The 267,776-nt window shown below is 38.7% G+C and overlaps 3 protein-coding genes and 1 pseudogene across 7 annotated transcripts in view; 3 read left to right on the forward strand and 1 right to left on the reverse strand.

The window, feature by feature from the left end:
• Window positions 1-5,683, forward strand: part of LOC121317345 (fos-related antigen 2-like) — a 15,654-nt gene extending 9,971 nt beyond the window's left edge. For 4 of the 5 annotated variants that reach the window (XM_041253180.1, XM_041253181.1, XM_041253182.1 and 1 more), the window contains exons 3-5: window positions 2,316-2,570; window positions 3,242-3,349; window positions 4,157-5,683. In XM_041253180.1, coding sequence (XP_041109114.1) covers window positions 2,316-2,570; window positions 3,242-3,349; window positions 4,157-4,693 — 900 coding nt within the window. In that variant the 3' untranslated portion in view covers window positions 4,694-5,683. Of the gene's footprint in view, window positions 1-1,000; window positions 1,204-2,315; window positions 2,571-3,241; window positions 3,350-4,156 lie in introns of all 5 variants that reach the window. The other variant, XM_041253179.1, reaches the window with a different exon arrangement.
• A 24,965-nt stretch (window positions 5,684-30,648) lies between these two features.
• Window positions 30,649-158,432, reverse strand: LOC121317346 (disheveled-associated activator of morphogenesis 2-like). Its single transcript, XM_041253185.1, is given in 27 exon segments — window positions 30,649-35,515; window positions 37,072-37,242; window positions 44,527-44,658; window positions 45,243-45,303; window positions 45,851-45,958; window positions 46,648-46,816; window positions 47,122-47,210; window positions 48,098-48,204; window positions 48,768-48,852; window positions 51,120-51,229; window positions 52,085-52,114; window positions 54,435-54,542; window positions 59,409-59,569; window positions 59,572-59,653; window positions 59,865-60,058; window positions 60,587-60,645; window positions 62,735-62,873; window positions 66,524-66,641; window positions 67,759-67,825; window positions 68,433-68,536; window positions 68,742-68,852; window positions 71,658-71,991; window positions 84,124-84,218; window positions 89,116-89,190; window positions 97,476-97,565; window positions 100,233-100,435; window positions 158,135-158,432. Coding segments are annotated over 26 exon segments (3,186 nt in total). The 5' UTR covers window positions 100,401-100,435; window positions 158,135-158,432; the 3' UTR covers window positions 30,649-35,296.
• Window positions 158,433-172,215: 13,783 nt separating this feature from the next.
• Window positions 172,216-203,472, forward strand: LOC121317699 (annotated as a pseudogene).
• Window positions 203,473-210,897: 7,425 nt separating this feature from the next.
• On the forward strand, window positions 210,898-219,905 carry LOC121317700 (kinesin-like protein KIF6). The gene is made up of 4 exons (XM_041253855.1): window positions 210,898-211,049; window positions 214,426-214,525; window positions 216,901-217,057; window positions 219,649-219,905. The coding sequence occupies exons 1-4, from the start codon at window positions 210,898-210,900 to the stop codon at window positions 219,903-219,905; spliced, it is 666 nt and encodes a 221-aa protein (XP_041109789.1).
• Window positions 219,906-267,776: the final 47,871 nt, after the last annotated feature.

Genomic DNA, 267,776 nt, shown 5'->3' on the forward strand with positions numbered 1-267,776 from the left:
AAACACAAAACCTAGACTTTTTATTCAGCGTGTTACAGGAATACGTGTCTCCCACCTGCTCCAGACAGATTGTGTTTGTATTTTAAACTTTAAAGACCCCAGACCTAGGAAATGTAGACCACGAAGTCCCATTGTGATTATTCTGTGGGATCTCTTTAATTGAACGTAGGTGGTGTTGAGTGGATGATTTTGCTTGTAATTTGAGATCTGTTTGGCGATTTTCCAGTGCACATTATTAATTTCATTTCTACATTACATAAGTGTGTGGTTTCAGTGATTGCTTGCATCCCTCACCTGTGACATTGTGTGGGGGTAGCTCAGGAAACATTTGAATGTTATTTAGTATTTTATTTAAAAGAAATCAAACAGTCCAACATGCCAACCCAGGAAGACAGGTACAACTCAAACATGCTATGGCAAAAGTGTTGAAGTTTCATTACACTAAAAACCATGATGTGAACATCAGTCTTGTTTTCTTTTAGAACTGGCACACTGATGACTAAACAAAACCTTCATGGACCTGATTACGTTTCTTAAGTGACTTTCAGCTTTGAGTGTTTGAGTGTGATTGAGTGTTTTTGAAGTTCTGGACAATGGTGCCACAATTCGACCTATATATTCTGACGAGCAGTCTCACTATTCTGAGGAACAACAGAATATTTTGGCAGCATCTGCTTTCTTCTCCACCTAATCATTTTGATGCAATTACTTTCGAGTTGAAACAAGTATGTGGAAGCCAGGCCTGCCTAACACTGCGTGACACTCGTGGCAAGAAATTAACTGCCTCTTGCATCAGGGCAAGGCCACCCACCTGGGGGCATTGTGAAATACAATTTTAGAAGGTAAAGGTAAATTCAAAGAATGTGAAAGGGGATTTTTCCTTAAGCCTAATGTGTTTTGTGGTAATAGTACTGCAATGTCCACATTGGCCAGATTTAAAAAAACAAGTAAAACAACCACATTCAGTAATTAATCTCTCGAATTTCTTTAACTCTTTTAGAAAACAAAAAAAACTCTACATTGTCACGTGGTTGCCGGATGAGGTCTCCCCTTTCCCACACAATCACTCGAGCGGTTTTCGATAAACAGTCCAGTCCAATGGAAACTGAGGGCTTTGATTTATCGAGCTCTGGTTATTCCAGGGCTTCCAGAGGTTACCCCAGTCCCGGCAGGTGGAAACGAAATATTGTTCTACAAAACGAGGTATTTAAAAATAGAGGTAGAAAATGTTTCGTTATGTCTAACCAGGGATTGTGTGGATATAAAAGTAGAGGTTAAAAAAACGTACACAAAGATACACCATATATTTACACGATACCAATATATAATTCAATTATTGAGAGAACATTAAAAATGTAAATTTTATAATCTTTGCATACAAGGTGTATTTCAATAATATTTGACCTAATTGTATTAAATGTATATATTTATTGTTTTTAAAAAAGATTAACTGTTATCATCAGTGCATGTTTGCTATTCAGTTGTAAAACATTTTCTTGTAATGATTACCCAGTATTTCCTTGAGTGGGGATGCTATCAGTGGAATGGGTGTTTTTCAGGTAGAGGCCCAGCTAAATGTTTCCTCATCACAACAACTAGAACTTGGGGGAGGAGGGGGAGGGTTGTCTTAGAACTCTTACAGTTATCAGACATTTTAAAGGAACATAGATAGTAGACCGATACATGCTGGAAATGTTACGCCACCCAACAAAGCAAAGTGCCCAATTCTTTCCCAAATCGTAGGGATTAACCTCTTAGTGTTCTCTTCTCTTCATGTCACGTAATGCTGTACTGTCCTCAACAACATGGGTAGTTACCTCTCCATTACACAATTCAAGATCTTGCTATCTCACCACAGACTTGGACTGGAAAAGTGTGTTGCAAGGCAGTGATGCAATTGTGTGGTTTCCAGTGACATTTCATTAAAGGTGTGTCTTCACAATCAAAGAAATTTGATTCAAACGAATCTAATTTATCAGAAGTTCTGTTTTCATGGTCAAATAAATTGGATCAAAGTTGGATCCAAATTATTTTCTGAGCAGTGCATTTGAATCATCAAAATAGCTGTCCTGTCGACAGACATTTTTAAGGTGCCTATATTATCTTAAACAACATTTGATATTGAATGTCCAGTTGCATATCATCAGTAATGATAACACTAGAGCACTGGATAAATTGCAGCACCTCATGTTCTACCAGCTGTTTTTCCTGAAGTGTCCCTTATCCCAGTACTGGCCAGGCCTTTCTTTCTGAGCCCTGAATAGATCATCAGCCTCCCTCTAACCCTCCTAGTCTTCTCTTGTTTGTTTCCACAGAAGTACCGTCTTGACATGCCAGGCTCCAGCAGTGCCTTCATCCCCACCATCAATGCTATCACCACCAGTCAGGACCTGCAGTGGATGGTCCAGCCCACAGTCATCACATCCATGACCAGCCCATATGCCCGCTCTCACCCCTACACAGTGCCGGGCACCAGCCACCCCGGCCCCACTGCCCACAATGCCCTCGCCAGGCCGGGAGTCATCCATTCCATTGGGGACACGAGGAGCCGCCGCAAGAGAGACGAGCAGGTGAGGCCAGCGCCACTGTCTTGTATGACACTATTTCCTTCCAGTGGGAGTCCAGATCCTGTTATCATGCATTTATACAACACAGTACGCTTCAGATAAACTAACATCACCGTGGGTCCCATTCACAGCACAGCAGTCTGTTGCAGATTGACTCATTTGGTTAAAGCCAGACTCTGAGTGAAATAAGTGTTACATAACTTTAAAAAAAAATGTAAATGCAGGTCTTTAAAAAAAAAAAAAAATAAGAAAAGAAAGACCAAAGTACAAGTAATTTAATAGCTATAACTAGTCTTTTATTCTCTCAGAAGACTTATCTCATACACTTAATGTTCTTTGTAGTTATCGCTTAATTAATCTGTAGTTCATTGACAGGCAGTATTTTTTCAGCATATGTAGTAGTTTTTAAGAATTCTTACCCAGAAGGCAAAACAAAATGTTGAAATTATTAAAGGGTTAAAGACAAAAAAAAAAATGTTTAACATTTAAAAAAGTGTTTCTATTTGAATACTAACACTCATTTATAAATTCAGAGGTAAAGTAGTACTTGTAATCTAGTGCACAAACATTTCTTCTGGTTTCATACCTTCCACATGTAAGCACTGCTGTATTTCTGTGTCGTGGAGGTGTGGCAGGGGCCTCCCGTTCTGACTGTTGTTTCTGATGCCCCACAGCTGACCCCAGAGGAGGAGGAGAAGAGGAGGATCCGACGGGAACGGAACAAGCTGGCTGCCGCTAAGTGTCGCAACAGACGCAGGGAGCTGACTGAGCAGCTCCAGGATGTGAGTACTTTAAAAGCAGCACTCGACTCTACGTGCTGGTGATTACGCTAAATGTGAAACCCACTACACAGACAAAATGGGTTAGGAAATTATATCTTTTTTCTCAATGAACTTGCACACTAATATGTAAAAAGTCAGATCCAAGACTTACTCATTTATTTGGTTGCCGAACCTTGCACGTTTTTTTGACAGACGGACGATGAACATGATAAATTGTGTTGGTGCTCAGTGCAAAACGAACATGTAGTTATTTAGCAGTTCTAGCATTCACAGACTTCATAATCTCTTTCAGTAATGTGGTGTGAACAAACTGTATGAGACTAAAACAAAGGGCATAGCAAAAGAGCAATGGGGGCTCCTAAACAAATCAGAAAGACATAATTCTTAAGGGTTAATCAGCTTTTGATTCAGCAACCATCGCCATCTACTGACGAGTGTTGTACATGCAGCCAGGCACTTCGCATGAACTGGAGGCTTGGCATTCACTTGCATTGACCTGATTGGATAGTGTGTACATTTACACTTTCCGCTGGGGAGCATGCATATCCCCGGTGGGGGGGATATAGTGGCTGTGCATATGTCACACTTTCAGAGTTTTGAAATATATCACTCATCCAATTGTGATGAAACTTGCTAAGGATATTCTTTAGCACAAGTTATAAATTAGCATTGATGGGCTAAATGGCCTCCTCTAGCTTGTAATGTTTCTCATTTTCTTTGTCCTTCTGTATGTCACACTTGCTCTTTATTCTTTTGGTTGGTTGGTGGCCACTCACTCTCCCCCTCTCCCTGATCTTGACCCCTCAGGAGACAGAGATGCTGGAGGAGGAGAAGGCAGGTCTGCAGAAGGAGATCGAGAACCTACAGAAGGAGAAGGACAAGCTTGAGTTCATGCTAGTGGCGCATAACCCTGCGTGCAAGCTGCCTCCTGACCAGCGCCACTCCCAGACGCAGCAGTCAGCCCCCCTCTCCCTGGCAGTGCGGTCCCGACAGGGATCCCTAATCCCGGTGGTGGTGAAGCAGGAGCCCCTGGATGAGTCAGACGAGCTGGCCAGACCCTCGCTGGACCACTCGCAGCGCTCTGTCATCAAACCCATCGGCCTGGGAGGAGGGATGGGCTTGTACTTCTCTGAGGCAGACAGCCTCAACACTCCTGTCGTGGTGACATCGACCCCCGCGACCACCCCTAACGCATCCAGCCTCATCTTCACCTACCCCAGCATGTTGGAGCAAGAGAGCCCCTCCTCGCCTTCCGAGTCCTGCTCCAAGGCCCATCGCCAGAGCGGCAGCAGTGGAGATCAGTCATCAGACTCCTTGAACTCCCCCACCTTGCTCGCACTCTAAAACTGGCCACTCAGGGGTGGCAAAGACAGAAGATGAGCGGAGGAAGAAGTGATGGGAATATGATGTTGCTTTGAACTGTTTCTCCCAGTCTAGATCAATATGGAAAATGCTGTCTATAAATAATGACATGAATGGTTTAAATAAGTTAATGTTATTGGCATAGTCTCCCCAAAGCAATCCTGGACATCCAGACTTTTTTTCAGAGACTTTTTAAGGGCTATTGATATGTTTTTTTTCCTTCTTCAAAAAAAGCTGAAAGCTGCTATAACAGGGGCTGCTCTTTATGTTCAGTAAAAGGGTTGAACCAGACGATTTCATTAGCCCAGTCTCTGTTAAAGGGGTTTGCTAAACACATAAACTGCGTCAATGCAAGACTGGAAGGTTGCTCATAGTGTTTGTAAATTTAAGTTTAAGTACTACTATATACATTTTGTATGCTTTAGAGAACTTTGCAATAATGTTTTTTGTACTACTCGCTGCATTCTTATTGTTGAGGGCAGAAAATAATGAAATAGATGAATAAATACAATACAAAAAAGAAAGAAACACCCCTACTAAGTGTTTTATTGCAATGATTCTTATGAAAATGCACTTACTTTTATTCTTTTCAAAGTTTCAAATTATAAGTTATATATCTCAAGTTTTATACGCAACATAATTGAAGACATTCGTCCTGTTTTAGGACGTTTGAGACCCAAAGGATTTGAAGCTTGGGGTTTAAGTTGCTGGAATACAAACTCTCCTGAAAGATCTTGACTGAGTTTCAAACATAGCAGTTGGCTGGAATATTTATTTTCCATGATCACATCAGCAGGTACACTGTACTGAAAATCTGCCTGAGCATTTGGAGACTCTCATCTTGCTGCTGATTCTCACTGAAGGAGGCTGTGGACTATAATATCAGATTGTTTCCTAAATCGCATTCCTTTTGCTGTATTGACTTGTGTGATTCTTATAACTGCAGAGACACCTTTAGTTCTGCAGATCTGATGTTTGTCCCATGGTTTTCTCTTAACTCTTCCCTTGAAGTTTCCTACAGAAAAAGCACAACAAAGTTTAATAAAGCACAGTGAAAGCATGGTAAAGCATAAGTAAGCCTTGTAAAGCTCAGAGAAATGGTTAAGCATATTTTAAAAAAACTTGGAAAACTATGGTTAATGCATATAACGATGGGAAAACTGCATAATTACCATGAGTAGCTCACCTGGTAAAAGCACAGCTGTGTGGTGTGCAGGGTGATTCGTACCACGGCAGTTTTGCATCCTGGCTGTGCGAAGTCGCCATTCTGCACTGGGGTTTCCAAAGGAAGCATCGCATTGGCTCTGGCACTCCCGTGGGTTAGGAGGCAAAATCTGTATGGATTGTTTTCATTGCACTACAGCATACCCTGCGGCCAGGCGTCCAGTGAGCTCAAGGGCGTACACCTGCAGGGCTGGCCTTTGTCCTCCAGAGTTCCTGGGTGTAAAAAAAGGAAGCTGGCTCGGTCGTGAGATCGGAGGACACCCACTGAACTGTCAGTTCTCCTGAGCTAAGGGAATTGCTGTGGTGAGTGCAAAACATAATTGGGTACACTAAATTAAATATATAATATATAATCATGGTAAACTTCTATATGGGTTTACCCTCTTATAATGTTCTGGGAAAGTTCTTGTGGAAATCTCAAAAAAATATTGCATATGTGATAAATTATTTTCAGATGGGTGCAATCAGGGAGGGAAAATATAAAGCCACTTTAGCAAGTACAGGGAAGATCAATACTGATGTTTGCACTGGCAAAGAGTATAGATTAGGAGACTGAACTAATTTAAAACATCAGAACCCAGGCGAACAGAGGGAATGACAACGTAATAAAGACAGGGTTATAATAACATGTGTTAGTGTGTTCTACAGAAGGGTTTTTTTGCCCAAATTACCATTTTCTTAAGATAATTTATCTTTAAAATGGTTCCTGACATAGACCCACACAACAAATTAAATGCTTACAGCTGTCGATTAAACACTGGAATTATGTATATCCAGACTTTGTTTATATTAATCATGTGTTTTGGTGTACTGTTCATAATCTGTACCATACTAATAATACTATGTGTAATGATTACTAATATTTAGATTTAGATTCACCTGTGTGGAATTCAGCATGCAACTGGTGACCCCACACACTGCAAGTGAGCATCTCAACCACAATGCAAAAGAGCCAGGCTTGCTTGCATTTGTGACTATAAAGCTTTATACCTCACCTCATCTCGCTGAAAGAGGACAGAATCAGTAATGCATCACTCAACACTGCCCTTTACACTATATATATATATATATATATATATATATATATATATATATATATATATATATATATATATATATATATATATATGTGTGTGTGTGTGTGTGTGTGTGTGTGTGTGTTTAATATGTTAATCTCCTGTACACTGAGGATCCAATGTGCCAAAAAAGAATTGAATAGCCTGGAAGCAGTTAAGACAGTACCGGAAAAAAGGAGCTGGCTGGTTTTACGCAGGAATTACACAACAACCCTGACACTGACAAAGAAATAAATTAACAGTGAACATTCAAAGGGGCTCTGCATGTTCAACACATGTCATTCTTTAATTGTATTTTTTATGCCTACATCAAAATTTCATTGTTCAGTACAGATGTTAAATTGGCCATGTGTTTATAGTTTAATTAGTCTGTTTTAAGATCTTTTTTTTCCAGCGGACTTGGGTGACAATAAATTAGAAATCTGTCCTTGTTTGTTTCTTTTGTTATGCTATGTTTTTTTTTTTTTTTTTTTTTTTTTTTTTTAATAAATGTTGAAAAACATTGCTGAGCATGTTGTTTGTCTCCTAATATAGCCATGCAACTTTCTCCAGGAAGTGCTGCATCTCAGTAAGTCTATCATAGTAATCCAGGAGGGAATGTGATATACAGTCGCAGGCAAAAGTATTGGCATCCTACACTTAATAGACGTTAATTTGATAAACATGTTAAATATGAGCATTAAGTGAACATTAGCCACTAATTAATACTACAAATACCAATAATATACAATTTCTTGTAGTTTAACAAACAATCTTTATGAAAACACATTTTTAAAAAAGCACTTCAGCAATTTTAAATGTTTGTTCATGACAAAGGTATTGGCACCTTTACATTAAAAGATTACATGTAGTAAAAATGTTATAGAAATAATTAAAAATATATACTGTACTATATATAATAGACCGAAAAGAAGGTAATTATTTGCAATATCAGTTAAAGAAAACCTTTTTGGCAGCACAGCAGGTGATGGTCAAGATTGAGAAAAGCTACAGAACAGCATCAAAGAAATATCGAATACCAAAAGCCACAGTCAAAGCAATAATCAAGAAGTACTACAGAACAGATTAAAATGAAACTCTTGAAAGAAGTGGACGTCCAAAGAAAATTACGGGTACAGCAGGTAGCAGAATCATCTGAGCAGCCAAAAAAATCCAATATTAACAACCAGGAAAGATTTAGAAGCATCGGGCATAATAGTGCACAAAAGAACGGTGCAAATGAACCTGAATACAGAATAACTGTATGCCTGTAGACTTCGCTACTAACCATTTATAAAGAAAATTTATAAATCAATCAGTGCTAAAATTTGACAACAAAAGTGAGACTAAACTATAGCTTTTCCCTAAAAATCCACCACAGTATGTTTGGAGTAAAAAAAGGGAAAGCCTTTAATGAAAAAACCTTGTACCTGCAGTTAAACATGGAGGTGGTTTGATCACACTAGTGGGGTTAATTTAGAGACATTGATGTGATTGAAGATCAAAGGAATGCAGCCATGTATCAAAACATTGTACAAAGTACAAGGATACCATCTGCTTTTAAGCTGATTGGCAGATAGCTCATCTTCCAACACGACAACAACCCAAAGCATACGGCTACGTCAACTCTGGAATTCTTGAAGAAAATAAAGATGAAAGTTCTGGAATGGCCTCTACAATCACCAGACCTCAATCCAATAGAAATGGTTTGGACTGATCTGAAAAAAGCTGCAGTCACGCATTGGGTATCCAATCTGTGAGCTGAAGGAAATGTGCAAGACAGAATGAGTGCAGATTTCACCAAGAAGATGTAACATACTGGTTAAGAATTATCATAAACATCTTTAAATAATTAAATACGTTTGTTTTTTGATAAAGATTGTTTGTGAAACTTCTAGAAATTGTGTATTTTGCTTTTTGTTTTGTTAAAAAGTCAGTTTGCAGTCATTCTTTCAGTGTCATTTTACTTTAAAGGCATGGAACGGAAATTGCAAAGTAAATCGGAAAACATTTTGTTTTCATTACTCATTCCCTCCAGCCTGTCTCCCCACTATTCCTTATTTGGGACACTTGCATGGCTTTTTATTTCGTTAACTGGCCTCCAGCAACCTTTTACTCCTGGCTGTAGCTGAGATTGTACTGATCTAAAGAAATGTTCCTCTAAATAAGATGGAAATTGGTCACTATATAAACATAATTTAGCAATAATAATTTGCACAGTTCCTGAAACTGGATTCTGCACAAAAAGGAAGTGACCAACATGTGCAATCAATTCGTTCTTGAATTTTGAACTGGGGCCTACAATATGTGGCGTGCAGGAGCTACATTTGTATGTTCCTTATCCTATACTGACTTCTGGTGGTGACATTATTTAATGCAATTGTTTGCAGTCAATAAGATTGTTCAAAAGGTATTGATACATTTTCATGATTAATTAATCTAATTGAGCATGTGAATGCAAAAATGTAGTCTAAGAATAGCAAATTCTGGTATTCTGTTATTTACTTTATTACAGTAACAACATCTGATTAAATACTGCAAATATGACTTTATCAGATTACACTTTTTTGACTGAGATATCAGAGATTCACTGTGAGTCCATTTTCTTTTTAAAATACTGCTCAGCATTCTTAAATGATTATTAGAATTTTGTAACTCAGTGTTTTACAGTGAGAACATATGGGAGCACCTTTTATACCTTCCACTTGATCAAAGAAAGTGATAGTATTTGTATTGGTCAGTCACCATAGTGAGGTTTACAATATATTTATTAAATTACTGGTTTAAACATAAATTTAAGTTTTAGTTTTACTTATGTATTTGTATTTATATGCGTTTCAGAATAAAATCTGAAACCATAGCAGCCTTATATTTTATACAAATAATCAAATATTTACAGCTTACGGTAGCCAAAACAGATTTCATTTTGATACACTTTGAAAACACTCCAAGTTTTCACTTTATGCATTCAGTTTACAACAATGAAACTTATTAATAATTGCGGGATCTGTTGTATAAAGATGTGATATGTACAATATCACATTAATTACTAAAATAGACTTAAACTAGAAGCCTTTTTCAATGTCTTTAATGGATCAACAAAAACAAAACAAAAAAAATCATATTAAAAACCATTGCTAGAAATAGCCACTAAAAACGACATATCCCAGAAAGCAATTTTTTTATTTTCTTGAGTGTTAAAAAATGATTGGCGGTCAGCGCGCCCACCTTCCTTCATGGAGCATGGAGATTCTTGTATGTTGTTCTGGGTCAAAATTGTTACTTTCTGATGGAGTTGCCTTGTGCTTTAATACAGGGTAGACAATGGCACTACATGGCAGCAGGAGCTGCAGTTTTCTCTGGCTGAGGCAGACGCAGGCTCTTCCACAGGGTCTACTCAAACACATTCCTCGGGGTACCCAGAGCAGGGTGCTGAGTTCGTATACGGGGGTACCGCAGGGAGAGAAGAGGTTCGAACTTGCTTCTGATAGCACTAATGTCTCAGTAAAGACTGCGTCTCTACAGGTATTACCTAGTTGCACCTGGGTGTATTGATCAGAAATGTTTATATGATTCTTTCTTAAGAACTTTGCAGTATCTACTTTTGGAAAAAAAATCCTGTTAATTATTATAATGACTTTTTTGTGCTAGTACAATATGTATTAAGTTTTTCGCTGCCTACTTACAGTAACTTAAGTTACATTTAGCCCTCCCTTGTTGCACATATTTGTGGAAATCTATTTTAAACATTATAATTTATGTACTGACAGCTGTATTTGGCAGAGGACCAATCCCTGCAGTTTACACCGCAGTATGGTTTTGGTGTAATCGTGTTGCTCAACTTTGCTGTTTTTTTCCCCAGCTGTGTTTTTTTTTTTTTTTTTTTTTAAGGTGAGGAATTTTGAGATTCAAAGGTCAAGTTTAAAGGCTGTTCACTTTTGCTGTTTTTTTTCTCAATTTGTTTCTTTTAAAGGTCAGGAATTTTGAGATTCTGAAGATGAAAGGTCAAGGTTAAAGGCTGTTCTCTTTTAATCTCATCAGTGTGGTATTTTAGTAACTCAACTGATCAAACAATTGCTAACAAAATAACGTCAAAACCATGTCCCTATCTCCAAATGGATCCTGAGATAACAACTTGAATATCAGTGGGTCTGCTCAAAACTTAAAACTGTGAGCCTCTAACTTATGAACCGCTGGTCCAATCAAGCTGCAATTTGAAACGTGGAGTTTTCCAATGCTGTAAAAAAAAAAAAAAAAAACTCCATAGGTAAAATGTTTCATTAAAATGAGACACTGCTGTGTTCGTGGTGTCCCTGGATGACCTATAGCTGTATTCTATTATTTTTCTCAGTAAAGTAGCGCTTTTGTGCAGTAAAAAATATAGCTTTTCACAGCCATGTGATTTAACGTATCTGTACCTAAAGATATCATTACACAATGAAGTGCAAATCTGATGGCTACACACAGTATTTGATCATCTTAAAGCAGGGTTTCTCTGTCGAGGTGTAGAATCTTCAGGTTCTTGTTTGAGTATTAGCCAGGGTGCGGAAAACACACCAAGGTCACAACTGTATTGACTTGCAATGGAAAATGGTCAGGACACCTGGCTGTTCTACAAGACCCTGAGAGACAGTACACCACTGTTCTACCAGTACCAGCTCTGTATTGGGGCATTGCTTCCTTCTGAGCTGTCAACTCCACATCGTATACGGCAATCTCAGTTGCCCTGGTGCCTGAGATCTGATGAGATCAGACTCCTAAGATGACATGGTTTGAAACTGGCTCAGGTGAGCCCTAATTTCAAGAAACAAGATCTCTCTCTTGAGATGTTAGGAAACTATCATCCTATTTCCAGTCGTCCTACTGCGAGTGCTTTACTGAGAGTTTGCAATGTTCTTCATATGGCTACAGACTCTGAAATGCTTTCAGTTCTTGTTTTGTAAGATCTCTCTGCAGCATTTGATACCATTGATCGTGAGATTCTGATAAATTACCTGCAGTCACGTGTTGGTCTTTCTGGGAAAGTTCTTGATTGGTTTGTTTCCTGTCTTATCTCATAGTCGCCAATTTATTTCTCTGTACCTCTGTAATAGGTACTGTAAAGTTTGGCATTCCTCAGGACTCTGTTTTGCGCCTTTGTTGTTCAGTGTAAACATGTTACCTTTTTGGGACTGTGGAAGGGGTGTGGGTAATTCACTGACTCGGAGACAGACAGGTGTACTTGAAAACACCACACAGGTGTCCAGTTTTATTTGCGAACATTTCTTGCTTTTTCCGGCAGAGGGCACTGTTGACCGTGGGCTGCCTATCAACAATGATAGACAGCACCACGGAAATACCACAGCTGGTACGTGAACAGCAAGTGCACTCGCAGGTGCTCAAAGAAATGATAATGAAAACAGAAGGCGAAAAAAACAATGGAAAATAAAACAGTAATAAAACTACAAATAAAAGGTGCTGCACTCGGCAGCGTTATCCCGGTCGCCGCTACCCGCACGACCCGGATCACCGTCCTACTCTGTAGGCTAACTAGCCTGCTCTTTTACAATACGCCGGGGTCTGCCCAAGGGTTCCCGCTCTCTCTGTCTCGCTGTGAAACTCTCTTTGTTTCGCCTGATTCCCGGTCCTGGATCAAAGCTTCCGCACTCTCGGTGCGTCTAAGTGGGCAGATCTGAGGAAACAAGAGAGCGTTAATTTATAGGGCTAACAATCTCCCAAGACACGCCTCTCAGCCATTCCGAGAGGGGGAAAGTCCACACACACCACTTTCCCACCTCCCCGTGTCACTGCCATGACTCACAGGCGGTTGTTGGACGACTGCCGCCCTCTTCCTGCAGCCCGTGAACACGCCAGCAGAGTCAGCACAGATCTCTCCCTGTTACAGGGACATTATTAGAAAATACAATCTTGGCTTTCGTTTTTATGCTAATGATACACAAATCTATGCATCATTTCTTACACAGGCAGATATGGCATTAAATACTCTTAGAAAGTGTTTCACTGGGATCCAATCATGGATAGCCACAAAATGGTTGAAAATTAAGCCAGATAAAACTGAGGTTTTGTTAATTGGTTCTAAAATGTGTTTAGCGAAATGTAATCCAATCAATATTTTTTTTTGATGGCAGTTCCATTTTACCTTCCACTAGAGCAAAGAACCTGGGTGTTACCCAAGACCCAGAGCTTTCTTTCGATTTCCGTATTAATTCTGTTATCAAATGTTCAAATCTGTACTGCTTTTTCGTACTTGTTCTCAGCACATTACTCCAGTGCTTAGCTCCTTGTCAGTGAGCTACCACATTGAGTATAAAGTTGCTGTAATAACTTATAAGACCCTTCAAGGATTAGTGCCATCCTATCTCCAAGAACTAACTCTGTATATTCCTAGTTGTTCTTTGAGATCAGAAAATGGAGAACTTTTACTTGTTCGAAAAAGTCATCTTAATACAGCTGGTTCCAGAGCTTTTTGCTGATGCGCTCCTTGGTTGTGGAACTCTATTCCGATTACCATTAGGCAGGTTGAAACACTGCCACATTGTTTTTAACCTCTGCCAGTTTTCAACTTTATTTGAAGTGTACAAATAACTCCTTAGAGTACACCAGGGATGCTTTGTTTTTGCTTTCTATTTTGAAGACCCCAAAGCCAAGAAAATTAATTTGGAGCCAGCCAGGTAAGAAACAAGTTATGGTTTTAGTATTATTTGAAGATAAAGACGGATTGAAATATGAAACTGTCTCTATTTTTGTTATGTAATTTAATGTAGCTATGTTGTTGTTGTTAGCTGCGTCTGTTGTTGTTAGCTGAGTGTTTCATCGAGTACATTCCTTTTGACGATCAGTGCTGCCCACCTCACTTCACTAGGGCTTGGAACCTGTAGGGTTTTATTATAGACGGTTGTCTTGTCTTGCACTATCTGTACCAAAAACAGAATAAAAAAATGGTCAAGTTAGCATAGTTTACAAGTTTATTTCTTACTTCCAGGCCTACAACTGTGCAAGGACTTTAAGGTCATTTGGAAACCAAGTGATTTAAAATGGAGAGAGGGTATAAGCCTGTTTCACACAGCAGACCAGGGGGTGGAGTGGTATGTGCTGGAAATAAAGAGCCATATATTGGGGTTCTGTTACCTAGGCAATAAGGGGAACTTTAAAAAGATGGTGAGCTACCAGGAAATGCTGGACCGAATCAGGCAGAGGCACGGACACAGCCAAGGTGAGGATTTCTTCCCTGATTTCTTCTTCTCTTGACTCTTTCCCTGAGTTGAATATTATTTAACTAATTTTAATGTACATTTTAATGTAGTATATATAAGAAATAATCCACAACAGGGTGTGTGGTAAGACAACTCTTACAGCACGCCCTTGGTGCGTTTTGAGGCACGAGTGCCTTCAACCACCCAGGAAGTGTGGTAAGAATTGTCTTACCACACACCCTGGAGTGGGTTATTTTGCTTATAAAATGGCTACATTTTATTTTTTAAAACTAGCTTTAAGGAAAAATTAGAAATTTATTATGTGGCTGCAGTGAATAATTGAACAAATGATGATTACTAAAGCTCCAGCCACAGCTGCCTACAAGGGGCCACAAATCCTTGGTTAGGAGAGGGAGTTTGGGTGAGTAACCTGCATGCTGTTTTGGGGATAGGATGTGTATTGGTCACTGAAGGCAAACGTCCAGCCTGAGAAGTGTTTTGTTTAAACCTTTTGCCATATCCAAAATTAAACACATTGTTAGTTACAAACAAAACCAAATCCCACCAAACCATATTTATAATTAAACAAAACTATATTTTACAGGGGCATTCCTCCGCCCTGCCACAGCAATGCATAATACAGTTAAGTCTGTTAGGCCTTTATTGTGTCATGCATGTGATTATGCTTTGTGATGTCTGGAAGGAAATGGGATGAACTAGAAAACCAGTACTGAGACCATTACTAAACCTGCATGAGACTACTACAAGTTCACCCTGCAATAGGCCTGCCTGAAAGTGGACAATTCAGATTCAATCATACACACAAGTGAAAAGAACTTGAATATTTATCTTGGAAAAGACAATCGACCTCTCTCCTGAATGAGGGCAGCTCCAGTACACATGACACCCATGTAGGGTTAAAACCATCCCTTGATGATGGAGCCAGTGATGGGGCAGCCAGGACTTCTGATCATCTGATGCACACTGACGCAAAGGACAGGGACTCAGTGTTGGACGCTGGCGGAAAGTTCATCACTCACTGCTCAGCTGTTGCCTGTTCCGCGGTCTGCCTTAAGTTGGTGAGGCATAACCAGCAAGTCAAGGGCTGTGCTCTGCCAGTGGCTCAGATAGCTGGCATTCTGGCGGCCAAGCAGACTAGCAGCCTGATCCCGCTGTGCCACCCACTATTCCTGCAAAAGGTCAACGTCTCTCTGCAGCTGGAGGAGTCTGGGAGGTTTGCTGCCATCAAGGCGACCTGCCTGCCCAGCAGGTGTTACAGGGAGATGGAGACACTGACTGCAGCCCTGACCCTCTGTAGTGGCAGCACTGACCCTCTATGATATGTGCAAGACTGTCACCCATGACGTCATCATCCAGGAGCTCAAGCTGTTTAGCAAGATGGGGGGACAGAGAGGGGATTTCCACCGGGCCATCTGAGTTGGGCAGATCCCAAAGGCAGGTGCACAGTAAGCTCAAGGAGCTCCAGGATCCTATCCCTTTACCTTCCTTTGACTTTATGATGACTACCAACAAGCTGGATGCACAGATGTCTCGACAATGCAGGGACTCACAGATTGGGAGAGGAGGGTTAAGGCTGTTCTAACATGCAGCTTGCAAAACCTCTCAATGTTCTTTCTGTAAATGTTGTTTCTAAGGAGCAAGATGGCATAAGGGTATTGGAACAGGATGGATTAAACGCTGCACAGAGGAATCCAGGAAGGAGATGTAAGGCTAAATCCAGTTTAATGCATTAAACACTTTAAACTTTTTTGTGCAATCATTTTGAACTGATTTTTGTGTATCGTTTAAACTAAAGTTTCTTAATATGACAAAAATGTTAATTGGACACCTGGTTTTACCAGAGAGTAGTTTTATTTTCAGTGAAGGGCATTTTGACTAAGCAGCCCCAGACATTCTTTATTAAAATACTACATCACCTGGGGAATTGACAGCCTTTGTTTATCCCCTTCCTAATAATCCTTCCAGAGCTCCAGTATTGGGAATGCCATGTTTAGATCCTTGAAATGGGTCCCTTACCCGTGTACATCAAGAACACTAAAACCAGCACCCCAAACAGTGCATGCAAGCCCTTTGTGAGTGTTGATGTTTATTTAAAAGCCTGAGAAAACAGCAGGGAGGGAACCCATTGACATGCTTTTAAACTGGAGGTGTATTCCAATGGGTCATCACATAGATCAGCTGAAATTACGCTATTTATACAAATACAAAGACTTTGTCATGGGAAGAAATGGCAGAATTCCCGCACTTGTGGTGTAAGATACTGTATACCCTGTCTCATAGCAGCTCTCCTTTTTGTCCTGGAAGAAAACTTGCTTCCTTCTGCTCTGACAATGTTCCCCAACTCTGAGGATTGTTTTTTCCAGCAGGACAATGCTCCATGCCACACAGCCAGGTCAATCAAGGTGTGGATGGAGGACCACCAGATCAAGACCCTGTCATGGCCAGCCCAATCTCTAGACCTGAACCCCATTGAAAACCTCTGGAATGTGATCAAGAGGAAGATGGATGGTCACTAGCCATCAAACAAAGCCGAGCTACTTGAATTTTTGCGCCAGGAGTGGCATAAAGTCACCCAACATCAATGTGAAAGACTGAAAGACACATGAAAGCTGTGATTGAAAATCAGGGTTGTTCCACCAAATATTGATTTCTGAACTCTTCCTAAGTTAAAACATTAGTATTGTGTTGTTTAAAAATGAATCCGAACTTTTTTTTTTGCATTATTCGAGGTCTGACAACACTGCATCTTTTTTGTTATTTTGACCAGTTGTCATTTTCTGCAAATAAATGCTCTAATGACAATATTTTTATTTGGAATTTGGGAGAAATGTTGTCAGTAGTTTATAGAATAAAACAAAAATGTTCATTTTACCCAAATGCATACCTATAAATAGTAAAACCAGAGAAACTGATAATTTTGCAGTGGTCTCTTAATTTTTTCCAGAGCTGTATATGTGTGTGTGTGTTAACTGTTGGAACATCACCTGCAAAATAAAAAAAAACAACAAGTATAAAACTAATAAGCTTTATTTAATCAAAACCATTTTCTTTTAAAACTAGTAACTAGTTTATGCATTGAAGCTTTGTAAATAGAGCCCATATACAAGATGTTTTTATTTTTAAGTGGCCCAAAACTATTTAAAGGGTGCATAAGGACATTTTATTTTATTGCGTTACATTTTTCCATGTGTACTGTTTTTTTTACTACATTTTGACCAGTTTTTTAAACTTTTAAATAAGCTTGTGTTACTGCAAGTGTGCATTTGGCAAAATGCTACTTGTTAAGGAATAAATTAGAACGCTGGTGCATACCGGTACAATTTATTTTTGCACTGTACACTTACATTTAAAAGAATTGTCACACCAACAGTGACACAAGACAGGAGACTCATGGCGGTGGCAGTGTTTAAATAAAGACACATAAGAGGAAAAAAAAATGTGTTTTGGAACTTTGGCAACCTTGAAGCATTTCCTGAACTTCTGTGTATCTAACGTTCTTGAACTTCTACCTGAGCCATGAGTGGCCTGTTAACAATACACTGTGACATCACTGAGAGAACACTTACACACTATTTGCGAAACTGCAAGCCAGAAATATTGCTCTTGCCTGAAAACTCCAGCTAACTTGACGCGTTCAACAATAGCCCTGAGCTGAGAAGCTGTTCTTTATTAACTGACCGGCCCTAGTAACAGCGCACAAGTGTTCTCATCCTAACCCCAAGCACTTCAAAGTCTACTCCAAACTCAAAATGCTAATGGTCAAAAGAAGCAGCACCTCAGAATCTCATTTTGATTAATCAAAACCTGGTCTAGTTTGTAACAAAATGAACCCAGACAGATGCTGGATGTTATATTTGACACTAGAGGGCAGCATTATACATTTAAAAACATTTAGAAAACGAAAAGACAACTCCAGATGTTATTTGCTGTAATGCTGCATTTTTTAAAAAATGATTTTTTTGAAGGAAACTTAGAGGAGCTAGTTAACTGACTGACTACGAAACAAAGGATTTGATGTCATAGCTTCCTAACAGAGATTATTTTTATGTATATAGAGAATACTAGATGGGCTTCAGTGAGTTACAGGAAAACAATTCTAGGGTTTAGTGATGTCATAAACTATGAGACCGTTAGGTTGGAAACCCGGGATGGAACTATTTTCCCTTAACTCACTGAAGCCCATCTATTATTTTTTTTATAATACGTGGACATTATCTGTGAAAGACAAAAAAAAAGACAATAAGAATCTTAAATAGAATTTTCTGTTTTATAGAATGATGATTAAACAGGGTAGACAATGAACTGCAAAAAATAATTTATTTTTAAGGAAAGGGTGTCTCAATGGGGTAGTAGTCGCTGTCAGAGTCGAGGATTATTTGTGGTTGCTGACGTGTTGGTGGAGGATCGAACCTGTAACATCTTACGAAGACAGATTTTGTTAAAAGTCTCTAAATTTTCACAGATTTTGGGTGTTGTCACAGATTTTTAGAAAATTAGACATTTTGTGTTTGAAAGTGGGGTCTTAAAACACAAAACTTTCAAAGAACCCCGAAGTGTCCTCAGTTTATACCCAGTTTCCAGTTCATATTAGATCTACTTATACGGTAAAAACTGTAGAGATGACGTCATATACGTATATATATATATATATAGATATATATATATATATATATATAATATATATATATATATATATATATATATATAGATATATATATATATATATCATTAAAGTACCTTGATGGTCTTTTCTTGATTGAGTTTTTAATCAAGAACTTGAAAACTTCTCTTTTTCATATGTTATCTAATGCTGCAAAACTAGAAACATACCATTTAGTTTCATGATTGTAAACATTTTTTTCCTTTCTGAAAGTTTTGCTTTGTATCAGTCTTTCAGATACCAGTCTTGTGTATCTAGAAATAACAACCAAACAATACTGTACTATTCTGTGATAACACTACAGGGGAATGCAAAAAGAAAGGAAACAGAAGACTGCAATCCAAAACAGTCCAGCAGTCAAAAAAATGTCAGCTTTTCCTATGAAGCATGTTCTTAAACCATTGAAGACTCATCACACAAAGTGAAGGGTACCATTCTCCTTCTGACAGGAGACACAAACAAACAAAACAAGCATGTGAACTCTGGCCTTGCAGAAAGCATTTCAGCACAGGTGGATGAGGCCTGTCAGCATCTTTAATTGGCTTCCTGTCAAGGCTGGGAGAGAGGCAGACTGGCTGTTCAGGGACTAGCAGCCCCAACCTTTGTGTCTTAAACCTTAATGATGCACAATGAACCATACAGTGGCATATTCATTCTGGAATGTCAGTGATTGAATTTTAACAAGGGTACTCAGTAACTCCACCTCCTGGCAAGTAACAGTATAAATCTGATTTTGGCACACATTAACATTAAAAGTCTTTGAAGGTCCATTTGCCCACAGGTTTTTACTGCATAAACCCCTCCCAAAAAAGTGCACGTCGTAGAACTAGTCAGAAACAAATGACGTGCCAGTAAAGTTAAAGTAACATTCTGAGCTGTTTATTTATAATTTTGCAACATTCTTTTTTTTCCCTTATGGAAATAGTCATGTTAATGGTGTGTTGGCACATCAACAAAGTCCCCATTCTGTCAGCAAAGGCTCTTACTCTCAAAACTACTGGTGCTGCTTGGGATCAGCTGCTTTTGTAGAACTGCTGCTACAAGTACAGGTAAACATATATATATATATATATATATATATATATATATATATATATATATATATATATATATATATATATATATATATATATATATATATATATAATATATATATATATGATATATATATATAATATATGGCCCTACTATTGGTTCCTGTGATATGTAATTTCATATTCCATGGCCTGGAAGAACCCTAACCATAAGCCTTTCTTTAGGGGAGACTAACCAAGGGACTTACATTACATGTAAGGGATGTGGGGTCCTATTACCTGTAGCACAGGATGTAAACGTAAGTGTGGTGCCAAGAAAAATTATAGTATACTGACATACTTTAGAACAAGCCATTCTTTTTATTTATATAGGTAATGGATGCAAACATTAAAAACAAACAAATAATGATTTAAGTAATAAAAAGCTTTGCTTGTTAAAACATTTTGACTTTAAATTGGTTCAGCTTCCCTGGCATCCTATTTTATTGCAATATAGGTAAACATGAACTGTTAACGGATATTTGGAAATAAAGAAGCCGTGCTTGATTACATAAGTGTTTTGCTGAATAAACTACATCTTATAGTAATGTTTTGTCCTTTGCCTGACTGTAGAAATAATTTCTGAGTAAGCATTGAAATAGCTTACATCATGTAATTTGTAATGGATTTCTAAATTCAGCAGCATTTTGTTCTAAAGCATAATGTTGTTAACAGAACCCTTCCAGAGCACACACATTTTTGGCTCTTTCTCTTGCTCTTGCTGAACCCAGATGCCTTAGTCTAAAAATGTGTCATTTAATTAGCTTTAGAAATGTAAAGTTTGAAACTTCAAAGCGATTCATGAAGTGAAAGCAATTCGGCATGTCACAGAGAGCAGTGTCTTGATCCGTCAAGGCAGGTTTTTTGTAATCAATCTGTATCTCGCTGTGTCCCCTGAGTCTGGGGAGACCTGGTTACATTCCTGCCTGTCTCTTCATTGGCCGAGACCAGAGGTTAAACTTGCAGTCTTTGAAGACGTGGGTAGCAAATCACACGACTCCTCTTCCCCCTTTTTGCAGGGCCTACAGCCTGTTTTATATACATGCTCACCTAGTCACATAACTAGGAGAGCCCAAACAGAAAATATATATTTTTCTAAATTCATTTCTAACAGATTTCTCAACCATTTCTTTTAACAAAAAAGTAAATATTTGATAATTAAGTAAACTGAAAACAAATGCTTTTAAATCAGTTTAAATTGGTTTAAATTGGTCATGTGACCCCTTTTTTAATTAAAGAAAAACACAAGCTGAATTAAGATAAAAACAGTTGTTTGATGAAATTGGTCGAAAAGTTATACCCATTTAAAAAATAATATATCTTTATTTTTATTTTTTTTTACACAGAAAAAATAGCAAACCACACCAAAATACCCACTAATATTTTTTAATTGTATTTATTTATTTATTTATTTATTTTCTTCTACTTTTATTCTTTTATTGTTTGGTTTTGTTTTCATGGGCCTTTTTACTTATCTGATTATGAAGCTCTCTGGGATGGTTTGCTATGAAAGGCGCTATATACAAATTATTTGATTGATTAACTATTGATATATTTTTCATGCACATGGTTTTCACCCTGTCATAGTTAGGTTCACTCTAGTGTTCTAGCAGCAATCAGACAACAGCACATGAATGTTCTTGATACCAGGAATTTTTTGATCTATCTTGATGTCGATGTGATATCTATTAGGAAATTGGTTGCTGATTGCACCTCTAGTTTCATCACAACAAAAGAAGGACCAGTAATAATGTTGTTCCTGTTGTAAACATTGGTTAGTTTAATGAGAGAAGAGTCCCAAGGGCTTCCCCCCACCTCTTAATGTCAGCTGTCTGCTAACAGAGCCATGTTTTCTGTTGCGTTTCATTTGATTCATTTCAAACTTTGCCAGCTTTCTTTGAACTGGCAGGGCCTGAATTAAACAAGAAGCAGCCGGTGGTCTGTGTGACTCACAAACGATCCACACACTCAGATGTGGTCTCTCTCTCTCTCTCTCTCTCTCTCTCTCTCTCTCTCTCTCTCTCTCTCTCTCTCTCTCTCTCTCTCTCTCTCTCTCTCAGTAAGTCCTTAGCTTTAGATAACAACAAATGAAAAACAACTTTAAAAAAAAAAAAGTTTCCCACACGAGCAATGTGCAGCTATACAGTTCCTATAGTTGCAGAGGAAGCCAATATTACAGTTGCACACCCCCAGTGACCATTTCTAAAACCATCTTTAACCTTTAGGATTCTTTTCAGAAATATCTCCTTGCGATCCAAGTTCAAGCAAAATACAACCAAAGAAACAAACAGCTGTACAGTCCTAGTACAGTTAACAAAACTTAAACCTGAAACTAAAAGCAGAGAATTACTGCTGATGGTTAAGGTTTAAGGTGTGATCTTGAATACATGTTTATACCATCTAATTTACTGTCCCGTCCACATTGTACTTGTTAGATTAAACAAAGGCAGAACTGACAGAATCTGATTGGTTTGGAGCTTCAGCATCACTGAGGAAGTGCAAGAGGTTAGAACTTTTAGAAGCCCTTCCCATATCATATTTGAGCATGGGCAGTCAGAGATGAATCATTTTGTGTTGACAGCGATTTCTCACAATAAAAGTAAAGAAAGGGGACTGGTGCCATCACTTCAGAATTGGGTCACTTTCAAGCCATGATTTCTTAGGAAGTTAGTCCACTTTGTAATTACAGTACTCTATAATTCAACTCAAAAGAAATTACATACACTTTAAAGGGGAGTAGAATAAAAATGCAACCCATCTCTTGGTTGACAGTGGAGTGAACTCATTTTAGTGGCCACAATAGAACCATACCCTGCTCATAATCCTAACCACACCTAGATCAACAGCCCTGACTGACAGAAGTCTTAATCCTTACAGGATTTTCACCTGGTGCTCTCCCCCAGTGCCTGCCAAGCTGTACTTCCAGTTGAGGTAACAAGTTACAAGAGGAGGGATGTATGAGAAGCGTTAACAAGCAGGAAGCTGATGACTGCAGAGCTCGCTGTCAGAACATAGGGTCCATTTCCATCAGGTATCAGCTCTGTTGGTCCACACTACTCAGGTCAGAACTCCCAACAGGGGGAGACAAACCTAAAGTACAAAACACAGTATCCATCTTTGCCTCAGATATTTCCTGTGTACTCCTGTGTCAGAGGTTTGGAATGAATCGTCACTTTAAGGGGCCGTGCATGTTTGCAGCCTCCTGATTAACATAATTATCACTTGCCTCTCAGGGGTACTTAAGTTGGGGTACAATACTAGCTACAGCTAGCAACATCAACTGCTGGATGGCTTTCAGAATGTGAACCAGATTATACTTATTTTTCATTTGACTCGTACATGTAATAATGATCGCCAGATGTCTTTCAGTGAACTGAAGATAAACTGCTACCTACTGTATGCAAGAGCTGAATAAATAAGAGATAGCTTATTTTACTTTAGTTTGGAGTTATTTGCTCAAATTAAGATTAAGAATGAAGACCTAAAGCAACACAAATATTCTTCACAGGTTCACAGCCTGAGGTCATTGAGCCTGTCCGAGGGTGGTTACTGGAACATCCCTAAAACAATGCAATGGCATCTCCCAAGTTTAAGTTCTACTAAACTGCTGTAAACATCAGTATTCTTTTCACTGCTAGTCACACTTAAAGGAGAGTCAAGCATTCTGCACTATTTACTATTGTGTGAGGTTTCAGTAATGGTAGAAAGCAAGGCAGGAAGTCCAAGATGGATGGTGCAAAAACTGAACGTTTAACGTCTAAACATGAGAAATAATATAGAACTTTTAGCACTGTCCAAAAATTGACAAATTTTTGGCAAATAAGAGGGTCAATATGCTTCAACAGAGGAATAAATTGCCTCTAGCTTCTAGCCTTTCGAAATGTTACATTTTTCAATTTTTGTCAACTAAGAAACTACAAAACAATATTGCAAAATTCTATCGGTAGCCATAACAGTAGTACAGTATTTCATGTTAGATTTTGAAATGTCACATTTTTCAATTTTTGTCAGCTTTTTGTAAAGTATATGGAAAGCTACAATGTGGTATGTAATTCAATATGTTAAGACAACATTATTCATCAGGTTTCATTGACTTTATAAAGCTAAATTAGTTAATTCTATAGAGTGATGCAAAACCTTTGGCCATAGCAGTTGTTCTCGCCCCCCATTAGGAGTAGCTTGGTCGCTCTCACTAGCTCTAATATGAATGTATACACTTTTTGGGTTGTTGTCTAGGATTCATTGCACCCTCCATGACCCAGCTTCTCGGAAATATTGGATTCAGTGGACAGGAACTATGGTGTATAGTGAAGGCTCGGCCCAAGGAGGCAGAGAGAAGTAGCAACTGTCTTTGGTTGAGGAAGAAAGAGCCTGATTGGGGACCCCAAAAGAGAGGTGATGGATGAAGTTAACATCAGTGAAATGGAATGGATGGCTAAGGCAAGTGATGGAGGAATGTAACATCAATAAGAAGGAATTGATGGCTGAGGTAAGTAAACTAGGCTGGGTTGGGAGGAGAGTGGTGCTGGGAAACCAGCACCACTGGCGAGCCTTACTGAGGTGTCATGAGTTTGTCGACAACGTGCCCCATCCAGCCCATTCCAGACAGTTGCCATGCTGAGGTGCTAAGGAGACCACACTTTAGTTAATTCTCGGAGTCAGCACCGCTGCCGTTGTGAGTGCTGAAGCGCCAGGTAGGCTGTAAATCAGCTGATCCCTAGAGCCAGCATTACACTTCAGCCATCAACACTAGGCCAATAAGAAATCCACATTACCTGGAGGAAAAACACTGAAGGCTCATATATAACAGTGAAGCTACATCTTGGTTGGTCACCACCATTGCTATCTCATTTTATCTTGGCAAAAGCCGGGTATAATATTAGCATGCAGTAAATAACAGCTACTCTCATGCAATGAACTGTTGTCAAATCTGCAATGTACATCTTTAACAGTGATACAGTTTCCATTGTCTGTTCTTCATGTGAGGAGCCCTGTTTCCAGTCTCAAGTGATGTGTTTGGTTGACTGAAGTGTGTTTTTTGTAAATTTGAGGTTGAACTGTACTGCAGATTACTGCAATTTCCTATACTATATTTGCCAAGTTTTCAGGCTGCAAGATTGCATGGTCTGCACTCAGTTCAATTGTAAAGACCAGTGAGGTATGATAAAGTGTATCAATAAACATGGCAAACTATGGTAAACTGTAGTAAATACATTGTATAATCATGGGGAAAGCATGGGATAACTGCAAAAAATTAGATGGTAAGCTTTTCTAAGGGACTGGGAGCAGCTGTCCATACAGTCCAGCATACACAAGAAATCATGTTTGTAAATATTTCCTCATGTATGCTGGATGTTTCTTTATTTCCAGAAACAAAAGAGGATGTTTACTGGAGTAGATGTGACTTCTGAGAAACATTTTCCCAGAAATCTGTACTCTGTGCCTTCAGGAGTATTTCACTCAGTGATAAGGTGACACAGTAGCAGATCTCTTTGAAGAGCTGCTGAAATGTAGAACTTTATTGAGATGTACAGAGACGGCCCAGCATGTGATCACTGCGGCAGCACCACTCACTCAAACGCAAAATCCATTTGCGACCGTGACGTCAGGGGCAAAGTGTGGTCTTATTATAATCCTACAAAAGAAACGGAAAAATAAAAACAAGAAAAAAAAGATGAGCAAAGGAGGGGTTTGGACATTTAAAAAATACAGTTTGCTGTGATTAGTGCAGTTGGTGACAAGGGAAAGACCTTGTGATGGCCTGGAGAGACACCTGACAGGAGGAAATAGACCCAGTTGGGGCTAGCAGCGGTTAATCACCCTAGAATGGAACAGGATGCGGGAGATACCCATTCAAGGCTGCTAAAAAATTAAAGCGACAAATATCCCTAGAGTCTGCAAGAGCTGAGGTGGAAGATGACTCAAGGTTTGACAACACGGTTAACTAGCTCAAGATATGCAGTTAGCAAAGACATGGGGGTCCAGGTTTGTGTCTGTGGCAGGAGCAAAGTGACAACGGTTAGGGGTTTGAAGATTCATCAAGGGAGAAATGCTTGAGGGAGAAGGGACAAGGGCCTCACATTGATCAATACTTTTTACAAAGTCAGTCAAGTCAGTTGAATGAAATCCAGTGACAGGAAGCAAACCACAGCTCGCAGGATATCAGCACCCCTGTCATAAATGAGAGGATGTCTAGCATAAACACAACTAGTAATGAACCTAATAATCATTGTGAACCTGGTTAGATGAACCAGCGTAAGAGAGAAAAGAACCTCAAAGAGTACAAGCCTGGAGTTAAATGGCCAACAGCTTCTGAGAAAACAGCATGGGACACAGTAAATACGGATCTCTGTTTTGCATTGGAAAGGTTAAGTGGAACAGTCGAAAAGAAGCTTTATAAATTTGGGGATACCATCTACGCATATGGAAGCGAGCAGTTTTTAGTTGAAAAAAGAAAGGAGAAAGTACAAACTTCCTGTAAAGTCTAGATGGCAGCAGGAGATTGAGCGCTTAGTTAGAGAAAGGAGGCAGCTGAGAAAGCAATAGAGGAGAGCAGAGCAATGTCAGAAAGAGGCACTCAATCTATTACAAAGGGTCATAAAAGATAAGCTTGCGACATTGTGCAGAGCTGAGAACCTACGAAAATGCTGCAAAAAGAAGGAGAGTGTTATAAGGACCCATTCAAATTTGCAAATAATTTATTCACTAGGGAGAAAAATGGCATATAGAAGGCAACTAAGTCTGAGCTGGAGAGATATCTTGAGGAGTCTATGTCAGTTCCATCTCACCTATCAATCCATCAGAATAGCAAATGGAGGACTGCGCACCTATATGGAAAGAAGTAGAGCAAGCTGTGAAAAAGGCAAGGGCGTCATCATTTCTTGGGCCTAATGGAGTTCCGTACAGTTTACCAGAGTTTAGAAAAGTGCCCCTGGTGTTCTACGAATCATGTGGCAATCGATGAAAGTAGCATGGGAAAAACAGGTTGTATCAAGAGCATGGCACCGAGCAGGTGAGATATTTATACTATATATTATATGTTGAGAGCACATCAGTGTTATCTAACAGCAAATTCAAACAGCTAAAAAGAAGAGGAAGGAGCTCCATTTGACATTCCTGGATTTATCTAATGCCCACGGTTTAGTACCACATGAGCTTCTTTGGCAGCATTTGATTTTTTCAGTCTACCGGGGACAATAACAAACTTAGTGAAAGCCTACTTTGGATATATGTAATTTAGTTTTTTTTAACTTCAGAATTCAGCACTACATGGCAATGCCTAGAAATTGGAATAATGGCAGGATGCATCATTTCTCCACAGGCTTTTACCATAGCAATGGAAGTAATTATTAGGGCTTCAAAATGGCTTCTGGAATGCTACTGCCACCAACTAGAGCATAGATGGATGATATGACAATCATGACTACAACATTAGCCTGCACTAATTGGTTATTGGGCAAACTAATCAATAACATCGAATGGGCACAAATGCAATTCAAGCCCACTAAGTCAAGGAGCATCTCTATAATTAAAGGTAAAGAAATGGATAAAAGGTTATTTCTAAACTAATGGTGAGGCAATACCAACAGTGTCTGAGGAGCTTGTGAGAAGTCCTGGGAGATGGTGTGATGAGGACTTAAAGGACACAGTTTGTGTGGGACAAGTAAGACAACAAGCAGTGCAAGGGTTGAAGAGCAGAGACAGCAGTGCTTTACTGGGCAAACTTAAACTCTGGTACTTAAAGTTTTGACTACTGCCAAGACTTCTGTGGCCACTCACTGTGTATGAGGTTTCCTTGACAACAATAAAGCTGGAAGTGTTAAATCAGTTCATACATCAGGAAATGGTTAGGAGTTCCACGCTACCTCAGCAGAGTGGGACTGTATGGTAATGGGATTCATCAGCTGCCAGTCTCAGGTCTAACCAAAGAGTTTAAGTGCGCCAAAGTTCGATTGGAAATTACATTAGTAGAGTCACACGACAAATGCGTGAGGGATGCAGCATCTGTGTTGAAAACTGGAAGAAAGTTGTGTCAAAGGAAGCTGTGGAAGATGCAAAGGCTGCCCTTCATATCAGTGATATTATGGGGCAAGTACAGCATGGAAGAGAAGGATTTGGTCTCAGTTCAGCTCCTCCTACATGGCACAAAGCAGCTCCAGCTCAACAGAGGAAGCTGGTAGTCAACAAGGTGCATGAGATGGGACAGTGTGGCAGTCGAACGATGCCAGATCAGTTTGCGAGATCTATGGAAAATGGAACAGAGCAGGATCAGTTTCCTCATCAGGTCAACATATGATGTTCTCCCATCACCACTTAACCTTAATCTATGGGTAGAAGAGGATCTGTGGTGTAATTTGTGTTCATCACCAGCTACATTAAGACACATTTTGACAGGATGTAAGGTGGGTCTTAGCAATGGACAGTTTACTTGGCGTCATGCCCGGGTGATGCGATGTTTGTCCTTAGCGTTGGAAGACAAGCGCAGCATGAACAATAGGTTGCCACCAATTCCAACAATATGTGACACACAAAGAACAACAATCCTCCATCCAGAGGAGCAACCACCAAGAAAAGGTATTAAAACCAACTCATCTAGGACAACTGGAAGCTGCTAGATACTGGAAAAAGCTGGCAGATGTTGGACAATGGACTATTTTTCCACCTGAGATTGCCACCACTAACCTTCGACCTGATATAGTCTTGATCAGCATGCCTTAGTTAACAGTGCCTTGGGAGGATGCTGTGGATGAGGCGTATGAAAGGACAAAATTTCGATTCGCTCAACTAGCTGCTAAAGAGGAACAGTGAGGAAGAACAGTCCAGGTTTACCCAGTGGATGTGGGTTGTAGACGATTTGTGGCACACTCTACAACGCGGCTTCTCAGAGACATCGGATTCAGTGGTCAAGAGTTGCATAGTGAAGAACTTATCTGAAGCAGCACAGAGCAGCATCAACTGGCTCTGGTTGAGATGAAAAGATTCTGGTTGGGGATGTCAAGCACAGTAGAAAGAAAGTGACATTGATGTAAAGGAAAGTAAGTAAGCTGGGCTAGCTGAGTGGTGGACGGAGGGGGTTGATGCTGGGATGCCAGAATCACTGTCGAGCCCTCTTAAGGTGTGGTGGGATAGTCGACAAAACACCAAGGACGGAAGGTGCCTACTTGAAGACCCCAGAGAAGTACCCTACTCAGTTCAGTCCAGACAGTTGTCCTGCTGATACGCTATGGAGTCTGCACATTGGTTGGAGCAAGCATTGCAACCTTTGTGTGTGTTGCTGCACCAGGGAGGCAAAATAGGCTGATCCCTGGAGCCAGCATTGCACTTCAGCAATTAACACCAGGCAGAAGGATATGTATATCCTCAGATGTAAGGAAATGCAGATGGATCACATTAGTTCATAGTAAAAGAAGCTATGTCTTAGTTGTTGCTTATCTGGGCAAGTCCAATATCAGTCCAATGAAGTTTTAACACCTACTCTCAAATAATGGAAATCATTACATTATATATATATATATTATATATATTATATATATATATATATATATATATATATATATATATTAGCATAAATACCGTACCTACATAAAAAAAAAATAGCAAACTAAATAATGCAAATAAATAGAGGTACGATTTACAGGTTACGTAGACATTCCTTACCTTTATTTTAACAATTAAAACTGTTCGATACATACAGAACTGTACAACTTTCATAATAGTTGGCTTCAAAAAATATTAACCCTTAATAATACCAACTGCTTCAAATTAGGGGGAGCTGAAGAGGGGTGCAACCAGCCTAGGAGAATAGATACAAATATGATGTAAATTATTACTTTACATAGATATTTAGTTAATGTATTATAATTTTAATTTAATTGTGTCAGATACTGTATGAGCTGTTTCATGCTCGCATCTCAGCTACTGCTAAACAATGGTGCTGTATGCAGGGTTATATGCATATGGTTACAAATTGTTATTTCAGCTCATCAAAGAGTATATAGTTTTAAATACTGTCCACATCTGTTGTATAGTTTAGTATAGAAGCAAGTGGGGCCAAAAGAGTTTATATGAAACTAACTGGAGAATCAAAACTGATCCACATACAAGTTTAAGGGAAAGATCTACATGAAAATCACACATGAAGTTCTGGAACTCTAAGCATATTCTAGATCTCCTATAAGGCATCCCTAGATGTACTATGGAACATTCTGGTGTAAACACTGTCCGTAGTCACCCTGGCGAACAGGACCCAGCTATATAATGTGAAACAAATATTGTAGTGGAGTCACTACTCAAGTCATTTACCCTAGTTAATAATACATATACATTAAGATATATATATATAGTAATATATATATAGATAATATATATATTATATATATATATATATATATATATATATAAAGTTGCACAGGTCATCCATTTCCGAGGCTCCAGGGCCCTTGCATATGGCATTTTTTTTTTTTTTATTTTTTATTTAATTTTGTACTTCAAAAAATTATATTACATTGTTATATACATTTTCATTTTTATAATACTGTATTTTTAATGTTTACACAACACTGAATAAAAACCATCTCGATGGCACAGATTCAGAACAATCAATGGTTGTGAAGGGTCACGATACTATCGATGTAACCGAGGACTTAGTGCGAGTAAACGACTAAGATGATGACGGAAGACAGTATGGGAGGACAGTAGAAAGCTTACAATGGTTAAGCCCATAGAAACACACAACACGTGTACCTGGAAAGAGACATGCCGATCCTAACCGTAAGAGAGATTGTCAAAAACAAAGAGATCTCAAACAGCATCTCCCCTTCTAGCAAGATCAGACGCTCATGATGAATGATTACCAATCTGCATTTTGTTTAATGCTTTGATGCTTTAGTCCATGCTTTACTTCCACACCTGTCTTATAAACCCACTGTTTTTCTCCTGACTGAGAAAAACAGGAATCTGACAGGAATCTGCCATCTGTATTGGTCAGTGATGAACACAATTGAGAAACCTCTGTTTTGGAGACATTCTCTTCTTGTAATTGACAGGTTCATACTCCGATTAGCTATTAGAATGCAGCTGGGGGGGGGGGTTGATGCTTTGATAAGTAAAACTTCAGGTCTTTGGTTTTTATAGTCTGAGCAGTCTCACACCTTAATACTGCCGTCTTACAATTTATAACCCTGAACCTCATTTTACTTTATTGTACGAAGTAATACTAATAAGTGATTCTATGAATCACCCTAGAGGGAACACCATAGCTGGACTGATTTTGAGTTAAAGAACAGTGGTATTGGGATCAGTCATTAAAATAGAGTCCAACAGATCCTTGCAAGGAGCCTTCATCTAACACTGTACCATGAACCAGTGTATACATTGGCATTGGTGTGTTCTGGATTAAATATAACAAGGTACCCGCTTTATAAAACAGTTGCACCCCTTTAAAACTGCCCGTTTAAAAAGGTTCACCAAAAAAGCAACAGAACAATAAGGTACAGGTATTAAAGGAAATAGGCACTTGAGGGTTAAACAATACATAATAATACTACTACTAATAATAATAATAATAATAATAATAATAATATTGGAGTAATCAAAGTATTTCCTGAAACACCTGGTCTATCGTCTGAATGGGTGAAGCTTAAAGCAACATGTGCACAGCAGACAGAGAACAATCCAAGGGAATGTTAGACTTTCTTCAGCAAGACCAGCAGCTTCAAGTAAAAACTGTGAAGGAGGGAAGATATATAAGCAGGCCTGCAGACTATCATGAAAGCTAACGGACCTGATCTGAACAGGAAGGCTGGGACATTTTGGGGGATTCTAGTGCCATGTAGACCCTGGGATGAGTTAGGAGACAATGATTTCAGGAGAGCGAAGGTGATCTTTAGAAACCAACAGCAGACATATTTAAAGCGTAAGAGAGGGATCAGGATTTGGGTCCCCAATCCTCTTGGATTATGATTGTCAACTGAGAACTTGCTTGTATTGATAATAAGATCCAGAAAACATGTATTATAAATAATATATCAAAGATGTGTTCTGTTCCCCTAAGAAAGTCAGTAAAAATAAACAATCTGAAACACTAGCGACCTTCACCTTCAGCAAATCACAACTCTATCCTGAGATCATTGTGAAACCATCTGCTGTGTGCAGCAACACAACTAGCTTATTACAGGAAAGGCATGGATCTCTATGCACAGCAAGAGCCAGTACTTCTAGTGCCATGGCAAGCAAGCAGGGAGCATCTCCTTGGGTGAACCCTTACAGATAGTCTAATTCACCAGGAGCCCAAGGGACACATTTGCTTTAGTGCAACTGATTTTATTGCAAAACTAAAGTGAAACTAATTATTGCACTTGCTTCTTCTCTTCATTGGCATGAACAGTTTCCATGGAAGGAACCGAAGGAACCTGTATATTTGGAAGACCCTATAATTACTGTATAGAAGCCACTGAAAAGATGTAGGCTGTAGGGTTATTGCAGTATATACCCTCACAGAAATGTTAGGATAGGATAGACCTGCTAATCTGTCATGAAACTCTTCAAACATTCATTATTATTATTACAAAAACAAAATGGTACTTCAGTAAAAACATGTTTAATAACATAACTTTTTTTTAAAGTTAGAATATCAGGTATGATTCTGAAATGATTTTAGTCATAGCACTTCCATAAGCACATTGGTTATACTGGCTCACTTATTAGGAGTTAGCCCATTCTCACTGAGTGATTGACTTGGGGGCCGTTGGGGTAGGGGGAGAGAGCCAATGCTGAAATATTTTGTGCATTTTGTATTTTTTAATATCTGCTGCAGCATCCATATAGCACTGAGGTGTCTGTTAGCTCTCAAGAAAGACATAGATCATGTCAATAGCAAGACAGCCAATATAAGGGCTTCCTCAGGGGCCAGACTGAAATCAATTCTGAATCACACATGCTTGGTTGCTAGCCAATTTATGGCCCTTAGTAACTTCGCAAACACTATAAGAAACCTTATTTATTTCACTGATTTGGCATCTGAAAGGCAATCTGCCAGCAGGTGATGAACTTGAGGAGGTGTACAATGTAGGAAAAATACATTGTCTTTATATATATATATATATATATAAGGAGGAGTTGTAGGAATGACTTGTTGTATTTGACAAATATTATGATACAAAATTTGATAGCATGTTTTCTTGCGGATTTAAAAACGTAACTCAAGCAATCATCTAGAATTATCCTTATAAAATGCTTATATATGTTAAATTGCCAGGGAAAGGAAAACCATTATGATTAAACAGTCTTTATGACAAAGCTAACTGGTACAAACTAATTATGTGCACTATTTTCTCTTCCCTTTATACCACCAGGTAGCACCCAGTATCAGCCAGCGATTATACCTTTTCCATGCTCTAAAGGGCAATTCTGTGCTGCAGTAAGTTGTCGGAAGGGAGCCTCTTTTTGGGGCAGCAGTTTCTTCAGAGTGCTGCCTTTGGTTTAAAAGCAAAAAGGATCCAAAACACTTGATAAAAGGTCAAACTTTAACTCCACCATGATTGACAAAAGAGAGAAAAATCCATTAGCTATTGCTATATCGCTTGTATCTACATTTTGTCAGGGGGCTTAACACTTCAGAATCTATGGGTATCAAAAACAACCTGAGAGGAGCGTAAAAAGTTGCGGACCTACCTATTTACATCCTCTTAAATTCAATGCAATACCCAGTGGCAGAATATTCAGAGCATCTACAGGAAATACATTTTACTGTGACCATTTCATTGTATTTAGTGGGTGACAGAGGTCCTTCCTTTTATGCGCTGACAAATCGGACTGTCCCACAATGACCGTGCACAAACTCTGAACCCAGTATTTCTTAACCTTGTACTGCAACACAGCAACAGAATAGGAGATGACTGTATCTTCTGAAATCTCTGATCTGTTTCGCTCCCTCTTTCCTTTCCAGGACAAGCAGGTCTGATCTCCTAATAGTAATTTTCAGAAAAGGAACTGTATCTAGTGATTGTTGCAAATTACTTTTGAGTTCCCTTGCGGCCTACTCACTGCAAGAGGAGACTCCTGTGCTATAGAAAGGCAAACTGTGCAAAAGACTTGCAAATAGTTTGCTGGAGGATTCAATGAAAGGTGGTTAGACGTATCACAATTAGTTCTTTTGGTTATGTGCTTTAAATAACTTATTTTAACAAATAACAACAAAAATAATAACTGAACTGTGTTTACCTCCTTTGTGCCATATACAAGACTGCATTACTTATGTAACAACAACATGGTGTCTGCCTGTACTGGATTTAACCAGTACTAGCAAACCACTTGTAAACCCCACCCCAACCCCACCACTGCTTTGTTAATGATCATTAACAGTTGACTAAAAGCAGGTTTCCTAAGCACATCTCAAGAAGTTCTTGCAGAGGGGTTCTTCAGTGGTGGAAAGTCATTGTTCATGGTAATGCTATATATGAGGCCTTAAGAAAAAGTACCGAGAGGAGTCTGCCGAATACCGAATACAAGTAGTGTAAAATATTTCTACTAGGTTACCTTTAATCAGCTGTAACAACCAGCAGAGTAGTACCAGAGGAACACTGCTAGTCAAGTGCTAAACTATTTTATCATTTACCTATACATAATTTTGGTTTCTAGAAAGCTAGTAAAACTAGCAATGCAATGTAGTGAAGTGCTGGATTAATACGGTACTGTCAATGGACGGATCTTACATTCTATTCCTGCCTTCAAAGTTCTCACACTCACAACATGTAGCATTTTTTTTTTCTCAGCAGTGTGGTGAATGGCAGACAGGACTGAGTGATTTACAATTCTGTATCTGGATGATTCCCCCAGTGCCAAACAAATTAGAACTTTCCAGGAAATTGCCTTGAAAGGAGAAAATACTATGTTTTTCAGCAGAAAACAAGTCACAAGCCTCTAAAAACACAAAATTGGGTAGTGATGACAAAAAAAGAAGAACAAATAAACAGGACTGTGAAATCTTCACAACTCTCTGTATAACTATATAAAGGATGTGTTTTTTTTTTGCTTTGGCATTGGGTGGAGCCAGTATGAAGTCACACTTTTTGAAAACCATGACCCTGTGCGTCCTCAATCCGATTAGTCTTTGCACCTTTAATGGCAGTTTCATTTTTTCCCACAAAAGTCCATCCACTTGGCAACTTGTGGAGCAGAGGCACTTGGAAAAGTGATCCCAATCTCTTTTACATTCCAGGCTGGCCGTGAAAAGGCAGCTTGGCTGGCCACAGTCGTTAGGAAAGCATGTTAAAATCTACCTTAAGTGGCCCTGTGTTTACTCCTGCAATTAATATATCTGTGTATATTAATTGAAAGCGTGGAAGCTTTTCACTCACTGGTCAGTAATTGACCTTGGTGATGGTGCGCTCCCGGCTGCTGCTCTCCACTAGCTGGCTCCCTGATCTCTTGCGGTTGCGTTTCAGTTTGGACAGGTCCTTGTCGAACACCTCCCCCGAGCGCAGTGCTGACACCAGGTCATCGAACTCGCCACTCTCCTCCGAGATGCTGCCTGCCTTGGTCTTCTTCAGCCTCCGCTCCTTCTCACGCTGCTCCTTCAGCTGCAGAAACAAACAGCACAAATCTTGTTAATTGTTCGGTAGTCATGAGAGCCTGTTTCAAAGCAAGTACAAACTTTCTGAGAAAAATAAAACTAGCACAAGACCACTTAGTCTCAAGACGGAGCAGTTTAATTAATGTCCCGAGTTGTTTATTGCCAGTTTTGCACTACTAAAATCATTTGAGCTCTTGCCATTTAATGGCAGTTTGCACAACGCATTGCATCCTGTGCAATATAACAGTTTAACTGCGTGTCCTTCATTGCCACAATTGATTGTATCCAGGTTTCTTGACAGTAAAAATTACATTAGGTCGAGTACTATAACAACAAAATTCTTTGTGTTTCAAAGACACATAATCATGATGTAAATGCATAGAATAGTTCATTCCCTCTGAAATCTTCTCTATTAGCTACAGTATGCATATGAACCTGTGTAGCCCAATGTAAACAAACCTGCCCTCTCGTCTTGTCCATGTGCTTTCAGTCTAGAAGGATGTTTATGGAAAAGAGCAAACCCTTATTTACAAATAAATAAATTGAGACTCAGAAATTGCCCTCTACTGAAATGATATAGCTTCCTGTGAATGAATGTATCTGATTTGTGGCTCTTTTCTCATTCACATATCAAGGGGTAGTGACGATGTCAAAGTCTGGAAGTGACTGACACATTCCAACTTTACTACAGTCAGATTATCCACAGCACATACTGCATTGCATCACATTGTGAGTCTGATGTTTCTTATTTTTATTATTTGGACGTCTGTTCCCAGGCTGATGAGATGGATTGTTTCCAATGCATGTGGATTTTGCTGTAATGTACTTGCATTTGTAAAGTGTTGAAGGTATGGTTAGTTCTCTCATCTCATGAATTGTTTCCTTTGGTTACGGAGTTGAGGGGGCCTGCTTGGTAAGGGGGTGAGTGTGTGAGTGAGGTCAGAGGCTGCAGAAATGGAATGCTGGTCTTCAGGAGCTGGTGTGTGACAGCCGAGTTCTCAGGACTCCCGAGGGAGCTGCACGAACAATGCTTAAAGAGGGACTGCATGGAATTCTCCCTGTTCTTTCGCACCACAAACACACAGTCCTTGGGTTGGCAAGATCACAAGAACTTTGTCGCACTTTCTCCCTCTCTGTCCCTCAGACAGACACACTCACTATCTCTGATTCCCATCTACAAGTCTGTTATTATTTCAAGAATACTCTAGAGTGTAACCATTAACCAGCACCCCTGCAACACTTCCCATCCACCCCATTTGTTCTATGTGGTACTCCATTCTGCTGTACGTTGTACATCCACTGGGGGAAGAGTGTTGCAGGAGAACTTATCAATGGTTACAATCTGGTGTACCAGCTGAACTTGAGAGGACTGTTGAAGCCACATGGACGCTTTTAACTTCTACACTTTAAGAAGGGACAAAGGTGTGATGGCTGAAACAAAATAAATTATGCAAAGTGACTCTAAACTAAAAGAAGACTACAACAGTTAAGGTGACTGTGATACCGCGTTGTTCTGGACCCGCTGTCTGAACCCCCCCTCCCTGCACCCTCACACTGTCTCACCATGGCCTCCATGCGTGCGCGCCGCTCCTCCTCCTCTTTCTTGCGTCTCATGTTCTCCAGGTCTTGCTGAGCGTCGCTGAATGACTGCAGGAATGTGTCAAAGATCCCAAAGAACTCGTCCGGCTGCATGCGGCCCTCATCCTCCCCAAAGTGCTGCAGTGCCTTGGAGAACTGCAGACAGAGAGACAGCCGGGGTCAGGACAGGCTCTTTGATTCCAGTGGAGTGAGATGTCAAGCTATTACAGCACTACTGAACATAGTGACAGAGTGATGCAATGATAAAGCAATAAACTAACAATATGTTAAAGATAAAAAAAAAGGTTCTAGTTTCCCCTAGCAGAAGAACACCAAACCGAAAATGCATAAAAAATAAAAAATGAAGCAATAACAGGTTGCGTATTCCGTATCTTGAAATTGACATTGCAGTAATACATCAGTTTGGCTCAGGCTGCCTTAATGTCAAAAAACAGACCGTAATCACAAAAAAGCAAACTGACAATAAGCACACATTAGCAAAGTGTGAGGGACCCAGTCTTGCTACTCAGACATATTCAAATCCCCCTGATCTTCCCACGCTAATGTCTTTTACCACTGCTCCAGCTCTGTCCAAGGTAATGCCAAGTTTCCTTTTCATGGTTAGAATCAAACCCGCCATTCACTGGGAACGCACAGCCGTACAGGATTAATACATTATGCAGGGCCCATTGGCGGGCACTGGTGTGCCAGATCTAAGTCACTAGCACTCCGTCCTCTCAAGTGCTGCCAGCTGCTTTCATGTGGAAATGCATGATGACTGTTTGGCCTGTCCAGCTCATCAGCCAGAGCACTGACAAAGCCACAAGAAACAGCACGGACCACTTGCATTACAAAACATTAACAAGGGGGTTCAGTAAATCTGGTCTAATATGTCGTACCATTACTTTGTAGATTACACATTTTCCTATATGAAAGGCATACATTATGTTACACATGTATTTGATTTTTAATAGCATTTTTTCATAGTTTTTTAAAACAATAACATTGGCGAAAGTATACTGAAGTTATTTCCATGCTGTACTGCCCGACATAGAATTCGAATCCTTTTATGAAAAAGTATCTGACCATATAGTTTTTGTAGACAATGTCTCTATATTGAGCACATATACAGGACAATAAATGGTTGCCGTTCATTTTCTTTAAAGTGGAGGCTTAATTTCTTCATGCGACTTTGACCAGAAGTTCAGCATTGAAATATCTGTAGTGTAGTGTTTCATAAATATTCTGCTCCAACAGCTTCAAAAAGTAAATTACTATTACAAAATTGAATTCACCTTTACCATAATGTGTGTATTTTTCATATAGAAAAATCTGAGATCGAGATTAAAGCAATATGTAACAGATACGATTTACTGGAATTATACTGTTAGCACCGTACTTTAAGAGGACATTTCTACCATCCTTATTTCATGATGTTTAATATCATTTTACTGGTATGTGTGTTATGTACTATTCTCTTTCTGCTTAGGGCATTGGTAACCAGGATTACTAACAAATATCCTTCTTCTGAGAAGAATTTCTAATGTGAGGTGGTTTAAGAAATAGCCACTAGAGGTGTGCATCTTTGTGCCCCTCTCTGCAGCTGTGAGTTAGTACATGGAGAATCTCTATACAATACCGTTTTAACGAGAGCAGAAAATATAGTTCCATCCCTAGCGGTCGTTTCATGTCATGTCTTTTAGGTGTCTTTTCATGTTAGGATATTAAAGTGGCAAAAAATGTAATCTTCAGAAAATGAACATGGTATAAATGTATCCCTTTAAAATAAAACGTATTTACTGTTTATATCTGATTTACAAGAGAAGTAACCAGAGAACTGCACTTGTAAAGCAAAATCGTGTTCCTTACTGCTCAGTACAATTAAACCAAAATCTGGTAAGACAGACAGTTACAACCTTTTTTTAACTTTCATCTGTATTTAAGAACATAAGAACAAAAGAAAGTTTACAAACGAGAGGAGGCCATTCGGCCCATCTTGCTCGTTTGGTTGTTAATAGCTTATTGATCCCAAAATCTCATCAAGCAGCTTCTTGAAGGATCCCAGGGTGTCAGCTTCAACAACATTACTGGGGAGTTGATTCCAGACCCTCACAATTCGCTGTGTAAAAAAGTGCCTCCTGTTTTCTGTTCTGAATGCCCCTTTGTCTAAACTCCATTTGTGACCCCTGGTCCTTGTTTCTTTTTCAGGCTGAAAAAGTCCCTTGGGTCGACACTGTCAATACCTTTTAGAATTTTGAATGCTTGAATTAGGTCGCCACGTAGTCTTCTTTGTTCAAGACTGAACAGATTCAATTCTTTTAGCCTGTCTGCATATGACATGCCTTTTAAGCCCGGAATAATTCTGGTCGCTCTTCTTTGCACTCTTTTTAGAGCAGCAATATCTTTTTTATAGCGAGGTGACCAGAACTGCACACAATATTCAAGATGAGGTCTTACTAGTGCATTGTACAGTTTTAACATTACTTCCCTTGATTTAAATTCAATTTGTGTTAGTGGATTACATTCCCTTATCCCTTCAGGGGACAGACCGCTCAAGAAGTTTAATTTCACCTCAGCAGACAGATGCAATATCCCGAGGGATTCTTGCAACCGCACCTCAATCCTGACCTGAACCTGGCCTGTTTAAGATTTTCAAAGTCATTTAACTTGTGTCCAGGAGTGCTCTCTGTTTATTGTTGTTGTTAAAAGTCGCTGGTGGCTGGTTTCTGTATGACCTGGGCAATGGACTTCCAGTAGCCCCCCCTCCCCCCAACTTAACCCCCAAATCCCGACACACTTTACAGAAATAATAATTTAAAAATAACCATAGAAAATTTGACAGAGTACTTACTGCAGTTTCTTTTAGATTTTCTTTTTTTGTAGTCTTTTCCTTCTGTTTTTGACTTAAAGATTTGTGTTTCTTTTTATTTGGAGGTTCCAGAGCCTCAGCAGGTTTCATTTTTGATGGTTTAAAATTGTAAAATTATAATAGGCATTTAGGCCTTATGATAATAATAGAAGTTTTGATAATGATGCTCAACAAAACATTTGTCAAATGAAAGTCTTGATACTTAGAAAGTATGACGGATATGTGCCAATTATAGAATGTCTTTAATTGGCACAATTGTATAATTCAACATCAGTCAATAGCTTTACGAGGAACTGGGGACAACGAAAGCCAATATGGAGTGAGAAGAGGCAGGAATAAGGGAACAAGATGCAAGCAGGAAATGAGAAACAAAAAAAAGTGGCAATTTGAAAATTTTCACTGCATTACACTCATACAGTTTCGTTTAGTTTAGTGAAAATGTTTCTACCCCTAAAGGTTGCTTGAGTAGGATAGCTGGCAAAGAAATAGTACACTTATATTTGCAATTTTATTTCTGTATGTGTGTGGGCCCCCCTCGAACGTCGAGGCCCTGGGCGATTGACCGGGTTGCCAATGTGCTGCCACCTGCCCTGTTAAAAGGAAATGCTGGTCCTCTCCTTTATCCCACATTAATCCTCCTAACATGAAGTAAAAGCCCTTCTGCCAGGGCTATGAGGATTTCCAGCTAGAAAAGCATTCCACATGGGAGCCCATGCCGCAGCTCTGGGGTTTCAGAGTGAGCTGCCAGGGAGAGGGCTGCGAGGGTGAGCGAGACCAGAAACACATGACACCATAAGAATTGTTAAACTGCAGGTAACTCGAACAAATACATACTGGTTTCCTAATGGATACCCAGCAGGTAGGTATATAAAACAGGTGCACAAGTTTACATCAGTTAGATTTAATTAGAAGTAGAGAACTATCATTTGACATAACAAATGGTCTCCTATCTTATCAGTTCTGGGAACAAAAAACAGGAGAGATCTGTTTGTGACATCAGTCTTCAGTTTACCAGTACCCCAGTGTGGTGTGTCTGTGTGTCCTGTATAGACAGTAGCTGTACTGGACTGCTTCCATCATCCACTACAACTGCCAAACTGTTTGCGCACAATTAAAAAGATGCCTCAATTGCTAAAATATAGAAAAAAGAAACTGAAGAAGAAGAGAAGAAAGCCATCTGTATTTAGCAGATTTTTCATAGATTGTCAAACAGCTGTCATCAATTTGAAGACTTCTCCTATTCACATCCTGCAGCACCCCTGCCCTGGTCTGCAGTTCCCTGCCAGCCTTCCTTTGCCAGCTTCCTGATCAAGGAAGCTCCTTCCCCTGACTCTCAGCTCCACGGTTTTACTGGAATTCAAAGGGACCGCAGAAAAACTAACAAAGACCAAGCCCCTTTGACTTGGAAAGTATTTTGTCTTTGACAGCTTCCCTCTCCTACCCTTCCTTCCAGTTTACTCTGTTCCCATTTCCCAAAAGTGGGATTATTACAAAGGATAACGGAGCACAAATTGGAATAACAAATATCCTACATTTCTGCTGCGAAACTAACAAGGAGCAGTAAACTGATCCCTGGGTCTGACTGGTTTGCGTTTTACTTTATTTGGAATTCGTTCAGAGCTGCCTGTTATTTGTCAGTTACACAAGCCAGGACACATCCCTCCTCTACTTCCTACAGATACAAAATGATGGAAAATCATAGGGTGGCCAAGCTCAGTGCTTGCACTGCACTGGCCAAGAACAGTGGAGCTGGACAGGGTCGGAGGGAGGGGAGGGGCACTCCCATTGGAGCTCTGGATACAGTCAGAGTAACCTCTGGTTCAGGGTTTAGCTGACAGGTTATGCTTGCACTTTTACTCTCATGCTCAAAAGACAATGGTAAATACATAGTTCAGTTGATGAAACTCCCTAACCTACAGTAATTCCTCACACAACTCTGTCCACCACAAAATCTGCAAAGCCCCTAGCAGCTACAGATTAATTATGGCCAGTAATCGTTCTAGTGGTTTGATAGTGATCATCTGTATTCCTGAAGCTGCAGCTGGGAAATGAATCACCCATAACTTCAAACCCTCAATTATTTGTAAGGTAAAATGAGGGAGACGGAAGCTTCTGTCAATTACGTCAACCTAGAAACCGTGGAGCAAAGACCATAGTGTCTTTAAGAAAGGACTGCCACTGAGTGTGGTCAAAAGCGACTTGTGATGGGGGAAGAGGATTAATACACACAATAGGGAGGTAGAGAGCAGGTATTCGGGTAGGCATTCTACAGAATGGATAAACACTTTCCCTCTTCTCCTGTCTCCCCAGCACTTTGCACTTGTTCTGTTAAATAATCCTGCCCATACATTTCAACTTTTGTAGGGCCATATTTATAATCATTGCATTACACCTCCATTATGGCTGACTGACTGCTTTGAACAAATGTTAGCAATTCTTCTGTCTTGTCTAATGGGTGCTGTAAGCTGTATGGTGTGCATGTGTCTGTGTTTATGATAGGAATGTCATTAACCTGTCAGCGACAACTGCTGAGAGTTTTAATACAGAGGGACAGCTGTGTATCTGTGAGTTCTGGAGAGATGTGAATATATATATATATATATATATATATATATATATATATATATATATATATATATATATATATATATATATCTGGGTATATATAAAGGGTTGTGGGGTACAGTAACTCAAAAGGTTTTGATAGCCACGTTATTAAAAAAATGTGTCTAGTTTAGAGTAGCTTCATCACTTGATAACATAACGCTAGGGTTTTACACGTCATTGAACTGCATGGAATGGCAGGACCGGGACGCGAACCTGCGACCATGCGGTTAAAAGATGAATGCCTTACCAGTCAACTAAAGAGCAAGCTCTCTAGTCAAGAGGAAAGTATGTATCTTTTCCTGATGGTAGCGTTATAAACCTCATTACAATAAGCAACGTGTTTTTACAACACAGACTGTATGACATTTGGCGCTTGACTTGTTAGTGCATCTGTGTCTAACTCCAATAACACACTAAGAGACGAATGGAATATGCCATCAGATCATCAGATCTTGGACTTTCTATTGGTCTGATATAATGACTGAGCCAATGTAACACGTTATATTTTCACGTAATAGCTCAACAGGAACCTTGTGGAATCTGCTGTACTAATAAAGTGTCCAAGCCATGTCGTTCTCTAAACTGAGCGCTAGAATGAAACAGTCCACAAATTTCATGAGGTTTGAATGGGTTTGGGTTTAAGATGAATCACTATCATTGTGAAACCGTGCCAACCAGGATCCGCTTTACCCTTCTATGTTTTAATTTTTTATTTGAATGTTGAAAATTAGTTTTTAAAAGGGAATAGTTTCTTTGTAGAGGGGACACTGGCTCTTTTGTCATCAAATCTTCAACAGCAAGCTGCGGTTTCCAGTGACGCTTAACTGGACTTTTATGAGGACCACTATCCTTCAAAAAAAAAAAAGAAGGACACCACTGTGACGTCAGTCCACTCTCTCGTCAGCACTAAAGACTTCAGCCTCCCACCCACAGTGTACCCCCTCATGGCAGGGCCTTGTCTTCCCTCACACTGGGTCATTGAGACCCCACAGGCCACACCCTCACAGTTTCCATGTAGGTGGGGGGGGGGGGGGGGGGGGGGGTGAGACAGAGTAATGGAAAAGATTAATTCATCACTGCTTCCTTTCATGTTTCCAAGCAAGCGAGTGATTTAGCCAAACCGTTGGACAGCCGCTCAAAAGGAATACATCTGACAAAACATAAAGGTAAAACAAACAGATGGGTTTCCCGGGGATGTTTTAGTCATTACCAGAGCAGCTACATACAGAGGTTCTGTCTCTCTTTTATTTCTTTCTCTGTCAGTTTCTTATTGCTTGGCAGTGTAAGTGCTTGGCAGAGTTCTCACAGGCTCATAGTAATGCTGAGTGGGCTGTTTCACAGAGAATAGATCCAAAAGAGGTGGTTTGAATACAAAAAATAAAACATTATCTGAAGCAATAATGAGCGCAGAAGTAGCTCATCCTCTTTATGTGCCTGGCCTTCAGGTAATTAATTGAACCTCTTTCTAACATCACTGAAAGCAGTGAAGTGATTTCTGTAAAACAGCAGGTTTATAAATGTCAGGATCTCTGATGTTTAGATCATTAAAATACACTGCAATACAATTACTTCTCTAGACCAGTAGTCATGTAACCTAGAGCCATTTAAGTGTAAACTACCAAGTAGGATTATGCACCATCAGTTTCATATAATTCAGACTCTTTACACCTGTTATATAACATGCGCCTCTTATATAATACCCCATCAAAGACACCATAGTATACAATATAGACTATATAGAACACTATTAAAAATATTTGTAAAGGGGTATGGTTTTTTATTCTGAAAATGACAGCATACAGAACTGAATGGCGTGGGAAATCATGTGCATACTGGCATGATAATCACTATAACATTCACCCTACAGAGATCATGTTGTTAGGCTGTTCTGCTACTGTTCTATGCAAAATAATTGACGTGCAAGGCTTGTCACACGATCGCCAGCCCAGTATATCAGTCATTACCTTGTCCTTGGCCTCGGCCAGCTGATCCTCCAGCTCAGAGAAGCTGAAACTGGCCACTGTGATGAAGTTGCTCACCACCGGCACAAACTTGTCACCTCGCTCCGGAATGCTGCTCTTCTGGTACTCCAGCTCCTGAAAACAGCAGACAGAGTACATGACATGACAGTAGGTACAGGTCCTAATAAAGTGTAAATCATGATTTATTTGGAAGTGATTTGTGCAAGTGATTTGCGTTAATGTGGCTATACAGTAATCAGCAGTCCTGCATGTTATATGGGGCCACTGTGTTGTTTAGATTGGGTATACCCTGGAGCTGATCTATCTATCACTTTCCGCAGCACATCCAGTACATGAGGGAGCTGCTCTCGTGCATTCACGACGGGTAATCACAGATGTTTGAGGGGGGGGGGGGGGGGTGTTGTTGCATCGAACACACACATGCTTCAAAGGGAGCCTCTGTGTGTTCCCTTGTAAATGTTTACCACAGTAAATTTGCAATTTTCCTATGCTTTTCTCACGGTTTTACTACACAATCACAATAGTTTACCATGGTTTGCCATGTCTATTATTGTATTTTACCATCCCTCTCTGAGCTTTACAATGTTTACCTATGGTTTAACATGCTCTCACTTTGCTTTATTAAACTTTGTCATGTTTTTACTGTGGGAAACTCTGGGTTGGCTCAGAAATGGTTTTTATAAGAAGAGGCTACTCACCACTTCAAGAGCCTTCAGACCACTCTTAATGTGGTAAACCTCCTTCTCCAGTTCAGCCAGGCTGGGGACACAACCAGAGGACAGTACATATATATATATATATATATATATATATATATATATATATATATATATATATATATATATATATATATATATAAACATTCCAATTCTTCTGACTATCATTTGGTACCAATATTGGTTGACAACAATGTCATATGTTTTGGGGTACAATGAAGAGCAATTATCCCACACAGTCATTCTGCATTGGTAGTGAATTGGTAATATTTGGGGCACCACTGGACCTAAAAGCCCCACCCTAGTCATTGTACAGTCCTAAAAATGAATTACATTTTTGGGTAACACTAAGATGGCTTGATCAGTGAAATCTTTGGCATATATTTAAAGATTAGATTATTAGCTGTTTAGGGATACCAAGGTATTTATTAAGTAAGGAATGGAATTAAAGGGACAATAAATGTCCCACCAGGTCATTCTGTTTCAAAGCCGGTGACACCATAGCCAGCCTATATGTCCATTATTCATGTATTAATTCCTTTAATAACAAAATAAACAAACTAGTAAAAGCAAGCTCAGTTTAAACTCACTTGACTTTAGCAGCTTCTGGTAGCCTTTGCAGGTCTTGCTGTATATTTAGGATATCAGGGTAACTCTTTTCAAAGATCATTATCAAATAGTGCAACATGGTGATATTCCTGCAGAGGAGTAAATAAAAATCGTTATTCTTCATGCAAAACCATTATATTAAGGAAAGAACAAGCTACAGCAAAACTATCACAACATTATTTAATACAAACTGACTCAGTGGTCAACCATGTTTTACCAAAGTTTTACCAAGCTTTCCAATATTTTACCATGCATTCATTGTATGTTTCCTTTGCTTTACTACACTATGCTATACTTTTATTATTATTATACGGAGATGCTCAGGACCATACATTGTTTGTATGGTCCTGAAAACATTGTTTTCATTAATCCTTTCAGTCCTGAATTATTTTTGTTGAGCTGAAGGACTACCTCAGACTGGGACCTAGGAGTCCTGTGAAGTTCTAACATGATTTTGAATGGCACATGTTAACATACAGTGTAAAGATGAGATGGGACTGTGAGGTCCTGTCAAACTGAAAGGATTAATCAACACATAGTACATATTGTACCTGTACACATAAATAAAAAATATCCATTGGAACAAATTGTCTTTGCCCTGCCAGCTCCACTAGTCTATCTCTGCTCTACTAGGCAGCTCAGCTCACACTCTCTATGCTATGCCAGAGGAGAGGCTAGGTGCTTAAAATAATATAATATTCATGCAGTATCTGCATCTAATAATGCCATGCTCCCTCTCAATCACCAGCACCAGAAATGAACATGTGAATCCCCATACCTGTCAATACTGGACTTGGTGTCAGCGATTTTGTTAAGGCTGTAGATCTTGAAGCCAAAGGCGTTGCCTCTCTGGCCCTTGTTCATGAAGTTTCCAAATGCAAGCACCACCTCCAAGACTTGCTTCAGCCTCTTACTGCAAATTACCTCCCGTGATGCGGTCAGGATTGCTGCGGAGGGACAGTACAATTTTCAGAACTAGATATATATCACAGGGTTAGATGTCTGCAGCAATCATCAAACTTTGAAAGAAATAGATATAAAAAAGACCACTTATCAAACCACCTACTCAACAGAGTTCAAAAGTAGGTCACACGATGTTGCTGGAATCATGAATAATAAACACATGTTTTGAAAACTAAAATAACAAGCTTCAGAGAGTTGGAAAAATAGAATTGTATGCAATGACAAAGAATGCAGCTGCCTCTCCCTCACCTTCTCTATCTCCTTTTCTCTTTCTTTCCCTCTCTCTTACCTTCCACCTTGGGCTTGGCTTCAGCGAGACGCTCAGCAAACTTCTTCTTGAAGAACAGGGCCTGTAGCCTCTGCTGGTAATGGTCAATCCTGAGAAGACGTGAATGGAGGGGTCAGAGGGAACAGAAAAATTATCTCAATGGCTTTCAGAGCTCAGAGAATGTCTTCAGTACCTGCAGGCACAGTATGTTGGATAGGAAACAAACAGACAAAGTTGCAGGTGAACGATACAGCCGCCATTACCCCAGCCAATTAGGATGGTCAACATGAAATATAAAATGAAATGCCCATACCAAGTTTTATACCGTTTTGGGTATTTGGTCATCAAGGGGCTCTGATTGCCCCCAATCTTTCACACCTTTTCATAGCTCCTGATCACCCACCATAAACTGTGATTACCAATCTTTAAATTGTATCAGATGTGGTTTTTGACCCTGCAATAATTTGTTTATTTAATCGAGCAGTAGACAGTACTTTTAATAGTCCCTCATCTCCTTAAAATCTAAATCATATGCTCATATACTTTTTCATGTAACAGACATCTGTATCAAGCTGATTGTAAATATAACCCACTACACTATATCTGGGTCAACATTTATATCCTGTTTTAATCCCATGAGATAAATATACACTAGTAGTATTATTATTAATAAAGAAAATAAAGAATGTCCCACCCAATCGTTCTAGAGATACAAAAGAGAGTGAGAGCGTCAAGAAATCAGGACTTTGCTCCTTGACGTCACCACTATAAACTGTACAAATAGGCCTCCATTTCATGGGCGTTGGAGCCATTGCAGGTTTTACTTTTCCTTCTAGTTTTCTTATAGATAAAGTAAAAGCTCAGTTGGACTGTCTCAAACATCAATGCAATGGGGGTCTTATTAAGCTCTCAGTAAGCCCTGGAATTGCTCAAACCACAATTTCCTGAGTTTCCTGAGTTGTGTGGCCCTGGGCCCCGGGTCTCCAGGCAGCCTCACCTGCTCATCTCAAAGAGGAAGCGGTCAGCTCTGGCCATGCGCTCAATCTCATGCCTGTGCTCTTCCAGGAGGTCGATGTCGCTCTTCTCAGGAACAAACTTAAGCAGCTGCAAGCAGGAAGAGACCAGTGAGACAATTGGAAAAATCATTCCTTTCCTATCAAAATAGCTGTCTCTTCACTGTGCAAATCATAAGCAGCAAGTTTGCCACTCATCTGCTGCTTTAACTAACTAGATAGTGGAGTCTGCTAATATCTGTCTTTCTCATTTTACAAGATCATCTCACAGATCCTCACTGAGATCTGGTGATGGGGCAGGCAAGGTTTGTACTGTATCTGAATATTAGGTAACATACAGTTGCGTCTGCAATCTGGGATAGTAACCAAGACCATTATCCACAGATACAGGTGGGCCTAGTTTGAAGAGAACTTCAGGGATTTCATACACCTCCATGCTTTTTGTGACCCATCTCCAGACCCTAATCCCTGAGATAAACTTCACTTGGTGTACCAGGATTTCAGTGTCCTTCACACAAAAGGATCCCAGGTTTTAATCATGTGCCAACTTGTACAAGCAACAACAACTGTGTTCACATCCATGCAGAGAACCACAGATAGACATGAATGCATTGTACATTCAAAACAAACAAACAAACTTAGATATTGCATTACCTGTTCCAGCATGTCTTTGGCAAGGTCCTCCCGCTCATCCATTTCTAAGATGGCTCTTCTGATCTCCTCGTTGGAGAGCTTCAGTCTGAGAGGGAATTAAAAATTGGACTTACAACATCATCACTGAGACGCTCAAACCACCACATAGACGCTGCCTCAGACAATACACTCACTTCACACACACACACTGCTGCCTCAGAAACTACACTCCCCTCACACACACACACTGCTGCCTCAGACAATAAACTCACTTCACACACACACACACACACTGCTGCCCCAGACACTAAACTTGCCTCACACACACACACTGCTGCCTTAGACACTACACTCCCCTCACATACACACACTGCTGCCTCAGACACTAAACTCACTTCACACACACAAAGACTGCTGCCCCAGACACTAAACTTGCCTCACACACTGATGCCTTAGACACTACACTCCCCTCACACACACACACACACACACACACACACACACACACACACACACACACACACACACACACACTCCTAAAAACATAAGAACAACCAGAGAAGGCCTTAAATGCTTGTCTGGTTCCTAGTAGCTAATTAATCTCAAAACTTTGTCAATTTGGGACTTAAAGGATACCAGTATCAACAACATGGCTAAGTAACACATTTGATAACCTCACAACTCTCTGTAAAGAAGTGTTTCTCATACCCTCTATCCTAAGTCTATCATCCCTTACTTTCCAACAGTGTCCTCTGGTTTCTGTGAAGTATATAAAGTATTGGTTAGGGTTAACTATGTCTACTCCTTATAGGATTTAAAGACTTCAATTTTTCTTTTTTCTATCGGGCTAAATAAATGCAGTACCTTTAACCAATCTTCATGTAACCACTTAACCATTCATTCACTTAATCAAAGACACATTCACAAAGCCTTTTACTCCAAAGCTTATTTCAAGTTTTGTAACTTCAATGGGTGTAACTCTGTTAAAGACAAAACAAATCGTGTTAATGACACATTGGAGCAAATAGCTTTGTGAATTCCACCCATTTTAAACAAGGAGGCCAAAACAATCTTGAGAAACATGGAAGAACATAATAAATACAACATTGTAGAAATAAAACCGTAAAAAACACAATTATTTTCACAACCCATGCTCATTAAACACATTGCATGGGGTCTTCGTGCAGGTGAGTCAGAGATACTGGATGGTCTGCAAGCTCCACAGGCTCAGCTTTAAGAAGACGTTACATTGACTTTACTACAGTTTGTTACAACCTCCTGAGAGAGATCCACTCATTCAGCAATCTTGCCTTGAGCTTTTAACAGGGTGTCCACCCTCTGATTGGGTTACTGATCAATGGCACTGTGAGCTGTTTACTGATCAACAGATGCACCAGAACACGGTTTCACTGATCTGCAAATGACCTTGTTGGACTGCATAACAATAAAACCCAGGCTGTCACAATTGTTCCTTTTATAATTTCAATGGATATTGTTCTTTAGAGAGTGGTGAGGGTATGGAATGGATTTGGTTCGTAAAAGTTGATGATGTTCTTATGTAGGGGGTTTTCATTACACTGTGTAACAAATTTTTTATTTTTTTTTGTTCCTGGGTAGTAAGTGTTATTTCCTAATTGCTTATGCCTCAAAAGTACAGAAAATGGCTATTATTCCCCACAAACTTTGCTTTTGTGACCAGGACAGTGATATTTCAAAATATCACTATTTCCAGTGGGAAAACGGGCAAATGTGTGTCTTTTTGTTCACAAAAAGTCAGAAAAAAACAACATATGAATCCAAATTAACATGTATTTATACTAAAGTAAAACAAAAATGACTACAAAAGATTTAGAAGTGAGTAGTTTTTCAAGATTTACAATTATACTGTATTTACAGTATAATCGTTTTTGTATACAGTGTTTTTGTATACCGTGTTTATTGTTTGTAAAGTGTATTTGATGCTGATTTGCTCTGAAACCTGCTTTGTGAGACCTTGGTCTCAATGAGTAAAATCACTGTTCACTTAAATAAATAAACACAGTAAGATTAATAAAGGAAATTCTAACAGTTATTCAAATAGACAAGGAAGTTTCAAGTTAGCTCTGTGCTTTTTCGATTTTGTCGTAAGCTATTTGAGAGTCTATGTATTTATTTTCACCTGTAGAAATGCCCCAATTCAATACTGTACCTTGTATTCTGTATTTTAAAAACAGATACGGTGAACCCCTCCGAAAATAAAGAGTGACTTTTCAAATATTCATCTAAATAATGAGGCCTTTTTTTAAAAATGGTTATAATAGCTCTAGAAACAGCTAGCACAACTGGTACAATTATCCCTGTTCAGAGGGTACACCTGCCAGGTACCGTACATACTTGGAGAGCAGGATGACGCAGTTCTGGGCACGGCGTCCGTCGATGATGGACAGCTCCTTGACCTTCCGGGTGGTCAGGTAGAGCTCATCCATGGAGCCCATCTCCTTTTGCTAGAATAACACAGGAGAGCGATCAGAGCGAGCAACTGGTGTGGGGCACAGAGCTCAGTCTGCAGCAGGAAAGCTAAACTATCCATAACTTAAAAACAGAAACCTAAGGGAATACTAGAAGAAACTATGTCAAGTAGACAAATGTTTTGGCTGGTGTCTTCTTCAGTGTGTACTGCGCAATGAAGAATGCACTAGTGGAAAACATGGCTTAGTTTCTTATAGTTTTACCAGAAAAAAAGAATATAATATTGGTTATACTACAGTACTGTAAAACAGGAAGTGTCTACAGCAACCAAACATTGTGGATGTTCCACTAGGGACATATTTACAGAAACCACACACATGATTTTACATACAGTACATGCACAATTCTGTCATATAATTGGAACACATTTGGTTCAAGAAAACCCCATCCTGATTTCATCATACACTGTGACTTAAGCAAGAAGCTTCCATAATATATATCCCCAATAATGGCATTTACTGAAATGTTTGACCGCTTTACTTGTTTCTTCTGAATTATTTAAACACAATCAGCAGATAAAACCTAGATGAAACTAATTCGTAAATTGTCAAATTGTCAGTGGACAAATTATCAGAAAGAAAAAAATCACCCAATAAAGTTTACCAAACCAGAAAAACACAAATCCCATTTAGGGGCTTGTATGGATTCATTTTAGAACTATAATTGGTGCTTTTGTCCCTTCATTTAATACTGAACATTTTACAAAAGCAAGTATTTGGTGACTAAATGTTCAGATTATTTACTTGCACGCAGTATGATGGGGTCAAGGTGGTGTCAGCATGAAAGATGAACTCCAGAGCCAGATTGGCGCTATGATCCAATTCACTCACCTGTCTGAAGGAGGGGTTAGTGAGCAGGTCCTGCCCAGGCAGTCGCAGGCAAATAGAAAAAAAAAAATAAAAGAACATGCAGAAACATTACCTCAAGCAGAAGAGATTGGATTAGCAGGACTTCAGCTGACTGTAAGGAGATTCTAGTAATGCTCTATGCATATTAAAGCATGAAAGAATGCACAGCTCTGCAGCAACTACTGAAGCCATTAAAAATAGAAAGACCTTGTGATACTAAATCATCAGTCAATTTAAAAATGTATAGCTATGGCCAAAAGTTTTGCATCACCTAGAATTTTAGGATTGAGACATAAAACATATATATATATATATATATATATATATATATATATATATATATATATATATATATATATACACACACACACACACACACACACACACATACATATACACAGTGCCTTGCAAAAGTTTTCAGACCCCTGACCAATTCTCTCATATTACTGAATTACAAACGGTACATTGAAATTTTGTTCTGTTCGATATTTTGTTTTAAAAAACTTAAACTCAAAATCAATTATTGTAAGGTGACATTGGTTTTATGTTTGGAAATATTTTTAAGAAAAATAAAAAACTGAAATATCTTGCTTGCATAAGTATTCAACCCCCACACATTAATATTTGGTAGAGCCATCTTTTACTGCAATAACAGCTTTAAGTCTTTTGGGGTAAGTATGTACCAGCTTTGCACACAGTGTCGGAGTGATTTTGGCCCATTCTTCTTGGCAGATTTTCTCCAGGTTGTTCAGGTTGGTTGGACGACGCTTGTGGACCACAATTTTCAAATAGTATCACAGATTCTCAATGGGATTGAGATCAGGACTTTGACTGGGCCACTGTAGGACATTCACCTTTTATGTTCTTGAGCCACTCCAATGTTGCTTTGGCCTTGTTCTTGGGATCATTGTCCTGCTGAAAGGTGAATTTCCTCCCAAGCTTCAGTTTTTTAGCGGACTGAAGCAGATTCTCTTGCAGTATTTTCCTGTATTTTGCTCCATCCATTCTTCCTTCAATTGTAACAAGATGCCGAACAGAATGAAATTTCAATGTACCATTTGTAATTCAGTAATATGAGAGAATTGGTCAGGGGTCCGAATACTTTTGCAAGGCACTGTATGTATGTATATATATGTGTGTGTGTGTATATATTATATATATATGAACATAATGTAGATCCTTTATTTAACATCATGTAATCAAAGCAACTACAAAATTATATCACAAAAGTCTATCGGAAGCCATAATAGTAGTACAGTATATCACATTAAATTTTGGAATGTCAGTTTTTGTCAGTTTTCTGTTCAGTATATGAAAAACTATAAAGATGTATGTAATTCAATATGTTAATGTAACATTATTCAGCAGGTTTCATTTGACTTTATGTTAAATGTGTTAACTCTATTGGGTGATGCAAAACCTTTGGCCATAGCTGTATATGACAAAGCTAGAAAGTTAAGATACAGAACCGTTTTGGTTATTGAATATTATACAGAATGTTAAAAGTTTGCATTATTATCATGTTTTTTTTTTTTTTTAACAGTGGAAGTAGTAATTATTACTGTACTAAGGTAGAGGAATGTTGTTGGTTTTTTTTGTTTTTTTCCAGATGAAAGTATTTTATTTAGCTCCAATATACAATTTGCTCTAAACATCTTGGAAAAGTCCACCAAAACTACTAAATGGTGCCCATGCAGGGTTGCAATGCATTGCTGTCTCAGAAGCACAAGAATCTCCAGGCAAGTTCATACAAGGTAATAAATGTGCAGTTGAGCAATAGAACCCTGAACAGGGGGGTCCAGAGAAAATGACTTCTAACAACCTGCCCTGCCACTGATCCAGTCTAGAGCCTACAGACAGGTGAAGGGGCAACATTCTTAAACAGTTTGGTATTTTTCAAATTCATCCTGATCCTTATCCCTTACAATTACCCTTAATAATAATAATAATAATAATAATAATAATAATAATAATAATAATAATAATAATAATAATAATAATAATAATGTCTCCTGAACTATACGTTTAAAGTGGTTCTTAAAACCATTACTTATTTATCAGTCAAATCAAATGAAACCAAACAATATAACTAAACATAAAAAACAATAATCTAATATTAAAGGAAAATTGCACTACCATTATAAACTCCACACAAACTCATCATTGTTTTAGGTTTAAGCATTTGATTTAGAAAAATAAATAAATAAAAATGAATTGTTTGCGCCCTTAGCCAAACTGGCATTCACATGTGCAAACAGCCTTTAAAGTTAGTGTCATATTTAGAACCAGCTTTTGCTTTACTCTCGGTTGCTATGGCAACACCTGCTTTTACCTGTTGCCTCTGATACGCTGAGAACATTTTCTCAAAGTCCTCGAGATCTAGAACCTTGAAGACCTGCATGTCATCGATCTCGTTCCAGATAGTTCCATTGATCTTGTTCTGAAAGGAGAGGACACAGAAGGCACAGTTATGGTACCATGATGACACTTCCTTTTGGCCAACAGTTTTGCATCACCTAGAATTTTAGGATTAAGACATAACTAACAAAAACAACTATATGAACATAATTTAGATTTAACATCATGTAACTACAAAATGATATCGCAAAAGTCTATCGGTAGCCCTAATAGTAGTAAAGTATTTAATGTTAGATTTCCAAATGTCACATTTTTCAACTTTTGTATACATATATGGAAAACTACAAAGCGGTATGAAATTCAATATGTTAACATAACATTACTCATCAGGTTTGAATTACTTAATTCTATTGGGTGATGCAACACTTATGGCCACTGCTGTAGCTTGTGCTTTCCCTGTATCAGCCTGAGCTTTCAACTGGTTCAAAAGACTGCAGCCAGTGCTTACTCATACACGGCTGTCACAACATATTACTCCCTTTCTTAAATCACTGAACTGGTTTCCTGCTATATTCAGGATTGATTTTAAAATTCTGCCTGCTACTGATAAGGTTTTGGGCCTTTATATTTTCAGGAACTGTTGCTACCTTATGCTCATAGTGGCACCTTAAGATTAGTTAATGCTTAACTTTTGGTAGTTCCTACAAGTCATTTAAAACCAGGAGGGGCCAGGGCCTTCAGCTGTTAATCTCTTTGTCTTTGGAACTTCGTCCCAAGTCATATCAGGAATGCTGGCACAGTCAAATCTTTTAAATCAAATTTAGTAACATATTTGTTTGAGTTAGCTTATTTTTGAGCTGGACTGAATGCCCATTTTTAAAAAAAAAAAAAAATATATATATATATATATATATATATATATATATATATATATATATATATATATATATATATATATATATATATATATATATATTATTATTATTATTATTGCAAAGCACTCTGGGATGACCCTGGAGTTAGAGGCCCCTGAAGCAGGGCTCATTCACCACACTTTTAGTATTTCATGCTAAATCTATCAGTACTGTATAAATAGCATTATTTATAACATCATTTATATCACATTTATAGAATTTTTAGTAAAGATTTACATATGATCACTATCAAGACAACTTTAGCCGACAACTGATAATGTAACAAAACTAGTAACAAGCAACAGAGAATGTTATTCGTCTAAACCTTTGGCTAAATTGTTAGCTGCAAATGTTCTTTGTTTGGAAGATCTTGATAAAATTGTGCCAATTGTGCAATGTTTTTACAAGTACTGTACTGTTCTTCAAAGTTTACAAAGTAATTACAAAAACAATACAGCAACCCTCCATGACACGCTGTGCATACAAACCCATACTGTATATCTGTCAGCATGCTGTCAGACGGATCTCTTATAATCTAACATTTGGTACTTTAATCAATGTCTAGTTACATAAATAATTTATCTCCCAGGAAAAGTTAAAATTACCATTACCGGCTTAAGAAATGGAAACTGTATGTGCAACAGGAGGTTAAGAAAATAAGTTACTGTACAAAGCAGTGTTTATATGCTGAGGCATTCCAAACTCGGTTGCTATGGTGCCCATGAATCCAGTGATGATCAGTCCTCAGCTCAACTCACTCCAGACAAGTCACCAGTATTTTTCATTAGTGTTTCTTAGTTAGCGTGGGTGAAAGGCACTGTGTCATGTATTTTGCTAAGCCTTGGAAACTCTTGGCTTTCAAATCAAAGCAACACCTTGTTAATCCACACTTTGACGTTACTCTTTCTGGGGTTAAGAGTTTCAAAAGCATTGCCGCTGGACTCTGAGGGTGGATAAACAGAGCTATGAATGGCTGGAAATAACATGTAGGCAGCAGCATAAGGAATAGATTTTTATTTTATTTTTAATGAGGAACTGAGCTACTGCTGTAAGTCAGGGAAAATATGATTTAAACCTTGTTAATTACTGTTAGTCAGTCATTTTAAAAAAGTACACCAACTTACGTTGATAGATTGAACACAACAAATCCATACTACTTGGACTGCATGCTAGTGAATTGATTTCTTCTTTGTTTATAATCTCCACTCTTCCTTAACTTATTCACTGCAATGGTATAGCCATTCCTAATGCTGATATCTTCTCTCTACATCTCTAGCTTAAGAAATTGTATATTTTCAATATACATCCACCAAAAAACACTGCAAATATTGTATGACCATTGGTTGACCATTCAGAGGTAATGATCTCAGATGCTTTGAACTGCCTAAAACAGCAGGCTTCCATCAAAAAACTGTACCCCTTCTGTTTGGATGTTTTAAGTACCCCTTTACAATTTTCACTCCACTGAATGCACCACAGTTGCAACAAAAGGTAAAACATTTGATTAACAAATACATTTTCCCCATTTATTTAATATATCATTTATATCACAACAGTTTTGGATTGACAAACTGCTGGTATAGGACAGAATACCAAACAGTGATTCTTAAAACTTCTAATTACAAGTCTTTGGATGCACAGAATCAAAAGACACTATTTGGGAATCTCTCCAGAAACACACATACTCGCTTTCTCTTCTGCAAAATTATTATAAATAATCTAAAACAGTCTTCACTGTAAAAGTTTATCATGTTATCATTTACTTCCCACCTCAGCATAATTATTTTTTGCCATTTAAAATGTTTTGCAACGTCAAAAACATTAACCTCAAAAAAAAAAACTACAGTGATAAACCTAACAGTGATAAACTTTTTATTAAAGCCAACATAGATCTAAAGGGACTCTATAACTTTCCTGTGGCTTGGCACTTTCTATAGACGCTTTTCATGTTTTCTTTTGCAAATAAGAAATGCATACATTTTTTACTCTAGAAATGCTACACAGGATAATCTGGATGTACACTCTACCAAACACAAAAAACAAATTCAACCAGCCGCTACCACTGTTACTAAAGTACAGCCACGCCTAATAAATAATAATAAAAAAAAAACAAAAAAACTTTGTTTTAGTGGAGTATTGTGATTATTATTTATGTTTAGTAGAGCATTTAAAAATACAGAAAGATTGTGCTTCACTGATTATTATTCAATTATACGATCAGCTGAAAACGGCAAAGTTCGTAAGCAGCAGAGAGCACACAGCAGAGCCACAGGCAGAATCGCCAGATGCCTGCTTCACCCACCCTAATATCACAGTGTAAATCTGTTCAATCAAAATCACGGATGCATAAAGGTGAATGATAATTTTGAAACTAGACTGTAACCTTTGAGCGCCTAAACAAAAATTAAATATTTATGCACAGTGGTTTAGCACTAACATATAATAACATTTATTGAAAACCACTTGCCTAAAAGGTTGTTCATAACATCCTATCCTCTGTGCACGCACTTTGGAAAGATTGCTAAGGTGCACCAGGAAGTCTGGCAGCAAACCCTTAAAGTACTGGCTGAAACATGCAGGCCCGAGCCTGGACTAACACTCGAATAGAAAGCCCTGCCAACTTGGAGTCTGATCCAAATGGCTCTTATGTCAGCTCTCAGAAGCTAGGCTGGGCCTGTCCAAAGATTAGATAGAGCCCTCCAAAGAAAGGGAGTTGCTGCAGTGTATGAAATTGTATTGGTAGTTCAAGGGGGTGCTCTACCCTTTGGGCTAGGGCTTATCCAATGACTCAGCATGGCCTGTGTAGTTGTATTGTCAATACAATTTTAATTTGACAATAGGTGCTACAGCAACTGAACAAGAACAGTACCAAAAACAAAATAACTTTTTATCTTTGAATAAGAGTTCTTTCCAGGCTATTAAAACCATGCCCCAGTTCTGCACATATTTCTTGGGCTATGCAGTTCATTGGCTCTGCCGTTGCCCTCAGTGTCACTCCTCATGCCAAAAAAATATCAGGATGGGACGGAAGGGCAATGAACTGCACTGAACTCCACTGCTCTGCTCGGGTACAGTAGAATGTACCTCTGACCGGGGGGAGCTGATAGCTCTAATGCGATGCAGTTTCTGTTATGTACCAGCTCCCACGTAACTGGATTTTTGTTGTGTGCATTTCTCTATCAAAATATTCTGTCAGATTCCTGAGGGTCCCAGGGCTCCTATTCGTCTTGCTCTGTCCTCTGCCTGCCTGGTTTTATAGGAGAGTGCAGACAAACTTTCAGTATTGGGCTGCTGGAGGGGCTGGGAGGGTAGGGAGGGGGGGGGGGGGGAACTGACTAGTCTGATCAGAATAAGAGAGAGAGATAGAAACCCTCCATATGCTTCACTCTGTTATGTAGGATACGTAGAAGTTCTGACAAAGACTAGAGTGTTAGTACTGTAGACAAATCTATTTTAGAATGTGAAGCTTGTGATGTTTTATTTGAGTCTCATAAACAGAGCATGATTTTACCTGATGTACTCCTAACTAAATAGATCCAGCTTTTTATACCCAAAACCAGTGTCTGTGTCTATTTTATTTACAGTCTGTCACTTTTACTGTCATTTATAAAATAATTCACCACCTCCATACACAGCCCACCGTTCTGCCTAAATGCTTTTTTCTATAATCTACGGCTTAAAATTTGCCTCAGGCTTTCTTCACATTGTTTTCCATTATTTATAATAAACAGCTTAGACTTTTAAACACAGTGACAAAAAACTGGATTTGTAGCTGCTTAGTCAGTGCATGTTGTGAATTACTGGGTAATAAGGACAGTTCAGTAGACAGCTGCTACAGAGGGTAGTGTTGTGATGGTATGGAATGGGTTACTTAGCTGTGTTTTTGATGCTGAATCAACAAGATTTTAAGATCAACCAGTGCTGAATGGCCTCCTCCAGTACTTATGTTGTTATGTTTCACAGAGTTTATTATGGAGCTTTGAAGTTTCTCCTGGAATACTCTAACAGATCACTTGCTCTGCACACTCACTCACCTCTCCTAGCTTGGACCAGTTGAAGGACTTGAGGGGGTGTGATGGCTGGGGGATGCACTTCTTCCTGAGGCTGGTGGTGTTGTTGAAGGCCAGGGGTCCGGGGACCCCAGTGCAGAAGAAGGGAGGAGCCCCTGGGGGAGGGGGTGGTCCCCCGGGAGGGGAGGAGGGGGAGGGGGCCCCCGACAGGAGAAAGGCCTCTTTCCGTACCCCCCGCCCCCTCCCCCCTTAGGAGGGTAGTAGGCCACCTCCGTCCCGATTCCCTAGTGGTCCCCCTCCTCCCCCTCCCCCCCTTCCCCTACCACGGTGGGACCCGGAAGAGAACAGAAAGAGAGGTCAAATGAAATGGTTACAGTAAATGGCAGGAATTAAAATGTAATTATTTCTCAACCAACAGAAGTACCCCCCCCCCCCCACCCACATGCACACATATACAAACTCACACATACACCCGCACACAGCTCTCACCGCTAGCTCGTTGATTCTGGATGCCAGGTCCACCACCTGCTCTCGGGCATGCCTCAGCTCCACAGACTCCTTCTGCAGCTTGTCCTTCATCTTGTTGAGGGTCTTCATCATGTCGTCCTTCTCCTGCGTCTTGGTTTCGCACTCCCGCTCCTTCTTCTCCAGACGGGCCAGCAGCTCTGCATGTTCTGGGAGGAGAGGGGGAGGGAAGAGGAAGTCAGGCTTCTCAAAGAACTATTAAACACTCAGTCGTGATACGTTTGGAAATACTAAAATAAACATAATAAATACAATGTAAAATGTATCAATGTTGGTACTCCCATCCATGGTTGGCAGTAGAATACTGGACTGCGTGAGGAGCACCTTTACAGGATGCACCACTGAGGAGCCCCTGAAATTAGTTTTGATTCATATACTTCTATCACTAGGTGACGTGTGGTCCCCAGCCCCAAGGTGTAAAGTGTGAAGGATCTCTCAATTAAGAGGCATGTGTGTATGCTGATTTCGCAAATATTAAACATTAACTACAGTGAGGTGTGAAAGATGCTAGTCCAAACATTTGTCATTGAGTGTATTATGTTTCTTTAAGCATTTCTAAAGAGCAGGGCAATATCACCACACAAATGTTTGGTTGTTCCTTTTTCCTGCCGAATTGCTGCTGCACAGCCCACAGTAACTGAGAACAATATGTACAGACATGCAGTATCTGTAATTACCTTTTCTAAATGTTTCTGCTTGGTCTCTCCATTGCTTCACTTCATTCTCATTAACTAACCTGGAAGGAAATTGAAAGTGTGTCAAACATGTGAAATAGCTGCCCACTTGAAACCCAATGATCTTTAATGGCAAATTTAGGCAGTGTCACTACTCACTACTGAGGGGCAAGGGGCAGTTTTCTGAATACAGTTTAATCAATGTAATGTTTTTTCTTTAAAGGGAGAAATGCTTTCTATTTAACATGGTATTTACAACAGCATATAAAGAACCTGCCACATGGAGGCATATTTAGTCATCTATATCATCACACTGTTCCATAGCACAGTGTCTGCAATGCTGTGGAATCGAGCCCCCTTCACTGTGCTCTCAGACTGAACCTCAATACGTAATTGAAAGTAACTAAAACAAGATTCCAGCCCAAATGAAATAGTATTCAGGAATGCTTTCTTGGTACAGCATTTTAAAAGTCATATTGTTTCATTTTAATCCTTTTCTCTGTCACAAAAACAGCCAAAAACAACAGACAAATGGAACCACAAATCTTGTCACGACAATAAAATAAATTATAATAAAATATTCATTTGAATTTTAGTTCCTGTTTATTGTTTTTATGAAAGCTTTTTATGGCAATGGAGCTATAAAACACATTGTTGGATTTCATCCTCCTCTCTTTAGCAGAGTTTGTGTTCTGGAGATTGTTGTGGTCCCTCACAAATGTTATTGGTAAGAAATATCAGAGTTATGTTAACTAACATATACATTTTTATTGAATAGGTACACTTTGTATACCGTTTTCTGGGGCTGATGTACGGATAGGCGCAGTGCAAGCAACTGCGGCTGCAAAATCCAAATTGCCTAGTGGCCAGGCAATTATTTGCGGCCTATGTAAGCTTAAGAGCAATGCAAATTACTCAGCATGCACAAATAATGAGCTGTAATCATGATAATGAGGGTCGCAATGAGGGCCGCCTGTGCATCAGTCTATTTAGCGGCCGCACTTACAGCCCAGAGGTGGGGTGAGTTAGGAGTACAGAGAGTAGTAGGCAGTGTATGAGATTTGTGGAGCACGAAAATCAAACCAAACAAAAAAATGTCAGAGGAACTTGGAACTTGGAAGGGCAGCAAAGTCCTCTTGGCGCACGGAAAAGAAAAGGAAAGTTTTCTGAAAAGGAGCTGAGAGTCCTTACAGCTTAGGTCACTCAGCATAGAATTAAGTTATTTGGAAAAGCCTCAGACAGCATCAGTTATGCTACTATAGTGGAGAAAGTCAATGCTGTCGGTGTTGCCAGGAGGATAGTCAACCAGGTGATGAAAAGATGAAATTCAGCTATTAGGTCTAGGATGACCTGCAGAGTGAGACGATAACGCAATTGCCCAAATGCAAGTCAAAATCCTTACATTTTATTATAATGTTTGCGCCCACTTAGCATTCCATGTTGATGAATATGTACCAGTCTTGATTATAGTTTTGTTACTAGCAATTATTTATAGTTTTATTGAGCTAGCAGTTTTCCAATCTGTTGCATTGGCTCTGTATTGCTTCTGGTGTGTATGGTCATGTCGTTGTAAAAGTGTCTGGTCACCCAATGAAAAATCATATCACATCTGGTGTTAGGAGGCCTTAAGTCACACCCGAGTATAACTATGACCAAATGTTTTGCATCACCTAGAATTTTAGGATTGAGACATCATTAAAAAATATATATCAACATAATTTAAAACTTTTATTTAACATCAAGTAATCAAAGAAACTACAAAATAATATTGCAAAAGTATACCGGAAGCCAAAATAGTAGTACAGTATTTCAAGTTAGATTTTGAAAATGTCACTTTTTTTTTTTTTTGTCAGTTTTTAATTAAGTATATGGAAAACTACCAAATTGTATGTAATTGAATATGTTAACATTATTCAGCAGTTTTCATTCGATAAGGTGATGAAGGAAACTTTTGGCCATAGCTGAAGGTTTACTAATAGTGAATTGTTCACACAGCTTGACAGGAGGTGCAATTTATTTAACATTAAACTCCTGGCTCCTGATCATTTCAATAACAGACTTCACTGAGGGGAGTTCTGAAAGCCAGGACTGGGTGCAGTGGGTGAGTGTGGTTTGTAACCCTATGCTTGGACCTGGGGTTCCTCCACTCACATGCGGATGATGTTCTTCACGTTGAAGTTGTCGAGGGGCGCCACGTCAGGGTCCTCGCCCTTGTCGTCCTGCAGGACAATCTGCTGCAGGATGCGGTCGAGGAGCTGCCAGTGCTGCAGGGTGCCTGCACTGCGCTTATCTGTGAGAGGGAGAGGAACAAGACACAGGGTCAGAACTAGGAGTGTACGCCAACACATTAACGTTGCTTTCATTAATGGGCTGATTTCCAAACAAGAAAACCTTTACGACTGAGTACCAATCAATTACAATTAACTTCCGCATTGAGTGGGTGGTGGTGACATTTCTACTGCCATACTGCTGTACCAATAAAATGACAATGAAAATATGTTGCAAAGCTAGCAAGTGCAACTGATTTGTCACTTAAATGTGACCTTTCCTTAAACCTAACATGAGTTATCGCTGAGGAAACTGGAATTTGCATTTCTTTGTCGAGTTTGATCAGGGATTACATCTTGCCCAGGACTAGAATCATACAATTTACATCAGAAAAGTGAAATAACAATGATTTCATTTTAAAAGTACAAAAGAAAGTTAAGACAAATAACTGTTTAAATATATACGTTATATTGGTAACGCTTCCTATTGCGTGGCATAAATTAATATTAAATAGATATTTAATATTTGCATATTAAAAGAATATTAAATTAATATCTCATAAATATGCAATAGCTGGTTTCTTGCTAAATGTTAACCAAATGTCGATTGAAAATGTAACTGCATATCACGTCCATTTATATTACGTTTTGTTGCCCTTGAAAATATGTAATAATTTCCCATTGTTTACATGTTTTTAATTGAAATTACAGTTCATCTGACTTAAATCTTAATGGGAAGTAACAAGGAATAATTGAACATAAATTTAATAATAATTGCATATTTATTAAATATTAATTTAACATTAATTTAATATAAATTGCATATCTATTTAATGTTAATTTATGCCACACAATATAAAGCATTACCATCATTTTTTACTTAGTTTGGTAACAACAGGTTTTATATTAAATAACAGTGTCATATTATTACTGATTGATACTCAATAATTGTGTAAACAAGGTTATACATGGGAAATCCAAGGAGCTGCATTTTCTGGGATGAGTAATATGAGTATCGGCACATCCCCAGTCAGAACTGCCTGCAACCAGCATTGCTCTGCAGGGCCATCCATTTAATAAGGATCCACAGCAGTAAAGGCCAAGGCACAGCAATGTGGAAATAGGCCTGTGGCACACAACTCTGATCCATTCCAGGGCTTTATTCCAAGGAGGTGCTTAATTACTTAATTGACCTTGAGCAGGTTAGAACAAAAACCTGGACCAGAATAGATCTCGAGGACCAGTGTTGTGCACTACTGTACCTGTATCCACATTATGTCTGTGGCCATTATTTCCCGATCCACTTTCCCGTAGAAACATGTCAGAAAAGGCGTTGTAGATAGTAGATTGTTAGATATTAGATAAGACAATTGTGTCCTTTGTCTGTGCTTCTTACTTACTACTTGGTCTCACTGAAGTTATGAATTGCTTTATTAAAAGTATAACCGTCTCATATTTTTAGTAATGTTCGATCAACAAAGTTTCCAAAATCTTTTAATGAACTACTTGCCATTGCAATAAACCAAGAAAGATTTACTGTGTCTGTGACAGCAAAGCCTTGTATTTGGTTCTCGGGCGCAGACGTAACCTTGCAGGGTGCGTCAGAAACCTTGTTGGATCCCACCTGTCAATCATGGCAATGACACGGACAGGCCAGACAGGGGTGTTGGCTGGCGGTCTCTGATTGGCCGGGGGGGGTGGGTCTTACAGGGCTGACGACCAGTTAAAATTGCGCTGTACTGTATCCTGGGGTCCTTGTTGTTTAGGAGAATGGTCAGCACAAGCGGGTGTAGTGACACTTGTGTGTGCCGGAAACTTAGCTGGGCTGCTGTTGCTGATGTGAGTGGCGTGTAAGAGGCAGCTTGAGAAAGTGAAGCAAGGAGGGCGTCAGGCAAGAGAAGCATTATTAATGCAACTGGTAAACCAATACTGATCGGCCAGTGAAACAAACCAGTGCAGGCTAGTTAAAGGTGGGGAAACGGAGCAAGCCTCACCCTCAGTATGGAGAGGATACTGTACAGTGTTCGATGACCTCTGGGCCTCCGGAGATAGGGGAGGTAATGAGCACCTTTTCTTTGCAGTTTGTTTATTTTCTGAGTTTATTTTCCTTTTTGTTTCTCCTTCTGTTTTGGACTGTGTGGATTATAATTTAAACACCTGTGGTTGTAAGAGACAGGAACTTGAATATTGTTGATACTGTAACAGTACAACACGGAAGTGCAGCACTAATAATAATAATAATAATAATAATAATAATAATAATAATAATAATAATAATAATAGATAAATCAGTGCGCCTGCCCGGCATGCCAACTAATACCTGCTGTGTCTGCCTGCACCAGTGAACCATCCACACCCCTCCCACAGTGTCCCATTAGGCTCTTCTTGTTCTTTTACATGGTTGTTAATAATAAGAGTTGCAGGTGTTTCCTGTACAATGCAATCATAACAGATACATTGCACAGAAAACGGGGAGCCCATTATAGTTGAGTCTTGTTTCCTGAGCTTATAAACATGTCATTCTTTACTTCCTTTTCTGGCGGGAATAGCAATAGTGAGAAAGTTGCTAGTGGTAGGGTGTGCTGGGTGAAATGAATGTCGACCAGCTGAAACTATATTGCAGGAACCCTCTCAACATTGTAAACCCTAGAGAGGTATGGTAAAGCATATGAAAAACATGGCAAACCATAGTAAACTATGATACATGCATAGCATAAAGGATGGGAAAACTGCAAATTGATCTTGCAAACATACTCTGGTAAACTTTTATAAGAAAGTGTTTAGATAAAGAAGTGAATAAAACTAAGGAACTTACTTAATCTGGTACAGCAGAGGTTCCGAAATCACACAGACACGCCAACTGAGGACCCCTATCTATCTATCTATCTATCTGTCTGTCTGTCTGTCTGTCTGTCTGTCTGTCTGTCTGTCTGTCTGTCTGTCTGTCTATAAAGTATTGTATCTTCAAATAAATCAAGAAACTGTTATCTTTCATGCTTCCCTGAATGGTTAAGGTTTACCCTGCCCAAAGTTTATGCATTACATGTTTGGTGACTGGAAAGGAAACTAGGAAAATATTTTTCTGGCTTTGCTTATTCTGTGAACAGGCCACTGAACCACAAATATGCAAGAAATGCAATATGTTAAGAAAGTGAAAAAATGAGAGAAAATGTGCTGGAGACGTTGAAAGCAATTGCCGCACAATGGGCTGTATACACTCAGCAAGAGCAGGTATAAAAGATGGAATACATTGGACAGAATTCCACCCTGGACCATTTGTGAAACATGACCCGGGGCACCAGAGATCAAGATATAAGTACTATTCTTTGACAATCTTGCAGAAGGATCTTTGTTTAATACACTATCAGAAAGCTGGCACCTCCCTCATAAATGTTTACCACACTATTTTTGTACTTTTTAAGATTTCACATACTTTTCCCATGTTTATACTAAGCATTTGCCACAGTTTACCCTGGTTTTCCACGCTGATTAATATACCTTACCATACCATCCTATTCTTTACAATGCTTACCTATGCATTACCATGATTTCACTGTCCTTTATTACCCTTTGCTATACTTTTACTATAGTACGCTTATATAGGCTACTCTGGAACATTGTTAGAATACAGTATCGGTCTGCTGTTCTTTGAGGAGGATAGGGGAAGGCTTACATGGCATCTGAAGACAGTGCTGAAGGATCGAAAGAAGGTAGGGGTAGGCTTCTGAGTGGGTCAGCTTCTTTTTCATCACCTCAAACATCTGTGTGGCACTCTTGGTGTCAATGTGCACCTGGACAAAATCAATCAATCAGTAAGTGGATCAATTAATCAATCAATAAATCAATCAATCATAATCTTGTATATCAGGCAATAACATAAGAACATACAAAATTCAAGAACGAGAAAAGGGCAATCAGCCCACCTTTGCTCGCTCTCTGTTTGATGCAAGTGTGGTCCGTTGGCACAAAAAAACCCTAACCAGGTTAGTAGGGGAAATGTAACCTCTGGGAATCCATGGCTAGAAGGACCGCCCTTCCTCCAGACGACTAGTTAAAGGTCTTGAGGTTCATTGAGGTTTAAAAGAATTGAAAGAAATTGAGGTCAAAGAAAGGGTTATACAGTATTGTTCATGACAGCATCCAGTCTTTTCTTGAAGGATCCTTGCTTCAACAGCTCTGTCCTAACCAGGCAAATTCCGATTGAGCGCTTTGAAGTTACAGACGATAATAATGCAAAATCGTTAACAAAAATTACATTGACAACAAATCAAATGACATCATTAATTTTAACCATGGAATTACTTAGCAGTAAGTTTGATTATGCTGAAACAGAACTGCCAATACTTTAAGCCCAGCACAGACACTTGGACCAGAGGATATTAGACACTGCTGGATATTAGGCAAGCAGACGAAAAACAGATGGTTGAATACACTTTTTTATACAGAGAGTTGTGGATGTATGGAATGGGTAACCAAGCCAATGTTATTGAGGCTGAATTGTTGGGATCCTTTAAGACCTGACTGGGATCAATTAGTTACTGGGAACTGGATGAGAATTAATGGGCTAAATGGCCTATTCTCTTTCCAAAATGTTCTTCTATTTATACGTTAAATCATTAAACGTTAAATTTGTGACATTTTGCCTGCACCTGCTTCTATCAAAGACTTCTTGCAATCTTCAAACTCATTAGAAGACATAATGGGATACTTCATTTCTAAATCAAAGGAGCCATACTGGGGTCATATACTATATGGCAGCTCTATGCTAAAACAATGTAATGTTGCAATACAGTACATAATGTGCAGGCTAGACAACCCCTGCCAGGACTCAGAACACAAGAAAGGACATTCAGGATGAAGCAGCAGAGACACCACATTTAGTTTCAAGTCCAGTTTTTTCAAACTCACCATATCAAAGCGCTTGGCAAACTCCAAGTCATCCTCATTTCGAACCATTTCAAAGAAGTCTAAGTGCCTGCGGAAATAAAAAAAAACAATGCTGTCAGTGACACTGTGGGAGAGTTCTTTCCCTGCTGTAGACCACAAGGCTGTGTCCCTGGGGTTGAGGGATGAGTACGTGGAAGGGATGTTGGAGTTGTGGCATTGTGACTGTTGTGAGGGGATATTTACATGTGAACACCACATTAAACAGATCAGTTTTTCTCAAATAAAAATTAGATTCTAGGCAAAAAATAATCTATTACACGAAGCCATTGCTGGTAAATACTGTACCATTGGCAAAAACACTTTGGACAGCATAAGTGCTGATCGGGTGATTAGATGTGGCTAAAAATTACAAACCTTAGACACCCTTTCAGGCTAAATGTGAAAGATGATTTGGTTAGCCGCGTCCATATTTTAAATGACTCATGCATGTAAATATAAACATACTTTATTAATATTGGGCAAAATAAATAAATAAATAAATAACCAATGGCCTTCAATTTTTTAATGTGAGCCATATTGTAATTTTTAGTTTTTTAATTTTTAGCATTTCTTGTATTTTTGAGCACGGCCCAAATTCACAAACAAACAATTTCATTCGGTGATGGTAATAAATCAATAGCAGGTTTCATTGTTACCTGTCGAGGGTTGCATTCTCGTGCCCTCTCAACTTGTCGATTACCGGCTGGATTCCTAAAATCAGGAACTCGTATCTTATGTGCAGGCGGAAATCCAAGTTGTCCTGATATAAAAGTAAAATAAAAAAGAAGTGCTTGAAAAACAAGCCAACTAAACCATCTGCCCTGGAGGAAGGCTATCATCCAAGGTTCTAATTATACACACACATCCTAGTCTCCGTGTAACCGTATTGTACCAATAGGCTGGAGCACCAGGCTTTTTGCAACAGGATCCCAGCAACAGTCTTCTGTGAGATGGCCAGTACCTACCTCCCCTGCACCCGCATTCAAAACTGCATTGATGAAGGACATGATTGCTGTTTTCAGGTTCACTTCATCCCTGTAGCGCCCTGTGCTTCTGTCCAGTTCATTCAATAACGTCTGCAGAGAAAAGACACAAGCTCATTTACTTTGACACACTTTTTCTCGATTCACATGTTTGTGATAAAATAAGTGGAGGACTTCCAGGGTTTTACCACCATTCACTAGCTCATGTTAAAAGTCATAATTCACTGTTCTTTTTTTTTTGGCAGAACAATTAATTATGACTTCCCCTGTCACCTGTATTCCTCCAGCCTTCTAACACAAGATGGTGATGCAATGTTTACAGTTCCAGTTACTATAATAAAAGGTTCTCCTTATTTTTGGTATACAATATAATTTATAGTCTAAAATCCGTGTAAAACAACAAAGGGCTTCAAAGAAAATAATCTCCACATTCTGTGGCTCTCGTAGTTTGTGATGCCTCAGAACCCCTTGATTGAAAGTTCTTGTAATTTAATGCACCCATTTATTCTTCTGTATAGTATTTACAGATTTGCCCAATAAAAGCACTTTTATTCAGAAAATACAAGACTTATGTTTATATCTGCACTACAGCAACCAACTGGCCTAAAATCCTTTCATTAATTGACCTCAGCTCTAGCAAGAACCTCAAGAGAACATGGTGCTGGCATCTGGCTGGAGTTCTGAAACATCTATAAACACCCATAAAAAGTTAGCCCTCACTGCTGTAAAGACCCAACATAGTTCATCTTTCAGCTCCGCGGGACAATGAAGCAGGCACCTGTGTTTAGTCTGGGTCGAGTTTCAGTGGCAGCTGCTAGTTCACTTCTAGACAGATAGAGGAGAGGAAGGTGCAGGGGTTCCACATCAGCATTGTCAGAGCTAAAAACATGAGTGCTCTGACAGGTCACTTTGTCCCTAAAGGGGCACACTCCTGCCAGTTGGCTGGAGTGGATGCAAGAACAATTTTCCTGCTTTTAATAAAAAATGGTAAATGTGTTTGTCTGACAGTCTGGAGGCCCAGTTAGTCGTACACCTCTCAGGTTGCATAGGCAATGTTAACTGTATACTGTACTGGACTTGGCACTACACTGGGCAGGGTGATTTATATTTTCTGCTATGTTCGCAATAATGATTTAATGGCTCTGTAATTACTTAACTACACAGGGATGCAGGGGAGCTGTGGAACATTATAGCACATGTTCAATATAACCACCATGGTGTTGCTGAATAACTTCACTTAGCTGTGTGCTGGCAATTGTCTACCACTCTTGTCTGTCAGAGTTTAATGCCAAAGATCATATACAAATCGTCAATTCTAAAGAGCTATCCCCATAAAAAAAGCCACTGGGATTAGACATCACCTCAATAACATTGAGGTCAAGAAGTCAAACACTGACATTGCATTGGTTTAAAGCCACCTATGAAAGATACCGTAAATAACAGTTTCAACTTGTGGTAGGTAGTTTATCCAAACACTAAGTAACTACAGCAGGTCCACAGCCTTACCAACAAGCGCAACATCATGGACATGGCAATCATTAATTCACAGTGGTCCTTAAGGTACGGGTTCATATCATTTTCATGCCATGATACAATTACATATTTTCATTATGCTTTAAAGTTAAGTAACTGAAGGCCATTTGGTAAGCTTGGCAATTAATCTTTATTTTGGAGGAACAAATAGGCCAGCTTCTAGGTTTTGTGTTTAAGTGGTTGGCCTTTAAGCGGGTGGCCCAGGCTGTATCCTAATTGCTTCTCAGCAGCAGTCTCCTTGATACCTAAAGTTGTTCACTCCTTTGGAGGCAGCTCTACAGAAGGAGCAGGGCTTGATTTTTGCTCCGGAACTGTACTTTTAAGCTGCAGGATTTTACAACGCATTAACGTTTTCTGTGGAGAGGGGTGCAGACTAAACTGTGGGCCAGGGTGAGATTACACACAGACCTGCTTGGCAGTGCTATGCTACAACAGCCAGGCTGAGGAGAGGGGTTACCCAGAGGTAACATGTTAAGGATGTCATTTATTATTCCTTTTAAGGGCCTGATGGAGCTCCTAAGCAGGATTCAATGTCAACGCTGTCTGATTTAATAGCCCTAACGCTGCACATCATTGTCTACAGGACACAGACAACTGGATCTCACAAGAAGCAGCCAGCCTTAACCCTCACAGCACCACCTCCAGAAAAGTATTTATTATCACAAGCTCATAGATTTTGGGTTTGGCTGTACTGCACTCAGTGTTGCACTTTCTTTGTAAGCCTAATACACTTGTTATTTGTTGTGATGATCTGGGTCATTAATCACCTTGGCCACTGTTTCTTAACTCACTATGCAACTGCCTGTCCTCTCCTGGATAAATTCAGGGACATCCAGTCCTCATGCTGCTGGGTGTCTGTTACTGTGAGAGTTGCACTTGTCTACAGCATTATCTCCTGAACATATTCTGGGGACTGTTGAGATCTTCTTTGTTTCCATGATCAGCCGAATCGCACTGTTCCAAATGACCCCACATCGCTAAGCAGATAAAGAGCTTGAGCTAAGGGATTCTGAGAAGTAAGCTGTTAAATATATCTTTAAACATACTTTATTTTCCATAAGTTCTAATTGTATAACAGACCACGGCATTATTTTTAGGTATGTGTCATGAAAGAATTTATGAATGGAAATCATAAAAACACGATACATCTGATCTTTAATTGAGGAGCTACTGTATATAAATGTTTAAATAACAACTGTTGAGAAAGCTGCACCTTTCCAAATTATGCCACTTGCTAAGCAGATGCAGGACTTGATCTAAGAAAAAATACTTCTCAGAATTTCTCAGAAATAGGCTTTCTTTTCCAAACATTTTATTTAATATTCATGATGTATCCTCTGTTTATTCTCGCAGTGGCTGGCCTACCTGGAAGCGTGTCCTCTCAGCGCTGTAATTTTGGTAGTGGCACATGGCCAGCAGGACCTTCTTGTGCCCGCCCGGCACCAGGCAGACAGCGCCCAGGATCTCCAGCACGGCCACCTTGGTCTTGATGTTGTCCTGCCGCAGGCTCTGGGAGATGATGTTGATGCTCTCGGGGTGTGCCAGGACGTGGGAGCGCCCCTGCGAGTTGTTCATCAGAGCCTTGATGCAGCCGATGAGCGAGGTGTGAATGCGGCTCTCCGACGTCTGGTAGTCCATGCTCTTCAGGAAGTTGAGCAGGCAGGTGAGCCCGTCCAGCTCGATGAAGCGTGTCACAAACCTGCCGAAACGCGGGACAGTTGCATGAGAAATTCAAGGACTCTTCCCACTTTTTCTATCGTGACAAACTTCCTCAGACAATTTGATGTCACAGTTGTGCCAATGCTGTAGGAAAGAGCAAAACACTAGGGATTGGCACCAATATCGATATCGATAATAACGTGGGATTAAAAAACTGAAATTCACGTATGCTTGCAGAGCCATACTTTTTATTGCAAACACTGCTAAAAATACAAAATCAGTGTGATCAAGAATTTTATATTAAGATACAAGATACATACCAATCATTGCCAGTCTCCTAGGCAAACAGCACACACTAAAGTATTATTTAACCATTTTATTCCATTGATTGGTGTTTAGGTACCAAATGCTATTTGTATGCTGCATTAGCACGAGAGCCCATCCGTTTTGCATTATTTTTAGCGGTTCATTACTTACACTAGTATTAATGTATTTTTAAAATGTGAACTTTTGGTGAGTCAGCAGTTACATGCAGAGCAGCTGAAGATTAAATTACTTCCGGAGTGACTCTGTTAATGGAAAGGCACTGGAAAAGCTTGTACATAAAGTCTATAAAAAGAATGAAGATGATAAGCGTTATCTAGCATGTCACTACCCTGCACCTTAATAATGAGCACTAGTCTAAAACACCCCATTTTCAGTGCTCCACCACTGTCATTATTCGTCATCGACGTGGGATTCTTGACTCATGAATAGTGGGAATTATGAAACGTGATCCTCGGTTGCGACAAAACCACGAACTGGTACTTATAACTTACTTACTCTGAAGATTTGTGAAACGAATCGACAAATTTATGACTCCTCTCAAAGCTTGTTGTATACACAACTGCTTCATATGCGATGGGTTTGACTGTCCAAACTGTTATGATATATATATATATATATATATATTATATATCTATATATATATAATATATATATATATATATATATATATATATATATATATAATTACACATATGTTAGACGTTATTTATTTTTATTTTTGTTAAATTACCCCGGGCTCTACTAGATAAACCAGGCAGATTCATGGTCTCAGGCTTTAGCTTTCGCCAGTCAAGAACATAAAGTTTAAATAGGTGACCAGATTTTCATAGCCCAAAACCAGGACATATTGTTAAATAATTTATGAGACTAGTTATATAATTTATATATAGGGTTTTTTTTAATAGTTACTTTTTTAGGATTTTGAGATACATGTTGGGACACCAGGACCTTTAATAGAAAACCGGGACTGTCCCAGATAACCCGGGGCGCCTGGTCACCGTGGTCAAGTTTAAACAGTGTTTAGTTACAGCCAGGAAAAACTGGCTAGGTACAGAATTCTAAATCAGACAAGCAAATGTTTAGATCGGTGGGAACTTACACCAGATTTTTCAGTGGTACAAATATCCTTGACACACACCTATACTTAGACTTGCTACTTTTCAATACTAATCGGTAAAGCTTGTTAAACGTCAAATTCCCAAAAAATCGGAGTTTGATTGAAATAAATTTATATCGGATAAACATTGTTATTTTTTATTTTCTTACCTAAAATAATCCTTTAGAAATCTAGTTTGTGTAGTTTTTATACTTGCTGTCTGTCCCGTCTCCTTTCCTCTGAATGGCTGGGGGTCGCTGTCAGCCGTCTCACTGGTCCGTTATTACTGTAGTTTCACTGTCACTGTAATTTTACCCTGTTCTGACAGATCTCATTAACTGAAGCAGTGCTAGAATGCTCTAATTCGTTTAAATGAATGTCAATCATCAAGATTTGCACCGATTGTGCACTTTCATTTGCAAGCTATAGCGCCTGTCATTCAAAGCTTCTACTTTGAAATTAGCAGATTAAGGTGTAGGTGGGGTAAGAGCGTGGCAGGCAGTGCTGGGTATTGGGTCTGACCTCTGTCAGTGAGATGAAGTTAACCAAAACTTCAGAAAAGACTGGATCTTATGCAGAGTGGTCAAATTGCACACCATTCCAAGTCCAGCCTCCGCCCTGTTAACAAACACAGAGGTGCCGCACAAGGTTTCACAAACTGCATTAATGATGAAACGTCCCGTCCCAATTCAACAGACATAGTTTTAATTGAAAAATTATTAGTCATTTCAAACAGGTACGGAAAGTACACTTGAGGGTTGAAAAAACACAGATTTCATTCAAAATGGTTCAACTTTAATAAAATATGCACCAGTACCCTGAATATAACCCACTACATCAATTGGGCAGGGTTCTTGGAAGAAAAGGTTTAAAATATTAATTTGTTTAAGCCTAAACATGGCTGGGTGGATAGGCAATCAAGTGTGTTAGCTTGCTTTAGTTTCAGTCTTTGCAAAGTTCAATTTCATTAAGTGCTTATTTTGCTGAAATCTGTCTTTACTTTAAGCAGAGATGACACCCCTCCACTCTGTTCTGAATTCAGTTGCGTCAGACTGTTGCATTGATCAATTCCATGGGGGTAACACACCATACTAAACAAGAAGCTCTGATGTGCTGTGTGATCCCACTCCACTGCCAGCAATGTCAAAGCGTAGTATCCAACAGGAATTTCCTGAGCTGTTTCTCAGACCTGACAGGAATATTTATTGTGCCTTTAGTAGCACAAGTTGCTATGAAATGTGTTGGAACCAAGGTTGTGTTGCGTAATATGAAACTTGTGCAGTGACAGGAAGGTAGTTTTTAGCAAGAATATATTTGTTTGAATGTTTCCTAGAATGTTCATGGCTAATTTTCACCAAAACTTGAGCTGTCAGTAACATATTATAATTAGGGCTTCTGTTTTTTTGTTATTTATTTCATTTTTCAGTGCTTATTTTTTAGCTATTTTTCAGTTTTATGTAAAAAAATTTTAGGGGCTTTAGCTTTTTATAAACTGTATGAAATTATTGTTTTCAGTAACTTTCCAAAATTCTTGGGCATTTTTTTCTGTCACAACATGTATAGTATCTTGCCAGTACTTGCACACTTGTACCTTCTTTCCTTTGCTGTCTTCCGCAACGAAATCCTTATGATCACGGGTATATTCTTCTGGGGTTTTTGTGCATTTAGGCATTTTTTTACATTTCGCCACAATTTGCAATTCTGTTTTAAAATCTACAAGTGTGTAATTCAACCCTATCGAACTGCAATATAGCTTTAAAAGGTGTTATTTTATTTTATTGTGTTACATGTTCCCCTGTGCTGCTACAACTTTTTACGTAAGGTGTGTGTACTGTTTTAATTTTTATTTTTACACTTTGACCATTTTTATAAACTTTTAAATTGCATTCCCTGCCTTAAAATGGCTTCCCATGTACCTGTATGGACCTCTCAGAACTACATTTTCCATCATCCCCCTGCTCACCGATAAATCCATCTCAGTTAAATATGTGAGCAGATGGATGATGAGAAAAAAATAATAAAATCTTCAAATGTAGGAGAGTGCTGCAACTCAGTAGTTGTGGTGGATTTAAAGTATTCAGAACGAATAAATGCGAGTCAGGAAGGAGGAACGTTGCCCAACTGTACTGGGAAAGTATTTTTAAAAAAAAATTTAAAAAAGGTTATTTTATTTTATTTTTTCACAGGGAAAGGGATCCCATCAAAGTGAATTGAGTAACCATTTCCAGTGTTTTCCTGGTGTTTATTGGATATACACTGATTTCATTTTTTTGTATCAGGGGTTATAGCAGGGGACTTACATGTTGAATGAATGATTTGGATGACATGGATGTGTGTTTGTTGCTTGATTAGCAGGAGACGGAGACTAGAAGGTTAGGATTGACGTGCCCCACAGGTACGCAGGTTTATTTACATTGCTTAGATAGGAAGCCCACGTGACACTACCAGCAATGGTATCTCCCTGGGGGGAAATACTGCCCAGCATAGAAAAGGCAAATAAACACAGTATAAAAAAAAAAATCAAATAAAAGGTGCCGTGAAGACGGCTTGCGCTACTCCGCTAACAAATGGAGGTACTACTTCCACATCTGTCTGCTGTACTGGGTGGGATCTACGATCCCAAAACTAACTTCACCCAGCTCCAACCTCAGATATACACACGATCATTGGTGCGTTGTAGCTTCCTTCTCCCGGAGCAAACCCAGTCGTTCAGCAGCACCGATGCTTCGGCAGCAGCACTCTGACCCCTATGGCTTACAGCAGGCTTGATCTCTAAAATCGGGACCCTTTTATTCCTGGTGCTCTGCTGAAAAACACTCACCTGCTGATTAGGACCTTGCAGCTGGTAAACACACACACACACACAACTAGCCCTGCTACAGGGATGTTTTATTTATTTTTATCGGTTAAAACCAAAAACCAGAAGCCCTAATTATAATATTGTGTCAGTACTTGAAATGCAGTTCCTTTCAAGCTAAATTACTGACTCAAGTAATCATCCTATCCTGAACTCAGGAAACATTACACATTTGTTTATATTGATGAAACTTTCAAATAAGTTAATTTACTTTCAACAGTAAAATGTCATATCGTATAAATCACTGTATAAGGATTCGTCACTAAATCACAATGTAAGTCTGGTGGTGATATAAAGAGGGAGCACTGTATTTTACATGAATCCGACAATAAACTCAATAGGAAATAATATGGTACTTAGTGTGTACAAAAAATAAGAACATAGATAGACAGAGAGAGATAGCTAGATAGACAGATATATAGATACAGTAGATAGATAGATTGATTGATTTGGTTGTTAGCAGCTTATTGATCCCAGAATCTCATAAGCAGCTTCTTGAAGGATCCCAGGGTGTCAGCTTCCTATTTTCTGTTCTGAATGCCCCTTTATCTAACCTCCATTTGTGACCCCTGGTCCTTGTTTCTTTTTTCAGGTCGGAAAAGTTCCTTGGGTCGACATTGTCAATACCTTTTAGTATTTTGAATGCTTGAATCAGATTGCCGCGTAGTCTTCTTTGTGCAAGACTGAATAGATTCAATTATTTTAGCCTGTCTACATATGACATGCGTTTTAAACCCGGTATAATTCTGGTTGCTCTTCTTTGCACTCTTTCTAGAGCAGCAATATCCTTTTTGTAGCGAGGTGACCAGAACTGAACACAATATTCAAGATGAGGTCTTACTAATGCACTGTACAGTTTTAACATTACTTCCCTTGATTTAAATTCAATGCTTTTCAAAATATATCCGAGCATCTTGTTGGCCTTTTTTTATAGCTTCCCCACATTGTCTAGATGAAGACATGTCTGTGTGTAATTCAAACTTCTGAACTTGTAACCCTGTCTCAGCACACAAGAGATCAGAGAAGAGTGTTTTTCCCTGCCGGTGAAAAAGGCAAACTGTGTTTCTAGTGAAATGAGCCCAGGGAATGTGTCGTATGATGCCAGCCCTTTAAACCATGTCCAAGACAAACCAGATTTGGAAGCAGAGGAGGGGAGAGGAGGGAAGGGGAGGATACATAGTTTGGGGGTCAATGTGTCTTAGCGTGAGTAGTTGGTTGGGCGACATACTGAAATGCTTTTTAGAATTTCTGTTCTGCTTCATGAGTTTGAAGATGTAATTCAAATGCCTCCTGCTTCTTCTGCTGCATATTGTATAGGGTCAGACTCTGTGAAATGACATCTCTCATACAAAGAGACACCCACACACACAACATACAATATTATAAAAAAAACTAAAATGAAAATTATATTAGTCTTTTCACTTATAGAGATGCTGTATTATTCTATGGATGTGAGGACATCTGTACAGTGGATATCTGGGGCAAGCAGGTTTCAATGCGGATGAACACTGGTGTCTCCACAGTTAAAACTACCTTTGGGGGGTAAGAGGTAGTCTTATATGGTTGTCAGCCACTTTTCAGAATTGCATTATTATATGCCACATACAAAGTTGTAATTTTTCTTCTCATTCTTTATATCGTTAGGTTATTATCATAAGCCTGATTCCCTGAAATATGAATGTAACCATTACCTCACGGGTATTAATCCTTTAATACCGTCTAACATCAAAGCTGCACGTGGTGCTTGAGACATAGTTGTGCCCATCCCCAAGGGCATAAATGACCACTGAGACAAATATCGTCATTAATTTTGCCTTCAAGACTGCTGCAATGTAGACGGAGAGACCTTGAAGGTTAATGGTTACATTTCTATTTCAAGGAACAAGGGTTATGATAATAACCTAACGTTCGAAATGTAACCATTACCTCATGGATAGACATACCAAAGCTGTCACAAGCATTATTGCAGACCAACTGGAATTCTACAAGGCTGGGCCAAGGCCACCTTGCGCGTGGAGGGGGCAAATTGGCTCGTCCATATGCAGTCTGAACTGTATCTGTGATCCAGCTTTCCCATGGGACCTAGCCCTATAACATATAAAAAAAACTGCTCAGACTGCCTCCAACTTTGAGTTTTGTAAACATAATATGCTAGTGCCTGCACCGGGCAAAGCGTATGGAGCTGCCGCTCTCTATCAGTCTGGAAAATAGGCAGATGAAAAGCCTCAAGTTCAACCGTTTGGTTAATGTGGAATGCTGAGATGTTTTTTGGCAAAAAAGCAGGATTAGTGCAAAGTGTGACTTTCGCCCTGGCCTCTGCAAAAATTAAGCATGCTTTTGCAATCAAAAAAGTTGCATCTCACCCGCCCGCTTAGCGATTGTGATAGCAAGCAACGGGAGCAGGTCTGGGACGTTTATCACAGGAGCGAAATAGGGATGCCAACCCGAGGGAAGCCTACTGCTAGAGCCCTAACTGTCTTCACACTAATGCTGCAAGCAGATCTTAATCTGGCAACAAGATACTAGGAAAGCCGCAAACAGAATGACCCAACCCGAGTGTCTCGTCTAACTCAGGGCAGCTGAGCCCAGCAGCCACGTTAGTATTTCTGTGAAAAAAGAGAAACAAAAATTAAGCATGCTTTTGCAATCAAAAAAGTTGCATCTCACCCGCCTGCTTAGCGATTGTGATAGCAAGCAACGGGAGCAGGTCTGGGACCTACGTTTACCACAGGAGCGAAATAGGGATGCCAACCCGAGGGAAGCCTACTGCTAGAGCCCTAACTGTCTTCACACTAATGCTGCAAGCAGATCTTAATCTGGCAACAAGATACTAGGAAAGCTGCAAACAGAATGACCCAACCCGAGTGTCTCGTCTAACTCAGGGCAGCTGAGCCCAGCAGCCACGTTAGTATTTCTGTGAAAAAAGAGAAACAAAAATGTTCTCACACAAAACAGTAACCAAACAATTACCATTATTTTAAAATATTTTTTATAACAAAAAACGACTTTTTTTTTTTATTTTACACTTCAACCAAAGCTAGAAGCTTAAGAGAGAGCACCAATAGCCGACTTAAGGCATTCGATCCTGGGGAAGGGAAAGCAAAGCTGTCAGCTTTGCAAAGGACACAAGGCCGCTGAGGAACTAATATAACAACCACGGCTGAGTGCCCAAAACACAAAGTTATTTTTACTAAAACACGTGAAAACAATCGCAATAAGTGTAAAAACAAAAGTGAAAAATCAGATATAACACTCTGTATCACTGTCACAAAGATGGCTGTAGTGGGTGATGTCAGACCAGAAACAGGGACCAACACATAAGAGAGACAGAGAGGTGGAGTTTGGTGAAACTGAGCGCTTGCTTGAGTTCAGCATTTAATAAATGAACAGACAGAAAATAAAAAGATGTAACAAAAAACACAGGACACGGCACTTTACGCCAAAAATAAAGAGACAAACAAAATGAGTAGACACTAACAAAATAGGTACGGTGTTGGTGCTTCCAGCACTCGTAGCCATTGATATTATACTATAGTTTACTTTTCTCCTCTCTCTCTCTCCTGTCCTCCACTCCCGAACACACAACCCCGACTGACTGAAAACATGCTGCTTTTATGCAGCTGTACCGAGACTCGATTGCTAATCAATCATTTAATTGGAGTCTCGGTACAACTGCACGTGAATTAATAAAGTGCAATTCCCTGTGCTCACATATTACTACATCTTACCTGCATGTGAAGTACTGTGCAATCCTCATGCTTAAATACAAATACACATTTTAAACCACTAGTGTTACACAGACCCATTTATATCCTGTCTACTAATGACTATACACCAACATTAACACACTACATACAACATAAAACACAGAAATACACAAAGGGCAGGGCAACATTGCCACAATCATTTATCTGTTCGTAGATCTCTCTCTTCAGGCGGTGAATGGAAAAATGATGTGGATATCTGTGTCAGTGGTCGTTGATGCCCTACTTGCGACTTTGACATATCTATTCAGGTTAGACAGTATTAAAGGATTAACACCCATGCAGTAATTGTTACATTTCGTACTTGATAGGGAACAGCTTTTGGTCTTTTTTTTTTCATTTTTCTTTAATAAGTAATAATATGTTTCTAAGTGTTCCGTTGCTTCCTCTAATTATATTTGAGTTGGAAGGTAGCCACAGAACACATAGAAACATATCAAGATCTCGCTGGGTTCTTGTTAAATCATAAAGAAAATAAATAGCCTTCAACATTATTAGTTAAAAGGTAAACCTAGTCAGATCAATTTCCCAATGCATGTCACGGAGAAAGAAACATTAATTCATGTTTACTTCATATGAGTTTGATGTTCGTATCCAATTACTGTATTTTCATCGCTACCTTTTCCAAACTGTTACCACTAAGAATGTTTTGTTTATGCTGAACTTTTTCAGCCACATGCAATGCGATGCTTAAGAAACATGACACTCCCTCTCGACGGAATGGGTAGTATTCAGTATTACAGCCAGTTTTTCCAGGAAGCGCAGAGTTCTTGTCATGCAACTTAGACATGTTAACAAAAAATAGAAAGGAGGAATGTTACGGGGTTGTCCAAAACTGAATAAAAGCAATGTGAAAAAGATGGTCGCTATTTTTTTAAATTCCATTTTAACCTTATTTTTAGTTCACCTTTTTAATTAAGGGGTTCATTATTGTACGGGTAGCAATTAATAATAATAAAAAATAAAAAATAAAACACAAATTCATATATCCTGTGTAATAGCTGTTGCTCCTCTGGTGTTCCACTTTAATTATGAATCTGTGGCCATATTGCAAACTAGAAAATTGTTAAGATGTTTTTCCTATGAAATCGAGGATGATGAGTCACTGACACATACTGATTGAAAAATTTTAAACAACTAGCTTATCTGACAAGTAAGGACCCAGGGCCAAAATCTCATTCATACCCAGACAAACTCACTCTTAATGAAGACAACGTTTTCCTTTTCACGGGTAACTTCTTTAAGATTCCTAGTATGCTTTTCAGTATGACTCACGTAGAGCCCTGTAGTAAAAAGATTAACCCTATAAGATAATCGTAATAGGAAATTACACAGGGAGGCTATGCTCAATAATTTCATATTTCTGTGCCCATTAACATTCATAATAATTATACTAAAAATCCTATTTTTGATTATACAGTAAGCTTCTTAAGGTGTTATGTGCAGGGTTATAAAGGGTCAGGGCACAACATGCTCAGACTCTGAAAACTGCAAAATCCTCTCAAATGAAAAAAAAAAATTCTATTGAGGTTTCAAGGAAGCTTATACGAAGATTTAAATAATATAAATAATAATGAGTCTAAAAAAACGCAAAGTCATTTACAATACAAAATCTTTCATTAAGTCAAACAGTGAAATGGGGAGGGATTGCAGGATTAGAGCATACCAGAGCACTGAAGTACTGCTCTCCTGCTGCACAGATTAGCTTGGATCACCACGCTAATCACCCTGCACTTGCCTGGTTTCACAATTAAGTCCCGTCACTTTTACTACACAGATGTCAGAAAGGGGACTGCTGCACACTATACCAAAAGCTGATTAGCAAACCTGAAGATAACTGCTACATATCTTAGAAACTGTGTTTAAAGTTATGGATGGCTATAGCCATAGAGCCATTGAATGTGATCTGGTTGGAGGTCTGAAGCTAAGCAGGGTTGGGTCTGGTCTGGAGTCACGTTTGGCTATTCTTGGGACAGAACTCAACCAGTGAGGCAGCATGGTGGTTAAATGAGCCCTGAATGAATGGCACTGATTTGCGTTTCTACAGAAAATACAGAGGTAGCATTCTCCTGAACATCTACATGGCAGACAGGAGTACTGCTTGTGTAACAGGCAGTGTTGTGTGATGCACTGCAGTTACGGGTTCTGTCCCGTCGGTGAGATGATATGAGGTTAAAAGCTCTATAACCACAAGGGACATATTGCCCAGTACAGGAGGCATTGGGAGGACTAATAACTGTGAGCCCACATGGCTGCTCTAACGTAAAAATGAGAAAATAAAATAAACAAGTTAGGGCTGTTTGACAGGTACTGGAGTTTGATAAAATACATAGATTTTTTACTTTTAACTTGAAGTAATATTAACGGACGCATTTTGAAGTAAGTGAAATGCAATGTAAGGCCTCAATTTTTATGTCTGTTTTTGACATAAACAGTCTCTGAAAACTGTGCATAACGACACACAGAAAGACCCCTCATGTCCTTTTTGGTCCTACTGAAAAGTAAAATCTGCAAGGGTTGTGTAGTCCTGTAATCACTTTTTTATGTGTGTGTACTATACATACTGTTTGATCAACCCTTTCTATAGGCATGCCTCAAACTCAACCCAGGTACTAGCAGCCACACCCTCACACTCATACTCACACCCTCACCTCTCAGCCTCCTGACCAGCCTGTAAAGAACACTTATTCCACAGCCCTTTCAAAATTTAATTACTCAAGCATGGGGAGGCACTACAGAGAGCACCACCATGTGTATTTTATTCAGACTTTAATGAAAATTTAGTTTGGAAGGCCTATCGACATCTAATACTCCCAAAAACATGTAGTTTTTTAGACTTGCAGCTGTATTGGGGGGGGGGGTATAGTTCTTTTGAGGTACCAGGATGTTAGCCAAAGGGAAATTCATAAAAAAAAGTAAACAAGAGCACTTGTCTTTGGGGTGTCTTTTTACATTTCCACTTTCCTCTCTCTCTGTTCCTTTGTTTAAAGCTGACAGTAGTGTGGATTTAATTTACATTTTTGAGGGCTATAATTGCAAGGCTGTTGGAAACGAGAACCCTATTAAAGCAGAAAAACAATGTTTCCCCTGATTGAGGAGGGCTCTTGGGGGAATCACGTTCAAAGAATTGTATGGACACAGGCGAGGCTGTATTTCCTTCATTCTGACAGACTTTTTCCATTGCACTCAAAGATAACCAGTGGAGGAAGGTTGTAAGAGCAGTTTCTTTGAATGGGAGTTTAACCTGTCACAGACAGTGACACTTGGTGGACAAGAGTGGTAATCTCAAGGGGTCTCACAGAATTTCTGTCCAGCTAAATACAGTTCTTTGACAATTCTTTTGTCAAGGAACCTAAAGGTATATCATATACACCTCCCTAGTAATTAACTGCATTCCTGTTTATAGTCCTCTCGTGTGTGTTATATATGATTCTCTGTTGTCAGCTAGATGGTTATTTACTATGCGTAGGAACTATTCCAGCACAAGATAATCCTAAAACGATTAAGGCAAACTTTAAGCCTAGAAGTCTGTGTCTATGCAATACAACATTAAAGTAGGGGTGTGCAGATACTCAGATTGTCAAAGTAATTCACTTCAACATGTTTTAAGTTAGCAGTTATTATAACAGAAATAAACCTGCTAAAACCCTGTTAACCGACATTCACATTCTAATAATCATGTTCTGAGTAATCTTCAATCACAGAACGTAAAACTTGAGTCACTGAAACTGCATCATTATTGGAAACTCCATGGAAGAGTTTTTCAGAAGTGTTATTAGAAAAAAAAAGGAAATGAATGAAACAGAGGTGAGGCAAATAGTTAGAATGGTTTTAATAGATTAGGTTATAATAATTATATAAGATAATGCATACTGCTAGAAAACATTGTTTGATTGTTACTTAATAATGTGTAGATTGCAAATGATGGGAAAAGCTCTTTTTTTAAAATGTAATTAAAACTTGATGACTAAAAACATGTTAAACTGAAGTACTTGGACAAACTAAATATCTGCACACTCCTACTAGTCAATGTGTTGCAGTTCTTTGCATTTACAGTCCTGCTGATGACTTATAAAGATGTCTCTGTGTTTCCAAAAAGTATTTCTGGTTCGTTAGAGCAGGACACACCTCATTGGCTGAGTCCGCAGGGCTGTTTTCAGATCCTCCACCACTTTGTTCCGCGTCTCCATCTCCTCTTCATCAAAGGCAAAAAGAGTTTGCATCTATTAAAACAAATTAGAACCATTAAGAGAAAGTGACAGATAGAAAAAATATGTATATTATAGAAACTGTAGATAGGTAGTCCAGACAGACAGACAGTCATGTAGACCAGACTTAGATCGCTGGATATAACAATTTTCTATTTTTCATTGCTTTTTGCGGAGGCTCCAGTGATTGGAGAATGAAAACAGTGCCAAACCGGAGACTTGAAGATACTTGCTCTTTTACCCTTTTAGGTCTCGATATGCTCACCATGTACAAAACAAGGTAAATAAAGGCTGCCTCTTTAAAACTCTCCTCTTGTGAAATTACAGTCTTTTAAAATATGTAGAAGGAGTATGACTGTAGAACTGGCAATAACCCTTAGAAACGTATAAAACACATTTCAGAAAGCACCTTGCTTATGTAACAAGGGTAGTTTAAGTTGAATATCTGAATGCTGATTTGTGGGGAAGCAGTACATGACATTAGTTGTAGGCAGCATAGTTTAATGATGTATTGATAGTTACCAGTCTATCGTTCAACCCCATAGCTAGCTGGAGGGTGTGAGATCTCACTTAGGGGATCTCGCGAGAATGTAGAAAATAAAGTGCCATTGAATTGACCAGCAAGCTTGGGAGTACAGTGTTGAATGAATTTACATGCTTTTACACAATGAAGAGAACCTGAAAACGCGGAGCCAGGCCCAGGGACACTGCATGACTGACAACCTTTATAGCAAGTAGCCACCATCCTGACTGACAGTAGATTAGATTTAAAGGGGATTTTAGAGTAGAATAACCCCAGTTTGCTACACCTTGTCTAGCCCATAGGTTAATATATATAACTCAGCCAGCTATGTGATTGACCCCAATTAAGGTTTAAATACTTAAATTAGACCTGGTTACGGATTTAGTCCCACGTTAATGGGTAGTGGTTAGAAAGCTTGTAAGTAGGGGTTACACTTACAATATGAATGTTTGATAAGCTACTTATATGATGGTGCTGTTTCTGAAAACGGAGTGCAAAACCAAGTTAAAAACTCTCCTGCTGTTACAAGTTTCTGATATCCCATCCACAATCTACATTTTAGTGCTGGGATGAGTCACTAACTGAAGGTGGGTTGGGGTCTAGCTTACCTGAACCATCTGATTAGATTCTCTCTTGAGCTACTGTAAGACTCATCTGAATTCCTTGAGTCTGTGTGGATGCACGCATATTATTTGAAAGTCACACCATTTCAGAATAGGAGAGGTTTCAGATTGATATGGGAGGCTGGTTATTATGTCACTGTAATTCTCAATGAAACGTACCCACTCCCAATATTTGTAATGCCTCTGTTACTTTGAGAAAGCATGCACGTGTCTCATTAGCACATTTAACACCTGCCTCTTAGGAGTGCATTCGTTGGGTTTTAAAGCTAGTAGAGCTCCTAACCAGTTAGAATGGAATATCTTCCTTTTGCTACTATATCTTATAATAATTAATGGCCTCTTGGTGGCTACCAGATGTTCTCCAGGTTCTGCAACCACTTTATGAGGTTTGCTTATTTAAATAAAGATGTGTTTTGATTTAAATGTATGGTATAGAATGTGATTTGCTTAATTATATTTCACTGTAGATTATGGGCTATATTCTCAAAGTTGTTTATCCCAAATAATCATTAGCGTAATTTTTTTTAGAAAGGAAAATTCCACTGATTAAAGTTACCGTACAATGCATATATGTACAATATACATGTAGCTATCACTTCAGTAGATGCTGTATGTGCAGTATAATATCAACATGCAATATGCTATCGGTCTACAATAGTGGGCATGACTATTTGGCATAGACTCCTGGTAATAAGAATTGCTGAAAATAACAGTTTGTTTTTTTTCTCCTTTGAAATTCATGAGAATTGTCTGTAGTTCCTAATAAAGTGTTCATGCTCTGTCCTCTTAGCGCTAACTGTTTGTAAAGATTTGTAAGTGGTGAATGTGTGAATCAATGACCCATCATATTTTATTTCCTCTGCCCCACACAGACCGATCCTAAATCCTACAGATGTTTTAGTCATAACATTCATCTTGAGGTCGAGTAACACTGGGCCAGATGGCTCTGATATCTTTGGCAGGCTGGACTACCTTCGTATTCTGCTTTTCATATTAAATTGCATGTATTTCACAGAGATTAAGCATTAACATCAACATATGAGAGGGTCTTTGAGTCCCGGGGCTGCTTCTTTCTGTCTTGTTTTTCAATTTTCTTTCAAAGGGTAACATAACTTTGCAACTCATCTGCAACATAAAGGCAAAAGGCATAAAAGGCAAAAGGTGATAAAACCTTGCACTGTACTGGAAAGAATCACACCATGTGATAATAATCTCTTGACTACCAGGCTGTGAAATGCACCATGCAGCCTGAGTGAAACGAAGAAACATACAGTTAGAAAACATGGAAAAAAACACTTTGAATGTTTTTTTGCTAGACTAAGATGTATTGGTAACACTTTCAATTAAAGGGTACATATAACACACAGAGCACTGTAATTTTAAGGAAACAATAGTGTAATTAGAAGCTCATTATATAGTACTAAAATCACAGGTAATTAGTTATTGTCATAATACTTGGTAGATGCTATTTGCTCCTTTTTTCTATATTGCAGGCATTATCTAAATTCCCTCCCTGTGAGGGTTAATTCATCAGTCAAATCAATCATTTCACCAGGAACAAATGCTGAAGCCTGACTGTCAGGTGTGTAACGTGGTTTTCTGCTACTCCTGTTTCACTGATATTAATGATGGTGTGTTTATGACTGCCACAGGGCTTCTTTACAAACCAGTGTAGATTTGCTCTTTCATTGCACTGATTTAATTATCATGCTGAAATGAAGAAATCATTCTGACAGGGTTTTTCCATTGCACACAAAGATTCAGTTCTGTGTTTCCTACTGAATACCAGAGACATTATCCTCACTTCAACAGCTGTATTGCAAACCTTCTTCTTATTGTAAAGGGTTGCTCTCAAACATCAATACTGGTGTAACGGGTAGAGACTGGGCCTAAGCTGGTTATGTGGGCTCATCTGAACCACAGTGCAATGCTAGATAGTTAATAGCGCTTATTGCATTGTCATACCTCACCAGCAGGGGTCAGCATTCTCTGTAACACAAGAGTATGAACTAACACAGCCTGTTGCTAGCTGTGCAGTACCTAGAACACTTTATAATTAATGATCAACATATCACAATGACAATATGTATTTCAATAGATTGTGGGGCCCTACTGATCAATTCTGTAAAATGTGTCATAAGTCATCATAATCATGATGACCATAAAATCTATGTAATACACATTGCATACCATATTGTACTATGACCTGGAGTGTATTGCTACAGCCCTACCTGTTACACTGGCTTTTATTAATTGGAAATGCACCACTTCCCATAATATTGCTATTGAGGGGTCTTTTTAAGTACACTGAAGGTGAGCCTTCTGCCCAGACCACAGGATCCCACTGTGATTAAAAAGGTGTTACGGTTCTCTATCACTAATGTGCACCACATGCTGAAGGCAGGGGCAGGATACAGGTGCCTGTGCTGTGAGCAGTGCTGTGTGTCGCACTATCGTAAACCATTCTGACCCCTGTCTGTAACATGCGGTTAAAAGCTCTGAAACGACTCCTGCAGAGGATCCTGGCATTGAGGTTATAGTGGTTAAAAAGCTCTCTTGTGTGCATGGTCACCCGTTAAAGCCCAGCCTCCACCCCGTTACACCTCCTCAGTTCCTTTCTATTCGTTGAGCTGCAGATTGAACAGGGGGTGTGTGAGGGTGAGAGAGAAACGGGATTGCAGCTCAGTAACAAGAACTAATGGAGCACGAGGGGGGCAGTAGGGCGGATAAAAGGGTGACCATTTTCACATAATTTATGAGCCACTCAACTCCAGGTCACAAGATTCACTGATCCTAGAGAGGCTAGGACTGTTAGAAACATAGTAAGATCACAGCATAACTGGGCAGCTCATCAAAAAAGGATACAGATAATTGGCTGGCTCTTGTGTGATATTCAATATGTTATCTTTAAGCCATCCAAGTGTATTGGCACAGAACATATAACTTAATTATAACTCAGTTGAAACAGCTGGATGTTGCTTAGTGTTAACTGTATGAAACTGTATGACTTGTGAATGCATAGTCTATGATAAAGCATTATAGAGGGATGGTTAATAAGCAATAATACCTGTAACAAAGAGGCTAGGGAGTAGGAGAAGGAAATTCATTGTGTATTACTTCATGTGTTGTTTATTTTTGCTGTATTTCTATGAATATAAAAACATAAGAAAATGTACAAAACAAGAGGAGGCCATTCAGCTCATCTAAGCTTGTCCAGTTCCTCATAGCGGATTGATCTTAGAACTTCACTAAGGGTCTTAAAGGATCCAAGTGATTCTGCCTCAACACATTGTCCAATTGCCAGCCTAGTGAAGGGCACGGTTTGTTATTTACCCAACATGTCGCTCTGAGATGATACAATTTGGTCTAAAGATTTGTAACAATACTTACAAATTCACACAAAACAAATTGTGAATGAAGTCTGTATGGTTGGAAAATGATTGTGATTAATTATCATACACCATGTTTCAACTCAGACCTTTCTCTCGCTCTCTCTCTCTCACACTGTTTTCTTTTTCTCCCCTGCACTCTTAGTTTAAATTACATGGAATGTTTTTATGGACAGATCTTAGACAAGTCTACAAAAAGAAAAATAACAAAATATCTTGACAGCAGGGATGCCATTGTAGCTTTAGAAACATGATTATTAATGACTATTGACACGCAAAATATCAATACTATAATGATTAGCCATTATTGTTCCAACAGTAGATGTCATTTTCATAGGTACTATTTTTTCTTGTTATTGTACTGAACTCTTACTTACAGCAGCCATTGAGTTGATACGGTCTATGTAATAGTCTGGCCAGCTTGTGGCCAGTTTATTGGGGTCCTCCTGCTCCTGAAAGAGAACACAAAGACAAACTTTAACTTAGACTGAAGCCATCCGCAGCAAGGTAGTGCTGACAGCAGCCTGGGGATAGTTTCTGTTAATCTGCCTATTTGAGAGTAGGCATTTGAATTTGTGTTGAATTTTCCTGCAGGAGAAGAATTAATGGTCTGTTCACATCACTCCATCCAAATAATGCACTGTCAACACATGTTGAAAATGTGACTGTGAATGGTGTGAATGGCTATCCTGTTTTCAACACACAGTATTTAGGCAGTGTGATCGGGGTATACGAAAAGATGTGTTCAGTTTATAGAATAATTGAATACAAAGAGGTTTAAAAACATCAACATAATGGTTGCAGCACTACTTTTAACATAAAAAACTGGAGGAATTAGGGAACAGTAGGAAGAAGGTGGTCTTAATGAGGGTCGCCTACCTTCAGCCCCCCTCTAATTAATTGTAAGACCATTTCTTACAGACTATGAAACACGTTTAACTATATATACCTGGTGTATTAAATTCACCCTTTTTAAAAAATAATATATTACATTTTCAGTTAAATGCAATTTTCAGCCTCTCAGATTAAATTCTTATCTTTGCGATACAGCACAGGGATTTCACTCCAAGAGAAATGGGAGCAGAGCGGTGGGTGGAAGGTGGGAGGTTCTCTGCTCCTGTATTCTGTATATTTCCAAATACCCAGGGGGTAAATGCTATGTGCTTTACTCTGTAGCTTTGATTCCTTTATGGCTATTAAAGTAAAATGAGCAAATCAATAAAAGCATTGATAAAGACCCCTCCATTGCAGTAAGAACATTAAACTAAAGATCTTAGGGTTCATTGTTAGAGATTCCACTTTGACACAACCCAGTGTGCGTACATTTCTTGAATAACATTTTTTAAAAAACCCTGTAATGATATTCATAACACCTGAATTTGACACATCTGGGATATACAATAAATTCCAGTATTAACATTTTTACCATGGTTTGCCATCCTTTTTTATGTTTCTACTATGGGAAATCAATGGGAGTTCGTTAACAGTGGTCTCAGAACAGTGGTGGATTTCTGATATGGTCACAAATCCAACACATGTGTGTGGTTGCCTGCATTCCTGACACGACTGAGCAATGTCTGCCCAGGTTTGCATGTACTAGGTCAGTGGAGGTCAGAACTGCATAACAGTCTCCCTCTCAGGGCAAACCAGTCACCTGGAAACTTTAATGGCATAAGAATTAATTGATGTCCCTGGTCTGGGACCCTGTGTATACAGTAAAACATGTTCAAAACCACCTGTAAAAAAGGCCTCCCTGTACACTGTAAGTGAAATGAACTGTTTTAATAGCCATTATATATAAAGACCACTTTTCAATAAGAATATGTTTAGATGGTCTACTGATGGTTTGTAAGAAGGATATTACAGTATATTACATGTTTTTCTTAAACATTGACAATACAGATTTTGAAAAGCCACTTTTTAGCAGACAAGATAGCTGATAATAAGTGCAAACAAACATCCGACCCCAACTGAAAACTCCTAGTCCAACAAATGAAAGTTAACACGGATAGATATGCACCCGAGGAAAAAAGCTACATTAAAAGATTGATGTAGAGTTGGCACTGGGTTCCTGCTGAACCGTCTAAAGGTCATGTCTTCATGTGGAAATGATGGCTGTCTGTTTTGGGCATTTTCAGGTGTGAATCATCATGGAAGAAAACAGACAGCCAATGTGAACATGCTCCACCACTCTCTAACAGTGCTTAGACTGTTTGCTTTTTTTCACTAAATTTACAGTGTGGAATGTGCCATTAATTAAGCACGCGCACGCACAATAACATGGAAGCAATTATCCCGACGCTGAAATACCTCTGTCAAAAACAGCTGTGAATTATGAGCCCAATGCTCAGCTTAGCAGAAGACAGATAGCAATACCCCCCCCCCCCCCCCCCCAACTCCTGGCAGGGCCATATCGGGTTACATGAGGGAGTTCTGAAGTGAGCTGAAATCTCTGAAACCAGGTAATCACCAGCTTATCATGAGGACCGTCTGATATTTTTCACTTCTGTACTGATCATGGCTTAATTTTTTTTTCTCTTGTCACTACCTAATTTATTTTTTACAACAGGCTTTATTAGCTGTTTTCCATCCTCGCTGCTTACTTTGTATTTAGAGTATTCTCTCCACCAGACCACCTCTCTCTCTCTGAATCCTAGACAAACTAGTGAAATAAGAATCACTGATCATTACTTTAATGATAATTCGTACTGGAATGAACATTTTCAATGTTCGGGAACACTTGTAGCCAATTAACTGTATCAGGTTAAAACATCCTAATGGGTTTTTCTTCCATATCCCAGAATCTGGCCCACACAATAAGCCTGTTGAACAGGTTTAGTGAAGCTGAACCCCAGGGGACACCAGCCCGGTTTTTCCCAGACACCCGTGGTCAGTAATGGAAAGTCTTCGAATGCCAATGAAACCAGGCCCTGTGATTGGGCAAGCATGCCAGCTGATATGGCAACCATGTGTTAAACCAGACCAGGACACATTCAGACAGATCAGATCCAGCATCTTCAAACAATGAACAAGGCAGAGGTTCAGGTGGTATTGACTGAACCAAGGGGTAAAACCAACAGTGGAAGTAGAGCCTTCTCTTTTCTATCATGGAATTGATTTAAATAGTGAGACACCAAGCACTACCCATTACAGAGTTTAAGGAATAACTGAAGAAATAAACTTGGAAACTCTAAATGGCTTTTTTATTTTATTTTTTTGTCAGCATACACACACACACACACACACACACACACACACACATTTTTATTCATGAATACTGTAACTGTTTGTAGGTGCAACCAGGTACTACCCCAATGAGTATTTTTTTTACCAGGTAAAATAAATAAACAATAAAAGAAAATAATTAAAAATATTAATGTTTTGGGTTTCTTCAGGCTGCTGGAGACTAACCAGAGTACTCGTTATGGACTCTGCTAACCTGACTTCATGGGACTTCAGTGGTGATTTTATAGTATGTATTGGTCCATATCATAGGGATGCAGTTAGTGTAAACAATATTAAAATAATGAGAGATGCACGTCAAAGCTTGGGATATAAAACAAATATTTTATTAGCATATGTAATAAAATATTTCCAAAGCTTTGGACGGCTTGCTTGCTGAGTGTAAAAAAAATAAATAAATAAATAAAAAAAGCTGTCAGCAGCAAAACAGGGAGACAAAGTGCGGCTGCTACAGCCCCAGCATCCAAGTGAGGGTAAGGGCAGCAGATAGTCAGCCAAGCTGAAGATGAGACACACTCACCAGGACTGAACAGGGAGACTCAAATCCAACCTTGGGGTTCATGAAAGATTTGTTTCTCTTTCCTGTTGTTAGGACTAGAAACATTACCACTGTTCCACCCTTCATTCTTTAGCTGAAGATCTTGTGATTCTTTATTTGTTTATTCTGTTTTATGCAGATTTTTGTGTTTAATACAATTGATCAAAATCTCTTTCCTGCGCTTTGTATTTGAAAAAAAAAAAAAAAAAAAAACTACTATATGAAGTTAAGAACCAAAAGATCTGCAGCAGAACAAAATCAATGATAATGCTGCCATTGCTATTAAAATGTTTTAAAGCAATGGTTACACATAGGTGCAATGCTTCATATCCCCAATCCAACTGGAACTCAAATTAAACTAATTGAATATTGACATTGCACAACCCTGTTCCTGATACTAAAAACGCTCCTTGTTCTCACCATAACAGTTTGACACGAAACACTTGTTAAAGTACTATTCTGGCACTAGGTCTACACTGTGTTTACATAAACAGAACATTTCTAATGTAGTTGGACTTCAGAGTGGAATTTCGTTTTCTGGTAGTGTGTGTGTTTCCTTTCTATTTTTCAGTCCTGGGTGAGCTTGTTTGGGTTGTCTTGGGGCCAGCAAAAACAAGAAGTTTATCCAAATCCAAACGGAATAGATCATTCTCTTCAGCTGACCCACAAGATGTTTTGTTGGTTACTGGAGCTACCTGACAGCTATGGCTTCAAACACAGGATCTCATACCAACTTGTTCTTGTCAGAGTTAAGCTAAATTAGGTCAGCACTCACAGGTATAGCACATTATATATATATATATATATATATATATATATATATATATATATATATATATATATATATATATATAGATAGATAGATAGATAGATAGATAGATAGATAGATAGATAGATAGATAGATAGATAGATAGATAGATAGATAGATAGATATAGACACACGCATGCATGCACGCACACACACTGTCTGGCCAGTTACCAAAGAGTACAACACAGAGTTGCTGGTGCATTGTTAGAATGTAAACAGATGTGTCTTGTCTAGTGTTGAAGGTTTCTGTGGTTTTGGCCACTGTAACACATCTGTTGCTTGCCATAATAATACATTGCATATATCTGAGTCTGGTGGTTTTCTGCAAAACATTCCAAGTTCACCCAGGAGACAGCCACTGCGGTTGTACAGGCACCCTTATGAAGTTACTGAGATTGCTGCTGAATAGTTGCACATAACTCTCATTTAGCTTCTATGGGCCTGGAGAATCCCTTTATACGTCACTTGATCAAATACATTTACATGCACTGCAGACTAGGGTATTTTCGAATTTTACTTTCATCGTTCAATTTCTTGACCAGTCAGTGTTGCTCACAGTGATCCTGGAGTGTACATTGAGCTCTTGGCCATGGTGAAATCACCATTTTCAATTTAACTATTCATTTCCTCATTTCTTTGCACTATACTAATTGGATTCATGTTTTTTTTTTTTTTTTTTTTTTTTATGTTGTCAATTAAGAAACTGTTGTTTGATGAGCCTTACAAACATTCTTGCCCAGGTCACCCAGGGTGTTTTTCCATAAGCCTGTACCTGGGCTACATTGGCCTGATGAAGCAGCTCTTAATTGAATTCCCTCATTCCACACCTCCACTGAATAAGACATCTTTCATTAACCAGGAGGAAGCCTGGGCCCCTGTGGTGCTCTGGTGTTTATGGCTGCTCCCCCCTCCCTCTAAAGCTCTTCCGCTGGTCTTCGTGCAGCTCAGCCAGTATAGGAGCTGATAGCATCTGGACCGAAACCTCAGGAAATCAAACAATGATGCTGAAAACAGAGGCCCAGTGTTCTGTAAATTAGACTAGGTAGAACCTGTATCTGCAGAGAATGCCTTCCTGAGATATAGGGACAGGACAGAGCAGTCACTGTTTGCTAGATCAGACATTACAAAAAAAGTGTTTTGTTAAGAGAGTTATGATTTTTTTCAGCTACCAATGAACTAACTTTACTGATCGTGCCTTCCAGATAAATCATGTATTTAGACGCTCCCCTGAGTTCTACTTAAAAAAAAAAAAAAATGGAGAAGCACTGATTGGTAAATAAGGATACTCAGCTTCACAATATCAAAGATATCAAGAAAAAGTTGGCACTTAAATTCTAGTTTCAATAATCCATCACGGTTTTCTTAAAAAGATGGAGATGAAGTGGACTACACACAACCATGTTTCAACGGGACCATCGTCAGCTTTCCCCTTTAATATTTCTAAAAACTCACATTAGGTAAGACTGGAACTATTTTGGCAGCACTATGTACTATGTGTGGAATGCTCACAGTTCTCAGTATTTATTTCTTAGTCTGTAGCTGTATGTTGTCTTGGCCATCACTGCAGAAAGTGTCAGAGACGATGCCAAAAATGCCTTACAGCTTCAAATCGTCAGATTGGATGCATAAACAGAAACACGACCCTAAGGCAGCCAATAGGTCCCAGGGATGGAAATCAAGGCACAGTGGTAATGAGCCAGTTATCATAATGATTGTCCATACCAACACGAGTACTTTCTTGAACTTCTGAGTCTTTGACCTTTCAGATTTGTTGGCTTGAACAGCTCAGCTAGATAGACTACTCTACACAGAGAGTCACAAGACATTCTGAAATGAGGAAATGCAAGATTATTTAGCAGTCAACAGCTAGCAGTGAATTTAGCTCAAATGCCTCACTTAACCATATAAAAATGTATGGCAAAGGTGAAAAAATAAATACAATGACATCCCTTATAAAATTTTCCCATAGTAAAAGCTTAGCATGGTAAAGTATGGGAAAGCAAATAAAAACTATGGTAAATGCTTAGTATAGCAAGTGCAAACTGCTAAAATACAGAGCAACATTACATCAGTAAACTATTTGAAGAGATTTTAATCTGGCCTGCACGTCTATGCTTTAGCTATTTCTGCTTCCCAATTTGCACATGGCTCGTGACAGGAAGAAATCAATGATCCACATGGAAATTAACAGTCTTGTCATGAATTTTAGGACTAATTGTGTTAGTGCAATTGGCTAGCACTGGTTTTTGACAGCGTGCCAGCGGTTTAATTGTTAGTATTATTACCGTTTTATTTCCACCTTGTTAAAATAAGATGGCTGTTGATATTCATTTAAAAAATAAAAGTATGTCTCACTTGTTTTTGCAATATTTGTATGTACTACTGTATACTGATGCCTTATTTTATAGTTCTGGAATAACATCTTTCAAAATTTGAACCCATATTCCAAAATTATTTAATTTTGAACAAGCTAGAAAACAAAAGTATAATTTGTACCATATTACAGTAAGAAAAAAATAATTTTAATACCCCATCAAATTACCTATTAAAGAGAGAATCACAATTTTGTACAGTAGAATATGGGTTATTTAGTTTAGGGCTCATTTATGCTTTGGTTTCCTTTGGATGCTATCGTTTTGATTCGGTCATTTAGAAATTGCTTTATAGGAATGAATGAATTAATATGGCAATTTATGACAACATTGTTAGCAATGCTTATAGAAATATTCTGAATATTTGCCACACGACTATTAGTTCATACTGGACTAAAAAGACTTATAACCAATCACATCCCGGTGGGGACTATCAGGCAATTGAACACCTCCAGATCAATAATGGCATCCCTAAGTAATCAATAAAAAAACACGATAAACACGGTGCCTCTTTTATCCCTGTTCTAAAACAAAACTTAGAAAAACTGAAGATTTAATTCAGTGACAAATTTGACTAGAAGCCTTCATCAATGTTTTATAAACAAAATGTTTTTCTTCTAAATACATTTATTTTAGTATTTCTAAATTTAGCGCTATTGTGTGTTCAATAGCTATGGATGATTCTACACTAAACAGAATGTTCCAGTGATGCCCCATATCAAAGTCTGAAATGAGAGTGATTACAATGCTCACCTATCATTTGCCAAAATTATCTGTGCTTCTATAGTGATTTACTACAATTTGTCAAAGGTTTACATTGAACCCCCTAAAAACCATTTACAGTGATCCCCCTCTCTCTCCGATACCCATAGTGGTGACACAGTGAGGTCTCCTTGATCTTTTTAGGAATCAGATTCTGGATGCCATTTAGAGATTGTGGATATGACATGAAATCCTTAAAAAAAATGCAGAAGCACATAGTGTTCTGTGATTCAGCAGCGAAGGCATCGGTGAGAAGCCAGCTGAATTAAATGTTTCCTGTGGACCGGGAGAGTGTTCCAGAGGCCAGATTTATGGAATAGAAGCGCAACAGTTTAATAAATGAAAGTGGATTCAGAAATTTAGGAGGCATGTTTACAACAGGAGGGTCACATTGGAGAAACACACTGTGCAGGAGGAAGGGGGAGCAGGCTGACCAGTTTACAAACTCCCTGCCCTCACACATTTTTTTTAAAAATCACATAAAAAGCATCATAAAAGATTGTATTTTGTAAGTTGCAAGGACAATGTGTCCTACAAATCTCACTGTAGAATATGAACATAATCCTTGAGGTTAACAAAAAAGACAAGGATCTAGAACTGCACAGTTATGTGTTGTCCATTGGTTAAAGAAAGGGGCTTGTAACCACAAGGTACCCGGTTCAAATCCCAGCTCAGCCACCAACTCATTGTGTGACCCTGCGTAAGTCACTTAACCTCCTTGTGCTCCATCTTTTGGGTGAGATGTTGTTGTAAGTGACTCTGCAGCTGATGCATATTTCACACAACTTAGTCTTGTATCTTGTAACGTGCTTTGTGATGGTGGTCCACAATGAAAAGTGCTATATAAAGATTAAAATCCAATTTTTGCATGGGACAGTATTCAAAATCCTGTGAAACTCAACACAACACGATAAATAAAAAAAAAAAAATCATATTATGTAAGATTTACTGGAATTGTTTTGTAGCATTGTATACTCTGAGCCCCTTCTCTTGTTCTCCTGTCTGCTTCTTACCTTCTTCTTGCTGCAGTAGATCTGCCATTTCTTCTCATCCGGCAGGGCAAACATCGCCTCCCGGTTCTTATCAGTGAGATCCAACTCATCCTGAAACCAGATTAAATTCTGTTCTTAAACTTTGAAACTTTCACACAGGGCTGTTTAGCATATAGCTCTTGAGCTTACCAATGATGTTGTGTGTACAGCATAAATATAACTCATGGTTAATGAGGACAATAATACAATAAGGCATGACAGCTCCAAGTATATTTGCTTTTTTATATACATAGTCTTGTTTAAAATTGTTCCTTTAAGAATACAACTATAACTCTTGGTGGTGGTAAAACCATCATTGGTTTCATGTTTCTTGTAAGTTTTACTCATAATAACAAGCTGAAGATTCGCTACTGAACCATAGGCACCAGAAGTCAAATTGCACAGTGGAAACTGTCCTGTGCATGATCACATACTTATAAAACAACTGGACACTGCTTTCTCATTGTTTTATATGGAGGCCAGCCGTTCTATTATCTCTTAATTACAGAAAACGTGAGACTAATAATGACACCTGTTCTAAAACCTCTGATTACTGTACGCGTTACAGCTCGAGCCCTGTGCTCAAAAAACTAACTCTTTCAGTGGAGTACAATACACTCTGGACAGAGACCTCAGGAAATGAATGATGAATTAATGTTCCTCAGTACTAATGGAACTCCCTCATTCAAATAATGATTCAAGAGTTCCATTATTACCTTGTAACATGCCACAGCAATGCTGTTATCAATCAAATGATTCAGACTTCTTATTTCTATATTGTGTTTTTTTCCCCAGACAGGATTGATTAGATGAAGGTTTTCATTTGTGCCATTCACTTCAGTGATGTCCATTGATGGCGTCAAGGATTTAAGCACCACTACAGCTAGTGAGCTCAAGCTGGCTTCAATCTGAAAAACATTCCTTCTTATGATTGAGGTGAGATAAGATCTAATAATTCTCAATTGAGCAAAAGAAAAATGCATTTAAGCTATGAAATAAATGTTTAAAAACCAGAGATTTCAAGAGTAATCACTCTGACAAAAACACAGCAAAACATGTTTTCTAAAATATAATATTCAGTGGTATGTTTAATAATGTGTGCATCTGCATTATTCCATTATTTTAATGCTGTTATTGCAATTCAATCATGATGAGAGGGAAAAACTTATGATTTGGAATTAACCGGACGGTTGGTCTACTTAACTCATCTTCTTACAGTTAATCCTAAGAGGGGCTAACATAATGTAGGATAACGCTTAAGTGTGTGCTAAAATGTTATGGTTTCCACGTTTCAGCTCTTTAAAGTTGGTTGCTAGTTTTGATATTTTTTGTCGGCCTCCAGTTAAACCTAGATATTTACCATAAACAAGTTTCCAGTCATTTCGTTTTTTCAACCATGCAGCTGCCGTGATTCTGCAAAGTGGTACCACATGTGGGGCATTTGATGCAATCTGTTTCTATTAAAAACACCCCGTGCTTGGAATTGACTAGCACTTTATTTTAATTATTACTTTGCAGTTATCGCTCAAGTGCTGGAATGGTTTGCTGTCGGCTTTGTGCACCACACACTGAGCTGGTTTCACAGACCCTGATTAGCACTAATCTTGGACTACCTGATGTGTACATGTTCCAGTGGTTGTAACCAGAAGGTCACCGGTTCAAATCCCATGTCTGCCACTGACTAACTCATTGTGTGACCCTGAGCAAGTCACTTAACCTCCTTGTGCTCCATCCTGCAGATGAGATGTTAAATCAATGTCCTAATATAATGCACAGTTCACAGCCTACCTCTGTAAAGTACTTTGTGATGATGGTCCACTATGAAAGGCGCTATATAAAGATATATTATGTTATTATTATTAGTGCTAATTAATGTTTGTTAAACCAGCCCATAATGTTTGCTGAAAGGGAACAGGTTTGTTTTTCCCTGTTCTACCTACCACTGTATGAGAACACTACGTCTTTCCTGTTCATGTCAATATAACACAATATACTGTACCCTATTCACAAAGCTTTAAACGGTTATTTATATCATCTACATTTTCTTTAATATGTAATTCCTTAACTGTTCAATATTCTGTTATGTGTGTTCTATTTGATTTTTCATTTGACATTCCTACTAAAATTGCTTCAGGAAAAAAGAAAGTTTTAGGGAATTATGTCCCTTAGCTGGAACGAGGAGTTTGCCAGCAGGTATTAAATGAAACCTAAATAACCCTGTTAAAATGTATTAAAACGCACACAGAGAAAAAAACTGCCAGTCCCTCATGTGCACTCATCTATACAACTGAGTACTAATTAACTGTAATGAATTATCTACCCTGTGCTGTATAGTACTTGGAGATGTATTTGTTTGTTGAGTTTAATCAGAGGTTAAATCTTGCCCAGGGTTAAAATTCCACATTTTACAGCACGCGTTGGAAGATTGACGCATTGATGAAAATCAAGAAATCAAATCAAAACATTTTTTTAGCAAACAGATAAAAAAAAAGTTAAGAACAATAATTGTAGATAAAACATGGGTTTTAGCTAGTTTGATCACGTCAGGTTATATTTAACATGTAATTAGATGGCTTTTATTCAATTTTAATTAATACCTAATAACTTAAAACATGTTCAAGGGAATTACTCTGAGTATCTGTACACCTCTAGCTGGAACCCCTTTCAAGGTGGCACAGACTCTGCTGTGGGCTGCAGGCTTCAGGCAGTGTGAGGCTGGCCCTGACTTGGCACACTCACCACGAGTTCTGAGAAGCGGGCATGCAGCTCCTCGGCGGGCGGCATGGGCACGCTGAACTCAAGGAACTGCAGGGGCACTGTGTCCTTCAGGTTGATCTCAGGGTGCTCACTCCTGCCGAAGCAGCACAGGAACCCCAGAGTGGGGCGCGTCCGCTTCCGGGGGGGCATCCTCACTGCCGCGCCTGTTATCTAGAGGGCATGATCTGGAGGAACAAAACAAAGGAAAGAGATTGGCATCAGCTACTGTGCAAAAACCACCACAATCAAACACTTACACTATAGCCTGGTATTAAAGCTATCCATTTGCACAATGTAGTGCAGCAGTGGGGAAGCATATCAGTCCTGGACCTGTGGAGCTTCCTTTCAAAGAGTGAGAGAGACGGGGTATGGATTTTAAACACAAGTATGGATATTTCACTGATTTTAGAAATAACAATGTTTATATATAGAAATACAGACTAATAAAAGACTAACAATAATCTACATTTTTATTATCTCTATAGCCCAGAAGAAACACCCAGACGAACTGGAAAAATAAACAGTGGAGTGGTACTATTAGGGATGCTCGGCACTGCTGTGCTGTCCCACACATTACAGCTCCTCCATGGACAAACAGAGGGTATCAGCACCACCAGCAACACAAAGAAATGTCTGCTGAACAGAGCCCAGCGCCTGGTACTGCAAGCAAGCAAGCAGGCAACAAGGCACAGTTCTGCTTCCTGCACTGTTTGTGTCAGATAGCCCTCAGACACTGCGGCTATCGATTAAATAATAGAACAAGGCGGGTCACAGATGAAACAGAACCTGCCCCCACCAGGAACCAACACATCCTACTGTGCCTTGTTGCAAAGTATAACCCACAAAGTGCTCTTGTTTCATAGACAAAGCACCAGAATACACTCATATGGCCAGCAAGAATATTTAACACTGTGTACGTTTCAAATAAATATTTAAAAGCTGGGAACTTAGTATGATCCCTTCCTGAATACATTCTGAAAACCACACTTTATGGTACAATATTGTTCTGGTAATTAAATTGCTACAAGATTATACCTGCTTTAGTAGTGCAGCAGTAATTTCATTACCATCATGCCTTTCTGCTCGGGAGTTTGTGGGTTTGAAGTAATACCAGTACGTAATATTTAGAAGTCCTTTACTGTTTTTTTTGTTTGTTTATCATACCATAATTTCTAAAGTAAAGCCCATTTTCCCTCCCACAATTACTATATTTGATGGAAGGACTTTATTGCCTCTTTCCGTTCACTTCCTGTGTCATATGTGGTCACCACCTGGCCCTACATAATTATTTATGTGCACCACACAAAGCAGGAAGGGTCCTAGTATCTGTAAAATAGGAAGTGAACTTATTGTGTTGTGGCCTGAAAAAAAAAAAAAAAAAGGCAACTAAAAAACTGAAAAGATCTCCAGCAAAACAATTGCGTAATGCTAGTGAGAGGATTGAAAATGTGTCAGGCAAAATCAGGATTCACCCAGATATTGTACTATAATTGTATAAAGAGACAAATTAACTTAAATGTGGGTATATGCAGTTCTTATTTGTCCATCTGATACAGTTAAAGGATAACCAAGGTATCAACCAATTTTAACCCAGTTGTGCTATAAAGTATTCCCTTTTCATTGTGATGAAAATCTTTTCAAGGGGGCTTGTCTACACGCAGGGATCTGAGGGGGTACAGCCCTAAAGCAGATTGTGCTTTATAAACACCGACACTCACATGACCGCCTCCTAACACTGAAGGATATAAAGAGCAGCCAGCCTGGTGTCATGCCCGGCCCTCTCTAAGCACACTCCACATCTCTGGCTTTAAACAGTGCTCGCTATCAGCGACACAGCATTCTTGAATGAGATAACGCATACCTCAGCTTCATACTAATCAACAACACGACAAAACAACAGTGCCAGGCTAACCCAAACCTCCACCAAAAGATGAGATCATTACTGTGCCAGTGGTGGCTGGTGGCCAAAAAAAATGGGGAGGCATAAAAAAAGGGCAGCATAATTGTACTCTGACTGACAATAGTTCTATTATTATTATTATTATTATTATTATTATTATTATTATTATTATTAATAATGTATTTGACAGATGACTTTATCGAAGGTGACTTAGGTGTTACATTGCATGATTAATATTTAAATACAATATAGTTTACAGTAAGTGCAAATAATACTACTAAATACAATATGAACTGTGATGCAACAAGTTAGGATTACAACACTACAATTACATATTAGTAATGCAATAGTGCAGGATACTGTATCAGCTGAGTATCTAGTAACGTGGTGTTTAGGTCAGACTAGTCCAGTGCATAGGGGTACAAGAGATCTATAAGTGCAGTCTAAACAGGTTTTACCCCAATTCGGCTGTTAAATGCATTTTCTCCACTAGCCAACAGAGAAAAGTAAACAATGGCCCTGTATCAACATAAATATAAAGCATTTAGATTTCACGACCACATCACTAACATACTTTGCATGTAATGTGTTCTAAATAAAGTTGTTAAGGCATAAGAAAGGCAGACAAAAAAATCAAACGCACCCTATCGACTTAATTTACTAAACTTAAATAAATGACCAACAAAATAATTATATACCACACAGGCAAAGAGTTTCTTTGCGCTGGGGAAATTAAACAAATACTGCTGGAGTAGATCTAAATTTATAAATACGATTTCCAACAAACACTAACAGATGTTACCGGTGTCACAATGCATTGGGCATACGGGCGTGCAGTGTCTTCTGGGAATAGTAGTTTAAGGTGTTTTCAATCAGCAGAAACTACAACACCTGTAATCCACGCATATCAACAATGCTGGCTTCGGTTAACTTTGGTTTAATGGGTCTAAACAGTTCAAGGGATTTTGCACGCTATTGAGCAGTGAAGCAGTTTGTTGTCTACCATCCCAGATGCTGTTTTTATTTTCTTGATTCCAGTATATCAGTAAAGCAGTGCTTCAGCAAGGGGACAGGAGAGTTTGAGTTGCTCCTCTAATTAAAACCAGGGATCAGACTACGTCATCTGCCATTGCTAGTACACTGTGTGTGGTTATAGCAGGTAGGAGTTTGTAATTGAGGCTTGTCTCCTGTGATAATAAAAACTCTCTGGACCCCTCCAATTAAAACCTGTGCTCAGATTAAGTGACCTGCTACTGCTAGTACTGTGGTTACTAACATATAGAAGTTTGTAACAGAGACTTGTCTCCTCGGAGGAGTCAGATGCTGGAATCTCAGATTGAAGAAAGCAGTGAGGTGGCTATAGAACGAAACGGAGATGTTCTGTATTTGAACTGAATCATGGTGCATACATTGTATCTAATTCAATTGTGATGCAAGTTGTATAACTGCATACTGTAACTACATGCAGAGTTCAAGGTATATTTTTCATTGCTTGGGTTGAACTGAATGATGTTTCTGTGAAATAATTGAAGGACTACTGTATCTGTGCTCTGACTGACAGAAACAACCTTGAGTGAAACAAATTGAGCTAATTAAACAAATGCTAGGGTAAATGGAATATTCAGTCCAGCTATTTATAATGCAAGTTTCATGGGTGCTTTATTAATGGGCAATACAAATAAAGTGTGTAGTATACGAGGCAAGTACGAAAGAGGTAGTAACATAGCCCATAATAAAGGATCATATTTTTGTATGGCTTATAAAATATTCTAAATCGATATCTGGGAAGCCAGTGACTTGCAGTAAAAGATTTCAGAGCCATGCCACTGTGCTGAGTAGAATCTATAGCCTGCTTTATAAAAGAATATTAACAAATAGGGCAAATTTATATAATGCACGTTAATGTAACAAAATGTGTCTGCGAATGTAACTGTTGGTAATGTTATTTGCATTGATATATTTTTAAAGTACAAGATTCTCAACTTGCAGTGCTGACAGGGCAGTTAAAATGCTATCGTATAGATTAGTTATCAGCATCAGCCACGTGCTGAGAGTGAATCACTGCTTACACTCGTAAATGTCTGTTTCAGTGTATAATGTAATACTGGAAATTCGTTAATACTGTACTTCAACATTCTATTTAGCTGTATTTTCTATACAGGCACTTTCTGTGGTGTTGCCAGAATTATGGGCTGAATGTGGTGGTTTTTTTTTTCTTTTTAGTAATTAAAAAAAAAAAAAAAAATCCATCTGATTTAGAAATTGTGCTACATTAAAAACCCTAGAATGAGAAGACATGATGTTGAGGCAGAATCATAGATTCTTTAAGACCTGACTTTTTGAGATTTTGAGATCAGCCTCAAGAAAATGGAGCTGATATTTCCTTTAACCTGAAATGTCAATATTGGTTCTCTAAACTCCAATAAAGGACCTTGGCTGTTACACTTCAAACTATGTTTAATCTCTGTTCCAAATCAATCCACTGGAAAATATGTGAATATGTTTTTTTTTAATGTACCTTTTTATGCTTAATGAAAGAAAATCTCCTTTCCAGTATATGCCCTCTGAATGATGTCTTTCAAAACATGTAGACTAAAGGCTGCTTCCTCTGTGTTCTATATGTTCAATCTACCTATTTAAATTCAGCTTATCAAATAAAGTAAAAAAAAAAAAAAAACTCTGAGAAGTGTTTGGTGAGTCAGCCGCAATACAGTAACCACAACAGCTATAACAACTAGTCTCCAGTTTGGATTACCAGACAAGCATTGATGGACCACATGGCCTTCTTTTGTTTGTAAATGTGCTTCCTATAGTCTTCTATCTATATATCAACAATGTTGAGTCAGACAGGGCAGTCCCCACCAAACATTTCAGACACTAAAACGATAAACCCATTTTTCCATTTCGGTGGTTCTGCACCACAGCACAGCATTTACTGTCAATCTTGCATTGCATCATTACATCTTGCACCTACTTTCGCTTTCTGCTACCTGATACATAAACACTGGAGTCTTGCGTCCTAGATGTTCCACCTCAGCACATGGACCATGGCAGGGTACGGGGCCAGAGATTCAACAGCAGATGCATATAAGTAAATTATGTTCATTTTTATTTTTTTTTCCGCTGCCCCTTGCATTTTACGATATTTGCAATGATTCTGAAAGGTTGCTATTGAAATTATACAAACACTGTATGTATGTATGTATATATATATATATATATATATATATATATATATATATATATATATATATATAGTGCTGAGAAAAAGTTTGTGAACCCCGATGATAATTATGGAAATTCCATAGTTTTACCATGATAGCCTTCTTGAATCAAAACCTTGAATCAAAAAGTCTTTTCTTAAATATCCAATAGGGTTTATATTAACCAATTCCATGTCTTTTAAAACAGAATGATGTATGAATTAGGCAAACAATTTAGTAATTAAGATTCATGGTATGTGAAAAATGTCAATACAAACAAGTCAGAAGGTTTGCCCTCTAAATATGTGCTCCAGCATCTCTGCAGCACTTAAGAACCTGTTACCACTCAGGTAATGTCAAGAGCAAGGGGGGCTTACTCGGGTGCTCAAAACATCACCACGGCTAGATTGTGCATCTGCCTGAGAGTTCCAGAGTATGAGCATCATGCCTGATTATCAGCTCATCTCTCAGCTCTCGCAGTGCTATTTTGGCCAGACAGCACAGCGCCTCTCTGGAAACCGCGAGCCTGGGATCAGAAGAGAGATACTCATCATCCGGAGAAACATAGCAGATTCCTGAGCTTCTAGGACATCCCTCCCTAAAACACTTCCTTACCCCTCTCACTCTCCCTCCCCTATCCTTTCCCTATGGGAAAATGGGAAAATGTGTGTCTTTTCGTTCACATAAAGTCAGAAAAAAACAACATATGAATCCAAATTAACATGTATTTATACTAAAGTGATACAAAGATGACTACAAAAGATTTAGAAGTGAGTAGTTTTTCGAGATTTACAATTATACTGTAAATACAGTCTTTGACACAAAAAATTGTGTTACATAGTGTTATCATTTCATAACACATTAAATGGAGAAAACTATTGAAAACAAATTAAAAAACCTTAAAAAAACACATAAATACAGAGATGGATTCAACCAAGATGGAAGTAAAAATGTACTTGTAGTTCTGGTACAGAACATTAAATCATAATAATGAAAATGACATTGTGACAGCGCCTTATCTCATTGTCTCTCTCCCCTCCAGTCCCTCTCACTTCACACTGCCTCCTCTGACACTAGTACACATCAGTCAGAGCTTCACAACACACAGGTCATGATGGCACTCTCTTCACTTAAAATAGTGTGAATGCAGCTCTGCATTCTCTCAAACATAACAAACATGCAAAGTGTATTTCTTAAACGGTTTTGAGATAGGAGCTGTTGATTAAAGAGGCATAAACATATAAACACCTCCTTAAAGCCATGCTTTACAAGAATCTGAAACTGGGCGTACGCCACCTTATCCATCTGCACACCAGCATAATGTGTGAGGACACTTTGCTACTTAGTGTAGCGTTCACTCCTTTCCAACACTCAGTCAGAAATAACAAGATAAAAATTTTCAGCTAACGCCTTCAAAACACGTCTACTTCAGTTTTACCTGCAGTGATAACCTTCTTTATCTCCCAACACCCCAGCTTCATGCCAGGGGGCCAACGCTGTCCAATAATATAAGGGTTACTGCCCAACTTATTTGAATCACTCATCTAGCTCCAGCATGCAGGCTCTCTTTGGTATGCAACAAGCAAGACACACGCCAGAGAGTTTATAAATATCTCCTATTACTAACACAGCTAATGAATCCAGCAGGAGGAGGGTGTAGGGCTGCCAATAATCATCCATCTCGGTTTTATCACCTAGCCAGCGCTCAGTGTGGGAAGTGGGCTGCAAAACTAGGTCAGTGAAGGAGGAAGGTTGGGAGCTGAGCGGCTGTATGGAAACAGCATTGTTGCTGTTCTGGACCCATTGTCTTGACCTCCAATCAAGCAACCTCCTTACACACAATGCCCTGGCCTGTGTCTGACACTTGGGTTTAATTTCCATTTGGAGTAGATCACTTGTTCTGGACCTGGTCTGGCTTCTGTAGTCTGAGTTCCCCCTTAAGCAGTCTGAACTGGGACTTTCAGTAATATGAAAAAGTAGATAATCATGACTAACATCCACTGTTTGTACATGTAAAAAGTTTGGCAGATAGACAGATGCCTCTGTCCATGTAGTCCAAGAATCTGATATCGCCAATGATTAAGAATGCTAAATAATCTTCAACTGACTTTATTCATAAATAGTTCTCTTGATACATAAAGACATATTCACACACACACACACACACACACACACACACACACACACACACACACACACACACACACACACACACACACACACAATTGTGATACTACAAGTAAAAATGTAAGTGTGAAAATTAGGGTCAGTACCATGAATGAGCAGGACATCCAGACCTATGAAATCCAATTGTGCTCTTTATTGAGAAAAATGGGGGTATGGGGCTAAATGGAAGAAGGAATTTCTAATGTGGGCAACAGGCTTTAACAACACTATGTAACACAATTTTTGTTCCTGGGTAGTAAGTGTTATTTCCTAATTGCTTATGCCTCAAAAGTATAGAAAATGGCTATTATTCCCCACAAACTTTGCTTTTGTGACCAGGACAGTGATATTTTGAAATGTACCTATTTCCAATGAGAAAACGGGTGAATTTGTGTCTTTTCGTTCACATAAAGTCAGAAAAAAACAACATATGAATCCAAATTAACATGTATTTATACTAAAGTAATACAAAAATGACTATAAAAGATTTAGAAGTGAGTAGTTTTTTGAGATTTACGATTATACTGTAAATCACTTTCACAAATCAGCCCCCAAATGTAGTCTCCCATCATGTTCTCGTTATACTGTCCTTGGTAGCGGCATTCAAAGTCCAGTATATCCTGGTGGAAGCGCTTGCCTTGCTCCTCCAAGTATGCTCCCATGTTCTCCTTGAATTTATCAAGATGAGCATCAAGGATATGGACTTTGAGGGACATCCTACAGCCCATTGTGCCGTAGTTCTTTACCAGAGTCTCAACCAGCTCCACATAGTTTTCGGCCTTGTGATTGCTCAGGAAGCCCCGCTTTCTTCTTACTAGTGAGCTTCTTGGGGAATTCATTGCACTCCAGACTGCTGTCCCAAAGGCAAAGATAGCAAGGAAACTTGGTAAAACCGCCTTGGAGACCCATTAGGAATGCCACCATTTTGAAGTGTCCTGTGACCTCCCAGCCATACTCATCATACTTCAAGGCGTCCAGCATGGTCTTGATGCTGTTGTAATCCTCTTTGAGGTGCACCGAGTGAGCCAGGGGAAGAGACGGGTACTTGTTACCACTATGGAGCAGCACGGCTTTGAGGCTCCTGGATGAGCTGTCAATGAAGAGGTGCCACTCATTCTGGTTACAGGCGATTCCGATTGATTCGAACAGACTGGTCACATTGTGGCAGAAGCAGAGCCCATCTTGACGGGTGAAGAAGCTGGAAAAAGGTTGGTGACGCTTCCTCTGATCTGCGACTTGCACACTTTCATCCAACAAGTTCCATTGTTTCAGCCTAGACATCAAAAGCTCGGCATTGAACTTGGTGAGACCAAGATCTCTAATCAAGTCATTGAGGTCTTTTTGGTTGGGGTAGTATGGGTTTCTCTCCTTAGCTCCACCTCTGAAATTGTCATCTGGATCTACAACATCTTCCTCGCTCTATGACTTGCTGCTCTCTTCTAAAGACAGCTGCTCTCTCTCCGGAGGAGTGGGTACAGGGAGCTCATGGCAGTATGGCACCGGGGCGATGGATGAAGGAAGGTCTGGATATGTGATAGCAGGTGCATTCTTGCCAGTCCGACGTTTGGAAGGGTCCACCATGCAGAAGTAGCAGTTGCTTGAGTAGTCAGTGGGTTCCCGCCAAATTCTTGGGATAGCGAACTTCATGGCTTTCTTTTCCCTTCTGTACCATCCTACAAAAATACATTTATTTTACCCATGACTAATGTGTAAGAGATTCTTGCAACATTTTTCATATATGATATATTTTTTCAATAACATTGAAAATTGTAAAACATTTTAAAATTAAAAACTTTTACAATTTTAAAAATTTTAACAAATTTTATAACATAAAATTCTGAGCAACAATTGTCCATCTTACCTTACAGAGTTTTTTTGCAGTGCTCGCAGGTGAAATGAGGTGCTCAGGGTTTGTCTTGATCCCTGACAGGCATGCCGAAATATGCCTTGTAGGCCTCACACATCTTAGCAGATGCTTCCACGGAGTACTTTTTCGCTCTTGTCTTGATAAATTGGCCGCAGACATGGCAAAATGCATCTGCCGGATGCTTGCAGCCTCTTGATGCCATCTCAGAAAAATGCAGATATGTATCCACTTAGGCAGCTGGAACTAAACTGAACTGGTGGGCTTAAGGCCCCTGTATTTATACTACTATTTATATTACTGGAAAGTTCTAGAAAGTTCTAGAAGTTACTCCAAGTGTACTCAGCACTGAATCTATCTGGAATGTTCTGGAAAATAGGTGCATTTCAAAATATCACTGTCCTGGTCACAAAAGCAAAGTTTGTGGGGAATAATAGCCATTTTCTATACTTTTGAGGCATAAGCAATTAGGAAATAACACTTACTACCCAGGAACCAAAAAAAAATAAAAATTTCTTACACGGTGCAATCAAACAACACTGAGCCTATGCCCTCTGACAGCACCCATTCATCTTTCCAACATTAAACGTGCTTCAAAAGCCCCACATTTCTTCTGAACTCTGGCAGCCTTCCTCTGTGTTATAGTGCTGATGGGCCACTGTGTGAAGATTGATGAATATTGCTGACCTGCAGCCTGGTATCCACTTGTGTTATGTATAGACTGATACTCACTTTGTGTGGCACTGTGTGGAAATGTGTTATTACACAGTATTTTACTGGTAGCACAAAGCAATAATTTGATGAGAAACCACTAGGTGGAATTGTGTGTTATGTACACCTGTGCCTGTTTCATACTGGTTATAGCAAAAACATAAAAAAATATATTTCTGTCAATGTGTGTACACTAAGTGTTTTCTTTTGACCAATAAACTGATCAGCAGATGTTGTATTGTGTTGCTTAGTGATACTACTAAAATGGTTATCTTAATGAAATTCATCTTGATTTCAAGATCTGGGCAATGCAAACCTGAGTGCATGTATACAGTATGTACAGTACAGTGTGTGAAGGGTAGAAAGCTGCAATCTTCATTAAAGGTGATTCTCCAAGTTCAAAACAATCAGGCCAGAATGTAAAAATAAAGCTCTTTCTTTATTAAGGCAAACGTCAACAATCAACTTCAAAGGACTGAAGAAACTAAATAAAAGTATGTAACTGTTATCCCTCTACATAAACTGCAAAACCCTCATAGCATGTGCATGTGTTGCTTGCTACTATACATAAATATACAAAAAATCCCACGTTATTAGGAGGTGTGTCAAATAAAGACACAACAGAAAGTACTGCTCGTAAGTAAGATAAGTATTGGTACACTTAGCTTTACTGGGAACTGATTTTTTTAACACACTCGAACCTGACTGGTGTATAAAATATAGAACAAATGAAACTAATAGGTAGGTGCTTGACTTACAAGACTGCACAAACTAAGGTTGTTTCATGAGAAACATTCTCAAAAGTAATGAAGCTATGGGCAATTCAGCTTCATATTTCTTTGCAGCTTTCCAGTCCCCACCTTCCTGATGGAATCATTGGGGACTTTTCAAGTATACCTCAAGTCCAGTCATGTTAAATGAGAACCACCCTTGCTGTCAGTGGTGGCCATATACCCTATTAACAGTGTTATGGCAGGTGTTTCAACTGTTTTGCTCAACCTCGAAATTATAAATGTGTTACAGTGATTCTAGCACTGGTGATTACGCCTGGAAATGGTCTAATAGTTTTTCTCATGAAAAAAAAAAAAAAAATCTCAGTTATTATACTGGGGAATTATTTTCATCAGTCAGTGACACGCTATGGCATGTGCCAGGGAACATTATGTTTCCTGCAAAACTTAAATTGTATCAGTGATTAAACTTGATAACCTTTGAATGGCTTGCTTCTTATTAAAAAGCAATAAGGTTGCACAGGAAGAAATCAACAAGTCTATTAATATCTTAATCTTCTATGTTCAAAAATTCTTACAGAGAAACTAGGCTTTCCGCCTCAGCAGCAGCGATTAATTTGCTTTTCCAATAATTAAATATTTTTTTTTTTCAAATTTTTTGTTGGTATTTTATAAAAGGATACTGGCGCTGTGATTAAAATGTAATATTTGGGGTAATGCTGACATCATAAATATCATAAGCCTGCTATGATGTTGAGATGCTTGCAATGCTTTATTGTTATTATCTAAAGGTAGTAATAAACTACCCCACCTCGCTATAAAAAAGATATTGCTGCTCTAGAAAGAGTGCAAAGAAGAGCGACCAGAATTATTCCGGGCTTAAAAGGCATGTCATATGCAGACAGGCTAAAAAAATTGAATCTGTTCAGTCTTGAACAAAGAAGACTACGTGGCGACCTAATTCAAGCATTCAAAATTCTAAAAGGTATTGACAGTGTTGACCCAAGGGACTTTTTCAGCCTGAAAAAAGAAACAAGGACCAGGGGTCACAAATGGAGTTTAGAAAAAGGGGCATTCAGAACAGAAAATAGGAGGCACTTTTTTACACAGAGAATTGTAAGGGTCTGGAATCAACTCCCCAGTAATGTTGTTGAAGCTGACACCCTGGGATCCTTCAAGAAGCTGCTTGATGAGATTTTGGGATCAATAAGCTACTAACAACCAAACGAGCAAGATGGGCCGAATGGCCTCCTCTCGTTTGTAAACTTTCTTATGTTCTTTTTGTTCTTATGATGAATAGAAGCAACTTAGACCTATTGCATTTAATATTAGTGTCATACAGGAGATAGAGGGGTGTTGCTGGGTCCAATGACGTCACAATAATCCTTAAAGGCATCAGCCTAAAAATAAAAACACAGTTCTTTTAGATACATAGCAGATGGCTTCAGGATAAACTCACCTCTCAACCCAAATAGGTATGTTTTGTTCCTCCCCAAAACTCAAAAACATCTAGATCTTTAGCTACTGCATTGCTGTTATTCCCCTGCTTGAAAATAAACATTGTAACACACTAAAATACAATCTGTGATTAATCAAACACTCCAAAGTGTGCACAACAAAATGGTCTTATATCAAAAGAGATAAGTCTGATTTTTGTATTTGAATACATCTGAATCAACACTGATATCTGAATCAGTGTATCTCCATTTAATGTTGTTAAGTGAGTTAAATGGACCTCACACTTGTATTTCAACTCCTGTGGCAAGTTTACTGTCTACTGGTACCGGACTGCTTTTACACATTCACTTTTACCATTCTAGAACAGCATTAATCAATTTAGTATGTATCTATTCCCCACATGTATTATTCCCTGAGTGAGAAAGAAAGTTCTTCCTTCTCCTATCTCTTTGAATTTGCTTGATCTTTAATTATTGCCCTCCAGTTCCGACTCTAGAGTTTGAAATGCTAACCTGGATTAACCTGAACAATATGACAACATAATATAGTACAGCAGGGCTCGAAATTGGCAACAAAAAGGGCAATGCCAAAATGGTCTTCGATTCAATATATTTGTAGAGGGCAGCAAGGCCACTAAACCTAAGTCAAGGCCACGTTGTGTAACTTTTCTTAGGATTCATAAAGCAAATTATTGGCCACAGAAAGAAACAACATAGTTTAACTTAAGGTATAACTTCTTTTTTTTTTATTTTGTCAACCAGCAGCCTACATTCGAGCCTGCGAGGACATAGCTCCCTGTGTTGAAGCCAAGCATTGGCTTTATTAACTAATCCATGAGATCGTTTTGTGTTCAATGTTAACAGCATATATTCTACTCAGTTTAACATAAACTAAACTCAAAAATCTCACTGCCACATGTAACATACAAGAGTCGCTATGTTGCATTTATGGATGCATTTAAAAAAAACTAAAATGTATCTATCGTAAGATGGACAAATAATGATAACAAACACTGTAATATAATGTAGAATGTATTTCCTACCATTTAGTTTAGATGTGATAAAGGACATTGAAATAAGGGGATAACAGCACTTGAAACATATTGAAGTTAGTTACATTAAATAACTTTTTTAAACCTGAAAGAAAACCACTTGTCTCATAAACATTTCTAAACTACTGACCTGAAAAAAAGGTCTTTTTTTTTACAGATTGTGCAAGTTCTTCTACCTTTTTTCTGGACTCTTTTTTAAGATGGCATTAGTACACACAGTAGAAATTCATGTGCTTGAAAAGGAAGTGTTTGTTGTTTGTTTGTTGTTGTTTTTTCCCGCTTATGCGACTTAACCACGCAAATCACGTAATCAGTTATTGTTTGGACCCAAACACTTTCTAATACAGGTGTCCTTAGTTTAGCTCTAGCTAAAAGGGCACTGCGGCCATAATGGCCGTGAATAGACATACATTTTGGGGGGGCGTTGCGACAATTGAGAAGGGCACCCATGGCAATTGCCACATGGCCACCAAAAATTTCGAGCCCTAGTACAGTCCTAGCAAATACTGTATTTTTGTATTCCCATGCTTCTAAAGACACAGTACACGAACAGTGCCATCCATTCTTTATTGCAATACTATTGTATTTTTCTTTCAGAACAATATCTACACCCTCTTACCATTTTCTTATTATGTTCAATTCAATTTAAAAAAAAAAAAAAAATGTTACTGGTCCAAGCTGCAGCATGCTAAAGACTGGTTTCTTCTCGTAAATGTTGCGTTTCTGTTCCTACGGCACTTCACCCTTTGGGGTTTAGCACATAACTCCCTGTACCACAGGAAAAAAGGAGAGGGGATCAATATATGTCCTGTACTACTTAATAATTGAAATGCAAGCCCCCCAAATCAGCCCAGGCACCTAATCCAAAAAGTGTGAGGGACCAACAGTGGAGCGGAGAAATCAAAGTACTTATATGGTTATGTAATACTGAAATCTCGGGTTTGCCACTTCCTTCCAGTACAGCTCCAGTACTTTTAGCTTGAATTGCTGACTCGCTGCCTTCCCCCATCCCCTCCCATTAGCCTTGTGAGAATTCAGCACTGTGCTTCTGTGTGTCTCTATGTGTGTGTGTGTGTGTGTGTGTGTGTGTGTGTGTGTGTGTGAGAGAGAGAGAGAGAGAGAGAGAGAGAGAGAGAGACAGAAGCGGGAGAGGAAGTGACCCCATGTGGCCTCGATTTCCCACTGTCCCCTCTGTCAGTACCCACTCAGAACATTCCCAGATCAGGCCACACTGACAGGAAAGGGCTTGGGATTCCATAGAGCATGGATGTGTTTTCTTTCTTTCTTTCTTTCTTTTTACCCTGAAGAAGGTACTTACTGAAACACTCTACCTTTTATTTCCCGAATATTTCACGCCTTGCCTAATTACCTACCTAATTATGTGTGTTAATTTTCTGTTCAAATGCATTACACTTTAACATGGGTCTTGTATATTTGTGTTAAGCTGCACACACCCACTGGGCACCTCACAACACTGGGCTAGGCTGCCTATAGGAGGTAGCAAGTGTGAGAATGAACAGAGGATCCAGCCTCTGTGCAAGCCTCCTGTGAACTTGCCTCGACCAGGCCAGGGAATGCAGAGACCTGGCTAAACGGCAGAGATGAAAGACTTGGCTGATATCTCTTAAAGAAACACACACAGTATCAGACAGCAGAATACCAGAATCCCCCTGAGAGAAGCCAAGGTCACTGGCTTCAAACCAGGCCTGCCCTGGCCCTCAACACATGTTGGGTAAGTTCCCAGAGAGCAGTACTTGTAAAGCTGGAGACAGGGTTTCGATTCTCAGCTTCAAAGTTTTGGAATCCTGTCTTGATTGGAGATGTCCTGTTGTCTTTAATTCCTCACCCTCAGAAACAGGCGACAGGTCTAGTCTACTGAGTTTATAAATTTTTGTTTGGGAATATCTACAATGATTTGATATCTTGTTTCTGTTCCCATTGTGTTTTTTGAAGTTCAATTGATGATTTGGATTGTGCGTGATGTTCTTTAAAATGCCCTTGAATATAAAATGGCTGATCTCAGTGACTTCTATTAGTCAGGGTGAACAGGAATGCACACAGTGCTGATGAGAGCTTGTCTGTTAAGTAGGCCACATTCTCACTGTTTTCTAAACCTGTCACTAGCTGCAGTAAACTAAACAACGTTTAAATTAAGAGTTGAAGCAAAAACAATGTATATTTCATTTAAAGATTGAAATGAACAGCACTTCACATTGAGTGATAATCACATCCTACATTCTCATTTGAAAAGCCTTTTCCAACTCATATTCACACAAACTGCTACCTAGAAAAGTATTCATCATAACCATAACCATCATAGCATAACCATTACCCTACGTATCCTATGTGGGCAGATGCCTGCACTATGCAAGACCTTGTTATAAATCAGCCCTTGGCAAACTCTTTCAGTTTTTCTTCACAGCTATGGTTTTGAATCCTAATTGAATTTGCTATGTTTAAGCACTTTGACTTCCAAGTAATGCTTCATATAAAAAAATAATTGGTATGAACAGCTTCTAAAGGTTGTGGCCCTGCCCCTGGCCTCTGTTTGCCATTTGAAGCAGACCCGCTGGCGAGGTGTCTGCCACACGCCAAGCTATCCTCTCTCAAGCGGTTATCTCTGTCTTTGTTTGCTTAAATGATGAGGCACACTTGCTCAAACACAAAGCCTTCTTTACAGGCTTGGGAGCTTTAATGAGCCTGTCTGTTGGTATATAGTGTAGAAGTGAAAAAACTGTTAGCATGCCATCGATAGCCAAGCATTTCAGAGTGCAGTCCCCCTCCACCATTGTAGCCAAATCTGGCGCAGTATGGGAAATGGTCAGAATTTGCACAGTGTAGCAGCACACAGTGTGTAATCACGACTGACTGTAGCAATTAGTCAAACTTCAAATACTGTATTTTTGCTTCACTGTATAGAGCAGGGGTCTCCAACCCTGGTCCTGGAGAGCTACTATGCCTGCTGGTTTTTGTTTCAACCAATCTCTCAGTTACTGAATTGAACCAATTATTGGCTTAATTAGTCAAGATTAACAGGTGTTCCAGATCTATAGCCACCAATGATGTAAAGACACCTTTAAAACCTGCTGGACAAGGGGTTTCCAGGACCAGGGATGGAGACCCCTGGTATAGAGGATAACACCGACAGTGTTTACTTTTGTATTTACCTATTTACCTATCTAACTAGATGCCTGAGCAGGACTAGAGTAGCCTCATAGTGACCATTTTTTCTGAAAGCATGTTTTGTAAAGGGGGCATTATCAGCAATTACACTTAACTGCACTTCATTTTAAAATAAATATTTTAATATTTATTGTAATAACTTTTTCTGCATCTGCAGCTTTAGAACTATATAAATCTGAAATTAAGTTTGACCTGCCATGAAGCCATGCCAGCTCCATTGAATTGTTCTAATTTCCACAGATTAGCTTCTGTCTCAGGGTCTTTCATGATTTGGAATGTGGCGCGTCAGCTGATGCACTAGGTTGTCCACCAAGGTTATTTCAGAATGCTTGCTTGCGTGGTCTCAAAGCTGACTCAAGTGTGTTAATGCTGTGTAATGGAATTAATCTGTCCTTCTGCTTGTATTGAATGAGACAGCCAGCTCATGGTTGATGCAGTGTTTATATTTGCTACTTTGCCGAAAATGGTATTGACAATTAAATTGGGGGGCCTCATCATGCACTGATCACATCCAGCTGTTCCTCCATCCATCTGTCTGTCACAGTATAGGCCTACATGCTGAAACTGATTATCTTGATTGTTCTCCTTGAGTTGTGTAGGGATATTACTTCCAAGCCCTTGCAACAATGCTTGCACACTGTGCACAAAACTAATTAAACAGAAAATCAAGAAGCTTTGTCTTAATTTTCAACTAGTTTCAACTAGTGCCTGTTTCATCTCTTAACTGAAGTACACTGAAGAAGGCTCTAGCCACTGATCAACACAAAAAAAGTCCATAATGTCAAAGTGAAAAATAAAATCTATAAATTCTTCTAAATTAATTATAAATACAAAACACTAAATAATTGATTGCATATATTCAGTATTTAGTCTATATATATATATATATATATATATATATATATATATATATATATATATATATATAGTCAATATTTGGTAGAGGCACCTTTGGCAGCAATTACAGCCATGAGTCTATTTGGATAAGTCTCTACCAGCTTTGCACATCTGGACACTGCAATTTTTGCCCATACTTCTTTGCAAAATTGCTAAAGCTCTGTCAAGTTGGATGGGGACCTTTGGTGAACAGCAATGTTCACCTCTTTCCACATGTTCTCAATTGGATTGAGCTCTGGGCTTTGACTCTCCAGGATATTGACCTTTTTGTTTTTAAGCCACTCCAGTGTGGCTTTGGCTGTATGTTTAGGGTCATTGTCCTGCTGGAAGATGAATCTTCTCCCAAGTCCCAGGTCTCTTGCAGACTTCAGCAGGTTTTCCTCCAGGATTTCTCTGTACTTTGCTGCATCCATTTTGCCCTCTATCTTCACAAGCTCTCCAGGCCCTGACACAGAGAAGCATCCCCATACCATGCTTCACGGTAGGGATGGTATTCTCAGGAGGATGTGCAGTGTTAGGCTTGCGCCAAACAACAGCGCTTAGCATTGAGGCCAAAAAGCTCTATTTTGGTCTCATCAGGCCATACAATCTTCTTCCACTTGGTCTCAGAGTCTCCCACATGCCTTCTGGCAAACTCTAGCTGAGATTTGATGTGAGTTTTTTCAACAATGGCTTTCTTTTTTCCACTCCCATAAAGGCCAGTTTTGTGAAGCACCCGGGCTATTGTTGCCGTATGAACAGTGTCTCCCAGTTCATCCGTGGAAGACTGTAACTCCTTTAGAGTTGCCATAGGTCTCTTGGTGGCCTCCCTGACTAGTGCCCCTCTCGCCTGGATACTCAGTTTTTGAGGACGGCCTGTTCTAGACAGATTCACAGTTGTGCCATATTCTGTCCATTTCTTAATACTGGACTTTACTGTGCTGGGGGATATTCAATGCCTTGGAAATGTTCTTATATCCTACCCCTGATTGGTGCTTTTGAAGAACCTTATTCAAGATTTGCTTAGAATGTTCCTTCGTCTTCATGATATAGTTTTTCTTAGGAAATGTACTAACCTACAGTGAGACCTCCCAGATACAGGTGTATTTAACCTGAAATCATGTGAAACACCTTAACTGCACAGGTCGACGCCATTCAACTAGTTATGTGACTTCTAAAGACAATTGGTTGCACCAGAGCATATTTAAGTGTGTCATAGCAAAGGGGATGGATACTTATGCAATCAATTATTTTCTGTTTTATATTTGTAATTAATTTAGAACAATTTGTAGATTTTATTTTTCACTTTGACATTATTGACTTTTTTGTGTTGATCAGTGGCAAAAACTCCTAATTAAATTTTGATTCCATGTTGTAACACAATAAAATGTGGAAAAGTCCAAGGGCGATGAACACTTTTGAGAGCCATTGTATGTCTACTTGACTTAGGTTATTACACTTTTGCTATCAAATTCTGATGGAGTATTTTCAAGTTATGGATGCTAAAGCATATTATAGACTTGGGGTACCAGGGTGACATGATATACACTGTTTCTTTAGTCTACTTTTCTATTTAAGTGCTAGTAATTGATTTTTCTACTCTGGGCAACTGTCACTAAAAAAGCTATGCAGGCCGCAAGCTGATACAATGTTCCCTCTGTCACACAGACAGACATGATAGGGGCAAAGGTCACTCTGCTGCCCCCACAGGAGTCGGCTTTCACTGCAACTCCACAATGCTAGGCACTGTCTCTGCAACCATCCCCAGTCAGAAACCACATCACAGTGCACCCCGGGCTGATTCCTATAGTCACCCTGAACGTTAAGAGTGTCAAAGGAGTTTGATGGTGAGTCTGTTAGTGATTCCAAAAGATTCTTCTGCAAGAGGCAATGGATAGTACAACTGCAGTACAGGAGTAAGCAGAGAATCTTGGATTCTATTACAATGAACAGTAACAATGGGCCCTATTTTCAAATCTTTAACTCAGTCATTTAAACAAGTGCACCACTAACATCCATCCCCCACAGCAGTACATTCAAAATTAGAGCTACAGGTATGATGAAAAGGTGATGACCATGACATATATCAACAGTATTGCAGAACAGTATAGAATAAGAAATAGCAATGAAATGTTTCATCACAATCTGATAAGTGATTATCCAAATAGGTTAAAAAAACATGTGGCATATTGGAAGATTAATGAATAGACAAACACCTCAATTTATTCCCAATAACTTATGTGAAATAATGTTAATACCAAGTTTCAAGACAACGGAATAAGCAGTTCTCCAAATATACGGACAGTGTGAAGTGTGATATACGTGCATACAACTGCCTCCGTTAGACCCCCTTCATAGGGGAGTTCATCACCAGCAGAGGGAATAATAATGCTTGACAGTCATGAAACTGTTCAAGAGAGAAACAATAGTACCCTCAATATGAATACTTTTGGAAGTTTAGGGTCCCCAGGGGCAAATATGACAAGTAATCCTTTGAGTAGAAATAGCAGAACTAGCTGTCGAAAGACAGACAAACAGGCAGGCAGACACACAGTCAGACAGATACACAGATAGATAGATATTTCATCCATAACATACATTCTTAAGTAAAATTACAGCTTTTATTAATATTTTCTAGAAAGATAAAAATGACATGCAGGTAACTAATTATTGGGGACACAGTAGTCTCTGTGTGTAGGAACTCTTCCTAAGAAAACACTTCCACTAAGAGAACAACCTTGTGGTGAAACAGATATTTCCTATTGTAAATGCTCTGCCTAAAGGAACAGAAACTTTGCTTAAAAGAACACCTTTTTTGGCACTGATAGAGATTCATTCACAACTGATACAGTACTGCTTTGTAACCTGATAACTCATCATCATCAAACTTAAATTCAAATGATTTATTCAATCTTTTCAAAATTGACTTGTTATTGCAGGTTCACTGATTGGGTTATTCAATCTTTCCAGAATTGGCATCATTTATCATTGCCACATTTTTGTATGCTGATTTCCCCCGAGTGCACCTCATCACTACAAAATGGCATGTAAACAAAAGGCGAAACGCGCTGTTGTTTCTCTTGCTATACAAAGTTGGAAATTCTTCGAGCTCTTGATAAAGTGTTTGGTGTTTCCTATTCTGGTGAGTTGCTTCACCATTCTGTTAAATAAATCTGTGCCTGACTTGAATATTGCTCCTGTACAGGTATTCATAATTAATCTAGAGCTGCTGCTGCATTATTTAATGTGTGTAGGATTGCTAATTTAGTTTGACAGTTTATTAACATCAGTTTGCTATTTGTTAACTAACACTTGCCTACTGCTATTCTCTTATTTTGTTCATTTCATATGTTGATGCACATGCATTACATATTTATTTATTTATTGATTCATATTGTGTCTGGTGGTAAACTCTGTCTTAGAGAATGCTTTCTGGCGTGCTGGAGACTACTGTAGACAAAAAAATATACATATTTAAATAAATTTGGGAGACAAATAAAATGATACTAGCTAATATAGGACACAGGTGTTTGGGTTTATTAGTCTGAAGCACATTGTAACCTTTAACGTGCGAGAAGGCAATATGTATTTGAATAACACTAAATAGCCCCTTGCTGTTTAACAAGCTGAAAACATGAGTCTCAAGTGGCGATCTCCTGACCTCACTCACAGAGTCACTCCATGATCACATAACCACATTGTCAGAATGCTCTCACACACACACACACACACACACACAACAATGGTGGATAGCTTTTAATTTATTTTAGAAATGTTGTCTGCACACTAAAGGCTGACTGAGCAGACACTTCTGCCTGTATCTCCTTTACTGTAGGGTGTTGCTCAAGTCACAGCTTGATTCAGAGACTTCAAATTCAGTGGGTCTACCGACTCACTCCTTTGCGCTTACACATTACTCAAAATGCTTTTGTCACATTAATTATACAACAGGTATGAAGGTGTCTGTAAACTGAAATTGGCCAACTTCACATTACTTCTCAGTGTGGAACATACAATAATGACAGACCACACAATCAGCTCATTGAACCCAAATAAAGCTTTAATAGCAGGCTGCCAGAATGAAGAGGAACGACAGGTATACAGTCTAGCTCAATAGTCTAGCATGTTCTCAGCAGAATAGAAATTGATCTGATCTCTATTGTATAGTGGTTGAGATGCTATGTTAGCACACTTGTAGGCAAACTAAACAACCTTATCACCCCGTTAGAGGGGGTCCCTCCAGGGCAATAGACGTTTGGAATATGTGTGGAGGTGAGGAGCCCTACAATACCTGTTCTGTGGATAAACAAAGAGCTTCATTCTGCAGTGTTCTCAATCCACATTTCATGAGCTCATCATAACTGCATAGACATGGGGACAAGCCATGGAAGCTCTGAGTGGTGTTTTGTCGAAGCCAAGTATAATTTTGAAAAAAAATGAACAAGATGCACCCTGTTTACAACGTTGGATGGTTGTAAGTGCTGTGGATCAATCAATACAGACTGGCAGCTGAATTACAACAGTCACAGTCTCTCTCTCTCTCTCTCTCTCTCTCTCTCTCTCTCTCTCTCTCTCTCTCTCTCTCTCTCTCTCTCTCTCTCTCTCCAATTTCTGCTTTCCGCAAACAATCAAAATTCTGCCACGTCTTACACTCTTTCTTCTATTCTCTTACCTTCCACACAGCAGCACTATTACATCTGAGCTACTCAAAGCAACTACCTTCCAAAACGCAACCCAGAGCTCTAACCACTGAGCTACTCAAACCCACTGCCTTCCACACTGCAGCCAATCGTTCTAACATTTACCTTATAGTTGGGCATTTATGGAAATGAGGGCGAAATAAAAAAATAAGACGGAAAGTAAAAGGAACGAAGGAAAATAAATGGAAGTTTTCCTGTCCAGCTTGCTAATTTGATTTAAATGAGTGAGCTCTTTGTGTGTAGGCTATTTATAGCAACAGGAATTAGAAGCAGTTCTCAGCTCGGCTCTGCACTGTGGTGCTGCCCAAAACTCAATCTGATTGATCAATTTGGGCACTCTGTCTTTATATACCCCAGAGATATAGTTACAGCACATCTAATAAAATAGATTTAATTGTGTACAAAACTCATTTTGAAGGCTAGTCTGAATCATATTAGCGGGGTAATGAGGGGAGAAATAAAATAAGTGTAATTGTAACTACCGCTCTGGCCAAAGGTTTTGCATCACCCTATAGAATGAACTAATTTTGTTTCATAAAGTCAAATGAAATCTGCTGAATAATGTTATGTTAACATATTGAATTACATACCGCTTTGTAAATGAAATTGACAATATATGAACAGGTGGTTTAACATTCATACCAGATGCTGTTTTTAATCCACAGACAAATAATCACAATCACACACACACACACACACACACACACACACACACACACACACACACACACACACACACACACACACACACACACACACACACACACACACACACACACACACACACACACACACACACACACACACACACACACACACACACACACACACACACACACACACACACACACACAGCCCAATTGCCAAACACCCTCCAGTGTGCTGTAACATACTTTTCCGCTCTCTCAAAGGAACGGAGCTACACTATACAGCACTATCAGTGTGACAGCGTCGGAAATATTCAAAGTGCACCTTTGTGGTGCAATTCAATTAATATCTTGTGGAAAATTGTGGATCCACATTTGGCTGTTAAAGAATAGCAGTGATTCAGTAACAACGTAGTTAGGTAAACTATTCCATACCTTCATCACTCTCTGTGTGAAAAACTGTCTCCTACCCTCTGTCCTAAGTCTGTATCCACTCAATTTCCAACTGTATCCTCTGCTTTGGGTCTCTGGCTCACTACACACAGGAAAATGCGAAACCGCTGCAAGGACAAAGTTGTCTCTAAGTTGTTGTCTCCCACGATGGAAATGAGAACTGAGGGATATACAGACATGAACCCAAACTAGTTACAATGTCTAAAATACACATGATGTTTCAGATTTAATTTGCTGTTTTACCCATGGGAGGACATTTCTGTAGGGTGATGTGGGCAGCTCTTGACAAGCTTTCCTTTTTTAATCATGTGTATATTTTTTTAACAACCTTTAAGCTGAACTTCCTCTTACATAGTCCTCAGACGCATCCTAAAATGGTCAAAATTAAAAGATCCCAGACATACCAGCAATACAAATTCCATTGCAGTGCATTCCTCATGGAATACAAACATGCTAAAAACAGAAGAAAGCATGACAACAGAGGCAACATCTCAGGAAAATACAGTTCACTTAGTAACACTTTACAGAAGTCAGGACTGTATAGAAGTAGGTCACCGAGTGAAACTGAACGCCATAAATGCCCATGTATAGTTTTATTGAAAGGGATGAGTAGTTCCCTAGATATCGCACTTATAGGTAAGACGCCCACTGCGTGTGGACGTTTACATTTGTTTACATTTGGGCTTACTGAGCTTGTGAACAATACAATGGTTTAGTTCATGGTAAAAACACTAACAGACCGAGCAACTATGCCACCTGTGTGTATACAAAAGCAATACTAAAAAAAAAAAAAAAAAAAAAACATGCATGTTCTAGTAATATATTTTGTGCAAAGTGTGATTTGTAATCCATGGTGCTCATTTTTTGCATCTCTGCTGTTTCCCAACCCTTTTCATTATCAGAGACCAGCTCTGACACAAAAGCAACTTACTGCAAAGTAATACCCTTACCAATTAAATCACAAGCATAAATTATCTAAATTAAGAAGAAGAAAAAAAAAACATTACCATGACACACTAACATGACAGCAAGGCTACTTGACCTAGGAGGTCAATTTGATCAACCTATACTCTGCCGGGATAAGCCACATCTGGATTTTATTGGAACACTTTTACAACCTGGATTGAATCAACCACCAGTGGCTATCCCAGAATAACCCCTAAAAATGTGTACTTGATGAAATGATTCCACAGCGTTGCAAAATGCTTTAACAAATTCCAGCTGTGACTTATCCCAGCGAGGTCTAAGTTTATCAAATTTAGCCCCTAGTTTCAGAAAGGTTGAATGTTTTTGAGGTTTTAGTTGCTTCTTGCTAGTTTTGCAAAATTAAAAGGGTTGTATTCAAGCTTCAAAGTAGGGCCTGTAATCTGTACTAATATGACAGCTATTTAAAAATGGAAAAACTTTTTGACCGGCCCTCTGGTCAAAAAGGACCATCAGGCTCTGGCAATGCTGGGGAATACGTGAGAGCTTTGTTTTTCAAAGTTGCGTTCCAGCTGTTTACTCATTCATTCTTTCCTTTCTTTGATCAGCTAGGCCTATTTAGATGCATATCGGGTCAGTGCTGTTTAAGGCAAATTGATAAAATTCACAATCAGCAGTTGCGATTCATTTAAAACTGTAGTTACCACAGCAGCACGATCTTATCTGTACTCATACTGGCTAAAGGTTGAGTGGTGTTTTCCTCAGTTACAGGTGTTTTTGTATCTTTTTTTGGTTCGGTTGTTTTTTTTTATTATAATTATGACAAATTTCAGTTCCATGAAACATGTTTGCAGCACATTACAGGCAGGTAGCAGTCACCTCGCTCTGCCCCTGCAAACCCCAATGATGTACCTCCATACAGACCCCCCCATCCAGGGAGTGAGAAGAAGGTAGTTGAGTCACCACGTTCATCTAGTCGATGGTCTCTCTGAGATACTTGGGCCCTATTCACACAGATTTAACTAAGTGCTAGACTGTTCTAAAAAAAAAGAATACAACACCTGTTTCATGAATATCAAACCGTACGTTACAGAAACAAAATTTGAAAAAAATAACTCATAAGCTTTGTGAATAGGGAATTGTTAGCAATGGTGTCTATTAGTGGCAACTGAAACCACCCATGCTAGTATCTGACAAGTCCAACTTTTATGAAATAAAACAATTCTGAAGTTTCATATGTGCTGTGATTGTAATAATCTGCTGCACAGAAAGTGAATTGGCTTGACAAATCAAAGTAAAAAAAAGGGTCTAGGAAACAACATAACCTTTAATCCTGTGTTTATTACTTCTTTTAAGGGGGAAATCCATTGGATAGTTTGAATCAAATAAGGAGAACAGGTACTCTGTAAATATAACTGCTGTTTAGCTAAACTACAACTACATTGTTACCTTATTGCTATATTCCCCTTCTTACTACTGTACAAGACTGTTCTGCTCTTTGCAAGGTACCACTAACAGTACTTTCACTGCAAGCGAAATAATGTACACATGACAAGTTTGTGCTTCCTCTGAAAACTCCATGTAACCACAGCCAGGTTAGTGAAGTGACCTTGACATTGACCGTGGAGATGAAAATTGACAGCTGTGGCTGTCTGTACAGTGGTTGCTTGTACTGTACATTATAGATTGTTTTTTGTTTTTGTGTCTGTTTCTCATGCAGGATGCTTCTATTGACCTAATCCATCTTCAAACATGAAGCCCTAATATTAGCCTAGTAGTCCTTTTCTGTTCTTTTCCAAGGACTGTGAGATGAGATAGGTAGAACTGGACATACTAAATGGGAACAGCTGGACCAGGGGTGGCCAAAGGTTGCAATTCCAGTCCAAGTCTTTTTTTCCAACCCTGCTCTAAATTGTTTAAGAACTAAATAAGCTTTCATCCAGACCCTGAAGTAGTTAGTTAAATAATTTTACCTGATAAACCTGGAGTGGAATGGACCTCCAGGACCATAACTGAACAATCCTTGTCTAGACTATTATACTTCCCTAGGCTTGTATTCCTCACTTTTAGCTTTGTACCCAAACCTTTATATTAGGATCTCTAAGATAATCCACTTTTTTTTCACTGCCTGGTGGACATTTGTTTTAAGTAGTATTATTTAATATTGGGCTAAAGAAGAAGAAGAAGAAGAAGAAGAAGAAGAAGAAGAAGAAGACTTTTTCTCTCTGCTGTCTGACAAAGTTCCAAGGGTCAGAGATGAAGAATGCAAGAGATTTCCTGCTCAGCGGCCCATAACTCCCTAAACATGTCGACGTTTATGTATTGTGGTCTGTTGCCACGGATACCTGGCAGCAAATCAGGGCCAAGCACCAGAGTGTCAGTGTTCTAGCAGGAGGAACAAGGCTTGCCTTAAAACAGTCCTGCAGTTTGATTAAGAGACAATATTATAACAATATTATAAAACACTATTCTTCATTCTTCCCATATTCCTTTATCCCCATGTTCACATACGTAAACCGAGGGGCTGCAAAAGCACTCCCTTACCAAACAAAGGTGAGGTAACAGGTAACATAATAGCAGCTACAATTTTATGAGTCACAGGTAAACTGTCGCCACAGTGGAAATATTGGGCCCTATTCACAAAACTGTAAGGATGGTTATTTGAAGAGTTTTTATAAATTTCTTAGGTGTCAATGGTAAAAGATCTCTTTAAAATATGACATTAAATGAATAAACCATTTCTAAAACAGTTTAATGAATTTGATTCAGATTAAACTGTTTGATTCAGATCAAAATATTCCTAAAAAACAGTCCTAAACAAAACCTTCCTAAAACAGTCCTTAACCTGAAAATTTAACCTGACAAGCGCTGAATAAATGGGCCACTAAGGGTTAAAAGGGCACATTATTTGACATACTTATCACAAAGGTATTAGCATGTCATGTTTGTTGTACAGAGGGATAAGCTTCACAACTAGGGTCTTAAACAATTATTGATCGGCCTTTGGACCACACAGCCTCACAAGTCAAATGTTAAAATAATATTTGATAAGATTTATTGTCTCTCTATTTGTTCTAGGTGTGTCTTTAAGCAAAGAAGAATGAACTAATATAATTTTGATGGTGCAGATAATTAATGGGGTGTGGCTTTACAAGAGAACATCTTAAACTGGCATAATAGCGATCTTGCCTATTATGCCTGGCCTATGAGACACTCTGTATATCCCTGGGGAGGCAGGGAAAAGGATGAATCTATTTATCTGACACAAACTCCTCAATCCTACCATAAGAAGGCAGATATGTTGTGTCTGGGATGTCATCATTTATTTTTTCTAAAACCGTGCATGACATCTATCAACTCTTCCGACATACAGCACTTAGAAGAGCCCTTAGTCACTGCTAGACTCTCCAGAACGCCCTTTCTGTGAATGTAAGTCTCAAGCGTCACCGTTTTTCATTTCATAATCAGGTCTTCTGATCTTTTAGTAAGTGTAACAAAAAGGAAAGCAGTTATTTCAAATACTGCTAAACCAGTTCTGTTGACAGGTAGTGCCTGTGAATGAGCCACAGCATTACTCTGGAGTAATACAAAGTTAAACGCTTTTTTTTTTTCTTTTTCGATTAACCCTAAAAAGAAACAGTAGTAACCGTCTCCTTTTCAAATCTAAATATTTTCTTACCTCTCGCTAGAATGACAACATTTTACGTATAACCAGTAGGAGATACTGATTTTAAGTTACCTTTAAAACTGACCCTTTAACATACTTTTGTAATACCAGAAACAAGCCTGTCCACTGACAGTGCAGGATGACAGTCCAGTCTGAAGCAATTTATGAACCGTTTGCTCTTCAGAAACTAAAGAAACAGGTGTATCCGTTTATCCTGTTAGAAAACCCTAGAGCTTTGGTGGCTCAAGTTGTAGTCCTTTTGTAGAAAACCATACAAAAACAATCAGCAATCCAGCAATTAGTATTGTATGGTGACAAGCAATCCTGCCACATGACTCACACTTGCTTTGTGTTGCTTTACGTAGGGTTAACAAGTGATTTGTGTTGGTTTAAAAGCTGGCTGTTCTGCCGAGGCCTCCTCTCAAAGACCACTGGGAATCTCAGCACGGACCCAGGGTCCTTAAAATTGAAGCCCGCTGGCAGCTCAGGAATTTTCCCACAATAAAACAAATAAAAACAGCCTGAGAGTAACAGGAAACTCTCTGGAAAAGGTTGAGCGGCTTATTGTATTGAATCTCCTTCCCTTCCTCAAAACAGACCTTAAGTGCCCACTTGCAGGACGCCACTTTTGGTTGGATGCTCTTGGATTTGTGGCGCAAACGCTTTGTAATTTGCTGCTTAAATATATTAGAGATAGCTGTTATATTTCTGTGTGGCAAACAAAAAACACACTTGTTTACTGGTGGTATTGATGTCTGGGGATGTGGTCGTTACTGTATGACTTGGGGTTTTGTTATTTTTTGTTTTCTCTTTTATTTGATTATATTGTAAACCATGTGTTTGACGGTTTCCTTCATGACATTGGTTTTTATTATTTTTTCACTGTGAAATGCCTTGGGATTATTTAAGATGAAAGTTGCTGTATTAGTGTTTACCAAAGTATATCATAGTAAAAGCATTACAAACAAAGTGAAATAAAGCATAGTGAAAGAATGGTAAAGTATAGGCAAGATAGGTATGATAAAGCATACGGACAGTACGTACAATTTAACTTTGCAAATACAGTGCTTGCCCTTTATAACATTGTTGTCTCAATCAAAAGAAAAAGTGTGTTCTGCTTTATAACAAGAATACAAGCCTTATAACCTAGTCCACAGTATAGAGACTCCTTAAAACGAGGGAGCACTGTACCAGAAGAGGCCTTGTTTACAGTAAATCAGGTTTTCTAACTTAAATTGATGTTTTTCCCTGATGTTAATGTATTTGTGTATTCGTCCCCTATGGTATGTTCTGAAAATGACCTCATGTCAATAAAAAGCAGGAGCAGTGCATCTTGATCAGCAGAATATCCAATACTACCAAAACACCAACCGGCTGATTCAGGTCACCCACTTCCTATGCTTGAAGAGGACATTATCGGAGAAAGCATTTCACATCAGTAGACACGCACAGGATGGAAACAGCAGCACTAGTTTCCTGGTGCCTTTGATCAATGGGTACACTGCTAGGAAAAATGAGGATTATGTAAGTGAACTCGAACACTTGCAGTGCCTAATTAAATTTGTGTTCACAAACTCTGGTGACTCTACTGCTGCCCCTCATCGTGCGATTTCACTGGGAGGTAAAAGGAGCTGTGAAAGTGAAACCGAGTCCCAGGTTATTGAGGTAAACAGACTCCGCTGATTAGAGCAGGTGGCAGGTGGAGGGGCTTGCATCACCCTCCTATTAATCAGCTCTCCCTGCCTTCTCAACACATTAAAATCTGCAAAATCAGCCTGGCGGATTTGATTGTTCCCATCCCATTAACCTAGAACCAGCTCCAGACAGAAATGCAACTGGTAATCGCAGCAAGGCTGGCGCATCAAGGTTTGCCACTACTAGCAACAGGGTGCCGGCAAATGTTTTCCAGTGTTTTTATTATCACTCTGTTTATAAATACAGTATACAGGCTTGCAGTTAAAACAATATGGAACTATATTATAATAAAGGGTTATGATGTTAGGTTTTAACCCTTTAAGGACCAAGAGTTTTTCATTGGGATGCTCCCCCAGAACTAGTGGGGTTTTTTTGGCAAAAAATTCACAAAAAAAATATTTCTTACAGCAGAATCTTGGAGTTGGTGTCTTTTTTTCAGAACACTGAGGAAAAATATTTCAGAAACCTAAAAACATTTTGCTTTTTGTTTTCAACACGATTTATTTATTTATTTATTTATTTCTATGTATATATCAAAAACATGTTATTCTATGACCTGAGGTACCCTATAATACTTCCTGAAAGCTTTATTGAAAAATATTGATGTTTAGGCAAATTACAAGACATTGTTTCACCTGCGTGATAAACGTTTATTCTCAGGGTCTTTATAAGGAATAATAGACACTACTCTCAATTTATTTTCTCAAAATAAATATTTATAAATAAAATAATAGCTAATCATTTCATTATTATTGGTAATAAGGGAAAAAAATACTTGATCAATTTAGTTCTTGAAACAGTATCTGCTTATATCCACAAGTTTCTTGGTATGTATAAATGTTGTAAAAAAATATATTAAAATACACGAGACAAAATAAATGTTCTCTTATAATTTTAAGTCTAATACATTGGATTTACAGTGTTTTCACATTCTTTTTTAAATAAGTTCCTGTGGTGTTTAGTTTCTGTGTGGTGCTTGAAAATGTCTCCATGATGTCAGTGAAGTCACACGAAAAAAAAAAAAAAAAACAAGCAGGCAGTGAAATTCAACCTCTCCCCTACCCAATGATATGCGTTAACAATCTGTACTGCAAAGTATTGTGGCCCAGTAAGCCAAAGAAATAAAGTGTTTACCAGATCATAGGTATGGAAGGCCATCCGGATCAAAAACGCACACACAGTATGGATTCATCATATACGATACCTATATAACCTGGAGGACAACAGACCGAGTAGACCGGATTCGTGCACCTCTGCTATTACACACAGTTTTTTGGTCACTGACCAAAATCCCAAAGAACTCACACCATGAATAAGTAGGCCTATATACCAAAATACAGAAACCCTACCAATGGGTAACACACTCATTTTTTTCAATAAAGTTAAAAAAAAAAATGTAATTGCTGTCATAGACTGGATACCCACTATCCAGCAGGAGAAGGAGGTTACCACCTGCTTCTGTGATTGCCAGACTTCCTGAAGTGTCTGAAAATAGCTTTGAAAAGTAAAGTCAAACTACTAGATAGTTTGAAGCTCGCACATTTTGCTCAAACATTTGCTTTTCTGACCCATAATTTTAGTACACACATCAAGTAGTACCGTAAAACTTTCAAATGAAATATTACGCCTGTTTTTTGTTTGTTTTTTCTACTACTGTACACCTCCTGCCAACGGGCATGCACACTGGAGCTTAGCATTTCATAATTACTGTCAAACAAAATGTATGCATACAGAAATATCTGCATACACCACATTTGTCACTTTATTATGGAAACCATTGTGGGTTGTTTGTTCTCGAACTTTCGTAATAAAACTAAATGCAATTTAAAATAGTACAATTAACCACTTCCCAAGGTTCAAGTTCAACACAAATAACAGGTATTTTAGGTATGCAGCGTCACCCAGTCATTTGCTAGAGATGCAGTGAAAATGATCTGCAAAACACACATTTTTATGCACAGTTTGAGTAGGGATAAACCCGGTTTGATTTCAGACTTACAAATTCCTTTTCATTGTCAGTATTATGTTAATTTTTGGGTACATTTTTGTGATATATGACAGCTTGAAAAATAAATCTTGAGTCTGACACTACGAGTTTGAACAGTGCTTGTCATGCCAAACACAAGGGCTTCACGTGCCGGGGGTTGCCCACCCCTGTACTAATGCATTCAGGGTTTAAGCCTAGCAATGCCTTAGGGGGTACTGAAGGTTTCTCATGATGCAATTAGTTTTATGAGTAATGTGCAAAATGTGATTCCATCAGATAGCTGCTGCACAAGCATCAGCAGCCAAAAGGACACAGTCTTCACTACATCATTTGACAGCAGAGCAGAGATTTGGAGCCAGATTCATTAAACTTTCTTATCAAGCTAGTCCTAGGGTCATTCCATGTCATGTGGTCCAATACAGTTTCGATGTATGTTGCAATTTCCCAGTTTGCTAAAACTCAAATAAAATTTCAATCTATATTGATTTATTGAAGATGACACCAAGATATGTAAGCTCCCTCCCTCCTTTGAACAGACCCGTCTTTCACAGGTCCTATGCTAACAAAATCCTGAGACATTATTTAAAAACTCTCTCAAAGTGGGAATTTGTTATTGTTGAATGTCCATACTAAACCCAATCGTGATTAAACAACTGGTCCATGTCAGAGATTTGAATGTTTGTAAATCTCTGGGGAGGAAAAGCGTGACATTCCCGATTAAATGTAAGAGTGGGATGCGAGGCTGGAAACCTGGTCGGACAGCGCTGAGCTGAGCGGGTGTCATGGTGAGTCTGTGACCTCTTGGATGTTACAGCATTGGCAAGACAAACAAACAACACCAGTGATCCAGCCGTTAGGCACTATCCCCAAACTGTTTACACATTGCACGTATACCAGCATACTTTAAACATTCAATCAGATCATATTTACAGGTGCTATTAAGGTGGAGGGATTTTTTTTTTTTGATAAAGTTGTGTCATATCAAGCGGAGAAGTATTAGTCAGCAATATTAGGTTCTCTGGACCACTTACACAAGGTAAAATAATGTTCTCTTTTTTTGTTAAATTGACAATATGTGTGTGTGTGTGTGTGTGTGTGTTATACTGCAGGTTTCAGCTCATGTCATCGCTTGGCCAAGCGTATTAGTAACTGAATACGCACAACACACACCAAATCAGAAACGATACAGCAGAAACGTATAAGGACATACATTTCTGAACATTTTCCCATCAAGAAGAGTACTGCAGTGAGCTCTTCAAAGGGGGATAACGCTCACCAGTATGTTTCTTCTTTGCAGAGAGAGATTTGTGATTTAATCTGCCGGCACAGCTGGTCAACTGTGAGTCAGTCGGGGGGGTGGTTAGAAACACCTGGAGTTGTACATCTGCAGTAACAGCCCAGAGTTTTGATACCTGGAACTTGTTTAAACTTCTGGCTCCTGGATAATAATATAGAAATCTATTTTCCAAGAATCCAAGATGCTTTTGACTGCTCAGAGCTCCTAGGGCTTAACATTATCTGGAAGTATACGGAGGCATGTAGCTGGGTTGGCAGGTTCTTTTCCCTTCCAAAGTATTAATGTTTCTTGAGAAACATACTTTCCTGCACTCTCAGCTTCCCTGGACAAATCAGAGGTGGTATAAATCACTGAAAACAACATAAACACCGTATTGACAATGCTATGACAAGTGTTTCTAATTATTTTGCCTGACCTCAGTAGAAGGGAACGGCTTCATATTTATCAAATTCGTTGCCAGTCCTTTTATGAGCCTTAGCAACTGGGCTAAGAGCTTCAAATCACTTTCACAGGCTTCCTTCCCCATGCCCCCAATTCTCTTCTAAAGGAACAGTTTCCCTTTGAATAATTCTTCCCAGTGGCTCCAGGTCACTCTCCCTTGTCACCGATGATTAGTCCCCGTCAAAACACAAGCAGCCCCAGACTTACAGAGGTGTCTCCAACGCCTGGCTTTAGTTTCAGCCTAATATCTGCCCACTCCATTCTCGGCACGTGTGAAATACTTCAGTACAAAGTATTCTTTCACCAAGGAAAGTCTGGGGTCACATATGCAAATATTTATGACCCATTTTTCCTGAACCCCAATCACTTTGCTGTGACATTTAGTGACAAGGAATTAGCTCAGTGCTTTTAACATTGCAATGAAAACCTTGGAACAGCATGTCTCACCCACAATTCAATTTAGAGCTTTAAACCTTAGGGCTCTAACAAAAACATCACCACAGATATCGCCACTCCATTTACGTTACTGAAATGTGCCATGCCGTTTCATTGGTGGTATACCAGGAGTGGCTATTCGGTAATGCTTCATTTGAATCTATTTGTATATTAATATTCATACACTATTTGTCAAAAATGGCTACCTTTAATCACATCACTAAATTATATTATTTAATAGACAACAATAATTACTGTAAACGTGTTAATGCACAGTTTGTAACACATGTTATGACACCACGTTATAAATTATTTTTCTGCATGTTTGTCACAAAGACGGCTGCAGTGGGTGACATCAGACCAGAACCAGGAACCAACAAATAAACAATAGTGAGGTGGAGTTTGGTGAAGCTGAATGATTGGTGTCGCTCAGCATTTAATAATGAACAGACAGAAAATAAAAGGTTGTACTTAGACTCGATTGCTAATCAATCATTCAATTGGAGTCGAGATGCAAGTGCACGTGAATTAATAAAGTGCAATTCCCCATGTTCACATATTGTTACATTTTACCTGTACGTGAAGTGCTGTGCAATCCTCGTGCCTAAATACAAATATACATTTTAAACACTCGTGTTACACAGACCCGTTTATATCCCGTGCACTAATGACTATACACCAACATTAACACACAACACGCAGCATATAACACAGGGGTGGGCAACATTGCCACAATGTTATATGGGTTTTCAAAGTGATTCTGAATGACTGTGTAAGTAGGTATACAGTGTTACAGGTGTACAGTGTTATACAGCCCCAATGAGGGTGTTATGAATCCTAGATATCGGTAGTCAAGAAAAAAGTGTTACTACTATTTAATTGTATGGGATGCAATAAAATCCTAGTGCACGGAGACACACATAGGTGCAGGCCAGACAATCTATAGAAAACTATCAACACTTTAATAGGCATTATCAATTAATCAAATTTATTTTATATAGTGCCTTTCACGCTGAGGCATCCCAAAGTGCATCACAGTAAAAGCAAGTATACAATATAAAAATAAAAACATTCAAAATAAGTACTTTATAATATTATATATTATATATATATATATATATATATATATATATATATATATATATATATATATATATATATATATATATATATATATAGATGCACACACACACACACACACACACAATATAACAATACAGTACAGAGCATGTAAACAGTCTGATACACAAAATACTGAAATAGACTATACTGGTCTACAAATAGGCCCGTGTGTAAAAATGCATTTTAAGTTTAGATTTAAATGTATTTAATGAATCAACATTACGAATTTAGAAAGGGAGAGTATTCCACAACACGGGTGCATAATGATTAAAGGCTCATCCACCAAGAGAACTACATTTAACCACTGCAAAAACCAGAAGTCCAGCACCTGCTGATCTCAACTGACGTCCAGGGACATGGGGTATAAGTATGTCATTAATATAAGTACAGACATTTCCAGAAACCAGCTCTAAATGTTATTAACAATATTTTAAAGACGACTATAATTTATTGGATGCCAATGTAACCGGGCATAAACTGGTGTAATATGTTCAGAGCTTTCTGTTCCTGTTAGAATACGTGCTACTGCATTCTTTGTAAGTGATTGATAAGCTTACAGGGCAGACCAGCCAGGTGGGCATTACAGTAGTCCAAATGGGACGAAACAAATGCATGAATTACAATTTCAGCATCAGATTCAGCAAGACACGAACAGACTTGAGCAATGTTCTGCATGTGGTAACAAGCAGACTATAGCTGAGATATGAGGCTGGAAGCAAAGGGTGGAATCCAACAAAACTCCCAAGACTTTTCACAGTTTGTGAAGAGCTGATAGGGGGGACTTCTTATGTTTAGTACTGTTTTTTAGCCAATCAATAGCAATTTATTTGCATTTAGTTGCAAAACACCTTCAGCCATCCAAGCCCCTATTTTATCAAGGCAAATTGACAGTCTAAAGTTTATGGCTGGATGGATCATCAGAACTTATTTTAAAGTAAATCTGGGTGTCATCGTCATAAGAGTGGAAATCAAACCCATGTTGTCTAATCACAATGCACTGCACACTGGTTTTGTCTAATGTAAGTTATGATAAATTAAGTGGCATGGGAAAGCATTGATTCAGCCAAAACGTGCGATGTGAATTCTAAAAGACTGCATGTGACTCATACAAAAACAGCTGTGTTAAAATGCAGTAAGATGGTACGAACTAAGGCTATCTAGTAAACTGCAAGTTAACAATTATTAGCTATTACAAACTGCAGCCATTACAAACTTGCATTTTTTTTTTGGTTTTCCACCATCCTCCCCTCCTCCCACACTGCGCTTCCTCTTCTATTCGCCTCTCCACCTCTGCATCTGCACCCTCCTCTGCAACGGTCTCCCTCTTCGGGGTAACCTTAGAAGCCTTAGAAGCCTAGTTGGCACTGGCTTTGTCCTCCACAAAGAAGGTTCTCTGCGAGTCAAGGGGACCCTTGGCCAAATTAAACTATCACTGTCATCTTTCCATTATCTGCTCTAGATCCCCCTAGGGGAAGTATCGGTTGCTTCCCAGCCTTTGAGACCAATCAGTTCGGCCTCACCTCTGCGAGGGTGGCTCTACATGAGCCAAGGGCAATCTCCTTACTCTTCTCTAAGTTATAAGCACATATCCTCTATTATCGATTCCTTATGCTGATGCATTGAAATTGTGCATGCATTTGGTCGTCCTGGAGAAAACCACTGTTAACATTAACAGCACTGATGTGTGGATTACTCCCAGGGCTTTTGAAATCTGAATTTCAAACAGCGCTGCTGAGTTATAGTACTGAACTGGCAATTCTCAATGGCAGCCTAAATAGCCATACACCCTAGGAATCTGGTCTTGTCAGATCTATGCAGCTAAGCAAGTTGCTCTGGTGAATAAAATTGCATCTGGGACTCGCTAGGAAGCATGCTATCCTCCAGAACAGTGATTATCTTTGAGGCCTAATGAAGTTTCCCAAGGGGTACCCAGAAAACATTTGAAAACGGCTTTTTTTTAAAAGGAACACTGTTGAGGTACAAAAGCGGCCTCTGAATGTTGTGGTGTAAGACAGGTCTACTTACAAATAAATTACATATTTACTTTCACTGCAGTACATTTCTTCTTTCTTGTTTGCAGTTAGGGTTAGCGTTAGCGTTTCCCTCAGTGTTCAACTCAAAATTAGTTTTAAAAAGGGGTCCCCTAAACCAAAAATGATAAGAATCTACAGCTCTGGGCAATGCTCAACCAGTGGTGGTGGTAGGGGCACCAGTTCAGTGTACTGATGTGAACATTACGCTCCATACACTCCAATAGCTTTAGCCCCTGTGTCCAGGCTATTGTAACTCATTGTAGTTTGGGATCTCAGCATTGTGACTGAAACGGACAAGCAAAACGGAAATCCACCTTTTTTATATATTACATATAAATGTTGTCAGGGGTTACGACCAGTTAGGCCCAGGCCCTCTTAGTCAGTGCAAGGTCTTTTTGGGTATCTGCAAACATCAAGCCCAAAAAAAGATTGATTCCTGGCAAACTGGAACTTTACATTATTGCCTGTTTCACTTAAACAACCTAAAGTCTTATACAAAAACACTTTCATACAAAAACAAAGCTGGCAATATTTCAAAAGAATATCCACCAATATTGTATCTTGACGCTTACTCAACAAGGTTTACCACGACTCCAGCCCCCCACCCCCACCCCCCCATCAGAATCAGTGGTAGGAAATAAAATAGATTGACCTGCAATACTCAAAAAGATCAAGATTGAAAGCTACAGTACTCTTTCAAATCTACCTGTGTTACATAAGCAACCTCCCAGTGTTTCTGTTTTTCCCTATGCTTGTAAAAAAAAAAAAAAAAAAAAAAAAAAAAAAAAAAAACATCCTGGTATTGTGTGTGTAACGCAATAAAATACATACACCCCAGTATATAGGCAGTCAGCAAAGTTGGATGAGCAGTGCTTTGTTAGCAGTCTAGGCACGGTAATGGAAAACACTGGTGCCCATAACTGCCTTTGTTTCACAAATAAAACAGCAGGCATCAATAGTATTTTAAGTAATGTAAGCCTTTGCTTGTACAGCGTTCCACTGCTGTGTCGGCCAAGTCAGTAACAACAGCAGGCATGTCCTCCTCACCTCTCAATCGAGGCTGTGTTACTGAGAGCTGGCTGCAGGACTGAGCCACCACTGAGCGATATCACAGGGATGCAGCCAAAGACAATACAGCTAGTCTGGCTTCACACCACCTTACCAAGCACCTTCATACTAACCCTTATAAAAGTTTACCAGGTTAATTTTGCACAGTAATTTTGCAGTTTCATGTCCATCAAAGAGTCTCAGGGGTGTTCCTGGAGCGGCACTGTTTGTTGAAAACCACCACCAGAAAGCACAAGCGGGTGATGACACACCTAATCTTTATTTTGATTAAAATGTGATTTCCATGGAGTAATCATCCCTAATCACTGAGCCCATAATCTTCTTTTTTTTTCTAAACTCTCATCCTAATGATACTGGGTTGACTCATAAGATCATACAACACAACCAATCCTGCAACAAAGTGCTCCAGTTAAGTGAAAGTGGGTTTGATTTGTGCTGCACTGTAATAACATAACTGCTGAAACATGAACCATTCCAGCCTGCAGACTGTATATCCTCCCAGCAGTGAGACCTGTAGACTTGTACAATACTCTCTAGCCTAGTAGTCACTTTAGATTATTGACTGTAGATCATAAACTTCAGCGGGAATGTAAACAAACCACAAAGCAATGCAATTTGGTGCTGAACATTTTTAGCAATGTAGCTTAAAAACACAAATATATCACTGTGAATTTTGACAGATAAGATGGTAAGCCAGGATTCTGTCTACTACTGTATTTGCAGATCCTTCAAAGGATATTTGTGGACAGGAGTCGATGGGGGTGGAGGGCTATATAACTTTAAATTCTATGTACCATCTGTTTTCCTGACTGCGTCAGAGAGTGAATGAATCCTAGTCAACAATCTCCCTTACGACTTGTGAGGGCGTTGTATAACAGGAACAGTGTGCCTCACATGGATGGTCTAGCAGTTCATTCCAGTATCATTCGGAAGCCAACCATCCAGGAAGGGGGCAGAGTTACAATGCCCAAAGTCATCACCCTAATGCGGTAGGTAATGTGTCAGTCATGGATCGAAGGAGATGAGATTAAACTAGCTCTAGGAGGGCGTGTGACTAACAGTATAACACGGGATGTAACAATGTAATCTGTTCCTTTGTTATGGTTATTGAAATGACCGGTAAAGTAAACGGACCATTAAGAAACGTATCGTGAGTGTTAAGTGTCTGTTTGTCAAAACTGTCTGTGTCTGTCATTGTTAGACGGCTAACATGAACTGGGAGCTGGCGCTAGACGCCAGCATCAAGCCCGGACTACGCTGCACCACTTTCACTATTACTGCCTTGCACCACACCTGCACTAAGAGCATTCACTATCAGGTGAAGTGACCGTGTTTTTGTTGTGTGTTATTCTTGCAGTATTATATACTATATATATTATATGAACCCTGTGGTTTATATGCTGGCGATACATATTGTTATGTAGAGTTAGTACTATGATTTAACTAGTTGCAAACTGAAATAAAAGAACTGTTTTGAACCATGAATTTTGTATCTGTCACTGTTTGGAGCACTTGCATCGCCTGTACACCTGCACACTGCAAACCACTCGTTCACAGTCACATATCAATCAAATCAAAAATATGGATTGGACTGATTTTGTTAGGCAACTACAAGAGACTGCTTAAACCACCAATGCTACATGAAGCTCTTTTAATTATTCTTAAATTTTGAAAGGGGGTGGGGGCTGGGGCAAACAGACAGCAGTGGGCAGGGGGAATGGGGTGAAATAGCAGTTTTTGCCAGTTGTTGTTCATAGGCTTTTAACGTTGGGGTGAACATTGGGTTTTTCATGTTGGAATAGTCTTGCAAAATTTAAGCAAATATTCTTTCATGTTGAATTATTTGGAAAACAGAAGTAATATTTGTACCACATTACTGTTAAAAAATCTCTCTAGAGTAAAATATAACAGTATATAAAGTGCATTCTCCCTTTTCAAGCAGCGTTTGTTTGAACATTCAAATATTTGTCCCATACTACCAGCTGCTGTCCTAAACACCCCTGGCCCTGTATTAGACTACACTACTCCCTAAACTACGGCAGCTAATGTGCACATCTCTGACATCATACTGCATTAAAAGTGCTGCTGCAAATCCAGGCCACCAGCTTCAGTAGAGTCATCTAAAAAACTGCATGGTTAGAGGTACCACCAGCATGAAATGCACTCTGGAGTCTCAGTCTCATTGTGTCCAAGCACATTACTACGCCACGATTAAATTGATTACTGTCTGACATTTGATTGGGAAATTGGTTGCTGATTGCAACCCTTCTGATTTGCACCTTTTTTTAATTGATTGATTGATAGATACTGATAAACATTTTTTTTGAGCCCCTTTACTTTAGTCATTTGTAACTTTCTGTCCAGGACTAAGCAACCACAATAACATGCCTCCAGGATTCTAGAACTCCTTGAAATTAGATGTATATTGTTTTATCATGGTTAAATAATTAAATACATTTTAAAGTTTCAAAGGATTTACAGTATTGCATCACATGAGCATTGCAAACAACACTGCCAGTCAGGCACTACTTGCACACCAATGTGAACATACCACCAAATTCTCAAAGCACAAACAATATTTCAGTGCTTTCTATTTTAGCTCCAATTCTCAAGGGATATCTGGTATTTTCACTTGTGATAATGCCCCTTTAGGGAGTTTATTCAGTTTCACTTTGCCAGTTCATCATACACAAACCTAAAGGAAAACACTCATAAATCGCAGGTTCAATCATCACTGTTATTAACTCATGCTCCAACCAGAGCAGCACCAGATGTGATGTCTGCTTAAAAATAAACAGCATTTTAAATCCTTCTTGTTTAATATTGTGGCGAATCTTGGTTCCTGCAGGCAGGGGCTTTTCACAGGCGGAGGTATGTATGGCTTCATATTGACATTTTAAGATGTTCTCTGAGTTTAAGAATGTAGTGTTAAAATGTAAGCTCTGTTTCTGTGCTTGCCTTCATATATATGTTGTTTCTATGCTTATCTTCATAGTCATTGTTGGCTGTGGTCAACAAACTGAACAAGAATAGCTGTTGTCTCTGATTTTATTTTTGTACTGTAGTTCAAAAGTTAAACGGAAGGCTCTTTTTTAATGTCATTGCCATTAAAGACTGTACAGTATTTATTGACATTACTCATGACTTCAATGTAATGTTGCATTTTACAGCTTGAAAATACATTTTAGTCTCTCATTGTTAATTAAAGGATAAGGAACTCCCAGACCCAACTTTAACATTATTCAATAACGCTAAAAAAATAAATTATTGATGTTAAATGCAATTTTGGAGTAACGTTCAGCTTGCCCTATAGCGGGTTGTGGTTAGTAAACCAATTTTTTTTATTATTATTATTATTATTATTATTATTATATTATTATGATGATGAGGATGATGTTTTAGGCAGGGATTTCTGCATTGTGTATCACAGATAGTGAAGGTTAGGTGGTACAGTATTAACAAGATGCAATGCGTGATGCTGTAGCTGTCACTGAATAAAAATGTTTAGAGACTAAAATAAAAATGTTTTTCATAAAATCGCGTCTAGTTTATTGTAGATTACATTCCAAAGTACTGTAATCTGTTTGAAATGAAAATTTTACTAACACTCCTGTAGCAAAACTTGCCTTAGGCTTACTGCGAATATTGTGGTTTTTTTTTTCTCCTGTCACTACAAAGGCGTAATTACCACTTGGATTCAATTGTTGTGCACAAGCTTCTACTTCACGTCGGGAGGAGAGGAATAAAGCAAAATGTCTGTGGGTGGTACAATCATCGATATTTATTCAAACGATTCTATTTTGTGTGCCCAATTAATAGATTTACATTTTGAGGCTTAACTGACAGCCCTACCGGACAAGGCCTCTGGCAGTTCCAGGTGATGCCTATGGCTATGCAACAACCCTGCAACATTCGAGAGGCTGATGGAGAGGATATTGCAAGGGTTGCCGTGGTCTGACTGCATGGTTTACCTGGACGACCTACTGGTGCACACCACCGGGTTCAGCAAGGGCCTGGACTACCTGCGGGAGGTGCCGAACTGGATATGGGCTGCCGGACTTAAACTGCACCCTGGGAAGTGCCACCTGATGAGACAAGAGGTACACTTCCTGGGCCATGTAGTGGGGGTCAACAGGGTTGCCAATGACCCCACCAAGGTGGACGCCGTACAGAACTGGCCCACCCCGAACTCCGTCCACCAGGTTCGTGGGTTCTTGGGCTTCACCTCATGTTGTGAAAGAGTTTGCGGACATCGCTCTGCCCCTTCACCAGACCACCGAGAAGGGCTGTCAGTTCCACAGGCCAGAGCAGTGCGAGTGAGCATTCAGGCAGCTGAGTAATGCATTGGTCCAGGGGCCACAAGAATAAGAAATTATTTCTTATATTATTATTCTTGCTTTATTTTTTTAACTGCCTGTTTTGCCACGTGTAACATGAAGAAGTGTGTTTTTATACGTCATGCTTAGGGGATGAGGAATGATTAGTTGCAGTGATTGTGAAAGTAAAATGATTAGAAATGGAACCAGCATAAAAGATGTGTGAGCTAGTTTTCCCCCAAATTTAAGTAATAATTGTAGCTTTTATTGTTGTTGTGGACTATTGGGATGTCACTGTAGCTGCTGTTCTGTCTCCATGGCAGCGCACTGTGTTTATTTATTTTTAGAAAGGGAAACAGTAATGCAATTTGACTGCAGTTTTCTAATGTGACAGTGTGGGTGCTGTGAAAGAATAAAAATGCAGCACTGATTGGCTGAAACATTTTACAGCATGGTGTTGCAGAGTGGTATCAGCACGATGTTGGTGTGGTTCCGTTGTGGTACCATGTGAAAGCTTTCGGGCGCGCCTGCTAGCAGGAAATGTAAATTCAGTGTGAATAAGTTTTAAATAGTAAATTACGCAAAAAAAGAAAGAAAAAAGAGAAAGAATTAAAGAAATAAAGTTGTAGAACTAAAAGGAAATCGTGCGTCTTTAAAGATCCATCGGCGCCCTCTGTCCACAGTTATCAGAACTGCCAAACTTCAAGCCAGGTTACTGAAACGGTCAGAGAAGCACGCCAGCCACTGCAATCACACATCCAAGCAGCCACCAGCCATACCCGCATACAATCTTCATCATAGTGTATATGACACAGTGTGGTCAGCAGGAATCTTTACTCGGTCTCGTCTCAAATGGGGGGGACACACCCTGCTGTTTAAAACCAAGTAATTACACACAGTGCTGTATAATTCATAGTAAACAGTGCGCAAAAACACAACTGAGTTTTTATTTGTGAAAATACGAAACCTCTACCAGTGCAAACAATACAGTATAACAAAAGAGTGCCTTGCTCTGTGGCATCACTTTATTGGATAATAACAAATGGCTAACAATACTATCTTTAAGAATCCTTTCATATCCTGATCAATAAATCAATCAATTAGAAAGACACGAACCGCTGTTACACCAACTCCAGCGGACAAACTGAGTAGCACTAAGCGCTTAATTTTCCCAACTTGCACCAGAATGCCTTATTAAGCAGAAAAGATTTAACAAATGGGCTGTAATGTATGCACAGCTCAGTATCCTGTTCTATTCAGTTACACTGCCATATGCATAATACTAACCGCAAAAAACACTCTGGCACGCATATAATCGCATTATCTCCCAGGACAATACCGTTCTTTATACAACTCTAAATGCAATTCCAAATAACCGAATGCAAACCAGCGTCTCTAACTTAATGCTGGCAGAAGGGTTCACCTTAAAACATTTGCATGCTGTCAACACGTTGTTCTGAGAAAAGCTTTAAAAAAAAAAAAAAAAAAAAAAAAAAAAGCATTTGCAATGTCTTGTTATAATAATTAAAAAAACTGTATTACGCATTCCGTTTAGGCAATTCACAAAGAAACATAAATAATGTTTTTTTTTTGTTTTGTTTGTTTGTTTGTTTGTTTGTTTTTTACTTACCCGTACTGTTTATCTTACAAAACGAAATACAGCTCGGATATTATGAATGCATATCCAGGGTCACTGCCATCAGCATCAGTATAAAGTCTGATATATCTTCTGGTTCATTCAACTGACTTATTGACACACTGACTGAGGGAGCGTGAGTGTGAGCTGAGATCAAAACACGGCATCTAACGGGGTTCCTCTCTTTCTTAAAGGCGTAGCGCCTCCATTTCTGTCATGAGCGGAGGATCTGTTGTGGTGCACGAATGGGGAAGTTTCCATAGAAAAAGAAAAAGAAATCTCACCTTTTTCTCACGCTATTGGTAGTACTTTCGGGTAGTGTGGGCTTCCATGTAGCCCGATCAATTATCCTTACAAATGCAAATAACCTAATTCATATTAAAATATAAGAGGGTATATTTAAATGTTTCTGATTGACTACTGATACCGTACAGCTTTCTTAAACTGATCTAGTATATCGGTAGTCCATAAGAGTTAATCCGATTTTTCAGTAGATGTTAACCGGGATTTTCTACAACTTCGTTATGTAAATCTTTCAGCAAACCCTACATTCGTCTTTTTGAACAAATTCGTGGATTAGTTTTAAGAGATGTTTCTTTAACACTAGTCGCTCGAACCTGGCGTTATTAGCCCGCAACAATACAGCTATGCTAATTTAACACATATTTTGGTACAAACATAACTTTTTTTTCCTTCTTGGTATCCACGACAGATGCTACTTAAGGCTAGTGTACAATTAATTGCATCTTATTTCTTAGGGTCAGAAAAGTCTAGACTAGACAACAGATCTGACATATGGGTCTGGCAGATACTTCCAACACAAGCACAAAAGGCTGGTATTGATTCTTTACAAATAGTGATAATTCTGAAGAACAGACCTCAGATTTGACGTATGATTCGTTGAGGAACGGTCTTGTATCCTCCAGACCGATAGGTGGCTCTAGTAACACTTTAATGCTGTTTTCAGAAGTCTTTTAGGAGAAGTCTTTACCCAAAGCAATATTTCAAGTGCAGCAGAGACCAGGACCAGAGGCCATAGTTGGAAATTATGTGAAGACAGAAGGTAGGAGACATACCTTTATACAGAGAATAAAGAGGTTATGGAATGAGTTACATAGCCTTTTTGTTGGGATCCTTTAATAATAATAATAATAATAAATAATAATAATAATAATAATAATAATAATAATAATCTTTATTTTTAATATAGCGCCTTTCACAATAAAAATTGCCGCACAGCACTTCACATGACAAATATTAAATATTAACATTGACAAATATTAATAAAAGAATGCAAGAAAAGCAAGAAAAACAAAAGAAACATTTAGAACAGTAAAACAAGGCTGCATTATAAAAATTTGTTTTTAATCTTGTTTTAAAAGTAGTGACACTTGGTGTTTCCCTTACAGAGCTAGACTGATCATTCCAGAGTTTTGGGTTCCTATAACTGAATGCTGTACCAGCTGTGTTGTTTTTTTTTTTGTGTGTGTGTGTTTTTTTTAAGACCCACTTTGACTTGGAATCAATCTGTTACAGAGAACATACTAGCACTGATAGGTCAAGTTGATTCGTAAATGACCTAATAACTAAAATAAAGTTTGATATTCATAAAAATGTTCTAGACTGCATATATATATATATATATATATATATATATAATATATATAATATTATCTATAGATATATATATATATTATATCCCTAGAATCTTGAATAGAACACTCCTTATAACAAGAAAATAGTTAAAATAAAATTTGGAATTAATTCAATTTAATTTAGTTTGTGTACCAAGCAGTACTATTTTTTTCCAACTTTTAAATATTATAGATCTACCAGTAAAATAATCAATACATGCTAGAACTTAAATAAATGTATACTGTACCTGTACATATACAGTAGTGTAGGGTAAACGTATATGCATGTAGTTAAAGTGAAAAGGTTGGTTTAATGATGAAGCTCTTAGTGATGTTGAGGTAAAGGAGAAACCCCCTTTAAGTGTTGGGCCTCATGTCTCTGATTCTGTGGTGGGAAGGCAGAGGACACATGCTTCGTATCTGTGCACAGGACGGGCATCTCAACAGATTGAATGACACAGCTAATTCTGTGACTAGACCTTAGCAGTCAAAGCATGCCCCAGCAGCACTGAATACCAGTCACAGAACAGAGGAGCTGCTATTTCTGGAGAGCAGTCTTAAAGACACAGCTCAGGATGCCCAGGGGATATTCCATCAACACTGAATTTAGAAACACTAAATTAAACCTAATAAATTTAATGACAAACATTTCAGCTGCTGTATAAGTCCTTTTCCATGTCTTCAACGATGAAACGAGTTTTGATTCGTATACGGCAAGGTTAAAGGTAACCATTGCCGTATGGGTATTTACATCCTAAAGACCAGAAACCTGAATGTTGTATACCAATGCTGCTGAGCGAGCATTTAACACTGCCATGGCCTGCCCCCGAAGGAATAAAAGGTCTGCGCTCACAGATCTTAGCGTAATTTATCCTTCAATCCTACTGCAATCATGGATGCAGCAACCTCGAAGGTCAGTGGTTAGATTTCTATTTCAGGGAACCAGGGTTATGATAATAACCTAACATCCCCTTTCAGGTACGAAATGTAAACATTATCCTATGGGTAAGTGTAACAAAGTGGTCTCAATGCCAAGATTGCAGACAACTGGAATGCTACAAGGCTAAGCTGAAGGCTGCCCTGTGTGTTACCACATGGAACCCCAGTAACCAGTAGCTAGGGGGAAACAATTTGAGGGAGAAAACCACCTCTATGTCTGTTTTGTATGGGTCGACTGAGAAGCCGCCCTTAACACTCTAGTTCCAAAACCAGGGTTTTGAGGATCCACATTAAGTCAGTAGAACTTAGTAAGGTATGGGGAGTAGCCCACACCGCTGCATTGCAAATGTCCTTGACAGATGCACCCTGGAATAAAGCCCATGAAGTTGCCTTGCCTTGCTCAGCTGAATACAAGTGCTCAGATTGAGGCTAGGGTGCATTAGGCACCACGTTTAGCCTCCAGCGAGGAACAATATTCTTCATAGGCAGCCAAGCCCCTTTAAAAATTGCTCCACCAGGAAGTGAGCTCCTGGGGAGACAGAGTCAATTCTGACATGGCAAGCCTAACATGGAGGGGGATTTCCCCTCGTCAAACAGGTCCTGCAAAAATTGCAGGATTACTGTCATGGGACAGGTCGTGGGGTCAAATCTACCAGGCAGGAAAACACCCCACATGTACCCATACTGGGAATGCATGGAAGGTGCCGTGGTATTCTGCAGGGTGTTGAATCAGGCTTGCAGAGGGCACATGCACAGGAGACCCAATGGAAGGGTCTGGGTAGCTGCTGCTATCAAGCCTAGAAGTTTCTGGAATGCCACTCCCGTAAGCACTCTGTTGAGCTGAAAAAGCACCAGACAGGCGGCTGTTCTATGCACTCTGCCGTCCGACAGTGGCCAGCATGGCCCCGGAGTCCAAGTACACTCCTAGATAGGAGGCTGTCTGGGAAGGCATGAGCTGGCTCTTCGCATGATTCACTGTAAGGCCCAACCGTTAAATGTGGCCATTGACCAGTTCTGTATGGGCCTCTGACTGTGCTGGAGACTGGGCACAACTGAGCCAGATAATTAAGTAGTCAGCCGTGCCAGACTTTTAGGCTGCTGGGGCCTGGGGGCCAGTTTGCCACTGGTTTAAGTACTAGAGGTGGTCGCTTGGGAAGCAGATGGACCAGCTCCTTAGTGGATTCTCATGCATGGTGAGAACGCTGCAGCATCTCATCCACTGCGGGACCAAACTTATGCCCTGGAGTGATCAGGGCATCCAACAGCGGTGCTTTGTGCAGCTACCAGCAGAGCCAGGTTTCTACCTATAGCCTGTCCGTTGAGCTTGGACATACAAAGCAGGTTCTTGTTAACCAGGCGAAGCTCATCCAGCTGTTGTGGTGAGAGCTGCAGCAAATGCGACTGGTAGGCTACCAGGATGCTGTTATAATTGTCTAGCCGTGCAGCTGAATAAGCTCCTTTGAGGATCTCCTCAGACACCTGGCACCGCTTTTTAGGGCAGGCAACGTCATTAGAAAAGAGTGTTAAGAGCACCGCCCGGGAGGGGGGGTTGGCTAAGTTCGGCCTGGGTGTCCTCGGCTCACTGCGCACCAGCGAACCCCTGTTGTCTGGCCGGGCTCCTGTAAGCTGCATTGTCCTCCAATGCTATAGCTCTGAGGTGGCTGCATGGTGAGTCTGCAGTGTGAAAAAAAGCAATCGGCTGACAGCCCACACTTCGGAAGACAGCGTGTATTCGTCTTTGCCGGTCCCGAGTCAGCGTGGAGATGGTAGCGATAAGCTGAGCCTAAAAATAATTGGATATGCCAAATTTGGAGAAAATAATAATAATTGCGATTACTAAATTAAAAGAGCGCTAAATTAGGCGCCTGGACTGAGACGGGAATAGAAGTCTCAGTCGGCGGAATATATGCCAGGCCCAGCTTCTCTCCATCATGCACTCTGTATAGGGCAGCCATCGACTGAGAAACAGCAGGTGCTGTTGCCAGACAGTTCCAGGAAGACTGGATTTCAAAAAGAAAATGGGTGAACTGGGGGGGATATGGAAGAGGCGGCAGGCTCGTCATCAAAAATAGACTGCCTTCCTCTACTGTAGGCCAGGACACTTGCAATATTTCATCCTTGAGTACAGGGTCAATTTCGTAACGGTTCAGTAGCTTTTGCGCCGGTTCGGTGACTGTAGCACTGGGTCGGTTTGGTATCGGGGGACTTTACCACTGGGTCTGTATGGGTACGGTCCAGGAACGGTACCGGGAAAGGTAACCTCCGTACCTTGGATGTAGCGGGTTGGTGACCTTGGTATCACCGGTTTACATTCCCCACAGCTGGCAACTTACAGGCATGTCCATCTGTAAAAGCCACACACGAGACTGAGGGAAGAACGCTTGTTAGCAAGTACTAAAAGCCTTTGCAATGGTGATGCTAAAATCTGTCAACAAAACGACATGCAGATACTGTAGTCAGCTGCTCTTGCTGCATATGTGCTTAGAAACAAATGGTAGACAGACCTGTGCCTAGTATCTCTAAAAAAAAAAAAAAAACAGAACACACACAGACTGTATCTTCATTGAATTAATAACATTTTAGTTAGACTGATACTGAAATAGATACAAAATGTACTTGCAAAACTAGCAAGATAAAAAGTATGTGCAGATAGCAGCAGTTGTTTAATACTAAAACAAAGCTGGTTCTTTCATTTGTAAAAGGTTAATTTGAAATTCTATATTGTAATCTGACACAGGGTCTGAAATAGCAATCTCAGCACAGAAATGATTGCTCAGCACTTGTTAAACAAGGCCTAGTATTAACAGTGTGTTTTGCTTTAATATAAATATAACATCATTTTCCACAGTAGTGCCATTAACCAGCAGCTCATCTTGTTCTAAACTGACAAAACAGAAGATGGCATTATAAGGACACAATGCGTTAAATAAACATGTATTTTATGAGTTATACAGGAAATTGTAACATTATTCTCTACAAGGGCGCAAAAAACGAAAAGCTCAATTTTAACTAACCCCAGAGATCAATCACTAGCCATTAAGATGAACCATGTGAATAATTTGTTTTTAATAATAATAATATAAATATTTGCACAAAAGCTTTCTAGAAATCAGAATAGCAGTGCCTAAATTAAAATTTATCCCAAGGGTAAGTCAAGTGGACAAAGTTTATCAGCTCATGCTTTCATCAGTGTTGAAACACAGATTAGCCTAAACAAGACATTTGTCAACTAATAATATAATTTTTTGACTTAGGAGGTGAAAGACTCCACCTCTTATTGTCAAACCTCTGCTCCATCCAGTTGACATTTGGCTTCATTTAAAGAAGTTTGTCTCCTAATGCTCTGCCAATAAAACAGGCCAAGTTGTTTTCTATTTAGAAGCAAGATCACCTGGACCAATAACCTGCCAGACAGTAGCAGTCACATACTTGGTCTGCTTGGCAACCTCTAACCCATCTGAAATGTATATACAATGATTTTTATAAAAGGAGGCTGGAATGACAGTGCTGGTGTCATACTTGATTTTTTACAGCTTTCCTGTAATTAAACTTCCACGGAACACCAAAAAATACTCATACTCTTCTCTCAGTCGTAGTGTTTTACTTTTGTTTTATGAGACATGTCAAAGCCTGACTCGTTCACTGCGGGCATCCCTGTACGTTGCCAGCTGTGGGGACTGTGAACAGGTGATACCAAGATCACCAACCCGCTCCGCCCAAGGTACGGAGGTTGCCTTTGCCGTCCACAGTTGTGGGTTCATTTTTGTGATTTTACAGTTTAGGCTGACACAAGCCAAACACTCTGGCGAGACGCTGGCCCACCCCTCGGACTAGTCTAAATTTAAACATCCCAACAGACAGCTGAGAGGAAGATGAGGTCTGGATTCACTTAGGAGAGAGAGAGAGAGAGAGAGAGAGAGAGAGAGAGAGAGAGAGAGAGAGAGAGAGAGAGAGAGAGAGAGAGAGAGAGAGCGAGAGAGAGAGAGAGAGAGAGAAGGAAGGGGTGTACCTAAACTGACAACAGTATACACTGTAGAATGCTAGTTTGAAGACTTCCATGTGTGTTAACATTTGCATACGATTGTTGATTTTTTCTTTTTAAACAAAAAGGAATAAATAGATCGTAACACAGTGTAAGCAACTTCATTAATAAAACAGTACAACATAAAGTACAATAGTTCAATATAAAGTCTGTAACATACTGTACACTGTGAATATATATTATATATATATATATATATATATATATATATATATATATATATATATATATATATATATATATATAACACACACATTTGAGGTGTTTTTTTTTTTTAATGGTTCTTGCATGCTGATGGTATATTATATAGCTCAGTGTGTATAACGTTTACCTGTGCGACATGTAATACTTTTCCACATAGTGGATAAAGAAATTGGAGCTACTCTACCTCAGTCCAGAAGCATGCATCTTCCCCACTGTATAAAAGGATCAGCCTTTTTCATGGGTAGTTCATTGTCAATATATTGCCTTGTGTTGGCTTAGCAGCAGGGGTCAGAATTATCCATAGTAAGACTAAATCCCTAATCACGACAAGTGGTTACATTGGTTATCATTTTATTCAAACCTAGCACGACTGGGTCAGTTATGCAGAAAGTTAACTGTCTAGTTTTAGGGCACTGTCTGTTCTGGCTGCTTGTGGGATTATTACCAGATCTGCATTTCAGCAGTCTATGGTGCTGTGTCATGTAAGATGTTCTAGAAACACAAAATAACATTGTTGTTATGTTTCTTAGTCTAGACCTAAAATGTTCTGGTCAAAAATAGCTCTGCCCTTCACAAAGCTTGACCCTCACAGTCTACAGTATGGATTCAGAATCCAGCACTTTCATGTTCGTTGGCTGGAAGAACGACTAACTATTGAAGTTGGAGGAGGCATACAACATGGATCTCCCATATACAGTGCAGTTGTTTCAAACAACTTTAAAATAAATGAACTGTGGTCTGATGAAGAAAGTAGACAATGCCTTCTCCATATAAAAAATACTACATCTTTCTATAATAAACTATAGTATGTACTGCAGTATATTAACTACTTTTTCAACAGTACCGTAGTATTTTATGTGGTTGTGCATAAAAACAGATGTAATATTATGTTACTGCATAAAGCAAAAACATACTGTTCAAATTTCAATTGGGGAAAACTCCCCAGAAAACAACATTTAAAAAGTAGGCAGCACACCAACTTCTCTATATCACTGAGTTTACATGATTACCGTCGAAGATAAATTATTATAAAAATACTGTGATACTGTAATGAATATTGGCATCTCAGCCAATTGAATTGAATGGAAAGGTAAGGGCTGGACGTAAACCACAACCCAAACAGTTCAAAGACGGACAAGTTACCATTCAACTAAAGAGCAAGCTCTGTAGTCAAGAGGTCAGCAAGTGTCCTCTGCTGATGTCAGCATTGCAATACACTGCAGCCTTTAACTGTGTTACTATTGGCAACCAGGAATAGCTTGCCAAGTCCGGAAGTGAACTACTGGTACTGAAACTTAAATATAAGACATAGTTGTTTATTTTATTTTTCATACTTTTTCAGCAATTGAAAAGGCAATCTCCTAAACTGATGTTCAGCTTTATTGTTTTGGCATTAACCTCTTTTTTTTCCAGCGTTCATATCAGCATTATTTTGCCTTTTCAAGTCATACCGATACAATTTTCCATAAAGTTCTTCCTGTAATGTCTCGGAAGCTAGAGCAGGTCTTATCTCTGGTGGTAAAGGATTCCAAAGGTTGGATTCTGAGTGAAATGTGTCAAAGTCCTGCTGCACATCTCCATTTACACTTTAATTAGCTTTCCTTGCCTTGAGAACCCACCAACGCAACACATTTGTAAAGATAGTACAGTCAGTAGGTAGTACAATTAGTGTAGTGCTGTGCGGAGCTATATTCTCTAACCAGGGGATACACACAGCCAGCAGGTATATCGGCTTATACCGAAGACCTTGGCTGTTAATTTTCAAAGGTGTCCGTTAGTGTGTACATTATTTCAGTAACTTTTTTCTATATCTTATTTAAATAGCTATCAGTAGTATAATCTACAGAAAGCAACATGTGTGCTGTGTTCACTTTAAATATTCTGTAGTACAAATACAGTAGCAGCACACTACAATATGCATTATAGAGTGTTTTTTGTATTGAATTAATTGGTTTGATCAGTTTAAATGACACCAAGATCAATGTCAGCTGTCAGTGATCTTAGTATTACACAAACCTGCTGACAGCTTTGCCCTTCTAAATGTCCTTCTTGAGGTGCCGTTTCATCGGATCAAGGTTGAGCTAGTGACAGTTTTCTAGTAAAATAAAAGCTTGGCTGGCTGATTGTTGCTTAGGTTGTCTGAATGTGGCTTATAGGTCCAGAGGTTTGTGCCAGGAATATTCTGTTCTATCATTTTTGTGCCACAAATTAGTGTCTTGTGAGTGGAAATTTGAACCATTAATACCACCTGGTTTTAGCTACGTTTTATTTAATATGTACTCTTATATTTTGTTATACTTATCAACCACTCTTGTTTATTCTTCTGTGGAATATATCTGCGTTGTCCAGTAAGACAGATTGAGAATCTTTTTTAATACGGGACAACCAAGCAAGAGTAGTGTCAGTAGCAGATGTACGATCTTACACAAACCAGTAAACCAGTGCCACAGATCCAGCTACTTGGTTTGAATGTGATGTCAAAACCACTATAAAGTAAAGATTTGAATGCAATGGCTTTAACATAATTTGTATGCTGCTGTTACGGAGACTTCAACCCAGCCTATGGCTTTTTAGCCCCATACCTTTACTGAGGCTGGGTTCTGGACTAGATCGCTATTGAAAACAATTGAAGTGAAGTGATTGCTTATTAAACTTGCCGAGAAGTAAATACAGAATTATAGTACAGCTTGGGGGATAAATGTGTTTTGTATGTGAAAACAATACAGCAGACCAGACCTGAGACCACTCAATCAGTCCTCTGCAAGGTAAACCTGCAGTCCCTCACAGCACTGAGCTCCCCCTCTTGTCTGTTTTAAACAAGCAGTTTTAGAAATCCTGGGGAATTCCTTCTTTGTTCAACCCTCTGGCCAAAACACTCAAGACAGGCAAAAAGACCCAGCTAGAGTTTCCAAACAACCAACTGCATGACTGGGGCCAATTAGCAAAGTGCAGAGAGAAAGGAATAAACACAATATACTGTAAGTGCTACAGGCACAAGTGTTCCCATTAAACTGAAAACGAATTAATCAGATTGTCTTTTCAGGTCTTTACAGATTTCATAACAGCATATCTAGCTATCTATCTATCTATCTATCTATCTATCTATCTATCTATCTATCTATCCCTTTCTGCTGCTTTATGAATATTCCGCCCTTTTTTTTAATCCCCCCTTTTTTTTACAATAGATTTCCATAACCCAAGTGCTGGATTTGCGTTCCACTGAAGAGATCAACAAAAGGAGAATGAGGAAAAAAACAGTTAGTATTCAAATGACAAGCATGAGAGATAAATTAAGATACATGAATAACTTCTTACCAGTGAAGAATAGTATTGGCCTGAAAGAGTATGAGAGGGAGAAATGCACACAGACTAATGACATCACAAATGAAAAATGCATTCTTTGTAAACCCCTAGTAACCTAAAGTATCTCATTCCTTGTAATTGTTTATTGCCAAAGTGATTTAAAAGAACTGGTATGTGATCTTGGGTCAACATTCACATTCACCAGTCAGTGTTTTTTTTAATTTCTATTATTAGTCCTATGACACTTTCAGCCAAGTCTTTTTCCTTAGAGAGAGGGGGAGTCGTGGCGCTGGGTGGAAAGCAGGTAATTTAAATGACAGCTGAACCTTGTCACTCAGCAAGGGGTTAACTAACCTTTGCATCCTGACAGCAGCAGCCACACGTTAGTTACACATTAATCTGCACTTTTACTGCTGACCCTTAATCTCTAATGAATGACAACATCTCTCAATGAAGGTTGAGATACGGTTCTCTCAATGAAGATCCTGTCGCTATACTGCCCGTTTAGGGATTGTTTGCTTTTTCTCCACAATGGGCCTACTAGCAGATAAGAAAATATGAAAACAGTCTAATAGTACAATAAGCAGACAATTTAAGAAGCTTCTATTGTGAATTTAAGAGATATAAATGTGTAGCCAGCAGATACAGTAACCTGGATCTGTTTAAATATGCATGCATTGTATTTGACCACACTTACAGATGGTAATGGCAATACACAGTGCATGGACGACTTAGTTTATCAATAAAATTAAGAAAAATGCAGCCTCAAAGCACTTTCGATTGTATACTACATATTCACAGTTTATCCTTGTATGCACTCTGCATATTCAGGAAGCAGACCTTATTGCCTGCCTGGTTTGTGTACATTCCCAAAAGAAAATATCAGCAGCCTACCACCCTAAAGCCTGATATAAACCAATTGTCATATAAAAAATACTATCAGTAATATCAATTTATAATATATTTTTATCAATTTATGTTTGCAGTAACTGCAATATCCATGACTATTTTTTTCTGATTCATATAGTATATACAATCACATGTTTAACACTTAAAACAAGCAAACAATCTTTTAATGGACAACCAGCTGCAAAAGAAAAAAAAGAAAGTATTTCTCAAAACTAATCTAATATTCACATTTTTGGCAAAAATTCTGGTATGTTACAGAACTGCTCCAGTTTTGTGCACATCCTAAGCTCAATGGGTTAAAGTGTTATTTATCACTAGTGCAGTATAACAGCCAATATAAAAAGGCAGCCACATTCTTTGAAATACCACTATGTGAAAGTACTGGCCTATGACTGTATGTGAGTTTGCCATATTTGTAATTACAGAGTTGTGTTCAAGGCGTGTGTTCCTACATCTGGAAGTTTGATGGAAGAGCGCTATTGAAATAACAGTGGTAATAAAACAGTACTGGTGAAATCGGTGAAAAAAAACCCAACAAATCTTGATAAAATATATATTTTGGGGGAAACACATATATAACCTGTGAGCTATTGACAGCAACCCATTTTATAGATCCACCATGCCAGCTCATGATTGCAGTCTAAAGTGAATGTAAACTGGTACAAGATTAGTACAGTTGGACTGCTGATTAAGCAGTGTACTGTAACTGTAGTTTTACTGCATTAAAAAATTCATATCCACTTCATTCAGAACCATGAGGTAACATATGCAAATATTTATAAGTTGGTATACATTGATGCACAATAAACCAAACACTGTAGAGGGGTACTGCATCAACCAGTGCAGCGCAGCCCTTCCTAATGAAGTGGCAACACCCTGTAAGTACATCACTGCATTAGACTGCAGGTATGATTCTCAAAATACTACCAAACTGCACTGGCTGTCACCCCCAATGGACAATATAAAATTACTCTATGAGCAGTCAAGTCAAAACACAGCATAACACAATTAACTGAATATCGCCTAAGCACCATTTTTTGTACAGCATCTAGTGAAAAGATCATCTCTAAATGCACAGCAACACTGTCCATTTGAAACTAAATAAAAAAAAGAACCACTACCATTAGTTGGCTATGTTCCAAATCAAAATTCATAAAGCATTCATTGAAGATTATTATTATTATTATTATTATTATTATTATTATTATTATTATTTTTATTTTTTTTTTTTTTAAATGCAGAATCTCTATCAATGTTTAATTTTCTCCCTATTTGGGATGCCCAATTATTTTTCTCCTTCACCGCAGCGATTCCCCACACAGGTCAGGAGGACCTGAGACTCAGTGGGCGTCCTCCAATCCCACAAGCCAATTGGAACCTGAGAGCGGATGTCCGCTGGCTACTGGTCTCTGGAGGACAAAGACCAGCCCAGCAAATCTCCGTCCCCAAACTCACTCTGCGCCTGGCCTGTAGGGGTCGCCACAGACCAGGGAGGAGAAACAGTCTAAGACGGATCCTACCTCCCCAACCCCAGGAGAGCCAAGGCCAATGCGGCACCCACCTGGAGTCCCCAGCGAAGACCGGCTGCCTTGCACAACCAGGATTCGAACTTGCAATCTCTGGTTGTATGATTCACCCTGCACGCCGTACAGCAGTGCTTTTACCAGGTTTCGGTCCATCCTAAGCCATTAAGATTATTATTATTATTATTATTGTTATTATTAGTATTATTATTTAGGATAGTGAAATGTACAAATGTGACAGATGATTGTACTGATGCATATAATGGATTTGTAAAACAAAATAATGCAAAAAGATTCAATTTCCAGTCTTATTTAAAATGAACTCTTCCTGCAAAACAACCCATTTTGATTAAAAATGGAACCCAGAAATGTCAAAGAATTCACTAAAACAGCAAAACAAATACCATCATGTCTGCAAATACAGGATTCATATTTGTCATGGGTGGATTTTAAAAACTAAATATGAAATGATTTGTGAAAACAAAATGCAAATGCATGCAGCAAGAGTTATCTAAGCCTAAGTTCTTTTACAATTCTAAAACAAAGAGGGAAACTTTTTTATTGGTGTCAGGTGACAAATATAAAAAAAAAATCTGATCTGTATAGTTCAAAAGGATATACTGTATGCATTATACAAGTGCAGCACTTATAAAAGTGCCAGCTCTCTCCACAAACAATCGATGCACACAAAGACTAAGTCACTCCAGGCAACAGGAATTAAAGTGATGGCATCACATTTTAATGGACATAGCCTATTTGAAGGTCTAGTATACCAACAATGACCTAGAAAATGCTGTTAACAATTATGGATGTGATGAGAGTGTATATTTAGTTATTTTGGAGGGTGCAATGTAAAAAGTTAAGATTAATTTAATGAACCCAAGCCTGAAATTGCCAAATTGGGTCATAAATGTAATATAACTGCTTCTTCTGACCCTGAAGTAAGTGATTCATGAGTAACAGCAGACAAGATCCATACAATTTCCCCCAAAGAACATCTTTAATTTTTTGTAACGTCTGCAACACCTGAATTACACTTATTGGAGAAACAGCCCAGCACAATGCCTAAAGAACTTGTGATCAGGCTCACAGGCTTGCCCTGCTTCCAATTTCTTTGTTTGTACACATCCCGTTTTCCTTTCACTTCATAAATGTTCTTGCAACAGTGAAAATGTTTTTGAAACTCATTTTTCTAAGCTTAAATATAGCATATTGTAGTTTGAGAAAGTATTACCCAAGTGCTTGGGCTTGTTTTATAAAACTATAATTATAGCATATTGTATTAAAAAGCTGGTCAATAAATTATAAAAAAAAAAAAACTATACTAGTATGTACATTATATTGTAAAAATGGGATACAGTGATAGCATAATTATGTCCCCATATAAGGTACTGATAATCGCTGTATACTGTGGCTATTAAACCTACATTTGGTCCTGTTCCTTAATTCCTTTAATGTGCTAATCAACAACTAAAACAACTCTACTTAAAGCTCTAGTGAAAATAAACAACATCTTCCTTTATTTAAATAAGAGCTCAATTAGTTAGTGAGAATATTTTGGTCATGAGCCCTCTACATAATCAATGCAGGTTTATGATAGGAAAACCAAAGTTTCTACCAGACAATATTTCTAGAAAAAACGGTGTAATCTGTATAATAGTATGGTATATGACATGCCTATATTTTATTTAATAAGTAACTATGTTTCTTTCTCTCTGCATCTGTGTGTCTATTGGTCCAGCCTATGAAACATACAAATTAGATACCTTAAAACCAGACGTCTTGAGGAATTGCTTCTTTCTTCCTGAACCCCCCGCTACCTTTTTCTGAATTCAGTCCTATAAACACCAGCAGTGGCACAAATGATACTGTATCCGCAGTACTGGATTCCACTTTGGACAGTCCTGCAGTAATCCGGAGCTGTGTATTCTGCGTGCTCCTCTCTGTGCAGTGCTCAACTGCTGAGTGCTTTAGGCTCCCACAGCTCCAACTCTCTCTGTGCAGTGTTCAACTGCTGAGTGCTTCAGTCTCCCAGCACAGCTCCAACTCTCTCTCTCTCTCTCACCCGTCTCATGACATCAGCAAGAAGTGCTGGCAGCAGATATTTATGGCACAGAGAGTAAGCAAGCAGGAGACAGAGAGTGAGAGAGAGAGAGAGAGAGAGAGAGAGAGAGAGAGAGAGAGAGAGAGAGAGAGAGAGAGAGAACAGATTCTTTCGATTTGTCAATTTAGGGCCCTCTTACACACACACACACACACACACACACACACACTTCAGATATTAAATTTATAGGGGGAGATATAGTGAAGCGAAATTATCATTGCCGGAGATACAGAGAACCGATTGATGTACATAAAAATGCTAAATAACTCACATTTCTTAGGCTCCTGTCCAGATAATTGTTCAAAAAGAAAAAAAAAAAAGATTTTTCTAATTCCTAACCCTGATCCCAAATCATCAGTTATATTTATGACAATTGTTTTTTTTGTTATTAAGTAAAAAGAAAAAAATTCAGAGCCTCAATAACGATAGCTGCACCACAGTTCAAATGTAATCCTTTCATACGTTTCTGTTATTTACATGGACCCATCAACAAAGTCAACATGTACACAGTTTAAAGGCAATACTCAACATTTTCATTGACGATTGTTTTTCAAATAAAAAAAATGTTTTTTTTTTTTTTTTGCAGTTTCCCAGAACAAACAGTAAAACTGTTGCTTGTATAGTGTACAGTTCAGTACATTGCGCAGTTATCAATGAACTAAAATCAATAGCCCATCACTAAAGTGAGGTTCCAGTATCAAATCATGTTTTATTCCTTCGATTTCAATATGTTTAAGTAAAGTGCTACAGTACCATTTTTTTTTTCTTTCTGTAAAACTTCACTTACAGTAGGTAGTGAAACAGGTAGATTCTAAGCCACACAGGCACAGGCATTTTTGCTTTTTAAACCAAAACTCTCTGCACACGTATTAACTCCCCCTAGTGACTAATGTGAGAAATGTTGTGACCTGTTCATAGGTTTTCAGTGGTCATGCTGATCAGGTGCTGGTTAAACTGGTCCAAGTGAAACAACAGGTCCATTAAAAATCCCTTAACTCTAAAGTTCTGAAATCAACTGTTTTATAAATTTTATACAATTTAAAATTGATCTATTTTTTATTTATCTGCTGGATGGCCAGTAATAACAGTAACTCTTGCTAAAATTTTCAGTTTATGTAAAAAAAATATATATTTCCCCTGACATTCTAAACATTTTATTAATTTAACTTTTTTTTTAATTTTTATTAGCATAACTGAATAATGAGTAAGGAACAAAATAACGAATTACTTACTGTTACTGTCTCCAGACAAACAAGACAGTGTACGGAAGTGACTATAAGTTGTCATAAACAACTTATATTTAGAGTTATGTACAAATATATGAATACAAGTAAACCAACTTATATACATGTACATTATATTTTAGATTATTGTTTAGGAAGCACATTCTGGACTTTCCATTGTTCATGATGGATCATGTTTGTTATCAACCCCCCCCCCCCCCCCCCCCCCCCCATATTTGTATAAGACAGAGCTGCCAAAAAATCCTATAGGACACACACGAGTTAAAGGTAAAAAAAAAATATGTCAGCACTGTGTAATGCAATTTAAAAAAAAAAAATGAAAAAAAAAATACAGTACAAACCTATATTGCACATTAAATCAAACATAAAACCAACTATGGCAGACAACTACAATACAATATAGCTTCAGCTAAACTTACTATAGCATTTTCAATAAGACAGTACTTATTTTTGCTATAGTAACATTTATTTGGAAACTTCTCCTAATTCTTATACATGCCAAATATAATGATATTACAGCATTGACGTGATATTATGAATGATATACAGACATTAGACCACTCCTTTTACTGAAGACCCGATTCTAAAAGCTGTCCTACTATTAGCATTCTAGTTCAGACCCAAATTGACTTTTTTTAATTTAATCGCCAATTAAATTGAAAGACTAGCACCACAAACACATACAAATAAATAAATAAATACTAAGATTCTTTTACCAAATCTATGCCGGAGAAGCTGAAGATGTGAATTAGCAATCCTTTACACAAATATACTACAGGGTTACTTATTGTAATTAAAACGCACTGTACTATTGCTGATATTTTTATGCACGGCAATGAATAGTACTGCCTATTGTAAGCCGCACAGTTGCCTCCCAAAATAGTAAAGTTGCTTAAAGAAACCTCTTACAAAAACTACCTCATTCTAGTAATAATATAAAACATAGGCGGTCATAGCACTTTCTGCTTTGTTTGCTGCCACTACATGGTGGTACATAATCAAGGCTAAACTGCCACCTGCACACGCTATGATCCCGGAAAGTTTACCTGGGCTCGGTTTTTTAACACTAGAAGTCCCGCGGCAGTCATTTTGGTGGTTTTTGGTTTTAAAATGTAATTTTTTCCAGTCGTGTAACACATATGGGTCTGGTCTGGTCTGGTCTGTTCAGGTGTTTTATAATGTATTGGACCTAGTGTAAGCTCAGAAGTTCGTTATTGATGGTTACATACTGCCTACTAGGGGGTTTTGTCAGTAATTATTGTTGGGTATGTCACTTCCCGGGTTGTAAGAAAAGAGAAGGAAAAGAGACGCCATTGCTAAAGAGAACAGACAAACAGAAGAGACGAGAGAGGGAAAGTAGGACAACCACGTAAGCAGCGCGTAAAGTAAATATATACTGGTTTGCACGGTGCTTTTGGATGCAGCAGGGGATAATTATCTACACATTCTCAAGAACAACAGCAGCAACGATACTTGTAAGTACAGTTTTACCAAATATTCTGTACATTCTACTGCGAGTTAAGAGCATAATAAAACTGTAATGGCTGACGAAGACCAGTTAGATGGGGCTGCCGCTCAACAGCCAATGGGGGCCAGCACAATAAAGCGGGGAATGCCATTTCGTTTGGAGCGTCCACCGCCCTTCACGGGACATGGCGCTGAATCATTCAGATCTTGGATTATACGTTTTGAAGTAGCTTTAAATGTTTCTGCATCTAACCTTGATAAAGCAAAGCTTTTACCATGTAGATTGTCAGGTGCTGCATTTTGTTACTGGCAGAGCCTCACTCCTGCCATAAAGAATGATTATGTACAAATAAAAAATAGCCTGAGTGCCGTTTTCGGACGAATACGGTACTTGGCAACATTCCAAACCTATCTGAACGCCCGTCCTCGGAAACCAAAAGAACCACTAGAGGTTTATGCTGCAGAAATTGGAAGTTTGGTGGATGAAGCCTTTCCTACTTATGGTCCTGAAGCAAAGAAATGTGAGGTTTTTGGGAGATTTGTGGCGGGCTTGGATTCTGCACTTCAACTTAAAGTTCATGAGCATGGAGCTACTACAGTACAAGCTGCCTTAAAAGTTGCTGCAGCCATGAATATTACAGCTCCTAATTCATTCATGCCATTGTCTGCAGCAGCTTCCCAGTGGCAGCACACTACACAAGCTCCAACTCACATTTATAAATTATCAGTTGCCATTTCAGAAATAAAGTCAGAGTTGTGGGACATTAAGCAATTTCATGCAAAGAGCACTGAAGATAAAACGATCAACTCTCACAGCAGTTTGCCCACCTTCAGCATGATGTTAATGTGATTGTGCAACACCCACCTCATGTGCAGCATAGTTCAGACAGCCATGCCTACAGCAGGGGCTGCAGTCCCTCACGTTATGACCACCCACCTCCTAGACACCGTGGTAATTATTCACCATCGCCTCGCCACTCACCCTCACGTGAACACAGGACACATCTTGCCCTTCGCTTCCATAGTCCATATGCTGTTGACAGAGATCATTGCCACTGTCCCTCGCACAGGGCGTTTGATGACAGTGAACATCAGGGAAACTAGTATTAGCGGACATTGTGGACCAAATGCAGCTCAACCGATCCAACAGGTCCATACACCCTCCTCTGAGTTGCAAGCGGATGCAGTCCCAATGTCTTTCATTCACCTGATTTTAGAAGGAACAGAGGTCAATGCTCTTGTTGATACAGGATCAGGAATTTCACTTATTACAGAAAAATGTCATCAGTCCTTTCCGTCACTACGATCACAACCCTTAGTGAAATCCTTTGTTTTTGCTTCCTCCATCACAGGACACCTTCTGGACATGCTGGGCTCTCTTAGTGTTCAGCTGCGTGTTGGAAACCAAACTTTACACCATGTGTTTCATTTTGTGCGTAGTGCAAGTCAACCTGTCATTCTCGGCTGAACTTCTTTCACAGCACCATGTTACCATTGACCTTCCACATGGACACTTAACATTCTATGGCAACAATTTGCCTCTTTTACTGACACACCACCTCACCCCACTGCAGAGCAATGCTGTTATTCTCTCTTCTGTAACTGTGCCAACATTGTCTGAGATGACTGGGACAGCCAGCCTGATCAGCAGTGCAGTGAGTGGCCCTGGGAACAGTGAGTATGTGGGCCTCCTTGAACCATGCCTGAGTGATAATTCAGGATTAGCTGTGGTCAGAACGCTAACCACAGAACATAACAGCGTAGCAGTAGTACATGTGGTAAATCCATCAACCCAGCCTGTGCATCTGTCCACCGGATATAATCTTGGACAGTTCCATTCCATAACTGGCCGTCCATACGAAGAATTTCAAATTGTGACTGACATCACAGCCTCCATGCAGCAGCAGGCTAAACCTTTGGTGAATGCTGACAGTTCGTGCTTCACCTCCTAACAAAAGTCTCAACTTGAGTGTCTCCTGCTAAAATTCTTTGACATCTTTAGTACTCTTTCACATGACTATGGCCAGACAGACCTGACTGAACACAACATCAGGATGGGTGACGCCACTCCAGTCAAGTAACGTCCATACCTCACATCACCTGCAAAACAAGCTGTAATGCAGACTGAAATAGCAAAACTGCTTGAACAGGGTGTTATTGAAGAGTCTCACAACCCATGGTCTTCCCCTGTGGTCCTCGTCCGGAAAAAGGACAGTACATATTGGTTCTGCGTGGACTAAAGGAGGTTGAATGCTATTACCATCAAAGACTCGCATCCCCTACCACGTGTTGACGATACCCTGGCCAGACTTGCTGGTGCGCGTATCTTCAGTACCATCGATCTTACTTCAGGCTACTGGCAAATTCACCTCAACTCCATCAGATTGTACCATTTTCGCATGATGCCAATGGGAATTTGTAATGCACCTCAAAGCTTCCAACACCTGATGGAGTTGGTCTTGCGCGGCCTTCACTGGAGCATCTGTCTCTTCTATTAAGATGACATCATTGTCTACAGTGCAAATTTTGATCAGCATCTTGAACATCTCAGAGACGTCTTTCACTGATTCCATTCAGCCAGATTAAAACTCAAACCCTCAAAGTGTCACCTAGCTCAATCTGCAGTTATCTTGCTAGGACATTCAATTTCCAGTGAGGGTGTGCAGTCTGACCCAGCTAACACAAAGAAGTTACAGACATGGCCATCACCACAATCTCCCACACAGGTCAGAGCTTTCTTAGGTCTCTGCTCTTATTACAGATGTTTCATCAAAGACCATTTTGCTGAGCTGCTCCACCACCTCACCCACAAGAACGTGCCTTTTGTTTGGACTGATGACAGTGAAGGCACCTTCCAGACTCTCAAGCAGGTACTGTCCACAACTCCTGTCATGGCATTCCCCAATTTGGAGGTTCCCTTCTTGTTATATACTGACGCTTCACAGCAAGCTATATGGTCAGTCCTTGCACAAAAGTTGGATTCAAAGGAACATGTGATTTCTTATGCTAGCAATGTTCTTACAGCTTCAGAGAGGAAGTGGTCCACATTCAAAAGAGAACGGTTTGCTATTGTCTGGTCAGTGCGACACTTCCGTCACTGTCTTGCTTGTCATGCATTTACTATTGTCACGGATCACAAACCCTTAGTGGGTCTGATAAAGATGCGTCTTGACAATGACCCCACTGGAAGACAGGCTCGGTGGTCTGTTGAAATGGGTGTCTAAGACTGGTGTATCATTCACAGGGAGGGTTGCAAGAATCTCAGTGCAGATGCCATGTCTCGATTCAGAGCTGGTTGCTCCACCCATCACTAGCTACAGAGCAACACAAACAACTCTCACCTGCATCAAGCGTGACCAAAGCATCGGTCACAAGAGCGGTCGCCAGCACAGAACCGCCGCAGCCACCTTCTCCATTATGTCTTTCAAGTCAATCCGGCACACAAATCAGTGAGCCTGTGCACCTGCCAGCACTTGGTGAACATTCAGTCAAACGCCTGGGACCTCCGTAATCAACAACGTTCTGATCCTGATCTAAAAATTGTTTTTCAGTGGATGGAGCACAGGAGGAAACCCCCATTTTGGAGACTTCGCTATCTTTCACCCTTCCTCAGGAAAATGTGGATTCAGTTTGGTTGCCTCACCAAAAAGGATAATATGTTGTGTCGACAGATCCGCCACTCATCCGCTAAGAGTGAGTTGTTCCAGACGGTGATCCGAAAATTCCTTTAATTCCTGAGGTGTTGCAGTACATTCATGGCCAGAAATGTCAGCTGACATTTCAAACCACTGCCAACAGTGCCTAGCCTGTCAGTCACAGAGGTCATCTGTGCCTCGATACCAAGTTCCCTTGGTGCCCATTACTCCAATGAGGCCATTCCAAATAATTGCTGCTGATTTAACAGAACTTTCAACATCCATGAAAGGCAACCGCTATGTATTAGTGGTTATGGATCTCTACACCAAGTTTGCTAATCTCTACCCATTACGAGATCAAACTGCTGGATCTGTGGCTCGCCGTACTTTCGAACAATACATACCTCAGGTCCCTGAAGCTTTAAATTCAGATCAGGGCAGACAGTTTGAATCAGACTTGATCAAGGACCTCTGCAGATTCTTGGCAATCCTCAAGCTCCGCACTTCATCATACCACCCTCAGTGCGATGGAGCTGTGGAACGCTACAATTGCATCCTGAAAGATGAACTGGCTAAGTACTTTATTGACAGAGGTATGGAGTGGGATGAACATCTCCATCAAGTTGAAATGGCTTATAATATCACAATTCATATTAGCACTGGCTTTACCCCCTTCTACTTAGCACATGGGCATGAAGCACCGCTACCCCTCCATGTTCTTTTCCAGGACCCCCAGCCCATGGGTTCACCTACCCCTGGGACACCAGCAGCATATGCGGTTTCCCTCAAACGGCAGTTACAGCAAGCTTTTCAGGAAATTGCAGGTTCAGTGACCGAGCGAAATATCATCAAAATCTCTATTATGACAGATGCCTTAAGTACACTCCTTACCACACAGAGAACTTCGTGCTTGTGGATAACCCAGTTCATCATCGTAACAAGCTTGCTCCATGGTGGATCGGGCCCTACAAAGTGCTTCGTCCTATTTCTGTGTCACAGGATCACCCGCCAGTGAACTTTGAAATTCAAGAGCTTTCAAACTCTCAGGTTAAGACAAGAATTCTTCACTACAACTGCCTGAAACCTTACGTGACGCCTAATACACCTCCGTCAACCCAGGATCCTGGGCCTCAGTCCTCAGTGGCCACACCACCTGCATTGACTTCTTTAGCTGGCTTCTTACCTCCTCCTCCTCTGCCATATCTTCAGCTCCAGCTGTCACAACATGGACAACGTGTCTTGCTGCATCAGCCTCTCGGCCCTACGGGGAACCTTGGCACCAGCAGGAATGCCCTGCTCCCTTACCTGTGGAACAACCGTAACCTCATCTGTCCACCTAGTGCACCAACGCCACTTGTCCGTCCTCGATGACAAAGACAATTTAAGAGACTTTAAGTTGGACTGATTTTATATATTTTTTCTTTTATTGCTGAGTAGTTTATTACACACGCAACAGGGAAAAAGTTATCACTGATGGCTAAGGTTTTTTTTTTTTGTAGTGATAGAAATGAGGACATTTCTTCAGGGGAGGGGGAGTAATAATGTAAGCTCAGTAGTTCGTTATAACTGTTAAATACTGCCCACTAGAGGGTTTTGTCAGTAATTATTGTTGGGTATGTGACTTCCCAGGTTGTAAGAAAAGAGAAGGAAAAGAGACGCCATTGCTAAAAAAGGTTAATGTTGTGAGTGTTAGCGTGTCCTTTGTTTAGCCTACAGTATTGGCTCTTTTGAAGCTGTAAGGTTCTAAAAACCCAGGAGAATATAATTGTACCTTTGACCCAACAAACTACCTCCGAGTCTTATGTACTGAACGAGCAGTGTTGGAGAGTAGCGAGCTAATAGTAGCAACGCTACTGTAGTGAGCTACTTTTTTCTGTAGCTTTGATGTAGCAAGTTACTTTTATTTTACAGTAGCAAGCTATTTTTTTCCTGCAAAATGTAGTTGCCGCTACTTCAGCCGCTACTTTTTTTCTTCTTCAGCAGAAGCATAAATAAACTGTTTTGATAACTCTGTTGCCCCTGAATGTGTTAATTACTGAGCACTATGGACAACTATCCCACTTCCTTGTTTGTGTGTTCTCTGCATAGTTTGATAGGCTGAGCTATCAATATTACACTATTACAATATTAGTTTTAATACCACAGAACCCCCGCCCATAATGTGTTTTTTAAACCAAAATGTTTGGATGCTGCATGCTGATCGGCTGTTGAAGACCCATATGCACAATGCACTTTTATTAATTAATTAATTTATTTAGATTTTACCAAAGAACTGGTCAATTAATAAATTATCAATACACACCAGAAATAAATGTACATATTGTTGTGAGGTCTTTTATTTAATATTATTATTTTTTTGTTTTATTTAGCTTTTCACAAGCTGTCAAATCAATTAAAAAATCAATTAACAATAGTATCAGTATCAATACACAGTATCTACAAAATAAACCGAATGCAGATTGACTTGTTTCATTCCAGTTTTCTTTTGTATTGTATTCCTTTTTGAAATAGTGTAACACAAATCTTGAGTATAGAGCCCATCGTAAGGAAATCTAAGAAACCATAAGTGAAATACACACAAAAAAATGCTTGAGACCGTATAAACGAAGTATACTTGTGCCAAAATAGTATAGTTTTAGTTTAAAACTATACTGTTTTGGTACAAGTATACTTAAAGTATAGGCCTACATCTTTAGACAGAGATTGTGTTTTTATTAACTGGATGAAACAACTTATTAATAAATAATTATTTGCGTAGGCATACAGCAATTCACCCTTGGGTTTTGTAGGAATTGTGCAGGACTAAAGGTGCACAAAATGCATGGCACTGATTGGATTGTAGGGGAGGTGGGGTGGGTGTATATTATGGCCGGAAAATGTATTGGTCTGCATCTCATTAATAAATAAGAGACACCTGTTTCTGTGTTGTGCGAGTTCTATTTTGCTCTAATACCGGTATTTTCTTTATATCGATTTAATTAAACCTGTGTTTTTATTTTATTTTTATTAAATTGTTCATCCCCACCACTGATGCATCGCAAATAACATAAAATTCCAGCAAGGCATTTCAGACTGAGGGAGAAAAAACGATATAAACAAACAAACAAACAAACAAGCAAACACACAAATAAATAAATAAATAAATAAATAATAATTGGGCATAGAAAAAAAAAACACATCTGTAATATGGCTGAGGGCAGCAATTAAGTCCAGGGAAGCATGTCTGCAAAGGCAGGATTCGAACCGTAGATTTATGAAACAACTAATGAAGTGCCAGTCCATCACGAAGAAGGGTTACGTGTTGGTTTGTAAACCTGGAAAGAAATACCAGTAAAACGTCGAAGACATCTAGCACCAGCTGAAGGACCCATATTATGGTGAGTTACACCTATTTTAAATATTTATGAAAAAAAATTATGCTACCACAGGGAACTTTGTTTGCAGTGATTATTTTTGAGTTTTAATCCCATAGTGTCACAAAAAACAACCATACGTCAATAAATAAGTAATTTTTAATGTGTCAAAAGCCCTATTTGTAAAAATAACATGTACGTTTGAATAACGTTTTTATATTATGCAGGCACAGTTTCACTCAGGGTATTTTAGAATTAACAAAAAGTCGGATTGTATCAAGACACTGTTAACATAAATTACGCTGAATAATATACATTGTAATTAAAAAATTAAAAAATAATATTTTACCATTTTTTCAAACAATGTTGCATATAAGTCTTAATTATTCGTTATTAAATATTCATGTTTCATTTTTTTTTTTTTTTTTTTTTGGAAGATCCGTTTGTGTTGTGTGCCTACTCCATTTTAAGGTCTTAGTGGAACAACTTAAGATAAATGACAGTTGCAGTAAAATACATTCTAATGTGTCCCCAGCATTTGATTAATGCTGAGGATGGACAACGAACATATCCATGTGATACAAACAATCCAATACTTACATTACTGAGTTGGTGTGTGATTTCAGGACTCAGGGGATTTTAGGTGTGAGGATCCTTCACCCTGAACCCCGAATCCAAGTTACTACGGCGGTTTCATTGCAGATATCGCCTCCTTGGCACATTTGACCCCTTCTGTAGTCTTAAAAGATTAATGTGACAATTCAGTTTTTAGGAATCAACAAAAACATATTTTTGCGGGTTTTTTTTAAAGGTATTTAATCATATATATATATATATACGGTCGCTAAGTTTTAATGCCAGCGTCGCAAAAATCGGCAAAACGATCTAATTAGGGGCAACCCCGTTGCGGCGTAACGTTGCAAAGCCTGCAACTAAATTTCGCCTTTCCCCTGGGTCTAGCACGTTCTCACCTGCATGTACTCTGGTTTTAACTAGCTTTGTGCATTTGAGGTAAGTAGCAAGGCAGGGCTACAGTTAATTATTTTTTATCCAGACTGGGATAAAATTGTATTCTTTTATTGTATTTATTGTAGGAAATGTTGAAACCCTCCAGTTTGACCGTGTCTGATCGACTATTTTTTCTCCAAAGCGGACGAATATTCAAATGTGTTTTTTTTTTTTTTTTAAATATATAAAAAAGTTTATTTTTTTGTGTGTTGTTGTGTCCATTTTACACACAGTCGTATGTTAATGCAACACAACCCACGCCCTGTCATGTGTTATCCCTTACTTAATAACGTTTGTTAATATTTATTATAGAGGGGCAACATTTGCCTTGACAAACGCTTGAATAATAATTCTGACCGTCACAAACAGCCTTTCCAGTCTCTGAAATCCAGTGGCTGTTTGTCATTTCGTCCGCCGTCGTGCATTTTCTCTCGCTCAACCCCAGTCAAAGTGTTTTTCTGGACCTTGACCTTACCATGACCAAGAAATTCAGACTGTGACAAAAAATAATTGACTCTCCGATCTAGACCATTGGAGTGAGTTTGAAGTACAACAAATAAGGCTATAATGTTGTCTTTGAAATATGTACTTATTCCAGATTTAAGTATAAAATACTATCAATTAACCAAAACATCTTGCCAGCCAAAGAAAAAGGTGTGGTATTGTCAGTGCTAATAAGAGGTAAGAAAATAGATTTAGAAATGTGGTTAGCACTCTTTTAATGTACAAAAGGAGCCAGTCTCTTTTGCACAAGCTGTTAAAGCGCTTTTAATCTTGTCTTATTGGCAGGGTCAGAATCCATTATGGCAGTGCACCATGCAACACAACTCGTTACATACAGTATAACCAGCAACTTAGTGTAATTTTGCAGATGTCCCACTATGGCAACAGATGTTTGTGGATATAAAATATACACATTATGTATACACTGTAAACTCAATGTAGCAATTATGGTAATTTTGTTTTGCAGATATTTCATAAACATGACATTTAATGTTACAGTATTGTCCAGTTATCCTGTAGGGAAAGCCTACAGCGTTGGCTAAGAACATTGCAACAGCTTTTGTACTTTGCTCTCATGACCCTTTTGTCTTCGTGTTCAAACTCTTCTGTAACCCTTGTTTTGTTCTTGTTGTCAGGTGTTGTCGGTGGACGATGAGGAGTATGGCAGCACTAACTTGGAGTTCCTCATCCCTCATGACTTAGTGGATGGCTTTGTCAATAACAAGAAAGAGACCTACAGGTTCAAGTGAATTTCTGGCTAGTGTTCTGTAGACCCAATTTGGGCTCTTTGCAATACTGCAAACTTAATTTATTATGAATCTGTGTGCCTAAAGGGATGACAAATGTGTGCTGATATCCCTTTGACAGGTTTCAGAAGGTCTTTGATCAGGAGCCAAACAGGAGGACATCTTTGAAAATATTGCAATGCTGGTTCTGACAGGTATGTTTTCCTTGTTGGGTCTTTAAAAGCTACTGTAATCAATTGCTGTTTGTGTTAAAATATGCTGGCAAGTTAAAGAACACTAACATTATTTCTTCTCAGTAACTGTTGTGAAAAAATAAGATGAAAGGCAAAGCCGGGCATTTACCTTGTAGTGTGCAAGGTTTATTTGTATTTGGACTAGTTTAAGTTTTAATCATATAATGCCTTAGGTCCAACCCGTATTGAAATATTCAGACTGGACACCGCTTCTAGTTAATACAAAGGAACAGTTTTATTAGAAATAAAACTAAATAAAGGGAAATTAAAAGGTGCAACAACTAAACTAAAGTAATACAGAAAGGAAGAATTAACTAAACTAAACAGTACAGAAAAGAAAAGATAAACAACGACACACTCCCTATAGCTGGTTAGCTATCCAGACCAATCTATGGGAGATTCCCTTAAAGGATACAACCACATTCCTGACAGTTACTTAAGACGAAGATTAATCACACAGATATTTTACTTTGTTATTATTTGATCCAAAGCATTGTTAAATCAGTCTCATAGATATTTTAGTTCAGAAGGCAATTCTCACTCTTGCGAGATAAAGACACTCTTTGCATCCAGACAACCTTATGAGAATGATCTAATATCAAGACAACTAATTAGGATTCAAGCTTTTGCCTTGTAAAACCCACATCAATTTGTATGAATCACATACAACAAAACAGTTACTATAGTATTCATTAACTCAAAGCATGAATTGAAAGCAATAATACTTTTTCTTACATTCTACCTCAGACAAAACGTTAATTTTACTTTACGGTCGGCTTATTCTCGAGTTCATAAGAGAATAAAAACACTACGTGCTAAATACTTAACAGACTTTTGCTGCCTTTTCCAGCTGCAGGGTTTTCCCCAGGCTTTTTCAGCCGGACGGGCCTCCCGGCAATGTGTCTGTCGCCGCCCGGCTGAAAAATCCTGATCCGCTCGTCTTGCAGATGCTGCTGTGCCTTTGGGATTGATTGCGCTTCTAGCAGACTAGATTAGTGCGTGTTGCTGGGTGAAAAAAACACATAACAGCTGTGTTACATCTTGACACAACATTTAACCAATCTGAGAGATAAAGGGGTGGGTTTTCTGAGTTAAGCACTTCGAGAAGCTAAAACGTTAAAAATGACTGCTAAAAAAACAAAAAAAAACAATTATGTTCAAAGCAAAAATAGTGACCACGAACCCAGGGGGTTAAAATAAGCTGACGATTGACACAATCCACTGCCTAATACTATATTTGCACACTTACTTTATTAAAGATTATTTTCGGGTATTGTCATTCTGTCCATTTTATATCGTATTATTGTACTGTGAGGTGATATATAGTATATAATAACTATACATATGCACAAAAAAAAGCATATTCCTTTTGTTGTGTATAGCAACAATATGTACCCAGGTGCTTGTGAGAGATATTGGGGGTTCATATATAGAGGCTGTACGCCTTTTAAGAAGAAAGGTGTGATGAGATATCAGCTGTTGTCAGCCAACATACAAATACTTAAGTGCATAGGTGCTGGATTATTACACTGTGGTTTCATGCAACAGTTATGATGGTGACCAAACGTGAGTGAGTACTGTTATGTTATTTTTTTTTTTTTTTTTTAATGAACAGCTGCATTCAAAGAATGTAGAACAGTGAAAAACAAAAATAGACATGCATTAACAAAATGCCCTGAAAACTTAACATAAAGAAAACAATTTAAATAAAGCAATAATCTTAATAATTAAACTAAAAAGGAAGTGAAAAGGTTACTGTTTTATTTATTTATTTATTTTTTGGTGAACTCCAATAACCCTACGTTATCTTTCCCCAGTCAAATCGCAGAGTGCCTCAATAAGCACAGTATAATTTACCATAATACAAAACAGGAATGTAAAAGAAAATGTAGAACATAAAAAGCACATCCAGATGCAGTCAACGAAAGATAACCAATTATTCAAATTCTTTGTCGTATTATATATTTAAAGTAAGGCAAGTTTATTTTTCCATTATAAGTGCTCCCGGCTATAATGTTCTGTCGCCCGGCTCTACAGAATTTCTGGGGAGAACCCTGCAGCTGGTCTGTATGTCATCCAAAACAGGCACTCAAAGGCTCTCCTGCAGGCAAGGAAAGTCCAGGTACTGAGGGGTCTGTCTTCCTTGCCTTGTGTCTCCACATCAGGGGACAAAGTAAATGTTTTTGCAAAAACAGCAGTCATTAACTATTTAGGTATTCCACTGAAACAACAAATCCTCCACACGATGTGCACTCTGTCGAGTATGTCTGGGATATTCCACCACAGACTCCGGCACTGCTAGCTTAATAACAGACTGAATATATTTCAATCTCTGTCGATTTCAAATGATACTATCAACTATCTTCCTCCAGTGATCAATCAGGGCTAAGTTAGAGATTTAATTCCAAGTACTATTAGGATTTTAGACTCCCACACCTAGGCAAACACTGGGGTTGTTATCCCATATCAGTTTCCGAAAACGGTATCTCTGTTCAAGCCAACCATCTTCACTTCTAAATTCAAAGGGTCTAGGTTGGCCAGGGTGTCCTTGGCTCACTGTGCACCAGTGACCCCTGCAGTCCGGGCTTGCCTGTTAGCTGCCCAGGAGTTGCGTTTTCCTCCTACGCTGTAGCTCCTGGGTGGCTGCATGGTGAATCCGCAGTGTGTGAAGAAGCGGTCGGCTGACAGCACACGCTTCGGAGGACAGTGTGTGTTCGTTTTCGCTGCTCCTGAGTCACAGCAGGGGTGGTAGCGGTGAGCTGAGCCTAAATAATAATTGACCATTTCAAATTGGGTGAAAATAAAACAATAATTGGCAACAACTACATTTAAAAAAATAAATAAAAAATGCCTTTCTCCCATCCAAATGTTAACAGAGTTTGTTTCCAGACTCCAGCCCCCATAAATGAGCTGAAAATAAACATAATTGTGTCTTGAATGTGTTTGATAACTGGGATAAATTGGGGGGAGGTAGCTCCATTTGCGGACGCATCTAATTTACAAACTTGCAGTGGAAACAATGCTGAATTAATCACAACGAAAGCTAATTATGGTGTCTGGCATTCGGACTGCAGCAAGAATTTATTAGGAGGCACGGAAACCCCCCTCTGAGTGTGGTGGGACCTCTGAAAGTCAGACAGTTAATGGCAGTTATTTATCTGGTGATAAATGGGACGACAAAGTGGAGGTATTTGTAGTGAGGAATTTCCTCTGGTCTGCTGAACTTGACTGTCATCTAAATACCTGCTTCCCTCTTTCAGCTCTTCCTCCTCTAACATGTAGAGATATTCATCCCACACCACAGCTGAATACAAAATTAGAGCTACTGGTAACCTGAAAAAGCAGATCACCTTGACTTACATCTACTGTGTGCACATGGAAAAATGAAAATTTGATGCTCCGTAACTTGTGCTAAAGAATGTCTCCATAACTTGTGCTAAAGAATGTCCTTTTCAAGTTTCATCATAATTAGGAAGGTGCTCACCAAATATGTCAAAATAGAAATGGGACAGACACATGCCTCAAGATTATGATACATTTAATCATTTATGACAGTGTGCCCTTTTTCAGAGTGTAAATGTAATCAGGACAAAGGATTCTCCTATAACAAAAATATTATTATTGTTATTAATAATAATAATAATAATAATAATAATAATAATAATAATCCACCACTGACCAGACATTTCTCTGGTTAGCTTCTAAAATTTGCGTGAGAATCAAAGGTGTTATTGTATGACTGGGTAGTGCTTCAGACAGATTGCAAGCCACTCCTGTCTCTCTCTAGCACCAAGGTTTTTAATAGCGTCTGAGGCTAATGAGTCATCAACAGACCGACCCAACTCGTTCAGCCAGTTAGATCTCCAGTGTCTCGCTGGACATGGAGTTGGTTTAAAAGGCTGCCATTGGGATCACTCATACTGTGCTTTTTGGAAAATGTAAGACTAGATCAAATGTGTGGCTATTGAGTCATTCTAGTAGTTTACATGATCAGGAGGATCTCCCTTATTACCAACAAAAGTTCATGTCACATCCATGTTGGTTATCTACACATAACAAAACCTGAGAAATGTAGTAAATTAGTTGAATTTCTTAGTGGTATTGTTTAGCTTGCCCTGTCTGTCCCCGGGATTCTCATGACAAATACAAAGCTTTAAAGCTAAGCAGAACATCTTTGATATTAATATGTTTCTGTATGCATAGCCCCAAGCCGACTTGAGAACACCTTAAATTGTGATAATTCAGCCATGCTGTATTTATATACAGGGGAGTTAGAAACAAAGTACCACAGGTAAGAAAAAAAGATTATTACAGATTAAGGGGTCTGTTGAATTGATCTCTATGAGACGATGAATGCAATACGTCAGGCACAGAGCTATAGCAGCTTCACTCCGACCATGCAGCAAATGTTGAAAATGTTCAACATTATTCAACCCTATGCGATTTCAGGTCATGGACGCATGAGAAAAGGCTGTACGACTTTCCAAAAAAGGTGCATGTCGCAAGAGTGGATGATGTAATTCCGACCTGTTGCACAGGGTCGGAGGCCCTCAACTCTGAACAGAAATTAGGCCGGAGTCTGAACTATGAACTAACCTTGAAGCCTACTCTGATATTTTGCTCTATATGTTGTTTTGGATGATTCCAGTGGTGACGGTATTAAGATCTGGCATATTTTAAATCAATTGAATACACCCCCATGTGTTTTTTTTTTTTTTTGTTTCAGGAGTACGAGAAGATACTAATGGCAAATACAAACAGTGTTGTATGAAACATCTTTTACTTGGCTTTGGTTTGCCTGAATACCTTTCATGCAAGGTCTCTACTAAACTACCAGCAATTTGCCCAGGACTTGCATACATGAACACCAAGTCCACACTTCTATCAGTGTTCCTGTCTGATTGTAAACCTATAACCAAATAGAAAAACACTAATAGATTTATATATTTATATATATATAACACCCATTAAAATTTCTGCATGTATTGGCTAAGATTTGATCCAATCATAGTAGGCTTTATACAGATTATTTTCATGTCTAAAATGTCAAGGCTCACAAAGACAAAGTTTTCAGACTACTTTTGTGTAACTGACCATCAATGCTCATACCTGCCCAAAACATTACAGATGGTCTTACAATGCATTCATTCTACCAAGCAGCAGTCAGGTTGCTCTCCATTTTCTCTTCAGTTCATTGAAGTCCATACAGAACCTGAGTTTTCAGTAAAGAGGAAAATACTGACAATACTGGCTTGCACAATATGTTAATTTTCAATTATTGTCTTATTCCAAAAGGGTGATCTAGATTCCCATCATAAATGTAATTTTCATTTTTTTAGACCTTGAATTAGCATGACAAGCTTACCAATTGCTTTATGGAATAAAATAAAGAATATTGACACATCCACCCAGTTGTAACTTAAACTGGGCAGACGAATACTCTTGACATTTACTGTAAATATATTTAAAACAATGCAGTACAATTGGCAATCAGGCTTCTCCAAGTCTAACATTTCATAATATTAGCGTTGCCTATGTACGGTAGACAGTTGTGTGATTATTATTATAGCAGAAGTGAAATAATACATGAAATGCGGCTTTAGCTGCCAACTCCCCTGCCGTGGTGTACTAGTGTTCAGGAATGGGGAGCTGTAAACAGGAACAAGCTTCAGGAAAGCCCAGGCTTGAGTGACAGCATGCAGGCTGCATCATTAGTCTTGACATTTCAAATCGGCACATCCTAGTGTCAGCTCACAGCTTCATCTAAGCACAGATAACACTGTGTAACAGGTTTTTTTTTTTTTTTTTTGTTCCTGGGTAGTAAGTGTTATTTCCTAATTGTTTATGCCTCAAAAGTATAGAAAACGGCTATTATTCTCCACAAACTTTGTTTTTGTGACCAGGACATACAGTATAATCGTAAATCTCGAAAAACTACTCACTTCTAAATCTTGAGTTGTCATTTTTGTATTACTTTAGTATAAATACATGTTAATTTGGATTCATATGTTGTTTTTTCTGACTTTATGTGAACGAAAAGACACACATTTGCCCATTTTCCCATTGGAAATAGTGATATTTTGAAATATCACTGTCCTGGTCACAAAAGCAAAGTTTGTGGGGAATAATAGCCGTTTTCTATACTTTTGAGACATAAGCAATTAGGAAATAACACTTACTACCCAGGAACAAAAATTGTGTTACATAGTGTAATCACAACCATCTTTCTATTCATTGTTCTTAAACAGCATTGACAAATAATTAACAAACCCAGAACTGGAAGACCCAAAAAGCTGTCTAACAAGGATTAGCAATACTTCAAGATAATAACCTTAAGAAATAGAAAGAAGACAAGCGTTGAATTGACAACAGAACTGGCAGAAGGCACAGGTGTCAACCATCAAATCAACAGTACGAAGGTCACTCTTGAAATCAGGACTTAAAGGATGTGTTGCAGTAAGAATACCTCTTAAGAAAGGGGAACAAGACTAAAGGGCTAAAATATGCACAAGAACACAGAAACTGTTGATCAGTGAACAACAGCACCTGTGCCTTCTGCCTTCCAGTTCTGGGTTTGTCATTTACAGATGATGTTTCTCTGTACTTATTGATTATGCCACTAGTCAAAGATGTCTAAGACTTTTGCACAGCAGTGTATATTTCAATTAAAGTTATTTTTGTGTTTTTTTTTTATTATTTTTTAATAAAATGACTGCAGAGTTTCCAGGAAAGTTCAGCCCTGGCTGTTTGTCAGCAAAGTTTAGATCTATCTGTGTTTGCCAGGAATGACAGCCATACAGACTACTTTGAGCAATGAGCAGAAGCTGAGGGCTATATGTATTTAAATTTGCTTAATGAGTTATCTATTTTAATTCATTGCTTAAACTTGACATACAGTAGTTTTGCGGCGTCTCTTTGGTCTCTTGTTTCCCAGTCCTCAGTTGTAACAACACATCTACATTACCTTGCTTACAAGATATCAGTTTCAAACTAGGTAATCCTTGGATATCAACAGTCATCCCTGTCCGGTCTGTGAACTGTACCCATAGTCATTCTGTCAAAGTTTTGAACCTAATTTGTGGTTCATGGTTCATAATAAATACAGTACGGGAAGCACAAAAATGTCTATTGTTAGCTAGCAAAAACATTGTAAAAAAAAATGTGTAATATAAATATTTTGTTCATTCATCACAGCAGTTACGCTATTGCCCACAACCCTCTAAGTAACAATGGAATCCACATGAAAACACGCGTCCGTTCCAACTTCTGCTCTGTCCAAATGAATAGAATGCTTGGGGTATGAGGACACGACGACAGTCATGAAATAGAGAAGAAAAATAAGTTTTAGATTTATTTTTAACTTTTACAAGAAAATCCCAAATGAGACTTGACAGGGTGGCGTCACTGCCCAAGCTGTTACCGTCAGAAAAGAGACCCAGAGACAGAAAGCTGCAGTTTAAGCGCTGGTGCTCACATTTATTAATAAAACAACACAAAAACAGGAACAAAATAAACTGGCACGAGGGCCAAAATAAAATGTTCAAACAAAAGAATAAATCACTTGTAGACTGGGCATTAGCTTATACGACAGATACAAAACAATTAAAAAATCACAGCAAACATTCACGTACAAACACCCACCCAGAAGAAGGATTTCACCTTCCTTATATATGTGGCCTCTCCCCAATTAGCATCGATCAACTATTGCTGGCAGGGATAGATTTAACCCCATCCCTGCCAACCTCAGATTCCCCCACACGCTATTTACAGCAGCAGGGCTTCTGCCCCGTCACAAAGTCCATTTAGCTTTGTCCCAGTTTTTCTTTCGAGACAAAAGGATATATCAATACTTATAGTAAATGAGGGTCTTTATCCAAGTTCTTTTTTAACAAGATGGAATGCAGACAGTAAACACAATAACAGGATGTGTATACATGTAAACTTTTGAGGAAATTACAGCCCTGAGATTGAATGAATGGCTGCAGTATCCCTGTAGCGGTTACGTGATTGGACAACCCTGATTCCTGCGTTCTGATCTTTTCTAGCCTTATTATGTATTATTTTGCTGTATTATTGTTTCAATTGAGTGTTTTGTGTTTGTTTAACACAGTGTTTTGTTATTGTTGTTTTATAGCTAAACTCATGCGCAATGTGGCCATCTCCCAAATTAATGAAATAATTACCATTTTGGGAGGTGGCCACATATATAAATGTGAAGCAGCTGCTCCAGAAAGGTTGATAAGAGTGGAGAGTAGGAACTAGATTGAGCGGAGAGAAATTGATAGTAAGATAAAGGCTTTAAAACAATTGCTACAAAATCATCCCGTTCACAGCAGTTGACTTTTTTTTTTTTTTAAGTCCGTACTGTTAATTGTAGTTTCCTCTGGCAAATGTGCTGTACAGCAGTGCAACTAACTGAGTAAATAACTAAGGCAAAATAAACTGGAAAAAGTGTATTTGATTTGACATGTTAATCGACTAACATGTAGCTGTAATACAGGTAACTGGCTGGTATTACAGCTATTTAAAAATGAAACAAGTCAGGGTTTAAAAGCTATTTTGTCAAACCTTGCTCTCCAATTTTAACCATATGTGGCCTCTTGCTAGAGTTTTTGCACTGTGCCACTATATTTTCCTAGACCCCATGGTTATGTTCAGGTGTCAAACACGGCTTTCCATCAACAGTGTTGCCTAGTTTTGCTGTTTAAGTGGGGCCTGTGTTTTTTGTCTTCAGCGTTCTGTCTGGGTGCAATGGCACTGTCTTTGCATATGGGCAGACAAGCAGTGAGAACACCTTCACCATCACAGGGGGAGGAGAGCAGTACAGCAACAGAGACATCACCCCCCCACACACTATCCTATCTCTTCCAGCAGTTCCAGAAGGTGGGTCTATCTACAAATGAGAAGAGGCCATTTGTCCCATCAACAGGTATATAATAATAATAGTAATCTTTTTTTTTTTTGATGGCTCAATTCATACAGCACATTTCAAAGCATTTTACAGTTTAAAACTACACAGCAATATTAAAAAAAAAATTGTCACAGCAGCATTTCCCCACACAATGGACATGAAGCAGGTTACACATTAAAACAAGGACACACAACAAGTTTAGCCCAGAAACAGGACACAGCACCAGTACTGTACAACACATAAACAACCAGCCCTACACAGACTCAAATGCCATTTTAAAAAAATGTGTTTTTGGTTGCTTTTTGAAAATATCAACAGTATTTGAATCTTATTTTCTGTGGGAGAGCATTCCAGAGCTTGGGTGCATAGCAACTGTAAGCCCTATCTCCCATAGAGCGAGGCCTAGATTTTGCAGATCTCAGGTTTCTCTCAGGTATGTTTTATTTTTACCTGTATATTGTGGACCACTCATTCAGTTGGTGTAAGGCTTTGTAGTTGGGCATGGGCTTTCTTGAATATAATTTGCCGACTTTGGCTTTATCTCAGGAATGTTTTTTTATTATAGTCTTTTAAATACATGAACAATTACTTTGAATGTTTTTACATTGAAACGTGTGAGCTCCTAGGTACACGAGAAAGTAGATGGCAAGCAGGAACACACTTATTCAGTAAAATTTGTTTAATTTGTAATACAGGAAGGTTGCAGTATAATGAGTTGATGATAAAAGCAATGAGCTGAAATGACTAACTTATTTGTTTCTCTCTTGGAACAGGACAGCACTAAAGTCTGTAACGAATGTGGGTACGATCTCCTCAATCCAAGACATGAGGCTTCCAGGCTGGAGGATTTGCTGTGAGTTCATTTGAAACGGTCAAAACCTTCCATTCTCCCTTTTTAAGATATTTACCACTTTACAGTCATGACAAACCATAAACGTAGGTAGACTTAATTGAAAGCAGTAAATCTCGTCCTGTGGATGGCTGTATTGGTTTCTTTGTTTCTAGAGTTTGGAGACCTTCAAATACAATCCAAGGAAACATAAATTGCCATGTTTGTCACTTTAGGTCCCTGCTTGATACTGCAGTGTGATCTAATTTTTAGTTTCTTTTTTAAGGCAGTTTTTTGGCGGATTGGTAGCTGTCTCTTTTGCCTAGCTCAGCTTCTATTGGGATGTGCTAACACACTCAAAAGAACATGCATGGACGAGTGGAGGCCATTCAGCCCATTAATGCTTGCCTGGTTCCCAGTGACTGATTTATAACAAGTTGATTCTTAAATTATATCAGTGATTCAGTATCAACCATTCCATACAATCACCACTCCCTGTGTAAAACTGCCTAACCTCCCACATAGTGGAACGAGGTAATTCCTTACTGAATTGAGTTGCTTATTGTTTTTTTTAAGAATACTTCCACAAATGTCTCACTCTTCTGCGGATAAAACTTTAAATCTGCAAGCAATTGTTGTTTGTTTTGGTATTGACGCTGTTTTGTTGTGTTCATGTACTGGTGGATGGGTTTGTGTTAAAAAAATTGAGGTTAGTTGTTTTATCATCAACCTTATTATACAGCAATTCTAATATTCAGTCTGTCGCCACTGACTAATCTTATTATACATGAGTCATGCACCAATATAGTGTATAGTAAGACTAAAAAACAGAATTTTTACAGGATAATTTTCATTCCCCATAAATTCTAATTACAATAATACATATATAATTTTGCATCAAATTTTAAACAGTAATTAGTGTCGATATACAACCGTCATAAAAGTTTACCATAGTAAAAGCAGTGCAAAATGAATTCAAGCTCAGTGAGAGAATAGTAAACGCTGAAGCCCATAGAGGTATAGTGGAGCATATTAACCCATTAAGTACCTTTTTTTTTTTTTTTCTTTTAACACAACATTTATGTAATTTCATATATTACTTTAGACTTAACTTTTGTGGTTTAACACAATTAGAGAAAGTTGTCATAACAATAGAGTTAAAGAGAACATTTAAATAACATGTCGATGCTAGTTAACAATGATCCAAAAAAATTACACAGTAGCTTGTCCTCAGATGAGGAAAGTGGCACTTAATGGGTTAAAATACATGGGGAAACCATGGTAACTTGAGTAAGCGCAGTTACATAGTACAGGGTTTTGTTAAAGCAAAGTTGCTGTTGCCTATAGCTACAGACCTCCATCACAAGTGGAAACCTGGTTTGAGGATCACTCCCATCATTAACTCAGACCCAAACCGCTGCTCTCAAAACTATTGCTTTTTTTCCCTATGCTCGCCTGAGCTCAAATCTAATTTAGTTTAACTTAAAACAGTAAGTATTTTGTTCTATTTTTACAATTGCCAGTGATTTCTTGCTTTCTTTTTAAATGTATTTTAGCAGCTCCTATATCCCCCTCCCCGTCACTACTTTAGGAGGGGAGAGGTGGGGCAGCAGTACTCCCAGGCTTCTCTGCTGCTGATGGCAGCTGATTGGCTAGTGTTGAAAGTTTAAAACATAAAACTAACAAGCGGTTGACCACTGGATCATTCAGATAAAATCTTTCGCTTAAGTTATAAAAACAGACACCCAGTACATTTTAAAGCATTTACCATTCATTATCTTGGAAATTAATAATGTTTTTGGACCCAGTGGAAGTTACAAATGGCAGAAGAAATTTCCCAGACTTGTACTAAAGTTTATAATAGCTCTTGTTTTTCATTTCAAGCCACAACTCTTAATTGAACTTTGCCTTTGAAAAAAGAAAACTTTTAGAGTTTTTGCCGACTGCGTCATGATAAACAAGTAAGGCAATTTGCATTCCACACGTCAGCCTCAGGGTTTTCTCTTGGTTATTCAAGTTCATCCAGATAGGCGCATTGTAAAGGCTGAAGTTGTGCTGGCTTTGGCAAATATGAATGAAATAAAAATAGTGTGTAGATTTGCTCATGCAAGGCTACACATCTAAATACTAAAATAAATTAAATAAGTTAAATAATCAACATTTTGATTAAGCCTTTTTCAATGTCTTAAATTTTGAAATTAGTTTTGATTCACTTACAATACTTGTTACATCACTGGCAGATGTGGATGGTTTTATACAAGGCTAGGCTATAATGGACTGGAAAGCCATTGAGTCCATAGTTGCAGTGCACTACAAAAACATAGATAATACAGACTTTTTCCTTTTATAGTTTGTGGATTTTTTAATTGTTTTATTTTGTTTTAAGTTTTAGTAGTGAACTAAACATTCATTACATGTTTAAAGTAGTGCTGGGACAAATATCCTAAAAATCGGACAAATATTTTTTGACATGTATTCGGATACAAAAATCAGATGTTCATATTTGCTAGAAATGAGAAAAAAATACCTTGCACTCATTTACCGTCTCCCCAGAAGTTGCACTTCAGTTTAAAAAATGACAAATGAAAAAGAGCTCTGTTTGATGTGAGATTAATAAATATGTATATAAAAAAACACAAAAAAAACACAGGGTCAAAACAGCAGCTCAATCCTTTATTTAAAAGTTTTAGACAGCAAAAACTAAACAAACCAGATTATGCGCACAGATGAATAGTGATCTCTGGAAGGCCATCTGCGTCAAAAAAGCTTTGTGCTGTTTTAAAGCGAGTCAGAATCGCATGGGACAGAATAAAAGGCAAGCACGTCATTCTGAAATGCCTCGCTTAAACAGTGCCCAACTTGCTGGAAATGTTGTGTAGTGATTTTCATACAGATCTGTTATGTGGAATGTAATAAATGAGAACCAAAGCGATGAGTTTTTTCCCCCCTTTGTTTTACAACACCAATTCCACATTTGTTTTATTTAAAGTGTTTAAAGTTAAATTTCAGTTTTCGTTTGTTTGTTCAGCTACAAATAGGCACAAGTAATGTCTATGGCCACTGTTTACTGTGAAGAAACGGCAATGGCAAGGAATGAAAAAAAGGTAAAAAACGTAATAAAATTCGGTGTCAACTTTATTTACTAATTACTTTAACATGTTACATATTGTAAAATAAAACCACACACACACAGAGGCCACGCCCCCTGCCCCTGCTGCTATGCTGTCTCTGCCTGCGTTCTGAGCAATATATTACTTTTTGAAAACAAACATATATCCGAACGAATATTTAAAATATGAGCAAATATCCAAACATGAAAATACCGTGTTCGTCCCAACACTAGTTTAAAGCTGGAACATTTTTAGAGAGCAATACAATACTGATAGCAGAATTAAACTAACAATTACTGACAACATTAGTTCAATTGGTCTTTTGATCAACTACACTATACAGCAGTTCTTTTCCGCTAAGGAAAGTTGCCCATGCCTTTTCTTCAGAACAGGGTACTGTGGCTTCACTACACTACCATGTCTTGACCCCAAGGAGAATGATTTTACGTCCATGGTCATTTCCAAACATGGAATCTGAGGTGTAAAAAGTTAATTTCAATTGAAGAACTCTTCCTGCATAGCCACATGGTTGAAAGTGTACCGACTGTAGACGGAATTCCGTCAAAATGGCCTCTCGCAGCCCAGGTCCATTCCTGTGATTCGTATAGAAGTGCCAAAAAAAAAACAAACAAAAAAAAAAAACGTGTTGGGTGGATGGGTTATATATTTATTGTGGAAAACTAAAATGTTCTTGACTCTTTTTTTTCTCTCTCCTCTTGAACTGTAACTCGATTGAGACCATAGGTGCCTATATATAACACAATACAAAAATAGCAGCGTTGTGACTGCAACAGATGCTGCTGTGCGGTTTGTGGAGACGACAAAAAATCATGACTGAAATATATGCTAGGTAGTTGTTAGTTGTTTGTTTGTTTTTATTATCTATTAATTAAATGATATGCATTCCAAAAAGGCAAGAGAACCAGACAGGATTGTTTTTTGTTTGTTTGTTTGTTTGTTTTTTTCTAAATAAGGAAGTTGGTACGTTCATGTTGAACCAAGGCCATGAATGGGTTGAAGTTCAACACCAACTTTAAGAAAGTGTTGTTGTTACTCAGCAGTAGTAACAGAATCACGTTTTTAGTTTAGTGAAGTAGGCTAGAATGTTTTTTTCTTTAACGTGTCGTTGTTTATTGAAATGTTTTCAGCTTTCAAGCTTGTTGTGTACTACACTACTCATTCACAGTCAAACCAAGTAGGAATTTGCTTGCATCGTTTAAGACGTTTTCCAAGTCAAGTAATCTTATTTGTGTATTTAAAAAAAAAAAAAAATCACAGTGCTTCTTTCACAACCACTATCATCTTACTTCGAAGGCATGTTGCTTTAGATTGTAAGGTAATTACAGTATTTTTGCTTATTATTCTCTTTGTCGTTCTGCGCAGTGTTAACCCTGACTAAACGATCCAACTGAAGCAAGCGCAAAATGTGCCCCAACATTTAAAATAAATAAAACTATTTTAAAAATAACAAGAAACTACATGGTTGCAGTAGCAGCAGTTACATTATTGTTTTAGGTAATTTTATTATAGGCAAGCTTTTCTTCTAACTCAATGGACCATATTTAAAAGCAAGCGCAAAGGCAAAGACATCATTTCTTAGAGCAGTAAAACCATTTTAATGGTATAAAACAAGAAACAACTCTTGACTGGTCCTTCCAGCAACTGAGTTTATACTGTTAAATATATACTGTTGAAATGTGTTTTATTTAGCAAAAAAAAGTCTTTGAATTTGCTTTGGAATATATATATACATATCGTAAACAAGTGCTTCTGGCATGGGAAGTATTTTGAACTGCCTTACATCGGGAATACCTACCTTCCAAAGAATAATACTTGCTTTTCTTTGTTTGTTTGATAGGTGTAACACTGTGCATTGTTGTCATTGGTTCTGGTTATGCCATTTGGTGCTATTTGCATGTATATGTAATTAATGCATGCACAGTAAATTTGACATTTTATGTTGAAACACCTGCCCAACTTAACATCACAACAAGGTTTGCTTGATTTAGAACTTTAATTGTAAAAATAAATGTGCCCCTCTAGTTAAGTGCCTATGATTGAGACACAAAATTCTTGGGACTATTGCTTCTGACAGAAATTAAAACACTCTGTTGTACTGCTTTCAGAATGAAGCACTCATCTATACGTATCAAAATAGACTCAGTGTTACTGAATAAGAAAGTTTACAGTTTGGTTAATAATTAACAACATTGAAAATGGTCAAGCTCCTTAAATTAGGTCTTGAAAATGGTCAAAATGGTCTTTTTTGTATCGGGAGGGGGGCGGGGACGACTGTATGAACCCTGTATTTACAACATCTAATTGAGTTAAGCAGAGATTGTGTGGTTTTTGCAACCTGAATTAGGCATATATGTAAAAGGTTCGATGAGTAACATTTCAAAATGTTTGTTATCTAGACTCGTGTGCTTTATCAGGTTGATCCGTCTGGTAAAATGACAAGTTGTAAGAGAAGTAATTTCTGTATTTCTTCTTCTACAAAGTCAAGTTCAGAATTTGCTTCTGAAAGTGGTCCAAAATGGCTCAGAATGCATACGAGAGCATGTACAACCCCATAAGTGGCCACCAGACCTGCAGCCAAAAGATTGGTTTTGCCCCAGGAGTTTCAGTCAAAATGATCATTGATCATTTTCACCCATGAACACATTATCAGTTAATCCAGGTTATTTTAGCTGCAGCAGATGTGTATTTCAGTTGGCAGGTTTGCTCTGTGCGGGACTCCACAGAGCTTTTGTTTCAGCACTCTCAGCTCTCGCAGGCCACAGAGGTCTTGGTTGCAGAACACATGCTACGCTGTTCTTCGGGAGGATGGAAGGAGTGTGCCTGGTAGGGCTGTTTTTTTTTTATTTTATTTTACAGTAATCCGTATTTAGTTTATTTGAAAACAGTTTTTTTTACTGAAATGCAAGATATTGATTTTATGGCTTTTTATTTATTTTTATTTATATTGCATTCATCTGAGATTTTAGCCAAGCTTTTTTTGCTTTTCGTCTGTATTGTAAAACCTGCTCCGATTCATTTTATGCATTTGATGTCATGAGTTTGTTGTATTACACACACTCTTATGGGTAACATACACTGACACCCCGATCTTGGTTCTTTTACACTATATTCCATTACATGCTTCACATACAGTAGCTACAAGTAGTAATACAACAGGGTACCTTGGGGCAAGAAAAAGCAGAAGCCTGCAGTAATTGCGTATGCTTATTAAATGAAAAGGACTGATACTGAGTCATCAAGTTGAAATACACTGCTGCAAGTATCTCCAATGAACAGCAGTGACTTTGTATTGACAGCAATAGAATAGGATTCACTAGATGGCACTGACTCTTAAACCTTAACAGACCAGTTGCTAATCTAGCCTATGTTACAGCACAGATGTCTCTGGCAAAAGACAATCTGACAAGCAGATGTTCCTGAAGTTAGGTCAAAGCACCTTTTATTCAGTAAATAAAAAGGTAATTAAACACAATATTTCAGTAATTATAGTAAGAAACACTCGGAATGATTGCAAACATCATACAAAAGCGGACAGCATGACAAAATATATTAAAATGTAATTTGAAGCACCCTTATAAAAGTAAAAGCATAGCTAAGCATAGTAAAGCATAGGTAAGCATGGCACACCATTGTACACTGTTAAATGCAGGGAAAAGCAAGGGGAAAAGCAAGGGGAAAATTTCCATGGGGAAAGCAAGGGGAAAATGTACATTTACCCCAGTAAACTGTTATTACTTTAGAGATGCAACTAAGGTCACCTCCTAAGAATATGACCTTGCCTAGTTTACCAAAACAATACATCTAGAGCAGTCTTAAACATAAACCTACAATAAACAGGTAACTGTAAGAGACAGTTATGAGGTATGTGGTGAAGTTGCATTTGACTGTTGCACCTGAGCTGGGAACAGAGAACTTCAGTATCCAGTGCTATCATTGCCAGAAGCTTTCTGGATATCCTACTGACTTTAAAAACGGGAAGAGGGGAAATGAAACAGGACTGTGTGTTTTCTCTGGCCCTGTGCAGGCAGGGATATAAATTCTGGTTCGGGGACATTCCTTCTCTTCATAAGCTTGTGGCCACTCTCTAGCTGCGGTCAATCTTCTGTGCCCTGCAAATTGCACACTGCTGAAAATAGACAATGGCTGCCTGAGCACGTGGTTCAAATTCTTGTTTCAAACAGAGAAGCCACCGCACAGACAAACCACTGGAGACGGCAAGCTTTATTTTCTTGTGCAGTGAAAACAGTAGTATTATTTTAATTGTATTTTTATTTTTTTCAGGGGCTTGTGGTTGGGGAAGTGGGAGTGGGGGGACTTTGGTATATAGGATATGTGATCAGTTGTGATGCAAACCTTCATTATCAAGAAAGTAAGTTAAAAAAAGTGCTTGTGTTGATGATGATCCTAACATACCACAATCAGTTAAATTATGTTACCATTATCAACTCAGGTATCTTATGTAATGATAATCATGACATTTTTTACACTTGTGTTATCAATGAAAAGCATATTATTAAACAAGCTAGAAAAATACATTTTCACTGGTTCTGTGCTGTTAAAGATCAAATAGTCTAAGAAAAGCTGACAGTGTTGTGCTACCCTGTACTAAACCTGACTGATCCAGGCCTTGCAGTACAGATTATGCCTAGTTTAACTGGCCTTTGAATTAAAATTACATTACAGTATAGTATTTTACTGTCAGGACTACCACCGCAGAACAGAACAGTGCAAAGGGCTCTTCTAAATGTGCAAGAAAAGGGTGTATGATTATCCCATAAGTAAACAAGCTGGCATCATTGCAGCTTAAGTGTGAGTAGGAGTGAGGTTCATTGCACTGCTGGGGCTCCTGTAAGTGTAAAGCCTTTAATTTCACCTTTCGCTGGGTGGTGAGCACACGCCGAGGAGCTCCTGCTGTTCGTAACCTAGTGAAAATGGAAGGCTGTCAGTGTGTTTGTGGGAGGCCTCAGAATGACACATGGAGAGTCAGGTTTCAAAAGAAAAGGTGCAACCATGTTTATTTACACAGACAAAAACCAGTCCACAAATCACTGATACAAGAATCGACCGCATATAGTGATCAAAACCACTGGGACAAAATCATTCCTATACGAACCAATGTAAGGTACTCCGCTTGTAAGAATCAAGCAATCTGCTTATAAGAATCATTTCAGGGAAAACTGACTACATGTAATACAGTACTTCATCAAGTGCAATGATGTATACCGCCAATAAAGCTGTTTCTGAATTTGAATTTGATCACATCTCACGTGATTAGGCACGGATGCAATATGGATAGTGCTGTGATGCAGGAAACACTGCATTGTTTGTAATCAAATGTGACTGCTCCACTGCATTGTGCAGGTATGTTTTGTTTTTTTTGTATTCTCTGTTAGTGAAAATTTGTTTCAATAAGTGATTACGCATTGATTGAATGCATACTGAGTACAGCAGTGTTATTGTGTGCTATGCATGTAGAGGGAGTGGGATTGTGGCACGGCACGGTGAGGAGGAGGACGGGATTGCGGAGCTTTGCATCTCCGCTTAATTAAAAACTGAACTTTGCATCGCAACAGAAAATAAGTAAGCCACAGATGCTTAGATGTAGTGGTAGTCCTGACAGTAAAATACTGCACTGTAATGTCATTTTAATTCAAAGGCCATAACACGTAACACTGCGCGGCAATTAAACAAACTAGTCACCCTCACCAGACGATCGCTTCTCAAGTATACTTTAGCAAAACAGAATTCTGCAGCCTTGAGTAAACATAATCGTGATCATATAACAAGCAGTTTACCCACAAAGACTTGTTTTGTTGTATTGTCCTCAGTGATTGAGCACCATTGGCATATGTGTACTGTATTTAAACTGCTGACAGCACGCTTTTGCAAATTGTAATGTTACAGTGGCCGAGGACAGTGTAAATTATCAGGCTGGAGTCTTGATTTACAGTTTTAAACCAGTGTTGGTTTTATTTTTCTTACATTGCGGTGGCAAAACAACCGCTAATAAAACAAACAAAATAAACCTAGCTCTCAGTTGGAGAACTAAGTAAACAATACAGTACTTTGTGTGGATCAAACACTAGATCTCTTTCTCACGTTTTGGTCTTTCTTTCTTTCTTTCTTTCTTTCTTTCTTTCTTTCTTTCTTTCTTTCTTTCTTTCTTTCTTTCTTTCTTTCTTTCTTTTTTATACCCCCGTGGTGACATTAGCTTTAACAAGCAAACAGTTAACCAGTTGACCAATATCCTTAATTCATTAAGGAAATGCAGCTGTGGATTTTTCGTGGGTGTGCATACATGTGGAAAATAGTGACATCTAGTGGTCATTCCGTTACACTGCATGGAATAATTTCATCATTCTCATACTAATATACTGATTCTGCACTACAGTAATCATATCGGCCTGCTTTTAAGAATCGATCGCTTATAAGAATCAAATCACCCGGGATGGATGTGATTCTTATAAATGGAGTGCACTGTATTTACAATTGACAGATCTTGAGAGGAGTGCATATTTATATATTTAAAGTCCTGGTCCTTTAAATACCTTAGTCCCATGCTTGATCAATCCTCAGCAGCCGAAAGGCAGGAAACAGCTCTGCTTAGTCTGACGAAAAACGCACAGATAGGTTAAGGATTTTATCTGGCACTGGTACACTCTCCTTTTATTTCCTCTGTCCCAGGAACACTGTCCCGATCGGTGGAGAGGCTGCCCCTTTTGTACACCTTGTTTCCACCCCGTACCTGATTACCTGGGCTTGGAACCAGGTGTACCTCGTTCCACTCCACCAGGGATGGACTGGTCCCCCATGTTCCCCTTGCTGGTGGGAGGTGATCTTTCCAGCTCAGGGAATTCCTCTACCCTGTCACAGTGTTATACAGAACAGTTCCCTTATGTTATGTGCCTGAAGGAAATTAACAATTTGGGTTTCTGACAAATAAGAGTTAGTGTTGTTTATTTGCAGTTCACTAGTGACAGTAGGAGGCTGAAGTTTTAATGGTTTAAGAACAGGGCTAAACGCCAGAAAATCTAAGGTTCAAATACCAGCTTAGCCATTGATACTGTTTCTGACTGTCTATCCTGCCCAGAATATTTGGATTTGACTAGGCTCTCAAAGTTATTTACGCTGAAGTCACTGTGGTTTTATTCAGAAAGGAAAAACAGTAAAGTTAATAAATTACAAGTAAACAACTCAGCCACTGAATAGTTGTATTGTTGTTTCTTATTTGTGCTAACAACAATTTGGAGTAAAGATCTTTGAGCAATTGGCCCTTGGTGTATAATACATTCTGCTAAGGTCTTTGAGAAGATGGCTGCTCAGCCACCTTGCAGTCACTTGGCTGGTTCTCATCTTTACGAAAAATCCCACTCATTCGGCACACAGAAACCAATCTGATTTCTGCAAGACACGCACTCTAATCTTACTGAGAGAGCTGTCGGTCTGAAATGCATCATCCTCAGCTCATTTAGATCTAATCTGATCAAGAGAAAGCCCCATGTCTCCATCAGAAAATTGTCTTGCCATGCTGACCATGTCAACTGTGGAATGCTTTGGCTATGTATTTGTTTGAGGGCCCTTGCCGAATCTGGGCCCTGTTGTCCACCACTGGGTTTCTTTACGCTGATGATATTCAGCTGTATGTTCCATTAAAATTGCATAGTGCAGCTTCTCTTTCAATATATAGTCATTTCTAAATGTAATGAGCAAATAAATAAATAAAAGCACCAGTGAACAATCTTTCTAGACAATAGCACTATTCAAACCTAATGCATTGTCATTAATTGACTTAACTGAGCGTTTCTTGTATTTGATTGGCTCAGGAAGGTGTTCATCATGGAGGACCCAGCGCAGAACACCCACCTAAAGAATCTGTCATCTCAGCAGGCAGCCAATGAGGAGGATGCTCTCGACCTGCTCTTCCTGAGAGACACCAACAGCATGATCGCTGAGCAGCCATTTTGAAAACATCTTTAAAATAGACTTTAAAGTTATAAGTATAGAAAAGTTGTCAGGATGTTAATAATGAAAAGAAAAATTACAGGTATGTTATTTAAACAGTTGTAGCAGCACGTGGGGCCGTGCAACCCTGCTACTTGCTATGTAATGTCCATGGCAGCATAGTATTCATAAAACTTAGGGTGGGTTTTAGCAGTGTGATATTGTAGACACTCTGTTTATTTTGGTACTTTAAAAATATATATATATATTTTGTTCTAAATAGCGAGAAACTACTGTATTAAGAAGTCGTGCAAGAAACGGTGACAGGAGAAGATGAGTAAGAGAGCGATCTTCTGAATGTAGATTTATGCTTATTCATCGGAATAATCGGAGGGTGCTGTGACTGTCCAGTTATTGTGTCCTTTGATAAATGCTTTAACAAGACAACTTCTGTAAAACCAGGATTTTTAAAGCAGTTACTGAGTTGCAAAACATGTGACTTTGGAACAAACTCTGTCTCCAATGCACATAATTGTAAATTGCTCAGGCAGTGTGGTCTAATGATCAGTGCTATTAACACACAACCCTGAGATCTTGGGTACAAATCCCAGCTCACCCGCTGACTCACTCGGTAATCTTGGGAGGCAAAGTAATTTAATTAGCATGACCCACTAAAGCTGTCTAAACTTTGGGAAAAGCAACAAACAGTAGAATCAGGACCACCAAGAAAACAATGAGACACTATACTGGGAAAGTACACTAATTTATAAATGTTGTCAGCAAAAATAAAATTTTTGAGAGATGAAATTGTAGAGGCAAGCTTGTGTGGTCATGGCAAAATGTGTGACATTTGATGTGTGGTAAACCGTGATAAGCAAATAGCAAGTGGGCATAGGGGCACCACTGCATCTTACAGTATTTGCGTTTGTGGCATATTCCACTGTCTTTCTCTCTGTTATTAGTGCTTGTGATACCACAGCTGATCATCACTACCCTACATACTGTTACAGAAATTAAATACACAAGACATTCACTTTTTGCTGGTGTAAGGGTTTGAATTTCAGAGTGCAGTCACAACAACTTTTGCCTCCCTTAACCTGTTGTGATGATACGGACCAAAGTTCTAACCTGGGTTTTAAATGTGGTTACCCAGCTTGTGCCGCTATGTGAACTTCTTCAGTTCATGTTCTGGTCAAAAAATACAAAATAAACCATTAAATAAATAAAAACGGCATTCAAGAGGCTTCTGGAGACGTCTGCTTTGGGATGGCCAATTTCTGCTAAACAGAGGTTAGCACATGTTGATACCATGTAAATCTTGTCAATTGCTCCCTTTTGGCTTGCAGAGGAGCAAGTGTGTGATTATCTGTGTAACTGAGCAGTGGAAGGCCAGGTTCAACAGAGAACATTATTTGACTGTACCTTTTGTCCATTCTAGCAGAACCGGCCCCCTTTTGATCAATATGAACCATATGTATGACAGAAGGATGACACATCCAATTTATAGCACACATGCTTTTAGTGTCCTTCGTGGGGGAGCTTTAGTGTCGTACAGGAAGTTGGCTGCACGGCGCACAACTTTGATCAAGTTCCCCCAGGTTTGGCACCTTTCCCTGTCCGTGTGCGCCCCATTGTTCTACTCCCTCTCGCATGACAAGCAGCTGTGGTTCAACTTGCCCCTGTGCACAAGGCATCCATTGTTCTTATTTATGAGGAGGATGGTGAACTTCTTCATTTGTTTACGTTGAGCCGCGGTAGCACTGGGACCCTGCTGCCTTCTTGTGTGGTCACTGATTAAGTTCTGGCGCTTGGTTTGTGTGTAAACATCATCAGTCTTCTCTTTGATGTTTGTGTCATTCAAGTTTAAGGGATGAGAGCCTGCTCAGCTTACTGCAGTATCTATCTATCTATCTATCTATATACAGTGCCTTGCAAAAGTATTCAGACCCCTGACCAATTCTCTCATATTACCGAATTACAAATGGTACATTGAAATTTCATTCTGTTTGATATTTTTAAACACTGAAACTCAGAATCAATTATTGTAAGGTGACATTGGTTTTATGTTGGGAAATATTTTTAAGAAAAATAAAAAACTGAAATATCTTGCTTGCATAAGTATTCAACCCCTGTGCTGTGGAAGCTCCCAGTTTGCACCGATGAAAGAAGTTGCCCTAACGAGGACACAGTTACCTTACCATTGGCCTCCACCTGTGAACCATTAAAGTTGCTTTCACGTTTTCTGGATAAAAACACCACTGTTGAAGAATCATTGGTAAGGCTGTGTATCTGAAGGAAAATGAAGACCAAAGAGCATTCTACAGAAGTTAGAGATAAAGTAATACAAATGCATAGATTAGGGAAAGGGTACAAAATAATATCCAAGTGTTTGGATATCCCAGTGAGCACAGTTGGATCAATAATCAGGAAGTGGAAGCTGCATCACACCACCCAGGCACTGCCAAGAAAAGGCCATCCCTCAAAACTCAGCGCTCAAACAAGAAGGAGACTTGTGAGAGAAGCCACAGAGAGGCCAACAATCACTTTGAAGGAGCTACAGAGTTCAGTGGCTGGGAGTGGAGTAATGGTGCACCAGTCAGCCATATCAAGAGCTCTGCATAACACTGGCCTGTATGGGATGGTGGCAAGAAAGAAGCCATTACTCAAAAAGTACCATCTGAAAGCACATCTGGAGTTTGCCAGAAAGCATGAGAGTGACCCAGCTACGATGTGGGAAAAAAGTTTTGTGGTCAGATGAGACCAAGATAGCGCTTTTTGACCAAAACTCAAAGCGCTATGTGTGGCGCTGTGATGAGTCAAAGGGGTTTCGGTCTGCAATTCAGCCTCCCAACAGTAGAAGGCATCAAACCAACTCGGGATTTCCCTTACCAAGGTCTTGTGACCATGACAAAAGTCATCTTTTTGAGGGGCGGCACCTTGGTGAGGGGCGGAAGTACGAGTATGTAAATTCCAGCCACTGGAGTCAAGTGAAATTAAGGATACCTGTCAGTTTGGGATTGGTGATCCACTGACTACCGGGGCGGGGTTTGCATACTAAAGGGAACGTGCTACTGTGTTCGGGGTTGGTTCTAAGAAATAGAGGCGGGGAAAAAAAAAGGCTGGAGGGAAGTACTTGGGAGGTTGGACTGTGTCACGAACGGAGGCCTTACTAACTTGGTTCTTTTCTGTTTTTATTCCTTTTTGTTTTATTTCTGGATTTAAGCAGAACGCGAAGAGGACTAAGGCTTCCGTTCCTTTATTTTTGATTACTCCCGCACTCCCTCCCTCACATCCTTCTTTATTATTTTTCTTTTTTTTCTCGTGTAATATTAAATAAAATTTTAATTGTTACACGTAAATCACTGTCTGGAAAATCCATTTGTACTCACACGCCTCACAGGCGCAAACCTAACACTGCCCATGCCTCAAAACACACCATCCCTACGGTGAAGTATGGTGGTGGCAGCATCATGCTGTGGGGATGCTTCTCATCAGCAGGGACTGGGCATCTTGTTACAATTGAAGGAAGAATGGATGGAGCAAAATACAGGAAAATACTGCAAGAAATCTGCTTCAGTCTGCTAAAAAACTGAAGCTTTGGAGGACATTCACCTTTCAGCAGGACAATGATCCCAAGCACAAGGCCAAAGCAACATTGGAGTGGCTCAAGAACAAAAAGGTGAATGTCCTATAGTGGCCCAGTCAAAGTCCTGATCTCAATCCCATTGAGAATCTGTGGCACTATTTGAAAATTGCAGTGCACAAGCGTCATCCAACCAACCTGAACAACCTGGAGCAAATCTGCCAAGAAGACTGGGCCAAAATCACTCCGATACTGTGTGCAAAGCTGGTATATACTTACCCCAAAAGACTTAAAGCTGTTATTGCAGCGAAAGGTGGCTCTACCAAATATTAATGTGTGGGGGTTGAATACTTATGCAAGCAAGATATTTCAGTTTTTTATTTTTCTTAAGAATATTTCCCAACATAAAACCAATGTCACCTTACAATAATTGATTTTGAGTTTAAGTGTTTTAAAATAAAATATTGAACAGAACGAAATTCCAATGTACCATTTGTAATTCAGTAATATGAGAGAATTGGTCAGGGGTCTGAATACTTTTGCAAGGCACTGTACACACACACACACACACTACCGGTCAAAAGTTTTAGAACACCTCCATTTTTCCAGTTTTTATTGAAATTTAAGCAGTTTAATGTCTAATGTACTCTGAAATTAAAGTATAGAACAAATAAACAATTGGAAATAAAAAAAAAGAAATCATGGAATCATTTTGTTTAACAAAATTTAATCCAACTTTTTGACTCATCCAAGTAGCCACCTTTTGCAGATATAACAGCCGAACACACTTCTGTGTTGGAACACAACACTGTTTCAGAAGTTCCCACAAATGTGTTGCACTTGTAGGTTGCTTTGCTTTCACCCTTCTGTCCAGTTCATCCCAAACCAGCTCGATGGGGATTAAGTCTGGAGACTGTGCTGGCCATTCCATGATTTGAAGCCTACTATCTTGTTCTTCTAAGGTAGTTCTGACATAGCCTGGAGGTATGTTTTGGGTCATTATCTTGCTGTAGGATGAACCCCTGGCCAACTAGGCGTATACCAGAGAGTATTGCATGCCGCTGCAAAATGCTGTGGTAGCCGTTTTGGTTCAGGGTGCCACTCTGTGCAAGTCACCGACTCTGGATCCAGCAAAAGAGCCCCAGACCATCACGCTTCCTCCTCCATGTTTGACAGTTGGTGTCACACACCGAGGAACCATCCTTTCGCCTACTCGACGGCATACAAAAACCCTGCGTGATGAACCGAAGATTTCAAATTTTGCTTCATCGGTCCATAAGACCTTCTTCCAGTCTTCAGTAGTCCACTGGTAGTGCTTCATGGCCCAGGCAAGCCTCTTTTTCTTATTTTGCCATAAAATAGCAATGGCTTTCTTACTGCCACTCGACCTGTCAAACCTGCAGCTCAAAGTCTTCTCTTCACAGTTGAAACTGAGACTTGCTTACTTCGACCAGTGTTAAGCTGTGCTTGAAGCTGTTGTGCTGTGAGCCGCCTATCACGCACACTGTTGACTCTCAGAAACTTATCTTCTGATTCAGTTGTGGCTTTGGGTCTGCCAGACCACTTCCTGTCAGAGTTTCCTCCAGTTTCCAAGTGCCTTTTGATGGTGTAGGAAACTATACTCACTGACAACTTGGCTTTCTTTGCAATTTCTCTAAAGGAAAGACCTACACTTTTAAGGGTTATAATGGTCTGTCTGTCTTCCTTTGTTAATTGCCTTTTTCTCGCCATTATGATAGCAATATACTACTTCCTGCAGTACAATACTGTCCAAATTATGCTTAAGAGGGTGTAGTAACACAGTCTGTTCCAACACTGCTTTTATACAGAGAGAGGGTTTGTAAGTAATTAACAAAAGTTGGGACACGTGTAGGAATTGTTAGCATCAACTTTCAAGGCTTAATTTACTTCCATTGCTGCAGAACAGCTGTAAGTTATTAACCCATTACTTGTTCCCTGAAAAAGGCCTTTTTGTATAACTCTGAAATGTACATTGTTTTTCAGTTTTTGGTAACCTAAACTTTTTTTTTAACCTCGGCAGTTTACCGCTTACCTTTGTACCATTTCAGGTTATTCACTGGACTTGAACTGCTTAAATTTCAATAAAAACTGGAAAAATGGGGGTGTTCTAAAACTTTTGACTGGTAGTGTGTGTGAATATATATATATATATATATATATATATATATATATATATATATATATATATATATATATATATATATATATAAAACACAGCTTGGAAAAATAACCACCTGTGATTGGTTAAACATCATCACATGAACGTACATATATATAGCGTATACCATGGCTTGCATACTAATCAGTCGCTTCACACTGAATAAATCACTACTCACCACTACATTCTAAATTCCATGACAAACTGCCATTTTATTTGTTATTAGTTACAAAACCACTGCCAAAAATGAGTGCATTTCACTTATTTCCCTCGGCCACCACCCCAGGCGTGGTATATATCATGAGAACCGCACGGCCCGTCATGGTTTAAAACTCATTATAACAGGATGGCGTGTATGGTGACGTCAGACCCGGAAGAAACATTCAGTACTGCAGAGTGAAGTGTGAATTGCGCTGTTGCGCAGTTTAATCAATAAACAGCAAATAAAAGGATGCAAGACAAACAAAACACAGGACACGGCACTGGTAGCCAAAACAAAGAGATGAAACAAAACTGACTAACATTAAAAAAACAGTGGACTAACAGACGAACACGGTGAGTCAAGACAGTTCTAACTATGTTATTTTACTTTGTTTACTTTCCTCCAGTGAGTGAAAACATGCAGCTTTTATGCAGCTGTACCGAGACTTGATTGCTAATCAATCATTCAATTGGAGTCTCAGTACAACTGCACGTAAATTAATAAAGTGCAAATCCCTGTGCTCGCATATTATTACATTTTACCTGCACGTGAAATGCTGTGCAATCCTCATGCCTAAATACAAATATACATTTTAAACAACTCGTGTTCCACAGACCCATTTATATCCCATGTACCAATGACTATACACCAACATTAAAACACAACACGCAACATATAACACTGAAATACACACAGGGGTGGGCAACATTATATTAATATATATATATATATATATATATATATATATATATATATATATATATATATATATATATATATATATATATGATATAGGTTGAGTAATCCCTCGCCAACTGAGTATTTGTCAACCACGGAATTCATGTTTAAACGGTTTTCCTTTTGTATACCAATTTGCCAACCGTGGCATAAAAATTTGTGTATACACGGTTTTGCATAGAAACATGACACATCCGCATTTGCTTCTGCGGCATCTTGTGTATTCTTCCGTGCTCCCATCTCACCAGCATCTCCCCCTACTAGTACCAGCATCATCTCTAACTTTGTCTCGTGTACTAGTCATAGTAGTATGCACATGCGGTCTCGTTGCTCCGTGTCAACTTAGTGTAACTGTCACCAGTCAACAACACCCTCGCTTTCAACTCTAAGGATTCAAGTTAAATAAAACATTACTTTTTATTATAATTTAATTACTTTTTACATGTTAAATTACCCAGTAAGTTATAGTGTTTGCATTGTTTTTTTGTTTCAAAAAGTAAACACAAAGTGTTTCCTAAAGGATTTAAACGTGTTTGAAAACATGCTTTTGTTTTCCCTCCCTGATATATATATATTATATATATAATATTATAATATATATATATATATAATATATATATATATATTATATATATATATATATATGGTATTAAGGCTGCTCCTGATTCTTTTTTTTTTTAACAATTTAGTTGAATTTATGCTGAATTTTATTTTTGTATATAAAATAAAATCAACCGATAGAAGATCTGCATTTTCTCTGCGGCAGTCCATAAGTGAGTGGAAGCAGGACATAAAGGTCTTTAGTTGGTTTAACCAAAGGGAGAGTCAAAGATCTGCCCCATGATATACAGGTGTCCAGTCGTAAGTGAGCAGAGGCGGAACATAATTGGGAGTTTAACCAATGGAAAAGTGAAAGATTTGCCCTGGTTTTACAGCTGTCCAATTAGTGAGCAGAAATGCGAAATAAATATGCTAGGGTAGGGTGTATGAATAGTTGAATTTCGTGTGATATTGCTTATTATAGAGACAGTTATTTAGAACTTGAAGTAATATTTCAAATTCCTTTTTACAAATAAAATTAAATGTCATAAGACAATGAAGACATTGTATGTAGTCGATTTGGTTACAAATTAATTTTCAACAAGAACTTTCTCAGAAAAAATTGAGGTATACACCACAAATATCCGAACTGACACAGGAAGGGAAGGGATGTACTCGCCACTTCCAAAATTGATTTTATGAGTGGTATCCATGGCTTACCCGGTAGCTGTCAATTAAACAAAAGTATACTGCTGGAACTGTATTTTGTTCAGTACAGATATGGAACAGCACTGGCTATAGCATTCTAGGATGTCTGTCAAAGCACAAAAACATGAGCGTTCCCAAATTCACTTGCGAGCCACTGTTACACTCAAAACTTTTGGACAAACCCAGATTGATTTTAAACTCGATGAGCAGAAGTATAGTGGTACCATACATCACAATGAGCACGTAAGAAAAACCGTGAGGCTCTTTATTGCTTGATTGAGTCTGTTGTTTACCTTAGCAAGCAAGAACTGGCATTCAGAGGGCACAATGAACACAAATTCCTCAAAAAGAGGTAATTATATGGCATTACTTTCTCTTATTTCAGACTATGACAGTATGTTAAGAAATCACTTGTCAATAGCCACAGTATTCCCAGGTACCTGTAACAAGATTCCTAACAACATAATCTCTTCAGTGCCTATGCTCCTGCTAGATGTACTGGAAGAAAGCCAAGTACATAGCTGTAATGACAGATTAAATAACTGATGTTGGAAACGCAGCTCAGCTGCCTTTGAGTTTTCGGGTACTAGTATGTGACTGACAGTGGAACGAAAGAACTGTGTTCTGTGAAAATGTGTTTTATTAAAATAATTTAAAAAATGCTTTTAAAAAGACCAAATTCCCATTGGGCTTATTTTGCAGAGATGAATCTACAGATGAATCAACTAATGCCCATAAATTAACCAATCAAAAATATTTAATCGATTGACAGCCCTAAAAATGTACGTTCATGTGAATGGAGACTTCTTGCCAGGAGAAGTTGCTACCCTGCAAAGTAAATGAACAAGCTCTACAATGTGTTTTTACATGAACACTTGACACTGTGGATGTGAGTGATGGGTCTTGGCTCGCACTGTTGGCTGTGAGTTCCTCATCTGTGTTTCTGGACACTCTGCAGCTGTGGTTTTATAACTGAATGAATGGTGAGACACAGCCTTCTCTTTCATCTGACTACAGGCTAAGTCCCATGGGCGAAATCACTGGGGAGAAGTACAGTTATACATAGATACATACATAATGCATACAAATACAGAGTGTCCCATAGGCATAATTTGTAATGCGCTTCAATCTTCATTTGTTTAATGAAAGGGGTACTGTCTTTCTTAATACTTAAGGGATTTTTAAATACAGTTAATTTATTTTCATTCAAAGTTACTTGCGCTTGTGTGTGGGGGTGGGTGGTTGTTCTTTCTCGGAACTCTTTTGTTTTAAGTAACTTCCAATATTTCATTAAACATTTGTTATGTATGTAATATGGCCCCTGAAGCCAAGGCAAGTCCTTAATCTCACTTTTTTAAAACCAATAAAACACGTTGGAAGTGTCCGACCTCACTGGGATTGCAATAGGAGCTCACAGGTACCATAATACTGCTGCTGCTCAGAATGGTTTGATACTGTGATGCTGTAAACTTCAGGTTGAAACCCACCAGTTAAACCTCTATTGGAAGACAACTTTAGATGTGTACTCTTGCAAAAATGTATTTTCTATATTTAAATATATTTTCTATATTTAATGAATACCCATTTGGAGTTTGGAATAATATGCGTTTTACTTGCTTACCTTGTTCATGAAGTATGTATCATGAAATCAGTAATATCAAAACAATCCATCAATTTTGATGGATTTGTTTTCCATTCCCTGCCTACATTGTGCCTTTTGAGTTCTGATTTTTGGGTTATATTTTTTGCCTTTATAAAATCAGGTTAAATGTAGAACTTTAAAAAATGGTATAAAGTGTTCTAACATATAAAACACCAGAAACTTAGCACTGCAATATACACCCACCCCTTGTTATATCGCCCTTCGCTATACTGCAGATTCGGATATATCACGGTCCTGGAGGTGGCTCCCCATGTTTACAGTCTACCTGTGCATGCCTTAGCTGCAATATACATAGCAATTTCACCTAGAATTACTGTTTGTTTAATTTCGTCCTGCACACCACAAAAATATACAGAACAATTAAAGACAAAGCATTAATATCGTACTGTTATAATATACACATGTATTCCACAATAACACAAAGCAAATTAAACATCTATTTGCTGAAGCGGTTTTTATTTTAGCCAACGAGGTGTTCACGTGTAGCAGTAATACACTAGCAAAAGCCACAAGGCAGTAACGTCAGCTCCCTAGCAGCAAGCCTCCTATGTCGGGAATGGATTCTTTCAATGCAGCGGGTTTGTGCATTTGAGAAAAGAGATGAAGACTCATGAAAGTAATTGGAGACTTTAGTTGATGAGAAGCAATTACCCTCCACAGTACAAATTAAAATGGTGTGCTGCCCTTTTTATATGAAAAATGAAAAAAGCAGGTGCTTAGAGGATTTATACTGCACCCTGATGCCCCTGATAAAACGAGGGAGTGGTTGTACAGTATTTGTTAGCCTATTTGTTTTTCTATGGATCTCTCGCTATATCCCGGGCCTTGATATATAGCGGATTTATATTGGACCCCGACACCCACAATATATCGAGTGGGTGGTGTACTTTCATTTAAAGCACTTATTAAAAAGGAAAAAAAAAACAACTTTCTTTTTACAAAAGAGGATCATTAGAAAGGATCTGGCTTACAAATAAATCCTTGGTTCATTATAGCTACACAACATTATTGAAGCAATCTGTCAGGTTAATAACCGAGTAATTGTAAACATTTAATTTGGGATGTTGTAATGGTGTATACCCTATAATCAGAACCTTTTGGTGTGCATGATTTTCATCGTATCTCTTTTATCTCTCTCTGTGTGACAGACCCCGATGAACCAGGCCTACTCCCGCTCCCACTGTGTCTTCACGATTCATGTGTCTGGCTGCGAGCTGGGCTCTGCCACGGTACGGCATTCTAAACTGCACCTTGTGAACCTGGCTGGGTCCAAGCGTATGGGTAAGACAGGTGGGGAGGGGTAGTTGCTGACCGAGGTCAAGTACAGTACCTATAGAAAGTCTACACTCCCTTTCAAAATTTTCACCTTTTGTTGCCTTTTAGCCTGGAATTAAAATGCATTAAAATTGTTGTGTTTTTTTTTTCATTTATCAACACATCCTACCCCACAACTTCCAAGTGAAAAAATTCTAGAAATTTGTAGAAAATTAATTAAAAATAAAAACTGAAATAGTTTGGCTGGATAAGTGTCCACCCCCTTGTAATAGCAATCCTAAATTAGCTGAGGTATAACCAATCTCCTTCAAAATCACACACCAAGTTAAGTGGCCTCCACCTTTGTTAAATTGTAGTGATTTACATGATTTCACGATAAATTTAGCAGTTCCTGTAGGCTCTGCTTTGTAGTGCATTTCAAAGAAAAGACTCAACCATGAGCACCAAGGTGCTTTCAAAAGAACTCGGGGACAAAGTTGTTGAAAGGCACAGATCAGGGGATGCGTATAAAAAAAGATCAAAGGCCTTGAATATCCCTTGGAGCACAGTCAAGACAGTTATTAAGAAATGGAAGGTGTATGACACCACCAAGACCCTGCCTAGATCAGGCCGTGTCTCCAAACTAGATCACCGAGCAAGAAGGAGACTAATCAGAGAGGCTACCAAGAGGCCAATGGCAACTTTGCAAGAGCTACAGGCTTTTATGGCCAAGACTGGTCAAAGTGGGCATGTAACAACAATATACTGATTGGCGCAAACCCAACACAGCGCATCACCCAAAGAACACCATCCCTACTGTGAAGCATGGTGGTGGCAGCATCATTTTATGGGTATGTTTCTCATCGGCAGGGACTGGGGCATTTGTCAGGATAGAAGGGAAAATGAATCGAGCAAAGTACAGAGAAGTCCTTGAGGAAAACCTGCTGCCCTCTGCAAGAAAGATGAAACTGGGACAGAAGTTCACCTTTCAGCATGAGCTGATTTTACATTCTGTTTTTGCTTTTTAGCATTATGAAGCACGATAGGTACTCTTCCTGCCTGGGGCCAGAGTTTGCCAAGGAGGCACTGGATAATCGCAGCGCCTGCGAATCTTGTGCCGCTTTGTCTTGAGAATAGGTTATCCGGCAGGTCTAAGGAGCGTTTTGTGTCCCTTACTCCTGCTTAGCACTTTTCCCCATCACCTGCTCAGAGAAGTGGCTGCGTTCTCACCCCTATGGCTCTGTGCCAAGGATGAGCGGACGGCGCACCCAGGAAAGTAGCCCAAGCTGTCTTCGTGGTCTTCCTCATCCTCCTCCAGCTCTGCCTTTCCTCCCCTGCGGAAGAGGAAGAAGAGTCGCCGTTCCAGGCGATCAACAGACTCTGAGCAGATGGAAAGATCTGGGCAGCTGTTTCCCACCAAGGAACTGTGCTTGCTGAATTACTGTGGGAACGTTTGGCACCATCTGCCCTGCATGCCCCCCTTGGGGCTCCATCGCTGCCTGTGAGGAGGTGGGTGAGCAGGAGCTGGCCTTTCCGTCTGAGGATGTGGAATTGGACGGCACGTCCCCAGCAGTAAAGCTGTCCGTGTCGGCAGAGGTCATACTGCTAATCAAGAGGGCCACTGCAACCTTACAAGTGCCCTGGCCTACAGCAGGGGAAACAGGGAAATCCATTTTTGATAAGGAGTCTACTGCCTCTCCCATATCCCACCCAGTTAACCAGAGTTTAATAATTTAAGTTGGAAATTTTAAGGGAAAGAAGCAAGTTAGTATACTGACCCATTCGGTAATGGTTACATTTCGTACTTGAAAGGGAACATTAGGATATTATGATAACCCCGGTTCCCTGAAATAGAAATGTAACCATTTGTCTTCAAAATCGCTGCATCTATGATCAAGAACGAGTCTGTGCTCACTGAAGAGCTGGACCCAAGACTGGTAAGACAGTTTCATAGTTTAGTCTGGAGATGCAAAACTAGACCTTATCTGAAAGGTTTGTACTTGTTAAGAAATAACTTGATTTGTTCGCTGATGTTTAGCCAGACAGAAATATTTATAGACAGAAATATACTAAAGAGACGCACCATAATAACCTTGGTACCACATAGTGGTAATATATAGATCCTCTACTGTTTATATTAATTAGAAATACCTCATTGACTGTCATAACAATCCACACTGTAACAAATAAGGGTTTCGTATTTGTATTGTTATAGTGGATCATTGTTTGTATACTTCAAAAAGCCCAGTCCTAAGATCTCAAAGTTAGCAGATGTAGTAAAAGAAACATACTACACATGTACACCTGGGATCTCATAAGCAGAACATCTGATACAGTGTAAATAATATAGCCATCATAGGGAGTGTTCAATCATGTCAGGTCTCCTGAGCTACCAGCTGCCTGTTTCCCTTGCGAGTACTGGAATCATTTTGCTGAATCTAAGCCCCAGATCCACACCACTGGCTTAGGAAACAAAGTACTTACAATAACGCAGAGTGGAACACACACACACGGGAGAAAAACTACAAATACTGGCTCTGATCAATGGTTATAGTGGAAACCAGTGGCCTGTGGGTGACTATCAGTAGGTTAATATAAAGTACCAGATTCAAAGTACTGTACAGTACAGTGTACAGTACGTTGCTATAGCAGAACTTATAAAAGTTGCCACTGCAATTTAGAAGTTTTCCCATGTTTTTCCTATGGTTACAGTATACTATGAATTTACCATAGTTTACCAGTTTTGTCATGTTTTTTAAAAAATGTAGACAAACTGCTGGTTAAAAAAAAAAAAAAAAAACAGTAACCATATGAAGGGCTGAATAAGCTCTCCACAGGGTCTTATTTTGCTCAGAAAACATCACTTTATCAAGTTTATTTTTTCTGCATGTCATAAAAAAATGTAGAGCTTAATACACTTTTTGCACACAAATCTAACAAGTAATGTTGTTTACATTCAAATAAACACAGTCTTAAGGCGCTCCGCATGGAGTGCAGGATGCGCCCTATAGCCTTGACGTCGCTGGTTTGAGGCCAGGCTATTCCACTGCCAATCGTGGATGGGAGCTCACGGTAGATTTGACCGACAGGTCGCCATGTTGATGACTAGCATTTACAATATATACAACAGGACTTCGGTTCGGTAATAAAGGCTTTCTGAAGAGTTAAAATAATTAGTATTTTAGCTTGATTATGACAGTAACTGAAAAATAAAGAAATGTGTTCACTTCCCTGGAATTTTTATACAGTCATCTTCTCTGGCATTTGATTAATATAGTTCTGTGTCCTGGCATTTTATGTATATACTTCACTCACTGCCATTTTATGAACATAGAAAATAGTTCCCTAGCATTTAATGTAAATAGTTCACTGGCATTTCATGGAGTTAGTTCTCTGGCACATCGATTGTATATAAGTTCCCCTCCCACAATTTAAAGATAATAAAAAAAACGCCCATTACATGAAAACGCAGCATATAATAGCAATGTGTGTTCAACATATACACATCTCCTCATATTGTCCCCATTTGAAAATGTAGGCTACCATAAAAGTTCACTTGGCCACCAGGTTTTGCAAGCTAGGGGCCAAATGGCCACCAGTATACAAAGTGATTTGTCACACCCTGGGTTTGGCACATGGTCTCTACTGTAAAGCAGTGTGTAACAGAGGGAATCCTTCAGGCTGGCCGTGTCTACTTTTCGTTAACATGAAGAGTGCTCCTCTCACCCCCGCTCAGTTTGGGAAGTGAAGCGTTAACAAGCTTCCTTAATCTTAATGCCACTCCCTATAATTGCATCCCTCTTCTCCAAATGGACAGATTAATAGAGATCCCTGTTATCATTGGTTGTTTCAAGTGCCCAATAAAAGAAAATTATTAATCTTATGAACTGGAGTGGTTTTTTATTAAAACTTGAAGGCGTCAATGACAACGCTAGCAGGGAGGGACCCCCACCAGAGATCGTTAACAGAGCCCAGAGACTCTGAGTCTCCTGAAAAGATCCAGAGGCTAGGCAGGTATGGCTCTACCTTGCTTTCCTGTTAGAAATGTACTGATGGTATGCCTTTGTGTTTTAAAGAACAATATGGAAGTCTGCATTTTTATTTATTGGTGCATTATATCCTGCTTATATCCTGTTACTGACTCACTGAGACACCTGGTACTCAAGAATACGGAATGCTTGTTTGTTTGAGGTTGCATTCTTGCTATTACCTGGCATTGCTTAGGCATTTCTACTTCTAGTTTATAGAAGTCAACATTTATGAATGTATCCACCCCCCCCCCCCACCGGATCATAAACATGTTTCCCAAACTAATGACCAAAAGCCCAAGCAGAGGATCCTCCATAGGTTACAAACACTCACCCTGAAGCAATTTCTCAGAGCTGACCAGACAGACTGATTAACACATACCTGGAACCCAAAGACTGTGCTTTTAGAGCCTGAGAGAGAAAATGTTTTTGAATTTGGTGCAAAATTCTTGCAGGCTTATCTGGCCAGAGAAAATGTGCAGGGCAGGGGGGAATTTAGAGCTGCATGTGTGTTTTAGGGTTGGTCAATTAAGAGAGATTTAATTAAAAATTGTGGTTTGAATAATGAGCCAGTTGTGTGCCACAGCTAAAAAGAAAGAACACTGTTGGGAAATGGAAGGTAGCCTATTTGAAGCCAGAATTTGGACCTGTATGTTTCCATCTGTCACTGGGATTTACTTGAAGGGGATTTACATCAAATGTGTTACGGTCTGTCAGCAGATTGAGATCAAAACCTTTTTATTTCGGACCAGTAGAATCTGTTTCCTAAAGAGCATCAAATGCAAGTGACACGAGAGTCAATTTTTAAATCTCCAACTACATAAAGAAAATGTCAGTGATGCCAGTTCTACGCCTGTCAGGTAAATGATGGAGGTTGGCAGGTTAATTTATAAAAAGCATTTATGTAAAAACATGGTAGATACAGATGATCTTTGAATTTTTTTTATGTCTGATTTCAGACTGGAGTAGAGACCACTGCTGGAACCGGCTACAGCCCAAGTTTAATACTGGAAAGAGATACAGCTAAGATTTAGTTTTGATGGAATGTGGCATAACACCAAGATTAACACACCTTCTCTTCTTTGATAGTTCATTGGTATGTTTTAATATCCACAAAGTAGACTGGAACAAGTCTTTTCTAGTAAGCTTTTACCATACTGGTATATAGGTAATACTCTGGCCCAGGCTGAACTTGATATTCACAGGAGGAATACCACCCCAAAACTGCCCATATACAGCTTGGCTAACCTTAAACTTGATGAGTTGTCTCTGCAAAAGAATAATAATAAATTCTGCTCATTAAAAGAAGGATATGGTTTTAATGTGAAGTCAAGGAGAACATCTGCACACACGCACAGTCCATAGGCTCTGGCCAAAGCCTTCCAGCAGACTTCATGACCAGGGAGACAGGGCTGTGTGGAGATGTGCTGCACAAGGACACGTTGACTTCATCTGTCATCAGACATGTGGAAGGCGGCTGTGTCTGGCAGTACTGCTAATTACCATCTTGAAGCCAGTCACATGCATGATTGATTTCAATTCTGGAACAAAAACTTTGTTTCCGTTGGCTTTGTGACTCCAGTTTAGTCAGGTTTATATTTGTGCTTCAGGGTTTCCATTATAGAGTTATTTCTTTTTACAGAGGTGGTTACAAATATTGCATCATCATGCATTTAAGATGCTTAGACCAGTAAACCTTCCTTATTGGGATACTCTCTAAGATGTAGTGATTAAAAATTGTTAGATAATAGTGGTGTGCAGGGAACTATTACTCATATGAGTAAGTGTTGGGGGGGGGGGGGGGGGTGGGGGGGGGGGTGTTTGATTTTTTGATGTATAAAAAAGTTTCTGTTTTCAGAAAGTAGCGTTTTAGCAGTTTCACCCTATTTGTAGGTAAGGGACGTAATGGGACTGTAACAAAGTGCCCGCCCCTGTGTATATTATTTGTTATGTGTTGGGTGTGGTGTGTTTAAATGTTGGTGTATATCATTGGTACACGGGATATAAACGGGTCTGTGTAACACTGTTTAAAAATGTATATTTGTATTTAGGCACGAGGATTGCACAGCACTTCACGTGCAAGTAAAATGTAGTAATATGTGAGCACGGGGAATTGCACTTTATTAATTCACGTGCTGGGATTCAAGTGAATAATTAATTGGTAATTGAATCCCAGCACAATAGTATATATAGATGCACGTTGGCACATACTGGGGTTGGGTGTTCGGTGAGCGGAGAACGGGATTGGAGACGGAGGAAATAAGTAAGTAGTAATAATAATAACAAAGTATCTGCTCACCGTGTTTGTCAGTGTCTGTCCGTGCACCGTTTTGTTAAGTTTAGTCTGTTTTCGTTTGTCTATTTATTTTGGCGTAGAGTGCCGTGTCCTGTGTTTTTCGTGTTTGTTAAACCTTTTATTTTGTATTAAACCGGCGCCAACAGGCGTCTTCATCACTTCATTTCATCCGTCCTGTGTTTTGTGTATTTCATTACCTTTCCTGGTTCTGACGCCGCCCACTTCGGCCGTCTAAGGGACGTACTGTTTAGTATAATGGGGTATATGAAAATTAACAATGCGTGTCTGTGCTGTGTGTCCTCTGACCTGGAGTGTTTAGGGACTTGGTGTTAGTGTGTTTGGAATGTTTATTCAGAGATCTGTTTGCGGCTCAGTTTTAGCACCACCCTGCTGATGTTTTATGAACTTGGTGCCTGCCAATCACTGGTGTCTACTAAAGTCCACTGTCCTAGCATGCTGTTCAGTTTTTATTTTATGTCCTGTCTTCGTTTATGGCAGATGGGAAGTTACAGATCAAATAGATTGGAAAGTGTGAATTATACCAGGCAGGTACTTTTTATGTTTTTTCCTTCATGAGCCAACTTGTATTTTAACCTAGTACTATTAGAATACTGTCATTCCCTGGCCTTTATTATTTATTCATTTATTTTCTTGAATATAGGGTGAGGGACACTATCACTGGCTAGATTCAGGCACAGTGCAGACAGGTGCCAATAAATCTTTCTCTCCTAGCTCTGTGAGCAATCACACCTCAGTCATAACCAAACACCCCCTGACCTCTGAATTGTTTGGTGGACTATTCATCTTCAGAAGGCATAAAAGACTAGTTAATTAGCTAGCTGCTCCACCTACTGTTGACCCCTCATTCTTCACTCTGATTACTTGACTGAACTATCTCTCCTACACCCAGTGATACCCATTCTTTATGCCCATGCTAACCATAAACAGATACACTAGTGCCACTTGCTGGTCATTTACTATAAATCTAAGAGCAAGGGTGACTCATTGTCACACGGGAAGATTGCACATAGCAGCTCTCACTTCAGATCCCATTTATTCAGTTCTTATTTATGTACCCATCTTGGTTTATGCAATGTACAGAAAAAAACAACTGGCCCTTTCACTACAGATCACATTCATATGGGTAAAGTAATTGAAGTTTTAACATGGATTTGTCTGGAAATGGGGGGAATTAACCGTACTCGAATGCATGTGTACTTATCTATCTTAAAATTGGAATGAGTTAGAATCAACAGCATGGTGTGGTTCAGTATTGTTCCAGTCCATGTGTACAACTTATGGTCTGATGTTGCATTGCATCCATATGTTAGCTTTCCACGTAATAAAAAAATATTGAGACAAAAAAAGACTATAACAATGTTACACTGTAGCTAACACATATACAACAGAACTACTCTGTACCCTCACTGGTGCACAGACTCCAGGGGAGAATGATAATCCCACTTAATGCAAGATGCATGGTGTGGCACAATTAAGGTTTTCCAGCATTTAGATGAGGATCAATATGCGTGACTAGTCTATAGCGTGAGTGCAAGTGTTAGCTCATTGAAAGTGTGATTTGCACACTGCAGTGGTTTAGTTAAAGCTCCAAAGGCGAATCGTTGATGGCCAAATCAGCCCGCTGCTAGGAATACTCGCCAACCCCGCAGAAACCTTAATGGCTGTATAAAATAATTACAGCCTTTCACTGGGAACTGCGGAAGGGGTTCTGGTGACAGAATGCAGCAGTGTGGACTGAAGATGACATTAGTTTTACTTGGTCATGCTGAATACTTTAAACTTAGTTGGATTTTGTTTTAGATAAATAAAGAGGAGAATTTAAAGGTCTCTGTTTTATGTAATACAATGTCACTGGCTTCTACTGCTCTGCACTCTGTGTTTTTCCTCAATTCCTGAAAGATGGTTATAATGTAATGTTTTCCCTAAGTAGTTTACCACACTGTCTACAGCCAACATGGTGGCTATGCACAGGTAGCCATTTTTAGTGAAAAGCCTGAGATAAAGCTAGATACTGAAGATAGACTGCTAGATATTTAACAGTGACTGATTGCTCTTCTGAAACTCGGCCAGAGGAAGTGGGTTCCCGATGGTTTGAATTTATAAAGCTTCCCTCAATCTATTTTTAAGCACTGTAATAAATTTGAAGCATTTGCTTTTAATCTGCATGACGATGGCAGCGTAATCTGCCAGACTTTCTGAGCGTGGCGCTGAATGGGAGGGAGAGGGAGGGAGCTGACTCCAGCTGCAGTCTTTTCAGATGATCATCCAACTGAAGAGAGAGAGATCCAGGCACTAAAGGACAAACTCGCCATGGTGTCCGGAGAGCAGAGAACTGACCAGCTCTCAGAGGAGGAGCTCCAAAAGTAATACTGCTTTTATTTATTTAGTTTAAGTCCATTTAGTCCTGTCTCTTATGGTAGTTAAGTATTCCAATCTGCTGAAGTGTAGCTCATTAAAATGTGGCCCTTGTTTTGGCCCAGGATTTAGAATACACCCTTCCATATTGTCCTCAATAAAGTCTCTCTACTTTTTTTTTGGAGATTGTAATTGGAAATACAACACTCTACATTTTCTGCAAGTTACTGTCATTAGATAAGGGCAGGGTTCAGCTGTGGCCGGCAAATCACACAGAACCTCAGCAGGTGGTCCAGGTTATGAGCCGAGAACGTATCCATTTAAATATCCTTAAATTGCTAGAAAATTATGAATTTGCTCAGAAAGAAGGTCAAGTTTACTCCTGCGAGAGGGACATCTCTGGCAATGGCTTCATCTAATTGAAACTTGCCTAGGACATGTTAAAGAATGTTGCGAAAATTGGGAATACCAGGTTTCTTTAAAGTGTATAGAAATTGCCACATTGACATTTTTACTTGCATCTAGAGAATCACATGTCCTATTGTTATCAAATGTGGTTACAACTGGGTTGGAACATTTATTACCCATTAGACCTACCCTTGTTTGCTAACTATCTTGGTAACCCCCTTAAAAAAAATTGGCAACCCAAATGTTATCCATTTACTACGGATACAGAATGACTGTGATGCCTGTCTCGACGGTCAGAAACACATTTTTGGGGGGTTAGGGTTACTGTGTGTTTACGTTACTCATGAATTATTATAGCTTCCCCCAGCTTGGTTGAGAATCCTACTGTAGTATTTTTTACATATAAATGCCAGTGCAGTAGATTGGAGAATCACTGGATCTGATTCTGTCTGGATCTGGGCCTTTTGAAACTTAGACAAAATACTTGTGAAAAAAAGGCAAACCAGCTTCAAAAAGCAAAAGCAGAGTTATGCACCTTTTAAATTCATGTTTATAAACCAGTGTGGGAACAGGGACTGCGCACGGGTTTGACTGTCCTTTTAAAATATGATTTAATCTCCAAACCAATGGAGGTGTGCATCCCCTTTCCAGCATCTGCCACCACAAAGGAAGCACGTCCTTTCCACTTTAACTTGAGTGCTGGGCATGTTTTCTACAGAAGGTATACTGTATCCTCCAAACATACTATCTCTCAAGGAAAAAATTGCTCCCTGTTTCCCAAATGGCTAATGCAAACCTAGTTTTCTTGTTTTGATTCCCCATCACAGCCCTCCCACACACAAGGTCTGAATGCCAGTTGGAGCTTAGTGGGAGAAATTGGGAAATGCTGCCTTGGCAAGTGACAGCATTAATTGCTTTGCCATCACTCCAGAGTTCCTTTCCTCTGAAAGATTCCTGCAATGTTTTTAGTGCAGTTTTAGGGCTCCAGATGACAATTGTTAGGTTTCTTTTTTGAGAAGCCCAGTGCACTGCTGTACAGTAAAGATGAGAACTGAATTATTTGTAATGCTTGCAGTGTTGCAGATAACTAATTTATTTATTTATTTATTTTTTAAACACTCATTAAAGTGTATAGAAACATTGTCAATGGCTAGCCCAGCCTGCTGAAAATAGTGCTATAAAGGATAGCTGTATTACTCCCAGTGATGTTTTGTGTTTTTTTTTTAATTTTACACTTTGTTTTATAACAGGATAATTTAAAGGTGTGCAACTTTAAACAAGTTGTTTACTTGGAAAGTGTACTGTATAACAGGTAATTATTTCATGTCAAGTAAGGAATACTTGCGACCAGTATGTGATGCATGGGTCAGGGACAGCCGCAGTCCAAACCAGTCATTCACCTGGGGCTGCAATTATGTTTTGTAACACAGATTGAGCTGTTTTGAGGTACAAGCCCTTAGGAACTTGAGAGTAAAAGATCAGTGTTCTGCACTTCAAATGTTTTTGTATGCATTCATCTTTACATCTGTATGAGGTTTGGTCCAACAATTGTATTTAATGCGTTCTGGACCCCCGTTATAATATCACTAAATGAATGAAATATTCAGTGCACAGAGACCCACATTAGCACAGGTTTACAAGTTGAAGAACAATGGTGATTAAATCCGCCACTCATTACATTTTTAATTAAAGACCCCCACAGTGTCACTCTCCTAATTAATTCCTCTGACAATATGAGAATGAGTATGTCGGTATTAAGAAGAACCACAAGTCCAGTGCTGTGTGGCTGCAGCCCCTGCCTAAATTAAAGATAAACACAAAGAAAACACTAAGATTCCTGGCGGTCTTGTGGTTTGAGCAGCCCTGGTCAACCCAACCACTTATCACCTGCAGAGTCAAGCCGGGGGAGTTGGGCAGGTACAGTCACACTGTATCTGCCCAAACTGACAGCTTGCGCTCTGGTGGGATGATTAGCCTCCAGACAAACAGGAAAGTCTCAGTGATTTCCAGCGATTAAATGCTCGGTCTGGACCCCCTGCCATTCCGCAATCTGTTGTTAACTACGGCACGCAAAATAGATCCAGAGGTTTGAAAATAAATCGAAGTTAGCTGGGATTGCTGGTGTATACCAGTGTTATACAGCAGGGCTGCAGAGTGGATTCCTCTAGAGCCTTACTGTACAGTATGTATTTTAATGACAATGGCTCTTTTTATTTAGAAGTGGAGTATCCCATTCATGCCAATCAACAGTCTTTGGTAGAAGCAAGCACAGTCAAAATGCAGCAAAAATGATGGTCTGGCCTTTCCCTATAACCGGGACCCGCGGTTCTTCTCCTCTTTGCTATGATTCAGTCGGCTAATAAACTAAACATGTTGTAACTTAAAGTCTTTATTTTTTCTGTAAGTAATATGTATATGTATTGTATAGCTCTTTACGAACTCCCTGGTCATCGGTAAGGCTCTTTTAACCAAAAAGGTTGGACAGCTCTGGTATACAGTACGTATTGTTCACAAAGCTGGTCCCTGCAATTAATGACCTGCACGCCTCACTTAATTTTTTTTAGAAATTAAACGAAATATGAATCAACATGTCAAAGTTTTGAGAATACCTTTCTGAATTTCTCACAGTGGTTTTCAAATGTATTCTAAAGGGTAAAATAAATAATATAATAGCTGAGTGGCATCTGTATTTTCAGTGCCAGCTTAATGATACAATATATGGCTGACAAAATTTGATCAAATGTGTTATAACACAAAGAAGAATTCTGTTTCACTGAAAAAGGGTGACACACATCTAGTGTGTCACTCTTCCATTTCCCATGACTGAAGACTGCAGATTCCTTCCATATTTCAGATGGTGTTGCTTGATTACCAGCGAAGCATACAAAGCTAGCCTAAGGATGCAGCGTTTATTAAAAATGTGTCTCGCTTTCCTCTTGGTGGTAAATGATCAGTGTTTCCTCCACTGTGTTTCAGACTGGAGGAGAGAATGGAGGTATTCATGGAGGACTCTGACCCTGACGCTGCTCTGAATGTGGGTGCCGTCATGCACAAGATTCAGCACTGTTTCCGGAAGGTGAATTCAGCGTATGTCTGTCACAGTGACGGGTCACTAAATTTTTTACCAGTCACATTCCTTTCACTTAGCAGCCTTTTATTTTTTTTTTTTTTAATGAAGCATAAAATTATAGAGAATAATTTATAACACTTTGTTTTCAGAAGTTGTTGAAATATTTCACTTCATAATTTCAAATAAAAAAATGTTACTCAATAGGTTAATTCAAAATTACAGGTATAATGTCAGCATGAATGAAAGCATTTTGTAGAGGGTGTGCAAACTTACATAAGACTAGACTGACATGCATGTATCTAGACTAAAGAGACCATGTAAAAAACCATGCAAAAAATGTAAATAAACTTGCCCGAAGGAACAGCAGAGCATCATTTTTATTGGTTGACCGTCCCCCAAAGACCCGCCTCCCGACCGCTCAGAGAGCAAGCCATGTGACACACCCTCACCCACCCTCTCTATGTCATTGCCATGATTATTAGGCGGATCCCACGGGGCTTCCATCCATCCCCACCATCTAGTGTCCATTCAGGGTATTTTTTTTTGTAAAGAGAAATATGCCACCTACTGGTTTATGGAGGGATTTTTAACAAAATGCAACAGAAACATTTGTATAGGAAAGGAGTTACCCCAGGCAACTGATTGGTATGGAGTGTTGCACTGTAGGATCAAAGCTCTTGTAAATTGAAACTATTGTATGAATCCTTATAAACTGTAGAGAGTTAATCCATTGCTTAGTTAAATTCCTAGTGCCCATTTTTATTTACAAGGGTCAAATGTACACGCCCAACACAGTATAGTAGCTGGTGAGATTTGTTTAAGTCTGAGTGAATGGCTGTTTATCTCACTTGGGGTTTGTTATTGCTCTGAGGCCAGACAGTCTCCCTACTGCAGTATTGTGTGACGTTCTTTCTGGAGACTTGTTTACATTCCTCTGCTCTACATACATGCTAAACATGAACATACAGTCTGATTTAGGAGAATGTTTTAAATGTACATATACAGTTTATTAAATGATGCAGGTTCTGAACATAGTGGTTTTGTGCTGTTAACCAGATAATAAATCATGTTAACTTTCTTTGGCCTTTTGCTCTGACACTAAAGCTATCATATAAGAACATAAGAAAATGTACCAACGACAGGAGGCCATAAGACCTTTCAGTGCTTGTCCTAGTAGCTGATTGATTTCAGAACTTTGTCAGGTCGGGTCTTAAAGGATCCCAGGATTCAGCATCACCACTCTGTGTAAAGATGTATCTCTTACCCACTGTCCTACATCTATCTCCACTTAAAGTCCATGGCGTGGCCCGTTTTATAAAAGTGTATTGCGCTGTATCACAGTTGCAGGCACATCACAGATTAAAATGCGTGTTTTATAAAACTTATGCAGGACTGCGACGTTGCTGATTTCGACTCAAATTTGCAACAGCCAGACAGCAACCGCAAGTAGCAATTTTCATCGCAAATCCTGTTTTAGGACCGTTCATACAGCTGGCTGGCTGTCGATATGGCAGAGAAATCAAATGTAAAAAAAAATGTATTAAAATAACCTCACAATTTAAAAAAAAATCAAATAAGTACATGTGCTGTATTTTGTAATCGGCGGCTTAATAGATCAAGAAATTTTCCACAGATGGATCTCAAATACCAGTTTCCTCCCACAATCCAAAGACATGCTGTTCAGGTTGATTGGTCACTCAAAATTGCCCTCTGTGTGAGTGAGTGTGTGTGTGCTACCCTGCGATGGACTGGCGTCCCGCCTTGCGCCCTGTGTCTCACCGCCACCCTGTAAAAGGATTAAGTGGTTAATGATAATGGGTGGATGGATAGTAGTAATAATAATGCGTTTTACTAACAAGTTCTGTAACTTAAAACTGTTTATCTATTTTCATTATTACTTACTAAAATCATGGGTGGATAACAAAAGATGTGTTTACTTATTACGTCAGCAGGAAGAGCTTCGCTATCTGTTTTGGTTTCAGCAACAGCTACTTCACCAATTATATTTCGACTTTTTTTTTCTCCTCATTTGAGGTACTTTTCATCTCCCTTCTTTTCCATTTTTTTTAATTTCGTTCTGTTCACTAGATCTCTCCATTTCTTTCTGCTGTTCTCTGCTCCACCCGACAATTTTTACTGCATCCATGACCATCAACACTTTTTTCTTTTCTTTGTGACTAAACCTCCTGAAAACTTGCCGAATTGAACGGATTTGTGTTGACCAACCATTTTAATAATTGTATCAATTTATTCTTTCCAAAAAATTGGCTGATTTTTCTCAACGAGGATTGCAAAAGAATGATTGCATGCGACATTGCATTTTCCCCACTTAACTATGCCTGAAGTAAAGCATATTTTGTTTTCTAACTTGTGTTCTATAGATCTTGGTCACTGAGACGAGGTCCAGTCCATCCAGCCTGGGGAGGGAAGACAAGCTGTCATCTCTCCATTTCCCAGACAGCACCCTAGACACGGAGAGTGGCAGCACTCCCCAGATGAAAGAACCGAAAGGACTGCTGCAGCAGAGAGACGAGATCAGTATCCTTCCAGTTCTCGTGGACCAATATTCTTATTATTCTTTACTTTGTTATTATTCTTGGTTGACTTATCGTACATGATTCATAATTAAGTTCTTTTTTACTTATCGTTCATTTTACATGTGATCATGGGCTTTTTTTAGTCTGCTCATCTGGAGAGCAAATATTTCTTGCTTTTTCAAGGTGTGCCGATCCAACAGTGAGCCTCTATGACAATGCTACAAAATTACTAATATACAAAACTGTGAGAAAAATTAGTTTTACACTACAGTTTATTTACCATTCCTATAGTACATTGGCACTTTGAGCTGGTATTGCATGATGTCAGTTGTAAAAGAACCTTGCAAACTTGAAGATTTGTCAAAACTGGTCTATCGTCAATAATCTTTTCCAGGCGCGTATTAGTGTAAAACATTTTAAATGCAGCTCAAGCCAGTTCCAGACAGTTAACATTCAATCTGGTTTGGTTGCACTGGAAGCAGTGTTGGAAAGGAGTCCCTTGCTGTTGGATGAGAGTACTGGAATGTCTTCACTCACACCTGCGGTAAATGCTGTAATTGGAGATTAATCAGAAGGACTAATATAACTGGGTTATCTGCAGTATGTTAGGCAGTTAACACTTTTTTTTTTCCAGCTAATTCAGTTACAAATCAGAACAAAAATCCAGAAATGGCTTCTAAATTAATATTTAATTGGTGATGAATGTTAAAATATTGTCCGCTAGGGAGAGCACTCAATTCAAGTGTAGCATTTTTTGTTTTAAATTCACCTTTGTAACAATTACACATCCATCCCAAACATTTTAATCACTTGACTGCTTTGAAATGGACACAGCCTTCGCTCATGCTTTCTTCGCATCTTCCCATTCTCAAGGACTTGTTGATTCAATCCTCATGAGCCTTACAACCTCTCTGTTAACCCAGTTGTCAGCACAATCCCTGTTTCAAATATAAACCTCTCTCCTCCTGGCGACGACATCACAGGACTGCTATAATGGGCTTTGATTTGCTCCATATGGCTGGTAGTCCCACTGCCTATAATCAGATTGTTAGCTCACAGTTTCTTGAGTTGCACTCAGCTTCGCTTCTCATAAAAACCTCATACTGATTGCTGACGGAGCGCCGCAGTGTCCTGACATTTTGTGGATGCGATTCAATGAAACAGATATTGATAATAATAACCACTGCTGTCTTGTTAAAAGTCAGCTATCCTGTATAATTTCCCGTTGTTAGAGTTGTATTTGTACTGTTGTGTGTTTTATACCCATCATTGTTTTGTGCAGATTAAGCCTAATTGGGCTGCTCTACCCGGCATGAGATCATTTCATCACTGATTTGAAAAGTTTGAGAAGCAGTGCTCTACCCATTAAATGAGCCTCAGTCTCCCTTCGCTTCCTACAGCCACAAGAGATCTACCTCATATAAAACCATGAAGGTGCCAACTATTACATCTAATTTTGTTACAATTAAATGCTACCTCAAGGGCTTTTTCCAGTGTGCTATTTCATAAAACCAGGGCATCCACAGTAATCAGGTTCTTTAAAATGTTATTATTAGTTTACAATGTGCAAGGCCAGATGCATTTTGCAGTTCCAACCAGCTTCTAATTTAAATTTGTTTCTTGAATCTCCAGTGCTTTCTGGTGTACACTGTTTTTTTTTTTTTGCTATCCTAGTCTGTTATTGATAGGCTGCTGTAATTTAAATAATTCAAACACTGGCCTACGTAAGAATTTATTTACTTTTCATTGTAACAAAAACACCTTAAAAAGACTGTTAGTGGCTTGAGGGTGGCTTTCATAGTCTTGGTGCACAAGTGGCTCAGTTTGAAAGATCTCAGCCAGGGGTTCCCGACCTGTGGTCTCAAACAAATGCCAGGTGGTCCTGCCTCTCACCAATTCCACACAGCCAAATTATTTGTATGCAAACCAACAGAACACTGCACAATAACAGATTAGCTCCTTACAACCTCCTTTTTGCCATCTGTTCCAAAGATTATGAAGTATTACCTGTGCTAGAATTAATCAATTGTAATACAAATGTATTGCAGTCTGTAGTATACATCTGTGTACATCTGTGTGTTTTTTGGCCTGGTATTGGTCTAACAGTAGCGGGGTCTGTGGGGCTGGAACCCCTGATCCTTGCAGTTTCAGTATTTAGAGACTACTTAAGGAAGCTATCAAGATAATATGTTGTTTTTGGCAAATCCATGATATTAATTAAAAAGAGGGAAGAGAAATACCAATGGTCCTTGATCTTTAAAAGTGGCGTTTGGCGCTTAATGATGCTATAGACTGTCACCACCAAACACTATGCTGGCTTGAACGAGCATTGACCCTGCTCACAAAGTGGCTCTGTCTCAAGGATGGAGAACCAGAGGTATACAAATAGGTTTCTTCAGCTGTTTATTACAGTTGTTTTGAAGTTCATGCCTATTCACAGATTATTAGAGCATGTGCCATGCTTCTGTACAACACGCTTGAAGTACTAAATCACCCTGATTCCTCTAAGGATAGAAAGGTCTGACAAATGTTTTATGTAGACATAAGCGACACAAATAAATTGCCTTTCCTTTTCCTTAACATGCATTCCAGCTATTCTGGTAAACATGCTGAAAAAAGAGAAGACAAGGGCCCAGGATGCTGTGATCCAGCACAGAGCAGCACAAACGGACACTCGCTGTCCCAGGGTTCCCTGGGCTCCCTGCCGAGGTGTCAGGGAGGTGGTTCAGTGGGCTTCGGACAGTGCTTTGCACCACAGAATAGGTAGGGGGCTTACTTTTACTGCTGTGCACAGCTTGGGGGGGATTTGTATTGATTTCATTGCTTTACCACTTTACAAAATCCTTTAGGACCATCCATTTTTGCTGTTTTATTACACCTTTTGAACATAATGCTACATCCTTTATAAACATTTTAACATAGTAAATTTACACAGTAATTTAACAGTTTTCGTGTGCTTTTCCTATGGTTATACTACACATTTACTGCAGTTTGCAGTGTTTTTTTTTTAATATGCTTTACCATAATTCTTTTGGCTTTGCAATGCATATCTATGATTTACCATGATTTCACTGTGCTTTAGCGCACTTTACTATGCTTTTACTGTGGGAAACTTCTATAAGGTATACTGTTGTACTGTTAAGCTTCCAAGGGTTTCCCAAATATGTCTGGCCAGGATATTTACCTTTTTTTATCCATGTCCTAACATCACTGTGTTACTTATATAAATCTAACTGTGAATGACTAGGATTGCTTCTCATTGTATGACTGATTACAATGGAGCCCAAAATCCCAGTAAAACTAAAGATCTGCAGGTGTTCTCCAATACTGCTGCCTCACTAATTGCCGCTTTTCACCTGGCAAGCATAAGCAGGGTCTGTTGCAGAGCTTAACAAACCCAGTCTCTGCCTCAGTGAGCCTAACCAACCCCACCCAGATTTCTCTCCTTTGCCTGTAGAACAAAAAGGCCAGTGCAGCACCCCTATAGGTCCCCAGCCAAGGAGCCACTTGGGGGACCTTAAAATAATTCTCGCTTTTTATAAATGACAGATTAACACATAATGACTTTAAAAGTACATGAGTTCCAGATTTGTTATACAAAATAAAAAAGAAGAACCAAAAACTCCCTTCAAACTGAAAATAAAGTGCTATTCCTTAAATACAAAAGTTTTTTTTTTTTTTTTTTTTTTGTTAATAACTAAACAATACTGGGAAAATATTGAGGTTTTTATTTTCTGGCTTGTAAAATTGCTCTTTATAGAACTAACACAGCAGCTGTTTTTGTTTAATGTAAATAATTAAACAGCCGAAGACAGTTGGCTTGTTCTGCTTAATAGAAGAATGCTCTTGAGTGGAAGTGTCTGCGGGACTCCCTTGGGTATTCAGTGCATTGTTCGAGTGCCTTGCATGTTGCAGGAACCAAGTCACCATTCCCTGTGATGTCAGTGCTGCTTTTAATGATGCACAGAGAACTGCTATTGGCTGTGCTGTTTCGCAATAACTTGTTGTACTTGTATTGTGATATAAACAATTCTAGCGAGCTGTGATTGAGCAAATCAACCTGAAAATAAACACATTTAAGGTTGATGTCATAAAATAAAAGAAAGTTTAAATATGTATGCCTCAATTTGTGGGAGTTTTAATACATCTGTAGTACTGAATGTTCTCCTGGATCACACTGGAACACAGTAGTTATTTTCTGTTGGATAATCACCAGCAATCTACACCTTATGACACTGGCACAGACTATGGCAGAGCCAAGGACTTTTAGCTTATTGGCTTATCGAATCTAGAAGGTCTCGGCTCTTAAAATACCTATCAGTCAAGAAAAGAAGGCTCCTCCCGTAGTCTGTTGGCAACTAAGCAATAGGGGGGCCTTATTTTCAATGTTTCCTTCATTCTTTAACAAACTCCTATTTTTTCAAAAGAAAAAAAAACAGGTTAATGTTACAAAATGAGAAACAAACACCATGAGAGTGCTTAAGAGAACTTGACCTATATAACTTAGTTGTTTGGTTTTAGGTTTGTAAAATCAAAAGGTGTTTTACCACTTTTACAAAACAGGAATTTGTTAAAGACTGGAGCAAAAAATGTGGCTCAAGGTCTCTTATAAACTTTAAAGCGCATCAAGGTCCCTCCTGCACCAATGTGGGTGTTCTGATTGAATTAAATGTTGTATTGTGGGAACAGAAAACAGCAGGGAGACCCGGATACACATCAATGCCTAGAAGAGACATTTTCATTCTACTGGTGACCAGAGTTGATAAATTAGGAGATTTATCAACACAGTATCAAAACAATTGGGAACATGTTTTCAAAAATACAGTCCTGGATATAGCAAGAATGTCAGATGGAGAAGACCATTATTTTAATTTATAGGATTAGGATTAGGATTACAGCTAGTACTGGATCAGATAGTTATTGCCATATTTATACAACTTGAATTGAGCAATTTCACCAGCAGCTTTTATCAGTTACTTAATATTTTTCAATGTGGTGGATGACCTAGACAAATAAAGTTATTATAATTATAAAGGGCTTTGCATCCCCCCAAAAATATTAAACATTAAGTCATTGACATAAAAGGCTGAGTAACCCCCTTTGATCCACTTGAAATGTAGAATTTGTTTTTAAATATTATAAAATAATTTCACGTTTATACAACCAAAATAGATTAATAATGCCAGCTTGAGGACATTTTTTGATCCACTGTGGAAACATAGTCAATGACTGTGCCACCCACAGGGCTGGTACTGTGCAATTTTAAATCTGGGGATAACTGACATATCTGAATACTTGTTTAAATATTTAATTTCACAATATTCCAGTTTATAACTGTCTTTCTCTCTCATAAAAATACTTGGGCCAGATTTAATTATTACCATACGTATGGACCAGAATTGGGTCTTTTCATCTGCCTGCCAAGTCAGCTGCCAGCAATAACTTACGTAAACATATTATTTAAATAGCTTGCCCAAATATAACGTTCTTCCACAAGAGGCAGCTTTACACTCCTCAATCAGTCTCTGATGTCCCTGCTATGAAACTTGTAAAACCACTCAGCAACTCAAACCAACTAGCTTCCACACTGCTGCCCAGCACTCTCTCTAACCACTGAGATACTCAACACTTAAACACTGCAGCCCAGTGTTTTTTCTAACCACTAAGCTTCTCCCACTACGTTCCACACTGTAGCCCAGCACTTTCTCTAACCACTGAGCTGCTCCAACCCTCTGCCTTCCACACTGCAACCCAGTATTTTCTCTAACCACTGAGATACTCAAACCCAACACTTTCCACACTGCAGCCAAGTGCTTTTTCTTACCACAAAGCTACTCCCATTGCCTTCCACACTGCAGCTCAGCACTTTATATAAACCCTGAGCTACTCAAATCCACTATTTTCCACACTACAACCCAGCACCTTTAACAACTAAGCTACTATAGACCCAACTATACCATTATCAGTAGCCAAGCGCTAGTCTGTTATGTGCTTTTTAAGCATACACTGCTCTCACAGTGTTCCTCCGGAGTACACTACCTATAGTTTGTACAACAGTTGGCAGCAATGGAAAGTGGTGCATTAACACTGGACATTATGTGCTCAGAAGGCAAGTGATATTTTGTAAATTACATCAGTTGAAATCTCTCAGTATTCCTGTAAAAGACCAAGGCGTCCTGTTTTTCTAGTGTTGCAATTCCACAGTGAACCATCAAAAGCACTATTGGGAAACTAGTGATCTTGGCACCGCCTGTCATTCAGGATGTGTTTTGCTTCATTCTTATAACATTACTTTATTGCACTTTCAGTAGGAGCATTGCAAAATGTAACACTTACAAAGGTATTTTTCTTTTGCAAGACTTACTGGCAGATTTTTCTAATCTGTTTGCTTTTTAGCTTTTAGAATAAGACAATTTTCTTAAAGAAAATCCTGTACAAGGGTTATTGTTACAAAACAAGAAACAGTCAAATAGAAATGAACCAACAGTAGATAGTTATATACAATCTATAAACAACTTATTAATTATGTTGTTCAAGCGATAGTGTCCATCCAGTAGTGTTCTACCTTATGGTAGATGACTATGACAGAGATTTGTGTCCTGGGCTAAAGACGTGGATGGTAATGAAATGCAAGTCCCAGACAGTCAAGCCTTCATTGAGAGGGTACTTTTGCTATATAGAAAATGACTGGGAGGCACTGTACTGTTAAAACCTGGATTTACCTTCTACGATTTCTCAGGTACCATTCCACTGAACAAAATGTTAATAATTTGGACGAGTGTAATGAAAAAAGAACAATATTATTATTGAGAGAAAAAAAACAACTTGATTTAAAAAAACATATATCCCTGAGCAAGTGAAAGCAAAAGAAAAGAAGTAAATGGTTGCTACTTTAACAGTTGGTCTGCATAGTTGTTTGTATATTGACAGTGACTTTATTGTAATATAATGAACCCAATAGGTTTATTAATTTTAATAGTTTTTTTTTTTTCTCTAAATACTGCTATCCTGGTTTTGTAGGTTCAGTTGTTTCAGCAGTGTTGAAAGCATAGTATAATTAAACAAGTTGGCATTCTGTAAGTGGTAAAGTGGTGTGTTTCTCTCATGTACAAAACCAGTTTTGAAACTGTGGAAGAGCCGTCGCTTGTAGAAGTTTCATGATGTTGGTTGTGAATTCAAGTGATGTATAAAGTCAAAAGGAAAATCTAACTATTAATGATTTATTTACAATATGGTAGAGTTATAGTAACAAAGATATCATTATCATCTTAAAGGGTTACTTCATATAATTTACATTATCCTACCTCACTAATCACAATCAACCTTATGAACTTTTTATTTGATTTGATTTTATTAAGCGCCTTTCATGTACAAACAACACAAAGCACTGTACAGCTCAATAAAAAAAGACATGGCAAGCATTAAAAGTTTGAGATTTAAACATTAGGAAAAGCTAATGTATACAAGTAAGTTTTAAGACATGATCACTCCAGGAAGAGCATTCCATAATCTTGGTGCATAACTGCTAAATGCTGTGTCACCCATTGAATGTAGCATTGTTTTTGGAATAATTAAAAGACCAGAGTCTATTGACCGCTGATTGTGTGAAGGAATATATTTGTGTACTAAATATTTTATAAAGCATGGAGCCAATCCATTTAGGGCTTTATAGGTCATCAACAGAATTTTTAAATCAAGCCTAGACATGACAGCCAGCCTATGCAAAGATGCCAAAACAGGAGTTACATGTTCGCAGGATTTAGATTGTTACAACCCGAGCTGCTGAATTCTGAACATACTGTGCCTGTTGAGAACCCTCTTAGAGACAGCAACAGGCAGAGCGTTGCAGTATTCAAGTCTAGAAAATACAAAGGCACGTACTAACTTCTCAGCATCAGACAAAGACAGAATAGAACGTAATCGGGCAATATTATGTAAATGAAAAAACAACACCCTGGTGACATTCCGCACATGGGTCTCAAAGGCTAAACTAGGGTAAAAAGTAATACCAAGATTTCTCATTTCAGAGCTAGACCTAATCTCAAGCCCATCAATAACCATACTACATTTTTCGAGTTTATGCAATTGATGCTCAGAGCCAAGTATCATTACCTCAGTCTTATCACCATTCAACTGTAAAACGTTCTGTTAGTTTAATTTCTGTCAAGTACAGAGACAGTGAAATCAGTGTCAGGTTTAGTCTGCATGTAAATTTGAGTATCGCCGGCATAAGAATGAATAGTGACTCCGTAATGATGAATTATCTGGCCAAGTAGTAGAATATAAATGCCATATAAAAGAGGCCCCAATACAGAGCCCTGAGGGACACCATAGGAAACCGAAGAAGTATTGGATTCGAATCCTCCCATTGTCACAAATTGCTTTCTATCCGACAGATAGGATCTGAACAAGTTATGAGCAATGCCAGAAATACCAATAAAACTTTCCACACAGTTAAGAATATCATGCTTCACAATATCAAATGCTGCACTAAGGTCTAAAAGAACCAGGATGGATAATGCACTTGAATCATCAGTCATTAACATGTCATTGACAGCCTTAACAATGGCTGTTTCTGTACAGTATAACAGTCTAAAACCTAACAAAAAAGATTCATAAAGTTCATTTTTCAGTAAATGAATATGGAATTGAGAAGCAACCACTCGCTACAAAATTGTTGCCAAAAAAGGCAGATTGGAAATAAGCCTATAATTACAAAGAACTTCACAATCTAAACTTTGTTTTTTCTTTTTTTTTAGAAAGGGTTTAACAGCAGCTAGTTTGAACACCGAAGGCACAACTCCAGAACACAAGGAGCCATTTATGATTTTAGTTACCAATGGACAAAGAACTGAAAAGCTAGATCTAAATAGAAAAGAGGGAACAAGGTCTAAGGAGCATGAACCTTGAGAAATAATTTCAGAATACTTAGTGATGATCAAAGTGGGAAGAACAACAACAGAGAATTATACAGAGCACACATTATATATAATAAGAAATTAAATACTGTTTTTAGGTCTATTACGTGGTTATCTTTGCTAATGTATTTCCTCTCATAGCCAAACCTGGAGAGAGCCCATTTCCTCTTCCCCTCTCCAGACCCGCTCTCCTTCTCGCACTTAGTTTGCTTGTCTGTCAGTCGCTTCAAACTGAACTCCCAACTGCTGTTTAGCCAGGCTGGTTATAGTTTAAAAAGTGTTAATCAAAATGATCCATGAGTGGGAATGTTAACTTTTTTTGTAAAAAAATATAGCGTTGATTACATGGTGCTTTATGCATGGTTAATTCACAGAAAGTTAATTTTTTTGCTTCACTATACAGTATATGCATTATAAATCGCATCAGGTCTTGCACTTATCAATAAGGAAATGTCATTTATTTAATTATTTATTTATGTATTTATGTATTTGTTATTCAGTGCTAATTACCTTGCTGTACCTAAATGACTTTCCACACAGGGTGATCAATTTCTGTGACAGCCCATTTGTGATTCTGTTTGAAATCAAGGTTTGGGTATCCTTGCCTGCATGCTGTTGTGTCTTGTTTTGTATCTGCATGTGCGTTTTGTTTACAGTCTCCAAAACAAGTTGCACAAAACAGATGTTATTCCAGATGTGGTGGTGACCGCAATCCCCAAATCAAAAAGAACACAATTAACAGATAAAGAGCGGGCTTGACTGGTAGGGTTCTGATCTCCATGATGGACGGAACTACTAGCTCAAGCACACGGGTCAGTGCTTTAAAGTTTTTATTTATTTGTTTAGTATACAGTGTATTGTTTCTTTTGTTTTAATCACCTTACTGTTATGTCTAAAACCAATGGCATCACAGTAGATGCAGCATGTGCTGGACATGCTTGTTACAGCTCCAACAAATGTAGCAGTTGTAGGATGCAAGGTCATTTAAGTGGATTTGAACAGCAGCGAATCTAAATCCTGTCACAGTTTTAAATTGAATCTTGTGTTTTACATACAGATGCAAAAAATGCACTAATGAGACTCATGCGTACTGCAGAGCTTTTATAGTCCACATACATCAGGTTTCCATCAAAACCATGAAAACGGTCTTGTATACAACACGAGAAAAGTACCCAAATTACTATCTGGTGGTGTTTGTGTATGAGAAACAGGGCTACTTATATTTCTTGTACTTGTGGCTGTTGTTCAAATGTGTGCTGATACTACTTTCCAGGAACCGTTTGGAAATGAGACGCACATCTCCACAGGTTGTCAGTGAAGTAGCTTTGCATCCCTAGCAGTGGCTAGGCCCATGTTGCCAGCAGCTGCTGTTTGAAGCAGTGAAATGGGATCACCAGGAAAATATTTTTATATGGAACAAGGTTGCAGTGAGCCAGTTCCTTTCAATCCCCACATGTGAGCGGCAGCAAGGCTCGGAGGGAGTGTACAAGGCTGTCGTTTACTCTTGGTACATGTCACCCAGGCTTGTTTCCCATTGATCAAGCAATGAACTAGTCTCTGAGCCTTTGGTGGTCCACCACACCCATGATGACATACCAATCACCATGTACAGCTGTGACCAAAAGTTTTACATCTCTTTATAACACTAACCCTGCTGAGTAAGGTTACGTTAACATATAGAATTACATACCGCTTTGTAGCTGTCTATTTACTTAAGGAAAAACTCTTAAAAATTTAAAAATATGACATTTTTTTAAATCGAACATGAAGTATTGAACTATTATGGCTTCTGATGGACTTTTGTAATATAATTTTGTAATTTAATGTATTTGTAAATACATAATGTTAAATGAAAGATCTAAATTATGTTGATAGGGTTTTTTTTTGTTTGTTTGTTTGTTTGTTTTTTTTTATTATGTCTCAATCCTAAAATTGTAGGTGATGCAAAACTTTTGTCCATAGCTGTAGGTACTAGGAAAAGTATTGTGATTTTTTTTTTTTTTTTTTTTTTTTTTTTTTCCAGATCATTGAATCAGGAACCTGTTGCTCCTACTACACCCACTGCTCATTAGAACCCATGTTATCCTAATTTCAATAAAGTGTGAATATATCTTTGTAACACATTTCAAAAAGTTTGGCAACTTCATGGTTTTGTAGCCTGTGTTGTGTGGATATTTAATCTTCATCCTCAGTTCATCCTCCATTGGATTAACTGCTTAGGCATTATTAATAGAAAATAAAGAACTAGAAAATAAAGTATTATTAATAGAAAGCCAGATTGCAAATCCTCAGTGTGGCAGGTTGTCTTGCAGCTTGCACACATGTGGAGATGGCTTTGTAGCCTTATTGATCTGCCCACATTCAGTTTCCTAGGCTTTGTGTCTGCTCTCCTCTGTGTATGTTCTACAGCTCCTCTCTCATCACCACATGTTTTTAGTCAGCGTTCGAATTACTTTACCTCTTGGGGGGGCCGGCCCAATAAATAAACCAATAGTATTTAATATATATATATATATATATATATATATATATATATATATATATATATATATATATATATAGAAATATTTTGTGTAGCAGAAATAACAGAAATATATCAAGTACAAGAGATTTATAAAGCACACAGCCAAATCAACTGCAACCTTCACTGACTCGCAATACTGTAGAGTCTTTCCACTACTTAATGCCTGTATCACTAAAGCATACATCTCGTAACAGTGACATCTTCAGTTATTTTATAGTATAACACCACAACACTTTTATAAAAAACGTAGTTCAAGCAAAAAATAATAAATCATTTGGTTACCTTAAAATAAGTCTTCCGTTGCTGCTGTTCTGGTTTCCATGAAGTTGATGGACAATGGCCTGCCTTCAGCCAGGATCTCACAAAAGGAATTGGATCAAAACTGTAGTGGGGTACCGTTAATATCCACAAAGAGCAGTGGACCCAGGCTTTGTACTCAAAGTCGATTGCGTGACTTTGTGTCTGTGTCATTTATGTCTGAAAAGCCACATTCACATTCTGCAGAAGTAGCAAGGTAAGTTTTACTTGCAACTAGTTTACAGTTTACTGTCTTCACCATACAGCTTCCAGGCACAAAATTCCTCAGCAACATCCCCAGGCCATCTGTGATCAGTTGATCAGTAGGGGAAAAAAAAACAAAAAACTTTTGTGTAGTAGTAACTTTCACCTTCATGTTACTATGTAAAAGAACTGCATGTGCCGCACAGATACTGTTATACATATGAAAAAATGTGCTAATCCTGTAAAACTTGTGAATCCCATAACTTCTGACAACTGGTACAGAACCCCTAATATTTAATATCTCCAAAACCTACCAAAAACCCATCCTCATGCTATTAATATATTTAGGAGCAGAAACATTTGTGAGCACTCATTAATGTAATTGCACCCTTTTAGTTAGTATTGAGAAGAAATAAACCTGCATGTTGTGGGAGTTAACCTAGATGTAAACAAGCCCGCTGGTTGTCAAACAAAAAAAAAAAAAAAGAAATGGAACAGTTATGGAACAGATTTGTTTTAATGATATGACACACATTTTTTTTTATTATTAGTATGGTTTTTGTCCTGTCTTAGATTGTCAGGTGGTTTGCTTTAGAGAAGAATCACCTTGAGACTAGTGAAAGGAAAAGGTTATATAGGCAACTGTTGGTGTAGCAAACTGGAAGACAACTAAAGTATTACCAACTGTTAGTTACAGTAGCTTTCTTTTTGTTTGAGACAGTTCATTTATTTTGATGCAATATAGACACAGATGTGTAACATTACAGTTACAGGGAAATATTAGCTGCAGTTGTAGTACAATTACAAAACACTTAGTCTTTTGTCAAACCTACTTCAATCAGTAAAATAACAATATAAATAACATAACTTAAAACATGAAAAAACTAGAATAATGTATTTTGGGATCTGTAGTCATTACCTTGCATAATAAAAAAATGTACTAGAAAAAGCAAACATTATTTTGACCTGTTTGCAATTCACAGATTTACCTAAAATGGAATAGGAACCTAACTGTATCTTAACCAATGTTTAAATCTACAAAATGGTATCCAAATCAGATCATCAGTTTATCTCCCACTGTGAGAATGTTGAAAACAGAATCGATGTGCTGTGTTGTGGAGGTAGTGACCTGGGGTACGTGCTGTGCTGTGTGATGGAGGTAGTGATCTGGGGTACGTGCTGTGCTGTGCTGTGCTGTGTGATGGAGGTAGTGATCTGGGGTACATGCTGTGCTGTGTGGTGGAGGTAGTGATCTGGGGTACGTGTTGGCTCCATTGTGACAGCTCTCAATCCTCTCAGTCCATCTCTATCCCAAGACAAACAACAAACAATAGCAAACATACAAAAACTCTGGCTGTGAATTGCGTCTCAGCATAAGGGGGCCTGGTGCTGACGTAGATGCTTCCCCTTTGTACAATAAAACTCCTCCCTGCAATCAATCTGTCGCCATGATTTCTTCAATCGCTCTCTGCCCTGTAGCTGATTGCAAGCGAGTCCATCCATGTAGGTGCAGCTACGTGCTCCCCCTAATATTGTCACTTTCCGGTTTCCGTCTAACGTCGATGCTGTCCATCTAGGTAGAAGCATTCCACCAACCTTGCACAGAGCCCTTTCTGTTTGGAGGGAGATTTTCAGCTTGAATTCCTTCAATCTCTATCACCTTGACATGGCGGTCAAAGGTTTCCAACAATTCTTGCATATGCCTTAGTCTACTTGTACAACAATGACATACATAACCTACTTAGCTGAGTTATGGAGTATGATGCAGACAAGACGGACACAAATTATCATATTAAATTACTGCGCCATGCTTTCCTGTAGCTGCAGATAATAATTCAACAAGGAATTTTACATTTGAAATTATGGAAATATGTTTCCATTTTCGCATTTTTTTTAAAACAACTCAGAAGGCTTTGGACTAAAGGCTCAATCTGGCACCAAATGTTTTGTTTATGAGATGCAAGGCAGTGGCAAAGCTTGCTTATTTTCTCCTGGAAGAGGTTGTCATTCATTGAGATGTCCCTGTAAATTTCCCTCAGTGACACACACACATGCATAGGGTGTGGTTTGAACATGTGTTTCAAGGGTGGATCCCCCTCAGTCTGCCAGCAGTGAGAGAGGAGACAGACTGGCAGACTACAGAGACTGTAGTCTCCTCTCCCTGATAAATTGCAATCATATGTGCTGAGCAGAGAGCTCAGACCAAGCTTTCACTGTCCTGACAGCTATTTCAAATCCACAATAAATACGGAGATACGAATGTAAATAAACAAATGAATAAATTAATAAATAACGTTTAAGCCTGGGGAAAAAAAATAGTTGGCCAATCCTTTCTGCACCATTAACCAGGTGATCAAACCAAAACAAAGTGCTGCGAGTTATCTGTCTATCACTGTATGTCTATTAAATTAATGAATACATGAATAAGGGTATTCTATTTTAATATTTTGGAAGAAAATATGCCTCCATCAGCAATTGATGAAGGGGCAATGCCTGCCACAAGCAAGGAGTTATCCATCAGTTTGGCCTCCAAATTCACCTGATTTCAATCCTGTTGAACATGCCTCTGGTTCAATACAAACATGTAAAATGGAGCCAGGCTATGAGATGAAGACCCTGCACAATCTTTGCGTCCCGGGGCTGCTTGGAGGCGGGGCACCCGCGGGGCAGCGGCGCGGCTCCAGCCCCACTAGCGCAGAGACCCTTGTTCAATCCCGGGCCAGCGCCCGATGCGCAAATTCCATCAAAATTAGCGCTACTAATAACTAATAATTGTTGTTGCATATGTGCATAAAAACATAAAAACAACAATAAAAACACAAATTTATAGTGACTGTATACTAAATCATAATAGGGCATATATAGAAAATATAAGAACGCAGTGCAGCAAATAGAAAATGCATGTGTTTCTAAATACATATTAAAACCTCAATAACAATATGGAAAACCCTTGGATAGAGAGAATTTTTATAGAAAATGACATATTGCTAATTCCTTTCTATGATAACTTTTTTTTTCAAATGAAATGATGCGACACAATGTGCTTAGAAAAATAAGAACTTATTTTATTGATACATACTTTACACGTCCGTGCATAAAAAAAGAAAAACCTGACATGAAAAATGCAGTAAATTCACACCAAAGGAGATAACAGGCTGCAGAAACAGCACTGCTCAGTATATTTGCATGATTGAAAATTAAAGGCATGTCTTTTGGGACCAATATGTTGCAGCGTATTGCCATTTTTGTTTTCTTTTTTTTTAAATAACAGCTAAACATTAAAAGCCCAATACAGACGATAATTCAAAGCAAAAGCAATACTTTGATGAAAGAAACGTATTTTCGCGACGAGAATGCAGTGCATAAATGAACACAAAGCACAACACTCGTGTAAAAATATGTATTGATAATTCATAGTAATATTAATAATAATAAATAAAATTAAAAAGTCGCCTAGATTTACTGTTACGCTACCATTAAATCATACTAATTCGTGGCAATATAGGCTTGTTATTCGTCAAAAAAATACACGAATACAGTAACAGACGGGATATACGTCGACATGCTTAAAAAGTTGATAAAATATCATTTTCATATTAATAGAATACTGCCCAAATGTCAAAACTCTTTGGCTCTGCAAGTAGTTCAGAATAACAGTTTTTTTTAATCGCCGCCCCTTACAATGCTGAAACAAATGTTGGAACACGCTCGCGATTTGATTGGCCGCCTGTGAATGTTGGAACAAGCTTCCAACATTGACTCGAACAATGTTCCAACATTGACTCAAAAATCGAGATGACGGAGGCGCAGGAGTTCATTGGGTCACAGTAGTCACAAATTGGAACAGTGCTGTTCATCTGGATGCTGAAAACAACAAAACTTTTTTTTTTTTTTTTTTTTTTTTAACAAAGAACATGTTTTTATGTGGAATAGTCTTCAGTTTCTATTTATCTATTAATTTGATACTCTTGTTTGTTGTCTAAATTTGTGGAATTTCTTACTGACATCTTTGTGTTTGATGCATTCAAGGTTAGTCCTGATTTTGAGAGGGCTACTGAGGCCATGGGAGTGCTCACCAGGATTGAAACAGATAATTATATAAAGTGAATCTAAACAACATGAGTTAATATACTGTAACTGTAATATCACATTACCTAGATAGATAGATAGATAGATAGATAGATAGATAGATAGATAGATAGATAGATAGATAGATGTGAAAAAACACAAAGGTTATATACACTAAACGCCAAGGCAAAATTCCCTCTTTTGTCCAAACTGGAGGACTTACTCATCAATTCCCTTTCAAGGGAAAAGCATGGGAAAGCTGAAAAATGAACGAGCAAATTTACCAGGGTAAACTTACAGTAACATAAGAGAGATTAGTGGATTAACAATTTATATACAGAACTGCAACAATAAATTCAACACAGTAGTCACTTGGTGTTGGCAACAGACATATCTGTACATTCTGAAATACAAAATTAACATAGATAATTCCATGTTATGTTACAGCTGTGTCACCCTCTTTATTAAGATGTCATTCACGAAGCTCAAGCCTAAGCAGAACGACAGATTCTTGCACTCTTGCCATTGAAATTGAGATCCATATATCCATGTAGTAGGCAACAGTACACCCCTAGTACACTGAAAGTTGTGTAAGATACAGTAATAATAAACAATAAATATCCCAAATACAGTGTAATTCAGAAAAAAGCAAAAAAAAAAGCATACATATACATTCAAATGGACATAAAAAATGGTAGAATTCCATTGAATATTTTATTTGTTCATGAATGATACGTTATAACAGAATATGTAGATTAATTTGGTGTCAGTGTCGTCATCTTCTCTGAGGTCTATCCTATTAATAATGTATTATTATTATTATTATTATTATTATTATATTATTATTATTTATTATTATTATTATTATTTGTTTTTTTAGCAGACGCCTTTATCCAAGGTGACTTCCAGAGACTAGGGTGTGTGAACACTGCAGAGTCACTTACAAGAACGTCTCACCCGAAAGACGGAGCACAAGGAGGTTAAGTGACTTGCTCAAGGTCACACAGTGAAACAATGAGTGAGCCGGGATTTGAACCCACTGAGGGGAGGGGAATTCCACTGAGGTGAGACCTCCCTGTGATCTAAAATGAGTCATGCTTGTATTGAAGGATGGGAGATGTCACTGGGGAACCAGGAGGCCTTTAAGATCTTCTGGAGGGACCATGTGGACAGACGGGAGGATTATAGGAGGGACCTATGTCTTGGGGGACATATGACTGGTTAGAGGAGGAGATTGGGTGGCTACAACTGAGAACTGAGAGAAAGTGTTTCCTGGTCGTTAGAACTGAGTTAGTGTGGTCTAGTGGTTACAGCTATGAAAGCTGTGAGACAGTATAGCCTATTGAGTAGAGCTTAGTCAGTGTGCCTAGTGGTTTGAGTTGAGGGACCTTGTGAAGTCATTAGATTTTTCGGGCAACTCAAAAAAAACTACCCAAGACTGCGGTGGAATCTCATGTCCCAAAGAAACCTTTCTGAGAGTCTTCCTTCTCATGACTGAAAACCACACATTTTGTATATATAAAAAAAAAAAACATTTTTTTTTTAAAGGAATTAATCATCCAAAGGGTGTAATAAATTTTATTTTTCTTCTTTTTGATCTCGACATATTTAACTGACCAGAATCCTCCAAGTCTGGTGCAAATTTTATTTCATAAAGTCTGAATCCCATTTCATTCTTGTGGCCATGCTACATAAAAGGAAGATGTTCCCTCATGACCAACCATATAATTTAAAACATGCACCCATTTGCAGCTGTGTCATTTAAGGCAAACCTAAACTTGAAGGTTTGCAATAATAAAAATATTTCAGTTAGTTGGTTTTTTTAGGATGTTTTAAATTAATTTTGCAGCATGAATCCCATAGTCTGACAACCAAATACATACCTTGCCCTCAGAGCCTAAATACTGATTTCACCCTGTGGTAAGTGGTAAGTGGTAAGTACAGGTGCAGTGGTGATCCAACAATGAGTTCTGTTTATTTTATTCCAGCGGTCTGATGACCAAACAGAAAACACATAGGAGGACTGGCAATACACAGCAATGTGTATTGCACAGGGATTTATGAACGGTTGCAGTCCTGTAAACAATAACAATGTCTAAACACCACACACAAGCACGGTCACCTGTCCCAGTGAGTGCTACAGTGTGGGTGGTGAAAGTACAATTTATTCGTGAACAATTAATGCTCTGTTGTCCTGGTTTTGTGCTGGCTGTGGGCGACAGCTCCAGATCGTGTTAGCAGTCTAGTCTAACAAACAAGACAAACAGTAGACTTTAGGTAGATTCACAGATTTTTATTTGAGATTTATTTGAAATAAGCATCAAGCTGCATTATTGGTCAATTTGGGCTCAGTGACCTCTGGGGAAGGATGATTCTGATTCGCTGCTCCATATTCAGCACAAGTGTGGATGATGTGAAATCCCCATTTAGGGGTGCCTAAAAGCCATTGCTCCATGACAACTTCAACATGTGTGGTATTTTTACGATGTGTGACAATGTCTTCCAGGGTTTACTGTGATTAAAGTTTGTGAAGTATATCAAATTAGGCTGTCTTTCACTTACACAATGAAGGCTTTATCATTGGTACTTGAAATTACCAGAATTGAAATATATATAGAGGGGAGGAAATGGAGTGTGCTTTTCACACAAGAGAAATAGTGCTCCCAACATGAGACCTAAGGCTCCACACACAGAACCAAATCTCTGAACTTTGACAATCAAAAGTGTATCTGAGGGGAAGTGGTGAGGTATGATATGAAATGAAAGCTGAACTGCTCTGAAGAAAGTTTCTGAAGTCATGGGAGCATAATTCTCAAATTCACGATTGGAAATCAACCAGCTGATCTCCATTTGAAAATAACTACTTGTTTATTGCGAGCCAATGCAAAATAATGCGTACTTCAAGCAAAGTGCTGCCTTCTTTCATTAGAACTTCAGATCCAGAGAGGGAAGCTGCAGTATTCATCAACAAAGAAGATTGACTTCTTATTTGTTGAAAATCGATTAGTATTCAACATATTAGATACTTTATGACTCGAGAAATTAACTACAGCATCTGCTATCAAGTTAGTGGATAAAGTGTTCTAGGAGTATAATATAACTTCCTGTTTTAGAGTATGTAAGAAATGCATTTTGTTTGTTGAAATGTGCAACTCAAAGGAGTTGCCTAGTAAATGCCCCATTTTTGAGTTAATTTGAATATATATTCAGTTGAGGTTTATAACATATTATTAGTTTGGTAGCTCACGTCTAAACTAAATAAATCAACACAGTAAAACTAATTTGCTAAATTAAGTACTGGAACGTTGGATTCCATTTTGATATGAAACATCGATTACAAAGATAAACGAGTATTGAAAATACTAATGCAAAGTAGACAGTGTGTGTGATCAGCCACAATTAATATTAGTATATTAACCATGTATGCTAATAATGTTATGGTCGTTGTAGATGTTTGACTATGAAATTAATGAACTGTATACTATTCATGCATATCTCTAACCAATAGCCTTTCCTTTCTGTAATAGTAGATTAGTTGTGCACCCCCTTTTATTCTTAAATAATTATTGTTTTATATTTCTGACACGTTGTGTGAATGTCGGTGATCCAGATCTTAAATATGGTATGTCTCATTTCTTTTGACGTGCCTGAGTGGTGACTAGAGATTAATTCATATTTAAATAAATTGTATACCCGATTCACTACAGCCTATCAGCTTCCAAAAACTTTTAACTCTTAACCATTATATAAGGAGTACATTTGATAGTTTCTCTTTTTCATTTTTAAAAAATGATCTGTAAATTCTTTAGCCTCATGTAATGTTTTGATCCTGATTAAGGATCCGCACATGTTCGGGTGAATGTCCTTTGCTTATGACTCCTAAAATGATTAAGTCAGTACCACACATGATATTGTGTTGTTTTATTGTGCATGTTTGTTGATAGGACCCCTTGTAAATGAGATCTGCATACTCTTGGTGTGTAAACATATTTAAACACATTTCTTTTCACTATTAGCCAACATTTTTAACTGAATAGATTGTTGCTCCACTTCATTTATATTAAAATACCCACATATTCCACTCCTATCAGTATAATGCATCTACATTTAAACTGTTACATGGATATAATCTGTTTTCTATAAAGTACAGTATTTAGTATGCAAAATATTACTAAAATGTATATTATACATTTATTATTCATTTAACTATTTCACTGACCCATATTTGTTTGTCACTCAGCTGGGTTCATTTTACACCAATCTAAAACAAATGTAATTTTATTTTACTCTCTTAGACCCCTGTACAAGTTTCAGAATACATTTCACTATGGCCTTGCACTTGTTATAGGATTATAAGGACCCTCTGTATGTGCTTACACTGGGTTATTTTATTTTTTTGAGACAAGCTGCATTGCGGTTCTTCGACGCAACCTGGAAACTTCATATAAACCCAGCTTACGAAAGCTGCACGATTTGGAACAGAAATATATTAATACACCCTCCCATGTTTTAATATTAACTAGACCATTTAAATCTTGAGAGAAATTCCTCTCCCTAAAAGAAACCTACAAAATAGCATGACAAAAAGGTGAGACTTATTTTTATTTTTGGATGTAAAACAAACCAGTGGTTTCTAGATCTATATGAAATGGTTTGAAATTAATTGAGTTGCACAGACTACTTTTATAATTGCTGATGTTTTGTAGTTGTTTCCCAAATTTCCGTGCGTCACTTAACTGCTGCTTCCCACATATCGTCCAAAAGACAGGAATGGTCATCATTAACTCCCTCCTTCTTTCTGAGCGGTAGGGCTTGTTGTTGCACAGCTTGTCAAAGAGTTCCAAGAGTTACGTCACATATATAAAATTGAGGACAAGTAAAAGACAAGTAAGATACTGATTTATTTGCTGGACCAGATCATTATGAAAAACAATTGGAACAGATATATAATTGGATTTTGAATTGGATTTTTTTTTTACATTTAAGTGTTTGGAAAGTACTAATAAAGAAAATCACAGGGCAATTTCCAATTCTGCTCTGTCTAGAAGACCGATTGCTTATTCTAACTGTCAGTTCCTCTCAAAAGTGTATTTTAAAAACCCAGATCACCCCCACCAGAAATTAATTGTGGTCTGTGTCTGATTCCATCACCCGTAGTCCATATCAGGCTCAGCTTCTCAAAATTATCCACTTCCACTGCCTCATTTTGATAATTAGGGACAGATGGGTCAATTAACATTTTATTAGGCTCCCTCTCATTGTAACTGTTTCATTTATATTCACTACTTAACACATGGCTTCCTGAACCTGGTCCTCAAGACCACAGTGTCTTCTGGTGTTTATTAAAACTGAGCTCTCAATTACTTAACTTATCCCATCATTGAACTAATATTTTGCTTAATTAGATCTTTTAAATTGTGTTCAGCTCTTAAACAGTTGGAGATTTCAAGTTAAATATAAAAAAAAATGTTATAAGTAACTTGAAATCTGCAACTTGGAAACTTGAAAGGTTAAAAGGATTAGAAATTGTATATACAGTACATATATAATTATCCAGGCTTGAATAAAAAAAATTTAAAAAATACAGTCCTCAAGAAGGTGGGGGCTCAAAGGGGGGGGGGGGGGGGGGGGCAGGATGTCCTCAAAACAAGACATTGTATCTCAATTAATCTGTCAGATTTAGATATCTTCAAATGTAAAAACAGCACACACAAAAAATCTAAACACAACTAAAAATGAATTACAGAGCAAGGAATACTTATGTCTTCCAATGTAAATTGGATGTTTTATAATTTGTAACATGCGTGCGTTCCAAATGCCAATTTGACCTGCAGCATCATTTCTATACCAAAAACATAAACAATGTAACAACTAAAAAAACATACCAAGCTAGTAATTAAGCATATATATTTCTGAAATGGTTGTGGTTTGAACTCTTGCCATTGCTCCATTTCATTGTTGCCTCAGATCATACTTGCTTGCCTTTTCCCTCAGCTGCTTGGACAACAGTTTTTGTCAGGGGAAATCCCCCTCTATGTTAAAGGTATATCTGGCAACTGTTTCAGCTTGCCATGTCAAGATTGACTCGTCCCACCAGGAGCTCATTTCCTTGGGGGCAATTTTTAAAAGGAGCTTGGCAGCTTCAGCCACTTATGAAGAATATTGTTCCTCACTGGAGGCTTAACGTGGTGCTTGATGCCCTCATGAAGTCTCCGCTTGAGCCCTTGCATTCAGCTGAGCTGAATTTTTTATCGCTCAAAGCGGCTTTCGCGCTTACAATCACCTCCGCTAAGCGGGTGAGTCAGATGTAAGCCAGGACAAGGGTTATACCTCATACCAATCCATTTTTTGCTGAAAAATCTTGGCATTTCATGTCAACCAGTCTGTGGAAATGGAGGCTTTCAAAGCACTTCTTTTCAAGTCTGTCAAAGGGGGCAGCAGCTCCATATGCTCTGCCCTGTGTGGGCACTAGCGTATTATGTTGACAGGATGAAAAGTTGAAGGCAATCCAAACTGTTTTTTGTCTATTATTGGGCAAAGTCCCATGGTTGCCCTGTCTAAACAGAGGCTATCCAAATGGATAATAGACAAGACTGCCTATGAGCGAGCCAACTTGCCCCCTCCAAAAAAGCTCACAACAACCCGTCGAATTAATGTCCCAGCAGGTAATATCGTAAAGAGTGAGTAGTCATGGACGTGAATGTGACAGTTTTTATATATTTTTAAAATGTTTGTTTAATATAAATGTAGTTCATTTTGGACTTGTAGTGTGGATCATAAAGAAAAATCACAAAATATACAACAAAGTTTTGGCTCTACAGTCCTGAACAATAAGGAAATAAGGTTTGTTTGACCATTCCCTGCTGTTTGGCATGAATCGACAGAGACAATTGCTTACATTATGGACAATACTTGCGATTGGTCTGCACCTGCATGTAAACTGAAGCATTGCAGTACATGAAATGGTTTTTTATTTGTTTTGGATTTATTTTATATCGCGCCTTTCATTACAGAAATCTCGAACCACTTTACTGAAAGATTAAAACAAACCTAAAAGCAATAAACATATTACAAAAACACCAGATGATAAAAAAAAATTGTCCATATTTAAAAGCCTCAATAGTTTCACAGTCCTTCAAATGCCCAGGCAGGTTATTCCAGAGACGAGGGGCCACAGAACAAAAGGCCCGATCACCCACTGTGTGCAGCCTTGTCATCGGCACAAGCAGCTGAGCACTACTAGCAGACCGCAGACTCCACTGCGGCACATAATGACAGAGCTTGTCCTTAAAATAGACTGGTCCAAAGCCATGTAAGGTTTTAAAAGTCAGCAGCAGGATCTTGTATTTGTTTCAAAATTTTACTGGAAACCAATGAAGAGATGCTAAGATTGGAGATATGTGATCATGCTTTCCTGTTCTCGTCAAAGCCTGTGCAGCACTATTTTGCACAAACTGCAGCCTATGAATTAGTTTTGACAAGACACCAGAAAGCAAAGCATTACAATAGTCCAACCTTGACAAACTAAAGATGATCTAAAGCGAACAATGTTTCGTAAATGAAAGAAAGACACTTTGCAGATGTTCTTAATGTGAGCCTCAAGCTTCACACCTAGGTTAGCAACTTCAGAGGTTGGACTAATCTCACGGCCATCAATAACCAATTTAAGATTACCAGCTGTGCTATCTATCTATCTATCTATCTATCTATCTATCTATCTATCTATCTATCTATATATATATATATATATATATATATATATATATATATATATATAGACACACGCACACACACACACACACACACACACATACACACACACACAACACATTTGTGTACAACTGCATATTTGTAGTATGTGCCACTTGTGTAAGTGCAGAGATGTACTGAACACCAGCAGAATATAGGAACACCAGTTTCTTGCAACAGTTGTGATTGTGACCAAACGTGTGAGTACTTTTGTGTAAAAAAAAAAAAAAAAATGCTTAAAATGAACAGTTGCATTTAAGAGATGTAGTACAAGAACACCAAAAAGCTAAAATAAAAATACATTTAAAGTGTGTGTGTTGTACACGTGTCATTAACAAAATGCCCGGGAAACTTAAAATAAAAAATATTATTAACGAAGGGCTGTAATGCAGCAAAAAAACTCAACAATTAAACAAAAAAGGAAGTGAAAAAGATTACCGTACCAAGCTGGAAAAGTTATCTTTGTGAACTCGTACAGTCAAATCGTAGAGTGCCTAAATAAAATTAGTCAACATGAACATACTTTTTTCATCAGTTGCATCTTGCATCCCAGATATAAGTTACATTGTTTACCGTCAAGGGTTTAAGGATAATTTAATTGCACAGCAAATTCCCCAGTTAGACAATGAGCTGGTAATATCGTACATGACAATGTGCTTGCTGTGGTGTATTTAATATCATAACTATAGCAGAACGAACTCCCTGCAATTTCAACTTGTTTTTATTGAAAAATAAACGGTAACATGGAATCATAAGAACTGTCTATGTTACATACTTTCAGATCAGGACTTCACTGACACTGAGCCTGGGAGCTGCAGTATGCTATATCCCATATTACAACTGCACACAAATAAAGGTGCGGTCAACAATTCCATACACAACACTTGCAAAATATTTAAAATATAAACATGCTGAGTTAATTGCAATCAACTGCATAGATTAACCATTCAGCAGAATGAGGCAACAAACAAGTGAGTACAGACACTGGTTGTAATGGGGTAGGTCTCGGTTTTGCAACAGCCATTTAAGATTGCACAAAGTTACAGTGGCTCTCAAAGGTATTCACCCACTTGGACTTTTCCACATTTTACTGTGTTACAACATGGAATCAGAATGGATTTAATTAGGAGTTTTTGCCTCTGATCAACACAAAAAAGTCCAAAATGTCAAAGTGAAAAATAAAATCTACAAATTGTTCTAAATTAATTACAAATACAAAACAGAAAATAATTGATTGCATAAGTATTTACCCCCCTGAGTCAATATTTGGTAGGGGAACCTTTGGCAGCAATTACAGCCATAAGTCTATTTGGATAAGTCTCTACCAGCTTTGCACATCTGGACACTGCAATGTTTGCCCATTCTTCTTTGCAAAATTGCTCAAGCTCCATCAAGTTGGATGGAGACCTTTGGTGAACAACAATTTTCAACTCTTTCCACATATTCTCAATTGGATTGAGCTCTGGGCTTTGACTCTCCAGGATATTGACCTTTTTGTTTTTAAGCCACTCCAGTGTGGCTTTGGCTGTATATTTGGGGTCATTGTCCTGCTGGAAGATGAATCTTCTCCCAAGTCCCAGGTCTCTTGCAGACTTCAGCAGGTTTTCCTCCAGGATTTCTCTGTACTTTGCTGCATCCATTTTGCCCTCTATCTTCACGAGCTTTCCAGGCCCTGACGCAGAGAAGCATCCCCACAGCATGATGCTGCCACCACCATGCTTCACGGTAGGGATGGTGTTTTCAGGATGATGTGCGATGTTAGGCTTGCGCCAAACATAGCACTTAGCGTTGAGGCCAAAAAGCTCTATTTTGGTCTCATCAGACCACAGAATCTTCTTCCACTTGGTCTCAGAGTCTCCCACATGCCTTCTGGCAAACTCTAGCCAAGATTTGATGTGAGTTTTTCAACAATAGCTTTCTTTTTGCCACTCTCCCATAAAGGCCAGTTTTGTGAAGCTCAGCCGTGGGAGACTGTAACTCCTTTAGGGTTGCCATAGGCCTCTTGGTGGCCTCCCTGACTAGCACCCTTTTCGCCTGGACGGTTTGTTCTAGACAGATTCACAGTTGTGCCATATTCTCTCCATTTTGTAATAATGGACTTTATTGTGCTCCGGGGGATATTCGATGCCTTGGAAATGTTCTTGTATCCTACCTCTGATTTTGAAGAACCTTATTCCAGATTTGCTTTGAATGTTCCTTCGTCTTCATGATGTAGTTTTTGTTAGGAAATGTACTAACCAACTGGGACCTCCCAAAGACAGGTGTATTTAATCTGAAATCATGTGAAACACCTTAATTGCACACAGGTGGACTCCATTCAACTAATTATAAAGACTTCTAAAGACAATTGGTTGCACCATAGCTTATTTAGGTGTGTCATAGCAAAGGGGGTGAGTACTTATGCAATCAATTCTTTTCTGTTTTATATTTGTAATTAATTTAGAACAATTTGTAGATTTTATTTTTCACTTTGACATTATGGAATTTTTTGTGTTGATCAGTGGCAAAAACTCCTAATTAAATCCATTTTGATTCCATGTTGTAACACAATAAAATGTGGAAAAGTCCAAGGGGGGGTGAATACCTTTGAGAGCATCTGTACTTGTACACCTGGTGGTCCCTGCTGGAAACACTGGAACCTGAGATGAAAAGGTTGAAAACTACTGCCCTAAGGCACTCAAATAGCTCCATTGCACTAGTCCAAATATCCTTCAAGTTATTGTGGACAGATGAAACATTCAAAACCTTAACTCTACTGGCCACATAAAGGGATATTCTAAGTTGGTGAGAAAAACAAGGGTGAAATGGAATATTGCCAATGACTTAAGAAGATAGGTTCCATGGCACAATATCACAACACAGAGGTAGCTGTGGGAAAGCAGTAGAAACATCAATTAACATTCAGGTGGTTTCTGTCTTACGGGTTGGTAGGTAATCTGCAATACAGTAGCAGCATTAATGTAGAATGTACTTTGTGTTTTGTAATAAATTTGTACTCCACTTCGCCTGGAAAATACCAATGCTATTCTTGGTTTGTCTTTTTGAAGAAATAATAGTCTTCCCAGATGGTCATAAAGAGGCATTGACCCCCCCCCCTCCCCACTTCATAACTGCAGAGTTTTGGCATCATAGTTAGCACAGTAGTTGTCCAAAAGGAGCTATTTGTGGTATTTGCTTTAGACCACTATGAGGCCTATCACTGTCAGTATTTGGCCTTAAACATACCTAAACATAATTTTTACGACATGTTTGCACAGATAATTGATGTTGCTCATTTTAGCTTCTGAAAGCTGAGACCTAACTAAATGGTAATACCAATATCATTAAACATATTTTCTTCATCTCTAATCTACCACTTACTCTAAAAATGTCTTGGCACTGGGCCTGTCGCTCGAATCTTCTTAAATGCACTTCTGCAAATACTGTATGTAGGCCAAACAGAAAAAGTTATTTTTTTTTTTTTTTCTATTCCTCCCAGTGTACATGACAGCCTATAATAACAGGGGTGTGGAAAGCAGGGCACTAAATAGGGAAAGGTGGGTTATTGAACAAAAAATATTAATATCAAATATGTTTCAACCCTTACAAGGGGGAGTTTATGTTGATGTAAATCTGCCACCACTTCTTCAACTACTTATTTCTCATAAGTCATTTCAGTTCATATTGACACAGGCAAAATGTGGCTTTGAGATATTGACCTGATACTCGGAACACAACTGTAATTTTTGATTCTCCATTTTGTAAATACTCATTTACATGACAAATGTATGTAATGATTTGATGTATTATTTATGTGAGAAAACATCAGTCTTATTCATATCAAACAAAAAGCTACATTTCTGCTTTAATTCAACGATAAGGGTAATTGGAAGATGGCTGCATCCCTGTCAATTTTTTTAGCTCATTAGCCTGGCTCAGAAAAAGTGGAATATGCAAAGACAACATTTCTCCTCATAGGTTTAGCTTGGTTTGGCAGTTCATGCAGAGAACATGCCTTAAGTGATTGGAATTTGAATGAGAGCAACAGGCAATGAAACTTGGGAACCTCTTTTGAACCCTCCACCGCCCATCCGCTTACAGTGGAGGAACAGCCCTGACTACCACTTGCTGTTCTTGGAACCTCCTGATCTGGAATTGATTCCTATTGTCAGGAGTAACCAGTTTATTAGCAATGAAATCAAACCAGAGTGAGTGAAAATGCACTAAATTGATCCAACATATTGAATTCCATGAAAGGGTTGGTTTCAGTATTTTTAGGTTTATATAGCTACATATGTATTCCACCAGGAAGATTAAGGTCTGGAAAATGAAGGTATTTTGGTTAGCTTTTTGATACAGTTTGGAGACTGGATTGGGAGCATGTACACTTCATTAAAGAGAAAGTTGGTAAGGGTGCAAATATGCAGCTTTATTGTATCGGCTAGGGTTTCTGTACTTTTGTTAAAACATTTTTGAATCCTGGTAACTTTTTGCTCTCTTTAGCAAAAGCTCTTTGGAACATGTATGTTTCTTCTGTCTTGTCTAGCAGGGAGACTGTGATGCTTTGAATGCCATTGATATGTGTTTATTGTTTCTGAATATCTTCTCTATTAATGTTGAGGCTTGTTTTATTACACTATGTAACACAATTTTTGTTCCTGGGTAGTAAGTGTTATTTCCTAATTGCTTATGCCTCAAAAGTATAGAAAATGGCTATTATTCCCCACAAACTTTGCTTTTGTGATCAGGACAGTGATATTTCAAAATATCACTATTTCCAATGGGAAAACAGGCAAATGTGTGTCTTTTCGTTCACATAAAGTCAGAAAAAAACAACATATGAATCCAAATTAACATGTATTTATACTAAAGTAATACAAAAATGACTACAAAAGATTTAGAAGTGAGTAGTTTTTCGAGATCTACGATTATACTGTAAATACTACTTTATAATCTATATGTAATACTTCTAAATCTTTTGTAGTCATGTTTGTATTACTTTAGTATAAATACATGTTAATTTGGATTCATATGTTGTTTTTTTCTGACTTTATGTGAACAAAAAGACACACATTTGCCTGTTTTCCCATTGGAAATAGTGATATTTTGAAATATCACTGTCCTGGTCACAAAAGCAAAGTTTGTGGGGAATAATAGCCATTTTCTATACTTTTGAGGCATAAGCAATTAGGAAATAACACTTACTACCCAGGAAAAAAAAAAAAATGTTACACAGTGTTATTATTATTATTCTTTCTTATTTATGTATTTATTCTATTTTAATTTGAGAGGAATTATGTCCTGTATGTACAGAGAAGATACATCATGGCTAGACAGCATTGAAACTTCACTCCTTCCCTGCCAATGTGCCTTCTTTAGAAACCTCAGTAGTTCAGTCTTCAATCCTAAGGCTCCCTGGTACACTGGGTATTCGTTAGTGGTAGTGAATCTGTGATCAGGTCAAGTGAATGGATTGGCTGAAATGGAACAGGCTTCTTATACCTGTATTTGCAGACACCATGTATTTCATTGTGGATTGAGACTGAATCATTCATCATCAATCAATCTTTATTTTATTCAGTTCCTTTCATAGTGGACCACCATCACAAAGTGTTTTGAAGACAGTGAGGAACAGTGCTTAATACATTAAATATAGTGAAATACAATTTTGTTAGCCATCTATTAAGAACAAACAGAAACAGTCAGACTGACAAACAAGTAAAACACAATAACACTCATGATTATTAATTACATCTGTTTTCCCATGGGTCCTTTCAGTAACCAACCAAAGGAACAGATCGCTATGCCACTTCAAACAAAAGTCAAACCTGATGCCTGCTATACCAGTCCAATTTCTTGTATGCCTTACAATTATTTTCCACAGAAAACGTAGAAAGGAATTCTATCTACCTGTTCCAGTTTAGTCCGTCTGTCACTTATTTTTTTACAACATGAACAATAGAATTTCATTCAATTGCTAAATCACATCCTTGTTTAAATTTAAGCATGTTTTTATTTTGACAATCTCAGTGTCCAGATGTTTATTTATTTTTTGTGTGTGCATTTTTGTGAGACACGACATTTTTCCTGTATCTCAAAACTATTCGGAAGACTGTTAAACCAAAGTGTCCATGCATTGCTTAAAGGGGAAATTTCAGTTTTTAGGAAAGGAAAAATCTTACCACTAAAAACTCTTACCACCACTTTTCAGTGAAGTTTCCCAGGTTTTTGTGACACTACAACATCATTTTGCGTGCAACCGGAGAGCTCTATGACACAACATGCAGATAATTGTATCACAGCAAACAGAACACGTCAATAGGTATGGCAAGGATAGAAAGCAAATCTCTAAGAGGTTTGTCTTTATCTGATAACTGAGGAATACACTTTCCAAGTTGATTGGCCATTCCCAGAAAGCTTCTCAACTCACTGACATTAGTTGGTTCCTTCATTTCAAGAATTGCTTCTTTTTTTTTCTGGATCTGGTTTGATGCCATTCGCTGAAAGAATGTAGCCCAAGAACTTAGCTGCACATTTGTCAATTTTGAGAGTGATGCCGGCATCTTGAATTTTTTGAAGCACAGTGCGTACATGAACGTAGTGTTCTTCCTGCGTTTTCCCCCAAATCAGCACATCATCACACAACACCTCCTAAACCATCAGTAACTTCAGTCACCATTCTGTTCTGAAAGTGTTCTGGGGATGATGCTATGCCAAATGGTAATCTGTTGAAGAAATAAATTCCAAAAGGAGTAATGAAGGTCATGAATTTAGTTGATTCTTTGGTTAGGGGAATCTGCCAGAATCCTTGCTAAAAATGTTTGCTTTTGCCAGCATGCCTAGGGCTTGTTCCACTGATGGAAGAATGTATTTCTCTCTATAAACAGATTTATTGAGCTTGGTCAGATCCACACATATTTGTACTGCACCTGTCTTCTTTGGCACTACAACGATGCCTGCGCACCAAACCACTGGTTCCTCAACTCTGCTGATCACACCTAATTTCTCCATGTGCTGGAGCTCTTCTTTCACTTGATGCATCAAGGTTAGAGGATTTCTTCTTGGAGTCTTAAGAGTGTAATCTGATTTATGCTTTATCTCATATGGCTGTTGTACTGCACCAAGTCCACTGAACTGCTCTGGATTGTTTTCTTTAAGTGTCTGGGTGTCAATACTGTCTAGCCACATGTGGCAAAGTGGTTAACAGTGTGCAGGTGCAGGTGATGAATAAACAGACATACAATTATAACCCAGGTGCAATGTTGTTTAGTGGTTGTATTTTGTAACCTACATGCCTGATGGCGAACAACAGTAAATAATAACAATGTCAATGTCAATTCTGCTTGGCCCAGAAATAATAACAGTCCCGTTTTAATTCACCCACACGTAACACATACACAAATACAAACACAAACACCAGTCCACAGTGCGTGCTGTAGTGCTTGTGGTGAACATCGTATTTAGCCGTCTAAATAATCACACAAGTATATTTCAGACACGACAATAAACAAACAAAACACACAAAACCAAAAAAACTACACAAAACCACTGGTCCTTCCAGGTTGTTCTCTAACCAAAAAGAAGGAACAGATTGCATTGCTTCATCCCCTATTTTTACTGTCACACATGAACTCCTCCAATCCGCGGCTGCCACATTTTTTCCCTCCTGGGTCGATGAATTAGTGCACCGAAGCTCCACCCCCTTTCTAAATGACCGACTTCCTTTTAACCCTAGGAATGACGTGTCAGGCCAAACAGCCCAGGGTACTCTGTTCCCGTTACTTAGCGCCCTCACAGTAGGGAAGGAGATTTACCACCAAGAATCACTGTCTTTGTCACACCGCAAGACCAGTTTCAGCTTTGTAATAGCTCTTCTGCCAAATAATGCTGTGTGAAGATTTCTCACAACATACACATGTTCCATAACTACCTTATTGTCCTTCTTCAGAGTTTCACTGCAGACACACAACACCTCCAGTGGTGCTCTGCCTGGGCCAAATAAAGGTTTACTGGCTTCCTTCAATTTGCACATGCCATCATTGGGATATATGTCACAAAATATCTCTTCTGGAATCACTGCAACATCAGCTCCAGTGTCAATTTGAAATTAGTCTGCTCTTTCTTAATTTCTTCAGATTCCCTGGCCATATTTATTGCCTTTTCTAGCATTAAATCCTTGTCGAGCTGCATTCCCTCTGACAACTGAATGTCTTTCAGTCCAACAACTAATCTCAAATGAGCTCATTATGAAGCAGTCTGTAATTACAGTGTTCTGCCAGTGCGTTCAGCAAGGTAACAAACGAATCTACAGGCTCAGATTCTCTCTGATTAAACCTGGCTCATTCATAAATTACGTTTATCTTCACAATAAAGTGTCCATCAAAGCCTTATTTTACAGTTGCATATTGTTTTAGTTGTTTCTCGTCAATGTTTAACCCTCTAAGAATATCGTCGGCTTCGTCTCCCATACAATAGATGAGCATATTTAACTGGTTTTCCTCTGGGGAAGTGTGTGGGTTGCTTTTCTGTCAAAAGTGGTCAAATGTCTGAATCCATTTTGTCCATTCTTTTGGTTTGGAGAAATCAAAAGGCTCAGGAGGCTGATTGCTGAAAGTGGCGCTTGCTGCTACTGCTGCTCTCACTTCAAGCCTCTGGCGCTCGTCGGCTTCCATGTCCCATTCCATCATTTTTTCTGCTCCAATTGTCTTTTTATATATCAAAGACGTGTTTTACTTGGTTACTAACAGATGTTGCAGGTCACTTCTGACACCATGTCGTGTTATCTTAATATTACGTGTTCCAATAACTGCAAGACAACTGTTGTACGTTTAACTTGGTTTTATTTAACACAGCAAACTACAGCCTGCTTCCAGGATATTCTCTCTCTCTCTCTAGCTCCCACACATAGTGTTACAATATCATGTGATCAGGGGTTTTTTAGGCTCAGTAATTCAAGTTTAAAGTTGGAGAACGTACCGGTACGTTCATACTCCCTGGGGACCAGAGAGCAACGAACGTACTGGTACGTGCGTACTACTCAAAGGGTTAACCTAGTTTTGATATAACTATCAGTTTTACTAGCTACAGAAGCAACCTAAAGCTCAGAAATATGTCTCTGACCCCACAGTGATGTTCAATATGTGTGTAGATACTCCGGGAGCCTTTTCGATAACTTGCATAAATCCCAGTGTGACCTTCCTTCCTTCCTTTCTTCCACAGATGTTGTTGAAAGCCCAGGTAGAACAAAGGAGAATGCAGAGGGCTGCGCATGATGATTTAAACATCTGCAATGTACTTCAGTAGTGTATGAGCATTACATTGTGGTGTAGCTTGGTTCATCGATCGCCAGTGCTGTTATTATTTTCTTCTTGTGAACTCAATGTGAAGGTGGTGACATGATGGTTTGTTGGTAGATGTGGTAGTGGCGAGGTGGCACAATTATTTCTAAAGGGGATGGCATCAAAGACTGATCCCTTTGGATCATCATAAATTGTTCAGTTCTAAATATGGACGCTGCTGTTAATCAAATGCCTACTGTTAGTCCTCAGGCATCTATGTGACTGAAACTGACTTCCAACAGGGAGAAGCAACATTTATATATTTCACTGACCTATCAAATCTCAAGCGGTTACTATTTGTTTGTTCAAGCAATGTATCTCTTAATGTAATAACAAAACTGGAATAAATAAGATTCGATTTAATAGCTACTGTCTACACACTCTGTATTAAAACTAGCTCTGCAACATGATATGTAGCATCAATATTTATGTAGCATTTTTTTTTTATTGCCATGATTTAAATGCAACAGAAATTAAGGGACAAAATGTACAAAGTGCTGTACTTATGTATTAAAAAATATTTAGTTTGCAGAGTATTTCCCTGTATCATTGCAGCCATCTATATGTGGTTGTTTACATGCAATGTTATATGTTAAGTATAAACTGTTTACAAAGTGAGCTTTATAAACCATTAGCCTTAGTTCTGTCATAATATTTTCCTTCTAGAACCAATGATGTTTAATTGAAAATATTTAATTGTTTTTCTTAAGAATGAGACTCGGGATTGTATAAACACACTGTAGAGTAACACATCGTTGCCAAACTAATGTGAAGACAAGGACCTGCAGCACTATTAATGTTTAATTTTGAGTTTTAAACTGGCCTTTGGTCTAGCTAGCCATTAGCAGACCACAGCATTATCAACAACTGACAGCTCAATTAGTTCAGAATACACATTGCATGTTGTTCTTTACATGTATTTTATACTTGAGTTTGCAACATGAAGATAGTTCCAAAATAATTCTTGGTCTAGCTGCTCAGGTAATGTGACCTACCACTCAGCAACTGACTAGATACCAGGAAGAAGTTGCCATTGTGAGGGCCACCCCTAATGGCTGCGTTTTCACTTCCTTTTTACCGTTTAAAATAATGCCTGCAAATTCCTAGAAATTCCAATGGAATATCTATTACTGATTTTGTGTTCCACTTGAATTAAAAAAAGGATGGCCCATTCTTTCTTTCTTTCTTTTTCTTTCTTTCTTTTTTTCTTTCTTACTTCTACAGCCTTGTATTAACAGGGTTTTTTTTTTCTCCCTCAAGGAGTAATCAGCAGTACTACAGACCTGGACGAACCTGACCCTGTAGAGGATGAGCTATGAGTTCACATTGAGTGAGAGAAGATGTTAGCAGGCCTTCTCCTCGTTCCAGGGGAGAGTGTGTCAAATATATATATACAGATATATATAGAGAGGATATATAAGTATATATATCTAATCATATAAATACACATCACCAACAACACAGTGGTTTGCAGAAGTATTCACCCACCTGCAAAGTTGTCAGATTTTGTTGGCACCTGACCGTATTCCATGACACTTTCAAATTAGAATTATGTGTAGAACTACTCCAAATTGACAAAATTAAAAATGCATATAAAATATAAATATGTAAGATTTACAAATAAAAACAGATTAATCTCAGTTGCATAAGTATTCAACCCCTTTGCTACTGCAGCCCTAAATCAGCTCAGGTGCAAATTATTTGTTTGAAAGGTCACAAAATTAGTGAAATGGTTTCAGCCTGTGTACTCACAAAGTGATCCAAAAAAGCAACCATGAAGACCAAGGAGCTTTTGAAACAAGCCAGGGATAAAGTGGTAGAGAGGCACAGAGCAGGAGAAGGGTACAAGAAAATTTCAAAGGTGCTGATTATCCCTCTCAGCACAGTGAAGTTCATCAATATGAAGTGGAAGATGCATCATACCACCCAGACACTACCAAGATCAGGTTGCCCTCCCAAACTGATCAGCCAGGCAAGCTGGAAACTGGTTTGGGATATCACTCTGAAGCCAAAAATGACCTTGAGAGATTTGCAAAGTTCTGTGTCTGAGATGGGAGTCAGTGTTCACACATCAACAATAAGCCGGTCCCTAGATAAAGCTGGCATATATGGACGGGTGACAAGAAAGAAGCCATTACTCAAAAAGCCTCATCTTAAAGCACGTATTGAATTTGTGAAAAAGCATGAAGATGATACTACAGACATGTGGAAAAAGGTTTTGTGGTCAGATGAAACAAAAATTGTTATGTCTGGCACAAGCCCAACACTGCACATCAACCAGTCAACACCATCCCAACTATCAAGCATGGTGATGGCAGCATCATATTATGGGGATGCTTCTCTTCAGCAGGGACTGGGAAGCTTGTCAGAACAGATGGGAGAATGGATGGTGCAAAGTACAGACAAATCCTTAAAGAAAACCTGTTTTCAGCCAAAACTCTGAAACTTTGGAAGAAATTCACTTCAGCAGGACAATGACCCAAAGCACAAAGCCAAAGTCACACTGGAGTGGTTGAACAAGGAGAAAATTAATGTTCTTGAGTGGCCCAATCAAAGTCCTGACTTGAATCCAATTGAAAATTTATGGCGAGACTTGAAGATTGCAGTCCATCGATGATCCCCAACAAACCTATTAGAACTGGAGCAATTTTCCCATGAAGAATGGGCAATAATGTCACCATCCTACTGTGCAAAGCTAGTAGAGAAGACTCATAGCAGTAATTGCTGTGGCCATTGAAAAGTATATGTGTATATTTGGTACTTCAGCTGACTCAAAAAAAAAGTTAATCACCAACATTTAATTTTTGAAAGCTGGGCTATGTTGGTAGCATCACTTTTGGTCTGTGAGCAGCTCTAATTTCCCCCTTGAAAAGTACACTGCATGTTTCCAGTAGCTCAGTTGAATTCACTATGACCCTGACATATCATACCAGCTTCAATAATCTCATAATGGATACAGGGTAAGTACTTTTAAATGAAGGTATTTTTAAGAAAAAAGAAAGAAAGAAAAAGAAAGAAAGAAAGAAAAAGAAAGAAAGAAAGAAAGAAAGAAAGAAAGAAAGAAAGAAAAAGAAAGAAAGAAGAAAGAAAGAAAGAAAGAAAGAAAGAAACTACAGGATGACTCAGTTTATTAGTTAGTTCAGGGGTTGCAGCAGTGAGCCAGGTTGAATAATAATTGGACATTCAAAAATTGGAAGAAAAAAAAATAATAATAATAATAATAATAATAATAATAATAATAATAATAATAATAATAATAATAATAATAATAATAATATTATTACCATGTTGTTTTGTGTTTTGCATTACCATTACAAGGGCTGTTAGTTCATTTTAACAAGAAGGCTTCCCTTAGTCTCGTGTGAGTACTGAGTGGCTTTGCCAGTAGCTTGCACAGTTGGGCATTTCTGCGAACTGGTGGACCCGTACGGTACCGGTACCGAAGTCCTGTAAATCCTAAAGAATAAGCTGAGTTTGAGAAACTTTTTTGCACCCACACTGCAATCCAGCCCTAAACGCACTGAACTAATGATACCCCACTTCATTACCCACTGCAGCCCTGTGCTTTCTCAAACCACTGAGCTGTTGAAACCCACTGCCTTCCATACTAAAGCCTAGCACTCTACCCGCAGAATTAAAGAAGAGGATCATGTTAATTGTGACGTCTGTAGGAATACTTTTTTTCCCCGACCGGTAGACTCAACACCTCCTACTGGTACCCAACCAAGCATGGAACCTGAGCCTGGAGCTGCCCTGACCTCCGTACAGCTCTTTACATGCGGTTCATTATCAGTCAGCAGCCCGGGTTTGCCAAGTTCATGCCAGGGAGGGAGGCAGTCCTGGACAGGCTTTTGGGAAAAGACAAAAACAGCAGATCTTTGTCATGATCATTCTACTCTTCTTGATACATCGAACACTGCAAACAGTTGGATTTTTTACGCTTAAAAAGAAGAAGCTGAAGGAAATTAAAAAAAAAAAAATAATAATTAAATAGATGTATTGTTTAATAGGCAAACAGCAACGAGGGGATTGCATCTTCAAATCCCTGTCTTAACCAGGAATTGTGATGGAGGAGATAACCGTTCACACCATAATCCTGTGCCTTCATTCATTTATTCATTAGCCGATTATAAGATAATAAGACTTGGTGAAGGCATTGGATGAGCATATTGCACTGTATAAAATAGTTTAAGACATTTATACAAACAATTTAAATACATGTTTTTCTCCATATTGTTATATGGAGGTAGGATAAATATACTTGATACACCACAAATAAAATCACTTGTTAAATACAGCAAATTGTATATAGTCTCAAGTTGTTTCTTTCAAGCATGATTTAAGAATTTCCACTTCAGTTACCTGTGCTGTCACCCTAATAAGCACTAAATGAAACACAGAAAGCTTTTGCTGTCATTTCATTTAAACTCTTGACAGTTTGAAAGCTTCTGTTTGAGCACTTGTACATAAATTTTCACCCTAGTTTTAAGCAGCTAAGTGCATGCTGTCTGTCTGTTTGCTCTTTTAGCAAGCCGATTGATCAAGGGCAAGTGTGCCCGTTTTTAGAATGTCTCTGCACAACAGTTGCTGAAGTGAAGCAATTAAACACAATTTCAATTAAAAAAATAAAAATAAAGAACATAATTAAAATTAACCACTTCAGTGCCCTGTTTTGTTACCTAGAAACAAATTGAAAAATCTCATTTAAAATAATTAGGGAACTGTGGCAGGCAATGGCTGAGCGGTGATGTCAGGCCAGAGTGAGGAACTGAAAACTCAGAGCACTGCAGGTAGGGTTGCAATGACGCTTGCACCGTTTTATTTTCAAATAACAAAAATAAATATTTAAACAAAAACAAACACTGCTCACAGGAGCACAAAAATAAAAGGTTGACCCGCTTGTGATTAGAGTTGTGTATTCCAGTGGTGGTTTTCTGCATGCTATGAGACCATATAAATTTGCACACATTGCAGATTCTTTACAGTTTAACTTACATTGCAGATTTCTTCAACCAGTAATTGTAATTCTAGATTGTAATAAACATGTTTCATACAGAGTTACAGTTATCAGAACCATTAGAAAATAGACCATGATGACCTACATCAACACATACAAATGTAACTGAATCCCTGATAGGGGAAATTAGCTGCTTCCCTGTTTCTTGGTATCAAAAGAGGGGGTGATGATTTTATCACAGCTGTTTATGATACGGATCACTAGTCTTTAGTTTTTCCAGTGGTAAATATAGCTAAAGCAGTCTCGTGACACTACCAAAACATTTGAAAGCTCACGAATAACATGACCTCAGAGAAATTCAAGAGATACATATAAAAGGCTCTTCAAAACCATCTGAGCAGAATAAGTTAGTGGCAGGTTTAGTTTTTTAATCCTTTATAACAAGCTTTGCTGAAAAGGTCTAGCTGGAACTGTCTTTAAAAATACATTTAAAGTATATTTTCTAGTATGACAACAACCACTTGCATGTGTAGTGTAAAGAAATAAGGAGTGTTGCAATGGCCTTTACACTCCAGCTGGCTAGAGAGGTTCACCTCACAACACCACAGTGACCCCTATTGGTCAGGCGCCAGGCCAGACAGAGACCAGTCAGGCTTAACTCCCGTCTCCAGGGTATAGCCGCTGCTTAGGTTATCCAGGTGCAAAGTGGGGATTGGCACGACAAAGGGAATGGAAGTCAAGTATGTGTATGACTTTAAAATTGGGCACAAGTGAAAATACATTATTTGAAAAAGGCTAAGGGACAGTAGGCACACAGATGCCCCTCACAGATCTGCGCCTCAGCACAACTCAGTCCTGACCTGAACACACCCAGATTTCAGTCCCGGGTCGCTCTCATGCAGACACTACTTGTTTGCTGAAGCATGGCAATTTGTGTGGCGGTTTTATGTTATAGACTAATGCACATTCAGACTAGGCTAAGGCCACCAAACTCATTTCACTGGAAAAATGAGACTCCAGAGTTGAATGGAATGAAAGTCTTGCCAATAAACTAGCAGCACCGCTGAGCTCCCTGTTGGGTTGTTTTTGTGTTGTGAAGGTTAGCTCTTGGACCTACACTATATTAAGTTATCCTGTGTTTACTGACAAGATACACAAAGGCCAACCATTTGTGACCTCATGGAAGAGGGTTAGGTACAGTAAACCTAGCAGTCTCCATAAAAGGCAGTACATTATTTGAAATATTCTTGTAAACAACAGTAATAATAATACTGTCATGATTATAAAAGATGCTGTGAATCAGTACAACCAAACCTAATCTAATATAAGAGAACTTGCAGTTATCAAAGTGCAAACCCCAAGGGTGATAACTCAGATTGGATTCTCCCAGTAAAGCTGTTAATAGGACGTTCAGATGCTGCCCCCATGTGGACAGCAGAGTAATGGCAAGGGATTCTGCAAAGCTTTACTGTGTCATTCAGAGAATCTTTTAACCCTGGTGCTGCTTTCAGACAATTAACTTTTTCTTTTTTTATTGTATCATAAAATATATTTCTAAATTCAGTACTATTGTGTTTAACAGTTATCCATGATGTGTCATAAAATAAACAAAATGTAATGGTTCCCAACAGCTACAGACCTTACCAGGTGAGTGGGAATTATGCAAATTCCAGTATAAGATTAATTAAATTGCATAACGACTCCCCCAGCACAGCTGTAATAACTGGGCATGTCACTGGGTAGCCAGTACAAATTTACCTTGTTGTTTGAAGCTCACATTTATTTTAGGATTATTTTACGCTATGTGTATAATGGATAGTATTGCTTAATCAGCTTCTTGTATTTTCTGTTATTTGTTGTTACAGACAGCTTGATTCCAGTGTTGCTGTTGTCCCTTCTGTTTCAGACCTGAGGTAGGTCCTTCAGTGTAATGCAGTCACAAGCCTCACTGCTAGCTCCAAAACACAGCCACACTCCACTAGAATCATCAGGCACTCTGTCACAGGCCGATAACTCCTATATAAAGTTAAACAATCCCAATAATGTTATTTACCTGTTTGTAGCATGTTGCATGCTTAATATGTACCGTTACCAGTTTTTCCATTATTAAAAAAACAATACAAATTCCAGACCGTAAATGCATATTCAGTTATTTTGCTATGATAGCTGTTGCTCTAGATACAGGCTTATGCAGTTGTCTTGCTTATGTGCCGAGGATAACCTTAACATTTCAAATGACTTATTCAAAAAGTGTGTAGGTGTATTGAAGATAGTTTAATTTTAATTAGTCTTATTTTATAATATAGTGCTTCAAATCGAGTTATGCTCCTACAGCCAGAGAATCATCTGCGAGAAGCCATTTGGAGGGTCGCATGGTATCAACTTCCAGTCTTAGGTAATGCTGCCACACTGCCTCACATTACCAGTACAGTACATGCACACATCGCAAATAATCATAGTCAGTGAGTTCAGCACATTATGCATGTGCACAAAGCCGAATTCTGAAATATACCGAAAACTTTTTTTTTTTTTGGGGTGGGGGGGGGGGGGGGGTTGGATGGTAAAATCGTGGGTTCATCTTCAAGTTTGGGTGGGCGTACACACTCCAGACAGATTAGAAATTAAATGAGAGAGAATTTTTCTACCACTGTAGCAAACAGCAGGCTGCTGCTGTGACTATCTGATCAGGGTTGTAAACCAATGAGAAGGACAATTCCACTGCTTCTCATTTCCCCTGCTTCTCATTGGCTCACAACTAGGGAGCCTCCGCTGCATGATCCTAAAGCCTGCTGGATGCACTGTAAAAACAATGAAGCCACAATGTTTTCTTTTGTCTTTTAACATTAGAACCGCCATGGCAGTCATTTTGTCGGTTTGAAAAATTAAAATTGCTCTGCGTGTCTGAATGTTATGCGGTTGTCCGTTTATGAATTTTTCTAAATACATGTACTAAATACTCTAATGCCGTTTGAAAGGCAAGATCACGGGCTACCGAGTGACGTATTCAGTAAAGGTGCTCTCCGTGGAGTGCAGGATGCACCCTATAGCCTGGAGATCACAGGTTCAAATCCAGGCTATGTTCCCAGGGAGCACCACCCAGTTGGTTAAGTGCTGCCTGAGTAGGCAGTACTTAGGTCTACAAGGCAATCTGCAGTTCTCCAATAAAAATAATACTTTGACATTCCAAATTGGGGAGAAAACTGGGGTAAAAGTCATTGGTAATGACTAAATTTAAAAAAGAAAAGGTAGGATTTTATTTGCTTTTATTTTTAATATAACCTACAATATTCTATTTTATTTTTTAACCTGGCAGCCATCAATTGCTTTGTTTTGTATAAGGAATGCACCGGGGAAAATATCAGTAGGAGAGTTTTCATCTTGAAGCTAGCCACTGCGCTTTAGCAGAAAAATTTCAATCAGAAATTCAGTCTAATCTCAGACGCAAAGCACACATAAATATATACCAAAACACACCCCATAACAACATATCTGTTTTTATATGTATAAGTCAGGGGCCCTGAAGGTAAAACTGTAATATTAAAAATATAATATGCATGCATATCCACCCACACACACACAGATTAACCTGCACACAGATCTAAAGAGTAACATTGAGTGCATACAGATAAACTCTTCTGTCATCTGCACAGTGTATATTGATATCACACAGATAAATGACACACAGACAAATAAACGACTAAAAGCCCTTCAATTATTTCTAGTTGCTTACATCACTTTGACAGGCAAAGCTGACCTTTCATCTAATAGCAAGCTGTTTCTGCTTGACAGCACTTGTCTGTGAATGCACTGTTGCGTGAAGTTGCAGCTGCTAACAGACAATGCAAAGGAGACTGAGGATATACCTGCCTTTTCCTTGGAACCCCCTGAGTTTTAACACCTACACAAGATCACATCTTCCCCTTTGGTCTTGGATCAAATCTTTTTAACACTGTATTTTTATTATTGTGATTATGTGTGGGATCTGCTGTGCTTTTATACACATGGCCATGCAAATTACTAATCACATCATGAATCTGGACAACTTCAGCCACAAAAAATGGTAGTATCAGAGTATAACTAAAGAAACTGATTCTAGTAGACAAACGTCTTCTTCATTGTCAGACAGGCAAAAACTGGCAGGAAATCTGTGGCTGGTGCTGTTAAGCATTGAGGAGCTTTACCTCCTCTTTCAGTGAATGGGATTCCAAAGCTTACATAGTGATTTTACTAGGTGAGCCACGGGGCACCTGTGAGTTTCTTCCTAATGTTGATGTCTGGTCAATAATGACCAAAAAAAAAAAAAAAAAAAAAAGTGCCACAATATCTGGACTTTTCCCCTGAGTTTCTGGCACATCTAGTGCTATCAATGTGAAGCAATCATCAGATTCACACATGGATCCAGTAAAGCAGTGGAGTTGATCCCTTCAGATTTCACTGCCACTAGTCCTGCCTACTGCTTTTTGTTGCTGGATTTAGACTTTCACAATAAAAATGACACCTGTATCCTAGATATTGTGGACCATCATTTTTTTCATCTGTTCTATTTACAAAGCTTTCATCTTCGAGTCAGTTTAAATAAAGTTTGGTGTTCATATGATTTAAGAAACGTTTGGTGTTCATGAAATGTGTTTCTTTTTCAGACTAGAAAATCTCATGCATACCAAACATTATTTAGTAAAAAAAAAAAAAAAAAAAACTAAAAAAACCCCATTAAAACAGTCTCTAAAAAAACACTTTGAATGACTCTCCCTGAGATTCAATGATGCAGTGTGTATGAGAGAGCGTAACTGTTCAACAGATGTTGTTATTATTAATGCAACAGAGCAATCTGTCAGATTACGCAGCAGTGCAACAATTAGCCATTCTTAAATACACTGGGCAAACACAAGAACTCTTTCCAATGCACACTTCATTAGTTTCAACCAGGAACTCTTTGCTTTCTTTGATCAGGCAGCAGGTTAATGGCATGGGGGGATATGGAGGTGATAGATCTCTGTCCCGGCTGGTGAGCAGTGAAGATCGTTTGGTCCACCTTGGTCACTGTGATCACAAAATAACCTAAAACATCTAATGGCTTGAAAAGGCTTCAATACCATAAGCTGGACATTTGCATTTCAATACCAAAAGCTGGAAATTTGAATCATAGATTGTGTATATTTTTGTTAATATCACATGTCAGAATAGCATTGAATTGTAACCTGATACCTGTACATTTCCAAAGACAGTCAGTCTTTTCAGCAGATTTCAAACTTTGTAGTTTCTGCAACCAGTTTTATTTATTTTTTTATTCTTTGTTAAATATGTCTCTTACCAGCCCTGTTGCAAAACTGTATACATTTTTAATTGAGAACCCATGTTACCTGAGTTCTCAATTATTTTTAATGCATTTGTACTCTTATTCCTGATTCAATATTAAGGCCACCACTGCATTCCGTGTTAAGGTCACCATCATCAGTACCAAACATGTCCAGCCACTGGAAAATTACTAGGACCATCAAGCTGTAAACTACCATCCAAAATCAAGTCAGCTGAAAACTTCAATAGAACATGTAAGTCGTTTTCTTAAGATTGAAAAAAAAAAAAAAACTAAAACAATGAACACATTAGCACAGTTTGTATAAAAGGACAACTTGAAAGTATTGTTCCAGTACATCAGAGGGCCCCAGAAGGGTTTGAAATGTTTTTTTTTTTGTTGTTGTTGTTTTGTTTTTTTTTAACAATGATAATATCCTTTGCATTTATATTTGCACATGTTACACATTTGTATCACTGTAGCTACCGATGAGCGGTGCCAGTAATTCAGATTGTATCCTCCCTCATTTCAGCAGGTATCGCTATTGTCTTAATTATTTTAATTACTTTTCCCCCGGAGGCTGGTACAAGGCACGTCTTCATGGAAGGTTTTGGGGTACTATTCAGCACAGACATTTGCAGTTATATTCTGTGTGCACAATTGATCCTGTAGTTTAGAGGGAAGCTGTTGGGTGCTGCTGTGGGCACCAAAATAAACTACAGCCAATCAACATGCCTGTATTTCTAATTTAAAAATAACAATTAAAAAAAAAACGGTTTCCTATGTGACAATTTCTGCAAATGTCTGTGCAGAATTGTGAATTTTGTAATAATTTCTGTGATCGCAGAATTGGGGGATCCTGGAGTGTTAGTGATTAAACCTGTTCATTTATGATTAAAACATAGTGGAGTGTTCTTGTCATACATTCTGATAATTACACCGAACAAAAATATAAACGCAACATGTAAAGTGTTGGTCCCATGTTTCATGAGCTGAAATAAAAGATCCTAGAAATTTTCCATACATACAAAAAGCTTAATTCTCTCAAATTTTGTGCACAAATCTGTTTACATCCCTGTTAGTGAGCATTTCTGCATTGCCAAGATAATCCATCCACCTGACAGGTGTGGCATATCAATAAGCTCATTAAACAGCATGACCAGGTGCACCTTGTGCTGGGGACAATAAAAGGCCACTCTAAAATGTGCAGTTTTGTCACACAACACAATGCCACAGATGTCTCAAGTTTTGAGGGAGCGTGCAATTGGCATGCTGACTGCAGGAATGTCCACCAGAGCTGTTGCCAGAGAATTGAATGTTCATTTCTCTACCATAAGCTGCCTCCAACGTAATTTTAGAGAATGTGGCAGTACGTCCAACCAGCCTCACAACCGCAGACCACATGTAACCACGCCAGACCAGGACCTCCACATCCTGCTTCTTCACCTGCGGAATTGTCTGAGACCAGCCATTCGGACAGCTGATGAAACTGTGGGTTTGCACAACTGAAGAATTTCTGCACAAACGGTCAGAAACCGTCTCAGGGAAGCTCATCTGCGTGCATGTCGTCCTCACCAGGGTCTTGACCTGACTGCAGTTTGCCGTCGTAACCGACTTCAGTGGGCAAATGCTCACCTTCGATGGCCACCGGCAAGCTGGAGAAGTGAATCCCGGTTTCAACTGTACAGGACAGATGGCAGACAGTGTGTATGGCGTTGTGTGGGCGAGCGGTTTGCTGATGTCAACATTGTGAGCAGAGTGTCCCACGGTGGGGTTATGGTATGGGCAGGCATAAGCTATGGACAACAAACACAATTGCATTTTATCGATGGCAATTTGAATGCACAGAGATACCGTTACGAGATCCTGAGGCCCATTGTCGTGCCATTCATCCGCCGCCATCACCTCATGTTTCAGCATGATAATGCACGGCCCCATGTCGCAATGATCTGTACACAATTCCTGGAAGCTGAAAATGTCCCAGTTCTTCCATGGCTTGCATACTCACCAGACGTGTCACCCATTGAGCATGTTTGGGATGTTCTGGATCGACATGTACGACAGCATGTTCCAGTTCCCGCCAATATCCAGCAACTTCGCACATCCATTGTAGAGGAGTGGGACAATATTCCACAGGCCACAATTAACATCCTGATCAACTCTATGCGAAGGAGATGTGTCACGCTGCATGAGGCAAATGGTGGTCACACCAGATACTGACTGATTTTCTGATCCATACCCCTACCTTTTTTTTAAGGTATCTGTGACCAACAGATGCATATCTGTATTCCCAGTCATGTGAAATCCATAGATAAAGGCCTAATGAATTTATTTCAATTGACTGATATCCTTATATGTACTGTTACTCAGTAAAATCTATGAAATTGTTGCATGTTGCATTTATATTTTTGTTCAGTATAAATACAGTTACATACTGAACACTTGATTTGGTATGTTTGATGTTTATAAATAAGGGTTAAATTAACTTTTGGGGAGGGGGGCCCACAACAAGGTCTTTGAGAGAGGATCAATCACTGTTTACAGCAGGGTAAAAGTATCAGACACTACAAGTAACAGTAACGTTACCTATTGTCAGTGTTTCATTTGTGCAGGGGCTTGTGTGCAGTCATATTCCCAGTACCTCATAAAATGCTTTCTTTTTAAATTCTCCACATAGTTGCATCAAGTCTGCAAGTTCTTGCGTGCGCGTTAAAGGCAGTCTGCTGCCACGTTTGTAGCCTACTTTAAATTACTTTATGATTTCAGCTGGCGTGCCTTTATGTAAGGTGACACTGGCTGCAAGTCTGTTGCCGTTTTTTTTATACACAAATAAGCTTACTTGATTTGAAAAACGTCATGAACGATACAAGCAACTTCTTACACTGCTTGGTTTAATTAAATGAGTAGTACACAACACAATATGAAAGCTGAACATTCATTTCAAAGAACAAAGAACAACAACTTTTTAATGAAAAAATATACTGTAGCCTGCTTCAGTAGGAACATTAGCCTGCTGTATTTAACCAAAACAATAAAAACTAATAACAATCTGGTTCTCTTTCTTTTTTCAATGAATATAATTTAATTAATGGAATAAAAACATACTAAGATAACAACTACCTAGCTTGAATTTGATTAATCGTTTTTGAAATCTACCAGCAACTTATGTTGCCTACACACCGCTGAGAGTGCAGACCGTGGGTCAAAACCAATGTTCGTGTTGTGGTGCGTATTTACTTTTTAACCAATGACGTCCTTCTGGAGTCCTCTGAATGCTTTTTAATTAGTTTTTTTTTTTTTTAAAGCATTTAAATGCAAAACCATAACAAAACATGTATACAGGCTTTTTGTATTTATTTATTGTTTGTCCTGCGATTGCCTTTAATTATTTTTTTTCTGCACAGACTACTACTTTTGTATATGATGTAGAATACGTGAACTTCTCAGACAAGTACGTACAATACGCCTTCAAATAAATGTGCTGATTTTGAATGTGCGATTCTTTGGGGCTTCTATCTTTACAAATTAAGCCCTGCTTATTGTAATAAATACAAATAAATAAAACACGTGCCTTACTTGTTAGTCAGTCAGGCAGTGTACAGCAGGGTACTTTTCGTTACTTCTTCCTGCTTAGTTTTTTTTTTTTTTTGGATGCAGGGACAAAACGCTTTTATCCATCCTCTCACAATTGATTCGCATTTGACAACTTTTAAATCCAGAAAGAGTACACAGAACTGCAAACGCAAGTCAAAAAGGAAGTTAGAAAGGCCAAGAGAGAAATAGAAATAAACATTGCTAAGGGAGCTAAAACCAATTCCAAAATGTTTTTTCCAATATTACAACAGCAAGAGAACATTCAAAGAGGAGATTAAATGTTTAAGAGATACAAATGGCAAAATCGTAGATGAAGAAAAAAAAATAGCAAATATGTTAAATGATTACTTTTCACAAGTTTTTACAAAGGAAGATACTGACAACATGCTCCACATGTCATCCAGTTCCTGTCCAGTTTTAAATAACTTTAGCATAACTGAGGCAGAAGTGTTAAAGGGACTAGGAGCTCTTAAAATAAACAAATCCCCTGGGCCGGATGAGATCCTCCCAGTAGTACTCAAAGAAATGAAAGAAGTAATTTACAAACCGCTAACCAAGATCATGCAGCAGTCTCTTGACACAGGGGTGGTACCGACAGACTGGAAAATTGCAAACGTAATACCGATCCACAAAAAGGGAAACAAAACTGAACCAGGTAACTACAGACCAGTAAGCCTGACTTCTATTATATGCAAACTTATGGAAACTATAATAAGATCCAAAATGGAAAATTACCTATATGGTAACAGGGTACTGGGAGACAGTCAACATGGTTTTAGGAAAGGGAGATCGTGCCTATCTAACTTGCTTGATTTTTTTGAGGATGCAACATCGATAATGGATAATTGCAAAGCATATGACATGGTTTATTTAGAAAAAAAAAAAAAATAGCAAATATGTTAAATGATTACTTTTCACAAGTTTTTACAAAGGAAGATACTGACAACATGCTCCACATGTCATCCAGTTCCTGTCCAGTTTTAAATAACTTTAGCATAACTGAGGCAGAAGTGTTAAAGGGACTAGGAGCTCTTAAAATAAACAAATCCCCTGGGCCGGATGAGATCCTCCCAGTAGTACTCAAAGAAATGAAAGAAGTTATTTACAAACCGCTAACCAAGATCATGCAGCAGTCTCTTGACACAGGGGTGGTACCGACAGACTGGAAAATTGCAAACGTAATACCGATCCACAAAAAGGGAAACAAAACTGAACCAGGTAACTACAGACCAGTAAGCCTGACTTCTATTATATGCAAACTTATGGAAACTATAATAAGATCCAAAATGGAAAATTACCTATATGGTAACAGGGTACTGGGAGACAGTCAACATGGTTTTAGGAAAGGGAGATCGTGTCTAACTAACTTGCTTGATTTTTTTGAGGATGCAACATCGATAATGGATAATTGCAAAGCATATGACATGGTTTATTTAGATTTCCAGAAAGCTTTTGACAAAGTCCCGCACAAAAGATTAATTCTCAAACTGAACGCAGTTGGGATTCAAGGAAACACATGTACATGGATTAGGGAGTGGTTAACATGTAGAAAACAGAAAGTACTGATTAGAGGAAAAACCTCAGAATGGAGTGTGGTAACCAGCGGTGTACCACAGGGATCAGTATTAGGTCCTCTGCTATTCCTAATCTACATTAATGATTTAGATTCTGGTATAGTAAGCAAACTTGTTAAATTTGCAGACGACACAAAAGTAGGAGGAGTGGCAAACACTGTTGCAGCAGCAAAGGTCATTCAAAATGATCTAGACAAGATTCAGAACTGGGCAGACACATGGCAAATGACATTTAATAGAGAAAAGTGTAAGGTACTGCACGCAGGAAATAAAAATGTACATTATAAATATCATATGGGAGATATTGAAATTGGAGAAGGAATCTATGAAAAAGACCTAGGAGTTTTTGTTGACTCAGAAATGTCTTCATCTAGACAATGTGGGGAAGCTATAAAAAAGGCTAACAAGATGCTCGGATACATTGTGAAAAGTGTTGAATTTAAATCAAGGGAAGTAATGTTAAAACTGTACAATGCACTAGTAAGACCTCATCTTGAATATTGTGTGCAGTTCTGGTCACCTCGCTATAAAAAAGATATTGCTGCTCTAGAAAGAGTGCAAAGAAGAGCGACCAGAATTATTCCGGGCTTAAAAGGCATGTCATATGCAGACAGGCTAAAAGAATTGAATCTGTTCAGTCTTGAACAAAGAATACTACGTGGCGACCTAATTCAAGCATTCAAAATTCTAAAAGGTATTGACAGTGTCGACCCAAGGGACTTTTTCAGCCTGAAAAAAGAAACAAGGACCAGGGGTCACAAATGGAGTTTAGAAAAATGGGCATTCAGAACAGAAAATGGGAGACACTTTTTTACACAGAGAATTGTGAGGGTCTGGAATCAACTCCCCAGTAATGTTGTTGAAGCTGACACCCTGATCAATAAGCTACTAACAACCAAACGAGCAAGATGGGCCGAATGGCCTCCTCTCGTTTGTAAACTTTCTTATGTTCTTATGTTCTTAGTTGTTTAGCCCCACTTTTGACTCGATCAAAAGCTTTTAACTTTTCTTCTAAGACGCTTTTTTTTATGCAGTAATTATGTACTCAGCAGTTACCATAGTGTTGAGCTCGAAAGAAAATTCAACCATCAAATGTTTCACTTTCTAATATAAGGCTAATTATATTAATGCCATTTTATTTTTCGTCATATTTCATTTCAACTAGACGCGAACCGTGTATTTTTTTTAATTGGAAAACGTTGGTATCACCTACATACATAGGTTTAATTGGTTGCATTTTGTCAGCTAGCCTTTGTATGTGTGGTTTTCATTGGTTGCATTTGGTCAGCTGTGTAAATGGTTTCATTGGGTGGAAGGGAAGCGGTGTTTGCCGCAGTTGGTACTTCCGTACCGTACGTGTACGACTGTATCATGAATTTGTAGTCTGTAATAATACAAAACATAAACACAGTTGTAATTGCATCTAAATATAGTGTGTGTATTGTATCATATACATTCTTTTACTAAACAGAGACAAGTCGTAATGTTACGTTATGCTTTTTCATGCCTTGTACCTGTATGTAATTTAGAGTAGTAAATGAGATTCAGTGCACCAGCAGCAACCACAAAATGGCTTGTCACTCCATTCAATATACCTACTCTCTATGTGAAGAAGTGCCTTCTGCCCTCTAACCTAAGTCTCCACTCCTCTGGTCCCGGTCTCTGTGCTATATTTGAAATAATGACTGAGGTTGACTTTGTTTTTCCTTTTTAGACTAAAAAACTCTGATCAAATCTGTTTCTCTTGAAACATCCCCAATTTGTGCAGTGTTATAATAATAATAATAATAATAATAATAATAATAATAAACTTTATTCTATATAGTGCCTTTAAAAGCAAAACACATCTCAAAACACTTTACAAACAAACAAAACAGAAAATACAAACAGTCATAAAAATGCCTTTCAATAAAAGTATGTCTTTAAGCTAGATTTAAAAGCATTAAGAGTGGCAGAATCCCTGGTCTCTTTAGGAATGGTATTCCAAAGTTTTGGTGCATAACAGTAACAGTCCATCTGTACAGCACTGCCACACTATCCACACCTTTTGCTCTAGAAGATCTAGAAGATAGGAAAGAGTCGATGGAGATAGTAAGAGGGAGGCTGGCAACACTAGAAAAAAGACTGCACAAATACTGCAGCTTCCAGAAAAACAGTTCCATCTTTTCCACATCGAGTTGCACTGTGGTCAAAACAGGCTTGGTTGAATGCAATTGCCAAAGTAC

Source organism: Polyodon spathula, chromosome 6, assembly GCF_017654505.1.
Source record: "Polyodon spathula isolate WHYD16114869_AA chromosome 6, ASM1765450v1, whole genome shotgun sequence".
Taxonomy (NCBI): Eukaryota; Metazoa; Chordata; class Actinopteri; order Acipenseriformes; family Polyodontidae; genus Polyodon; species Polyodon spathula.

Excerpts from the sequence above, each read along its gene's own strand:
- LOC121317700 (XM_041253855.1), top strand. The coding sequence starts at position 210,898 with ATGGGAGGGAGAGGGAGGGAGCTGACTCCAGCTGCAGTCTTTTCAGAT. Across the intron at positions 214,526-216,900 it reads TTCAGCACTGTTTCCGGAAG|ATCTTGGTCACTGAGACGAG; the intron begins GTGAATTCAGCG and ends TGTGTTCTATAG. Across the intron at positions 217,058-219,648 it reads GCAGCAGAGAGACGAGATCA|CTATTCTGGTAAACATGCTG; the intron begins GTATCCTTCCAG and ends CATGCATTCCAG.